The sequence below is a fragment of the Glycine max genome, chromosome 5 (assembly GCF_000004515.6).
Source record: "Glycine max cultivar Williams 82 chromosome 5, Glycine_max_v4.0, whole genome shotgun sequence".
In the NCBI taxonomy this organism is placed as follows: domain Eukaryota; kingdom Viridiplantae; phylum Streptophyta; class Magnoliopsida; order Fabales; family Fabaceae; genus Glycine; species Glycine max.
Window position 1 is genome coordinate 41,765,168 of NC_038241.2, and position 224,360 is coordinate 41,989,527.

General features: G+C 33.1%; 28 protein-coding genes, 3 long non-coding RNA genes, 1 other non-coding gene and 2 pseudogenes across 58 annotated transcripts; 15 read left to right on the forward strand and 19 right to left on the reverse strand.

Annotated features, from left to right (window-relative positions):
• Nucleotides 1–5,213: 5,213 nt before the first annotated feature.
• Nucleotides 5,214–6,478, forward strand: LOC121174923 (uncharacterized). Of its 2 annotated transcripts, XR_005891640.1 has the most exons (3): nt 5,215–5,610; nt 5,812–5,995; nt 6,145–6,478. It is a non-coding gene; the product is annotated as an uncharacterized lncRNA (long non-coding RNA). The 2 variants fall into 2 exon arrangements; XR_005891639.1 differs by having other exon boundaries at nt 5,214–5,995.
• On the forward strand, nt 5,347–5,476 carry MIR156I (microRNA MIR156i). The gene has a single exon (NR_048767.1). It is a non-coding gene; the product is annotated as a microRNA MIR156i (primary transcript).
• Nucleotides 6,479–11,894: 5,416 nt separating the features above from the next.
• Nucleotides 11,895–15,314, reverse strand: LOC100807201 (uncharacterized). 3 transcript variants are annotated; one of them, XM_041015760.1, is made up of 3 exons: nt 15,167–15,314; nt 14,101–14,476; nt 11,895–12,587 (listed from the first exon to the last, which is right to left on the reverse strand). In XM_041015760.1, the coding sequence occupies exons 2-3, from the start codon at nt 14,260–14,262 to the stop codon at nt 12,015–12,017; spliced, it is 735 nt and encodes a 244-aa protein (XP_040871694.1). In that variant the 5' UTR covers nt 14,263–14,476; nt 15,167–15,314; the 3' UTR covers nt 11,895–12,014. The 3 variants fall into 3 exon arrangements, with proteins under 3 accessions (XP_040871694.1, XP_003524352.1, XP_040871693.1); XM_003524304.5 differs by having other exon boundaries at nt 14,588–15,311; XM_041015759.1 differs by having other exon boundaries at nt 14,101–15,311.
• Nucleotides 15,315–16,395: 1,081 nt separating this feature from the next.
• LOC100788312 (uncharacterized) lies at nt 16,396–19,644 on the reverse strand. 3 transcript variants are annotated; one of them, XM_041015758.1, is made up of 4 exons: nt 19,519–19,644; nt 19,154–19,416; nt 17,980–18,027; nt 16,396–17,220 (listed from the first exon to the last, which is right to left on the reverse strand). In XM_041015758.1, exons 2-4 carry the CDS (start codon nt 19,313–19,315, stop codon nt 16,621–16,623), a joined length of 810 nt encoding a protein of 269 aa, XP_040871692.1. In that variant the 5' UTR covers nt 19,316–19,416; nt 19,519–19,644; the 3' UTR covers nt 16,396–16,620. The 3 variants fall into 3 exon arrangements, with proteins under 3 accessions (XP_040871692.1, XP_040871690.1, XP_040871691.1); XM_041015756.1 differs by having other exon boundaries at nt 19,154–19,362; nt 19,519–19,543; XM_041015757.1 differs by lacking the exon at nt 17,980–18,027 and having other exon boundaries at nt 19,154–19,362; nt 19,519–19,555.
• Nucleotides 19,645–20,821: 1,177 nt separating this feature from the next.
• Nucleotides 20,822–26,792, reverse strand: LOC100806670 (nuclear poly(A) polymerase 1-like; annotated as a pseudogene).
• A 935-nt stretch (nt 26,793–27,727) lies between these two features.
• LOC100787767 (uncharacterized) lies at nt 27,728–29,466 on the reverse strand. Its single transcript, XM_003525161.4, has 3 exons — nt 28,683–29,466; nt 28,405–28,590; nt 27,728–28,329 (listed from the first exon to the last, which is right to left on the reverse strand). Exons 1-3 carry the CDS (start codon nt 29,094–29,096, stop codon nt 28,045–28,047), a joined length of 885 nt encoding a protein of 294 aa, XP_003525209.1. The 5' UTR covers nt 29,097–29,466; the 3' UTR covers nt 27,728–28,044.
• A 6,184-nt stretch (nt 29,467–35,650) lies between these two features.
• Nucleotides 35,651–37,658, reverse strand: LOC100786888 (T-complex protein 1 subunit delta). The gene has a single exon (XM_003525159.5). The coding sequence runs from the start codon at nt 37,504–37,506 to the stop codon at nt 35,905–35,907; it is 1,602 nt and encodes a 533-aa protein (XP_003525207.1). The 5' UTR covers nt 37,507–37,658; the 3' UTR covers nt 35,651–35,904.
• A 1,498-nt stretch (nt 37,659–39,156) lies between these two features.
• LOC100806141 (DExH-box ATP-dependent RNA helicase DExH3) lies at nt 39,157–49,867 on the forward strand. Its single transcript, XM_003524302.5, has 19 exons — nt 39,157–39,567; nt 39,643–39,797; nt 39,873–39,960; nt 40,397–40,642; nt 41,167–41,262; nt 42,499–42,687; nt 42,789–42,948; nt 43,019–43,149; nt 43,595–43,768; nt 43,860–44,132; nt 44,642–44,836; nt 45,573–45,776; nt 45,938–46,007; nt 46,157–46,305; nt 46,710–47,018; nt 48,006–48,065; nt 48,181–48,333; nt 48,452–48,562; nt 48,691–49,867. The coding sequence occupies exons 1-19, from the start codon at nt 39,256–39,258 to the stop codon at nt 49,156–49,158; spliced, it is 3,543 nt and encodes a 1,180-aa protein (XP_003524350.1). The 5' UTR covers nt 39,157–39,255; the 3' UTR covers nt 49,159–49,867.
• Nucleotides 49,868–51,520: 1,653 nt separating this feature from the next.
• Nucleotides 51,521–53,626, reverse strand: LOC100805608 (alpha-1,3-arabinosyltransferase XAT2). The gene is made up of 3 exons (XM_003524301.5): nt 53,279–53,626; nt 53,027–53,098; nt 51,521–52,722 (listed from the first exon to the last, which is right to left on the reverse strand). The coding sequence occupies exons 1-3, from the start codon at nt 53,418–53,420 to the stop codon at nt 51,548–51,550; spliced, it is 1,389 nt and encodes a 462-aa protein (XP_003524349.1). The 5' UTR covers nt 53,421–53,626; the 3' UTR covers nt 51,521–51,547.
• A 3,575-nt stretch (nt 53,627–57,201) lies between these two features.
• On the forward strand, nt 57,202–58,030 carry LOC113001644 (protein DETOXIFICATION 16-like; annotated as a pseudogene).
• Nucleotides 58,031–58,574: 544 nt separating this feature from the next.
• LOC100786357 (cyclin-dependent kinase D-3) lies at nt 58,575–63,969 on the reverse strand. Of its 4 annotated transcripts, XM_041015762.1 has the most exons (8): nt 63,796–63,969; nt 62,157–62,442; nt 61,295–61,593; nt 61,102–61,210; nt 60,383–60,508; nt 59,755–59,990; nt 59,364–59,678; nt 58,575–59,009 (listed from the first exon to the last, which is right to left on the reverse strand). In XM_041015762.1, exons 2-8 carry the CDS (start codon nt 62,259–62,261, stop codon nt 58,961–58,963), a joined length of 1,239 nt encoding a protein of 412 aa, XP_040871696.1. In that variant the 5' UTR covers nt 62,262–62,442; nt 63,796–63,969; the 3' UTR covers nt 58,575–58,960. The 4 variants fall into 4 exon arrangements, with proteins under 4 accessions (XP_040871696.1, XP_003525206.1, XP_006580411.1 ...); XM_003525158.5 differs by having other exon boundaries at nt 62,157–63,884; XM_006580348.4 differs by lacking the exon at nt 58,575–59,009 and having other exon boundaries at nt 59,075–59,678.
• Nucleotides 63,970–63,983: 14 nt separating this feature from the next.
• LOC100785837 (protein PLASTID MOVEMENT IMPAIRED 1) lies at nt 63,984–67,167 on the forward strand. The gene has a single exon (XM_003525157.5). It carries the CDS (start codon nt 64,360–64,362, stop codon nt 66,925–66,927), a length of 2,568 nt encoding a protein of 855 aa, XP_003525205.1. The 5' UTR covers nt 63,984–64,359; the 3' UTR covers nt 66,928–67,167.
• A 1,071-nt stretch (nt 67,168–68,238) lies between these two features.
• On the reverse strand, nt 68,239–74,047 carry LOC100785302 (uncharacterized). Its single transcript, XM_003525156.5, has 4 exons — nt 73,733–74,047; nt 73,287–73,469; nt 73,118–73,177; nt 68,239–68,738 (listed from the first exon to the last, which is right to left on the reverse strand). The coding sequence occupies exons 1-4, from the start codon at nt 73,970–73,972 to the stop codon at nt 68,451–68,453; spliced, it is 771 nt and encodes a 256-aa protein (XP_003525204.1). The 5' UTR covers nt 73,973–74,047; the 3' UTR covers nt 68,239–68,450.
• A 1,539-nt stretch (nt 74,048–75,586) lies between these two features.
• On the reverse strand, nt 75,587–84,015 carry LOC100784412 (elongation factor 1-alpha). Of its 6 annotated transcripts, none has more exons than XR_005891641.1 (20): nt 83,858–84,015; nt 83,359–83,400; nt 83,165–83,239; nt 82,077–82,130; nt 81,841–81,933; nt 81,483–81,594; nt 80,093–80,138; nt 79,903–79,974; nt 79,625–79,687; nt 79,361–79,515; nt 79,212–79,276; nt 78,200–78,350; nt 77,986–78,091; nt 77,743–77,878; nt 77,137–77,201; nt 76,876–77,040; nt 76,411–76,483; nt 76,261–76,321; nt 75,929–76,160; nt 75,587–75,846 (listed from the first exon to the last, which is right to left on the reverse strand). XR_005891641.1 is itself a non-coding variant. In XM_003525155.5 (19 exons), exons 1-18 carry the CDS (start codon nt 83,859–83,861, stop codon nt 76,284–76,286), a joined length of 1,515 nt encoding a protein of 504 aa, XP_003525203.1. In that variant the 5' UTR covers nt 83,862–84,015; the 3' UTR covers nt 75,587–75,846; nt 76,261–76,283. The 6 variants fall into 6 exon arrangements, 4 of the variants coding, with proteins under 4 accessions (XP_003525203.1, XP_006580407.1, XP_040871698.1 ...); XR_001388518.3 differs by having other exon boundaries at nt 83,165–83,242; nt 83,858–84,012; XM_003525155.5 differs by lacking the exon at nt 75,929–76,160.
• A 4,541-nt stretch (nt 84,016–88,556) lies between these two features.
• On the forward strand, nt 88,557–92,918 carry STV2A (sialyltransferase-like protein). 2 transcript variants are annotated; one of them, NM_001255000.2, is made up of 12 exons: nt 88,557–88,838; nt 88,926–88,999; nt 89,244–89,333; nt 89,534–89,611; nt 89,909–90,009; nt 90,580–90,772; nt 90,854–90,944; nt 91,032–91,096; nt 91,205–91,359; nt 91,453–91,534; nt 91,801–91,910; nt 92,545–92,885. In NM_001255000.2, exons 1-12 carry the CDS (start codon nt 88,745–88,747, stop codon nt 92,738–92,740), a joined length of 1,329 nt encoding a protein of 442 aa, NP_001241929.2. In that variant the 5' UTR covers nt 88,557–88,744; the 3' UTR covers nt 92,741–92,885. The 2 variants fall into 2 exon arrangements, with proteins under 2 accessions (NP_001241929.2, XP_006579406.1); XM_006579343.4 differs by having other exon boundaries at nt 88,562–88,838; nt 91,032–91,359; nt 92,545–92,918.
• Nucleotides 92,919–96,109: 3,191 nt separating this feature from the next.
• On the reverse strand, nt 96,110–98,854 carry LOC100783349 (pre-mRNA-splicing factor SPF27 homolog). 2 transcript variants are annotated; one of them, NM_001255930.2, is made up of 5 exons: nt 98,510–98,854; nt 98,076–98,338; nt 96,958–97,027; nt 96,737–96,870; nt 96,110–96,660 (listed from the first exon to the last, which is right to left on the reverse strand). In NM_001255930.2, the coding sequence occupies exons 1-5, from the start codon at nt 98,744–98,746 to the stop codon at nt 96,603–96,605; spliced, it is 762 nt and encodes a 253-aa protein (NP_001242859.2). In that variant the 5' UTR covers nt 98,747–98,854; the 3' UTR covers nt 96,110–96,602. The 2 variants fall into 2 exon arrangements, with proteins under 2 accessions (NP_001242859.2, XP_014630809.1); XM_014775323.3 differs by having other exon boundaries at nt 96,157–96,660; nt 98,076–98,335; nt 98,510–98,817.
• A 3,223-nt stretch (nt 98,855–102,077) lies between these two features.
• On the reverse strand, nt 102,078–108,384 carry LOC100782816 (peroxisome biogenesis protein 3-2). The gene is made up of 7 exons (XM_003525152.4): nt 108,092–108,384; nt 107,658–107,819; nt 107,311–107,507; nt 107,096–107,226; nt 104,118–104,245; nt 103,282–103,503; nt 102,078–102,623 (listed from the first exon to the last, which is right to left on the reverse strand). The coding sequence occupies exons 1-7, from the start codon at nt 108,103–108,105 to the stop codon at nt 102,368–102,370; spliced, it is 1,110 nt and encodes a 369-aa protein (XP_003525200.1). The 5' UTR covers nt 108,106–108,384; the 3' UTR covers nt 102,078–102,367.
• A 3,577-nt stretch (nt 108,385–111,961) lies between these two features.
• On the forward strand, nt 111,962–113,456 carry LOC547868 (G beta-like protein). The gene is given in 2 exon segments (NM_001248440.2): nt 111,962–112,837; nt 113,354–113,456. Coding segments are annotated over 2 exon segments (978 nt in total). The 3' UTR covers nt 113,456.
• Nucleotides 113,457–115,023: 1,567 nt separating this feature from the next.
• LOC100805073 (actin-interacting protein 1-2) lies at nt 115,024–120,443 on the reverse strand. The gene is made up of 6 exons (XM_003524300.5): nt 119,712–120,443; nt 119,448–119,609; nt 118,897–119,083; nt 117,073–117,495; nt 116,009–116,416; nt 115,024–115,856 (listed from the first exon to the last, which is right to left on the reverse strand). Exons 1-6 carry the CDS (start codon nt 120,104–120,106, stop codon nt 115,599–115,601), a joined length of 1,833 nt encoding a protein of 610 aa, XP_003524348.1. The 5' UTR covers nt 120,107–120,443; the 3' UTR covers nt 115,024–115,598.
• A 1,826-nt stretch (nt 120,444–122,269) lies between these two features.
• On the forward strand, nt 122,270–123,122 carry LOC121174924 (uncharacterized). Its single transcript, XM_041015765.1, has 2 exons — nt 122,270–122,879; nt 123,024–123,122. The coding sequence occupies exons 1-2, from the start codon at nt 122,467–122,469 to the stop codon at nt 123,097–123,099; spliced, it is 489 nt and encodes a 162-aa protein (XP_040871699.1). The 5' UTR covers nt 122,270–122,466; the 3' UTR covers nt 123,100–123,122.
• A 4,371-nt stretch (nt 123,123–127,493) lies between these two features.
• Nucleotides 127,494–129,528, reverse strand: MFT (phosphatidyl ethanolamine-binding family protein MFT). The gene is made up of 4 exons (NM_001249965.3): nt 129,244–129,528; nt 129,088–129,149; nt 128,955–128,995; nt 127,494–127,961 (listed from the first exon to the last, which is right to left on the reverse strand). Exons 1-4 carry the CDS (start codon nt 129,490–129,492, stop codon nt 127,741–127,743), a joined length of 573 nt encoding a protein of 190 aa, NP_001236894.2. The 5' UTR covers nt 129,493–129,528; the 3' UTR covers nt 127,494–127,740.
• A 9,587-nt stretch (nt 129,529–139,115) lies between these two features.
• On the forward strand, nt 139,116–141,808 carry LOC100782282 (uncharacterized GPI-anchored protein At4g28100). The gene is given in 2 exon segments (NM_001317648.1): nt 139,116–139,922; nt 141,278–141,808. Coding segments are annotated over 2 exon segments (1,083 nt in total). The 5' UTR covers nt 139,116–139,217; the 3' UTR covers nt 141,656–141,808.
• Nucleotides 141,809–150,872: 9,064 nt separating this feature from the next.
• Nucleotides 150,873–154,516, forward strand: LOC100804535 (pentatricopeptide repeat-containing protein At4g02750). 2 transcript variants are annotated; one of them, XM_006580342.3, is made up of 3 exons: nt 150,873–151,712; nt 151,809–152,572; nt 153,611–154,516. In XM_006580342.3, the coding sequence occupies exons 1-3, from the start codon at nt 151,127–151,129 to the stop codon at nt 154,415–154,417; spliced, it is 2,157 nt and encodes a 718-aa protein (XP_006580405.1). In that variant the 5' UTR covers nt 150,873–151,126; the 3' UTR covers nt 154,418–154,516. The 2 variants fall into 2 exon arrangements, with proteins under 2 accessions (XP_006580405.1, XP_003524347.1); XM_003524299.4 differs by having other exon boundaries at nt 150,873–152,572.
• Nucleotides 154,517–155,543: 1,027 nt separating this feature from the next.
• On the forward strand, nt 155,544–158,618 carry LOC100804011 (pentatricopeptide repeat-containing protein At4g02750). Its single transcript, XM_003524298.5, has 2 exons — nt 155,544–157,172; nt 157,335–158,618. The coding sequence occupies exons 1-2, from the start codon at nt 155,670–155,672 to the stop codon at nt 158,139–158,141; spliced, it is 2,310 nt and encodes a 769-aa protein (XP_003524346.2). The 5' UTR covers nt 155,544–155,669; the 3' UTR covers nt 158,142–158,618.
• An 819-nt stretch (nt 158,619–159,437) lies between these two features.
• Nucleotides 159,438–164,270, reverse strand: LOC100780831 (mitogen-activated protein kinase 9). Its single transcript, XM_006580341.4, has 11 exons — nt 163,500–164,270; nt 162,471–162,879; nt 162,261–162,388; nt 162,055–162,114; nt 161,792–161,941; nt 161,433–161,588; nt 161,210–161,347; nt 161,044–161,117; nt 160,598–160,702; nt 160,127–160,340; nt 159,438–159,844 (listed from the first exon to the last, which is right to left on the reverse strand). The coding sequence occupies exons 1-11, from the start codon at nt 163,773–163,775 to the stop codon at nt 159,770–159,772; spliced, it is 1,785 nt and encodes a 594-aa protein (XP_006580404.1). The 5' UTR covers nt 163,776–164,270; the 3' UTR covers nt 159,438–159,769.
• A 5,578-nt stretch (nt 164,271–169,848) lies between these two features.
• LOC100781746 (ras-related protein RABA6b) lies at nt 169,849–173,103 on the forward strand. Its single transcript, XM_003525150.5, has 2 exons — nt 169,849–170,386; nt 172,447–173,103. The coding sequence occupies exons 1-2, from the start codon at nt 170,169–170,171 to the stop codon at nt 172,880–172,882; spliced, it is 654 nt and encodes a 217-aa protein (XP_003525198.1). The 5' UTR covers nt 169,849–170,168; the 3' UTR covers nt 172,883–173,103.
• A 1,260-nt stretch (nt 173,104–174,363) lies between these two features.
• Nucleotides 174,364–180,292, forward strand: LOC100803473 (golgin candidate 2). 2 transcript variants are annotated; one of them, XM_006580340.4, is made up of 10 exons: nt 174,364–174,753; nt 174,935–176,029; nt 176,559–176,669; nt 176,811–176,870; nt 177,420–177,477; nt 178,082–178,134; nt 178,374–178,463; nt 178,819–178,944; nt 179,277–179,324; nt 179,404–180,292. In XM_006580340.4, exons 1-10 carry the CDS (start codon nt 174,700–174,702, stop codon nt 179,779–179,781), a joined length of 2,073 nt encoding a protein of 690 aa, XP_006580403.1. In that variant the 5' UTR covers nt 174,364–174,699; the 3' UTR covers nt 179,782–180,292. The 2 variants fall into 2 exon arrangements, with proteins under 2 accessions (XP_006580403.1, XP_003524345.1); XM_003524297.5 differs by having other exon boundaries at nt 179,407–180,292.
• Nucleotides 180,293–183,607: 3,315 nt separating this feature from the next.
• Nucleotides 183,608–186,152, forward strand: LOC102667257 (uncharacterized). Of its 3 annotated transcripts, XR_414487.4 has the most exons (5): nt 183,608–183,950; nt 184,124–184,407; nt 185,002–185,283; nt 185,434–185,485; nt 185,621–186,152. It is a non-coding gene; the product is annotated as an uncharacterized lncRNA (long non-coding RNA). The 3 variants fall into 3 exon arrangements; XR_001388520.3 differs by having other exon boundaries at nt 184,124–185,283; XR_001388521.3 differs by lacking the exon at nt 185,434–185,485 and having other exon boundaries at nt 184,124–185,283.
• Nucleotides 186,153–186,979: 827 nt separating this feature from the next.
• Nucleotides 186,980–190,915, reverse strand: LOC100780288 (uncharacterized). Of its 3 annotated transcripts, none has more exons than NM_001254959.3 (10): nt 190,761–190,858; nt 190,608–190,677; nt 190,437–190,504; nt 190,288–190,349; nt 189,418–189,499; nt 189,071–189,304; nt 188,061–188,189; nt 187,920–187,981; nt 187,673–187,786; nt 186,980–187,444 (listed from the first exon to the last, which is right to left on the reverse strand). In NM_001254959.3, exons 1-10 carry the CDS (start codon nt 190,809–190,811, stop codon nt 187,441–187,443), a joined length of 876 nt encoding a protein of 291 aa, NP_001241888.2. In that variant the 5' UTR covers nt 190,812–190,858; the 3' UTR covers nt 186,980–187,440. The 3 variants fall into 3 exon arrangements, with proteins under 3 accessions (NP_001241888.2, XP_006579399.1, XP_006579398.1); XM_006579336.3 differs by having other exon boundaries at nt 187,013–187,402; nt 190,761–190,915; XM_006579335.3 differs by having other exon boundaries at nt 187,013–187,408; nt 190,761–190,915.
• Nucleotides 190,916–191,413: 498 nt separating this feature from the next.
• On the reverse strand, nt 191,414–195,760 carry LOC100779751 (eukaryotic translation initiation factor 3 subunit C). 2 transcript variants are annotated; one of them, XM_003525146.5, is made up of 4 exons: nt 195,610–195,760; nt 195,177–195,233; nt 193,287–195,080; nt 191,414–192,595 (listed from the first exon to the last, which is right to left on the reverse strand). In XM_003525146.5, exons 2-4 carry the CDS (start codon nt 195,198–195,200, stop codon nt 191,636–191,638), a joined length of 2,778 nt encoding a protein of 925 aa, XP_003525194.1. In that variant the 5' UTR covers nt 195,201–195,233; nt 195,610–195,760; the 3' UTR covers nt 191,414–191,635. The 2 variants fall into 2 exon arrangements, with proteins under 2 accessions (XP_003525194.1, XP_014631398.1); XM_014775912.3 differs by lacking the exon at nt 195,610–195,760 and adding an exon at nt 195,480–195,551.
• Nucleotides 195,761–196,847: 1,087 nt separating this feature from the next.
• On the reverse strand, nt 196,848–198,970 carry LOC100779222 (peptidyl-prolyl cis-trans isomerase FKBP17-2, chloroplastic). The gene is made up of 3 exons (XM_003525145.5): nt 198,464–198,970; nt 197,521–197,565; nt 196,848–197,419 (listed from the first exon to the last, which is right to left on the reverse strand). Exons 1-3 carry the CDS (start codon nt 198,844–198,846, stop codon nt 197,068–197,070), a joined length of 780 nt encoding a protein of 259 aa, XP_003525193.1. The 5' UTR covers nt 198,847–198,970; the 3' UTR covers nt 196,848–197,067.
• Nucleotides 198,971–200,237: 1,267 nt separating this feature from the next.
• LOC100778331 (probable serine/threonine-protein kinase SIS8) lies at nt 200,238–209,848 on the reverse strand. Of its 3 annotated transcripts, none has more exons than XM_003525144.5 (13): nt 208,349–209,848; nt 206,937–207,374; nt 206,320–206,420; nt 204,743–205,989; nt 204,554–204,594; nt 204,170–204,238; nt 203,700–203,800; nt 203,002–203,080; nt 202,797–202,895; nt 202,638–202,706; nt 202,236–202,285; nt 201,176–201,352; nt 200,238–200,781 (listed from the first exon to the last, which is right to left on the reverse strand). In XM_003525144.5, exons 1-13 carry the CDS (start codon nt 208,793–208,795, stop codon nt 200,649–200,651), a joined length of 3,051 nt encoding a protein of 1,016 aa, XP_003525192.1. In that variant the 5' UTR covers nt 208,796–209,848; the 3' UTR covers nt 200,238–200,648. The 3 variants fall into 3 exon arrangements, with proteins under 3 accessions (XP_003525192.1, XP_014631399.1, XP_040871700.1); XM_014775913.2 differs by having other exon boundaries at nt 206,937–207,393; nt 208,349–208,487; XM_041015766.1 differs by lacking the exon at nt 200,238–200,781 and having other exon boundaries at nt 201,179–201,300.
• A 4,556-nt stretch (nt 209,849–214,404) lies between these two features.
• On the forward strand, nt 214,405–217,866 carry LOC102666633 (uncharacterized). 3 transcript variants are annotated; one of them, XR_005891642.1, is made up of 8 exons: nt 214,405–215,082; nt 215,448–215,805; nt 215,901–215,986; nt 216,163–216,277; nt 216,371–216,427; nt 216,524–216,598; nt 217,260–217,374; nt 217,498–217,866. It is a non-coding gene; the product is annotated as an uncharacterized lncRNA (long non-coding RNA). The 3 variants fall into 3 exon arrangements; XR_005891643.1 differs by lacking the exon at nt 214,405–215,082 and having other exon boundaries at nt 215,483–215,650; nt 215,746–215,805; nt 216,082–216,277; XR_001388524.2 differs by lacking the exon at nt 214,405–215,082 and having other exon boundaries at nt 215,483–215,650; nt 215,746–215,805.
• Nucleotides 217,867–220,064: 2,198 nt separating this feature from the next.
• LOC100802941 (atherin) lies at nt 220,065–223,145 on the reverse strand. The gene is made up of 3 exons (XM_003524296.5): nt 222,149–223,145; nt 220,673–220,744; nt 220,065–220,583 (listed from the first exon to the last, which is right to left on the reverse strand). The coding sequence occupies exons 1-3, from the start codon at nt 222,968–222,970 to the stop codon at nt 220,326–220,328; spliced, it is 1,152 nt and encodes a 383-aa protein (XP_003524344.1). The 5' UTR covers nt 222,971–223,145; the 3' UTR covers nt 220,065–220,325.
• Nucleotides 223,146–224,360: the final 1,215 nt, after the last annotated feature.

The following is a 224,360-nucleotide window of genomic DNA, read 5'->3' on the forward strand; positions in this document are numbered from 1 at the left end:
ACCGATGCTCAAATATCTCTTACAACATAAGTTTTTTACAAAACCGATGTTAAATGTCACTTACAACATCAGTTTTGTAAAAAACCGATGTTAAATGTCACTTACAACATCAGTTTTTTAAAAAACCGATGTTAATTTATAGATATATAATTTTTTTTTTCATAATTCGTATCTTATAACATCGCTTATTTAAATAACCGATGTTGTATTTATTAGTTAACATCGGTTTTGAAAAACCGATGTTAATGATACTACTTTCCACATCGGTACTTTCAACATCAATTAATAACCGATGTTGAAAGTCTTAAATAACCGATGTTAAAACCTTATTTTCTAGTAGTGAAATCATGATAGCTGAATTAACTCACCAGATCCACTTGAAAAAAAAAAACCCTAACAACTTGTAATGATTGTTTAAATTATTTTGTAATCATGAAATATTTTTGTCATAAAATTATTTATTATTTTATTGGATTTGTAATCATAGTCTTGAATGTGTGATCGTGAAATACTTTTTATGATAGAATTATTTTGCTTACTGGACGGACTTATAATGGTTCTTTTTATACTTTTAAAAAAAATAATAACTTTGAAATTAGAGTTGCTAAAATAAGGAAAAGTTATGGACAAATACAATTACACATGTATTTAATTTTGCTGGAAATTATTTTGCTAAAAAAATATTTTTATGTTGAATTTTTTTAAAATGAATTTTCTTTTTTCTTTTAAATTTTAGTTGGGTCAATCTATTTAATCAACTGACCTCCAATATTATATGGGAAAAACATTAAATATAAAAACAAATATATTAATATTGGATTTAATTAAAATATATGTAAGTCCGATCATTGTTTCTTATCGTTAAAAGTCATTTTACTTTTATGTTTTTTTATGATAGTTTCTTTTATGATAATTATTTTTTGAGTTAATTAATTAGTTTTTAGTCTTTAGTAGGGGATAATAAAATGAAAAATTATTTCCATCTATTTAGATATTGAAAATTAAACTTTGGGGATTAAAAATGATTATTTTTTTCTAGGTGAACTGGAAGGTTTTTTTTCTTCTTCTAAATATCGTTTCTAAAAATGATGATCATTACATGTATAAGACTCAATTTAGTTGGAACAATAATATTAATAATTATTGAGTCAATCCAATTTGTTTGACCTAATATATAAATTCTAATATTATGTATAATTAAATCATACATAGCATTAAAGAAATGTGAAATCAAAATTAAGGTATATTTTAATGTATATATATATATATATATATATATATATATATATATATATATATATATATATATATATATATATATATATATATATATATATATATATAAAAACAATAATATATATAAAAAACCCCGCGCTATATACTCTTTAACCAGTATTTTAAGAGCCTTTAAATTAATAAGGGTAATTTTGAAAAGTTAAAATAGTTTTTTATATAAATTAAAGACTATTAAGTATTAACTACTTTAATTTTTTTAGCAATGTGTTAATTAATTAAAAATTACTTATAAAAATAAGAAAAAGATATATAATGTAGAACTAAAACTAAAAATAAAAGTTTTTAAAGTAAAGTATAAGGTTCTTAATAATTTTCATTTTTTTCACTTAAAAGAAATGACTTATGGAACAATGAGGAGAGAAAAAGAAGCAATTTTTTTTTGTTTTTGTTTATAGAAAATTAAGCTGCTTATTTTTTATTTAAGAATTTTTAAAAAATATATTTACTGAATTTAAATACAAGAGAAGTAATTAAAAAACTTGAGTCACGTACTATGTATTTAGATGACATATTAATATGCAATTGAAGATATTACAAAAAATATATTTTTAATTTATTTAAATAAGAAATATTTAAAAGAAGTATAAAAATATATAATATAGGAACATATTATCTCAATCCCTCTAATATATAAGGCCAAATTAAAACCAATTAAAGATGATGTATAAAAAACAAAATTTAAATGTAGCCTTAAGATTTTTTAATATTGGTTTTCAATTAAAATTAAAATTTCATTTCCATAACTCACATAATAACAATTTAGAATAAGAAAAAATAGTGAAATAAGTTGCAATTTTAATTACATAACAAGATACAAAAATAACTAAAGAAAAATATATAAGTTTTAACCGTGTACCAACAAAACGTAAAAAAAAACGTATAAACACCTTTTATCGCATGATTGTATAAAAATGAGAGTTGAAGTAAGGTTTTTCCTTTAGTTGCAGAGAACTAGTGGGAAAATAGAGGCAGGGGAAATAAGAAAAAATAAGTATGAAATAGAAAATGGAGTATGTTTAGTCGTAGAAAAATGGTGGAAGAAAGAAATAAAAAAGTGCGAGCCTTAACCTTTTCTCTTCTTTTTTTCCCGCAAAATTAATACATTATGACTTTTTTATAAAAATAATTATTATTGTAACTCATAATTGATTGTCTCAATTACCAAAAACAAAAAAAAAAACAAAAATTCATAAACAATCGATTGGTTTTGTTTCAATAATTGATTGTCATGAAAAAAACCCGATAATTAGTCTTGTATTATTATTTTTCTAGTACTTCTTTCTTCTTTATTAAATTTCTTTTCTACTTTTCTTAAACTAAACATTCTTAAAATTAATCTATTTTTTTTTATCTATTTCTTTCTTTTTGAGCAAACACATCATAAAGGATAAAAGTACTTACTAATTTTTATTTATTTATACACAAAGGCTTAAAGTGTACAAACATCACAATAGAGATTTTGACATCCAAGGCATCCCAAGACCTATCAATTATTTACCTAACACCCTAAATATTATTAATAAAATGAAAAAAGTTTTGGAAAAACTAGACCAAAACCCAATAACAATTAATTTCGACATAAAAACTAGATTTCTGTTCAAAGATAACTAATTTGATCGACTTCTTGTCTACTCCTTGGCGATTGCGATCAAAGGGCCCCAAAACTTGAAGTTTCTTTTCCTATTATGACTTTTTCTGCATATCTCTTACAATCTTGCATATTGGATACCTCTAGAGTTCAGTGGATGCTGGATGACATAACGCCAAACCGATATATTTTTTCATCAGTACGCCAAATCGATATATATATGTCTAATTTAAGTTTACATAATTTTGTATATAATAGAGAGAAAGAAATAAAAAATTATTGAACAAAATAATTAATATACAAAGAGAAAAATAAAAAAAATATTATATATAAATAATATAATTTTATTATAATATCAAATCTTTATTAAAAAATAAAATTGAAAAATTTTTGGTTATAAAAAGTGAATGTACCATATTAGTAAATTAAAAGAAGCATTATTATATAACTTATCTTTTAGTTGATGCCGTCCAAAATACATACGTACGTATAAAATAGAGTTCTAAAAGTTAAAACTAAAACTTTCTCTATTACTTATGTTGGTATAACTAGAATGTAATTTAATAATAAGTATTGTCGTATTTCAAAAATATTTTTCAATAAGCATATTATTGTTTTTAAATAAGTTTTATGTCATATTTCAAAATTATTATCCTGAAATTCTAACTAATTTGAATTAGTTTAGCTGAATTTATAACGGTGTATATCCCATCTAATACCTATTTAATTTCTTTTTTCACAAAATTGAAACCTAAAACTTTACTTTAAAATAATCAATTTCTTGCTATTCAAACTAAGCACACCAAATTTTGACTTAGAACATAATTGGTTATGTGTCACCTACATCTGATGTGATTTTTATGTTTTCATATAAACTACTAGTTGTATTTTCCATTTTTTAATCCATTTGACATGATTATCTGTCCTTTTAAAAAAAATAAAATGACATGATTATCTCCACTTGCAACAAATATACCTCCAAATACACTCAAAATATCACATTATTTAATCTACATGATTAATTATTAGGTTTATGTGTTTGAAAAAATATTTATCAGAAGTCTTTAAAATGAATATGTAATTTAAAAGAATTAGAAACATTTTATATATGGTTAAATTATGACGTTGCAAATAATATGACAGCAACAAACAACCTGGGTGTGGTAATGTAAGTTTTACACAAGAGATCAAATCCCTTTCTTGATTTGTTATTGTGTACTCTGCAATATTTGAAAAAAAAATGAATAAATTTTATAATGTACGAAACTATACCTTTTAAAAGAAATTTAGTAAAAAAATTAATTAATAATATTACATGACACATCACAAGACTAAAAATAATAAGGTATATACATCACAAACACAGAAAATTGAAGACAAAGAGAGAAAAACACTACCACTTTTCATTGGTACACTGATTTGTGAATCCGCGCTCACCTGTCTGTTTGATGGTGACTTCCCAACCATGCATGCGTGTACATATCCACAACGCTCAAGCACCATCTTGTTAGTCACATATGCATGCCTCTAAATAAGGTAAAGTAATCCACACAAATTACTATTGCTAGCTTTTAGCTTTCCAATTCAAGAAACAGAAAAGCGATTAAGATTAATTTGTCTCCGTGTAATGCTAATTATTTAATTACAAGCATATATTAATTAATTTAACCATTTCTGAACCACTTGACTGGCCTAGCTATCTTGGACCCATGAAATTAAATTAAAGGTCCCTACTCCAGTGGAGTATTATGGGACCCACATACCACTAACAGTAAGTGATCTAAAAAGATAGAGAGAACCACAACAACTATATATGTCTAGTAGCATCACAGCTCTATTAACACTTTGGAAATAATATGATGATCTCATATTTATAGAAATCCTATTGCACATGGGGTACAAATCAGTATCATATAAAATAACTGTTGCATAAATATTTCAAGGAGAGTTCTTGTAGTGCATGCTAGCTGCACTATATTTTGAATTAATTCACGCCTTTAGTGTCTCAAAAATAACAACACTATAATATTCCTATGTAGTGGGTTCCATGTATGTAAGTTAAGTAAGGGGTGTGAGATTAAAATCTATGTGCATGCATATTTGACAAGTGGATTAACGTGGAGTACGTGAATGGGTTGTTAAGTTACATATATAAGGTGTCCTTTTTAGAGGGTGTTTTATCTCGTGAGAAGCGGTTACAACAAAATGAAGAGTACATGGAAAGTGTCATTGCATTTGTACTAGCTAGCTGACTGATCTAGAGGAATATTATTTGGAGGCCCTTTTACCCATTCTTTTCGCATTTTTCCTATAAGTAGGTGCTCCTGCCCAGTGAGAAATCTAACATCTCCCAAAGTTCCAAACTCGAATCTCTTCTCTTTTATCTCTCTTTGATGATCATCATCCCTTTCCTATCTCTATTTTTATGGGGAAAAGGTGAGACGGGAGGCACTAGTTGGTAATTAAGGTTGTTGACAGAAGATAGAGAGCACAGATGATGATATGCATATTATATAAAAAGCAGCTAGGGAACTCATGAATTGTGCATCTCACTCCTTTGTGCTCTCTATACTTCTGTCATCACCCTTCAGCCTCCCTGTCTCACTACCCCTCTACACCAACTGTTAGTATATATCTAGTTACTGGAGCTGGAATTCATATATAAATTAGTTTAATAAGCATGCTCATGCGTGTATAATATGATGTTCACAGGTTTTAAAAAAACTGTGAGTCCATGACTGCATCGCTATTGCAATTGTAGCCACATCAACTGTATTTGTTAACGATTTTATGTAATATTAAAACGCAACAAAACTGCAGTGGCAGCCGCAGTTTGAAACTTTCTTCTCATACCATATTCTCTGATAGATATTAATATTAATTTGCTTGTATATATGATGGCTATTATTAACCTTTGTATTTTGCAGTTAGACGTGCACTGCCGCTGTGGCTGTTGGACACTACAAATCTGTTTGTTGATGGTACGAGGAGGTTAGAATGAAAGGGTTTAAGTTTAACTTTTGCGCAAGTGCAATTCATTCCGTACCGATACCTCTTGTTCAAAAGCTTGCATTTGATTTGCTACACTGCCTCTGAGATATAATTAGAGAGGTTTATTCTTTTTCCTATTAATTTTCTTTAAAAACATTGATTTTATTTGGGCAATATTAGATCTGTATTACTTTCATTCATTTTGTGAATTCGTCTACCCTAAGAAAAATCTGACTTTCCTTTCTTTCCTTTGTTCTGTGCCACATAAGTGATCATAGACTCGTTATCATGATCACAATATGATTCTTAACAAGAAGAATGTACTGTAACTTGCTTCTTGGAAGAAGGACCACATGCAATTGGAAGTTGTGGCAAGGGGATTGTGAAGAAAATATATGGGGTCCAAATTCCAAACTGACCATGACATATTGTAGGACATATATATATATACTTAATTGCTCAGTATTCTTTCAAGTCAATACCCCACACTCAGTCTTGTTCACTGACTTACAATGGTGATCTCTAGCTAGAGAGTGTGAATATATCATCAATAGATAAGAGCAACAATGTATTTTATGCAACAAAGTTATAAGGTTTAATGTATGCATGTCCTATTTACTGTATTCACGAACAAAACCAAAGGTTAAAAACATGTAATCAAATTGGTCATGGTCCAAGAAACAATGTTCAATATAAATTTAAAAAACTAAAAAATCAATGATACTTTGACTTAGAGCAAGACAAAAGGGTGGTTTTCAACGATAATTGCAACGACTTTACCATTCTTGTGTTTTGAAAATTCAGATTGAGTGATGATCTCCTTCTTACTATTAATATGACGTATTGCAACTGACCAAGTGGTAGGCAATTGATGCATACTATAGGATGCATGTTTCTCTATTGCAATCCCACATAGAACCCATCTCTGGTAAACAATGTGAAAAGCATACAGTGAAATATCACTTGTCTGGCCTGCAATGCAAGAAACATGAAATTAATGAAAATATTCTCCCATTTTCTAGACCTACCGCTTTAAAGCTAGCTCTCATTAGGAAGGGATATGCTATTTTCTGATGACAAAGACCCCTTTCCATATATGTTGATGCACACTCATTGAGATGTGACTTACATGGCCATTACTATTTTAAGACGAGTTTGATATGATAGAATATAGAACCAGTGAATTGAAAAAGGAATAAAGAGGGAATAATAATAATAATAATTTTTATTATTAACGCTTGACTCAATGTGATTCTAGCCAGTTTAATTTACGTAAATATATAGTACTTTCACTTATTTTCCCTCCCACTCCCCATCCGTTTATATTTCCTACCATGCATATAAACATAGGTTAATCAAGTGTAGAATTTAACTTAATTTGTGTTCTCTACTTTTTTTATAGGCAAAGAAAAATTTATTGATGAAGATGTTATTAATGCATCGCTTCAACACAAATTTGTACTTCCAAAGAATAGCAAAAATTTAAGTGTAAAAAAATTGTTTGCTCTATTAATTTGATTACACATATAAACTTTCTGCTTATTTACTGTACACCCTTCACTTTCTATTTTGGTCTTTTATATTATCAAATCATAACTTTTTTCCTGTATGCCTTCAAATTATAATTGGTTCAGTACTTACTCTCTTTAAACAAAAGTACCACAAAATAAAGACACCATTTGACTAAGAATGCGTCTCGTATATTCATCAAATTCAGTGAGTTCACCTAATGTGATGCTTCATTAAAGCAACACATTGGCAATCCAATAGTTGGCTAATTAATTATGGTGGAGTATCCTGTGAATTGTGTTAGTCATATTATCACCACATTCAAATTTTACTAAAGATGTATTAGTTGAACTTGGTGCACGTAACCAACTCGGACATTGTTGATCACATTGCATTATCTTAGCGAAGTTTTGTGAACTATATAGAATTTTAGAAGGCAAAACACAGAGATAAGTCCTTGGTTATGAGAACTCTGGCTTACACGACTTAATTAAAATAGCGCCAATCATTCAGAGACATTCATAGTTTAACCTAGTTATATATATCAACTCTGATCCCTATTCGGCTATCCCTCCTCATGAACCCGTGTTAGTGTTGTAATTCAATCATACTATCTACTAAATATTCAATCTATTAACAGCTTTAACAAGAAGAACTAGTCTCCCGCAACATAATGAATAAAAGTTTGAGCCCCTATGAGATGTTCATATTGAATAACTGATACGCCTAGAACATGCACAATCACCTCTAAATTAGGAGACTAGCTACCTACAATAAATAAATAAATAAAGAATTAGTCAATCTATCCATATATAAATATTCAATTTTTTTCTGGAATATATATATAAAGAGAAAGAGGGTATCAAATGAGACCATTAATGTGAGAAATGAGATGTTCGGTCAAATATTTTATTTTTTTTTTGTAAATTTTGATAAAAAAGTTTCTATAATATAACAATGTTTGGTCAAACTACTTTTTCTTAACTTCTCCTTTTCTTACAAAGAAAAGTTAGACAAAGCATAATTATAAAAGAAACTATTAAAAGTAAATATTTTTTTTTTCAATGAACAAAAGTCCAAAAAATATTTCTTATATATATATATATATATATATATATATATATATATATATATATATATATATATATATATATATATATATTAAGCGAATGAGGGGAGTTTCTCACATTCTCATATACAATAAATATATAAATATTATATAAAAATTAAAAACTTAAAAGTGATGCCTAACACAAATTTTAATTAATTGACAATATAATGTCGATAGTATTTTTCATGTGTATGATCAAATTTCTATTTATTGTTTTAAGAAAATACTGTTTCGACAGAAACCTTGGAAGATGAATAAAAATACTAACATAAATTATTTAGCTAAGACATTATTTTTACTTTTTTAGGTATGCTGAAATTTCCAATTTATGAGTTTTATTATTACCTAGAATTCAAGACACTTAAAGTTAAAATATAATATGACAATATATATATGATATAATTAAATAATATATGAAGTTGGTCTAGTATAGTGTAGTTTGATCTCATACTTTTTTATTTTATTTTAATTGTTTCTTCTTTGGCCATCCTCGATGTTGGTCTTCTTTTCACTTTATTAATATCATTCGTATATCAAATCACACCATAACAAAAAGTGGAGAGGTTTTACTTTGTTGCTTGCGAGTAATCAGCTAGAATCTAGTGTCGTAATATGCTTTGCATGTTTAGTCAAATCTCATGCAGTTTTGGCTCTAAAGAATATTTAATTTCCATTACTATATGGCTAATTAATATTTTTCCTTATATTTTGAAGAAAATATAATTCAGAAGAGGAAGATTCTGACATTGTTCCAAATATAATTGTACCATCACTTACCAACGCAGGGAGATCAAATTTGAGAGAAATACGAGTATGACATCAAAAGTCTTGTACATGACTCATATTTTATGATGAATAGAGATCCTGAAACATAGTATAGCAAAATACATGGAAAAAGGAACATTTTAATTTATAAATACTAATGTAATTTTGTTTGTCAATATAAATACACTTATTAGTTCTCTTTAGATCTCGTGTTTGTATGTATGCGTGTGATTACTTTGTTTAGAATTCAAGTTACTGTTACCTATATATAAAAAGGAAAGACAACTTAAACTATAAATTGAGATTATACGTAATTAACTTTGTCAATACTATTTTGAAGAAAACAAATTCAAAGTGGATCCATGCCTAACACAAGGAATATGTTGACGGAATCTGGGTAAATTCGGTGTTTGACAATACTGAAAATTATTAAACTTTTTTTTTTAAAATGCTGGGGGATCAATCAGCATAGAATAAAAAAAGGAAAATCATAATCTCCAAACTACAGTAACATAAAAAAAAAACTTAAACGGGGAAGAAAGATTAAAAAAAATAAATTTATTTTAGAAATAATTACATAAAAATATTTTACATGTAAAATATTCTTTAAAAAATTAACAACTATTTAGTAGAAAAAATAAATAGTATTAATTAGATTTTTTTTAAAAGGAGTATTAATTAGACTTATTTATATTTTTATCTCTTTAATTCAAACTATCTGTGATTTTTATTCTCCAAAATCAAGTCGATCAAGTAGCTCACTTTTTAAAATGAAGCAAATTGAACCTATCATCAATTTTCTTCTACCTAAAACCCTTAAATTACTATTTTATATCCAACGAGGAAGGGAGCTAATAGCTATGATGTATTTAGTTCACTCAAATTAAATTCATGAAATAATTTAAAAAGTTTAGAAGTAAAATACTTAGTAAAACTTGAGAATTTCATAAGATGTGAGATTAGGGTTTCAAAAGGGGGGAAATTGAGATTTATTTTTTTGGTAAAATTTGATAATTATACTAATCATCAGTGATTGAATGAAAATAAATAATGGGTGAAGAAAAAGCAATGGTCGTTAGCAACAAGATTCAATATCGTGAAGCATCATTTTGAAAATTGGCAGAAGAACAAAACAGGCTTATGAGTAGTAAGTTACTAAAATGCATCTTATTACGGAATTTGCAACGTTTCGCCTAAGGATTGGGTGGGCGGCAATGTAGGTGGCCCATTATCATGTGCATGTGTCTTTGTCTTGAATTGTGTGCCAAATTGATAGATCATAGAGGTAACTATAATGATGCTCTTCTTAATTAATTCACACCAACTAGTTACTTATTCAATCCTTATCAATTTTTTGAATATCCATGCGAGAGTACTGCTTTATTTCTTTCTATCGTTTTTCTTTTCTCATATTAATCTCATTTTGCTGGCTTTCTAACCGTCAAAATGTCCTTATTTGCCTACACATCCAGTCGTTTAGTCCCGCTCTTAATTTCCTCAAATATTCTAACAGCCAACTCAAGTATATTAATGTTAGATAAATGTTTACATATTTGGTTCAAAATTAATTTTGAGATAAAAAAAATTTAATACTTCTAAAACTAATCATATATCTCTTAAATTAGTTCATTTTACAAGAAAGCAGCCATTTTAAATTAGTTCATTTTAATTAATATTAATCAAGCAGCCATTTTTCGTGGACAGGCAATAGGTTCATTTTGGATTTCAAAAGCAGGTCAGACAGTTAGAATGCTAAGAAAGATATGGCAGGATAAGGGTATCTGATAGGTTAGCAATCTTTTTAGCTTTATGTTGAAACTCCCCACTACCAATATTGTTGGCAGATATTTTTTGCCATCATGTTGCCATGGTCATGTAATACTGCTGGTTCTGTTATGAATGCCCCATCGTAGTGACGAATTATCTTATTCATATAGAAGCCAATCAAACAAGATAAAATGGTTTTTGATCCCTCTATTCCAATTATTATCGCTTCCTCTAATCATTGTCGTCCCTTGCATATATGACTCTTTTTACATTTGGACAATCAACTAGTCCCACATTGCTAGTGATCAAGACTAAAAACGAGAATTGAGAACATGCTATGTTCATTTCACAGCTCCTGACATGACATACTGACTTGGCATGCCTTTATCTTATATAAACCAATTCATATATATATAAACAATTCAATAATTAATGAAATCTGATTTGGTTTTTCAAAAATATGCCATTCATATCTGCTTGGTTTTGGCCATGCAATGAAAGGACATTTTTGGAATCACATTCAGACACTATTGGGGAATGAGCACCGTTAACTACATGCTAGTGGCACTAATAAAGTTCATGTTCTTTATTCACCAATTAAGCTTAAGGTTCAGGATAGTGTGCTTAAAATCCAACCAAATCATTGTCAAAATTATTTAATCCAAACTAAATTGAACTAAACAATATCCGTTTATTCACACCAAACCCAATTAGAGTTTTTTGTTTGATTTGGATATTTTTCTTTCAAAAACTGAATTAAACGCACCGGAACACTCCTAATTCAGAATTAACAAACTTATCCAGCACCCCAAAGAGGAGAAAAAAATAAACTTTTCCCTTGAAAGACAGTGAAGAAGTACTTCAAGATACTACACATACTTTCCAATAAATATTATACAATAATTCACGAATAATAATATCATTACAGAGATGAGATGATTATAGGAAATCTACAATTGAACTTTATTACAAGTTAAAAGATAATAGTTATGCAAGTTGAAGAACAGTTAGAATGATGGAACTATGCTGCTCCCATGTCCTCAGTTTCCCTCTTATTGAATGATTGAATGACTTAGTGTGAAGATCCTGTGTGATTTGAGTGGTTATGTCCAAAAAGTACAAAATAAATGATGTCAAGCAGCAACAAGCAAACATGGGTATGGGCCCATAAATCCAAAGGACAAGAGGAAAAGACAAGTAGAAGGCCTGCAATCCAAGAGACCAAGAATAACTCCCCCGGTTTAAGGTTTTTGCAACATATTCTATGAAATCCATTTTGCCTTTCAATGCAGGTGTGGTGATCAAGAAGCTCACATGTGCATGGTATCTAATAGACTGCACGTTACATACAAATGCAACAAGGAAGCATAATGACATGGAGAAACGTTTGATTGAAGAATTAAGAGAAGTTTTGTTGCCATAAACTAATTTGGTATCTGAGTCATTGCTGTCAAAAATGCCAATAAGTGAACTAAGAGTGATTGCTGTTGTAGCAAGAGTGGATGCCATGATATTGTTGTGGATTGTTTGAACGCCCAAAACCCCATTTTTCAAGGGATCCTGAAAACAATGCAAGGGAGTTTGTTGTGGAAAGTAAAGGTACAGAAGTATCACTATCACACCATTGCTAGACAGGTGTACAGAAAGTAAAGGTAGCTTAACTGGGAATTATTATGTCTTTGTGAGGACAAGTCTTTTGAAAACGTAAGGCATAGTATGTTGTATATGATACAACATAATAAATTTGCAGATATAATAACTATGTTGAGTTCCCAATAAATTATAATAGCCATATTTTACAGAAGAGCCTCCAAAGAAAATAATCCCAACCAACTTTCAACAAGCTAAACTCTAGTGAGATAAGCAACAGAACAAGGACCAATAAAAAAAGTAAGCAGAAGATTTGCTAAATTGAATTACAAAATGACTGGAACCTGAAATCCACCAATATTTCTTTCAATAGTTTTCTAGCGACTCATTTATTGAGAATTTTTCATAGCTCATGTCTGATTCAAATTCAAATTTTCTTTTAATGAGATTTGCCTTATTGATATTCTACTTGGCCCTACTTGCAAGTTGCAACCTTCATGGATCATTTTATTTATTCTATACACAGGAAGCCGGTTTTAACTGGTTGAATTATTAAGGATATAACTTCATATCAACCTACACTGCCTCTGCGCCATACTTTTTCCCTACCACTAAACATTTACAGAGCAACACCTAGCTCTCCTTTTCATTGCTCAAAATCAGCCCCCCTACAACAATATGACATTTTTTGTTTTTTTATGGTCATACAACAATATAACCTGACTTCTATAACCAGCATAAGCTAAAGAAATCCTCAACTGGATATTAGTGTAGGTATGTGACAGCAAGAGCAAGACTAGTGTCAACATTTTATATATTACAAATAGATGTGGATGTTCAAAGAGGGCAGAAGATGGTAAACAAAACAATTGCAACATGTTTAGCATACACATAATGACTAGGTGCATAGAGACTTATGCATCAGATCAATGACTATGAGCCTGTATGGTTCAATATATACTTTAGTAAGTAACTTTGAAACATACTGCAGAATCAATCCAGAATTGATTTTTTAATAATTTAGGTAAACTACATGTCAAAGCTTTTCAAGGACGTATAATACCATGTAAAGGGACATAAGCAGCTGATCAATGAGCCTATAAAAGTGAGGCTATAACATGGTTGAATACTTGAATATCTACTTTAGAACATCAACTAATGAAGCAGTCTATAGTTGTTCTTTTTTTATTTTATAAAAGTCTATAGTTGTTCTTAAAGTACAGATTAAACACTTTATCAAAATCTGGTTAACAAATGCATTGAATTCACATACTCAGAACATCAACCAACGAAGCAGTCTATAGTTCTTAAAATACAGATTAAACAACAAGTCAAATTCACAAAAGGTGGGAAACAAAACCCCATCAGTCAATTTGGCCAGCATGAAGGTATAATTTCCCGTTGTCTACGCATTTTAAAAGTAAATGGTGAAATTAATCCTTGATATTGTACAAGATAAAACGTAGAGAAAGAGAATACTGACAGCCATGATGGAAAGAACCCATTGGTAACGAGAATGAGCATTCAAGCCAATGACAGTGCAAGATGGGTAGCGTATTATAGTGTAGAGAAGCCAAACGTGATATATTCCCAACACCAACAAACCCAGTGGCACCACTACGTAGTCCAATTCCTGTTCTTGCATGCTTCCTCTTCAAACTTCAAACTTTACCTTCCAACATTCGCCATCCTCCAAAATTATAATCTTAATGGAATTCAAATTAGTTACCCTTTCCTTTCACTCATACCTACCGTTGTCTTTACAGCCCACCTTTCCACTCACAAAATCTTGTCTTTTTTCCTCCAAACCAAGTAAAGATAAAGAGACTCCCCCTTCCTCTGTCAACTAGTAAAGTTGCCTGTAAAGAGTTTAATAAACATATACATTTTACTTTGGATAAAGAACCAAAAAAGGAATTGAAATTGAGTTAGAGAAAATATGCAATTCCATGTGGTCGTTCTCTTCATACTTGTCTGGTCCAATTCGTGAAATTCTTATATATGCTACTAGCTTCAAATCACGTGTCTTTTTGTTTCACAATAACCCCTCCAGTTTGTTGCTTTTGTTATCACTCTGTTGAAACGGTTGAAAACTGTTTCTCTCTCTGTGCTTTTTAGGTAAAACTCAAGTTCTCAAGAGATCACTTTGGATATTGGTATCCAAAATAAGGCATACATCGAAAGAATGATGTTGATATCATTTAATACTAGTGGGTATCCGCGCCATCAAAACCATTTCCTGATTCATAATTCTTGTAAACTGAAGCCACTTACTCAATTTTCCCTCGTAAATAGTAATACATAAAATAATGATGAAACTGCATTGAGATTTAAGTGAGCCCTTTTTATCTACAGTTTACGAAGCAAAATTGTGCGAATGTCCCACATAATCACCAAGTTAAAACTGTTCTTTATTAACTTTAGTTTTTATGCACTACCAAGGTAAAAAAAAAAATAATACTGTAAATTCATCATAAATCATTATTAGTATGCCTAGTATGACTTTTAAGATATTTAGTGTAAAATAGTGAAAGTCAAGAATACCATACATAACAATTTTGATTGAATGATATCTTTGACAGTGTCCGTGCATACACTGTTTACTCCCTTTTCTTTAGACGTTGGCCTTGTGTGTATGTGTGTGATTAAAAAAAAAAATAGAGCTGCACCGAAAATCAACAGCCGTAGTGAGTGCTGCTGATGTTTATACCACTTTTATAGTTTATTTCTGTCCTAGTATTACCACTTCAATTCCTGTCCAAGTATTAATTTAATTAATCCAAGAGGCTCCAAGTGTGTGGATCGCACATAGCCATAGGTACTAATTCCTGAATGATGTAAGCTCGAAATGATGCAGGTTTATGAATCACCATAGATATAATATTACAATTAAGTAATTAACAGCTGTTCTGTGAAGGTCATCTTAATCTTTTTCAACGGAAAATCATTTCTACAAAGCAGGTAATAGACTGTGCTTTTTCTCTTTTCAAGAACATCTCAACATCTATTATTCACTTGTTCTTTTACTTCTCTTGTTTGGTCTTGTTTCTATTCTTGACTTGGTTTTCAATGTTCTCTTCCATCAAATTGTAAGGATCATTTTTTGCAGCATAGAGGTTGGTGGGTGTGATTGGATGATTGTGTAAAAAAATGTATACAATCAGTGTATAACCTTTTTTTCTTAAAAAATAATGTGTAGTGTTGATGTTTACACCACATTTTAGTTTAATTCCTGTCCAAGTATAATTTAATTTATCAAAGAGGCTCCAAGTGTGCGGATCACACATAGCCATAGGTACTAATCCCTGAATGATGTAAGCCCAAAATGATGCATGAATCATCATAGATATAATATTACAATTAAGCAATTAACAGCTGTCCAGTGTAGGTCATCTTAGATAGGCTGCCAACAAAGTTTAACCAAAGGAAAATCATTTCTACACGGCAGGAAATGGACTGCGCTTTTTGTTTCTCTTTTCAAAAAAACATCTCAACATCTACTCTTCACTTGTTCTTTTACTTCTCTTGTTTGGTCTTCTTTCTATTGGCTCCGTTTCCAATCTGATCTTCCATCGATTTTTTGCAGCATCGGGGTTTGGTAAGAAGAAGGAAACTTAAGAATTAATGGCAGCTTCTATGGTTTTCTGTCACATGGTTCATGTTGCGACAACTTGACACAATACGACAAGTGCAAGCCCCTTCATGAATCAAGACTAAACAAATTGTTGATGTCTTTTTCGCGATAAAATTTGTGCTAGAATAGTGAGGAATTGAATGATACAGCAAAAATTATTGGGACAATTGTAAGTAAGTACATGGGTAAGTTCATCCCAAGGAAGTGAAAATTAACTGACGCAAAGAAAACAAAAATGAATTCTACTACTATTAACAAGAAACAAAACATACCACCTAGTACTCTCTGGTGAATCCTTCTCACTCACACCCCTGGCACATGTTCATACTTCTCAATAGGAACATACAAATTTGTTACATTTATAATTAATTATACATGATTGACACCTGAGTTTTGAGACAAATTGTTAGCAGGTAAAGGATGATAATCAGGTTCCACAGCAGACTCTACATCATGAGTTCCCCTCTCCTTCCTGAATGAGTTACTATGAAGATTCCGCGTGATTTTAGCCGTCGTATCCAAGAAGAACAAAACAAGTGATGTCAAGCAGCAACATGCAAACATAGGTATGGGCCCATAAATCCAGAGGAAGAATGGAAATGACAAGTAAAATGCTCGAAGTCCAATAGACCAAGCATGACTCCCACGATTCAAAGTCACGGCAATATATTCCATATACTCCCTTTTGTCTCTGAGTGTTGGAGCAGTGATTAGGAAACTGACATGGCAATAGTATCTAATAGACTGTACATTGCACAAAAATGCAACAAGGAAGCAAATGGTGACAGAAATATGTTTGATTGAAGTACGGCCAGAAGGTATGAAAGCCGTGTCATCAGAACTCCACATGCTGCTAGCGAAAATACCAATAAGTGAACTGAGTGTGATGGCTGTTGTAGATAGAAGAGTAGATGCCATGATATTGTTGCGAATAGTTTGAACTGCCAAAACCCCATTCTTTAACGGATCCTGAAAATTTAGAAATGGAATCAATGCTACTAGAACTAATTTTTACAGCTTGTCAAACTGAGATGGCAAAAAGGTTTGATGGAAGAAGGAACACAATTAAATGACAGTGAATGTTGCATGAAATCAGAGCCTCAAAAGGCCAAATATCTCGACCAAATATACAATAGCAGTGAGAGTCCATAACACAGACAACAAGGATATTCAATCATTAGGCAAGCCCTGTGTCACATTCATATGGACCGTACCAGTAGGCAGTAAATACTACTATTTTTTAGGAAAGGACATTAACACAACAATGAGGCATTAGTTACCTAAAGATCAGGATGTGTTCATTTTTAAGTTGAGTCTTATGAATTTTTTCTTTTTAATTTCTTTCAATGTAATTAAATGTAACACAAAGGCAGGGCCACGTTATTGTTTGTAAGAAATGCACATAAAAACATGTGATAGCAGTTGTTTGATGATTTTATTAATGTCAACTTTCAGCCATCTCTTCCAGTTTCCCAACTGGGTGTTTGACCATTTCAATTGATTAGTCGTGGAGTCAAACAAGAAAGTTTTCTAACCTTGAAAGAGAAGAAGAGAGGATTGGGAAAGAAACAAGAAGAATAAAAAGAACCGAATAGAAAGAAACTTAAGATATGCTTGGTTGGTTTGAAAAATAGGACGGAGGGAAATGAGAAGGTTAAAAAAATGTATTTAGTCTTTATTTCTATCAATTTCCACTAGTCCAATATCACTCCGACCTCAATAATTTACCTTGATGGGAGGATTCAATGAATTACAACTTGCCACATGCTGCCAATACTAAAGTCCAAGATTTGCAAGCATAAACCAAGAAGTTTAGTTCCCCTGTAAATCTTATGTAAGAAATCCATCACTTGGTAACTATAAAAATTGAACAATAGAAGCTTGGCACCTGGCTATTACTACTCAAGGTTATCAATTTGTATGAGTTCTCAACCAGTAAGAATAATCGCATCTATCAATCAATTAATCAAAATACTCAGTTTTGCTGTAAATAACCTTGATAAACACTAGAGGAAGTGTCCAGGACTTCAGGCTAAGTGCATAATACAAAAAACGGCACATTCAAACATCTTTAATGTAAGGTTTAGATATTGATAAAAAACCACATGCATAATTCATCCAACCAAACAGTTTCAGTAGGTTGATATAAATTCACATTCAAAAGGTTATTTCACTTCCTCCATTTAGCCAATGAAAGAAGGGGCAAATGGGAATATGCTGTTGCATTTGCCTCAATGAGCTCAAGAAAGAAAGGAAAAATCTGACGTAACAACAAGAATCAACATAAACTACATAGGCTCTTGGATTCCCCAGCGATACCAAGGAAACAATATACTTCAAATATGATTGCCAAATAACGAACCAATGAAAATGATAAGTAAAGCTACCACCAATTTCATCTCAAACGACAAACACCTAACCCCAAGATTCATTAGAAATGAGGACACTAATGAAAATACAAGAGATTTTATTCTGAATTGAGCCACTACATGTCATAAAACAAGAAAATCAAACAACACAAGTGTGAGAGCAAAACAAGACTATAGGGATAATCTTTTATTTGTTTTCCACGCACATCATCTTTCATGTTTAAAGCACTGTCACACTATATGTGCACAACTCTTTCAGCAGGTATTCGAACCTTGTGTGGAATTAGCCTCTTCCGCTAGACCTAACACTCTTGGTATGACTAGGAATAATTGATGAACAGTTAGGACATGTCCAAAAGAAACAACTATTCTGAAAAAACTATCAATAACCCAGCTCAGCTGTGTGGTGTGGACACACCCTTTTCCAATCAAAATTTCCAAACCATATATTGAAAGCATATTGTTGCTGTTATGAATTGAAAGAGAGAGAGAGAGAGAGAGAGAGAGAAAAGTTGATGGTGTAAAGCACTCACACTCATAATGGAAAGAACCCACTGATGACGAGACTCAGCATTAAGGCCAATAACAGTTCGAAGAGGGTTGTGTACAATGGTGTAGACAAGCCAGATATGGTATGTCAGATACACCAACAGACCCAATGGCACCAACACATATTCAAGCTGCTCCTTCTCCATGCCTCCAAGTCTCCAACAACACTTGCTTTCGTACGAGGAATTTGGAACTGAACAAAAGGCTTAATAATGAATGATTCACTCATTCAAGTAAGTATATCTGTCTGGTCTTGATTGACCCAAATTCAAAGTCATCATTTCATTATAAAACTCATATATATTCACCATGTAAAAATTAAAAAGGGTGAAAGTAAAATGTACGTAACTGTTATTCATTCACGGGCTACAAATGGATGTGAATCTAACATATCAGATCAGATGTGAGAGAAAGTTTGAAGTATGGCCACATGATGGTGTTGTCGCCACTTGCCACTTGATAAGTTGACAGGGGCATTCACCCAAATAAAGAAAACATTGTTGACAGTACCAAACTAAAATTATATAATACGTTAAAATTGGTATGTGTACTACTAACAATATAATTATTTTTTTGCAATCATTCAATTAGGTGTTAATTTTTATAATAATTATCTTAAATAATATATTTATCATAATTTATAATTTAATGACACTATAATATTACACTAATAATGTATAGATATGAATTCCTTCTTTAATTAATATTTATACATATTTTTCTTATTCATGCTAAGAAGATATTATTAATTAATTGTGCTGACTGAGTTAGTCACCAAATATATTTTGTCCCTAAGCGATACCTGATGGGTACCCTTTCCGGCCTTCCAACTGACACTCTTTCTTTCTCGTTTTCTGTAATGATGTTGTATAGGTTATTTTTTGTTTGTAAATTTAACGAAAACACATGTTGTATACTGTATAGAATATTGATTTTATTTAGTTCTTCATTAATAATAACCTTTTAATAGCTTTCTTATAAATATCGTATTTAAATATAACAAATTTCCATCACATCTTCATTCATCAGTTTAATTAAACGGCTTGGGTCTTCCTTTTAAAATAGTAAGTATTACAGTTCTAGTTAGCTTTACAAGAAAATTACGTCATAAAAAATTTAATCATTAATTATTTTTCCATTTTTCTTATTTTTTTCTTAATCGTAAAAGTAATTGTTAACAATAAGTTTTAAAAATAAAATTTCTCTTTACAATGACCAAGGCTACAGACACAAATATGATGGCTCTACTAGCGACTCTTCATTTTTCTCATATTTTGGTTGTCTTTTTCTATTTATATTCTTTGGCCGCACTTTCTTGTCTATTATCTATTTTCTTATTTCGTCTCTTAGATTAAAATTTTCTTCAGCTACCGACAAATAAGATAATATTATATTATGAAAGATATCATTCTAATAAAATTCATATCATTATTTCTGAATATTTTATTCTATTTTATTTTATTGACACCGTTATGGTACTAGGATACTTCTACAGTTTTACTGTGGTATTTTATTTTATTGGCATGGAGAAATTAATGATTTAAAAATTACTCTATATCCTAAATTCTTTCACAAAGCTACATTATGCTAAAAGAATCAAAACATGAAAAGAAGAACACGCAAACCTGAAGGCAAGAAAGATGCCAAACATGTCAAGCAATAGAAAATATACATGCGACACATAATATAAAATCTATATGGACATCAGATAATCACATCATTAACATTACAACATACATATTGACAATTTCTTACCATTCAAGAAAATCATATCATCCAAATTCTATCTAATTAAAAAAACTAGCAACAACTAGAGGCAGCCATACACAGAGTGACTAAGTTTTGAGCAACTTTAGCAGACAATCACAGCAATAAGGAAAAGCCGGTATATATGAAATATGATTGCAGATGTTCTATATTTATGATATATTAAAAGGTTAACCTCGAGCTCTTCTGAGCCCCCATTTGAGTATAAAAGAGTTGCGGAAGTGGTTTCCTTCTTAGGAATAATTGGTTTCGCGGCCACTGCAGTCTGAGTTTGAAGAGTCCAATGCTGTTTTTCATTTTCCCACCAAAATCTTTGACTTGATTTCTGAACTCAAGATCATCTTCAAGCTCATCAGGTTCTCCTGAAAACACTTGTTGTGCATCATATGGACCACACATAATCTTCTCAATGGCTAGCTTTTCAGCTTCTTTAGAACTAGATGTATCTGTGGCAGTAAGTGCTGCATTAACTTGTAAGTTGCTTGTCACTGATCCATTGGTCTCTCTATCCCCAGGACACTCCCCTGAAGATTTTAAATCAGGTTTCTCACTCTGTTGTTCACTCGTACTATTGATTTCCGAGTCATTACTTTTCACAAAGCAAGAACTAGCCGGGCTAATAGGATTTTCATCTTCATGAACTTCCCTGCTGGAGGGAGGCAAAGATGCCATGGACTTGGAATTTCTCAAGCTATCCACACTATCCTCTGCTTGTTTTCTCTTCCTATCATCATTTGCTCCTAATACAGCCATTTTACCTTCTTGAGACTTTTCTGCTTGAGCATGGCCAGAAACCCTTAACTCTTAACTTCATTTAATCTCCCAAGTTACTTTAGATGGGTGGGAAGGTCGAACACTGCCAGGAAATACAAAGGTAGGTATATTACGATGTTTCACATGGGGGACATGGACATCCATTCCAGGTATCCATAGAGTGTATATGTTGACAGAATGCTTAAATTCTTCAACAGTTAGTCTTATATCAAACTGTCCACCATCGTTGACAGGAACTCCTTGCTTACGTTGCAGCGCCATGAAGTTGGAGCAGTGGAAAGGTCTGGATTTGTCTGAAGAGTCACCAGGATGTGGATGACACTGAAGCATGCCATAAATGTGCCTTTCAATCTAAATGTTTAAAGGACAATTAAATTAGGTTACTAAAGAAGAGATGTAAGAAAATAAGTGAAACAACAAACACTAAAGCAATCTCAACTGGCGGAGGTGAGACTCAACCCAGCCTTTCCATTTTCTAAGATCATCAGCATTCTCCCCTGATATGTCTATCTGCAAATAATTCTTATAAGAGTCTTATTAAGAAATTGTTGTTTCCCCTTGTTGACTCAGACTCATCAAACACAAGAAAATGAGAAACCTACAAGAAATTGTTGTTTCCCTCATAGCGGCATTCAGTCTTATTATGAAAACTTTGATTCAATTAAACGTACAGCATTTGGGTAAAAACATAAAGCCAACTCATACCTAGAACTATCCAAACTTGTCGTCATCCAACACACAATCATTTGCTTCTTGGCCAAAGTTTCTAAAATTGAAAGTTCATTAATTCCAAGGAAGAACAAAAGTACGATCACAGAAGCATCAGCTCTAAATTATCATGTTGTCAAGAGAGATGACTAAATTTAATAATTGTTCCATGTCCATACTCGAACATGGGAACTTTAGCTTGAAGGCCCATGTCAAATCATCTTGAGCAAAGTACTGCAGTTAATGGCATGAAAAAAATTAAAAGGTAACCTCCAACTATTTGTTTCAATATTCAAACTTCATATACTGATCCAAAGGCTACAAATATCTGGGTCAAATTCATGCTTAGGTAGTAATATACAAGCTCCAGAATACTAGAGGACAGTGGATTAGAGATGGAGAGAGAAACAACAGACACTACAAAATCAAAACCATAACTGGGCGAAGGAAAAACAGAATCCTGATGTCCAGAGGTCATTGAGGTACATGGGCTGACGAACACCCTATTTGAAAGCAAATATATGGCCATCAAATTCTGTCAAATTTTGTTTAAGGAAGAAATCATGGAGTGAGACAGAATTATAAATTTATAATGCAGTGTACTTTTCCTTCACGTGGAATCAGGGAATGTAAATTGAAAAGACTACCTCCAATAAAGTAAGAAGGTGTATTAGGAGAATAGAGCCTCAAACCCTGATAGGTGTAACTGATTAGTTCGTTTTGATGTGACAGTTAGCACTAACTATAGGAAATTATTGTAATCAAAAGAGGGATGGTGAATAAATAGGATAGGGGAGGAAACAACAAAAATATTTTCAGGCATGTCATTAAGAAGGTAAGGTCGAAGCTGAGTAGACGGAAGACATATCTATCTATGGCTACAAGAGCTCCTTCACCACTTATGAAATGCAACATGCTAGAGTTCCCTCAGAACTCTGTCAGATGAGAGACCTAAGGAGCTTGGAGAGCTAGGATTTGGAAAAATCACAACTATGAATGATGTTGTTCTCATAAGTATTGACCAGCCATCGAGGAAATGGAACAAACATACTACCAGACTTATCAGACAGATACATAACTATGTACAATAAGATTTGGGGTGATTTGGATACACACTCGGCTAAAGGCAAATTGATTGGCTTGCTAAATGGAGATTCAATTATGGCTATGGAAAGAAAATTTGGGATGAGTCCTCAAATTTTCCAAAAATAACTTTTGAAACCATACATTATGCCTCACCATTTTTAAAATGAAGAACCATACCTCACATATTTCATTTCCCCTCTGAAACTCCTCTGTCATAATACACAATGTAATTGACGACACATTGTAGCTAGAATTCATGCAAGCATAAGCAGGGGTAATTATTGGCATTAGATGGAACCTATCATTGGGATATCTTCTAGGATCCCAAATTTGAAGTCCAACTGATCCCTCTTCAATAGCACAAAGCATTACTGGATTTGGCCAACACCACTGAGTATATACCCTGAAGAATCGAGACACTAACATGTTAGGCAGTGCATTAGGAAATAGCTAGCATGTTCGAGCAACAAGCAACGCCCAGTTTATACCACCAAGATAACTTGTAACCTGCCCATGACATATGAGAAATTAGCAATTACATAAATCAGAACATTAGAATAGTGAAGAAGTTGGAGCCAAAACAGAAAAAGAACACCAAACAACTCATCTAGAGTAAGAGCTAATTTTCCATACATTTTAATAAACACCACATACCTTCGCATAGCGAAGAACCTCTGGGCAATGGGGTACGAAGTTTTTTTAATAAACACCACAATGCTTTGCCCAAAACTTCATGCACCTCAATGTTGTACAAAAATTCTGCACTTTCGAAACAGAAACAATCAATGATAGGGAAGTCACAGAAAGCTGAACAGAAAAACTGTCTTAAAACACAAGACTTTATCAGTCACTCTACAACCATTAAGACTACAGACAGTTTCCTCATCTGCATTTTGTAATATTAACTCCTGTGATATATCCAAGTCCTGTCCCACAAACAGCAGCCGGTATTACTAATATGCAAATGAAAGGTAAAATACAATTTACACTCCAAATTAGATTCAAGCAAAACGCAGACAAAACACATGCTGGGAATAAAGGAGTCATTCACATATTAAGAACATTTGTTTTCAAATGGGTCAAATGGAACAACTTCAACCTCTTAATCATGGTTAAATCAGTTATTTCAGGAATAACCCTCAAAGATAATTTTGCATATAGGAGATCTATATAAACACCATTGAACTTGAACCTCATTACTGGTACATGAGCATCAGGCACAGGGTGCAACTCTGTTACTTCTGGCATCTTAGATAGCATCCTATGTAGGTCACCAAAGAAATCTTCCTAAGGTCAATTGAAATTACAGTTTAGCTGGTGGAAAATATGACCTGAAAAACATATATTTGCACCCTAAAAATGGTATGGATTATCATACATCTCTGGATGCATGTCTCGGTCCCACACAAAGAGTGTCTATATTTGCTCCAGGGCTATGCACCTACAAAATTTGAATGAAAATGGAAAAATAACGAAACCAAAAAAAAAAGATTGTAATAAAATAAATATATTGGAGCTCTAACTAATATTTCCAGTTTATGGTCCACAATTTTGAACATTGAATGAGATAGAATAAATACAACATAATTCATCTACAGGAGAAGCTTGCCATATGACAATCGATAGATGCTCAAATATTGCTTAAAGTGCAAGGCAAAGATAAAAACTACACTTGTATGATGAGTGTGCATGCAACAAGGAAAGATTTGGAAGATAAAACAACTTCATACCCCGAGTCAATAGGAGCCAAAAGTAAAAATCTTGGCATTTGCTTCTTGCACCAGTTGCTTGTTTAGTCCCTTTGCACGGCTAATGATTTTGACCCAAATCTTCACAATCTAATTCATATTACAATAGCACATCTTCAGTTTATTTGGTATAGGATCACACAGAGTAAACAAGTGCAATCAAAAAAATAAATTCAACCTGGTCTAGCCTGCCAAGCACTTCCTAACTGCCTCCTGCTGATTCTCATACAAGCCAGCATCTTGCAAGTACTGAACATCCACAATTCAGCACAAGTAGTGTTAGCAACACACTCTTATTAAATAAGATGTGGAGAGCACAAAATTTCGTGATTTCAAATAAATTTCAAAACCAATGAGTGAGTGTTGCTTAACATTTCTTAGTCACTGCGGTAACAGTTGTAAAAGCTCAAGATAATAAAAAAAAAATCACAATAATCAGAACCTTCTCAAGTTCACGTGTCTTGATGACATCATATTCAGTAGGTCCACCCAATGAGATGGGTTCTGTTATGCCTAAGCGTTGCTGCTGCCCATTATCGCGATTGTTCAGTCCGGGGTTCCCCATCAATACTTTGATACATTTTTTTTAATTATAATTACAGTGATAATTACATATTTTGTTTCAACGATAGAGAAGCTGTGAAATTTAAAAGTTATTCATAATATTTTACAGTGTTTCTTTTCCCAACAAAACGATAAGAATAACAAAAACTATAACACCGTGAAGATAATAGTTGATTGTACACTAAAAGGGATAATCAATTCAATTTCAAAGCTATGAACTTTGACCATAATAGTACATGGGGAATAATTACAAAGTCACCCACCAGAACATGTTCCTTCAAAAAAAAGAAATACAAAAACGGAGTACAAAGCTACTATGGGGTTCTAAAATTGAAATAAGAACCGAAACCCAGAGCAACAAAATCAGAAGAGATTATGAGATGCAAAGTGTTTGTGGAAGTGGAAGTGGGTGTAGCAGCAAAGTCATGGACATGGTTGATGGTTGCACTTGCACCCCCAAAATTTTCTCTGTGACGAAAGTGACCACAGTTACAATACAACACGGAAAAGAGAGAAAGAAAGTGTGGGGAGGAACAAAAATGGATATATAGAAAGGGTCAAAGTCAGACGGAGAGACAGCAGTTTGGTGGTGCAACGCTGCCTCTGGAAGAATGATCAAGTTAAAAAAACAATAAAAAAAGAAGAAAATAAGAATATTAAGAGAAAATATTGAAAATGTGTACATAAATTAATGGTATAATTTTATAAAGTATCCAGTTTTAAAAAATGGCAAAAAAACAAGTGAAAAAGTATAATAAAATAATATTGAAGATAAAATATAAAATCATAGTAAAAACAAATGAAAAATAGATAAATCATTGTTAGCCTATATATTAAGAGAACAGGTAGAATGTGTTTTTTAGACATCTAAAGTGAGTTTTACTCCTCTTGAAAAGTTGCACATACTTATTTAATAAATTGTTTTTTTAATTGAGTTGAACGTGACTTTTATCAAGTTAAAGTTGACCTAAAGTTATTATTTTCTTACTTTTTCATTGAACGTAAAAAATTTAAAACATAAATTAAATTATACTAAACTTGCCTTTAACTAAACATAAGTTTACAAATATTGGTGGTGTTAAGTCTCTTCAGTTTGATGATATTTTAATACTTTTCAACTTTATAAGTTTCTCTACTATTCTCATCGTCAGTTATGTTAAGTTTTTTCATTCTGAACCTAACGAAATATAAAACTTTATGTTGAAAATAAAATATAATAAATAAAAAAACAATAAAATGTCATAATAATTTCATTGACAATTATATTAATATATCAATGAAAATTATATTAAATTATGAATATTTGTGTTTGTAAAAAATAAATGAAAATAAAAACACTTTAATATTAAAAATTTTACTAATGATTCTCGCTCATTTCTTTAGCTATTTCTGTAAAATCATGGTAAGAAAACATAAGTTATAATGTAGAAAAAAATGCTTAGAAAATGAGTTTAAGTAGAATGAGAAAAATAAATGATATTATATAGATAAATAAGTTAAGGTACAAAATTAAAAAAGACAACAACTGAACGCAGACAACCCCCACAAACAAACGAGAGAGAAAGATATCACATGCCAATTTTTTTGTTACAACTTAACAATATAAGAGAAGAAGAAGATGAATGAATAAAGAAAATATAGAAGTATTGATTAGAAAAATTAACCTTAACACAAACAAATAAAACGATACAAGATGTTTTGCCTGGATACGTGAATAAGAAACGAAAATGTAATATATCTTATCTACCAGCAAAATTGTCGTTTAATAAATTGTGTTAAATGTTCCGAATTCATTTTGATTTGATGACGTCGCGGTTATGGAGCTTAGCCAACAACAGATCACAAACAAACCCGTTAAAAAAAAGGTCAAATTTCTCGGCGGCTATAATTATCTGAAAAATGAAAACAACATTGAAGATTAAGTACTACATAATAACATTATTTCTTCCTTTTACATGATGGGACAAAATTATTTAAAGAAAAAATCCAACATGCCTTTAATTATCTTCAGTATCCATCACGTCTGTGCATACTATTGAGGCAGCCAAAAATGTGCAAAAAAAACAAAGGACGCACGCGTCCTTCCAATCCTGCCCTATGAGCTGTATACACATTACTTTCCTCAGCCAAGATAGAAAACCAACGAATCATGAAGGAATAGTAGTAAAAAAAAATATTTTTCTTTCCCATGTGCTGCTTCTTAATTCCTTTCCTCACTTGCGACTCAATCAATCATAGGTGCAAGAATGCTTGAGGGAAATTGGAACATTAATCTTCTTGGGATCCAAATTGATGGAACATTGAACCCTTTTGTAGTACTTGGGCTTCACCAATCTCCCAAGCACGTAAGCTCTGGATCGAATGACAAAGGTCAAATTCAAAGGAACAGGCAGCGTGGGCACACCGGTTGAGCTACTCAAGCTAGCACCTCCTCCATACAACGGGATCTTGTTCCCCATCACCGCCACACTCACTAATCTCTGACTCTTCCTTGACTGATAGAACTTCTTCAACTGCGTAGTACATCAATTCAAATCAAATCAAATAATTAAATTAATAATGTGATCAATTTGTGTGTATATACTTACATTTCCCGTAGCAATTACAATATCTGAATAGGAGAGATCGAAAGGTGTGGATGTGACATGGACCCCAAAGAATGTTCCAGTGTTGCGATAAGTGAATTTGACGGTGGAATTCATGGTGATCATGTCGGTGGCTACTCCGCTGGAATCGGAACCAGCTTGAACTCTGAGATGGTCAAATTTTATACTCTGCAATTAGCACCCAGAAGGTAAAAATGAGAATAGAGAAATACCCATTATAGAACAAGAAAAAAGACAAAAAAACTTGGGAAGAAATGAACCTTGATGAGGATTTTGGGCTTCATGGGTCGGCTGGCACACCAGAGGATGAGAGAGAAGAGAGAGAAGAGAAGGAAGAAGCCGAGGAGGAAGGCGAGGAAATAGTATCGACGAGAGAGAGAATGTTGGCGATCTAATTCGGATTGGAGAAGACCCTCTTCTTCGATGACGTCGATGCCCTTCCAAGATTTATTATTATGGTTATTGCGGTGGCGTGAAGCGGAGAAGCGGCTGGAGGAGGAGTGAGAGTGAGGAGGGGAACCCATGGGGCTGAGAACAGGGGTGGAGTGCAACGACGTCGTCGTTTTCTCCCCATCGTGGGAAGGGCTCTGAACGTAGTACACTGCTCGCCGAGGAGACCTTGTGCTGGACGACGCATCCAGGCTTGTTACCTCCGAGTCTGTCTTGGCATGCATTTCAATGTTGCTCTCAAATCTACCACACCTCTACCTCTATTTTATCTACCAAAGTATTTGCATTGGTGGCTCATTATTAAATTATTTCGCTCGGTGGGGGATAGGGATTAATTGGATGTATTATGTGCTCATTGATTGAAATAAAAACAAAAAACATTTGTGCTTTGACTAAGTTTAACGCTAAGGAAAAGCAATCCTTTAAGATTAAAGGGCACGACACGACATAAAAAAAAAAAAAGAAGGGAATGCTTGCTTGCTTTATTGCGTTGCGGTGGTTAGGTTGTGTATTATGTTATATGGTTTGGAGCGTGGGAAAGAGGAAGAAGGTGAACAAGTAATGACCCGACAGCTGCGTTACAGTTGTCACCCAACATAATACTATGAATCTACCATGTTGGTTCCAACAGGATTTAAAAGGGCAAGCACATGCACATGAATATGGGAGCTACCATGCACACAACATGCTCACTTTTTTTTTTTTTTTTTTATTCTCAACTTAATAAATTCCTCTAATGTTTTCTTACAATTACTGGAGATAGAAAAATATATAATGTCGGTGCCGTGATGATAGCAATCAGCTTCACCCATGAAGCCATTCCATTGACTTATAAAATTGTTGAATTTGTTTTCATGGCAGCAGCGCATCGCATTCGTCGCATAATCAATCAGTTTGCAAACGCACACAGCAAGAAAGATATCTATCGTTGAATTATATTTAGAATCAAGTTTTTTTTTTAATATATATATATAAGTTAATAACTTCGTGTATCTAATGAAAAATCATTCTTTAACTCAAATTAATGGCCAATTAAAGAAGTGTGAAAGACTCAAGATCGCCAAAATAATCAAATCAACCAAGGAAAACAAGTCTTCTTTGACTCTAACATCAACAAGCAATTGTATATTTATCTTTTTTATTTTAATGCACCTTAAATTAAATTAATTATAAATACATTTTTCATTTAGTCACACAAAACCCATTTTAAAAATATTTACTCTCCAATATATGTAGGACTATAGGAAAAAAATCCCCTGTGAAAATTACTATTCTTACTACCATTTTTTCTATTCTCACCCAAAAATGATAATTTATATGGCACTGATTACTGTTAAAAAAGGTAGGTTGTATCTTAATTAATTTAATTTTAATTTAAAAACAATAGTTTGACTGATTTAGAAAATCAACTTATATCTTCAGTTAGTTACTTATTAGTTATTTTTCATAAAAATTTAACAAAACGAAAATGTATTTACATTATAAGAGGGACTGCAAAAAATACACAACAAAAGCTTCCGTGATATGCTTAAACAACAAAATCTTATTTCTATTATATATTTAAACAGCAAACACATATTTTCATTATGTAAGAGAAGGTGCAACAATATTACACAACAAAAATGAGATTTTGTTGACAAAATATAGAGTGAAATCACATTTTCATTTGTGTTTTTTTTTTAAATTCTTCTTACACAATTGAAACGTATTTATATTGTGTAATTTATCAATGAAATCATGTTTACATGAAAAGGTTTTTTTTTTTGGAAATTAAATTTAAAGGAAATATGGGGGTGCAAATAGCAACTTTAGGGTGAGAATAGTAATTCCCAACCAACTTGAAATTATTCTATTTTATAGTAGCCTAAAAAAGGAAAATAAATAGTCAGGTTAGCTAGAGTGAGAGGGGACTGTATTGTCTATTTGCAATTTGCAAGATTTGTTTATAAACAACCATATCCAAAAAAACAATTTTTTATACAACTAAAAAGCTTCTAAAAGGAAAATCTCAAACAAAAAAAACTAAACCAAACGCCTCACACCTCGACAAGGGGGAAAATATAAAAATGAATCATTTACACTTATGAATTAATTTATTTTAAAGTCATAATAAAAAGTCATAACCTTTTGAAAATGTATTTGAAAATAAAAATATATTTCCAAAAAAACAAAGGCTTGATATACATCATGACGTCGGAACTTTTTGCAACATAAAATGACGACATTTACATGCACCTAATACAATATAAATGAAAGACTTGATATACATCATGTATAACATGTAAGCAATAAGGATTTTGGGGTGAATAAATCAAAGTTAATTTGTAAATTTATACCACTCCAATTGTATAATTTACATACTCCTAGATAAAGAATCATGAACTCATTGTTTAGACTAAATAGTTAAAGCTACATTCATTTTCACTCATTATCAACAGATGATGCAGTTGTTTCGCCTTCCCTTTTGGACAGTACCTGTAAACCATAAATTATTATAGTTATATTTTGCAAAAATCAGTCAAGCATTTTTATTCATATGTACAAGAAAGAACTTAATTCAACAAGCATTTATATCGAAGGGCAATGCAATATTAACCGTTTATATAACCTTTGCCCTTTGGAATTACTTACGTTGTAACAAACTATAATACAAAAGAAATCAATTAAACAATGCATGTGTTAACTAATACCAGAAAGTAAAACAAAAAGAGTATTTTATTGGGATGCATAAAAATACACTCCCATGTGATTTCTAATGAAAAAAGTTATCTTTTAATTCCTTAATTTGTGCCATTAAAGAAAACCCAAACCTAAAATTAACTAAGGGTTGTTCAAAATTATGCTTTCTAATGACAGTATTTTACAACAACCAAATGATAATGGCTTTCAAATGTACCTGTTTATCCATTACCACTTTAACCCGCCATATTGCTTTTACCATTTATACTAGAAATTCTACCCCCTCACTAAAATAATTTTACAAGGTCTAATTTTCTTGACTCAAAAAACAAAACTTGAATAACTATGTAACAATTCCATTCCAAAAACAAAATATATAGAACTCAATTACAATTCTTTATTTACAAACATAGTTTGTTTTTAATTTCTAGTTCTCCTAATAATTCAGTATATTGTGTTTCACTTGGTATGGGGTTTACAACCAAAATATATAGTAACCAAGCTTTGTTATTCCACACCAACTATATATAAATCAACTAATTGATCCATGCCATTAGGTCTATAACAACAACTAGTTGGTAAAAGATATATCTTAAAATAACTTGATTTTTCAATACATGTTCAAAGTTTTTGTGTCTTCAATTGATAAAAAAAAAAACAATATCTAAGTAACAATAGTTGGTCAACACTATCACAAAGTTGGAAATGGAAATCAAGTGGCTAATACATGCCTTTTGGTGTTATTTCCACACATGTTTAATTTAAGAAAATTACTTAACAAATAAATTATAAGGTACAAAAGCAAGAGGATAATTAGTGGTAGGGAGAAAATTATACCTCATCAGTTATACTGCATAAGCTATTAAATTTATCTAATGCAGACTTGTTATGACTTAGGGGTATTTAGTTCCAACAGGGCATGTCATTCTCTCAAGATAAATGGAGAAAAAGTAAAATGGTGGTTAGTGCTACTTGAGTTTGAATATTTGATAATTGCTAAAATAATTTTGATAAGATAGTATGACAGTTTTAGGCAAGTCTCTAGAAGTTCATATCTCACATATATCCTTGTTTCTCTTATCTATTTTTTCCTAGTGACTCCTTTCCCACTTACTAACACAGACATGTATTTAATACTGGGAAACAGGATTTGCTTTATATAGATACCCTTGATGCAAGTATTCTTGTATTGAGCAAACTTTGTGGTGAATGGAAGGAATACTTTGTCAAACATCCTACTCTCTACTTTTATAAATGTTATGATACATGTTATATAAACTTTAACACTGTCAGTATGCATGTTGAAGCTTCGGTCTATTTTACAAATTGTTCTTGTATGATCAAGGGTACTTTTGGATAAACAACTTAATTGTGTGCTTATCAAATAAGAGCTTTTGATAGGTTAATCTTATTAAATGGCTTATTTTGATTACCTTTCCTATTTAGCTTATTTTGATTAGCTTTCTCATTTAGCCTATTGAAATAAGCTAAAATGAACTTTAGGAGGGCCATTAGCTACTTTAGGAGGACCATATTCAATAAAATTTGTACTTGTTATCATTTAGGAAATTAAACAGACCATTAATTGACTGAAATTTATTTTTATCATCCGTGAATTTCACTTGAGTAGGTTGATTGTCCTGTCTTATTCATGTCCTTTATTTGCTTTTAACTGGCTTCCTTTATATATATACTAATTTTAATAATTCATGAGAAGGAAAACAGTGATCCATATTTTTGGTGCTAGTGTCACTGTTTCAACTGTTAACACCCAGATTTTCTTTCAATTTGAGACCATCTATCGAGTTCCAATTTAATAACTTGAATCTAAGCAGCCGTTCTTTTGTATGTGAAGGTTTAGCTGCATATGTATTGGAAACTATCCTTTACAGCAAGACTTCTGCTCTGCAGTAGGAATATGGTGTTGGCAATAGTGTGTGCAATTTGATTTGTACTGAAATTAGAAGAAAAGGAAAGCAAGAAAGGCAATCCTTGTCTCTCTTTTTTTTTTTATGTCTTTGTTTAACCTGCAATACGTACTATTCTGCTAACAAGTACTTGCTTTAAGAATCACTTTACTTGATGGGATCATGCAAATATCATCATGAAAACTTTTGGCATTTCAAAAGGTGAGTTCTATAAGCCTTAACTAACAAGGATATATTTTTCTTATAATAAATAATTTTCCTTGTCTATTAATAGCTTGAGTTTGGGACGGGTTGTTTGTGTTTGCAGTTCTACAAGGATCTATCTATTGGGTTGTAAGTTATCATTCGCGAAGCATAACCTATCGATGTAGAAACAGATGGTTAGTTACTTAGTTTTGTATGTAAGTAATGGTGCTTTAAGTGACATAGAGGATCTTTGCAATTTAATAAAATGGTTTTGGTGGGAGTTGATTGAAGGATTCTATCATGGCTATAGTTACCTTATTTTGACATTGTATCAGAATTCTTTCGGAGTATTGAATCTGTCATGACATATTTGTTACTATTCAACTACTTGTTTATCTACAAACTTTTGTTATTCTTAAAATATAATTAAATTTGAATATTCACATGTATAAATTCTATTTTTAAATATTTGTATTTTTTAACCTTTAAATATTGTCTAATATTAAAATTATTGTTAAATTATTAAATATTTAAAAATTGACTTATGTTTATTTTTGATAAAAAAAATTAATATTGAAATTTTATTGTTTAAAATAAATATTTAAAAATAAAAATTTGCATTTAATACAAATTAAATTATTCCATCCAAAAAAAAAAAATTCAAAACTTCAAAAAAATTGAATTGTTTTATCCACACAAAACATTTAAAAAATAAAGTGAATTCATGTATTTTAATTTTCTTGAATTACTAAAATTTCCTATCCAAACACAGGTCTTGGCATAATCATGCATGTGTGGCAGCATTCATTCTCTATATTAAAAAATTCTTGTTAAAAAATCTATTTTGATAAAATAATTTATATATCAATATCAATATAATAAATCAAAAAACAAAAGACATTTCCAAATAACTAAAACTCATTTTGATAATTACACACTTAAAATTAATTTTGATATCTACTTTCTAAAAACCATTGAAAGTGAAAATTACCTTTTCTAATTATATTATCCAAACAAAATTAACTTAATTTAAAATCACGTTAATCTCTAATCAATTCTAGAAATGTTTATCCAAACACACTTCTTCAATATGATATTCCTTTTGAGAATGGAAAACATTTTCGTTCAATCTTCAAAGGTAGCTGTAAGATAAATTAAATGCACAATCTGATTTATATATGACACATCTAATCCCTACAACACGCAATTACAAAGTCAATTCATTCGTTCAACTTTCTTTGACCACTCCAGGGAGTTGGAGCATCCTGCATTGTCATATCTCTCATTTTATTCAAACGGGTGGCTCTGCATTTATTGCTGTCTTCCAAACCTTTCAAGTTGCTATCAGGAGTTGTGCAGACGTTTTGTTAGCCATCAATGGAAGATACCAAACCTAAAACTGCCAAACTATTCTTTTACTGATAAAAATAGATGGCAGAAGATTAGGAGTTTGCTTGGACAAAATTTTTCATAAGTGCTTTAAGAAGAAAATAAGAAAAATAAAATGATCTTCTAAGTTAAAGGTAATTTATGCATAAGCTAATTTGTAAAAATTCTCTCCCATTAGTTTTGCCAAAATTTATTTTTTAAAGGCAAAAATTAATTTAATTATATTAGTAGAAGGATTTATAGAAGTCCTACAAGCTGTACAGCATACATGTATATCAAAAAACCTATGTCTAGAAAGATCCAAAACAAAACCTCCGAGAAGAAAGAGCATCAAATCGGCCACATGCTTTTTACATTACACATTGAGCAACTAATGGATTCTCCAAAGCAAAGACGTCCAATTAAAACTTCAACTATAACTTCACTGATATAACATCATTCCACGAACAATAACATAACATAAATCCACGCAATTACAGGATATTAAAATTACGACTTTTAATATGCAACCATTCCACTCAAAGTCACATACAGACACAGGATATACAAGTATGGCTAAGGTAAGGAAAATGCATGAACACAATCAATAGCAGTGGTGCTCATAAAAATCATCAACTATTGATAAACCCCCAACACTTCTGAATCTGATGACTTGAGCAAGCATCACAATCCATGAGGACATTCAAAATTGTAAATAACAGCAGCAGCCAAAGTCAAAAGAACTTAACCAAAGTAGCTAGAAAGAACATAAACTACCAACATAAAATTAAAGCACGAAGTACAAAAAAAAAAAAAAAGAAGATAATGGGTGATTCAGTTTCTCTCTAAATTCCACATTGTTCAATCAACTCTACCTCACAGTTACAATATCATCAATCTTCAAAATCATCCGCACACACTCTGTCGCCAACATGATCGCACTTGTGCTAACAAGAAGGGGCTGCACCACATTCTCCTCCAAGATGTTGGTAATCTGACCCTTCCTCACATTTATTCCAGCATTTATCTCACCCTGTGCATGACGATTCCTCAGCTCGGTAACAATGGCAATCGGGTTCAAACCAGCATTCTCAGCCAGAGTATAGGGAATAACTTCAAGCGCCTCAGCAAATGCCCTCACACAGTAACCCTCCATCCCATGCAACACCTTAGCCCAGGCACCCAGCTGCCTGGAGAGCTCAATCTCAGGCGCACCACCGCCGGCAATGAGAAACCTCTTGGCAACCAAACACCTAACAACACACAAAGCATCGTGCAAACTCCTCTCGGCCTCATCGAGAACAAGCTGATTAGACCCACGTACAAGCACAGTGGTGGTCTTCCCCATCTCCTTAATCCCAGTAATCTTCACAATCTTCCCATCCCCAAGAGAAACCTCTTCCACAAGATCAGCGTAACCCAACTTCTCAGTGCGAAAATGCTCAATGTTAGCAATGGGCAAACAATTCAGTGTCTTGGTAATGAACTCAATCTCATCCCTCTCCACATCCTTAATGACCAAAATCTTAGCTTTGGCAAGGTAATGCAAGGACAAATCAGTAACAGCATCCCTCAAAATACTCTTCTGAATCAACAACACATTACAACCAGTGGCCTTGATCTTCTTAATCATGCCGAGAATATAACTACGCTCTTCCTTTAGAATCCTATCCATCTGAGAGTAATCACTCACCACAATGCTCTGTTCGATGTCTGTTTTGGGAGGCGAAATCTGGAACTGTATGACGGCGATCTTGGCGTTCTCCATGCGGGTGGGTCCCCCGGCGGCATGGCTGACCTTCTTGTCAAAGACGAGACCTTTCACGAGCTCGGTGTCGTCGACGGTGCCGCCGAGCTTCTTCACGATCTTCACATCGCGGAGGTCGACCATGTCGGGCTTGGCGGCATCGACGACGGAAAGAACGGCGTCGACGGCGAGGGGAGCCAGGAGCGTGGAGTACTGGCTGACGACCTTGCTGTTGAGGGATGTGCTAGCGGACTTCACGAGGGAGTCGCGGTCAGAGAGCTCGACGGGGACGGCCATGGCGGTGAGAACGTCGACGGCCTTCACGGCAGCCTTGTGGAGGGCGTCGGAGACGACGGTGGGGTGGATGCCGTGGGAGAGGAGGAGGAGGCACTGCTCGAGGAGGGCGCCAGCAATGACGACGACGGTAGTGGTGCCGTCGCCGGCGGCGGAGTCCTGGGACTTGGAGAGCTCGACGAGCATCTTGGCGGCGGGCTGGAGGACCTGCATCTTGTTGAGGATGGTGGCGCCGTCATTGGTGATGATGACCTCGTCGGAGGAGGTGGAGATCATCTTGTCCATGCCCTTGGGGCCCAGACTGGTGCGAACCGCGTTGGCGACGGAGCGTGCGGCCACGATGTTGGCGTGGCGGATGTCATCCTTGCGCTTGTTGTCAACGTAGGACTCCGTCTTCGAGGATCGGTGCTGGGGAGCTGTGATTGCCGCCATTGATGGTTGCAGAAGGAAGAAACCCTAGACGCAGAGGAAACCCTAGATTTGAAAAAATAGTATGTGGGGGGAAGAGGAAGAAAGAAAGAGTGATGGGTTGCGTTGGTTACTTCAGAGAGTGGGGTTTTTCCGTTTTTGCATTTCCCTTTTTCTAGCGAAGTCAAGGGGTTTTATTTGGCTGTTGTATTTTTTATTTTTCTAAATAACTTTATCTCTTTATATATTTATGAGAAAAATATATTTTCACAGAATATCAATTAAAAATAGTTTATAAGAAACGAAAAGAGGAGTATTTTTTATAAAATTTATATTTTTATTTAATTAAACGAAAAAAATTAAACTCTATAAAAATATAAAATTTTGATTATTTGTATTTAAATAAAAGTATTTAAAGGATAAAGAAAACTTTCATTTTTCTAAGTTTTTACTTTAAAAAATTTTAATTTTGCTTATTACTATAATTTAAAATGAAAAATTGTATAAATAATATCAAATAAGAAATTCTAACTTTTCCAGTAAAAAAAGAAATTCTAACTTTTGTGATAGTTTAGAATTTTCTATTACTTAGTGATTTTAAATAAATTAAAATAACATAATAATAAATATAAATTTTCATATTAAAACCAAAATATTTGATTTAATAACCATTATTATTATATATCTTAAATCAAAATTCATTGAAAAAATCGAGTAATAATAAATAGAATGAGAAAAAAACTTTTTTTTACTCATATTGTGGGTAAAAATAATAAACAACTTATTTCTATTTAAGGGTGTGGCATGTTTAGCAATTTTCTTAATATAAAATAGGCTTAAATCCAATTTTGATCCTCTATTTTACTCAATTCATAATTTTGATCCATTCGTTTTTAACTAAAGATATTTAAATCCTTTGTTTTAAAAAAATTGTGACTTTAGTTCTCTTTTTTAAAATAAAAACATTTGATACTTTTATTTTAGAAAATTTATAATTTTACTCAATTCTTAATTTTATCTATATTTTATTTTTTTAATTGATATTGTTAAACTCTAAATCTAATGTATGCATTTAAGGTATCATAAAATTTTAATTAATTATAATATAAGAAATAAAACATAAATAAAATTAAAAATTAGATCAAAATTGTATTTTTTAAAATTATGGGACCAAAATTATGAATTTTATAAAATAAAAGAACCAAACAATTTCTATAAAATATGTGAATTAAAATTGTAAAATTTGAAAAATAAAAAGACCAAACATTTTTATTTTAAATTAAATAAAAATATTATAAATAAAATAAAATAAAATAAACCAAAATTACATTCAAAGAGATTATATTATTTGCTAATCATGTTATATCATGATTAATTGCGTAACTCAATTATCAACCTAGAAAAAGAAGTTAATCCTTGATTTAAATTTGTCTTGGAAAAATTATGTATATTTTTATCTTGACTCAGAAGCTAGTTATGGTACAAGAAAATTTTGTATATTAAAAAAATTAAACATGAGTACTTTTGCTTAATAAATCGTTTTCCATGCTAACGTAGTAGGCTCTTATGCGTTTGTACACTTATATCTTAGTATAAAGTATAAACTAATAAAAAAATTACTTTAATTTTGATTTTTGATTTTACATTTTTTTATGTAACATAAGAAATAACAAAAGATAAGAAATAAACAGCGCGGGGGTTAGGGATGCAAAAGTGCGTCTCTCAAGGCTGAACTGAAGCTTTGTTTCAGTCTGAGGCTCAGCAGTCATCAGCATGCCTATGACCTATTCCGGCATATTTCAGGGCTTCATCAGATTCAAAGCCACGTCGCGGCTTCGTTCCGCTCCTCTCAGACATTCTCTTCCCTCCATTTCATCCGCTCCTTTTCACCGCACCGCCATTCGCCTCCGCCACCACTCCTGCTCCGCCGCGCTTCAAGTCGTCAAGAACACGCGCCAGAGGACCTTCAAGTTTCCGTTTTGGCACCAACGCAGCTCCACCTATGGTCGTTTCGCCTACCAGGACGTCTCCAGTGACGAATCCGATGTCGAATTCGCGTCTTCTCCCTCTCACAACCAACAACTGGTTCCTCACTTTCCATTCCTTTAACCTCACTTGCTTCTATTCCTTCATTTTTAATGTGTTGATTATTATTGTTAGGGTGATTCAACTCACGAGAACATTGACGATTGGAGATGGAAGCTCACCATGCTTATGCGCAACAAAGACGAACAAGAAGCGGTGTCCAGGGAGAAGAAGGACCGTCGCGATTTCGAGCAACTTTCCACTTTAGCTACCAGGATGGGTTTGTATAGGTAGCTATCCTATTTTCGCTTTAGTGTGCATTTCGTTCATTTGTTAGATTTTATCAATGAATTTTACTTTTGCAGCCGGCAGTATGCAAGAGTTGTTGTGTTTAGCAAGGCGCCTTTGCCAAACTACCGCCCTGATTTGGATGATAAGCGTCCACAAAGAGAGGTATTTATTGCTTTTCGATAACTTGATTAACTGAATGAATTGGGCGAACCGACAGTTTTGGGTGAAGAAAACCACTTTTAGAGGATTCCTTTCCTTGCCTTATCCAACAATGTAATTGGGCGTCAAGTTTTAGAATTACAGTTTTAGACGTGATAGTGACGGTGATGGTGGGAATGGGGGAAGGGGGGTCCTTACTGCAATTAAAAGTGAAAACAGAAAACATATTCTCAAATCAAACAGTTCCTTAGTGTCCCAATTTCAATACCAATCCCCATGTTAAATTTTGAGCATAATGCCAAGCACCGAACATTGCTAGTAGTTGTCAACAGATAACAGCTTTCTTTACAGTTTTAATACTATAAAATTGCGATATTTGGTAAATTCTCTATCTTCTATACCATGTAGCCTAATTGACTTTTTTTCCTGTCTCGTTCAGGTAGTCTTACCACTTGGTGTTCATAAAGAAGTAGACGCTCATCTCCTTGCCCATCTTTCACAAAAGGCTAGAAACAAGTGGGATTTTATGGAAGATTCCTTGCATAACTCAAGTGATTCTAGAAGCATTCCAGCCAATGAAAGAATGTATGAACAGCCAGAGCCCGTGACCCATAATAGTGTTGTCAAGGAGAAAATCCTTCAACGAAAAAGTTTGCAACTGCATCATCAGCAACAGGATTGGCAGGTTTGTTTGCCTTCCTAGTCTGAAGTGCATTTCATTTGCTGTTATAGTCTCAGCTGGCATTTCAGCAATTTTTTATTTGAGTATATTGACCTTAGTCCCATTCATTGTGTGGGTGAAAATTTATGAAAGCTATAAATTGTAAAAAATTTGTAGTGCAGCCACGTTTCTTGTGCATATATATAGCATTGTAAATTTTTAAAAATGGACATATGGCTCAACCTTGATCTTTATCGCAACACTTGTATCTTTTAATTTGGTAATACATTTTTGATAAATAACAAAGCTATTGACAAATTAAATTAATTATGGTAATATGGTTTTGTTTGATTGCTGATAAATGGGCAATGATTGAATAGTCCACATTTTGATAGTTATATTTCAGGTTATTTGGCTTCTGACATTGATACATCATGATGGAAGCTGTTTATTGATCTTTTCTAGCAATGAAATTTTCTGTACTTAGATGTCCTTTGTTGTTATTTTATCCTTTAAAGAAGTTGTAACAGATGCTGGTTTATCTATAGGAGTCTCCTGAAGGGCAAAAGATGCTTGAATTTCGTAGAAGTCTTCCTGCTTTCAAAGAGAAGGATGCATTTCTGAGAGTTATTTCACAGAGTCAGGTGAAAAGGGAAAAATGGTGCCCTCTGTGATTTCTAATTTATTACTTCTTTCCTTCAATGATTTGTTTATACTTCTACAAAAGAAAAAAAAAAGGCTTGATGCTTGTGTATGATCCTTTATATAAGATACAACTGTATAATTTATAGTTTCTTATGAATAGAGTCAATTTTCCTTACACTTGAAAGACACTGTTGATTGTAGATAAATCAGGATATTATCATCTTAAACGAAGATTATATGGTTTACTAACATTGGTTATACCTCAACTGCTATTATTTTAATGTACTATTTTCATAGTGTGAGGGTGAGCCTTTGTGCAACGATAAGGTTGCTATCTTTTGTAACTTGGAGGTCACAAGTTCAAATCTTGGAAGCAGTCCCTGTTTGATTGGGTAGGGCTGCATACATGCACTAATGTCTTGCAAAACAAAAATTAATAGCGAGAGCAAATTCAAAAATAAACGTGAAGTAAATACTATTAAAATTAATAAATACATATTAACTTAAATATAACTCTAATCTAATATGATAAATTTGCATAAAATATTATTCAGAATGTTAAGTTTGCATATAATAATTCCAAAGACAGCAGTGGTGCACTCCATAGCAGCACTCAAATATTTTTTCAAAAAGAAGTATTGAAGATTAACCGGTCTACATGTAAATTGGCTGGTTCATGTCATCTGACCTCCAGTTCGACTGTTGTTTAATCACTGGGTTGGGGATGGACCGAACTGGTCAGTGGACCAGTTCCCGGTTGAACCTTTCAGAGCGACCGGTCCAGTTCAGTATTCTTAACTAACCCTCAGGCTGATCAACTCAATCACCCTTTTAGTTTTAGTGGGCAGCACATCATGTTGTATGACATTACACTTTGAAATATGTGAAACTTTTGCATGAACTAGATTACATGCTTATTTAATCAAGTGGGCACATGAAAGATTAGGGTGAAGGAAAAGTTAAAGGTTTTGAAATACTTCAAGCTAAATAGTCCCAATAAAAAATTAAAGGACACACATGGAGAGAGAATATGACACTTTGTATGCCAATGCTCATATTTTTATATAATTTATAAGTATAATCCTATAGTTTCTAAAGGAAATAATAATTTTTAAAGGGTAACATAAATGGTAATATTTTCTTTTGCAAATTTATTTCTTGTCAAGACTATGAGTCTCAATATGTTTGTGATGAATGAAAATTTATATTAAGTGGTATCATAAATGAAATTGCAGGTCGTCGTTGTCTCAGGTGAAACTGGTTGTGGTAAGACCACACAACTTCCTCAATACATATTAGAATCTGAGATTGAAGCTGCACGTGGAGCTGTATGTAACATAATCTGTACTCAGCCTAGAAGAATATCTGCTATGTCTGTTTCTGAAAGAGTTGCAGCAGAGCGTGGGGAGAAATTGGGAGAATCTGTTAGTCTGTGGACCTTTTCCACTTGCTGATGCTTGACGTACTTTAGCTTATATTTATGTTCATTAACTTAAATTATTTTGCTTGTTTTCCCTTCTGAAAGGTTGGATACAAAGTTCGCCTGGAGGGTATGAAAGGGAGAGATACTCGTCTTCTTTTTTGCACCACAGGTGTATTATTGCGGAGATTGCTTGTGGATAGGAATTTAAAAGGTGTAACTCATGTTATTGTTGATGAAATTCATGAACGTGGAATGAATGAAGGTAGCTAAATAATTGTTTTATTCCAATTTTCTATTTTATATGATACTTACCACTGGTTTTCACATGTCAGATTTTCTTCTCATTGTCTTGAAGGAACTTCTCCATCATCGTCCTGATTTGAGGTTGATTTTGATGAGTGCAACCTTAAATGCTGAGCTATTTTCTTCATACTTTAATGGTGCTCCAACTATGCATATTCCTGTAAGTTCAGGATACTCATTTCTGTAATCTGAGTTGAAGTTCAGTTGCTGTCACACTAATATGTTTTATCATATCATCCCATTTCCACAGTTGGAATATTTGTTCTGATTTTTTTGATGAACTTCTAAATGACCAATTATATGCCATTTTTATGGACATGGTGATTTTTATCTTGTGATAAGCGATTGTATAAGCTCTCAATAAGAAAGACTGTATTTTAGCAGTTCAGCCACTTAGTTGTTGACTGAAAAGCTTTGGTTGGTATTCTTTGGCATATTAACCTTTTATTGTAAATCGTAAACTAATAGACAGCTTAAAGCTATTTGTACAAGCAATTTCACGTTTTGTTGCTCTGGCAAATCGATATGCATTTGCTTACAGATAATATGAAAGATATGATAAACTTATTTTATTTTAATTTTCTGGGGACCTGTGCACTTTCTAGGGTTTTACATTTCCAGTTCGAGCACATTTTCTTGAGGACATTCTGGAAAGGACTGGATATCGATTGACACCGTATAATCAAATTGATGACTATGGTCAAGAAAAAACATGGAAAATGCAGAAGCAAGCTCAAGCTTTCAGAAAAAGAAAGAGCCACATTGCTTCTGCTGTTGAGGTACACAAGTTGAGCTGGAAAGCTTTTCCTTTTTCATTTTAGGTGTGTAATTTTTGGCTAATTCTGTTTGCTTCTCTCTGATTTTGCATAGGATGCTTTAGAAGTTGCAGAATTTAAGGGGTATAGCCTACGCACTCAAGATTCATTGTCCTGCTGGTACCCTGACTCAATTGGTTTTAACCTTATTGAACATGTGCTTTGCCATATTGTTAAGAATGAAAGGTCAGGTGCTGTTTTGGTTTTTATGACTGGTTGGGATGATATAACCTCTTTGAAGGATCAACTTCAAGCTCATCCTTTGTTGGGTGATCAGAGCCGAGTATTGCTTCTTGCATGCCACGGCTCCATGGCCAGCTCTGAGCAGGTGATCTTGCTAGTAAAGACTGATTAGCTTAGTAACCACAGTAGATAGTGCTTGTCAGTATATAGTTTACAATTGAATTCAAGCTATCTAATAGCTAATTTTGTCTTCAATAATAGTTCTGAAGTGATTGAAATTAAGTATATTCTGCTGAAAATGGGTGCTTCATTATTGGTTTCTGGGAACACTTCTTCAGTTTGCTCGAGAAAATGAAAGACATTCTAATATCAAAGTGAGAACAAGATTTCAGAAAGTATTTCAAACATGAATTTAACTTCTCCAGTTTTTCTATTTTCTGGTGATGAAATTTGCTGCAATAATTGATTATTTAAAGGAGCTAATGCAATTTTTTTCTTAGGGGAGGGGAGTTCCTTTCAATTTGAAGCAATTGAATTATATGCTGAATATAATAAATCACATCTCTATTTCACCATATATTTCTAGTCATATTTATGCATTTCAATAATGTATATAATAAATTTTGTTTTGTTCCCATTTTGCCTCTTCTGCAGAGGTTGATATTTGAAAATCCTGAAGGAGGGGTGAGGAAAATTGTTCTTGCAACTAACATGGCTGAGACTAGTATTACCATCAATGATGTTGTCTTTGTGGTTGACATTGGAAAAGCAAAAGAAACATCATATGATGCATTAAATAACACTCCTTGTTTGCTTCCATCTTGGATATCAAAAGCTGCTGCTCGGCAGGTATTTGTGATTGTTCAACTTAGTTTTGTGGATTTCGATTGTTTGAGAAATATTTTTTCTATTCCTTTTGAATGGAAGATAGTCCAACTAAAGGGGCTAGAGGAATACCGAATACCTAAGAAAACTTTTGCACAAACCATTAGAAGACCTTGCTCCAACTAGTTTTACTGGAAATTCAGTTCTGGATATAGCCAAATCATATAAGGCTTGGCTGTTGTTTCATTGGCAATATAGTTTTTTTAAATAAAGGGTGAAGTTTTTCCCATGTATAGAACTTGAGCTTATGTTATTAGGTTGATAACAAATATGAATGTTTAGATTGTGATTTGTCTTGTGTGATACACAATATATGTTGTTTTTCTTTATCTATATCTATATATCCAGATCAGAATGTCAACAATATTTGTGTAATCTATCTAGTCTTGTTAATGTGTGTGTGTGTGTGTGTGTGTATATATATATATATATATACTTTTAGATTGTAGTGGTGTGTCAATTAAAATTAGATGCTCATGCCCAGTACTTTGATGGATTTGTGAAATTGGACTGTGATTGGTTGCTCACATGTAATTGTAATTGCTATCAAGTTGACCTACATCTTTTAAGTAGTTAAACTACCATGTATGACTCCCTTGTTAATGTACAGCTTCATAATGTTTTCTTTCTCAAGATTATTCTTTTCTATTAAACATTTGGATTGCCTGATCACTTAGAAAGTTTTTCTTTGTTTTCTTAGAGAAGAGGAAGGGCTGGTCGTGTTCAACCTGGTGAATGCTACCATCTTTATCCCAGATGTGTTTATGATGCTTTTGCTGATTATCAATTGCCAGAGCTTTTGAGAACACCTTTGCAGTCCTTATGTCTGCAAATCAAAACTCTACAACTTGGAAGCATCTCTGAGTTTTTATCTAGAGCTCTACAGCCACCAGAGCCTCTATCGGTAAAATTCATTGAACATGCTTCTGGAACTTGCTTTCAAATATGATGGTTATTTAAATATATTTCCCATGAATTGTATGTCTTGAACTTGTGATATTCTGCATCCTACATCAGTGTTGTTTTATTCAGTTTGTTATGTTGTCAATTAATTTTATTCTGCAGGTTCAAAATGCTATTGAATATTTGAAGATTATTGGGGCCTTAGATGAGAATGAAAATTTAACAGTTTTAGGTAAAACAACTACTGCATCATGGTCTCTATTTCTCTTGCCATTTTTTATGAAAACAATTTTCTCTTGTCATTGGTTTTTCCAAGCCTTTATAATGTATTATTTTGATTTGTTCCAGAGCTACTGCTGATATTGAAATGTTAATTTTCAGGGCACAAATTGGCAATGCTTCCTGTGGAGCCCAAACTTGGCAAGATGCTCATTTTGGGAGCTATCTTCAAGTGTTTGGATCCCATAATGACTATTGTTGCTGGTCTTAGTGTAAGAGATCCATTTGTAATGCCGTCTGACAAGAAGGATGTAAGTTTTTGTTATGACCACTGCTGATATTTCCTCCTCCCTGACTTTTCTTTGTTTGCTGAACTTGGATGTTCCTCTTGATAGAAATGGTGGTGAATTTTATTAGTTTTGATGGTATCAAGTGAGACCAGTTATTTTCAAGAGTATTTATGACTGGAAGTAAACTATAACAAATTCATAGACCTATCAAGCATGCACTCTGTATTGGTTGATACTTGATACCATTGAATAAAGATGACTTCGTATTGATCTTTTTTCGGTGCTTACAATGGTTCATTTTTAATATTGAAAATGTCGGTGCTCTGCCTTCATTACTAGCCTGGATCATTTACATCATAATCAGTCTGTTAAGTAGAGAGGAGCCTGGCTTTTATTTAATTGTTTGCTGTCTATGTTTTATGTAGCTTGCAGAGTCTGCCAAAGCCCAATTTGCTGCTCGTGACTATAGTGATCATCTTGCACTCATCCGGGCTTATGATGGTTGGAGAGATGCTGAAGCGCAGCAAGCTGGTTACGAGTACTGTTGGCGAAATTTTCTTTCTTCTCAAACACTTAGGGCCATTGACTCTCTTCGAAAGCAATTCTTTTATTTGCTCAAAGATATTTGTCTGGTTAATAACAATTCTGAAACCTACAATACATGGAGTCATGAAGAGCATCTACTCCGAGCAGTCATCTGTGCGGGTTTGTTTCCCGGAATATCCTCTGTTGTGGTAATAAACTCTACTAGTCCTTTCAATTTGCGTGTTACTTCAATTTTTTACTTTTCACTTCTATTTATTTACTTTCTGGGTGTGTGCCCATCTATCTATTGCTTTGTCTTCAGAACCCATTTTCTATTTCTATTCATGGCATCTTCATGAAAGTAACATACCGGTGTAACACACACCCAAGGACATGAATGAACCACATGGGCTTACTTACAATTTTGCTCCCCTTTGTTTTGTTAAAGTTCAATTTTGTTTATTATTTCATATGCAACTAAGCTCTGTTTTTCAAAGTGATGCAATTAAGTCCCCTTAATGGTTTGTTGATATGACACTTTTCTAACAATGCAACATCATATCCTCTAAACCTTATCAACAATCAACAAAAGAATATCATTTCATCAAATCTAATGTTACATCAACAAAAATAGAAGAGTATTGCCATATCAAGTAGGATTAACCCCGGGGAGGTAACCATAACATTGCAATTAGGTGGATATAAATTGATATTTGTTAAATTTAGCTCTAACAAAATTGTAAATTGATCTTTCTACACTACCACCACATGTCACCCTCTTGATGCTTTTTTCCCGTCAAAATTGTTTTTTTTTTTTTTGCAACTTTTCTGTAAAAATGTTGACAATAACTTGGATACTAAAATTAGGATTACCAAAATTGTAAATTGATCTTTTCACACTACCTCTGCATGTCAGCCTCTTGATGCTTTATTCCCCGTCATATTTTTTGTAACTTTTTTGAAAAAAATGTTGGCAATAACTGGGATAGATTTTTTTTAGCCTCATGCTTCTGCATGGGGTTCTGTTCTATCAAGTAATACATGTATATTATTATATCTGTATGAGTGTACTTCGGTATGCAAATGTTAATCCCATCAAATTATGGAGGGAATATTGTCAAGTTTTATTTATAAAGATGTTGCAGTTTTATTGTGTAATTCTTTTTTTGTGAGGCTGTACAAATTTTGTTATGCAGAACAAAGATAAGTCAATAGCACTGAAAACAATGGAGGATGGTCAGGTTCTTTTGTATTCTGTAAGCTTCTCAAATATCTGATGTTTTTGATAATCCATCTATTCTTATTACCCAGTTTTAATTGGGGGAATATTTAATCCATTAAATTTTAAAAATTTGGTGCTGCATCATGTAGAGCTCTGTAAATGGTTGTGTACCCCGAATTCCATTCCCATGGTTAGTGTTTAATGAAAAGGTGAAAGTGAATTCAGTATTCCTTAGGGATTCAACTGGTATATCTGATTCAGTGCTTCTCTTATTTGGTGGGAATGTATCCAGAGGTGGACTAGTAAGTTCTTACCATATTTCCTCTTCACTTTTCCCCTGGATCTGTTGATCTTGACTGTATGTACTAGGTGTTTCCTTTTGGCTACTTATTGTGCTTTGGCATGTGATTCTTTTGACAGGATGGTCACCTGAAAATGTTGGGAGGGTATTTGGAGTTTTTCATGAAACCAGAATTAGCCAAGACTTACTTGAGCTTAAAGATGGGACTGGAAGAACTGATACAGAAAAAAGTAAGTTCAGTTCATACTTATCAATTTCTTCTGGAATTATTTATTTGTTTAGCCACATTCTTCCATCAATTTTCTGTTTCTCTTCCAAGTCCCTGAATATTTACTTTATGTTCTGCATGTTTTGCCAGCTTTTGGATCCCATGTTGGAAACACAATCGCATAGTGAACTTCTTTCAGCTGTTAGATTGTTGGTATCAGAGGACCATTGTGATGGGAGATTTGTCTTTGGTCGCCAGGTCCTACCACAATCAAAGAAGGAAACAAACTCCAAAACTGGTGGTGTAGCTGAGGAGAAAAATTATAAAAATCACCTTCAAGCATTCCTTAACAGGGCTGGACATGATTCACCAACTTACAAAACAAAGGAGCTGAAAAACAACCAATTTCGTTCTACTGTCATATTCAATGGGTTGAATTTTGTTGGTCAGCCATGCAGCAGCAAAAAGTTAGCAGAAAAATCTGCTGCTGCTGAGGCTCTTCTATGGTTAAAAGGGGATAGCCATTCGTCTGATGATATTGACCATGCATCAGTGCTTTTGAAAAAGAGCAACAAGAAAAGTAGGAAAAATTCGTTTAGCAGTGCTAAATGGAGTTGAGCTGCCTTTAAAAGCTTACCTTGGATAGATTTGTTAATAGCATTGTATACTAAGAAAAACTTGTCCAGTTGAAGGCTATGGTGCAATTGATTCAAGGATCTTTTCTGTCATTATTTCAACAGCGAGTGTACAGAGCTATTGAGGGAATATATGACAGGTACAGATCAGAGCCCGTGTTTTTGTAAAGAGTGATTGCATCCAGTTTATCTAGATTTGGGGCACAATTCAATACGAGTATTTCCACAATTGCTTTGGGCTAATTTGGCCCAGAGCAGAGAGATTGGCTGGCTGAGCAGCTTCGTACTTGCAAATGAATTCTTACAATAGAGGTATAAACAGAGCAAAGAATTGTATCCATATGCTGATGATGCTTTCTTTTTGCACTGCTCTTGCGGTAGATATACTTTTCAAGAGGATTCACCTGCAACAATTCATTGGGGGACAACACAATATCCATATGTAAGACCGGGTATTTTATGGAAGAGAATAGGGATATCTGCGTGATGTGGTAGTTGCTCAGGGAACGCATTTAAGTTAATCAAGCCTGCTGACATAGAATATATGTATTTAAGATCAATTTTACTCTCAAAAGCCTATTACGAGGCTTGTTAGTTGTTACAGCTGGGGTGGATTTTTTTTTTTTTTTTGGTACTAATGTTGTAAACTGGGGAGGTAATGTAATCCAATAAATTTCAGTCTGAGTAGAAAATCATTAGAATTGATTTAAAGTTATACTTTTTAGAACCTACAATCGTCTTGAGCGATAACTATTAGATACGATGGCGATGGGATTTCCTTATGACAGTGCATCAGTTCATCGTCTGATCAGAATAAGAAAGGAGTAGGAAGAGAGAAAGTGTAAAGAGTGGGAGAGGAGAGATCAGACGAAGTCTCTTTCAACCCAATACAAAGTAGTAACCCTTAGCCACCAAAATGATGCGTATCATCGTCTCCCACAGTGCCTCAAATTTTATGGACTTTGGATGGATTGTTTCATATCTTATCCTTGCACGACTCTACCTTAGTTTAGGCAATTTCGTCCACATTTCACGATAATTCACTGCAAACAATATCCTATTATGTTTTTATTCTTTTATTACCTTGTTTGTCTGTTATCGGAGAATGGGAGTTCGGACTATTACAAGGAAAACTCCCAAATTGGTGGTTTTGAGCATTTTTTTTTATGTTGTGTGAGCTATTACAAATGTTAATTATCAAAAACGACAAAAGTCACCTCTGCAGAAAATGGATATCAAATATATTATAATTATTATGATGATGATGGCTGCGGGGCAGTAATGATGATATAACTGGAGCGGCCTAGGAAAAATCATTGACTAGTAAGTAGAAGTACAGTGTATTTATATTAGTTTTAGCGAGAAATAATCAAATTATTTGAAAGTAGAATAATAAATATTATTTTCTCATATCTTTTGTACATGGATCAAGAAGTATTTAATGGAATTAAAATTATTATATTTTGGATTAAAATATCTTTGTTTAATGCATTGATTTTTTATTACACCACTATTAGTAAATATTAAATGAGTATATTTAAGAAAATACACTAATTAGACTTTAAAATCCTAAAAAATCAATTGTTTTAGGAAAAAAAAACTAAAACATCAGAAGTTTCTACTTTTTTTCATTGTATCCCCATGATTTTTTGGATTAGAATTGATTCTTATGTGTTATCTAGCACACACTAGAAGTAAATTGGAAGCTCTTGTGAATTCCGGAAGAGAAGGATTTGAATTTTTATTTTACAGAAAAACCATTCCACATAAGTTGTCTCCGAAAAATCAGAGGTAACTAAACCTTTAATTCACTAAAATGCATCAATCTATTTCACCAACTTCACTTTTTGAAGTAGCAGGTGATGCTGTCCCATAGAGTTTGAAATTGAGTTCATGTTAGTCACTGCACTTCAGTACAAGTAAACACTCTTTAGCTTGAAATTTCACTTGCTAGTAAATAAACTAATCGTCATTTGCCGTTGAAAAATCACATCTAAAAGTAAAAAATGCCAGCAACAAACAACTTCAATAATTATCATTATTTTGCCAAGAGAACTTCTGAAAAAGAAAAACCATTATTTCCTAAAATGAATCTTTAAGACATAGCCAAACACAGGACATAGCCTAAAATGTTTGTCATTAATACAAGATGTCCTAAAAGTGGTGCCTGAAATGCTTTAGGTCCATTGAACATCATTTTCCTTCCACACAGAAATTTTGTTGCAGATGGTGATTTCTTTGTCCCTCATTCTGTAAGCTCCTTATTGAAAAACAATAGATAAATATCAGTAAAAAGGAAAAATACTGCGAACAATAAACTGTGACACTCAAAGCTCCCATCCAGCTTACTGGATCAAAAAGACAAACCGTACTTATTGATGCAATAGCTCAAGGGCTTTCTGCAATGTAGGCCTAAACCTATCAACATCAAGCTTTACATTTTGTTTGTCCAAATACACAGACTTAAATTCTTCCCATCCTATTTTCTCAATCAGTGGGGGATCCTTTATAAACATATGATCTAACGGGTATTGTTGTATAAGAGTGCTTTCCTCCAAGCTTATTTTGTATTCCAAGTACTTTATGTTCATATCCTTTGAGGGGTTTCCAAAGTCATTTGTGGCAAGCCAGTCCAATGTAACCCCACCATAAGGCACTACTTGGACGAAAACTGCATTTTCCGGAAGGAAAAGTATGTTAGTGAGACCAGCACCATGAACTCCCAATAACACATCACAAGAATTCACAACATTTGCAAAGCCCCACATGCTCCACCCTGCTTCCTTAATAATGACATCAAAGCCCAAACTCTCAGCCATTTTTGCTATTTCATCTGTATTGGTGAAGAATCTTGATCTTTTTCTTGAAAGAATCATGAGCCTTGGCTTCCCACGTAGACCATCTCTGGTTTTGATTGCTTCAACTCTCTTCAATGCATAGGAACTTCTCAAAAGATCCCTGAAGTCTTTCATAGAATAGGAATACTTTTGAGGCTCAATGCTTAGCTCTTTTTGATACCGTTTGAGACCCACGGTCACCCTTGGGAAGCAATGAACTTCATCATCTCCATCAATGTCCATAGTCTCATAGTTGGACAGCTTCTTAAGAAGTGGTTTGTGCTTTGAAATCCACCAAGGACGTTTATCAGTTATGATAAATTGTACTTCTCCATTGAATTGTCTAGCAGTCAAAAACAGTGGAATAACAATGTCAGTGAATTCATGGAAGTGGTTACCAGCATACCCTCCGGTAGAAAATAATACAGCCGGAATGTTGTGATATTGGGTGCATTGGGGAGCTTTCTGGCTAACATTTACTGCTTTCACTGACCATTCTCTCACACGAATCATTGCATCTACATCGTCCCTCCGTGCATAAGGCTTTAAATTCCATGACATGTTTTTTTCCGACATAGTTGTCTTAGATGAAACAATGTATACAGTGGAGGATTTTCCATGGACTCTGATGTCTCCCCTTGCTTGGCAAAATTTTGTTCTTTCTTCTGAAGTGCATAGTAGTTCCTCTTTCTTTGTTTCTTTTCCTTCAACTACAAAATAAAGAATGGTAACATGCATAAAAAAGGCTCTTTAAGAATCACTAGTCTCAAAGGTCTAGCTCAAACAATCCATGTGTATCTTCATCCATTCGTGGAGAACTGCCAGTGTTTTCAACTAGAATTTTGGCTACATTGTCTTTCACATAATCAAATGTGTTCAGAAACATAGAATCATTTACCTCAACACACTGTAAAATCAGCATTTAAGGATTGGCTTATTTATTTAATTTTCTAGGCAAGGTATCTCGATAGAGCTGTGCTTGTGTTAACCTTGTTGAGAGTCAGAATATCTTACCTTTGGCTATTTGTGAAGAGCTTCTGGTGATCAGCATTTTGGTGTCAACATCGATGAAGAGCTTCAGGTTCACTGTATAGAAGCAAATGAAATTAAAGTCATACTTGATAACTACCATAAACATGTTATAATACGAAATGATGGAATATATATCTGCATTTTATGCCAATTACCAAAGCACAGTGTATGCTTGTACTTGGTCTTGGATTATGGAAATAAGTGATTAATGCAAGTGGGTGTAGAAGCACTCACAAACATGCACAGGACCCAAGTAAGGCTTAAACACAGTGCAAAGACTCAAAACTATGAGCAAGCAGCTCACAAATGCTCCATATCCCAACCTTTTCTGATCATAACGACTAAAGCTCTTGGCTAGTACAGTGTCGTAAATCATTTTTTTTAATCACTCAAGAACCCTTCTCTATGTCAGGACTACAGTACCATCTCACAAATAGAAGCCATTTTGATTAACACTGGATTAGTGGATGACCATAAATTTTTTGCAGACGTCCTAAAAGGTTTGAGTAGTCGGCTAAGCAAGATTTTGAGACACTTCTGTATGACAAATGGAGGATGGTTGATGTGCATTTTCTATTCAATGTTGCCCACCACGTAGTTTTAATGTCTTCAATCAATAGGATTCTCCAAAACTAATATTTAATAGTGAAGGAAAAGGACCCTGGTTGACTGTTACCACGAACAAACCTTTTTAATGATTGGTATTTGGTTAGATCATACTTTTTTCACACATGAAGCATGAACTGCCAACCGTGGAACCCAGCATTGAAAAGTATTAACCAACTAAAGCTTGCTTAAAATGTTGATATCAATTATTGCAGTTCTCGAATCACCCTCACGTAGCACCACTAGATTATTAGTTTATTACCTTACTTGGTGACACATATTTAGCTCAAGTGAAAAGCTTACTTGCAACATCCCTGCATGAAAATAGCAGCTTAGTTAACTTGATGAACAAAAAACAAAGGACAAACTAAAAATCAGTTAGAACTATATAATATGATTAATATTTAAAAGGCATTGCATTAAAGTGTAAAATGGGCCAAGTACTTAGAGGTTGATGCTTGGATTTCTCTTTTTACTTTGTAAGTTATAATATGTAGCTTGCAACATGTAGACATAAAATAAAGGGTTCAACAATTTAATGTAGATGACAATTCAAGTGACAATATTACAATTTGTATCAATTTATGTCACACATTCTCCTTCAGTGTAACAAAATTAAAATCGAAAACAAGAAATTACCTCAAAGAGGAATGGAGTTGTCGGCAGGAAGCTTAATTTAAGCAATCCAATTCTAGTAAGAAAGCCATATTCAAACAAGTCATTTGGTAGGAGAGAGCAAGACATTTTAACAATGAGTATTTTTTTTTCTTCTAGTTTTTGGTGGGGGGCATGATGAGGCTGGAGTAATATATAGGGAGACTTGGTATTATATGTTTGATCACTTCTTGAGTAATACGTGTGTTTCTCAAAATAATTAAATATTTGATTATAGACGTAGGTAGTTCTAAAAGTAAGAATTATTAATGGATTTGATGATGTAAAAATTGCCACCACCTAGGCCCCCATTATCTACATTTTAGATACTTGTTCGTGATAATTATATATAATGATAGTTGTGAAATTCGGTTTGATCATTAGTCCGGTCAAGATAGTGGGTTGGTGATTTAATAGGTGGGTCAGTAATTGATTCAATTTGACCCGACATATATTAAAAATTTAAAATTATATATGTATCTATTATATATACATATATAATTAACATTATTTGAGTAAGAAAAATTCATTCATATTTCAAAATCTAAAATAATAATTGATAATAATGAAACATCAAAATAATATCGTAAAGATTATCCATTTTTTTTTTTTGTAAAACCAATAGGGTTGGACCAGTCCAACAGGGATTCGGTATCTGACTGGCTGAGTTTAATTGGATTATTCTGGATCAATTGTTTGATCGATCCAATAGTGAAATCGATTCGATTAGATCAGATCTCAATTTGACTAATCTGACCAACCGAGATTTCACAGCTATATATATAACTCATTAAAATAGCGCTCTCCTTGCTCTTTCTCTCCCTCTCTCACACTCACACTAACACGCATTCATGCACATAAAAATTTCAAAATTTTTAGAAGCTAGGTATGAGAATAATCTGAACACTCAACAAATCCTTGACCTTAAAATTTTGTGAAAGCCAATATTGATGTTTAGAAGTCAACGTTAGGTAGCAAATTGTGGGATCGGGATGGATAATATGTCTATGTAACTAATTAAAATGTACCATGCGTGCGATGCATGTTCGAGTTTCTGTGCATCAATTAGCCAAGTATAACATTTTCCGTTTCTCTTCCTAATTCTGATTTCTCTAATGAAAATGTTATAATTAATTTCTTCTTCTTAAAAAAATAAGCTGAATGGAAGTTTATCTTAATTACACTGTGTACTAATTCACCCTCTCCCTCAATGTGTGGTGTAATTGGTGCTTAATAACCATGAATATGGCTCATGATATATGAACTCCAGTTTAGTACTTGGCCACTACAAGATCCACGAACATTTTTAATTTATCAAGCAAAGGTTTGCTACATTTTACATTTTATTAAGTGTTTTGTTAAGTTTTATTAATTAATACTACTATAAGCTATGCCGCTCCAGTACTAAATCCTGTCAATGTTCTTAATTAGTTCTACAATAAATGTTAATAACAAACTTTTTAATATAATTTTTTTAATTATATATATATATATATATATATATATATATTCCATTATTGGTTAAAAAATTAATAGTTAAAATTTATTAAAAAAATATAAAATCAAGATAAAAATTCGTTAAATAAATGATGAGACTTACCAAAATTTATAATTTCTAATAGATCATGGATGAGTTGGACATTACAGTAGTTAAAAAAGAAAAACCAACTTTAACAGTGATTTTTAATCCAGTTTTATTTATAAAAAAATTGGAACCACATGAAGTTACAGTTGTTTCTGTAAGTAATTATAAACAGTGTATTTGGACGGGCGTCTACAACGTGGATATTGTTAGTTTGGACGTTAAACCAAACATCCCTGAATCTCAATTTTATTACCTTTTACAGGAAAAATTGGGGGAAAAGTCTGACTTGTTTTGTGCAACAGTTACACTGTTAAAGTATTAAACTACAAAATTCAAGCCGTTAAAATAATCAATAGTTCTTGGCATTCAGGCGCAACTCGTGTTAAGAACTAAGTATACCGATCTAAAACTCGAACAATATAGTGTCCCCTATTCAAAACACAACACGATGATAACAATTCAAGATGTTGAAGACTAAGTGGTGTCTGGTTTCACATTGAGAAATTAATTCTAAGTTTAAAATTGATTTTGAATATATTTTCATATATTTAGTTTTAAGTTGTAGAAATATTTAAAAGAATTGATTATGGGTTAAAGCAATTTTAAGTAAAATTTTATACAGAATTTTACTCATAATTTGATTTTATGATAAAACACCCAAACATAAATAATATTACTTCAAAATCAATTTTAATCAAAATCAATTTTATCAACATAAGGGTCCCATTAACAAGCCTAATAAAATTTATACATCTTCTTGTGTAGTACAATTTGATTATGATAAGCTTATATAAATTAACTAAATAAATTATACTGAATACTATTAATATATTAAAAATCTTGGTGAAAATTAAATTTCCATTTAATATTTATAAAAAAAATTGATACTAATTTAAATATAAATAAAATTAATGATAAGATGTAACATTATGCTCACTTTAATAAATGCAAGACATATTTTGCCTTTGCACATGACTAACCCATAATAAGCAATGTAATTAGCCACTTCTGGAGGAATGTTATCTTGCAAGTATGTTTTTTATTTTTCTGTTTACAAGATTGAAACTTAACTTTACTTGAGGAATGGGAAGCGTTTCCACTGGAAGTAACGTTTCCAATCGCAGTATACGTCTAATATTTAAAACTGAGACATTTGTTCCCATTTATATATATTTGTGTACCCTTCAACCGTAAATTCTGTAAACTGTCCGTCCCTGTTCACGTAGATATACAGTCACAGATAATACATTCATACGTGAAACCGAAACAAGGTGGCAGCAGAGTGTGTAGTGTGTATGTATCTGAAGAAGAAATGAGAATTGTGAGAGAGGAAGTGGTGGAAGAAGTGAAGAGGCTATGGTTAGCAGTGCCTCTCTTCTCAGTTGGAATTTTGCTACACATTCTTCAAGCCATCTCTATTATGTTTGTTGGCCATCTTGGTACCCTCCCTCTTTCCGGTGCTTCCATGGCCTCTTCCTTCGCATCAGTTACCGGCTTCAACTTATTACCTTTTTATTTATTTGCATCAAGCAAACTAGTTAGTGTGTTAAATTGGTCTGAGTATTATTATTTTCAGTTGGGGTTAGCTACTGCACTGGACACATTTTGTGGTCAATCAAATGGAGCAGGACAGTACCATATGCTTGGCATACACATGCAGAGATCCATGCTTGTTGCTTTAATGACATGATCCCAAGTTTATTTGCTTACGGTATTCTTCGGTGCATTCTCAAGTTCTTGCAAACGCAAAAGATTGTGTTCCCAATGGTGCTAACTTCAGGAATTGCAGCTGTGCTTCATGTCCTTTTCTGTTGGCTTTTGGTTTTTAAGTCGGGGCTTGCAAACAGAGGAGCAGCCTTGGCCAATTCCATATCTTATTGGGTAAATGCAATCTTGATTTCTCTGTATGTCAGGTTCTCTTCTGCATGCAAACACTCTTGGACAGGTTTTTCCAAGATGGCCCTGCACAACCTTCTTGATTTCCTTAAACTCGGTGCTCCTTCAGCTGCTATGCACTGGTAAATTCCCTTGCAAAATGATGTGATGATGCACTTAACTAGATTTTGTAGAGTTCTGATGCAGCATTTCTTTTTCTTTTTCTTTTTTGTCATCAACATTGAACAACTTGAAAGAGTGGACATTTAAACTGATGGTCCTCATGTCTGGTCTTCTTCCTAACCCAAAATTAGAAACTTCAGTATTTTCAATATGGTTTGTGTCTGAACTACCTACATACAAACACACAAACTAAGAACATTCTTTGCTTTTTTATTATATATTAATATTAATATATTATCTCCTATATCTTAATTTCCAGCCTTAATACATTTGGTCTAGGTTGGATGATCCCTTTCGGATTCAGTGCTGCTGTAAGGTATTCAAATATTAATTCTTTTACCTTTTATTAGATAATTGAAACTGAATATGCCATATACAGCACCCATGTTTGTGCTAGTTTTGTGCGCTGTCAAGTAGTCTCCTACATAAGATTCATCGTCACTATTGAATCAACTAAGTCATTAATGTCAACAGCTACAATAAATATAAAAACACCAAAAGAAAAAGAAAAAAAAATCATTCAACCAATTAAAATCCAATTCACTTATCTGAGGTACCCAATAAAGTACATACAATACACACTCCACATGCATATAAAAATTTCTTGTGTTCAATAACAAATTTGTATTCAAATTAAGTTCCCCCAAAGTTTATTTTTTTTCAAGCGCCATATACAGCAACTGCTCGAGAAAATGCCCTCACACCATGTTTTCCATGAACTCAAGTATACTGGTCTCTGAAAACGTAAAGAACAAAAATGTACAAGGGGGAGCAGAGTGAGTGTGTGATATAACTTTTTTTTTCTTTCTATATAAGTTACTTTTAGGTATCTGAACTACAACTAATCTTCAGTGACTTCTTCAGTTACATATTTGTTGTAGCTTCACACGGAGAAACAGGGATAAAGAATGACATACTAACAAGCCTTCGAGGATTCACCACTTTTCTTCAAATGTATTTTACCCTCCATAAGTTTGTGTGTGAATGTGTCGGCCACAGAATATTCATTCTGGCTATTGAAATTCTAGATCTAATTTTCTTTTCAAATATGATCTGTCAGCACTGCAGAACAAAAAGAAGGAATCAAAGTTAATTAGCATTATTTATACGTAGAAACTAAAAAAAGATAACAAACAACTGGCACATTCTTCCACTACTTGGGAATTACAACATATTATGTTAGCACATTACAGCATATTGTGTTATAGCATATTACAATTTCATAGTTGCTAATCAGCAGCTTCACTAGAAAAATATCCTAACAACATCAGTTTAATATGGTTATATATAAGCCTGGCTTATTTTTCTTCCAATACAATACCGATGAACTTAGTAGGATAATTTTATGTTTCACTCAGTTAAAATTACAAACTATTAGGCCACTTTGAATTGATTAGACAGCCAATACTATTGTACCTGTTAATTGTAGGTCTATTTGGAGGTTTTAATCCAAAGATAGAAAAATCTACAGACATTGGAGCTGATTCATTCTTGCCAGTATTATCATCAGTTGTCTGTCTGAAATCACCAAAACTGGCATCAACCTTATCTGCTTGCAGAGAATTTCCTTCAAACCCATCACGTCCTGGCATCACTCTCCTAGACTTCCTAGGAGGTGATAATATAGTAGGACCCTCCTGTGAATTGAAATCAGAAACCCTAGATTCCCTCTTGGGAGCAGGTCTAGGGAGCTTGTCTGGATCTGAAGGCAGAGGAGCAGAAGAAAAGTACCTAAAGTGGAAGAGGAGAGATTAATCATGGAGAAATTTTTTTATTGATGTGTTAATGGGATGCTGGAGGCAGGTACCTATGCTCTAGTGCCTGGTGCACTGAAATTCTAGTTTTTGGATCATATGTAAACATCTTTGACAACAGATCTAGAGCATCATCAGTTGCCATCGGAAATAAGGAACGCAGAGGGGGGGCAAGAACATATTGGTATTCCACATAATCAGGCAGGTATACCATATCAGGCCACTGAGGAGCTGTTGGAATGCCAAATGCAGAAAAAATCTTTCCTAATTGATCAATGTCACTTGTACCCTACCAAGTGATAATAACAAACTGATGAAAAAACCATAAGAAACAAGCTTAATAATGTAAGTATAAAATAAAAATGAAGAAAGGCAGCCAATGCAATGAATTACTTTTAAATCTTGGAAAGTATATTAAAACCAGCTATTCACAAAATATAGAGTGGGAATAAATGGAAGCCCATTAACAGTCATCCATGCATACAAGTACCATAGCCTACAGCTTCAGAGCTAATTCAAGCTCAGTTAAAACAACTTAGAATGGTTTAGGATTTTCAGACTGCAAAAAATTAATTTCAACTAGTTGATAAAGTTAAATGGATAACATGTCCCAATAAATGGACCACACTTGATGTCAGAGCCCATCTACTTCAGAATATCAATCATGTAAATCTTTTTTACCTGCAAAAAAGGTCGACGAAGAAGAAGTTCAGCAAATATACAACCTGCAGCCCAAACATCAACTCCAGGACCATATTGCTTGGCACCAAATAATAACTCAGGAGCTCTATACCACCGAGCGAAAACCTATTCACATATAATAAGCAGTTGAGCACAAGTGTCGTGTGTAGAAACTAGAAACTCAATCCACCAATAGAAAGTGCAAAATACACAACATAAGATGAAATCATGAAACATGCAGGAAGAGTGCACCAAAAGTTTTATGCCAAAAATGTTGCCACAATATTCAGTTATCATAGAGAGTCACAATCCTAGAAAACATTCACCAGAATTTAGTATACCCCCACTTCAATGCTCCAATGTTTGGATCTCCAATTATCTTCTCCTGGTTCTTAAATTTGAAAGCAATATAAGAAAGGGTATCCCATTGCATGAGTTCCTATCACTGGGTGTGGAGAGGTTTAGATAAGATATATGTATGAACCCTTAATCCTGTGGGCAAAGAGGCTGTCTACATAACCAGAACCTGTGACCACCAAATCACAAGCCAACCACCATACCATTTTGTCAAGGCTCGGCCTTTTTGCAAGCAATACATGGTGGATAATAATAAAGATTTCTAGTAGCTAATAAGCTAAAGACCCTAATTCAAAGTACTGACATAGTGAATCTCACATATTCAATGGTACCCACATGCCATTATACATAAAGAAGCAAACCTGGTGAGTGAACCTTCTATCTGGGCTTCCAAACATCCGTGCTAAACCAAAATCTGCAAGTTTCAGCTGTCCATTAGATCCTATCAATAAATTATTTGGCTTCATGTCCCTGAAAATATGAAAGCAGACTTTTGAGTTCAGCACTTAAATCAAGTAACAACTTTGTAATGACCAAATCCACATCATACTCTACCTATGCAAAACCCATTTCTTGTGGCAATAAGCAAGACCTTTTAGTGTCATTTGAAGGTAGGATTTTGTATCACCTGGTGAAAGAAAAATATTTCGGTCTCGTATGACAGCTTCAAGGTCCGTCTCCATGAATTCAAACACAAGATGCAAATTCCCTTTATGTGGGAATGCATCAATCAATTCAACAATGTTTGGATCTTTGAGCTCTTTTAGCAGCTTAATTTCTCTAAGAGCTGTAAAATTTACCCCTTCTTTCCGTTTGCCAAGCCGAATTTTCTTAATTGCAACGGTCTGCCCTGTCTGTCAATGCAATGAATTCATCTTTATAAGAATACCACATTATAATAGAACTGTCATTTTCATTATTGAACAAAAGACTAGTTCACCAAGACATGTAAGCAAGCATATCTATCTCCTGCATGTGTTGCAATTACAAGTCATGACTTTACGAAACCTATACTGAAACTAATTAAGCAGCTTCAAGCTTTCCTCCCCGTACTTTCTTAAGATCACTAAACAAAAGGTAAGAAGTACCACTTCCTCATACCCAATGACACAAAGTATATGATTCTTCCTAAATAATTATTTAAAACAAAGATGATAAAGTAATAAACCCCCAAAGAAAATTGTTGAAACAAACCCCTAAATCAAACTCAGGAACCCAAAGCAAATAAATGCATCCTCCCTTTCTATATTACGCCAAGGCCCTGCATGAATATGTATTTACTCTGATTCAGCAATTTTCTTTGCACCAACTGAAAGTAAAGAACCAATTCACATAGCCCAGAAAAGAGAATAGGAAAAAAATCTATTTTACAGTCTCAAATTCGCATAATTATTAGAAGAAAGTTTCGGGGAATTACGTGGGTATCAATGGCTTTGTACACAACTCCATAAGTACCTTCACCAAGGACTTCACGCTTTAGATATCTATCGGCCACTTTTTTGGAATGATCCATGTCTGTCATTCTCGTTCAAGATATTGAGATTGAGTGAAGTGATTAGAATTGAATTTATTTATTTAAAAAAAAAGAATTTACAAGTGGGTCATTTGGATCAAATTAGGGTTGTATCAGGAAACGGGTAGAGTGCACTGATTTAACCAGAAATGAGGGTTGAAGAAGTGAAAACAGCAGCTGTGGGTGAAACCTGAAATGAAAGTAAAAGCGAACAAGGGAGCGTGAGAGAGCGTCATAAAGCTAATAAGCCGTTGAAGAATGAGCTCGTCTTAGTATTAAATCATATGATTATATTGTTTAATTAATTGATTTGGGAATGAGCTTGATATTTGTTGTTTAATCACCATTATCTACAATGAGCTTTAATTAATTTGAGAATTCTATTCTCCACAATTATATTGTTTTGTTTGCTTACCGTTGATCGTGAAAACTCTGGAGACAAAGTGGCCCATGTCCATATATGTAATGGGTTAGAGAAAGAGAAATTTTCTAAATACAAATGAAAATTTTGTATGTATAAATAAAAGTTAATTTGGAGAAGTTACTTAATCCTTCTGACTAGACATCTGGCATTCCCTCCCACAAGAATATCTAATACTGTACAAGTGCCTTATTCCCTCTATTTTATCAACTTAATAACTTTTATCATGGCATACTGAAGTTAATTAAAATAAGGAATATTTTTTTTTTACAATTAAAATTGAATGTTTTTTTTGTTTTTGACAGTACTTTTGGATTTTTTTTCTAAGAAATATACTATATGAAAATGATTAAAGGTAAGTAAAAGATAAAAAAACAATTGAGTATATATGGTAAATTATTTAAGGTTAAAATAAAAATAAGTTAGGAGTGATTTTTTTATACATAAAAAAAAATGTGAGAACATATATTTTCAAAATTCACAATAATTAAACTGTTTTTCTGATTAATCTATTTTAATGAGATGTCTCGTGATTATTTCCTCACAACATTATGACAAATGATACGCTTAAGACTACATCAGTCAACTGATGATGCCTACTTATGAAGATAAAGAATGAAAGAAATTTAGTTCCCTGAGTTCAGATCAGTATTTGATGGGAAGATAGAACAGTGTTGATACTCATAAGACTATGACTATGAAAGAAAAAGTGATTTCCATGGGAAATGTTTGGAAGTAGGAATAAAAGGCCAACAAAAACACCTAATTCTTTACCATCTTCATCTTGCTTTTAGCTAACCTTTCGTTCAAAAATTAAATAGATAGTTTAAAATTTTCTCCAAAGATATGAAGGGTATTCTTAATCTTTTTCCGTAGAACTAAGGATTTTAATTATTAAGGAATGAAATACAGTTAGGAAGCAGGAACAGCTTGCATGGCAGCAGCTTCCAAACTATATGACAGCTGAAAGAGACATGCAAATCGGACATTATAATTGATTCTAGCTAGGATTCAGCACTAAAGTACAACAAGCATAAATTATCAATTATGTGAAGATAGCTAAGAAAAAGAACCATGGTCAAAAACAAAAGTAATATGAGAAGATAGCTAAGAAGTAACAACCAGTAAGCATTGAGTTCATCCTAAAAGAAACGAAAAGATGATAGCCAGCAAGAAACAAGGCTAGAAAAGCAAGAATTGAGGTCCTCCCAAGTCCCAAGGGATCACGCCTTTCAATAAATTCATTTAGTTTTTTTTTTTTTCTAAATAGTTGAAAGAACCTTTTTTCTTTCTGCTGCCATGTCTCTTACATGCATACTGCATTTTTTTTATTGAGCAGATTTTCTTTACTTCCCAACAAAATTGGGGGTAGGAAAGTTTCACTTTCTCAATACCCAGCCTAACACTTGCAAACAATGAGGACAAAGTAACATTAAATTCGTTGGGACCATTTTGCCTAATAGATATCCATTGTCAAAATTGTCTTACTCATTAAGCCACAATGCAACGCCACCGTTCATCCTCTATCCTCCACAAATGCAATTCATCTTATTTTCTTGGTTCAGAAAGAACTAGCCGTCATCATCATCCTGCAACTCCTTCCAACTTCCAACCATGTTGGCATCTTATCTTCTTAAACATCATCATCACAATTCATTGTAGTACCACCTTCTTCACTCACTAGTAATGGCAGATGCCAAGAGCAACCCCAATGCACAACTCCTTGAAGAACTGGAGGCTTTGAGCGAATCCCTTTACAAACAACACACCTCCACCACAACCAGAAGAACAGCTTCCCTTGTGTTGCCACGAACTTCGGCTCCACCTATTGAAGATGCCAAAGATGATGATGGAAGCAGCAACAAAGCTCGGCGGCGCATGTCCATGTCCCCGTGGCGATCTAGACCAAAGAATGATGATGCCACTGCCAAGGCAGAAACCAAAAAGCTTGATGGCACATCAACAATTTCTTCAGGTGACAGTGACAGGAAAGGGATTTGGAAGTGGAAGCCTATTCGGGCTTTGTCTCACATTGGAATGCAGAAACTAAGCTGTTTGTTTTCTGTTGAAGTGGTCGCAGCTCAAGGCCTTCCTTCTTCCATGAATGGACTTAGACTATCCGTTTGCGTTAGAAAGAAGGAAACAAAGGATGGTGCGGTTAAGACAATGCCATCAAGGGTTTCACAAGGAGCTGCAGATTTTGAAGAGACCCTTTTCATCAGGTGTCATGTTTATCATACCTCCAACCAAGGCACTGCAAAGCAGATCAAGTTTGAGCCACGCCCCTTTTGGATATACCTTTTTGCTGTTGATGCTAAGGAGCTTGATTTTGGAAGAAGCTCCGTGGATTTGACTGAGCTAATAAGAGAATCCATTGAGAAAAACCAACAAGGCACGCGGGTGAGGCAATGGGACACAAGCTTTGGCCTGTCTGGAAAGGCAAAAGGAGGAGAACTTGTTCTCAAACTGGGTTTCCAGATCATGGAGAAAGATGGAGGAGTTGATATATATAATAATCAAGTGGAGAATTCAAAGTCCAGCTCTGGCAAGCTTAGTAGTTTCTCTTCTTCTTTTGCTCGTAAACAATCCAAGACATCATTCAGCATGTCTAGTCCTAGAATGACAAGTAGAAATGATGCATGGACTCCTTCACAATCAGGAATAGGAGAGGATATTCAAGGAATGGATGATTTGAACCTTGATGATCCAAATCCGGCTCAGGATTCCTCTTCCTCTACACAGAAAGTTGATGAACGTAGTAAGGAACAGGTGGAGGATTTTGATCTTCCGGATTTCGAGGTTGTGGATAAAGGGGTTGAGGTTCAAGAGAAGGAAGAAGATGGAGGAGAGGAAGCTGAGGAACCTGTCCAGGAGGAATCAACTTCAAGTGAGGTTGTCAAGGAAGTAGTGCTTGATCATGTGCACCTTACTAGATTGTCAGAGCTTGATTCAATTGCTCAGCAGATAAAAGCTCTCGAGTCTATGATGGGAGAAGATGATAAGTTTACGAATGTAGAGGAAGAGACAGAACCACAGAGGCTAGATGCAGATGAAGAAACTGTGACTAGGGAGTTTCTTCAGATGCTTGAGGATCAAGACAACAGTGATTACTTGTTCAATCAACCTGAAATTCCACCTCTAAAGCTTGAAGGACACGAAGATGCTTCTTCTGAAGATGGAGATTCCAAAGTGTATCTTCCTGACCTTGGAAAGGGCTTGGGTTGTGTAATTCAAACAAGGGATGGAGGCTACTTGGCTTCCATGAACCCTTTGGATATTGCTGTGGCTAGAAAAGATGCTCCAAAGCTAGCTATGCAGATGTCAAGGCCTTTTGTGTTGGCATCACACCAATCCTTGACAGGGTTCGAGTTGTTTCAGAAATTGGCTGGCATTGGATTTGATGAACTCAGCTCCAAGGTTTTGTCCTTAATGCCCATAGATGAAATGATAGGCAAAACTGCAGAACAGGTTGCTTTTGAAGGCATTGCTAATGCAATCATACAAGGTAGGAACAAGGAAGGAGCCAGTTCCAGTGCTGCTAGAATAGTTTCTTACTTGAAAAGCATGGGAAGTGCCATGAGTTCAGGAAGGAGAGAGAGAATAACAACAGGACTTTGGAATGTTGAAGAGGAGCCACTCACAGCAGAGAAGCTTCTGGCGTTTGCCATGCAGAAGGTTGAGTCCATGACAGTCGAAGCATTGAAAATTCAAGCTGACATGGCTGAGGAATTAGAAGCCCCATTTGATATTTCTGCAAAGAAAGGAGAGGGTGGGAAGGATCTTTTGGCTTCAGTTATTCCACTTGAGGAATGGATCAGAGACCACAGCTATGCTAAAACTGTTGCAGGTTCTGATGGGGAACCAGAAAAAGTGACACTCGTGTTGGTTGTCCAATTGAGAGATCCATTGAGACGCTATGAAGCAGTTGGAGGACCTGTGATGGTGCTGATTCATGCAACAAGTGCTGACACAAAAGGGAAGGAGGAGGAGAAAAGGTTCAAGGTAACAAGCATGCATGTGGGGGGTTTCAAGTTGACAAGTGCCATAAAGAAGAATGCATGGGACAGTGGGAAGCAGAGACTTACTGCAATGCAATGGTTGGTTGCATATGGTTTGGGAAAGGCAGGGAACAAGAAAGGGAAGCAATCATTGGCAAAGGGACAACAAGACCAGTTGTGGAGCATTTCATCGCGAATAGTTGCTGACATGTGGCTCAAAACCATGAGAAATCCAGATATCAATCTTGGAAAGTAGTAATTAGCACCTCCATTCTATTATTAATTAATTATGCCAAGGAAGTAGTCTTGCATTCATGTCCAAGTGAAAGGTTGTTCTTGTCTACAACACACCTAAGCCAAGCCACTGCAGCTACCTATACCATTTGGGAAGATTTATGAATTCAAGAATTGTGTAAATGTTGTGTCATCATTAGTTGTTTCTGTAAAAGTCAATAAAATTTCTAAGTCGTATATAAGACATATGGTATTTCAACGATAAAAGGTAGGTTTTAGCTCTACCAGGTTTCATGCCATCAACCCCCTTTCCATTTTTTTTTTCTGTTTTTCTTTTCGGCCTGTCTGTGCATATTTGTTAATTTGGTCGGACAAAAATTTTTATCAATACATTGTTTTATTTTAATATACTTTTCAATAAACATTATTATTATTGTGTGAATTTACCTTTGCTCACATCATTAATTAATAAAAGTTGCATAAAAAATTTCCAATAATCGATATTTGTTAGAATTCCTCTCCTTAATTGGTGAAGTACATAAACAAGTGCTGAAGCATTAGTATCGAGATATTAAGGAGATTCTTTGAGCAATCCTCTTTATAGAGAGAGAAATCTTATAATCTTTCCTTCAGATTGAAGATATTTTTTTAGACTAGATTTCGTGGTTTTTTACTTGCTTGCATTAAGATGGTTTTTCGCATAAAAAAAAATATGGTGTTATTTTTTACTCTCAACAGTGTTATCAAATCTCACCTAGTTAAGAGAGTTTTTAGGTGTAACTCAATATGAAAAGAACTATTACTCATGAGGACGATATGTTTAAGCTAACTGCAAATAGTTACTCCTATTAGAAGCCGATGATTGAAGGTAATCTATATTACATGAGTCAACCACATATCAAAACAAGCCTAATGAAAAATATTGGCGAAGATTGGGAGCTTCTGAATTGCAAAATTATAAAATGTTGATCAAAGTTTGTTCAAACATGCATCGACTTGTACCAAGATGTATGGATTATGAGCAAAACTTGATTCAAAAGACTCCTAGGAACAAAGCCCATCTCGTAAAAAATATTGGTGAAATTGGATACTCGGATGATCAGAACATAATCAAGCACTTAAGCACCTTCAAGGAAATTATAAATCAATTGACAAAAGTATAAATGAAAATTGATGATGAATTACAAACTCTTTTACTCCTCGTTTCTTTGCTCGATAGCCGAAACACATTTTTTTTTATATACATAAAGACCCTATGCATCAGAAAGAATAAATCCAATCATCCATGCTACTGTCTTCTTTAACAAGAAAGGGTTTCACGACTATGATAAAATAGGAAAAGTCGGGATGACCTCCACGACAGTAGGATTATCGTGAAACACAAACTAATTACATATTTTAGTTCCTGGAATTTATGCAAACAAGTAACTATACAATAAACAAGTACAAATATGTTTACCACCAACTGAACTTAAATGTTTACATATATACATGTATCTTTCCATCAAAACTCAGAAGTAGAGAAGGAAAGAAAGTTAAAAACAATCAGTTATTGGCACGACGACACCGACACCAAAATGCAGTTCCTCCACTCCTGCCTCGAGCAACAGCTATTTCCTCATCAACATAAAACCAGATGAAGAAAGGATCCTTGGTACTCGGTTCTTTGTCTTCCTTTTTTCCTAGACTGATCTCTAGAGGTTGCAAAGGTCCAACTTTTATTCGAATGTTCTCAAAAACAAAAGCCAGTATTCTCTTTTTCCATGAAAGTCTGCCTTCAAATGTTAACTGTCCAATGGGTCCAAGATATATTCCATTTTCGATCCTCTTTGCCTAATAATTCATAAGCATAACTTAATATTCTAACTTAGACAAAAGCGCCAAGTTTTTATTCAAAGACATTGATTTAGCATATGGAACATTTACAACTAATGAAACAAACAACTGGAATACAGCTTTGCCTGCATGAGAATGCCAAAGAAGACAATCAAAAAACAATTTTAGAGAGGCCATTAACTCTGCACATTCACAATAGTCTTTCCTGAATGAAGTGGATATGCACAGGGTCCTCAGATAATATCTGAGGTCTGATTTCCCTGACTTTATTTAAGTGGCTAAGAAGAAACAGAGCAAAAGTTCATTTTCAGTTTTTCACCAAAGATTATGTTTGACAAGTTATTTCAGCTAGCAAGCTTATAAATTAGTTTGACCGAAATAGAGATGTTTGATAACCAAGCTTATCTCACTATTTTCTAGCATTTTTTCAGACAGTATTGATCTTATAATTTTATAAACCTCCATTGAATTACATTATCTATTTTATTCTTTACCCTATTTACACTTTATGTTATTTTTTAATTGAATATTTGATCTTTAAACAAACAGTAATGAGTTCAAAAATTAAAATTATGATTACCTGAAAATGTATTTTTTGTCTACAAAAAGTATATAAATAAAAAATCATATAAGTATGTACTTTTAACTTATTTTATATTTATAAACTAGTTCAATAGTTGATTTCACCAAACACTTTTAATTAAGAAGTAAGTTCAAAAACTTCCAACTTTTTAGCTAATAGCTTTCAACTAAAAATTAGCCAAAATCTTCACAACCATAGATTGAAGATGATAAAAGTAGGGTATGCAATCAATTAGCTATTAAGATGAAATAGCCTAAAACTATTTATAACACCCTAATATTTTCTGTATGTATAACTAGTATTTTAACATGTGTAATGCAAAGTTAGCAGTTCTCTCTCTTCTCTTACATAAATTGAGTTTAAAAGAAAATATTGAATTAGGTCCAAAATTGAGATAGAGGACGGGAATTGGCTCCACTACAAAGGACGCCCAAAAAAAAATGGAGCGAGAGAGAGGTAGAGAGAGAGAGAGAGAGAGCAAGAGAGAGAGAGTGAGAGTGGGTGGGTAAGGGTCAGGACAAGAAGGAAAGGAGGAGAGAGAAATGGAGCGAGAGTTAGAGAGGATCACTGGCTGAAGGAAAAAGAGGCAGCAATTAATCACTGTGGTGACAGGACCTAATGGCGATGACCCATGAACAACAGCTGAATAATGTCCTTCAAAATGGAACGGCATGGAGGGTGGGGTGTGGAGATAAGATTAGATTTTGGGAGGAGTGCTGGACTGGTTGTGATGAATTGTGGAATGATATGTTGCCTTGAAATTATAATATTGTTATTGAGATTGAGTAAAAGTGTAAAGTAGAACAGGTGTTGAATTGTGAGATATGTGAAAACATGTGATGGTGGATTGTGACATTATGAGATGTGAAATTGTGAATGAGTTTTGGTTGTGAATAAGTGTGTGATTAACTCTTGATGTGACATTATTTGTGTTGTAAGCTGTGAATTGTACAATAACCTGACCAGTGTTATCTTGAGAAAAGTGTAAATGCACAGTGTTAAAGAGAAAGTGTAGGTTTCCTATTTAGGAGCCAGTGTTAAAGAGAAAGTGTAGGTTCCTATTTAGGAACCAGTGTTAAATTGTAGCGCAATATGTTGTACGTGCTTAAGACACGAGTGTGAGATCGTGGATATTGTATAATTCACTAGCAGTGTCTGTGTGCTAAAATGATTTTAGGGGTTGGACCTGAATCAGGAGGGAGAGGTCCTGACGGACTCTTCGGAGTGTAGGCCTTGGGGGTCACCGGGTTTGAGTGCTCCTTTAAGCCTATGCTGATCCCATATGGTTGGAGCATTCTCGCAAAACATCGTGACCCTGACTGGTCTCCCTATGATCTTACTTAGTGAGAGTGACCTGACAAACCCATTGTGTGGTGTGTCTTGTTATGTACTCCTAAGCGCCCCAGGGTGATTTTTCACTGACATGGTACCACATTGCATATAGGATTGAGTCTTAGCATAACTGTTGCATATGCTTGCTAATTGTTTATTATGAAATTGATGTGTTATTATATCTTGATCGGAGTGTGGGATTCTTGTGTAATGTGATTAATGATTGAAAAGTGAATTTTGAATGAGGGAGTGGTGAAGTTACGTGAGCTATGTTTAAGCAAGTGGTATCTCATTTATATACTATGTATATTTAATTGTCTTGTTTCTCTATTAGCTAGGAATGTGATAACTCACTCCCTGTATGTTGTTGTGTTTGGATCCTGTGATGATCTGGAACTTGTGTTCAGGGGAGCAAATGAATAGGTGGATGACTATGAAGAACCTCATGCTAGAGGACACGAGAACACAACGCTCTGATAGGATGTGACATTAGGATATAGGTCTTATATTAATTGTATGAAGCTTAGACGACCTTGTTTGAGTCGAGAATACTTTATTATTTATTTGGACAAGTTTGAATATGATACAGAAGAAAATGAATGTGAGCCTTTTTCCCCTTTGAAAGACTTGTTTAAAAAAAAATGTTTTAAAAATACTTTTAATTAATATTTGAATTTTTTATTCCTCATTAGTATATATGTGAGGGGTTGAGGGTGTCACACTGGTGATGGTGAAGCATTAATGACGAAATACCTCAGGCTGTATCAAATCTCATGTCAGCAACAAAAACTCATTCAGCAGTTGGATAGCTACACAGAAATAGCCTGGGAATGGAACCTTACATGGAGAAGACCCTTATTTGATAATGAAGTTGATTCGGCTATCGGATTTCTGGGGGAGATATCACAGATAGCAATTCAGCAACATACAGCAGACAGCTGGCTGTGGAAACCAGACCCCAATGGCCATTACTCCACAAAGAATGCATATAATTTGCTGCAGGGAGAAATAGCAGAGGAGAACCTGGATGGAGCATTTGAGGACCTATGGAAGCTAAGGATCCCAGCTAAAGCATCAATCTTTGCTTGGAGGCTAATTAGAGATCGGTTGCCAACTAAGTCCAACTTGCGAAGGAGACATGTAGAGGTAAATGATTTAGTGTGCCCTTTTTGTAGAAATAAGGAGGAGGATGCATCCCACTTATTCTTCAACTGTATCAAAACACAACCTTTATGGTGGGAATCCTTATCTTGGATCAACACCTCGGGTGCATTCCCTATAAATCCGAGGCAACATTTTTTGCAGCATGAAAATGGGATGAATGGAGGGATAATATACAACAGATGGAAGTGCTGGTGGGTAGCTCTAACTTGGACGATTTGGCAGCAAAGGAACAGGGTCATTTTTTTGAATGAAACATTCAATGTAAGCAAGTTGATGGACGATACACTGTTCCTAGTCTGGACATGGCTCAAAGCAATGGAGAAAGATTTTATTATGCATTTTAACCACTTGTCTAGTAATCTAATAGTAGGCTTTTGTAACTAGGAGCGGATACCAGCTGATGGATAGTGTAGCAATATATAAGGTGATTAGCTTGGTTCCTATCAAACTGAAATAAGTCTGACTATCGGAACCAGCTGACTACCTAAACTCATCTTGTAATTTTAGTACCACTCGTACTTATATATATACAACTAAATTTGCTGAGAAAAAATAAAAAAGAATGTTTTCACCCCAGGTGACTTGTATGTGAATTTTATGAGCTAAGAAACAAAATGGTGTAATGATTGACATCATAATATATTTAAAAACTTGGAAAGATAATAGAAACATACTTGACATCAGAATATCAGATACAAACTAATAAATTTAAAAGTCAGCAATGAACACTGAATGTTGGTAAGGGAATAAGTTAATGGACGACAGAACAATACAATAATGGCTAAAGAAGCAGCTTGTCAACCAACTGCGTAAGAAAAGCCAAATCACATGACTTAGAATTAAGTTCTAGAAAGTGTTGGAAAATGGGAACAAGGCCATCAAAACAACCTTTATTCTTTGGCACATTTTCTTAACACCCATCAAACGTTTCTTGTGTCATGATCTCCCTTGCTTTTCCAGCTAGAAACAACTTCAGTTCAAAACTCAATAACACGTGAGAAATGCTAACAACACGTTTTATAACACACTCTTAAATACAATTCTTATTATTGGCCAAAATTTATTGAAAATTACAAACTTGTGTGGATCTAACACCTTATTTAATGAACCTTAGTCGTAATTTTGTAGTTTTCAATAAATTTTAACTAATAATAAAAAATATTAGAAATAGTATAATAGAGAGTGTATTGCTAACAATCCTCATAACACAAAAGGTAACTTAATATTTTAACTACAAACACTGGATACGTATGGATCAGGAATGAAATATAGATAGAACCATGGGAAAGAGACTTACAGCAGCATCAAACCTCTGAACAGCTGTGAGAGGAAAATATCGACCACCTTTTAGTTGTTTCTAAAATCAGCAAAAGCAGAAATTGTTGTGTAGATAAACAACCAACAACCATAAACAAACAAGAAACAGAAATATAGCCAAAAGAAGAACTGCCAAAATAGATGTTAACCTCAGCAGTAAAAATTAGCATCCAGGTCCTCCCAGGGGATTCCTTTCCACCAAGGGTTTCAAAAAAGGCAGAAGGATCAACTTTTGCTTTCTCAATGATAGACAATGCAGAAAGAATCTCCTCTGCTGCTACCTTTCTTGTCTTAGCTGCATCTTTTAACACTTTCACACTTTCCTCTACATCCTAAGCAAATACTGAAATTAAATTAAAACCAACACAAACAAACCCGCATTGCAAAATGGACCACGTAACATAAAATTAGAAAGGGTGCACTAAAGATTCAAAATTTAGCATCTAAGTATGCGTTTGGAATCAATTTTTCAAAGCGAAAACAAACATGTGAATCCAAACACGCATTAAGTAAGACTTTTCAACACTATCTAAGAAATCAAACAAAAAACCAAAGCTTGAAGCATTAATGGGAACCCCAAAGGATAAGATGATACCTTTTTGGCTTTCTCATTTTCAACAAGTGGGATTGAGGAAAGTTGGTCTGTTTCAACATCATCAAGGGTTGCTCTGGTCCTTGTTCTTTCTCGGGGAAATTTAACGTTGTTGTTGTTGTTGTTGTAGTGTTTTGTTCTTCTTAGTGGAATGGCATTCAGAGGCTTAAATTGTGGAGATGAATTTGGGAAACACAAACGGAAAGAAAAAGCGTACAAGGTATGAATTGAGCTCATTGCCATTTAGTCATTTACAAATGAAGCGTAATAATAATATATGTGCACTTTTGTGCCATTTTAATTTTTTATACAAGTTTGGATTGGAGCATATTTTCGTGGCCATATGTATTTTATTGTCTTTATTATCGTGTTCTTCATGTATGTGGTCCTTAAATTTCTATTTTCATCATAATTAATGCCACTCTAGCAAGCCACTTCACTTTTTACTTATAACACATTTTTTCCTAATAAGTATGATAATATGAAGAGAAAAAAAAAGCTTTATTTAAAATATTCATGTTTTTAGATTTAATTGTATCAATTAGAATTTTAAAAACTTAAAGAGTAAAATTAATATAAATATGATTAAGAAATTAAGAGATCTAATTATTATTTAAAAAAATATTTGTTCTCGTTAAAATAAATCAAAATTTAAATTGGTTGTTGAATAGAGTAAAAAAAATTATCAAATAAAATAATATTCATCATTATTTAAACTTTTATTTACACTTTTAACTTAAGGAAAATAAACGGGTTTTAACTTAATTTTTTACACTATCAATTTATCAGAAATCATAATTGATGACTTTCAAAATAAATATTATAAAAAAAATTAACAACTTATCAAACAAGTCAATAAGATTGCATTATGGTGCAAAAACCTAATATAATATCGATACATATACTATTTTCTCAAATTTGTATATGTTTATCTATATTATGATACATAGGAAAAGGAATTGATAAAATAATAAATTGATTACTACATAAATTTACATGGTGAAGTAAAAGGCAAGTTACGCGGACTTTTTGGCAGGATTTCTCAAATGTATGTTAGGGAGTGCAGCAAAAAAATGTCATTTGCTAACTTACTAAAACACTAACATAAAATACCTAACTTACTATCTTCAGAAAAACCTTATGTTAATAATTTTTTACATTTTATTATGATTATTAATTTAGATATTAAAATTAACTTGTACAATACAGTGATACAAATTGCAGATGACACATAAAAGACAAATCGTATAATTCATAATAGATTAATAAACATCTCGTGATTTAAATATATAGTTATCCCATTACGCATTGTAAATATCTATTCGTGCTCCTTTTTTTAGAGAAATTCATGCTCCTTGTAGAAATCTTTAAAGACGGAATAAACAAAGTTATGATTTAAAGATAGACCGTAAAAATTAACTCTTCAAACCAAACATTCCCTAACAGTCCACTCTATTTTCTAGCTTTTTTAAAATGAAACGTCTCCAAATTTAAGTTAGTGGCGTCTACCATAGCAAGTTTCAATGTCAATTTATAAAGGTCCGACAACCTATGTATTTCAGGTGAAGTAACTCGTCCAACAAGGGTCGATTTAGAACATAGGCACATATACATCCTGAACCACAGAGCATAAGTTCTGTCTTGACAAATAAATTTATTATCAAATCATAAACAGGCCGGTGAACCCAACTTTCAAATTTCCAGTTCAGCAAAATTCCATCACGTTTACTAAGCAACATGATTCATTAAAACAATATCACTATCAGAATTAAATATGCTAGTCAACTACAACTAGGAAATTTGTTTAACCGCTGTTGGGCTAAAATAGTCATCAGATTCCACAGCTAATAAGGCAGATTGATTTAAAACCATCCATTTTCAAATTATATCTCACGAGTAGCACGGTTGGAAGCAGCCAACCGCAAAATACTGAAGCAGCCAGGCCTTGTAAGGCCGTATACAAGTACATCATGGACACCAGCGGCAACAAATAACTCTTCACTGAATACTACCCCAAGTAAAAGCAAAATAAATACCGAAATGAATATATGGTAAACTTGATGCTGTCAATTATGCCTCAGCTGCCACTCCACTATATTTGTGCAGGAATTCCCGTCCTGTCCACAAAAACAACCGTTACAATCTAGATATCACTGTTAACTTTAAAAACAAAGGCAAGAAACAAAAATGAAAACTGACTGTTAGCACCCAAGTGATCCAGTGGCCAGTACCAAATTGATTTGTTATATTATCTTACAATCATTTGATTTTTCAATAAATACAGAACACCAGAAAATCTATAGACATAATGTTTGAAACATAATGCAAAATATCTGAAATTTTCAGCTCAGCCCTTTGCAGGTCAGTTTCCAAATAAAATTCCGCTTTAATTTTATTTAGACAAGAAAGACTAGAAAGGTCCTCCAGATAGCTGCCAAGTTCAAAAAAAAAATAAACAGAAATATCAGGATAATCAAGTCATATGCTAGAGAGGCAACAAAAAGCAACAATGCATATGATTTACTCTTTACCTCAAGTCAAAATTGTTACAAATTCACAGACCAGTGACTTTTCCCACAGCAACAGTTTTTCCTGTAAGATAGAGTAAATCATACAGTTTAAACTTTAAACATATATTAATATCAGAAACATACTCACAAGACAGATTTCCCAAGTCTTACCTTCAGTGCGAAGAGTGAACCTCCCAAGCTGGGGAAAATCAGAGAACTTCTCGATGCAAATAGAGTTATTAACCTGTAAGTACATTTCCAATACAAAATGAAATACACTGGAATATATGGGGGGGAAGCAAACTACCATCAATAATAAACTGATCCTCTCTATTTGAGACTTTGTGAATCAGTTAAAAAACATTTCATAGACCTAGGAAACCCATATACAGCAACACAATATGGGCAGTCCAGCACCATAAAGCTCCAGCCATGTGCAGGACAGGGTCAACCAACATGTAGGTCATTAGAATGCAGCCTCACCTTGTAAGAGGCTGATTCCACAACTCAAACCTATGACCTCTGGTCACATGATGACAACTCCAAACATTTTTTTAATAAAGTACAGCAATACAATAGTGAAGATAAAAAGGAACGAAAAATTAGCTTCTAGATTCACAAAGCAAAATAATGCACCTGAACACGGCACACTACAACAGCTCCATTCTTCACAAACAAAACTTTCTTTTTCATAGGCTTCTTTGTCTTTGTATCGATTTGCTGCAAGAGTTCAACAATCTCGCATTCCTCAACCACAGAGTGGATGTGCAGAACAGCCTTGTACCCAGCAGTAAAAATAGCCTACAGATTATATATAAAGATGTTAATGTCCTTCATTAATATAGAAACTGAAGCTAACATCCAAATGCTGAGTATAGGGGGGAAAAAGATGCATACATTGTCTAGCAATTCAAGGATCACCAACTGAGCAACAAACTCGGTAACTGCTGGTATTGGATTAGCTGCAAAAGGGAAAAACCGCAGACCAATTAAAAACACCAACCAGCAAATGTATAACCACAAGAAAACAATGCAACAATGTAGATTAAATGATCTAAATTTAATTTACTAGAAAAAGCACATTTGCACTGGGACAAGGTCCTTTTTAACACCATTCTTGAATCAATACAATTAATTATGACTAAACCAAATTTTAAATACTTTCCATAATTCGTTCATAGTTCAGATCCAACTAAAAACAATACAGTTAGCTTACTTTCCATGGAAATTAAAGCTGCAACAAATAGTAAATTAGAATGGCAACATCTCATAGCATATTATATGGCTAAACTTTTCATATCAGAATCAAATAAGAAATGAAACATGAGACAAAAACAAGTTTTTACACATTACACTGAAATTGTTTTGGTAACTTTCTCTCAATCTTTACTAAAATTTCTCTATAAAAATAAATAATTAAAAAATATCTTCCAAAATGTACTACCATATACATCTTTATGTCCGGCAAAATTTTAAATAAATGGAGGCAACAAAAAACCTTACCAACACTAGATAGAACAAACCCAGACAATATGTCTTCTTCTTCAACACCAGATAATCTAATCCGTAAATTTTCACCAGGTCCAGCACGTTTAACACGATCTTCATCAATAAATATGGCAACAACTTTCACTGGATCCTGCAGGTTCATGTGCATTTGACACCCATTTCAGTTCATGTTCAACAAATAAGAATGGTGAAATAAAGACAGTTCACAACAACCCAAAAAATAAATAAATAATCAACCTTATTTGGCATGACCAACAAGGAATCTCCCTCACGAACACTGCCAGATTCAACTTTGCCCATAACAACAGTTCCCATGTCTTTGAATTTGTCAATAATAGGCATCCTGCACAAGTCAGAACCCTCAATCTTAGCAAAAAAGTTGAACTTCAAACATAATAAACAAATTATAAAGGACCTCAAGAGGGGGCCAAGATGGTCAGAAATGCAATACCTGAAAGGACCGTTGGGATCTCGCAGTGGAACTTCAATAGCGTCAAGTGCCTCAAATAAGCAAGGTCCATTCCACCATGGACAAACGCTTTTATCCACTCTTGTTTTCATGTTTGCACCCATTAGACCAGATATTGGTAAAAACAAGACATCTGTCAAATAAATAAATAGTAAAATAACTTCATTTCCACAATCCATTAAACTGGTGGAGATCAATGCATAAAACATGAAATTGTTGCTACGAAATGATTTCCAGAAACAGGGCTTTGCATGTCCATTTTTGTATGCTTTTCAAATTCTACACAATGCAGATAACTTGCAGAACGGGAAAAGAATAAACTTCGCACAACCTTAAAAAACCCTTGAATCTCAGTTCTTCCTTAAATCAAAAAAAGTTGTTCATTCCATATATTAGGTTCAACATCATCCTCCCATCCTTTTAGAACTTAATACCGAGGATCTCAAACCTGCTCAGCATTTGCGCAAAGAAACTACCAGTCATCTTCAACTCATCCCAAGCTTTCAGCAAGACATAACATTTCCCACTCTAGACCACCCATTATAAATCATACATTTTGTTAGATAACCCCCATTAGTAGTTAGTTATGTTAGTAATTAGTTAATCTAAGAAATACAGGGGGTTATGTTAATGGGCCTGCTACTCATTAGGCACATTAAGGGTGGGTTTATGTTAGCAGCCCAATAGCATAAACTAAGAAGGAGTTGAGAAGAAAGGGAGTTGATCAGTTGGTACTGTGGCTAGGGAGAGTTCTGGATCTCTCGAATATCCAGGGAATTTACTGTTCTTTGTATAGTTTCAGTTCTTGGTACTGTACCCACATTGGGGCAGATTTGGGAACTAGGCTTTATCAATAAAGATTCATACTTACATTCACAATTCTGATTCAGTTTCTATCACATTCACACCACCATCCCACAATAAAAAACAGATGAATTAAAAAGACAGGAAACATGAATTCCAACATTTTCTCAAACAAATAAAAGGCAGATACCTTTTTTTACGTTGTATCCAGATTGCTTTAAAAATGGAACCATCTTCGACTCAATTTCATCATACCTAGTGGTACACCAGCAGCAGGAATCTAATTAAAATATAAGCACAGAAAGGAAATGTTTGTGTGTAGTGAGAAAGTCAGAGAACCTTTCTTTCGACCATTGCACTGTAGGCTCATCCATTTTATTGACGACAACAAGAAGCTTAGACACACCCAGCGTTTTTGCAAGCTGGACATGTTCACGAGTTTGTCCACCTCTCTCGTATCCAGTTTCAAACTCTCCCTTCCGAGCAGAAATAACCTGGTTGATGGGGCATAAAACACAGACAAAGGTAGGTATATCATCAAATGCTTGTGAAGAAGCACATATATATGTTCAATAAACAAAGTAACACCATAGATCAACTAACCAACACTCCAATATCAGCTTGAGATGCACCACTAATCATGTTAGGAACATAGCTTTTGTGACCCTGCGTAAGCATTGTAATTCAATATTAATTGTTTTGCTCAAAGTAGGCATAATATTGTTGAATTGTTATAAAATATAGGAGAAGAAAACAATTGAGATGAGGGAGGAGTCTGACAGTCCTCTAAGTAGTTCAAAACAGAAGACTACTATAGAGAATGTGCATATCCACAATACAGAAAACTGATCTGAGGAGAATCATGCAATGCAGATACTCACAGGTGCATCCAAAATAGTAAACCTTGTTGTTTCAGTCTCAAAATGTGCTCTTCCAACTTCAACTGTCTTTCCCTGCAATTATCACAACTTATCCTAATTATGAATTCTACTCAAATCCATACAATTAAAAAGCAAAACCTCCATCAATTGGGAAAAACCAGTTTAATTTTATCAGCAAAATTATCCATACCTTTACCCTCTCCTCCTCATTCGTGTCCATTATATAAGCCATATACCTAGCACATCGATTTAAAATCATTAATTTCTAATAGATTAGTATCAGGTATATTCACTAAAAGCTAAAAAATACCCCCCCCCAGAAAAAAAAAAAATTCCTCTTAAGTCATGACAAAGAATATAAAAACTCGAAGACCCAATTGACCACATCCCTCATTTTATAGTTTGAACATCTCAACCCTACACAATCAAAGTGAAATATACAAAATACACAATAAAAGATAGAAGATAAGAAAGCACCATGCTTCAATTAAGATACCAACAGCTAAAAACACACAATAACATCAAACTTGAATTTCTAGTACCGCTGGTCTACAGTTATGAACTAGTGGGAGAACATGCAAAATAAATAACGGAAAAGATCCACCTACTAAATTTGAGAAACATGAGAATATATAGAGTAATGGACAAATACTAAGTGTAAAAGCAAACAACTGGCTCTAGAAGATAGATAAATTAGCCTGCCACAACTTTCATCAGGATACAGAGAGAGAGCAAGAGAGAGATTTCACATGAATATTTGTAGTTATGTAGTTGCAAGGAAATAAAATATCCAGAAGGTAAGACACAATGCACATTGTAAACCAACAGATAGATGCAACAGTGTGAGACAACCATATGATAATGTCTCATAACATAATCAGAAAAGTCAAATACAAAAAAAAAAACTTACATTTAAAAATCCACACACAAGTCCTAATTGAATGTTCTGTTTGGATTACTTTACCCATCACAAGTCTTGTTCTAAGCAACGCAAACTGCAAGACAGACGATCTTTTTGCATTACTATGTAATGCTTATTATTTCCCTCTCTTATATCTGATTTAATCTAATTGCAGCATGTGATAGTCCAGTCCATTCACCATTGGAATAATTACTTGATTACTTGATAAAGTAGCTTGTTCATATCAACAGAATTCCTTGAGCAACATGAGTGCATTACAATATCCAGCACCAAGAAATTTCATCCAAATTGAGTCAAATAAGCTACCTAGGCAATATATAACATCCTACATTATGCTACTGTCCAGAGTCGTATGTTACTATCCTGTCATTTCACAACAACCAAGTACCAAATAGCTGAAAATTATTGGGCATGCTGAATGCTTACAACAGATACTTATCTCATTTACTATAGAAAGAAGACGAGCCAACTTAATAACTCACAATATAGAAAGAAGGTGAGCCAACTTAAACCATGTGTTAGTGATTTAGATTTTAGCTTGAAAACAATACGTTAGGACCCTAAGACCTAAGTGGCAGTAAACAGATGATGAGGCAGCAAAGCAGCATAAGAACACATGTAACACTTTCAATCAAAAAACAAAAGTAAATTAGCTAACCAGCTTTCTCGACTTTTGTCCTTAGCCTCTTTCTCGTATTTTTGGATAGTCCGCTCATCAACTTGACCACTAAGGAAAAGTATCTGGCCTCCAGTTGTAGACTTACCAGCATCTAGAACAAAAAATACAATAATAAATTACTAGTAGAACAAGATTATATACAGAATGGTCATCTCTGACTGAATATCACTCCCGTTCATACAATAGGAAGTCAAACCAATGGCCAATTAATTCTATAGTGCACAAAGTACACGTGAAGCACAATACCCATGGTTGTCAAAGGCTCAAAGCTGAACAAAACACAAAAAGAAACCCTGATAACACATACTGATGATCAGAGACAAATTCATCAACTTACCAACATGACCAATAAAAACAACATTCAAGTGTCTTTTTGTCATCTCTGGTTCATCTTCTTCATCTTGAACAGAAGGAACCTCCTTATCCTTCACTGCAGATCAAAGTCAAGGAATGAGCACATGAAAATGAATGTTTGTATCTTAATCTACAATGAGCTGTCTAATTCCAAAAAAGAAATCAAATGCAAAATATGTATATAATCAGATACTTGAAAACTAAATAATTTCCCAATACCTTTTGGCTCAGCCTCAACAGCCTTTGGCTCAGCCTCAACATCCTGCTTTGGATCTGAAATCACCAAGGTGAAATTCATTATATGATGCCCTCCAACCTCCATCATTAATTTATACTGTTACAGAAGTTAAGCAATAACATACTAATGTAGGCAACAAGCAAGTGAAACAACCAATAAATCAATCAACAAAAACACAGACCTAATGCATGATACACTTCTGAATGTTCAAGGAAGTGAGCAATTCTTGATTGGTAGAAGATATGAAATTACTCAATCATCATTTTTCAACAATGACTGATAGGAATACAAGCAGATAGTGGTTATAAGGTAAGCTTAGTGGTAAAGGGATGAGAGGTTGTGGGTTCAAATTCCCCCATTAATAAAAACTAACAAACTAACATTTGCAGATAAAAATAAAAGGGAATACAAGCAGATGACAAAATTGGGGGATGGGGGTTGCATTGGGTGACAACTGAGCTCCATAGTTCCAAACAAGTAGTTATATGCATATACTTCACAACAATATCAATCATAGGCAAGGGCAAAATACAGCTCATGGGATATGAAACTATGTTGTGAGATTATGTGTATTACCGCTACTAATCATCCATCATTCATTCAAAACAACTAAGTTATATAACCAAAATACAAATATGCAACATAAGTACGGGAGTATAAGAAGGGGCCTGAAGAAAAGGGAGGAAAAGAGGAACACAAACTCATTTTCTTACTTCTACAATATTTTTTAAGAGTCTCATTATGAATTTATGAATAACTTTTGACATCAAAACAATCTTTCCAAACAAGTGAGAGTTCATAAATGATTGTACCAAGAGGGGATAGAAGGTGCTGTTGTGCAGAACATTTACTCACATAAGAAGTAAAAACAGGTTGATCTCAAAAGAAAGAAGAAGAATAATACTTTAGTTTAGAATGAATTTTGCATGAGAGCCAAAAGAATAAAAAGAAAGGCAACAGAAAAACAAGAAAAAAATCTTGAAGTATAATTATGTAACAGTTTTAACATTGATGAGATTTATTTTCCCAGAAACATAAACACAAAATCAACCACTTCCTTACAACCAACCTTCATCCATCTTATCAGATTTCTCAACTTCTTCTGGCCTTCCATCCTCTGCATTTACCACCCCATTATTGTCTTCTGCTATACCACAAATTCCAAGCCAATATTGGATACAGAAGATTAAAATAAAATGGCACAAAATCATAGATACATAGTAAAAAGAATAAATAGGAAAAAATAATAGGCCTATGGATTACCTGCTGAATCGAGCTGTAAAGAACGGATGTCCTCCTCAATATCTACCATTTCAAACAAAACAGACGTAAATATCAAACTCCCCCAAAGTAGAGCGCTTTTGTTTGAGTCAGGAAAAGCAATAATTCATTTGTTTCTTTAAATTATTCTTTTTCTTCGGTATGAATGAAATTGAAAACAATTATAAATCAAGTCACTGGCCCATAGTAACATGCAACTCAGCTTACTGCCACAAAAAAAATCACTTACAACCAAGAGAAGTTGATAAGATTGAAATACAAACAAAGTACTGTAACACGCAATAACATATACTACATGGCAAGGCCGAGCTCAATGAATTGAAGTTGAGCAGAAAGAAAAGTAAAAGAAAATCGCGCCGATCGGTAGGGTTAACCGTAAACTATAAAGCGGCATAGATCTATCGAAAAGTGGGAACATGCAGATCTAGAGGGAAACAACGATTGAGGAATTGGAACTGGGGGTGAGATGAAGAGGACTTACCCATGGTGAAAGGGATTCTGTAGAAGTTGCGAGCGAGGGTTTCGGCGAAAGGAAACACAACGCAACAAAGGGAGTCGTGTGAGGTTTTGGACTAAGCCACTCTTTATCTGTCTTCCTGTTATTTTCCTTTTCCTTATGTTATTGCCCTACTTGGGTTGGGTTCGAGTCTATAGAATTAGCCTGCACCTTAATCATGTTTATTATTGATTAAAAAAAATGATTAATTATTGATTCAAAATTTGATTTCACGTAATAACTGAAATTTACATTAATGTGAAATTTTAATCAATTAATTATCAATTATATATTTATATTTATATTATTAAAAAACTATTAACTTTGGTAAAAAAATATATATATAATTAACCTATTAACTCTCTGAATGAAATTGAAGGGGAGGTGTCTCTACCATGATTGGTGTCATACAAATACATATTTTTATCTCCTAACGGAATAGGGGATAAGGGCCCTTTTCTCAACGATCCAAAAGTTGGCGGTTTTCAAAGTTCTTGATGTTCCAGAATCAAGTAAAAATCTCACCCCAGGAGTAGAGGTGGTCATCTCTGACAAAGAATTGGCTAAGTGGTCTGCACCTTGGACAAACAATTTGGTAGTCAAGGTGTTGGGGAAAAGGGTAAGCTTTTGACTCCTGGAGGCTACATTACAGAGAAGTTGGATAAAGAATGCTAACATCGAGATTTTTTTTTAAGACTTTGATAAATTAAGAAATGGAACTAAAAGTTGTAACAGTCATCTGTAGACAGGTTACAGAAAAGAGAATCTATGAGGGAAAAGCCTTAATCAAGACTAAATCCGCATAAGAAAATGCAATGCTAGCTAGGGAGTCCACAACAATGTTTCTCGTCCTTCTAGTATGAACAAGGCTTGAATTGTTTCTATATCCCAAGGGATACTTACAATCTTGAAGAATAGCATCAAAGTATGTACATTTATCCACACTTTCTTCCTTCTAAGCTAGAGAAAGTTCTTGGCAATCAATCTCAAAAATGAGGTTTAGGAGAAAGAGTTGTTGAGCTAGATGAATAGTCCATCTGAAAGCCATCACTTATGCAATTTTTGAAGCAAAACATTGGTGATTCACAAAAGTAGCTATTGTTAGTACATTTCCATGACAGTCTCAAAAGATGGCTTGCATCCCTGTGCCCTTTCCAACTTGAACTAAGATGTCAAATTTTTCTTTGTAAGTGCTTTCTAGTGGCAACTTCCAAGGTTCCACACTGGACTAAGATATTGTTGGTTGGATGTCACAAGTGGAATGCATTAAGAGAGCTTTGGCAAGAAGTTGTGGCACTGTTGTTTGTTTGTCTTGGAAGATCTACATGTTCCTACTACTCCAAGTGTTATAGAGGATCTCAAACAAAGTGGCATAATTATTACCATCAGAGAACTACATGAAGTTATTAAGCCAAGAAACAAATTAGGACTCCTCCTCCACCTCAATTCTAGTGGATAGAGGCAAGGCAAACCAAATTCTTCTAACCTACTAATACAAGAACAACGCATGTGTAACTATTTTTGAATAATTCCCACATCTCAGGCACATGGAGTCCACCCTAACCCCTTTAATGAACAAGTTTTTCTTCACTAGAAGGGCATTGTTGCTGGCTCTCCATGCAAGATGATTGCATTTAGGTAAAGTGTTGACCTTCCAAATTTGTTTCCATATATTTCTTGGAACATTGTTGGAAGAAGAGTAACTATTGTCCATACCTTCCATCTTCACCTTATATCCGAACTTCATTGAGATATACCCATAATGGTTAAGGTGCCAAATAAGCTTGACACTTTGTAGAAACATTAAGAAAAAAAGAGCTGGAGAACAACTTTTTGCATCAGATGAAGTATATGGAGACAAACAGGGTTAATCAGATGCTAAATTCTGTTTGTACTAGGGTTTACTACCCATATGCGGTGGTGGAAGGTACGTTGATGCCAAGCATTGTTAGATCCTAGAGGGACAGTCGAGTGGATCAAAAGGTGAATCTTTTGAGGATATGGAGGGACAAGTTGATGACTCTCCTTTAAGGGAGGGTTAAGTGGACCTTTTTTGTTCTTATGGGTGTCATGACTTCGGTGAGGCTCGAGCCTATAAGGCTACTATATATTTTTTTTTGTTTTTATGAATATTTTAAGCTGGAATAATAGGGGAACTGGGAATAGGTGTGATAAATGCGAAATTTGAGTTAATTTGATAGTCAATTTTGGTTAAGAATTATTGCAATTTCTTTACTTTATTGTTGTTTTTAATGAAATAATAATAAAATTAATATCTTTGCAGTTTTTTATTAGCAGAAGTTAAAAGAAGAATATTTTAAGTGCTTTAGAGGAAAATTGATGCAAAAAATGAAAGAAAAAATCTTGAAGAAAATTAGAAGAATTGGACAGTTCGCTTAGCGCGTGCTCACGCTAGGCGCGCAACCCAGGCTTAGCGCATGAAAAATCCCACAATGAAGCCCAAAGACATGCTTAGCACGAAAGCTCGCGCTAACCACGAAATCAACGTGAAAATTAAGCTACCAGAAGCCTATATAAGGAGGAGGAAGCAGAAGGGAAAGACACACAGAATCTTAGAGCTCTCAAGTGAAGAAATCTGAAGTTTGATCCTCTCCCTTGGGGGAAACCCTCCTTCTTAGTCATTCCCCATTTTCTTGCTATTAGTCATCCAACCCCTTTTTCTATTAGTCTCTGAAGTGTAAAGTCTCTCATAATTATGACAGGTTAAACCCCTTATATTACTGTTTTTCTTAATTATTAAATGCAATTTCAATTTCTATTATCTCTTTTCTACTCTTCATCTTTATTGTGTGGTTTGGTCATCCATGCATTTGTTTTTAGGAGTTATACATTAGGAAATGGTAATGTCTAAAGAACTGGGAAAAGGTATCTCAACCATTCATTACTAGGGATAGAGTGACTTATTGTACCTTTGCATATATCTTCATGCTTAATACAATTTATTATTCAATCTTTGCGATGGATTTGGGAGAAAAAAATAAATAAATTAGACTCTTTATCGTGAGGGATCAAGGTTGAGTGTCTTAGTAGATGTGGGTGGAAATTGGAAACAGTTAATAGGGAAAAACATTGATATCGCATCAAGGGTAGTTAGGCATGTTAGGCCCCAACATAATTGCATTATGAAGTCATCTTTTGCACTTATCTTATTTGTTTTATTACTATTGCCTTTTAAATTAAATTTCTTTCTTTCTTCTTATCTTTTGCTTACAAATTGGGTAAACAAAGTCTCTGTGGACTTGACACTCGATCTTTCGTTTTAATCTTTACTACTTGTGATAAAATTGGTACACTTGTCAACCAGTTAACAAGGTGCTTCACCCCAGCCTTAAAATAATTATGTAATGAGTCTGAGTGCTCACTTATATTTTTTATGGAGACCCATGAAGTAGGAAGCAAAACTCAAAAAGTCATTCATTCGTAAAGTGGGCTTTGGCCAATGCGAGATAGTGGATGCCAAAGGTCAGTTTTGAGACATTTGGTGTTTATACAATTCCAGTGTTTGAAAGGTGGAGGTCCTCTTTAAAATGTTTTAGACAATGCATGTGAGAGTCAGGTTTAGAAATGAAGAGCCTTGGTTCATAACTACAGTTTATGAGAGTCCTAGACCTAAAGAGAGGAAATAGTTGTGGAGTGAATTTATAGCCATTTCTCAACAACAAGTTTAGGGTTTGTGGTTTACTCTTGGGGATTTTAACACCATTCTCAAAGAGCATGAAAGAACAAGTGTTTTCACCGGAAGGAATAACACTGCCTCCAAAGAATTTTGGCAAGCCATACAAATAACGAGTTTGATTGACGTGAGTTTTAGTGGATTTCCACTCACTTGGCAATGAGGCACATTGATGGAAAGACTGAATCATATGTTAGTTATTGGCAACTAAAATTTCAAAATGGACTTGTTGAGCATCTCATCCTGATGGGCTTTAACTATAGGCCCATTCTGTTGATCCCCAAGCCCATTTCTCTTGTAGATACTTCAAGAAGGGCTTTTCGTGTTTAGGCTTGTGGGTTGACCTACCCGAAGTTTCATGAGTTTGTGAAGCAAAATTGGATTCCAAGTGGGTCCACGTCTTCTCTTATATCCTCTTGTGCTACTAAGTTAAGGGATTAGAATAAAAGAGTCTTTGAAAATATTTTTAGTCGAGAAAAAAAGTTTGACTAGAAAACTTCAAGGTGTGGATTTAGCACCAAATCCTTTCATTTTAACACTTCAATGTGACTTGTGACTACAATTGAAAGATGTTTTATACAAGAAAAAAATGTTATGGTATAAGAAGTCAAAATTTAAGTAAATAAAATTTGGAAATAAAAACCTCAAATATTTTCATTGTACCACCGTGGTGTGTAGGAGGAGAAATTTTATGAAAAAAATTCAAGACTATAAAATTATTAACAGAGTGTATTAAATAAAAAATGAGACTCACATTTTTTTTTATAATTTTTAATAAATTATAAAAAATAAAAAAATATGCGACTAACATTTCTATTTGTAAGAGAGGACAATAATTCAATAAAATAGATAAAAGTAATATGAAAATACACAACATTTAAGAAAGCATTTAAATAAATAATTAGCAAATATTAATAAAATGTGAAAATAATAAAATATTAAGAGTGGTATAAATTTCAACAATTGAATTTTAAAAAAGTAAAATAAATTACAGTATATGTGGACAATGGATAATCCTAAACCCCGGCACAGAATGAAAATAGTTTCGTCGAATTCTAGCTTGAATATACACAAGTGCGTTAGGTAATCAGAAGTGTGAATTGGAGTGTATGGATTCAGAAGAATCAATCTGGAGAGGTCGATAAACATAAACTCCAATTGGTTTTGTTTTGTCGGCAATGAGGGTTCTGCAACTTGGATTGTTTCTTGCTCTGGCATCTGGATTCGCAGCCATTTCCATTTACATCACCGGCCTCTCAGATCCTTTTGTATGTATGTACGTATTTACTTATATCTTATTCAATCTGCATGACTTTTGTTCATCTGCCTTGAATCTAATTATAACGTAACCACACGCAGATCCCAGTTATCACCTCACAGATGAAGACACCCAAGCATTGCTTTCGCTGCACGACACTTTCCAGAAGTGTGTGGTGCGGTTTCACTCTGCTTCTATGCTTTTTTATTTTGTTTATTTGCCTTCTCCTTCAAACTATGCTATAACAGACAGTGTTGTTGCGTTGTTATAAATAGGGAATTAGGTAGATATCGTACTTAGTACTTTGTTGCTTTCAATGTGTTTGTTTTCTCATGATTTCAACACTTTATACATCTCTTAGATCTTGTATTCTCAGTATGGATGATTCAACTGAGTTGCTAATTTTGTGTTTTGTGCAGACTGCAAATGGACTTGGCCTAAAAGCAACCAGGGGCACAGATTATTGCCAAACCACAATAAGTTTCCCCAGTGACACCATCCCCAAATGGGTAAATATTCATTGAGCTGTTTGTTGTTCATTGTTCATTAAGGAAGAATAAGTGTTGCATATGCGGTTTTATAAAATATTTTAATTATGATAACCTACGAGCTGGGGGAAAATGGCTTCCTCCTATACTTCATCGCATGGCTTAAAAGTAGTTAAACAATTAGCCCATTTTTTAACATCTGGAGTTTTCTGTATTAACAGAGAGATCCCAAAACCGGTGAACTTGAAGCCCTGTCTTTTGATTTTAATCTATGTGAAGCTGTGGCTACATGGGAACAGGTAAGCAACTTGGTCTGTGTTTTTGTGATTGTGATTAGTCAGAAGTCTATCATTTCTGTCTTGTTATACACATCCAGATGCTTCTGATATCCTATTTAATAGATATTGCTATTAGACCCTGCAAATACATATTTTAGTATAACATAAGGCAGTTTAACTACCCTTGCCATCCTCCAAAGTCTACATTAATGTCAAGTTGTCAACTTTCTTTTATTAGTTTTTTTTTTTTAATTGTAAAAGGAATTTATGATCTATGCTTTACATTTTATTGTTATATGTCTTGAAATGATTTCTCAGGTGCGGAACAGTACCACTATACTCACCAAGGAATTCATTGATTCTTTACCAAATGGATGGGAGGAATATGCATGGCGTAGGATCAATAAAGGAATACAGCTGTAAGTAAATGTGCAACACAGTTTTACGGAACATCTAAGTAATTATGCAATAATGGTATACTCTAAGAATGACAGCCAAACTAAATTGCATTTTAATTCATTTATTAGAAAAGAATTATAGCGGTATGTTTTATATAGCTGGTTATAAACTTCAAGAAAGATTTTGAGAACTTAAAATGATCTGAAGTTTTTCTTTATCCAAAAATGCAATACTGAGCTTCGTGTCAAAAAATAGGCATATGATGTTTCTTGAATTAGGATACTCGGTCAGTTTGTCGGTCCTAAGGCACTTTTAATTATCTGTTAAGAAGCAAACTCGTGCTCTTGTAGAGGAGATGAAAACCATTTCTTGAGTTGTCTATTTCACTCTGCTCTAATTGCTAAATACAACACAAGCTTCTCAATGTAAAGCGTAGATATCATGTTCCATGTTTAATATATATATATATATATATATATATATATATATATATATATAATTAGTTATGGTAGTAAAGTCAGTGGTTCTTGTTTAGAAGGAAATTGAAGTTAGTGTAAAGTCTCATAGAATAGGATCTTTCTGCGTTGCAGCAACCACTGTGAGAACAAGACCTTGTGCATGGAGAAACTTTCACTGGTTCTCCCTGAAACACCGCCATACTTCCCAAGTCAGTTTAGGCGCTGTGCTGTTATTGGTAACTCAGGAGATCTCTTGAAAACAAAATTTGGAAATGAGATAGATGGTTATGAAGTTGTCATTAGAGAAAATGGTGCTCCAACACAGGTTTGTTGCTCAATAGGATGTTTCTTATGTTCTTGTTTTATCCTTAAGACCTCAATCACTTAATATTACTTACGACTACAGAACTACACCGATTACGTGGGTAGGAAAAGCACATTTCGGCTTCTAAACCGAGGATCCGCCAAAGCACTGGATAAAGTTGTAGAGTTAGATGGTATTGCCACTTGTTATCTTATGAGTTCCACTTGCTGCAATGCGATTATGAATTACTGTAACCTGACTATAAATGCTGTTTCTGCAGAACAAAGAAAAGAAGTCTTGATAATAAAAACAACAGTTCATGACATCATGAATAAAATGATTCGGGTATATTTCCTTGTCAAGGGAAACCACCTTCTAAGCCCCTTACTTTGTATTTTAATGTCACACATTCTATGCAGCACTTGTAAAGCAAATAATTTTTGTCTTATGCAGGAGGTTCCTATAAAAAATCCTGTGTACCTCATGCTAGGTGCATCCTTTGGGTCAGCAGCAAAAGGAACTGGACTTAAAGCTCTTGAATTTGCTCTCTCTATGTGTGATTCAGTGGATATGTATGGTTTCACTGTAGATCCTGGTTATAAAGAATGGTATTATACTTTCTTTTGGCAATTAGTATCTCTGGTTAAATACTTCTTTCTTTGGAATATGGTAACCTGATCAAGAATCCCTATTTATTTTAGGACTAGATATTTCTCTGAATCCCGTCAAGGCCATACCCCGTTGCATGGTAGAGCTTATTACCAGATGATGGAGTGCTTGGGGGTAAGTAAATCATAGTTGTGGAGGTGATAGGTTCGAGTCATACTAATAGATTCCCTTTGGAAACAAAAGGAAATAGATTTTCCTCATTATTGGCTGATTATTGAAGGTGATAGATTTATGTTAATTATTGAAGTTTCACACTTAGACTGTATAATTGATAAGCAAAAATGTATATTCCTTGTTGACTTTGTACTTAGTAGTACCAATATAATCATGGTTCTTGTTTTCCAAATCACTGATTTTGTCTATCTGCTCCCATTGTCAAGCTTATCAAAATTCATTCTCCCATGCGAGCTGATCTAAATCGTGTTGTAAAATGGGTTCCAAGCCACCATATTATAAGGGCTGCTAGAATTGCATCAGAGAAATTACTGAGGTAAATGATTTTGTTTTTTGCATTCCCCCAACCCCTGTTTTTATTTATTTTTTAATCCCGACACAATTTTGTATGGATTTTACCTTGGACCTTTTGTATATATGTATAATTATAGTAGCGAATCTCTTAATATCTCTTGGTTTGTGCACTATTAAGACAAAGCTAAAGTTGTGATAAATAAATAGAATATTTAGTAGTTTATTGTTGCCTTGTTGGTCTGCTCATGAGTAGAATGGTATTATTGGTCTTTGAACTGTTCTATCGGGAGACTGGAAAATACTGAAAGGTCATGACCCTTTTGTATAACTTCTTCATTTGGCATCAGTGGTACGGCCCTGCTAGTTCACTATTCTGAGTGCCCTCTGCCCTACTAATTCACTGTTCTATGAACCTTTAAATTATCTTTCCAATTGTGAAAGTCAGAGATACAAAATAGTTTACACTTTACTATTCTACGGGCATATAATATTGATCATCATATTCATCAGCACTTAATACTATCCCGCAATGGTTTTTCTGCATAGTGGACATGACATTTTATTTATTGTTGTTCACTATTAATTGAGCTTAAAGTGAGTACAGATGAATTGCATCTGAGACTATTTGGAGACTCTCAAATTTATGATTTTTACAGGAGAGTTGGAGCAGGATCTGAAGATCCACTGGCCGCATGTTCCATAATTAAGAAGCAAGTAAAAAGAAATCTAAATGCAGTTTCAAAGCTCAGAAAGGCTGCACTTGATCATTTACGGTATGTGAAGAGAACAACCATGTATCCTCTAGAGCATAGTCCTGGACATGGGTCGCTTTGCACTGTGCCAACTGATTAAACTGTACTTAGATTCTGTGTTCAGTTTGTGCTGTTGGGAAGCATCCAACCCCATGATTTACAAAATTATCCGTTTGTTTACCTTTTCCAAACTATGTCATTAACATGACAAAATGGCAATGAAGCTTCCTACTCACCAGCGTGGTGGCAAATCAAGGAAATTTATTTAATCTTTCTCATTCTTTTCTTCTTTCTGTTTTGAAACTTTTAAAGGACTTAAGATTTGGTTAGGGAGAGGATTACAGAACAGCCCGGACAAAATTTTTAGTTGAGTTATAGCAAATTGAGCTGTAATGAATACCTTTTTTCTTTTCTTTAGACAATAAATCTCCATAATTTTTGTGAGTTAAAGCTTGGCATGTTCGTCAATGCCATCTAAGTGTGTTTGGATTAGAGTTTACAAAGTTGAGTTTGAACCAATTTGATTTTAGAATCTTGATTTTCGTTAGATTTTAGTTTGAAGTAATAACATGATTTATGTTTAGATGCTTTTATCTCAACTGTGATTTTCACAAAATAAATGTTATTCGGATTACATTATTCAAAATTACTTTTAAATGTATAGTTACTAAAACAGGTATTGGTTTTAGAATAAAATATTAATATGAAAAATGTAACGCCAAATTATAAGGGTTTTTTTTGTCAATACACAAATGGTTTTTCCTTTCAATGCATAAGTAATAAAATGTTGCTTTTGCATATGCGATGAAGTAGTGAGATTAGTTAAGTGGATCTAAAAGTGTGTCAATCATGATCAATATGTTGTTGATAGAATTGAGTTAGAATTCCTTAAATTTTAAAATTTGAGTATTGGGAATGAAAGAAAAAATTAAAAAAAGAGATACATTTAAAAGTGGTCAACTAATTTTTTGATAAAAATTAATCATCTCATCCAAACATTATCTGCCTATAAATGAAAAAATAAGTGTGCTAATCATAATTCCACCATGTGTAAGGTCATTTTTTTAATGCAAATGCGATTTTAGGTAGCTTCAAGTGAAATCTAACGTGCTATTAACTCTTTCAACTATTCTTCACTGCGTACGTCCATTATTGTAGTAAGTAGTTGTTTGTTTAGATTTCTTAAATATCTATGGAAAAAAATAAAACTAATGAAGTATATTTTTGTAAATAAATTATGATAATATAAGATTAATTTTATAAAATTATTATTCTCTTTTATATATTTATTAACTTTTGTTGTTCGTGTAAAATAATCTAAGAGACAATCATGGGATGGAGAAAGTATTATCTGGTTAACGTAATAGATAAAAACTAATGAAATGAGAGAGTATTTAATAAATGTAAAGATAATTCCTAAAAAATTAAAACTATTTAACGTGCAATTAATAGTAGCATGGCACGTGATAAACTATAGTCATGCATATAGAAAAATGAGAGGATGCCAATGTGAAGGATTTTGTTGGGGGAGTAATTTGTGAATACAACTGAACCTGCAGTTTATTTTGATCGTGATAAACCACCTTTCCGAATAAACTTATCTAATTTTGTTTATAAAAAAATAAAAAATAAAAATGAGAAAATTATAAGAGGGGAATCTGAAGAAGACCGTTCCCTTCCCTTCCCTTCCCGAGACATACCATGAAGAGAAATTCATCTGAACCTAAAGCTCACGCCACGTTAAGTTTCATCATGACACAGACCCGGCTGTTAGTTGGCCCTGAGAGGGATAAGATTCCTTTATCTGTTTTGTGGCACCAAGTGTTTCTTGACTCTTGAGGTGGAGTTGAACATGAACGGGGTTTATTTTTTCTTTCTATTTTAGTAGCTAGGTTATCAGATCAGAGATGAGTGCTCATTAATTAGTCTAAATTTGTATGTGGATCTTTTGGTTTTCCACTCAATCTGTTGTTGGCGCATGTTCATTTTTTTTTATTTTTAAAACAAGGACATACTTGTTCTTTTCTCTTGCATGCATGGCTGTATTTTGGTGATTTTCTCTGTTGGCTGATGGAAGTGATAAACTGATTATATATTGTTTGTTTGGGGTATTGTTTGAGTGTCATATATTATGGATGAAGAAGGGTTGTGGAGTGGATCTCCTTGAAGTCCAAATGAGGTTCTTGCTGGGTTGATTATATTGAGCTGCTGAGCTATGGATCCCACAGTTCTACCAATGACACGCCTTTTGTGGTAGCTCTGCAGCGTGCATATCTTGGGAGCTTTATTACCTCTTGTCAGATCTTTATTTAGATTGGAGGAAGTTCCACACCTTCATCTCTTTTTTCTTTTCAATGCGCATTAGCATCTTGTTATAGTTTAGTAATGTTAATTTTGATAAATCTGATTTTAAATTGTTGAATATACTGTAAACTATATCCCTCCGCACTAATCTGATTTTACAATTAATATGTGTCATCTTTATTGCCGAGTTTAAGGTTTATTAATTCTTAGCAGGATCTTGAACTTGCTGCTATGAAGTCATTAACGAGGACCATGAAGGGCGCACTTAATTACACACAGGGTAAATGAGCATTTTAGTATGTGTAACCAGTGATAATTTATTTTCTAAAAGAATAAATTTTTTATTTAGTTCTCGAAGAATAAAAAATATGACAATTATATCTTATTATACAACTTAATAATAAATTAATCTCTAAATTTTATAATTTAATATTAAAATGATCTTAAAAGATATAATTTAATATTAAATTAATTCTTAAATATTAAGACTGAAGGAACATTAAATCTAATGCCTCAATATTCTGTTGAAAAAAAGTTAAATTTGATCACAAAATTATGTTGATTGTACTTCAGTTTGAATTTTACAAAGAAAGTAGTTTGAATTTTACAGAGAACGGTCATTATTTACATAACTAACATTGATTCCAGTAGGAACCAAACTGTGTTGTGACCAACAGGGACGCAAATATTACCATCACCCCACCCACCCCTAATATCTGCAGCTTTTATTTGTTTAAACCTATTTGTTTTATTATAAGAAACAAAAATTTTACTTTTTATTGTCAAAAGCTTTACTTTAAAAATAAATATAGCTTTTATCTTTTTTATATTTTATCTTTAAAACAAATATATATATATATATATATATATATATTTATCTTTTTTGCATTTTATTTTTAAAACAAATACAGCTTTTAATGCTTTTGTATTTTATCTTTAATGTGTGCTAAAAGTTTCTTACTCCCCCCTTTCAAGAATTCCTTCTTCACAAATTAATCCTCGCTACAAATTTATTTTTCTGTTTGATTTTTAGTGCTTGTCTGTTAACTGTTTCCATTAAACGATGACATATGAGTTAATTTTTAATTATTTTAAAATATCTGTGGGGGTTTTCTTTTTTTAGCTAAAAACCCAGAAAGTGACTGACCAACCATTTAAAATATATTCAACAATTTTCTGAGGTTAAAAACTGCAGAATTTGCATCCCTTAGGTTTTCAACATATTAGCTCATTGAATATCTATGACAGCAGCAACAAATTTGAATCCACAACAAACAAAAATTGAAAACATGTATCACAAAAGGTAAACAAATCCACAGATCTAGATTCAGGATCAAAGAATCGTTTGCACCCTTGCACCAATTAACCAGGCATTGGACGTCTAACTCCTCTTTGTTCCAAAACTTGAACGAGCCTCCCTATGATGCTATTAATTCGGCCTCAGTGCCGTTTAGGATTAAACGGTGGATGTTGTGAGTTGGGGACTTGAACATGTAGTCGAAATGGAAGCCATTGGAGGAAATGAGGATGATGGTAGGCTGGACTAGAACTGGATTAGTGAAACCCAGATCTGTACTAAACATTGAGAGGTACAATAGCATAGTTTTAGGCTGAACAAATTCATTACGGATACAAAACTAGATGAGAACATACGAATCTCATAATTCGGATTTTGCCAATTGGCCATTTTCAGTTACAGCTTCCAAGTTCCAGCCTCTGAAAAAAATAGAACTAATTAACACCAAAACTAGAGGAAATCAGCCGAGAAAACCAAACTATGCGTAGTAGTCACCTTTCTGCTGCTCCTCTTTTCAATTCATTTATGCGATTTTCAACTGAAGCACAGGCAGCACTGATGTCTATATTCTTCTGACAAAGCTCCTTCCATTGCATGGACAACGCATTAAGCTCATATGCAGTGTTTTGCTGACAATAGTTTTAAGAAAAAAAGGGTAAAAGGTTAGCAGAAATTTAACAGAGCAAAGGGAGAGAAGTGTGATAAGTAATAATCACCTGATGATATTTCCTTTCACGGTTTACTTTTTCAATCTTTTCATTTTGTTCCTGAGCTAATTTCTGCATTCTAAAAATAGATAACACAATTATAACCAATGCCATACAAAACATTAATTATGCAGGCAAACATGTGTTATTAAGCTCAGCTGCTCAGGCAACATCTTTTTGATTTATTATTTACAACGGTAAAATTAATGTGAATTATGTGTGTTGAGGGACAACAGTAGAGTCAGACTATTAGGTTTTACATGATGGGTTAAGATTGATTTTTTTTTTTACTTAACTTCAACCTTAATCATCTATTAAATATTGATTAGTCAAGATTAGCTCCCCAACCCTCACTTTTATGCCCATATGTGTGCCCAAGTTAGTGTATAAATTGATCAGTAACAATCTAAAGAACTCACCAGTCCAAATTAAAGTTAATGAACAAAGATGATGATGACTCTTGCAGATCAAGTTGAACAAATATGATGCAAGCATAAATGTATGCATCATCATCATCATAAATACAAGGTTATGGATTCTGTGAAGCACAAAACAATAAAATGCTCTAAACCAGAGTTTTACTAAATCTGTAAAAAATTATTCAAGTGATGCACTTCAAAAAGCCTCAGGTAACCCAAATATTATGGGGAGAACCTAATCAAACCTGAATATTTATTAATTAGGAGGCTTCTCTTTCATGATCTAGTTTTATATTCCTGGCATTTTAAGATGGGTATAAAATGTTAGCATGCTTGTTTCAAGATTTGGAACAAAAGAAAAGGACTCCCACGGTCCCAGCTAAACTTATTCACAGGAATCTTTTTAGGATAATTCCCACAAGATCATACACCTATGGAGGAAGGTAGGTTATTGTTCATTAGATGATATTTTTGTTTTGTAACCAAATAAATAATCTTGGGAGTAAGCCATAACAAATCCACATTTATACCAAATATGGGCATGGTAGGTTTCTAGAAACACCGAACACACACACAAAAAAAAAAAAAAAAACAACAACAACTAGGAATCTTAATCACAGGAATGAAAAATCATTCCCTAAAAGAACTTCGGGGGACATGCCTCAGGTATAACTGAAAACAAAATATAAATTTATTGAATGAAGAAACCTTGATAAGTATACTTCCAATCTTTGGTTGTGTTGTTTCCAGGTATCGGGACCATATTTTAACATCAAATCCAAATTTTCCATCCTCATAATCTGATATTGCAGCAGGTGTTGAGCTCTATGAAGAGCTTGCTTCCAAGCAGTTTCGTCGTTCCTTTTATTCGCCGGCGGCATTTCCAATTCGTAGCGCGATCTATCAAGAGCAACGGGAGGTCTTCCGGCTCTCACACGTTCGTACTCTCTCGCAATCATTGGGTAGTTCTGCTGCAATTCACACACACTCAACTCATAAACGAACTAGGCCAATACATTATTCACCAATACCAACTAAAAATTAAACACGAAATAGGTTAGATTGTACAATAGACCTAAGAATTAAACATGAATTAGGTCATGAAACGAAATTGCAATTATCATTTTAGAGAAAAGTAGAACCTGGAAATTGGAGTTGGGAAGAGGAGGGAAATCTTTGAGGAAATCGGTGGGCTTCTTGGTGCTGCGACGCATCTCATCCTCCACGAGACGGTCAACCTCAAGTTTGACTCTGGGGTCTGCGTAGTCGTCATCAATGTAAGGCAATGCGTCGATTATTTCCGCGTTAGAACCGGTAGGCCTACCGTAAGACGGTGGGGCTTCCAGCATTAGAACTCCCCCGTTGCTTCCATCCGCCATGGTCGCTTGCTTGAAGAGAGAGAGATAGTGAAGGTTTTCCTCCGCGCAGAAAAGAAGATGAAAGAAGGACCGCGTTGGGCTATTTTATCAAGGCCAAAAGTTTCCTTCAAGCCCAAACCCAACACAATCCAGATATACCCACATTTTCAATAAATTAAACATGGAAATATATTATTTATTTATTATCATTTTAAATAAATAATTAAAGTAAAAAAAATATCCCGAATATGTTTATTAAAAAACTAATTTAAATATTTTACAATTTTAAATTAATGATAAATATATTCTTATTCTAATAAAAATATTTGAACAAAACATATATCATTAGAATTATTTTTTAACAAAACTTTGTTCGAACAAGACAATCCATCTATGAGTGCCAACAGTTTCTCCAAAGGCAATTAAAGTTTTTAATGCAATCATATGGGCAAAAAAAGACTTTTTTTTTTTTTTTACTTTGGACTTCTATATCTATAAAGTAAGGTTGAATGAAATATTAAACTTGTTTACAAAATTATGACTAAATCTAATTCAAAGCATGTTTGGAAGAGTGATAAAGTGAAGTAGAGACAATTAATTTTTCATGTTGAAAGTAAAACAACTTAACATTGTTTTTAAATTTTTATTGTCTACTACACAATTAAACACACGCACAATAAATTGTGTGTTTTCACTTTAATTGAACATATGATTGAAAAATCTCAGATAGAACCAACTTGCAAGAGAGATAAAAATAAGAGAGTATATAACTACTTTAATATCTAAAATTTGTATTTCATTATCATTTTAGTCCCTGAAATTAATAAAACTCAAATAAACTCTTGATTTTTCAGGATTTCACTTAAGTCACTGAAAATTAACTCATTTGGGTTTCTAAACTTTTATTATTATTATTTAAGTCCTCAAATTAGGGACCAAAAATGAGAAAAACAAATGATAATTTCAAAGATTTAAACAAACTCTACCAAAATCAAATTTGGTTTATTGTATATAAATTAAATTATTTTTACTAAAACCTTTACATACAAAAGGGTGATTTTTTTAAAAAAAATGAATTTTAGAAATTTTTCAAAAAAATTTAAAAAATGTTTTAAAAAAACAAAGGTACTACCGGGAGTTAAACCACGCTGGATTCAAAGTCCAGAGTCAAGTGCTCAATATTTTTTGTGATGTATATATATAGTTTACCACCCTCTCAAATAGATAATAGACAAAATAAGTTAAGCATTACATCATAAGGCAAATTAATAGTCACTTCTCATACTTGTTTTCATGTGACACTTACAATTCAATGTCTCTTTTTTTTGCCCTTTTTTTTTACAAAAGAGAACTTCATCACTCCTTATGCTTTGTTTCGATACATTGCTTAGTACTAGCCAAAAATAGATGTAGAAGTTACAGTCATGTTTTTTGTGCACCTTTTAAAAATACATGGAGTAGTTACTATCACGTTCTAACAAGACATAATTTATAAGTATGATTAATTTTGGTTTCTTCATTAATTAATGCACCTGAATAATCATATAATGACCATTCTTAAAATCAATTTTATTATTAAAAATTGTAGGATAGAAATGACTTATATCAGATTAGGTTTACCTTTACTCAAATTGATTCAATCAAAATTAGTTATCTGGTGTTATTAAAACCAGACCAGATTGATTGTTAGTTCGATCAATTTAACTAGAAACCAAACTTATAACTAGTCTGATCACTTTATTAGATTGAAAATGTAGTTTACTCGATGCATAAATAATTAACTCAATTTCAACCTGATGCACTCATTTAGTTCAAAGTTGTCTCTCATATTCACACACAAACACTACTCCCCCACGCTAACATGCGCACAAGATTGTCTCAAACTGATGCACATTGTCCCATCTCCAAGTTTGAAATTTGCACCAAAATGTTTCCAACTTCCATAAATTTTGTTCAAATTTTGCATGATTTAGTATTAGAACCAGGTCCCATGGAGCCTAATATACAACAACTATATTTAATAAAATTCATAAATCTAATACACAAGTAGTTTACATAGTTAAATCAATAACACATCAATTCAATATGTTAACTGAATCAATAATCAGTTCAATTCTAATAAGATTAGGTTAAGCACAAGTACAAGCATATACATATACATTAACAATAATGTGTGCATTAAAAAATTTGAATCGTTACTTAAGAAGATTGAGTCCAATATTACTTGAACCAATGACTTATTGATAAATATTATTTTTTTAATAAAAATTATTATTTTAAAAAACTAAAAATCAATCGTAAAAAGTTCATGATTGTTAAAAGAAATCAAATAATACAAAATAATTTTTATTGATTTATCCCATGGCCAATACGAATTTTCGATAACACCTAATTTTATGCAAAATATATTTTCTCCCGCAGTGCTATCTTTGCAGGAAAACAAATAAATAAAAGGGAAGATAACAGAGAATGAAGAGCAGTAAAAACCAAATAGAGAGAATGAAGAATTGAAGCAAGATGATAGAGAAAAAAAAGAAGAGATAGAGTACTGTAAGAAAAGGTAGCTGCAGATGATCCAAATCCAGTTTTTTGCCGGAAAACAAAAAAGTATTGTCAAAAAACAAATACAAAGAACAATTATACGACAATTTTGTTTATTTCCTTAGAATTTTCCTTCAAATATTACGATTGTCCATTTGTCCTACTCCTCCCATTTTTAAATTTATCTATCTTCTCAATTAATTCATTCACTGTGAATCCCAAAATAATTATCTGATGATTATTATTAGTGTCTATCAAGTACTAAAATAAGATTGTCACTTTTTATTAGATGTTAAAATTAAACTAATCTAAAGAAACTAGTTACATCGTAATCTCGTATTAAGTCGCGAATACATCGTTCATTTATGCCAGTTGTCGCAGCTATTGTTTCAATGCCGTTAAACGAAAACATCATTTAACTTTATATATATATATATATATATATATATATATATAGATTGATTGATTTTAGACTTTAGCCCAGATATACCAGAAACCAGTCTCTTATAATAAAAGGCAAAAATGGCATTTTTAGGGGAACATACAATTTTAGTTTCCTCTTCGTTATAACTTTTAGTGTGGTCTTGGCATCAAACGAGTTATCCCTGTTTTTCTTTTTGTGACAGTTAATCCCTCTATTACTATACCTAATTTTCCCCTGCATTTTCATATGTTCCCAAATACTAAAAGCTTATTTCAAAATATTGGACACCATTGAACAACTCTTGCATATCTCATCATGATGTAGAATCTACAAGAGCAAACACTAGCACTGTTAGAACATTTGAAAGGCAATCTGACAAGCACGACATGAATAAAGTAAATAGATGAGATGAAAAAGTCATTTCCCGTGTACAGCACTGATAATGAACCAAACTGTAGTCCGGTTCCACCAAATGCCACGTTTGAGCCAAAGTGGGAGCATTATGCATCACTAATCACTAATTACAACAAATGGGAAATGTCATATTGAAAAGATGAAAGCTAACAATTTAGCACCTATATCTCTCTTTTGAACCTCGTCTAATTTTTTGTACACTGCCCGATGCCTTTCATGCAATAAATTTAATCTCTTTGGTTGGAAACATAAATAATTAATCACTACTCATGTGGCATATTTGCATAGAGGAGAGTGAAAAAAAGTTCAACCTCCTGTATATTTTTAATGATTTGGATGAACTGATTTTTGCTGGGTTCTCCGAGGAGCAAAGGACACATCTGTGCAACTTGAGGCAACACTCTGGCCAGCGGCATGCCCTCAGCTACACTTCCTCCACTAAATTTAGTCCTCATAAGCTCCACCAGTGTATCCACCACTGCTTTCAGAGATATCTCTACAATGCTTCCAAATTCAGCACTGCAAAACAAAGGAGGAATAATTCTTCATTTATTTGCAATATTTATGAAACTCAACTCAATAATGAAATAGTTCAGCCATCCTTTGGCAACAATACGTCTAATCTCAAGAAATTCTAGAAACACACTCTTTTTAACACATTATCTATTATTGGCTGAATTTTATTGAAAATCACAATTTTGTTTATCACACTTCTCATTTGATGAACTCTACTTATGGTTTTGTGATTTGCAATAAATTTTTAATCATTAATAGGTTGTTAGAGAGTATATTGTTAGCGATATTCTAATCTCAAATAAGGAATGCTATATATAGAAATTTTTTATACAAAATTGCTTCACACAAACGCTTGTTTAATTGAATGGGACAAGGAATTACATTACATCAAATGAGGATCCTAACCATATAAAAGACTTTATGTGATTGATTAATGTAATATTGTAATGCAGATCCTACTTGTTTTATATAAATTTATGTAAAATTTCCTGTACAGTTAAGATTTGCTTCTCAAATATTTTTTCAGCATGTCAACTAGCGCATCAGTCATCCCTCACATTACAGGTAAAGAGTGTTCATGGACATGGTTGTCACAAGTCTATTGAGTTTCCAGGAATATGTATTAACCAATGCATCAAAAAGACAAAAACAAAATATTTACCTTGATAATACTGCCCGTGCTTCAATCATAAGTTGTTCAAATTCAGTCACGTCAAATGGTACCGGGTCATCACTGCCAGAGGTTGTGGAATACGGTCTAACATCTTCAGGTATCATATACTTTATCCAGGAATTTGGAGTCCCCATGCTCATGAAGGTGTTGAGTATCTGCATGATAGTTTCATGAAGCGTTGTGCTGTTGAAGAAAGTACTCAACTGCTTTCTGCACATCGAAATTATCTATAACCAATTTAAAACGAGTCTTGATCATTAATCTATAATATATTTTTGATTCAATAAAGAATGTCAATACTTCCAAGTTCCAACTCAATGATTACCTTTAATGGTTGACCTTGACCACCCTCTATTCACACACAATGAGATTAAGTGAGGCACAATTTTTGGTGAACTATTTGATTATATATTAACTGCTAACTTCTACAGTAGGCTGCCTAAGGGTTGCATTAATGTGTTAATGTTGCTAAACTTTGATTTTCATCAAGTTCATTAACAATTCATGTAGGTATTTAATAACAATATTGATGGTTAAACTGAAAGCAAATGAAAACTCTGGGTCTCGATTCAGAAACTTAATCAAGAACAGATTCAAAGCTTGAGAAGTTTTAATACATAGACTTAGCTACTGACAATTCTTATGCCCGTTGATAGAAAAATAAATTCCTATCCTACAGCCTCAACTACTCACAATCAAGATTGTTCTATATCTTGTAGAAAAAAGTTAAAAGTTAATGTTTATATATCTGAGACAAGATTTATAATGATTGATAGATTCAATTCACAAATTGTTGATCATCAAATTAATGAAAGAAACATCACCCTTTGAGAACTTCTTTTGTTGCTGCTTCCATATCAGAAATCAAGGCAGGCATACCATGCTGAGAGAGAAAATCAACACTATCTAGAAATTTCTTCTGGTCCTCCCTATCGACCACATCTCCACTTTCCTGCATATACAGAAACAGTTAAGAAAAGAAAGTTACTTTCAGTTATAATGAGGCATGTCATATGTCAATTTGATAAAAGGTATATTTAAATAGAAGTTGAATTATGACTCTTTTGCTGTGATTAAAAGTAGATCGTAAAGACAATAACACATTCCCCAAAGAATTTGACAGGAAAGATTTGAAATTCTGATTTACCCTGAGATTTAATCCATGTGTACTGTTGTTTAAATCAAATAAGCAAAAGCCTCAATTTTAACAACAGAACCTTTGTCCAAAAAAAAAAAAAAACAGAACATAGTTCCAAATCCCTCTCTTCCCCCTTCATCCCAAAAATAAGTTCATCATTCAAATACAATCTTAAGATAACAAAAGAAAACCCCCAGCACAAAAAGAAAATAAAAATAAACAAAAAAAGATGAGACCCTATGAGGCTATGAAGCATGGAAACTGGATTTGACATCAACACAGCTAATGTAAAAAATGTAGAGCATTATATTTATATCAAATAAAGTTAAATGTAATTATATAAGCAACATAACAAAAGATGTCAAATAATAATTAAAATTTGTATGTTCTTGTATATGCATATGATAATGAGGCTCAGAAAAGCACACCGAGAGTCCTAATTTTTTAATATTTTATACTACATTTTAAACTGAATTTTTCAATGTTAAAAATATTTAATTTTTTTTATAGTACTAGTATCCTCAAGGGAATGAGGAGTATCCAACATGTGTCCTATAAGTGTTAGGCGGAGGTGTCTGTTGGGGAATTCGAGCGAAGTAAACACTGGAGAGATTTACATTAATGAGCCATGAGCAATCACATAAGAAAATTTGACACCACACTTTAACCTAAAACCTTAAGACTCAGGTTTATGGGTCTTCTCCTTACTTATATAGTGTTCAACTTTTTCAATTCTACTTGATGTGGGATTTCACCTCACACTTGTCTCTAATAGTGTCAATGCTACAAACGTGTCTAACACTCCAACACCTCAAGTTATAGAAGTGTCTATGCTTCATATACCTTTCAATATATTCACTAATAATTGGTTTCTATATCTCAGCTGCCTAACCATTTTTTTTTCTGAACTGTGATCAATTATCCAAGCCACAAGTTACACAAATAGTAAACAAAACATATGATAACTGTGAAATTTGAGTTAATTTGATAGTCAATTTTACCTAAGAATGATTGCAATTTCTTCACTTTACTGTTATTTTTAATGAGATAATGAAGAAATTAATATCTTTGTTATTTTTTATCAACAAAAGTCAAAAAAAGAAGATTTCAAGTGCTTTAGAGGAAAATTGATGTAAAAACTGGAAGAAAAAATCTTGAAGAAAAGTTGGAAGAATTGGACATAAGCTAGGCTTACCGCACACCCTCGCTTAGCGCACAGGCCAGGCTTAGTGCACACTTTCACTTAGCGGGCAAGCTCAGGCTTAGCGCGAAGAAGGTCCACGAAAAAGTCCAAAGGTGCGCTTAGCGCAACATTTAGTGCTAAGCGCATAACCACCTCGCTGAGCCCAGAAGATACGCGCTTAGCACGAAGTCACCGTGAACAAGTAAGCTACCTTTGATCTATAAAAGGAGGAGGAAGCACAAGGGGAAGACACGTGGAGTCTCAAAGCTCTCTATCGAAGATATTCGCCTAAGCATCTCTAATAGGGAAAACCTTTTTTCGATGTCCATTATCCCCTTCTCAAAGCTCTCCATCCCTCTTTTTCTATCCACCTCAACCCCTAAAGTGTAAAGTCTCTCATTGCAATGAGAGACTAAACCCTATTGTTGGGAGTCTAGCAACCAAATGCCCTATGTAATATTTCCATACTATCTATTTAATGCAATGCTAATTTTTATTATTTTTTTCCTGTGTTTTATTGGATGGCCTGATCATCCTTGTATTAGTTTTAAGGATTATACATTGGGAAATGATAAGAAGACATCTAAACAATTCATTGCTAGGGATAGAGTGATTTTGTTTTGTCTCTGCATACATCTTCATACTTCATGCAATTTACTATTCTATCTTTGCAATGTGATTTGGGTGAGAGATTCTTCATCATAAGGGATCAGGGTTGAGTGTCTTAGTAGATGTGGGATGAAAATTGAAAAAGCATTAAATAGATAAAAACATTAATATTGCATCAAGGATAGTTAGGCATGCTAAGCCCCAACACATTTTAAAGTCTGAATCTTTAAGCATTATTATCTTTATCTTCTACATTTCTTATATTTTATCCTAATCTCTTATCTCTTTAAATTTTTATCTTATTTCCTAATCTTCTATTTTAAATTTCTTATCCTTCTTATCCCTTACTTTCTTTAAATTTTACATTTAAATTTCTTATCTCTTGATTATAAATTGGATTTGCATCGATCTAATTATAAACAAAGTTCATGTGGATTCGACACTCGGACTTTTAAATACTTTATTACTTGAGATAATTTGATGTACTTGTCAATGAGTTAACAATGTACTACCTTATACTCACAAAAATCACTAATCATGTTAACTCAATTTTGGATATGATAAACGGGTAATATTGTGTTGTGTCATAAAAAAATTTCATTTCTCACTCATTCTCTTAGCAAACAGACAGACAGAAATCAATAATTCCATCACCACAAACCCCTCTGAAAATCCAAAATGCCCTAAAACCATGCCTTCTGTTGGATAACATCTAGATATTATAGGTGATACAACATATCCTTTAACAGAGAATGATATGGGTTCCTTCATACTACTTATATGCCAAAAGCATCCTAACAACAGTCAACGGCAATATTCAGTAAGAGCAATATTCGTGTACAAAAAGAAAGAAGAAAGACAGTTATTCTTACTACTGAATCAGAGATTCCAAGGCTTCGTGCTGTATCAATGTATAAATGCCTTCCTAGTATATTGACTTGAACTTTTGTATATAAGCTAAGCATTGTTGTAGCCCATACTGACAATGTCATTCTTGTAAAACCTAGGGAAAAACAAATTGCACAGGTTAATTAACACCACAAAGCTATAGGTATAATAAATGTGGAATCCAATACCAGATTCATACTTAGAATTTTGAGTCTACTCCATAAATCTAGTTTCTCTGATTGGGTTAAGGTGTTTGGTTGACCCTTTCCTTGTATTAACCTTTCAAGAAGGTGAGAAAGATCCAACTCTTCTGTGATCCGACAACTTAACTCGTGCATAGCATGCGGCAATGTTACATCAGACATCCTCTGAATATTCTCAAAGTGAGCTTGCATCCTATCATTATCAATTAAAAATAAAAAGCATGCCATCAGCATTTCTTCTCTATAAAAAGGAGGTTAGAAATTCATGATGAAAAAAAAACTATCTGTGTAATAATCTATATAAAAAAAAAATGAAACACTTAAGTTAGGTATTTCACTAAACTGAGCCTTCATAAGCTCCTCAGTTTCCCTCTGAACTGCGAGTTCTCTTTCAAGTTCCTGAACCCCATGCCTGTGAGCACCGTAGAGCTTATACAAAAGATACCCACTTCCTAAAACACCAACAGTGACGAAAACCTTCCTCCTATGCCGCCTCCAAAAATCCCTAAAACACAGTAATCAAAATAGTTAAAAAAGAAGCCTCCAAAATAATGCAGGAAAGCATAGAGGACAATAACGAAGATGCAAACAATTAAAGACACGCTCAACATTTTGGTCACAATTGAATAACAAAAAACAAGCCAAGTTTACAAATTTCAGTCACAATAATCAAATTGTGCATCAAACATTAAGCAAGGAGCTAGAAATGTTGTTGAGAGAGAATGAATTAAAGAGGCAGACCCAGATAAAGGATTGCATCAAAGGCAGATACTTTACCTCACAGAAAGCATTCTGAAGATACTATGAAGAACGAAAATCAGTGATAATCTATGGCAAGGCCCAAAACTCAGGGTAGAGGGGAGCAATGGAATTAAGAAAGTGATTAAGAAGGAAGAAGCATGGGAATATAATAGAAGGATTAAAAATGCAGAAAAGCAAGTAGGTGGGTGGGTGGGTGGTCTTGGGTTTGGGGCATAGATACTGAGACAAAGAAATGGAGGAAGTGACTTGGGCGAGGGTGCTAGGTAGCTAGCTCAGCCTCGAGCACTCAGAAATGAATCAGGGGAATGGGGTCGGAAAGAATCAAAACATTAAATATTAAATTCAAATGGTTAGTTAATTTTTTTTTCTTTTAAAAAATGGTCAGTTTTAGTATTACGGTAAAATATAAAAGGAAACTAGACGCAAAAGGTGAATAAAAAAGTTCAACAATATTTTTTTATCAAAAAATATTAATTTTTTTTATCAAACATAAAAATAAGTAGCAAGAATCTTTGTTAATATCATATGATATGATTCTATTTTTAATCACACTGTAACGACGAAGGCTTCTTTAATTCTTTGAGAAGATAAAAAATATCTTTAATAAACTTTGTATTCTTTAAATTAGTTATAAGGCTAATTATTAGTCATGGTATTGTCATACATATCGTTTTTTTTCAAAGATGATATGATATTATTATTGATACAGGGAACAATAATTGATGCAATAATATTATATAATGATATTAAAATTAAATACAGATTTTTTTAATTAAAAATAAAATATGTTTTAAGTACATATAAAATTTGTTTTTTATCTTCTAGTTTTTTTTATTTGTATTTTAAATTATGTATTGTACAAGATAAATATTTAATTTTCATAACAAATAAATTTTTTAATATAAATTTACATAGAACAATTTAAATTTAAATAAAATAATTTTTAACCATTGAAAATTATGTTAAAAGTTATTAAAATTAAATTTAGGGATAAAGATACAAATAATACTCTCCTCTATTTCCTTAAAATTAAATCTATAAAATATTATTTCGCATAAATGTTTTCTTACCCATGTTTTTCACAAAATTGTTCATAAGAGGTCACAATCTAACTTTTTTGAAGTTGAAAAAAAAAAGTCTTAATGATAAAAAATACCACATTACTCTTATCATTTAATGTGATAAATAATTAAAGCTTTTAGGGGATTTCTATCATGTGAAAATCTTTTATTCTCAAAACATATATAAATATTTAAAAATAAAAATTATGATCAATCAAATAAATTTTAGTTATTCTTAAAAGTGCGTTTATTTTACAAATAAATTGTTTAGTCCTGAAAATACGGGATGGGGGAAATTTATCCTATTTATCTATATGTGTAAGTCATAATTTCATATTTGAGTAATATTTAATCCCGACGGAGGGGTATAAAATATTTATTTTCATGGGACAAAAATTATTCTTGGTGAATAAAAATACACGCATACTCTGCTTAGTACTCGCAATCCTATAACCCTCTTAATGCTAAATTTATGCACATTTTTTGGTAAAATATAATATTGGGTAAAACAATGATGAGGCCGCAATGGGTTGTAGTGATATTTTGTCTGACACTATTTTTTGGGACTTTTGTTTAGGTTGTTACATTTGTATGTTTTTTTTTTACCATTTTTTTGAAATTACCAAATAGGAATACTTTTTGAATCAATTCTCATCATAAAAGTGGTTACGACTTTGCAAACAAAAGTTATAAATCGTCAAAGGATTTCAATTTTAGAAGATATGGCTTTGTAGCTAGAAGTCATATGGAGATTTATGACTTTTTTATGACTTACCCCTAATCAGAATTAATTCAAAAAGTGTCCTCATTCGGTAATTTTGAGAAGAAAAAAATTCCCAAATAATAAGAAAAACCCATTTGTACCTACTTTGGACACATTTGAATATTTGTTTAACAAACTTTAACAATAAGGATATTTTAGTAATTGCAATATATTTATAAGAAAAAAATGTCAAACAAATACATGTCCTAATTTTTAAGAGCATATGAAAAATATTCCCAACCATTTTTAATAGGTAACCAAACATAGTTTTATAATATACTTGGGAATAATATTCTCATGTTTTATTCCCGGGACAAAAAATATTACCACTGAAACAAACATTCATTGAGTAAGTATTTGGTAGGGGAAAAGCTTTGAGAATTATGATTCTTGAAAATCATGAATTTTGGGAATCATTTTCTTAGGAATGGATAAAAAAATTTGGTTGGTCATTAGAATCTAAAGGGAATGTTTGATAGGGAAAGTTTTTCAAGCCCAAGAATCATCAGGATTCTTTAGATAAGTTTTATAAGAATAAAAAATTATATTTTTATCAATTATTTTAATCATTTATCACATTATATAATTTAATAAAATATAACATGATATTTTTGTTATAGTAAAAGAAAAGTTAAACTAAAAAAAAAAAGATTTTTACCTCCCTCCACGGGAAAGATTTCATGGGAAATTAATTGAAAAACATTATCTCAAAACATCAAATAATGTTATTGTTCTAAAATGTATATCAAACACAAGAGACTAAGTTTTTCAAATTATGATTCTTGGGAAACAAAAAACTTATTTCATACCAAAAGTTCTCTAAGATAAATGGTTTATAAATCAAAGGGTTATACCATATTTTTATCACATTAAGATGATATTTTTGCTATAATAAAAGAAAAATAAGATTTCCACCTCCTCCCATAGAAAAGTTTTTGTGAAAAAACTCATTAAAAAATATTATTGGGAAATCTTCTTTCCTAGGTATGCTATTCTTATAAATTTGATATCAAACATGAAAGACTAAGTTTTCCAACTTAAAATTCTTGAAAAACTAAAGATTTATTCTCTATCAAACGTCCCCTAAGTTTCTTGATAATCTTAGTTTTTTAATATTCAATATCTATTTTTAAAAATAACATTGTCAGGAAATAATGTTTTTTAGATAGGTTTTCATAAAATTGTTTCTATGGATAATAAAAATTCCAGGTTACTTTTACTGAATTATTTAATATGATAAATAATTAAAATAATTAGTAAAAATATCATGTTATTTTGTAATTTTCAGTAAATTCATGTAAATATTAACAAAAATATTTATAACCTGTAAAAAAAATTTATTTATCACTATAAATCATAATTTTCAAAACATAATTTTCAGACATGAAAAGGGTTATATATAGTTTATTGATTGAAAGCAAAAAAGTGAAAAACTTCTAATGCACAAAACATATATATGGTTTATTGACAATAATACTACTATAAATTTATATATGCATATGTATACTTCAATTTTTTTTTTTTATACCATGATACTGATATGGAGTAGCATCAGTTTTACTAATGATATTGAGATACTTGATTAACTATCTTTAATAGATTTTTTCCTCTAATCACACTTTAGTTCAGCTACAAAGGTTGAACCGAAATGTGTTCCATGATCACTGGAATCAACAACTCTTTGTTATATGTACACTTCAATTTAAAATATTTATTTATTTATTTTTTAACATAAATTAATTTTTTTATATGTTAACAATAGTTTTAGCAATTGTTGTAGGGAAGGAATATCTTCATTGCAAGATTGGGCTTCTCGTAAATTTGGGCCTAATCTAGAAAACTTAAACGACACCACTCTTGAGAGAAAACAAAAAGAAACGACGCATTTACACAGACTTGTTGTTGTTGTTGTTACCCATTGATTCCCAAAACCCTAATTGAAGTTCTCTCCTCCACACTATATATTGCTTGTTTTGAGTGAGTCTATCCCTTAAAGGCTCTCTCTTGCAGTCGCAGAGGAAAACCCTAGCTAGTAGTCTCAGTTCGTTTGAGAGAGAAAAAATGGCAGAGGGTCTCGTTCTCCGCGGAACCATGCGCGCCCACACCGACGTCGTGACGGCGATTGCCACTCCCATCGACAACTCCGACATGATCGTGACGGCGTCGCGCGACAAATCCATCATTCTCTGGCACCTCACCAAGGAGGACAAGACCTACGGTGTCCCCCGCCGCCGCCTCACCGGACATTCTCACTTCGTCCAGGACGTCGTCCTCTCATCCGACGGTCAGTTCGCCCTCTCCGGCTCCTGGGACGGCGAGCTCCGCCTCTGGGACCTCGCGGCTGGCACCTCTGCCCGCCGCTTCGTTGGCCACACCAAGGACGTGCTCTCCGTGGCGTTCTCCATCGACAACCGTCAGATCGTGTCGGCCTCTCGTGACCGCACGATCAAGCTGTGGAACACCCTGGGTGAGTGCAAGTACACAATCCAAGATGGCGATGCGCATTCGGATTGGGTAAGTTGCGTCCGTTTCAGCCCTAGCACTCTTCAGCCAACCATTGTTTCTGCTTCATGGGACAGGACCGTTAAGGTTTGGAACCTGACCAACTGCAAGCTGAGGAACACCCTTGCTGGACACAATGGGTATGTGAATACTGTTGCTGTTTCCCCTGATGGCTCTCTCTGTGCCAGTGGTGGCAAAGATGGGGTTATTCTTCTGTGGGATTTGGCTGAGGGTAAGCGTCTTTACTCTCTCGATGCTGGCTCAATCATCCATGCACTCTGCTTCAGCCCCAACAGGTACTGGCTCTGCGCCGCCACCGAGCAGAGCATCAAGATCTGGGATTTGGAGAGCAAGAGTATCGTTGAGGATTTGAAGGTTGACCTCAAGACTGAGGCTGATGCCACCTCCGGTGGTGGTAACGCCAACAAGAAGAAGGTATATTCTGTTCAATTATAATTTTTGTTATCGATTTCAAGTTTTTACTGTATATGCTCTGATTTATTATGCTCTTATGGTTAAAGTTATCTTTTAATTTGAATTGATGTGTTTCCTTAAAATTTGTTTGCTCTTCAATCTGCTGTTGATTATTTGATAATTTGGTCATTAGTTTAGGTCTTGTTGAATTATGAATTGGATGCTTGCATTGTAGTTTTGCTAATTGTTTTTGTTTATTTTCCGGTGCAAATCTTGTTTGCGAAAGAGGGCTTGGTTAACTGTCTCTTCTGTTTGAGGAGGAAGTTATATGCCTTTTGTCATTGAAATTTTAATATTTCCCCTCTAATTGGATTGTCATTGTTACAAACTCTTCCATTGGATTGTCATTGCTACAAACTCTTCGTCGTGATTTGTTGTACTTATATGTTGGTCATAGCAATTATAGAATTTCCCTGGCTTTATTCAATATGTTGCTTGACTTTTGTGTTGTGTTTGTCTGCTATCACTACCTTGCAGGTTATTTATTGCACAAGTTTGAACTGGAGTGCGGATGGAAGCACTTTGTTTAGTGGCTATACCGATGGTGTGGTCAGAGTTTGGGCTATTGGACGTTATTAGGTTAAGCTTTTTAGTGTTTTCAGATGCGAATCTGTTTTTGAGTTTTGGGACAAAGTTAGTTACTGCTTTACTGTAGAATTGATTTTTATGTTGAAGACCGTGGCACTGAGGCCTTTTATTTATTTTTAAAACGTTCGTTTTGGTTATTTACTTGTTACATGGATATTTCAACATCTTTGTTTTTCTCCGGTTACCAATATTATCTTTACTTCAGAATATGGTTGAGATATAATCTCAATTAAGAAAGTGGCTCAGTTGTTTATTCTCGTTCTTTGAAGGTTGACATGTCACTTTTTACCCGTAAGGGTGTCATTCATAACTTCTTTTCATTTTTTCCTATCAAGTATGCGTTTTAGCTCCGCGTTAATTAAACGCTCAAAATCAGTCTCTCTCTTTTTGTCTTTGATTATTTAACCTTCTTGCTCAAGCTCTAATTTCAAGCAACGTTGTTAATAAACTGAGGTCCATCCTAATTTAGTCTGTGTAGCCTTCTGTTTCTCAAGATTATGGTTGTGCTTTTTCTGGTATTTTAGTGTTTATGCTGTTCAGCTTCCTCGTGTTTATTTCTATAATGAGATATTATATAGCTTCGTTATGCTAATTGACCATGCTTTTAGTTTTGTTTAAAGATGGGATTACCCTTGCAGTGTGTGATCTAGGTATAAATCTGGTCAATACACCAATTTAGCTGTCGTTTCACTTAGAATTGTTAATTTAAGGGTTGTCAATGACAGGATTATTTGCACTGGATTTTCGTGTTTATTGGGTTACAAATCTAATTGTGAGGGTTTCATGGAAGTCTTTTACTTTTTACATTTCCAATCTCATTTTTATTCCCTCGTTCGAACGCAATGCGAATGATTTCCGAATTAAGTTGCTATTACTTGTGCACTCAAAATTAAAATTTGGGCCTTCGGCTTACTTTATAACATTTTGTAAATTGCTAAAAAAGAAATTATTTACATAAAAATTCTGATATTAGTTTTTAACAGTGAGAGCAGATGAGCACAACCTCGGTTTTACTTCACGGGAAACAAATTGTACTTTTAAACCGTGCCTCCTCCGATAAATGAAGTACTCATGTCATTCAGCTCATCAGCTGGAAGACATGTTGTAAAAATATGACGCTTATATGAATTGATTTTGGACTGGTTCTAGATCGTTAAGAATCAGTCCAAGAAAAATTTGAAAAGAATTTGATTTAGTAGCTCTGATAGGAATTGATTTTGTTGAGATATACACAGAAGAAATATTATGTTGTGTCAACTTCAATTTATATAAACAAGTTAATAAATAATTTTGAATTAATATGAAATTTTGTATGTGATTAAATTTTATAGAAAATATTATTTAATTAAAAGTTATCAAAAATATAGTTGTGAAATATGGTTCGATCCGGTCCGTGCCTGTCTTCTTACTTGATTATTAACCATCTTTTTTTCTTGAAAAATTTCAAGGCACTTACTCTTCATATCTAAAGATAACTTAATTCTGAAAATGTATGTAGATCCCAAACAGAGGTCTTCATTAATTCTTGAAAAAAAAAATTGTTAACCACATTGAATAAATTGAAAAACAACAAACACACAAAACTGCATTCCAACTACAAAGAAACATTACAATCAATCTGGCCTCAAACAGGGGCAGCTGATTTAGTGTATCCTCTAAAGAATTGGGGGGGTTTGGGTGAGGAGAAATCACTATCTGTGTTCTCTAATCTATCAACACTTTTAACACAAAAACTCGAACTATCTATATTGATCCCCTGAAATGTTCACAAGATCCTTTTGACAATTGACACAACTATTAAAAATCTTTGGTATCATAAATTGCTTTTAGATTCCAGAGCAAACCAAGACAAATAGTGATGTACACTGGTACCATCATAGTCTAGATATCAAAACTCACAAAAAGCAGCTACTTATAAAAGGCAACAAGAAAATGGCCCCAACTTTATACCACCAATGTCAAGAGTGACCACCAAACCGATGCTTGAAATTTGCAAGAGGATTGTGTATGACCAACTTATGGTGATAAGCACATCCTCACCAGTCTTGACTTTTAGAAGCCTTCTAAAGGAAGAAATTTGAAATCCAACAAATATTTCCCAAATTCACTTATCTTCCAAATTGACCTTGATCAGTCAACGAGGGGTTATCCTCCAAACACGGATAAAAGCATCCTCACCAGAGCTAACCAAACTATACTCATCAGTAAATGCTAACCCATAAACCCCGCCTAAATGAGCACCCTTTATGGTAATTCTACTAGATGCAGGCTGATAAACTTCATATATGATGACACATGTGTCAAGTGATCCTGTAGCAATCCTAAGGCTATCAGGGGACCACGCAAGGCAGTTTATCCTAGCAGTATGGTACAACATGTTCTTCAGCTTCACCTGCAAAAGAGGGTGGTGTCAATGGTTACATAATTAAGCACACAATTTTTTCTTACTTTCAATCACAAACACATCCAAAAGCACAATAAGCACATTAGAGAGAAATCATTAAACATAATACTTTGGCTATCAAAGCTCATAGTTGTACTTACCTCTCGGGAGGCACGGTCCCACACTATAGCTTCTCGATTGACATCCCCTGATGCAAACATTGAAAGGTCTGGGGAATAACGTATGACACTAATAGCACCCCTATGTTTCTCAAGGACAGCCTCTTCTACAAGAGTATCGCCAGAAATAGAATATATGTGCAATTTACCATCCTGTCCACCGATAATGGCTTCATTTCCATCAGGTGAGACAGCAGATGCTGTCACAATAAACCCAAGATTAATGGTTGACACAATTTTGGCACCACGCAACATGACAACTCCTGAATCAATTGAAACTAGGGCAAGTTCAGGAGAAAGAAGTGCAACACTCAAGTCCTTTGGTTGACTTCCTATATCAATGGCTTCAGCATCTCCACACTGATCCCCATGTAAAGAAACTCGCCTTATCTGGTTGACAAAAGAGAAAAGAAGTGGAAGGATCAGTGGAAGAAACCAATACTTCTCCATAATATTCATACACTACAGAAGCCTTGGAATTTGCTACCCCTCCGCCACCCCAAGGAAAAAAAAATTGCCCATATCTTAGCATAAAAAATCACTAAATGAAGATCTACGTCACAAACCAGAGCCTCAGTCTCCTTAGAGAAGGCTATTCTCCATCAACTAATGTGATTACCCAAGCATGCCTCTCACGCCCTCCTCTTCCTCCCTATATTTCAACTACTTGACCCTAACCAATTTGCTAAGTCAGCATAACTAATTCTCCCTATTCCCTTTTGCTGTCTCCTGGAATAAACTTTCCAGATCTTAGGCTTGTTTGTGCTTGGGTCCAAATCCAACAATTGGTCCAAGTACTGTTCCACCTTATTTTCTAATCCAGCTCCATACCCAAGTGCCCTGTCAGAAACTTTACTACCAATATACTTTATATGGATTATGCCACACAAAAAATTTATTTCATCACATAAAAAATATATTATTTAAATGCAATGACAAGTATCATGATTTTTTTTTAATCCAATAGAAGAGACGGAAATTGAGTAAATGTGGTGTAATGATTATCATTCTCATATAAGCCAAAGGAATATAAGCAAAACATTCACCTTATTATCGAATCCAGATGTAACAATCTCTTCTTCTACAGCTGCTAAGCATTTGATTTGAGAATTTTCCTTCCTTTGTAGTTTTTCACTATATCCAATCCCTTGAATCCACTTAACTATTAAGCCATCATAACTGCTAGATAAGAGCACTCTAGGGTTACTTCTAAGAATAGTTAAGGAGGAAACATTTTTCATATGTCCAGAAAATGCTGTCGGGGCTTTATCAAGATCACTTGCTAAAAATATAGATATTGTCCCACCAAGAGAAACAGTGACAAGATAATCATTCAACCATAGGCACCCCACTAGCATGTCTTCAACTCCACCAGTGCCAGGACAAGTCAATGTTTTCTTCACCTTTCCGTTATTGTCCTCAGTAATGTCCCATACTTTTGCAGACTTGTCGGCAGATACAGTCAGCACCTAAAGGCACCATTACAACTGTAGATCAGATTGTCATTACTCAAAATGTGTGTTGCAGTCTTACAGTGAAACGGAACAAAGAGACTTGCACAAAAGATACAAGTAAAAAAGAAATGGAGGAAAAACTAATAATCCTGCAAAATCAACAGTTTGTTTAACTACATACTCAAAACTTAACTAGCATGAGATTGAACTATGCAAACTATATCTAACATGTCAAAGATATCTAGTAACAAGCAATCAACACAGGTATTACAACATCAAGAAGTAAAATTGCAAACACCGATTGCTCAAATATTTATATATATATATATATATATATATATATACTATCTTTTAAACTAGATAGAATGTTTTCCCAAAACAAACTACAATAAAAAAGTTAAAACGTGCATTAAAAACATCAGTTCCAGAGTAGCATCAGGGAAAAGTAAAATGTATGTCTGGCTACCAAAAGAAGTAAAACAAAAATTTACTTCATTTGTTTTATAGTATGTTTATTAGGTTATTGAAAATATTAAAAGAAAAGGCAACTATTACTAAATATTATACGAAGGTAGCAAGTGTGAAGTTTTGTAATATGTTAACATCAAAAAGAAAAGAAAGTGATCAACCATTATGTATTAGAGAGAAGAGGAAAGGAGATATAGACGGGAAATGAGTCAGCACGATTGATACCCCTTAGTTAATTAGTTAAAAAATACTTCCTCCACCCAAAATGACTGATGTTTAAAGTTTTTTCACACAGATTACGAAAGCAAGTATTCCAAGAGAATTAGTATTTATTAGGAGATAATTTTACTAAAATATCATTGTTCTCTTTTTTACTTTCAATAAATGCATAAATAAGTCTTTCAAGACAACAATATTTATTAGAGAGCAAATTTGGAATAGATGTTTGAATATCTCAGTGAAAAATGAGAACATCAGACAATTTTAAATTTTTTTTCAAAGGCTAAAACTACAATTATTTTGGGACGGAGGGAGTAATTTGTGATGTTTGTTGGTTAAAAGATCGAAAAGGAAGTTGGACAAAATCATCAAGGGAGATCTTAGACTTAATAATATTTTTGAAACTTTGATTTTTAATCGTGCCGAATGACATTGTGTGATCCATGCGGTCGACCTCACCTAAAGGAGTGGGATAAGGCTTTGTTGTTGTGGTTGTAAGTTTGTTGGTTAAAGAAATAAGGCATGTTGCTATAAATTACAGGGGAGTTAGAGAGGAAGTTATCTTGTTATTTGTGAGAGAAATGGGGGGTAATGCAGCCTTCTATCTTTGTAATTAGGGTTTACCCTTATTTCTTCTTTATACTATTTAATAAGATACCAGGTTAGATTTCTATCACAGTACGTCTGAGGATGAGGGTCTTTGCCATAAATAATCAGAAGTTAGCTCACCAGCTTTCCATCAGGACTCCAGCTAACAGCATAAATACTACCAGTATGCCCACCTTCAGAAGACAACTCACCAATCTTCTCTGCACTGTTTCCATCGAATATGATACCCTTCTTGTCAGAACTTACACTTATAAATTTACTGCCATCCGGAGAATATCTTACACAATTCACAAAATTTGAATGATCCCTGCACATAACCAAATTATCACGATATCAGTTATCTACCAAGACTAGCGTAATACACAGAAAGGACCAAAGACAAGAACAAACCAAAACAGATGCACCACCAATCTCGCAAAGTAAAAATAAAAAAAAAAATCCTCAGAGACAATATTTATTCAGGTGATAAATGACCACAAATTCACAAATTTATAGCAATACGCAACAGTTTGGATTCCATTCCACCTAAAAATCCTCAAATGTAGAAATGTAAACCGCACACGTTTTCATCCTTTTTTTTTTCTAGAAGAAGGAGTAGCACAGATGCAACTTTGAGAGAAATACTGCTCTCAGCTGTATCAAAAGATGATTTTCTTTCTGCCAACAAGTACCTGTGAGACAGCTTAAATCTAAAGGGAGGTCCCTCATAAAAGTTAAGCAGAAAATCCTCTCCACAAGTGACAACGCGAAAAGGCCTCGTGGGTTTATAAGCACAACTCAAAACCCGACGTGAGTGACCATCGAATTCACCAACATTAGTCCCCGAATCCCACCTTCATCACCACAGAGTAACAGATATTAGTAACGCATTGGATCTTAAGTCAAATGAAGTCAAACAGATTAGATCACAGAGAGAAGCTTCTAGAAGAACTGACATAAAAGCGCGGACGAAGGACTTCCCTTTGCCTTCGCCGCAGGCAACGATTCTGAGACCATCGGGGGACCACTGAAGGTCGTCGATGCGAGCGGAGAGGACTCTAAACTCCTTCTTCAAAACGAAGTCGTTTCGCGTGCCCCAGATCCTGACGGAGCCGGAGGCGTCGGCGGAGGCCACCCACTCGCCGTTGGGGGAAAAGCGCGCCACGGTGGCGGGGTAGGCGTGGTCCCCGTACACGGACACGTTTAGGGGGTTCTGGAGGTTCATCATGACCACCGATCTGCCGTTGGTGTAGACGATGGAGTTGGACTTGGCATCGCCGGAGATCAGAATCCCACGGCCGCGCTCCGTCGTGGGCATGCACGCGTACGTCTCCAACAGCTCGTGGCTCATCTTGCTGAATGCTCAAAGGGATTTGTTTCAGTTTGTGGTGTGCTCACTGCTCAGAGCCTCAGACAGAGAGAAAGAGAAAGGTGTGCAGAGCAGAGCACGATGCCGGAACCGACCAAGCTCTATTGAACAACACAAATACAAGCAACAACATACCACCACACTCTTATGTTAATAATTTTAGCAATTACATTTTTAATTGTTTAATCACTTATAATTTTTATACTAAAAATATATGATATTTAAATTCTAATGATTATATCGTCATTCCTCTCATTTGTAATGTGTATAATTTTGATTGTTTTTTTAAAAAATTTAGTCAAATAACCTATCAATTATTTTTTAACTTAAAACTCTCAAATTCTCGTTTGTATGAATTAAATCAATTATAGCATATTCTATTTAACATTTACAAGGAAAAACAACAGTTTCTAACAAAGTTTAAAAAAATTTGAATTTTCCTTGTTAAAATCCTAATTTTACATCTTATAAAATCTTTCAAATTCTGATTACATTTTTATTAAATATTTTACTTCCAAGCTTTTATTTTAGAACGAATATTAATCGCTACTCTAAAAATACATAAAAATATGTATTCATGTTATTTTAAATGTACTTCCATATGATTTTTAATAAAAACATTCTTCCCTTTTAATTTGGTTCAGATTTTAAGTGTTGAAATTGCAATATACATATTTCATGTGTTTCACTCTTGTATTATTAATCTCAATAACTTTTTTTGGTCTAGATTAAAAATCATGTGTATTTTTTAATTTATTAGATTAGAAACTAATTACATTATGTGTGACAGTTATTCATCGAAAAGAATTTTATACATATTAAAAATTAAATACATATAAATTGTTTAACTAAATAAATCATTAAAACTTTAGATAAATACGAGATGAATCCTATACTTCTGTGGTTTCGATAACATGGAAATAATCTATTCATCAGTTCGGATCCATTTGCCCCAATCACGATTCTAGAAGACATTCCCAGCTATGATAAATCGTCTTCATCTTTCGATCATCAGCTAGAACACATTATTTTACATACATCAAGCAAAAAAAACCTCGTATCCCTTTATATAAAAAGGAAATCTCAAAGACCACAGAAGAATGTTATTTCTCTTTATAATATACAGTCTTTCATGTTAGGTATAGTTTGTTGATTTCGAAAAAGGCGAATAATACTTTATTTTTAAAAGTTGTCTAGTAAAACAGAAAAAAAAAATTGTTTCTTTAAAATAAATCGAAGTAAACATGTACTGGGGGTATTGAAATTTAACATCACTCTCTCATCAAACCAAAATTACTAGTATTTTTTTGGGGAAAACTAAAATGGGCAATGTCCCAAATTATATGTTATCTATGTTTGAATTATAAAACAAATTTAGAACTTTAATTTTTTATTATTTTTTTTCGTTCTTGACATAATTAGTGTGGACAAAGTTAGAGTTTTATGAAATTGATTCCATTGCATGATTAAAGAGAGATTTTAGAATATACAATTAGTTTTTGTTTGTTTGATATGTATTTGAATATTTCATTCACTTTAATCATTGTTTTGACTTTTTGTTTTTTTTATGATTTTCTTTTTCATTCTGTCTATTCTTGTTATTTGCCAGATGAGACAGTTTGGAAGAGCACGTAGTAAAGGAAAAGAAAATAACATGATATGTCATTTATGAATAGGATGATATTTCTTTACCAAATTCAAGCATGACATGTTTATCTATTAGTTGCACTAATTCATATTGAAATTGATTATTGGATCTATGCTTGGAACATAAATATCAAATTACGAAGAAATGTTTATTCTAATAATTTAATAAACATTTTACTAATAAAAACAATCTAACACTTAGTATTTTGTGTCAATAAATGATAATTTTTTTGCAATTAAAAAAAAAACTACTGACATATATATTATTTTCATGTATAAGTTTTCATAAAAACGAATAAAACAAATAACGATAGGTCTGAACTTTTAATGTGAGGTAAAAACATGCTAAAAAAAAGTTATTGAAATCGATCCTTTAAAGTTTAAACATGCAGCAAAATTGAGTTTCATGCAAAACTTGTTTGCTTCACAAGGTTTAGCATGAAAATCTATTGTTCTCACCAATCACCATCAATCTATTATATCTAGTATTTTATTGTATTTTTATTTAATTAATAATAAAAATATGTGATTAAATTTTACACTGCACTCTGTGCGGTGTATTTTTCACTACAGGGATCCAAATACCTAAGGACAACACCGTGTATAAATCAAAGTTGATTATGGCACTTGCTATTTCCACTCTCCTTTTATATTAATACACTCCCTTTTTTTTTATACCCAAACTACTCAATGAAATGCACTCCCCTTGTCTCTTTTTCCCCAATTTGATTATTTTTCGGAAACCAGAAAAACACACTTCCATTCCACCACGCCACTCAACCTTCGGCCAAATTAAAACAGTCATCGTCGACGAAGCCGTAGTGGTAGCAACACTGAAACCACTTTATGAAGATAAAGTTCTAGTTGCTTCATTAGAACAATCTCTCAGAGAGAAAGACCAATTTTCCCACATACCATATTTAATTCCGCTACCCCTTTCTTTCTCTCTTCAAGTCTACAAGTTCAGAAATAAATTTGCCCCAATTTTTCCAAATCTGCAAATTTCAAACCAGATCTGCCCCAATCTTGCACTTTCTGGCAACAATGGATACATCCACAAAAGAACAAAGATCACCCATCTGCAAATACAAACAGAGGTCACCGTCAGGTTTCAATTCAACAATTTTCCTCAACGTCAAGTTTCAATTGCTTTTTTGTTTCTCTCAAACTACCTTGGCATTTGCAAAGTTCAACAAGTTATTTCAAACTGTCAGTACCCGAATTAAATTAACAACACGTTTGGATTTTACAGGAGATACAAGAATTGGGGAAACGACCAATTTCTCATGTGCACATTGAAAAAATTGAACAATTTGAGAGGAATATGAATAAACGGTGAATTATTAATTAATATTACCTTGGCATTGCCGCCTCACCCATGCCTCTCTAGAGCGTCATTTAGAAAGAGGGGAGTGTAAAAAAAATCCTAGAATCTATTATTTGGTGAGAGGGTATTTTGGGTAAACAAATTAAAAAGGAGTGTATTAGCAAAAAGAAGGAGTGAAAATAGCAATTTCCTTGATTATTGTTGATGATATTTTCATTAATTTGGGCCAAACTAACAATCCATATAGTAAATTAAATCTTTAGACTAGGCCCAAGCCCATTAGGATTTGCATAATAGGACGATTCATTCCCCTAAAAATTCATCAAACATATCCTAAAATGATACAATTGTGAGTGTTGATTGAGTGACAAGATAAAAAAAAAGTTCTAACAAGAAATTGGTAAGCCTCCTTTAGGTATTTGCGAATTCAAGATTTATAACTTGATTTCGAGATTCTTAAATTGAAATCAAGCTCCCGATACCCGACTTGGAAGCCTATAACCTAATTGCGGCGCCTAAGGGTAAGGGTTGCTTTGGATTGAACGTCCGTTTTGGCAAGAATGACATTCAGCTAAATCCCCGTTCGCAATTTCCAAACATCAAGGTACCTCGTTTGATGCAGTCTCAGTAGACGTTTGGATATGGTTCCCTTCAAGTAGATGTTTATAGTCGACCCACAGAAAAAAATCAAGATAACCAATCATTTTCTTACGGTAAGTTCAATTTTACGCTTTCTATGTGTGTTAATTAAAATCAAATCATATAATCTCTTCAATAGTTTTCCACAAATGGAATAAAGATAATTGTCGGCCAATTAGGATTTGTACAATACAATGATATCCATCAAACATTTTCTAAATTGTTTACAGCTATGAGTTCTAATTGACCGATGCGATTAAAAAATTCTAATGAGAATTTCACAATTCTTCTTCTTTAAGGTGTTTATGAATTCAATATTTTTTTTACCTGATTTCGACACTCTTTAAAAAATGAAATCGAGCTCAAAATCCCAATTTTGAAGCCTCTTTAATAACCTAATCGCCATGCCAGCTCCTACACAAATTAAAGTTTGAATCTCTTCAACAATTTTCTTCAGATGTTTATCATTGTCTGAAGATGGAAGCCGATAATCAGCCAATTTTTCATGGTAAGTTCAATTTTATATTTTCTACATGTGTTAAAAAGAAATGCAAGAAGATAATAAATTCTTAAGTATGGATTGCATTTGATTTCAACATGTATATGACTCTTCATCCAATCTTGTCTATTATTTTGCGTTTCTCAAAAACTTGAAACTTTTGTTTGGATCCATTTTATCTTTGTAAATGTTTAAGATTTGTATGTTAGGATAAATTCCTTAATTCTTATATAGAATGTCATGTGGGAAATGAGGGGTAATTTAGAATGTTATAGTTAGATTTCAATACTTTCAACAATTGTTTTATGCAATAATTAAGAGAATTGAAAACGAATGATAGTGATCATATTATACTTTTGTAATGAGTATAACTTAATAATAAAAATGTTGTATGTATTTTTTAATTAACAAATATTAGTTATTAATTTATTATTTTATCAATTAAAGAGATTCAAATATATGGATTTTTCTTTTTTCTTTTTCTTTACAAAAGTTTTATGCATTAACTCCCAAGATATATAATATATAATATTTTTCCTTTTCCTTTTTTTAAATACAACTTTATCAATTTGAACAATTACTGAATTACCATATATAGCAGTCCTAGCTAGACTCCTAAAGTATAATTCAAAAAAGTATAATATGATCAATATCTCTCATGAACCTTGAAAGTCTACTCCATCTGCTATGTCAAATATCATATTTTATCGAACTTATATGGATGTATAATATGGAGGTGGTGTAATAATTGGTTTACATACAGCTTACGAAAGTTCAGGAATCCTGGTGCATGGAAGAATATCCACAATTGGACACTAAGACTATGAAAGGTAAGTTTAGTACATCTTCATCCCCGCCTTTCACTTGTTTGAAAAATGAGAGAGAAACAAGTTGAGAGAAAAAAAATATACATAGGTTGTTATTATTATTTTATCTTTTTACATAATAGGTATTATCATCCTTCCACCCTTGATTGTTCTTAGTAGTTCATTTAGATAATCCATTATGTTCCAATGTGACCATTCTATTTTCTCTAATACATAATGTAGTATAAAATAGCCTTTACATGCTTTTTTTATTTTTAGTTTAATTATAAGTTATTTTAAAGTTCAAAGTATGAGTTGAAAGTAAAAACTTATAAATTTAAAAGTTGTTTTTTAAAATTATTTTATTATTTTTAAACTTAAAAATTACTTTTATGTTAAATATTGAATTTTGGGATTAAAACATGTTGAGTCATATTTTGCACTCCAAATTCAAGGTAAATAAGTGTAAGGTAGGGAAAGATAAAAAAAAAATGGAAATAGAGACCACATAAGAACAACAAATTCAATCTTATCACACTAGAAAAAAGATATAAGAAATTTAAAAATTCATGCAATAAGAAAAAAAAAGTCCATCGTATCACACTAGGAAAAAAATTTAAGAAATTTAAAAATTGATGCAATAAGAAAAAAGAGAGAGACAGAATGAGCTTGTGAATATAATTATCCTTTGTAATTTGCAATAAAAAAGAAAAAGTAGAAATCAAATTAGTTCATAAATTTTTTTAATAGTTTTTTTATTATGTTTTTATGAAAATGATTTTTTTAATTTTGTTTGATCCATCTTCTCCTTTTAAAGAGGGGAAAAAATCTAAAATAGATTGTTTCTAAATATATATTTTTTCTATGTTTTATGTAATTTTGGAGAAAATGTATGAGGTGATTTTTAAAATCCTCTATGAAGTTATATTATTCAAAACTACTCAATCACCAATACTTATTACAGGTGACTTCTTCTAGGCCTTTATGCAAATTATTTGATCCACTAGTTAAGACTTTAATATATATATATATATATATATATATATATATATATATATATATATATATATATATATATATATATATATATATATATATATATATATATTGTGCAGTGGATTGACACTTTTCATTTAAAAAATATTACAAAAAATAAAATTTTAAAAGAAAAATTAATTATGTTGATTTTATTTAAATCTCTTAGGCATCTAAAAGCTTTGAATGTACAAAAGCTAGTAATTCATTATCAAATGATATTGTCATCTTAGAGTGCATATCTTGCAAACCTGTGAGTATTATGATATCAATGATTGTTACGTTAGTCAGGATTACAGGAAAGTATAATTTTTTAGTGCCTCTGTGACAATCCTTATCTTCTGGTGTGACATCAAGTTTTTGTGATTAATATATTTCAATTGAATTAATTAGAGAAATGTTCCATCCTTTTACAATTCATCTATCTAGTTTCATTACGATTTAATAAGGATAATTTCATATATGAAAGTTTAGTCGAAAAATTTATTTAATGTCTGCTGGCATGACGTGCATATGTAATTAATGTTATCAAACCTACATTTTGTATTGAATTTGAAGCTAGATTGATTTGCTTAGAATGATTATTTTCAATGTATATACATGTTAAGGAATATATAGAATTAATAGACATTTGATAAATTAACAAGGCAAACCATTTTCATCTAAAAACATGACTAGCTACTAGAATTAACACCCCAGATATGAGTATCATTCTAGGCAACCATTTTCATCTAAACCAAAGCCAGACTTTATAAGTTTAATATTAATGATTCATGAATAACTCATTTGCACACACATGTCTGTCATAAAAAAAATTAAATTTACATAAATATTATTATTTACACGAAAACACTTTTGTATATATACTCTTTCTGGTGATAATTAAAAAAATATTTTATTTATAATTTTTTTTGGCAAGTCTTAAAATTTAAAGAGATAATTATATTTACTTGAAAAAATGATTATATTATGAAACAATACATTCTGTAATCATTTTTATAATTTATTTTATTTTATTTCTATTGCATCATCAATCAGTCAAATTTATGAATACAATTTCCCATGTAATCTGATAATTCAGGTAAAGAATGATAGTTACTGAGAAAAGTTTAATTTGCTTGTTATTATTATTATTATTGCTATGAGATTCAATTCTTGTAAATCATAATAAATATCCTTTTAAAAATTCAACTTTTTACGTTTCTTCCTATATTTGTATTTATAAGTTTGTCTCCAATTTTTTTAGATTTTTATATCATTATAATTAAAACAGACTTGCATGACTCATAACAGTAAATTATTTTAGATTTTTATATCATTATAATTAAAACAGACTTGCACGTACCCACAACAGTAAGGATAAATTGGAAGGATAAACACATACATATACACAAGCAGTGAAGCACACCAACAATTAATAAAGATTAACTTTATATATTTGATAGAGTGAAAGAGAGGTATATATATAGAGAAAAAAAGTTATCAAAGCCGGGGAAATGGTCGGCACCACTCATGTCTTGGACAACTATATTACTTTACACACACCCTCTCCCTGCATTATTTACGCACTAGTCATAGATTTTATATAGTTCTGATATCTTAAAAGTATATTCCAACCATGCATATCTCAAGAGAGACACTGATGGTTACAATATAGCTAGATTCAGCGCCTCTTAACAGCAGGTTCTTTTTGAGAGTTGAAGTAGACAGTGGCCACTGGAAGTCCCAAGTCCAATTGCCTGGCAAAATAACGAGTGTTGAAGCTTGCTCGAGTTGGTGGTTGCTCCACAAGACCTAAAGGTCCTTTCTGTTGAAACAACACAAAGATATAGCGATGTATTCCAATAGGTGGTCTTGGTCCCACATATGAAACAATCTCTTTTCCTGCAAAGAAGACAATTTACTTGATTAATTACTAGATTTCTTTGTTTCCCTGCAAAGAAGACCATTTACTTGATTAATTATTAGATTTCTTTGTTCCGCATGAATCAAATTATTATTGTTTACAAGAAATCAATGTTAACTGTTGAAAGTAGGAAAAATTAATCTAATATCCTGTATGCTAGATGCGAAGATTATATTTTAGAAATGACAGGACCAAAGAAAGGTGATAATTCAAAATATTTTTACTTTGGAGTTGGAGAAATATTGCTTCATGTTTGACACATTTGCTTGTGATGGAATTCTGAAATTTGATAACATGCAAGCTATGGGGCACGTGTGATGATCTCATAAAAGGAGATTCCCTAGCTAACACATGTTATCTAAATTGGTGCATGCACGGAGAAAATCTAAAATTAATTTATTGAAGAATGGTTTTAGAGAAAATATGACAGAATAATTGAGAATTTATTTATTTACTATACTTAACAATTATTTAACGATTATTTCAGAGAATTTAGAGATGGAATATTTGTTGTGACACGTGTTCATAGCAGGCACAAGCAGGACACGTGGGGGATGGTGGACATTGGATCCAAATTTTGGTAGATCACAGGTGTGAGAGTACCATTTGATGTATAGAAAGAGAGTGTGCACACAAGATGTGACATAGCCCTGAAATTCTGTGATTTTTTTTTCCAGAAGAAATCTGAAACATGCATGCGAGGAGCCTAGGTAGGAACATGCATGTTGATTTTGCCAGAAATGGCCTAAGATTTTTATGACCAGTGAAGAAAAATGTTTCTGAAATCGAGAGTCAGTGCGATGGACGCCCAAAAAATTAAAAAACATGATGTTTTAGCCCGAAGAAAAGAAAAATTAATTAAGTAGAACTGAACCCAGTAGTACTCATGCATGCAACATCATGAAACTTTTATAAATAGAAGAAAATAAAAATGTCATATATGAAGTAGACCAAAAGATTTCTTTTACTACCGCGAAATGGGTTTGTTCCTCCAGGTATGTCAACTAAGATCCTGGAAAATAAGTGGAAACAGCAAGATCATATCAGTTTATATATATGGAGTTAGAAACTAAGAATAGGAAGAACTAAAACAAATTTACTAACCAATGTATCCACTCGCGCATGCTTGGTTCACTGGGGCTAGGTGCGTCAGGATCAGTCATAACCTGTAGGCACATTAAAGAAAAAGAGAAAGCATAAAATTAAGAAAAACCTTGATGCATGCATGTGAGATCTCTCAACAGAAACATGAATGAATACCAGTGTGTAGAGGTTATCCATGTTGCCGGTGAGGGTGAGCTTAGGAGGGCTGATGGCAATGGATGGCTTGATGTCACAGCCATTTGTGACGTGCTTCGACCCAAAGTAAACGGACATGTTGACTGAAGGAATGAACATGTCTACCACATCGCCGATCACGCGACCAACCACTAGGGGATCCACGGAGGCTGCCATGACCACAAAGGTAATGCACAAGAGAGAAAAAGTACTCAGAGACAAATAACGCATATATAGAAACTAAGCTAGTGAGAGTTTCTGGTGGTTGCTTACAGTGTATAGGGTAGGGTTTATATAGCTCAAAAAGAAAAGAAAAAAACTGAAGGGTAAAATATCAGGGACCTCTATTTTGTAATTTTGTGATCATGCATGGACCATCGTAAAATCAGGGACATGCAATGGATGACACGTTGGTGGATTTGCAGAGAGTAAATCAGTCATCTTCTGTTTCTTTGTGACAAATGGCCATATCAAAGCCGCCCATTTGAAACTAACTGCATCAGAAAAACAGTAAATGGGTTCAAACTTCAAGCCATGCTTGCTCTACAATATAAGCAGAGTGTGTGTAACGTGAGAATGAGGGTGCAAATTGCAATGGTGGTTTCTGCAGTAGGAGAACAATGCCTCTTTTCGTAACTCCCACAGTTCCTTGTTTGTCTATAGTGAGGTGGGGCCATGGCTGTTTAAAGGGTTTCATAAATGGATGACGTGGAAGATTCTTCAGTGGAGTTAAAGTTAACACTCATTAAAGACATAAAATAAATGACTTATGAGGTCACTCTGTTAAAGGTAATTGGATGCATGTATTGACAGAGAGATATTATCCCCAGCTCTCAAAATAAAAGAAATACTTCATAATATGTTAGAGGTGACTGGAGTAATATTATTTTACCTTAAAAAATATTATTTTAAGTGGATCATTAATTATGGTTTCTCATTCAATATGTTTTAAACAAATTATATTCACACAAAAAATATATATTTCTATTTAATTAAGAAAATAAAATATAAAAAAATTATGTTACCTTTGAGAATATTATTTTAAGTGGATCATTATTATCTTTCATTCATTAATTATATTTTTAGACAAATTATATCCACACAAAATGATATAGAATCCATATAAATAAAAAAGAGAAAAGATAAAATAAATGTTATTTTGTCTTAAAAAATATTATTTTAAGTGGATATTTATTGCCTTCCATTCAATGTATTTTTGGACAGATTATACTCACAAAAACATATAAAATGGGTGACGTAATAATAATAATGAAAATAAAAACATTATATAAAGTATTATATTCTTTTATTGTATATTTAATGAATTTAAGTTTATAATTTTTTAAAAACTTATTGTTTTATACAATGTAGAATAATAAACAATTTTATCATTATTTGTAATATAAAACTAGGGATGCACTTCATTTTTTTTCTTATTTATTTTATAAATTGTATTACTTATTTAGACAATTACCATTATTTACCTAAATCAATTAGTATAAAATTTTTCTAATTTAACTTGTAGTCTCAAATTAGAGACTTAGATATACAATTAAAAAATTAGGAGAGAGGATACCAAGTTTTAATTGTTTGCTCATATAGTATTTGAATTCCTGCATTGGTTATATATTATTTACTATGCAGTCATTTATTTTATTTATGAATTTTAATTTTAAAATAAAATTAAACTATCAAATACAATATATATATATATATATATATATATATATATATATATATATATATATATATATAATAGTATTCTTGAAACTAAAATTATTATCTATTTAAATTATTATTTATTCAAATCCTTTATTAGAATTTTTTTTTGTCGTAGGATTCAAATAAAGGACCTCCGCACTTAAAGAGTATTCTTATATGGAGTTATAAGGTTGACTTTGTGATAAAAGAAGAAAAGAAATGATAAAAGATTGTGAATTTGAACTATTCTACTAACAAAAAATTAATATTTAATAACCAACATTTGATGAAAAAAAATTATACACATTCTTATTATGTGAACTAGTTTGGATCAATATAATATGATATAATTGATAGATAATTTTATCTCAACATATGATCAGTATTTGATCTTACATCCATACATATCAAGAAATATATACTGAACAGTCATTCTTTTAAATTGATCTTAGTTCAAATGATAAATTCTTAGATTTTAACTAATGGATACCCCAATTTTTTTTAAAAAAAACCATGCATGCCCAAGTGAACCAAATGACTTATTTTTAGTAGACCACCATATTCACTGTGCATTTATCCTATCATGTTCTCAGATACAAAGTTACTTATTACTTGTATACAACTAAAAATTAGTAAGGACACAAAGATAGAGAGCTTGGGGAACAAGATAGTAACAATCGGATTCCCCTAATAGGAACCCAAACCTAACTAATTAACGATGGGCCTATTATACTATTTAAAGGCCCCCTATGGGCATATGCTCAAAGGCCCAAGAGGAGGGTTTAGTGGGGGAGCAGAGTTTGTTAATTGTTTAAGCCAGAGAAAGGATATAGGTGAGGTAGAACATAGGAATATGAGGTATAAATTAAATCGTAACAAAGGTCCGGTGTTCATTTTTTGAGCGTTTAGTTTAGGGCCTAGGGAATTATCTCTGGTTGGCAGCAATAGTGCTCTTATCTTTTAGTACTTTTTTTTTCTTCTGTTTCCATGTTAAGAAATTACTTGTTAGCAACACCTTAACTTAGAAAATAAAAGTTGAGAAGTTTCTTTTCTAATGAGATACACTCTTTATAATTCCAACTCAATTTTTGTTTTTTTAAAGAAAAATATTTCCATTTATTGATTTTTAACTAATAATTTTAGAGTACTATAGTTAACAAAATCCTAATTCAATTCTTCCTTTTCATCGTATAGGTATTTATACCTATCATTGGCTTTGACAATCTAAACTGCAATTTTTCAACAGAAAATTAATAATGTGACATTTTGGTTTGAAGCTTGTGGATGTTTTTAGGAACTTTGAATTAGATTTCTTTAGGAATAACTGGCCAACAAAAAGTAAAATATCATAACAGTATTTTCTTTTATCTCTTTTATATCTGAATGTGAAAATTCAAAACTTATAAATAATTTGTTCTTAACAATAAAGGTTAATTCAGTCGATTAGAAATATATGATATATCTTAAAAGAATATGAGTTTGATTTTTACTGTTGATATAAAAATTTTGTTGGTAAATAATCTAATTATTTCTATAAGTGTATTTTGAGTCTTGAAGTCTGTTCTGATTCAGGTGAGTCCCCCAAACCTAAATAAGTGAATCCCCAAAAGCTTGTATCATCTGAAAGAACTTGTCATTAAGGAGTACCAAAAAAAATTACTGTTTCTATTCTGTGAGGAAATAAAAGAAAATGCTTATAGATCATATTTTCATTTCATTGATGAATGATTACCGGGGTTTATAATTAGTCTCACAAACAAATTTGTTATTGCAATCTTTTTAAAAAGTCACCATGCTTATGATTTCCCAAAAAGATGTTAGGCTAAAACGTAACTATAGTCGAGAATGAAAAAGTCAGGGGATTGCAATAGCATTCCACCACAGTAAAGGCAGAAAGCAATAAATAAATTTACAAATTAAAAGATAGACAAGTACTGCAGCTAGGAATGATTAAAAGACGCTAAATTGAAGCATCATTATAGCTAATTTGAAAATCAACTGTGATTACACTACTACCACAGTAGTGAAAAAAGTTACTTGCATTTTATTCATCAACTGAATTAATACTTCTCTTTAAACACAAATTTGGTAGTTGGCCCAAAAACTGGTAGTTGATCCTTTGATCAATCTATTAAAATTTTGACACCCATTCACTTATCATAATTAATATTGCTGAAGAGTAGTCCATGGAGGCCAATGGAATGATTATATGGGGGTTGGGATTGAGACAGCCTATTCCTTTTTCTCTCATCCCCTTTTAAGTTGCTCTCAAGATCTCTATATTGGGGTGAAATTGTCCTAACAACCACAGTAATGCGGTAGGTTTGTTGGTTTTAGGAAAATTATTCAGGTACTATTTTTCAAACCCATCTGATATCATTAGAGTAAGAAAAAGGAAAAGGGAAATTTCGATGCCAAACAATAACTCACTGCTAAAAAATATGGATTTTCTTATTCTAAAAAGGAAAAAGGTTTCTGTTCTGGTACATTGTACTCTATGTTGATTATATATTTCTTATTTAAAAAAATGAATTTTCTTATGTTAATTTTTCTTCTTAAATATACACAAATTTTAATATGTTCCCATATATTTAATTTGTATAAAGAGAGATAGATGTAAAAAATTGAGAAATCAAAAGGAGTAAATATTGAAAAAAAAAATCATCAATAAACCGTTAACAATCACATAAATAAGATTAACATTACACTTTAATAAAAAAAATCTTAAAATTCAATTTTATAAATGCTATTTTTACTTGGTATTTAATTTTTATATGAGATTTTACTTTCATACTTGTATCTCACAATTTTTTATATGGTAAGATGATGTGAAAATTCCCTTACTCTAATGTATATACTACTTTCTCACGTGTAGGTATGTTGCAAAAGTAGCAAATATATCTAAAATTGCCAGTAACTATACCACTTCAGCTGCTGGCTTCCTGAGCCAACAAAAGTTAATCATTAACTAAGCTTCTGCAGTGAAGACAACAATTTTGCTACAAAGAATGGTATGAGTTGTCTAAGAGGTGCACTCCTATATTCCTTTCTGTTTTGTGGTTCAGGATTTCAGCCCAACATTGCAATGTCGTGCTTCGCGCTATGGGAGGTACCTTTCATATTTTGAAACAAATTAGATTCAGAAAATATCTTCATCTTACATGAATGCTTTTATCATATGCTTGATGTTACTTATCATCGTGGAGGAGCTGCAATCATTCAGAAAAGGTAAAACTGTGATCAAACTGTTTTAACTTAAAAAAAACTACGTAGTGCATGCCCTTAATCCCTTGCTTTTGTATTGATCACGAAGTGTCAACAACCGACCCGAAAATATAAATTAACTTTTAAGATAAAATAAAAGGTATCATATTTTTTATACTAGCACTAGTAATAACAACATCAAAAAAGTTTCTTTTGTGCTGAATTCGCAGTAAAGGGTTTCTTTCACATGACAAAACCTCTCACTGGTTGATGAAATAAAAGTTTCTTAATGAGAAAGAGAGCGAGGCCTTTTGCTTTGCCACCATGAGTCTCCTTAGCAGCTTTAGACTGCAAAGCATGCGACAGACAAATAGAATAAAAAACAAAAAATAATTTCACTGAGCAATAGTGGGGTTAGTATATGGAGAAGAATATTAAGGTTTTTGCAGCACATGCACCTTATGTTGTTCAGATTCTATCTTATAAATGTTAACATCATTGCGAAGTTGAATTCAGCAGCAACTTCCCTTTACTTATATTGTTGAAAATCCTTCTTCTTTTCATTTACTTTTTATCCCCCCACCCCCCCAAAAAAAATGTAACAGAAGAAGTGATATTAGAGAGTCATATTGACATATAAAATTTCTTTCGGTGCATTTTTCGTCTTCACACAAAATCGAATGTGTTATTTTTTTGGTGGTGCATGACATTTTTACATAAAGTATATGTGCAACCGATTTAAAAAATGACATTTTATAATCGATAAATAAAATATCATATTTATATTAATTATATGTATAATTGTTATAAAAAAAATCTATCATCTCGTATATCTAAGAAATTTGAATATACGTTCAAACCAAAAACGATATATTAAAATTTTATGAAAAAAAACATATTTTATTTAAAAAAACAAAACTAAATCTTGATGGAGATTATTTAGATTTTTATGAGAGCCAGCGGATCAAAGGGAGAAACCAGTAGACCCAAGAAAAAACAAAAAGCTCAAGGCAATGCCCATAATGGATATAAGATAACAATCTAATGGCAACAGCTGGTTTTTTCTTTTTGTCACCTTTTGGTTGTGCGTAATATATATAGTGATTATTATAGAGGGGAAAGGCACGTTTCTATTCATGAAGAAATGGCTGAACTGGGGTTTGAGCCACGGATCGAGAAACACAGTCAAAAACACTTTCGTCTTTTAAAAGTTACAGATCGACGTTATATATTTTACAGGTTGTGTGGGTGGGGACACAATTATGCATCAAGAGAAACCCAAAAGCAAAAAATGTTTTTTAAGCCAGACGAACATTAATTTTACTAATTAAATTGGAATCTAAGAATCAATAGAACAATAAAAATGATTATTTACGTGCTTTGTAAACGGAGCCATTCAATCTCAGCATTACGGTTTCACGGACATTTTGGAAATTCTCACGATTTCATGCTTCTACTTCATGATTTAAATTAGCTCCAACACAACTTTGTGACTAATTCTTACAGTATTCAGATTCATTTGAGGCGAGTAAATATATAATTTACTAATGATTTGCTTAGTATCAATCTGACTTTTCTAAAATTTTATGATATTAATTAATTAAGCCTCGTAATTAAATACTAAAACTCGCGAACATATATATATGAATCTTTTCAACATTTAAAATACTTATTTGATATTATAATTTTTTTAAAAATGAATTAATGTCAAGTAAATGTTTAAATAAATAATTAAGTAAGTGATTTAGTTTTTTTTTTTCAACATAAGTCATAGTGTTTTTTTAAAATATATAATATTTTAATGATATTTACTAATTTAAAATTAATTAATAAAATCAAGTAATTATTATCATAAAAAAATACATAGTCGTGCATTGCACGGTGCAAATATCTAGTTTCTATATAATTAAGATTTGTCAAAGTTCCATGGGTTTGCTTGACTTGGTTGATTAGGCAGGTTAACAACATTTTTTGTTTTTCCATTTCAAGGGTTTGGGGAAAGATGCTGCTTACCACCAACTAGACAGAGGTTCGTGGATAAACATCCTTTTGCAAAAAGTAAAAAGATGCTTAAAATAATATATTTAAGGAGCTATTACTAAGTAAAATCTTTTTCTAGTTTTGAAAATTACTTTTTTTTTTATAAATTATGTTTCCTAATAATTACAATTTTTAGAAGCATTATAAATATGTTTTCTGATAAACGTAATATTTTATTTCTATAAAAAAAGCTAAGCATAATATTTTTATGTGTTTAAAAGAATTCTGAAAATGTCATTAAGAGTATGGCTAAAACTTTCATGCTTTTTCATGAATCTTGGATTTTCACTCTCTCTTATAAAGATATTTTATTAGGAACCAGAATTAAAAAAATATTTTTGAGAATGTTATAGTGTCGAGGAAATGGTTTTTAAAATTTTATACCAAATATTATAAGAATATGATATGTTTTTAACTTAAGATACTCAAGAAACTTACTTAAAAAAAATACTTAAGAAACTTAAAAAAATTCTCTTGCTAAAATACTTGAAGAAATCACAATCAGCTAAGTGTGATCATCTTATAAAGATCAAACAGATTATACTTTAACTCATTTAAGGCTTAAAATATACATCTATGAATTGTCTAATCTTTTATTTAATGGTGCTGATTTAATTTTACGACTGTGTCACTGTGAATGCACTAAATCCAGTTTCATAGTGGACAAGTTGTAGAGGAAAAGGTGTTGTGAGATGAAAATACCAAAATGCCCTTATTTTTATACACTACCTCTTTATTATAAATATTTATGTCATTCTATATACTTTTAATTTTCGTTTTTTCCTACTATCTACACAATTAAACCAATCTTTCCTTTTATTTTCTTTCTTATCAAACAACGTTCAAAATTAAATCATTTTTTTTCTTTTTCTTTCCTTTGACTTTCTCTGCTAAACCAAACAAATCATAAGAAAAAAGTAATATGAAAATTACCTTGAATTCGATACAATAAAATTCAAAAGGAATATATAAAAATTCGTAACTTAAATTTCCATGTTTCATTTTCGATAAGCATAAAGATGCAAACAGTTTCCTAAAAAAAAAGATGCAAACAGCAGATAGCCTTCACTTTTTATTTTATTTTGTTGTTTAAAGATATTGTTAGTCTTATTGACAAGAGTGGAGCACAATTCAGATAAAAAAAAAACTTAGCAATATAAAATACGTATTGAGCCCATGTAATGTGATATGCTACCATGGCCACCATTTTGTCCCAGGACATATCGGTGAGGAAAACAGAGAAAAAGCCTATATGTGGAGGGATCGACCAAATTATGTTTAATGAACATTTAATGAAAAGATAAAATGTAACATTTCTGAATTCTCGATTTCTCGGTTGTTCATGCTCTATGATACTTGGCATGATAATATTTTGTTCAATTTCTCATTGGTCAAGTTAAACTTTATATCCCTCTCATTCGGATTATGGGACATTGCATAAAACACATTAAAAATAAGTGGGTGATCAAGTTAACAATTAGTACTATAAAGTTGACTATGAGATTTTTATAGGATGTGAATTAAATAGGATGAAATTGTTTTTGAGTCCAAATTTTGAGTATAAAGTTTTATTATATTTAGGGGTTTAATGGTGATTTAATTCGACTCAAATGCTTTAAGAATCTGTGTTCTCCGCTAGACTATTATTAATTCATCTCAAGAACATATAACTCCGCCTCTTGTACAAATTTAAACTCAAATGTAAATATATAAATAGTTTTCTGAGCTCTAATCCTAAACAATGTAAGACTTATCCCTTAGGATTCTATTTTTGAAATAATTCCAAACAAATACTTCATTAGTTCATCAGTCATCATCTAATCCCAGAGCGAAAAGAAAATTATTTAACTTTGCCGTATATTGTTTAAATTTTCCTCTTTCAATAATTTGTCACAACTCACAAGGAAACACAAATTGTTGTCAAGACTTGGAGAACAGAACACTACTATCAGACACAATAAAATTCCAAAATTTGCCCCCAGCTCCAACATACTAACAAGAAATTAAATGGGTAGATGGTAGTCAACCAGTCATGGCACATAATCCATCTCCATAATTAGGTGTGGGACTTTCTTTAAACAAACATTAAGAAATACTAGAGTCTTAGAATGCTGGCGGAAATAATTAAACCATGGGCAGTTCTGTGTGTCACTCTTCCCTACAGACACAATGTCATGTATTACCTTCATTGTTAGCATAATCATAGTAAAATACCTACCGGAAAACAACAAATATGAAGATTCTAAACTACCCTACCGAGTAAAAAGAGTCTGTTTAAGTTTAATTACTCATGTTAAATTTGAGTCTTTTCCTCCCGCAGAATTACCTCCTTCATGCATATCGTCCAACGAAAATGATAGATGCGGAAACAGACAAAAAAGTAGAAAATTACCAGAGTGAAAACTCTAAAAAGATGGAACACACCGACCTACACCTTCAATCTCAGTCAAATTCATTTATCCCATGAATGATTTCATCATGAAGCTATTTGCTAATCCCAATACGAAACATTATAGAGGTAAATGAGGTAAAATTATCGTACCAAGTTACTTTTTTTTATTGGAAAAGTTTAGATTAATTGAATTACAAGACTTAAACGAGATTAGAATAGATATCAAGTTCAATAAACATTTATAGATTATTTATTAATAAAAAATTTACGTCAACAGCAAAAATCATCGAATTCACCCGTGGCCTTATATCGAGTTTGTTCCTTGGATTAAGTTTTGTTAGTCTACAAGTTGCTCTTGGATCTAAATGAGATAGCATTAGCATACTTCCAAACTTGGCTGAACCCCACCCCACCACCCTTTATTTCCCTTTCCCTTTCACTTTCCTGGCTTGTGAGTTCTGACCCAACAGAGGCCACCACGCCCATACTATCCCAATATTCTCTTCTTTTTGGTGGCAGAAGAGAAGAGAAACAAGACCACATCCGCATTCATCATACCCACCTTAATTTCCCCTTTCCCTTTGGCATAGACTATAGACTAAAGTGTGTCAAACTCACTATGATACTGACACTACTGCCTCCTCCAAAATCACCATTCTTGAATACCCTTTTGCTCCTCTGCACTACTCTCCTCCTCCCACCTTGCTACCTGGCTCTCCCTGACCCTGATGCTGATGCGGTTCAGCCAATCATCCCAAACCCCTCATCTTCAACAGGAACAATCCCTGCATTCCCAGAACAAGCTGATGCTGCAGGGTGCCCTCTCAGCCTCTCAGATGAGCACTACGAAGGCATAAAGAGTGCATGTGGCTCCAACAAACATGCTGCAGATGATGATGATGACCTCCACCGTAGCAGATGCTGTCCTGTGCTGGCAGCGTGGCTCTATTCTGCATACTCAGCCACTGCCCTTAGTGGTGGAATGCAACATGAACGTGCCTCAAAGGGCCATACCACATCCTATGACATGCCCTTGTTGCCTGATGATTCAGAAACATGTGTGAGTGACTTGGGGAAGGCCTTGAAAATTAGAGGAATCCAGCTTTTTCAGCCCAATGAGACTTGTGATCTGGTCTATTGCTACTGTGGCATTAGGCTTCACCCTTTGACCTGTCCTGAGTCATTCTCAGTTACTCCAAGTGGAACTCTTGTTGTCAATCAAAGTGTGAAAAGATTGGAGAGGGATTGCTTCAGTAGCAGCACCAATGTCAATAAGTTTCCCGGCCTGGGAGGATGCTCCAAGTGCTTGCATAGTCTCTATTCGGTAAGTTTTCATTTTCATAGTTTCTTTTGGTGCTCTTTTCTCTTTAGCATTGTTTTTTTTTTTTTTTGGGGGGGGGGGGGATTTGATGGATATAGATCTTGTTCATTTGAATATGATCAAGCTGAGCGAGGCTTCATCTTGATTAAATCTTCAATCTTCATGCTTGGGTGATTGGGAAAGTTATTTTTTGCCTTCCTTTACTTTAGGATAGTGCTTAGTTACTGTTGATTTTTTGGTTGGCACTCTCCTTTACGCGCCTTTTGGATTTGTGTAGCTCACGAACGTTAACAGAATAATTAGTGGTATTTTGAAAATTAGTGAAATGAACTTCAGTCGAATGATTCGAATGTCTTCAAATCGTGTGTGCCTATAATAGATTAAGCACATGCAATGTCCCTATATTGTCTTCAACATAGAAATTTTTGGTTTCTTGGTGTTAAGCCATTTGTATTAGCAGATAGCAGTAGCCCTCCTCCTACCGCCCCTCCTTTGATAATCTAGGTTGTATCGCGTAAAAAAAGTTACTATGTCATGTAAAAACCAGATATTGTTTACGAGAAGAGTTTTATTATTTCTTAGATGCATTAAACATTACAAACGATTTTAACGCTCTAGCTTACAAGATGGTGTTCTTGTTCTTAGCCTGGCTGGCCATTAATGATGGTTTAATTGTAGAGACATAGTTGTACTTTGAATCCATTAATTTTTGCCTGTCACGTGCTGCTACCTAGTAAATTGACTGCGAAGCAGTAAAACAGAGATCTGATTGTCCCTCTGATTCTTCTGAAGTATTCACATATTGCCTGACACATTTCCTGCTTAACTTATTTAGTTATTGGCATTAGACGCTAGTATAATATCTGTGCCCATATTTGGATTTATCGTTCCTGGTTCTTATTTGATTTAGCAGTCTGCAAAAAATGCTGTCCCTTGTGCCTATTTTTTTTCCACGTATAAAAATCCATGCATTGTTTCAGAATCTTAAATTTATTTATTATTTAAAAAATGTTGGACTTCATTCAAGATGTTCCAAATGTTATTCTTATTCTGGGTTGTTGCTTCACAAAAAATAAATTAATCATAACAGTGTGTCCCACTATTATAATTTGTACAACCCCATCTATTTTCAAAGCAAAACTAAACCGGGACCTGTCTAAGCCGAATAATTAGTTGGTTGACATTTCTCCTATTTTTTATTTTGGTAAGAGATGGCATTGATGTGCAGCTTAATTTGACCATTTTTCCACGAGTGAATGTTACACCAATCAAGATTCAAGACTGTAATTTAACAAACCTCTTTTTGCCCCATGATGTGGCTTTTAATTCTAAATGAAAAAAATATTGCTTCTACGCAGCTTAGGAAGAATTCTTCAAATTCAAGCAAGTCAGAAGATAGGACCACCAAGATCCATAACAAAGATTGTGAACTAATGGGCCTGACATGGCTTCTGGCTAAGAATAGAACAGCTTACATTCACACAGTTTCTGGGGTTCTTCGAGCTTTGATGTTGAGCACTGAAGGCTCTGACCCACAATCATGCACTCTAAACAGTGATGGAATGCCTCTTGCCGTTGATTCCTCTGAAATGTCAGATGAATCTTCATCAACCAACCTACAAGCACCAATTTTCCTCTCTTTGTTACTATTTCTACATTATTTCACTCTATTATGGCACCTAACTGAAAACGAGTGCAAAGAGATTGATCCCCATTCCCCAACATGGCATTTGTAAATTTGAATCTGTGCTTTGGTGCTTAGGAGTGTATTTTTATTTTCTTTCTTGGGTGTTAATTTGTTTGAAAGAAAATTCATAATGGTTTTGTTTTGGTGGTCCTGGATTGCCATGTGCTAATAGCGACCGGTGTTTCGTTTCGGAGGGACAAAATTGGATTACATACAGTCGTAGTGGTGGCATTATTTTTAGACAGTTGTAAGTTTCACGGGGCATTTAGGGAGCGTTTACGTCTCCACCACAATGCCCGATATCTATGTGCTTAATTTGTCGTCTGAATTATACCAAGGATAACCATGTATCACGAGTTCAACATGGAAAACGGACGGGAATCTCATCAAGGTTAATTAATATAGAGATTTAGCATATTTTAAAGATAATACATAATTTTTTCAAACATGTTATAGAAAATATTTTTATTTACAAAATATCATATTACTTTTACTTTATTTTTTATTTTAAAATATTTGTATAAGAAATTGTAACAAGTTAAAAAAAAAACTAAATCTTTTTTCAGTTGATTCAGCAAGCAGTGAATTTGAACATGTGGAATCCTATATAAAACTCTAAAAGTTCATGCTCCGAAAGAGAAGGAATACTAAGCATGCATGCACATACATCACAAATATATATATATATATATATATATATATATATATATGAGAGAGAGAGAAATGATCAAATTGTATTGTATAACTTAAGTAATTATTATCCCATTTAATAATTTCATATAAAATATAATTTTTATTGAATAATATTTATATATTATTAAGATTATCTGTGTCAAAATTTATTAAAATTAAATAATAATAAAAAATAATTAAATAATTTATATTTTAATTTATTTTGAAAAGTTTATATTATTATAAATTTTAACTAGTATGAATAAGATAATAAATTATTTTAGATTAATATGAAATTTTATATATATGATCTAAAAGAAACCTTCAGTTCATAAATCTAAAAAAATTTAAAAATTATTGAATGATATAATAGTTGTGACACCCTCCACCCTTACAATTATAACTAACTAATTAAATAAATCATACAAAATTTATTTAAAAGATTATAAACACATAATAATAAAAGAAGAAAAAAATGCAAAATTAATTAATAATTTTTCTTTTTAAACACATTTAATTTAAATCAATTCAAAAGGGTAAAGGTTCACATCCACTTAGTGAAAACATAATAGAATATATTTTTTTTAATAAGAGATAAGATTATCCCGGCTCAAAACAAGGCCGTTCACTCTAAATAAATAATAAAAAGAAACTAAAGAAGAAAAGTATAACTTAATTATATCATTCACTAAATCATAATCCCTATCACAGACTAAGTCTCTCAATCTCTAGCATGTGACTCATCATATGAAGGCTCACCTGAAACAAAGTGGCAATCAGCCCAAACACAAACACACACCGGGAGTGAGTTATCACATTCGTATATAATAAAACATTAGAGCATGTGAAACATATAATACTTAAAGCTGAATTTATATAAATAGCATTACTGCACAAAATCGCACACATTATTCACACTCATTCAAGTTTTCACACTCCATAAAATAACATCAACCACAATTGTTAACTCAATGAAATTCAAACACAAGCGTTATGCAACAATTACACTAAGACTCAAGCCTATATGCAATGTGGTACCATGTCAGTGAAAAACAACACTGGGGCGCTTAGGAGTACATGACAAAGCACACCACACAATGGGTATACTCGGTCACTCTCACTAAGTAACATCATAAGGTGACCAGTCAGGGTTACTCTGTTTTGCGAGAATGCCCCAACCACATGGGATCAACATGGGCTTAAAGGAGCACTCAAACCGAGTATCTTTACCCCCAAGGCCTAGACTCCGAAGAATCCGTTTGGGCCTCACCTTCCTGATTCAGGTCCAACCCCTAAAATATATTTTTTTTTATTTGCACGCAGACACTGTTTATGAGTTATATAATACCCACGACCTCACTCTTATATTTCAACATATTTAACAAAATGCGCTACAGTTTAACCCTTCAGGATCCTAACTAGGAATCCTACAATTTTCTTTAACACTGCGCATAAAAGTTCTCTCAAGGTACACACTGGTCGGGTTACTGTATAACTCATAACTCACATGACAAGTAATATCTCTACAAATATCAATCACACACTCATTCACAACCATGTTTCATGTCTACAGTCTAACATTTCACACTCTAACTAATTACAAAATATACTCAACAATTAGATAACAATTTATCATAATAATAATAATATACAATATTTAACTTCAAGGCTTATAAACAAGTAACTATAAAATACACGTAAAATATATATATAAGTATATTATATTCAAAATATATAACAAAATATATATATTAACGTAAACGTAAACGTACATATCACATATAACATATAAAAAGTATTAAATATATATTAATATAAAGTAATCACAATAATATCAAATATATTATTAAGTAAATACAAATTATATATAACAATAAAATATATACTCATATTGATTTCTATGAACAACATGTATACCTATATTTTAAATATATTTCAACTAAGTTGCCAACATCAAGAAAATGCCTAATTACAATGTGAATACAATTTTAGTTAATTTCTTTAAATGATTTTAGCCAATTCAATTATCCAACAATCCCTACACCTATGAATTTCATGACAAGAAATTACCCACGTGAAATAAAATATACAGTTTGTAAAAAAAAACAGTATCAATATATATGTACACGTATACACTGCGGTGTAAAAATAATTATCTGGACACAATATACATTAGCACAGGAAAAAGATTGAAAGGCCAACATATTTGGTATAAACAAAATCACCACCACACAATTTTTATGTTAATTATAAAGAATTCTAATTCCTAAGGTACACACCTAACAGAGAAACACATCAATCCTACAACAAACTCGCAACAGAACACCAATTGGTTCATCAAACACACTCAATCCGCGATTAAACATGAAAACATAATTAAATTCATAAACACCCCAAAATAACCCAAAAATTGATCCTCTAGGGATCCCTACACATGTTCATTCTAATCCCCAAGCGTGAGTAACTCATCCCTTACCTCGAGGTAGTCGCTTAAATGTTCTCTGTTAGCAATGGTGGCGTCTCTGGTGCTCTCTAGAGCTCCTCCTCTGATTGCTCTGTTAGGGTTCTTGTGCGTCAGAAAAGAATGTGTTTTCCAAAAAGCTGTAAGTTAACATTTGGCTTATATAGTGAGAATTTATGACCTAATAATTTTTTTTTATTTTTTCTTATTTATTTATGTATTAATTTATTATTTTCTTATTTACTTATTAAAGTTACGGCTGTTACAATAGTTCATCAAAATTATATGAATAAATTTTTTACATTCTTTTACTCAACAAAAACATAATTTCATTGTCTATTTTATCAATTAAATTATATTTCCTTAAAAAGAAAGAAAGAAAAAAATAATATTTAAAAACACAATTAAAGATAGTAGTTTAATTAGCAAGTGTAATAATAGGAATAGTTGTTCCCTATAGGTGTAACTAAGCCCACCAGTAGTCTCATAATTAGTCAAAAGCATAAAATATTGATAGGAATTTCACCCAGAAACCAAATATTTTAATTAGGTGGTTAAAAAAAACTAAAATGTTAATATTTTTATTCTTTCCAAAACTAAAATCTTAACATTTTTATCATTAAAAGATGAGTTAAAAACTGTTATTATCATCTTAAAAATCCCACTCAACGAAAAAAAAAAAGAATCATCTTAAAAATCCCACTCTGAAATATTTAGCAACTTCTCCCTTTGCTTCATTCTTGAAGATTCCTTTACGTTATTGTCCAGTTCTCCCTCAGGAACTGGTCTTGGAAATCCTGTCATGGCTTCTGATGCGACTCGGGTGTGTTTGCAAGTCTTGAAATTTCTTTTGTGAAAGTGCACCTTGGAAGATCTTCCAGAAACACCTCCGTCCTCTACACGTTATTCGACCAGACTAAGATTGGGCTCGACACTGCTGCTCCGCAGAACGTTTACTGAACGACCCATCATCCATAGTTGATTATGGTGGTGGCTCCCCAACCAATCACAATTATGAGGTCATTGAAGTCTGCAATGGAGACCTATATCTCATCAACAGAGAGACTGTGTCCTATTTTGGAACCCCGCTACTAGGTTAATAATGTCCCGACACTCGCCATGCATACCTAGTAATTAACATATTTTTCAAATGATGGGCTTTGGCTATGACGATTCAGGAGACACCTACAAAGTGGTTGAGGATTGCAACTCACTGGAAACGGAAGTGAGAATTCACCGTCTGGGTCACAATTGTTGGAGGATCGTTGTAAGATGGAGTGGTTTTCCTAAATTAAGGAATGTTCATGGTCAATACGTAATTTAAATATTCATTTGATTTAAGGAATGAGACACACATATTTGTCACTGCCTGATGATGGTCTTAATATAATCTTCTTGGCCGATCTAGGGGTTTTGAGGGGCTGTTTATGCCTCTGTGTCACCACGGAAATCATTATTTCTCTGTTTGGCAAATGAAGGAGTCTTGGACTACATTGCTGAATGTTAATTGTGAGCATTTCCAAATCTTCAATTCATATTGTAAATATCGGTTCCCGTTGTGCATATCTGAAGACCGTGATATTCTGTTGCTGTCAAGCAATGAAGTTTTTGAAGTTATTACGTATAACCGGAGAGATAACAGACTAGAGTATACTGACATTAGCTCCAACAAAGTTTGGTTGCACTCCAGTGATTATGTTGAAAGCTTGGTTTTGCCTTATTGTAACTGAGGTCCTCCACAATGGTTGGCTTATCTGAGTTCATGTGATTGTCAAGTAAGTAGTTTTAGAACCTTGTCATTTCATACATAGTGATGTGAATATTTTTTGTGGTTCCGTAACTGACTAATTTGTTGGTTAGTTCTTTTAGCTGTTGTTATCATGGTTGTATCAAAATCTATGGATTGGATGAAGTTTATTTTTTAAAATTTTTCTGTTTTTTTTATAAATGACTGTTTTTGCTCGCTTTCTCAGTTGAAAGCCTTTTCTTTTCTACAGCTGACATGCTTGTATACTTTGAATTAGCACCGAAGGTAATTTATTTCTTTGTTTACCGAGGGATTTGGCTATACGGTTAGCAATAGCAATGCATGCATTTATTCTTTTTGTGTTTCTGTTTTAACTTTTACTGCATTTTCTGTTCTTGGTTGAAACCTTATTCTCATTCCTTTAACTCCTTCACTTTCTCTTGTTGTAGAATCTTGTGTAAGGGGATTGTACCTGTCTGATTAGTTGTTCTTTTTGTAGTTGGCAATCAAGGTACAGATACCCTCCAAAGGTACACCTGTAAGGATTTGCAAAACATTGTAGTGATGTTGAAACTTCAAAGAATGTCAAGGGAAATTCTACAGAAGTCTATATGCACTCGGGTTCTGTGGAAATATTATAATGATATGGAAAATAGATTTAAGGCTCAATCAGCCAGAAAATTTTCAAGACATTATATATCATGACCAATATTTTGGTGGAACCTTTATTATTATTAATTCATTTATTTTGTCTTTCTATATGTTAGTGGCAATGATAGTTATTATTTAAAAGATCAACTATGTTGGGAATCTCAATATATCAAACAATTATGATTGCTAAATGCTGCTTTATGAAAAATTTCCAATTTTAAAGCTAGTTTCTTTTTTAAAAAATAAATTTTGAACATTGAACTGCCTTTAATGAAATCTATTTCTAAATCAGCCTTTGGATTCAAAACAAGTTTTGAAACTGGTATATGATTCAGAAATGGTTCTAACCAGTTTTGAAATCGAACTACTTTTAAAACTGGTTTCAAACGGTTTACATAAAATCCAAACTACAATTGTAGAAAAATATAGTTTGATTTGAATGTAGTTTAATTTTTAAAAAATCTAAACCATGCCCACCCCAACCATAATGGTTGGAGCAAAATCTTTGCATTGAATGATGTTATTTTATGTTTGTTAATTTTAAGCTAGGGCATGATTTTCCAAAGGGGAAATTGATCCTCTCCCGAATATTCAGTTATCTGCTTGGTCTTGAGATTTTAGAAAGCTTTAAGCATAATGCAGAAGAAAAAAACAGTTATGTAAGTTATGTTCAAAGCTTGTTTTTGCTGTGTAGTAATTAACCTATTGCTTAAATGAATTGTTGTTAAATCATCTTTCTGCTTAGTTGGATATGTTGTGGGTGAATGATTCTATTGGTTATTGCTAATGGTTGGTTGGCTTAAATAAGGTTTATTTTAATTTTCTATTTGTCATAAGCAAGCACGTGATTTTCCAAATTGGAATTTGATTTTCTCCTGAATATTATATTTTTGGCTTGGTCTTCAAAGCATTTGAAATATATAATACAGACAATAAAAGAAGCTATTTCAATTCGTCAATTCGCTCTGAATTTTCCTTATAAATGCCAGAATTGTCAATGTCTTTTTGAATTGAACCTGTTGAAGATCATAGAAAGGCTTTTCTGGTGAGTCTTTTGCTTGCCTTAACCTGTCACAATGGAAGCTTGGGATGGGAATAAGATATGTGGCGAAAGATGTGATTATTTTTTCTCTATTTATTGAAAATTTTGCTTTAGTGACACTGAATTAGCAAAACATGAATTTAATTTAACAAAATAATTGGTGATAGAATTCATGCTTAGGGGTGAATGTGAGCTGCAAGTTATTTGAGATGAAAGGGAGATGCCGTGTGTTTGGTGAAAGTTAATTCTAGGTGAAATATTTCAAAAATATACAAGTCCTTCATCCCAAAGTGAGAAGAAAGGAAATGAAAGTAAATAGAGAAGAAGGCCGTACACTCTTGAGGATAGTCTCACATCGGATGTTTAACAAACTTGATAAACGCTTATATAGCTGGATAGACCATTCCCTTATAAACTGATTTTTAAGGGAATCTTCCGGATGTCTTTGTTGCACTATAATCTTGTGTTTAATTTTTTTATCCTATCAAATTATTTTAATTCAAATCTTTCATCTCTTTTATCTTCTCTTTCATTTTTATTAAATCATTTTACTTTTAATTTTTTTTCATCTATTTTTATTCATTTTCATTTCTCACACTTTTATTCATTTTCAAGTGTCTCTACCAAACATACCCTTAAATATTAAATATAACAAGTTAATTCTATACGTGTGTTGATACGAATAATTGGCTACACATGTTGACAAATATCTAGTTTCGGTTTCCTTTTTACCCTCTATCATAAATGAATGGCACATTTCACAATCAACACACTCATCCTTTATGCTTTCAACAAAATATTAAAATGAATGAGGACAAATATGAAATAGCCGTTTGTAGGTTGATTTCAAAATGGTGAATGGAGATACATGACCAAAAAGAGACGAGAGGAGGATTACAAGTTAATATGAACAGAGTGATGAGAGTAAAAAAGTAATCACAAGACTACGCCATTTTCGTTACAATGCGTACACTTAACCACAAGCGTCCTCCCCTGTTCCTTAAAAACAGTCTTACAGCTGCCATTACAGTGAAAGCAAGGCAAGAACCTAATGCATTTCCAAAAATTCATGTTAAAATGTAAAATGGTTTTTTTTTTTAATACAATTGAAAGTGCAGCATGTAATAACCAGAGTACAGAACCAAATCTCAAAATTGCCCAAACATTTCTATTTTAAACCAACCTTTATTTTAACGCATAGTCCATATTTTGTAGCTAACTGAAAGATAGTTATTTGTATTGCTTAATTGAATGTTGTATTTTCATTGTCCAATATAAAATTGTCACTTACTAAGTAACGGCTGAATTCCTTCTCTACAACTAATTTAGCATCTTGGCGTATTTTTAGAAACTATTTAAAATGGAGTTGTTTTGAAACATATTATTAAAGTGGGTGAGGTTGTTTTCTATGACATGTCAAATATTTCATTTTTAATAAATATTGAACTAAAAGTTCACATGTTGTCTATATTGAACTCGCCAATGATCAGTATATTCAGAAGATACCTATTATATACCAGCAAATCCTGTGTGCGCATCATGTGGACTCTAAAGACCTACAAATGTGTGTTTTCAATTAATTTTTAAAAAACAAAAATACCATTCAAACAATTTTAAAAATGTTCTATTCTAGTAAATAGATTATAAAAGTGTCTCAGTTTGGTCAATTAGTCCCTTCTCTACCCTTGTTATGTATCTGTGAAACTTTATGGAGTAAAACTTGATAAAAATAAATTGTATAAAGAATTTAATGTTATAAACTGTCAATATAAATAATTTTACACGTACAATCCATCCAAAAATTGTATTGGTATAACTTTTAACTTATTTATTATAAAAGTAAATAAATTTCATATATACTTGTTTGTAATTAATAGTTTAAAACTCTTTTAAATTAACAGTAAATAAAATAATTATTTTTATTTTAATATAGTCATACATGTATTTTTCTAAAAGTATCTCAATGAATTTAGTGTAAAATTAATTTTTTATGAATTTGGTATCCATTATATGTGCTAAATATAACAATATGTAATGAAGAAAAATATAATAGCAATGTGATACAACATAACATTAGGACTACCAAACATGTGAATCAATTGGTACAACAAGATTGTTTTTACTCAATCGGTGGTAATGAATTCAGATATTGAATAACACTTATGTATTTTGTTGTACATAACACTAATTTGTTACATAGTTACTCATAGTCATAGATAAGCCATTATATTCCATCCAAATATAACACAAATGCGATGTACAGACCTTGCAAACCATAATAAAGGATATGTTTTGTAAATTAACTTATCAAGACCACTATAAAGACTTGTCGTAATATAAGATCCGTTTACTCTATCAATTAGTACCAAACAAGGAATCATATGTAATTTGGTGTTCATTTATGTTGAAAGTTTCACCAAGATTTGAGATGAAAATAAAAAAGAATTATTCACTCAATTATTTACTAAAAAGTTTTTTTTTTTCACTCAGTAACAAAAATATTATATTATGTGCACATAAATTTTTAAATCATTCACCGAGCATGAATGATGTTATATCCTAAAATCTATCATAAATTTTTTGAAAACATGACATTTAAAATACAAAATAGTCATTAATCCAAATCCAAATCGATCAATCCTAAAATATAAGTTCTCATAGAATTCTGCTTAAATAATAGTAGTAACTTTTAACAACGAAGTATGCAAAAGCATGAATGGTGGTGAGGGATACCATTGAAAACATCAAATTTGCATCTTCTCCCGTAAATAATTAATCACGGAAACTAAACCCAAACCCGTTTTAGCGGGGAGAAAAATCAGCTGTTACGGTATCTATTAGTGGAATAAGCTGTTATGATCCTACTATTAAGCATGCTACCTACAAACTCGAATCTAATGCTAGACATGGAAGAAGGTGGCTACTAGTGGTAGTAGGTGTAAAAACGATGCGCGGGAAGTTTAACCTGAGACAGTTACATAGCAGCATCTTTCATGTTCAACGACCAACCAATTATCCAAAACCCCATTTCGAAGACCCACACACTGTGAAATGCACCAAAGCCATCTCTACCCACATGCGCAATGGCCACTGCGACTTGGCTCTCTGTGTCTTCGACGCCATGCCGCTTCGAAACTCTGTCTCTTACAACGCCATGATTTCTGGATACTTGAGGAACGCAAAGTTCTCCCTTGCAAGGGACCTGTTTGACAAAATGCCCCACAAAGACTTGTTTTCATGGAATCTAATGCTAACTGGGTATGCCAGGAACCGCAGACTCCGTGATGCCCGCATGTTGTTTGATTCAATGCCCGAAAAAGATGTTGTTTCCTGGAATGCCATGTTGTCTGGTTATGTCCGGAGTGGGCACGTTGATGAGGCAAGGGATGTTTTTGATAGGATGCCTCACAAGAATTCCATTTCCTGGAATGGGTTGCTTGCAGCATACGTTCGGAGTGGGAGACTCGAGGAGGCTCGTCGCTTGTTTGAGTCCAAATCAGACTGGGAATTGATTTCTTGTAATTGTTTGATGGGTGGGTATGTGAAGAGAAACATGTTAGGTGATGCTAGGCAGCTTTTTGACCAAATTCCTGTTAGGGATTTAATCTCCTGGAATACCATGATTTCAGGTTATGCACAGGATGGAGATTTGTCACAGGCTAGGAGGTTGTTTGAGGAGTCTCCAGTTAGGGATGTTTTCACGTGGACAGCGATGGTGTATGCATATGTGCAGGATGGGATGTTGGATGAAGCGAGGAGAGTTTTTGATGAAATGCCACAGAAAAGAGAGATGTCGTACAATGTCATGATTGCTGGTTATGCACAATACAAGAGAATGGACATGGGAAGGGAGTTGTTTGAGGAAATGCCTTTTCCGAATATAGGTTCGTGGAATATCATGATAAGCGGCTATTGTCAGAACGGAGATCTAGCGCAAGCTAGGAACTTGTTCGATATGATGCCTCAGCGTGATTCTGTATCTTGGGCAGCTATTATTGCAGGTTATGCTCAGAATGGTCTCTATGAAGAAGCTATGAATATGCTTGTGGAGATGAAACGAGATGGAGAAAGTTTAAATAGATCTACCTTTTGTTGTGCTTTGAGCGCATGTGCTGATATAGCTGCTTTGGAGTTAGGTAAACAAGTTCATGGACAGGTGGTGAGGACAGGGTATGAGAAAGGGTGTTTAGTGGGGAATGCACTTGTTGGAATGTATTGTAAATGTGGCTGCATAGATGAAGCTTATGATGTGTTTCAAGGAGTACAACATAAAGATATCGTCTCTTGGAACACAATGTTAGCTGGCTATGCTAGGCATGGATTTGGAAGACAGGCTTTAACTGTATTTGAGTCGATGATCACAGCAGGTGTTAAACCGGATGAGATTACCATGGTACATATTTTATGCATTTCTCATGCATGAATAACTGCTCCTCATCTAATTGTGTCGAAAACTAACAATTCATTGCTTCCTATTTCACTTCATTGTATTTTAACTTATACACATAGCTGACTTACAACTCAATTTTCTGATAAAAAATTTCTTGATTAATACGGTTAAATCTTCTCCTAAGGAAATACCTGGGCTGCTACAATGGATTCTGAGTCCAGTCTGAATACATTTTTCATGGACGAAACAAAGCTTATGGTTTTCTTTTTATCTGTTTATTTTCATATAACTGCTGGAATAGATTCAAGCTGTATATGAAAAATACATTTTTAATTCAAATTTGTTGGTTTTAGTATCAAGATGCCCCATTCCACCACTTGTCTGGTATTATGTCGGTAAAGTTGAGTTCCCTTATTTAGCTATGAATTATATATCATATCTTGTAGTGCATGCATTTACATTTGTTAGAGACGAAATACTTTATTTAAAGTACGGCAAAAGCTGTTGTCAAAACAAAAAAAGTACGGCAAAAAGCTGATGGAGCAAGAGAAGTAGCACAACTTTTATGGGCAACCCTCAATCACTTTTGTTATATAAATAGACTGCACGCATACAACTTTTTCCTTGAACGCATAGGAAAATTCAATTAGAATGCACCAAATGCAGGCAAAAACTTCAATTGCAAAGGATAATCTTATGTGTGCTGTACCGTTATCTCTTAAGTTGTCAAACAGGTGGTTCTTGCATTGATAAGAGTCATACAGTGTTTCCCTTCTATATTGGCTATTTTCTTTTCTAAAGTTATCCCAATCTTTCAGCTAGGTTTTCTTTCTGCAGGAGCAAGTGAGGTAATTAATAGTTGCTTATGTGGTTTCCTACTTGTCTTGTATACAAATATGATCATAATCATAAAGCATTGGCAAACTAATAAGAAATGGGACATTAATAATATTATTTTTTTTATCTAGAATTAAGTAGCTTGTTTTTTTACTCTCTATCAGTAAAAGCATTCTGCTTATTCTTCTTCTAATCATGTTTCAGGTTGGTGTTCTGTCGGCTTGCAGTCATACTGGCTTAACAGACAGGGGTACTGAATATTTTCACTCAATGAATAAGGATTATGGTATAACACCAAATTCAAAACACTATGCTTGCATGATTGATCTTCTCGGTAGAGCTGGTTGTCTGGAAGAAGCACAAAACTTAATCAGAAACATGCCTTTTGAGCCAGATGCTGCAACATGGGGAGCTCTATTAGGTGCGAGTCGGATTCATGGCAATATGGAACTGGGTGAGCAGGCAGCTGAGATGGTTTTCAAGATGGAACCTCATAACTCAGGAATGTATGTTCTTCTTTCAAATTTATATGCAGCTTCAGGCAGATGGGTCGATGTTAGTAAGATGAGATTAAAAATGAGGCAGATTGGTGTTCAGAAAACACCAGGGTATAGTTGGGTTGAGGTACAAAACAAGATTCATACATTCACAGTTGGGGATTGTTTTCACCCAGAAAAAGGTAGAATATATGCCTTCTTAGAAGAGTTAGATCTAAAAATGAAACATGAGGGGTATGTTTCTTCAACAAAATTGGTTTTGCATGATGTGGAAGAGGAGGAGAAGAAGCATATGCTCAAGTATCACAGTGAGAAATTAGCTGTAGCATTTGGAATTCTGACTATGCCCTCTGGTAAACCAATACGTGTCATGAAAAACTTGCGAGTTTGTGAGGACTGTCATAATGCCATCAAACACATATCCAAGATTGTTGGAAGGTTGATAATCGTAAGGGATTCTCATCGCTATCACCACTTCAGTGAGGGTATTTGTTCTTGTCGGGATTACTGGTAACAGTGGATAAATATGACAAAAGTTAACCTAATTATAAGTTTAAATTGTACCCTCCCTTGAGCTGAGTAAATATAAATATTTTTATTGGGAGACAAAAAATTTCCTGTTATGATCTTTTTTGTGCTCTCGTGTAATTTTCACATAAAAAAAATCTTTTAATTTTTTAACAAGTGTTTTAATAAGATCATATTTTAAAGTTGAACCTTTCTCTTTGAGAAAAGGAAAATGTGTTACACTTTCATATAAAGGGCACTTCTAGGAGTACTTTTCCTCTTTTTGCTACAATTAATATTAGTCACAGCAATTCCTTAATGGAAAAATTATCCATTCATTTTTTTAATGAATATCCATTCATTGTTTGATTCAAGAACTTAATATATAAATTCTCTCTTCAAATTTTGAATTTTAATTATCAATTTTGAACTGAAAGATAAAGTGAAGTTTTGAAAATATCAACTTTGAGACTTCAATTGAAGTCTTTATTTTATATTTTGGGATACCAAGTTGCTATTAAAGTTAACAGTAGCAATGGAGAGAAAAATAGGGATTAATAGTAACTTTCGTTAATTTATTCAACACGATATGATTGTTTTTTTTTTTTTTACATATTTAGGGATTAAATTATAATTTTTCAAGAATTAAATTGACATTATTTTACACTTTTAAAGACAAAAGTGATCATTTACCAAAAAAATAATATTAGGAATTTCATTCAATATAAATTAGTACTAAAGAAGGGCTAAGAGCAGTTACATTTGTGGTAAAATGAGTTTAAAAAGAAAATTGTGTTGGAGATTATATTTCATTATAAAAATATTAGCAACACATTTTCCAATACACTATTTTAAACATGTTTTCTATTATTAGCTGAATTTATCAAAATTACAAAATTTTATGGGTCCCATAATTCATTTAATGACCATCTCTTTTACTTTTGTAGTTTTCAATAAATTTCAATAATCAATAGTGGAATCTATGCTAAAAAGAATATGTTATTAGCACTCCCATATCAGTATTTAACATTTTTCAATTATAAATTAGTGTTAATTTTTTTTTGGTAAAATGAGTATTAAAAAAACATCCTTGGTTTGAAGTTTGAACCATGGTGAAAAAACATGTTTGGTATCATGTATTGGGTACGAGCGCCAAAATTTTAATTAAACAAAAAGAAGCTGTATACATTACTATACTTGACCTTGTTACCTTGGTGCTACTAGTGTTCCATAATTCGCACGCGTTAGTATGGTAATTGATGAACAGCTTCAATATAATGCAATTCAAGTATGTTGTGAGACACTTGCGTATGCGCAACTCACGTTGTCTGTGTACGAATAATTATTATAGGAGTAAGAGACGAAGCACGAACAGCTACTCTCCATCCTCTGTCAAATTCAAAGACCCTGACATTGTTACATGGAACAAAGCCATTTCTTCCCACATGCGCAACGGCCACTGCGACTCCGCTCTCCGTGTCTTCAACTCCATGCCTCGCCGGAGCTCTGTCTCCTACAACGCCATGATATCTGGGTACTTGAGGAACGCCAAGTTCTCCCTCGCAAGGGACCTGTTTGATAAAATGCCTGAGAGGGACTTGTTTTCCTGGAATGTTATGCTCACTGGATATGTCAGGAACCGCAGGCTCGGCGAGGCCCACAAGTTGTTTGATCTAATGCCCAAAAAGGATGTTGTTTCCTGGAATGCCATGTTGTCTGGGTATGCCCAGAATGGGTTTGTTGATGAGGCAAGGGAGGTTTTCAATAAGATGCCTCATAGGAATTCCATCTCCTGGAATGGGCTGCTTGCAGCTTATGTTCATAATGGGAGACTCAAGGAGGCACGTCGCTTGTTTGAGTCCCAATCAAACTGGGAATTGATTTCTTGGAATTGTTTGATGGGCGGGTATGTGAAGAGAAACATGTTGGGTGATGCTAGGCAGCTTTTTGACCGAATGCCTGTTAGGGATGTCATCTCCTGGAACACTATGATTTCCGGTTATGCCCAGGTTGGAGATTTGTCTCAAGCTAAGAGGTTGTTCAATGAATCTCCAATTCGGGATGTGTTCACATGGACAGCGATGGTGTCTGGATATGTGCAGAATGGAATGGTGGATGAAGCAAGAAAATATTTTGATGAAATGCCTGTTAAAAATGAAATTTCTTACAATGCAATGCTTGCGGGCTATGTGCAATACAAAAAAATGGTCATTGCAGGGGAGTTGTTTGAGGCAATGCCTTGTCGGAATATAAGTTCATGGAATACCATGATTACCGGCTATGGTCAGAATGGTGGTATAGCTCAAGCTAGGAAATTGTTTGATATGATGCCTCAGCGCGATTGTGTATCTTGGGCGGCTATTATTTCTGGTTATGCTCAGAATGGTCACTATGAAGAGGCTCTAAACATGTTTGTTGAGATGAAACGAGATGGGGAAAGTTCAAATAGGTCTACTTTTAGTTGTGCTTTGAGCACATGTGCCGATATTGCTGCCTTGGAGTTAGGGAAGCAAGTTCATGGGCAGGTGGTGAAGGCAGGATTTGAGACTGGGTGTTTTGTGGGAAATGCACTTCTTGGGATGTATTTTAAATGTGGCAGCACAGATGAGGCTAATGATGTGTTTGAAGGAATAGAGGAGAAAGATGTCGTCTCTTGGAACACAATGATTGCTGGTTATGCTAGGCATGGATTTGGCAGACAGGCTTTAGTTTTATTTGAGTCAATGAAGAAAGCAGGTGTTAAACCTGATGAGATTACAATGGTATACATTCTATGCTTTCAGATTTTTTATTTAGAGCTTATCGTTTGCATGGATTTCTACTAATTTATCCAGTTGTGTGGAAATTTGAACCAGTACCATCAGTACTTCCTATTTTACACAATTAGTACATTCCAACTTAATCTTCTGATTGAATTGTTTCAGGTTGGTGTTCTGTCTGCTTGTAGTCACTCTGGCTTGATAGACAGGGGAACTGAATACTTTTATTCAATGGATAGGGATTACAATGTAAAACCAACTTCAAAACATTATACTTGCATGATTGATCTTCTTGGAAGAGCTGGCCGCCTGGAAGAAGCAGAGAATTTAATGAGAAACATGCCTTTTGACCCAGGTGCTGCATCATGGGGAGCTCTACTAGGTGCAAGCCGGATTCACGGCAATACTGAACTGGGTGAGAAGGCTGCTGAGATGGTTTTTAAGATGGAACCTCAGAACTCAGGGATGTATGTCCTTCTTTCAAATCTATATGCAGCTTCTGGCAGGTGGGTTGATGTTGGCAAGATGAGATCAAAAATGAGGGAAGCTGGTGTGCAGAAAGTAACTGGATATAGTTGGGTTGAGGTACAAAACAAGATTCATACATTCTCGGTTGGGGATTGTTTCCACCCAGAAAAGGATAGAATATATGCCTTCTTAGAAGAGCTAGATTTGAAAATGAGGCGTGAGGGGTATGTTTCTTCAACAAAACTGGTTTTGCATGATGTGGAAGAGGAAGAAAAGGAGCATATGCTCAAGTATCACAGTGAGAAATTAGCTGTAGCATTTGGAATTCTGACTATACCAGCTGGCAGACCAATACGCGTCATGAAAAACTTGCGTGTTTGTCAAGACTGTCATAATGCCATCAAACACATATCCAAGATTGTTGGAAGGTTGATAATCTTAAGGGATTCTCACCGCTTTCACCACTTCAGTGAGGGTATTTGTTCCTGTGGGGATTATTGGTAAGAATGGAGAGATATGGTGGAAATTAACCTAAGGATTAGTTGTACTCTTTGGGCATATTTATAATTATGTCTGTCTTGTTCCATGCGAATGTATAAAACTGACAAGGGTGATCACAAAATCTGAATTACTCAGCCTTATTCAGAATCACAAAGTATCACTATCATGATCTGATGGAAGTTGGAATGCGAGATTGCATGACTTGCATAGAATAAATGGAAGAGAAAGCTGAATGCACTTGATAGAATTACTTGGCCACTTGTGCGCGAAATCTGAGCACGATAGCAACTCCCAACTAACATGATTGCACCCCTTAAAGTATACAGTATTGAAGTCCCCTTATGGCTGCTGCGGTGGGGCGTGAAGACTAGAGTGATAAGTTTCGCCTTCCGATCTAGCACGAAACATTACTTCATTTTTATTTGTATTCATATCCAATACAATTTTTAAGTATAAAAAATATTAATAATTATTTTTTTATTACACTCATTTTTTACTTATTTCTTATTTATTTTATGCCTAGTCACTATTATTGGAAAGTTCTATGTTAAAAAAGAATTATGACTAGTTTGGATAAACAATTTAATCAAATGTTTATTAAGTGTCCATGTAATTGTGAATTATTTTCATACATTATTCTCAAACATTTGATAAACGAATTATTTTAATGCAAACCATTGTTTTACTTATTTACAAGCAAAAATAATTATGTGAGAATATAAAATGTGTTGAATGATAAGAAAGAATAAAAGAAAAGAAAGATCACGAATTTGATATCCTTTACTAACAAAACTAACATTTTAATAAATTAACATTTGTAATATAGTCCCGAGTGCTTTGAATCGATTCTTATAAGGTGTTCTACTTCAGTTTTCGATCAGCCATAATTCATTTTAATTTGTCAATGATTAATTCTAATATTTATTTATTATAGAAGTTCACATATAATTTATGATGATAAATAGCATACCCATCTCAGACCAAGTTGAGATGCGACTCTTGATGGATAAGGAGCCAATAATTATGTTGATCATCTTTGACCAATAAAGTACAATAGGCTCCACCAAAAAAAGAAAGAAAGTACAATAGGCCTAAATAATTATGTTGATCATCTTTGATCCACTCTGACTCTCACGTAAATTGACAAATAACTCGTTTTTATTGAAAATTCGGGAGAAATTTTGTCCTACTATGAAATAACTTAATTGTAATTAAAAAGGACATAAAGTCTCAGCTCTCAACAACTTAATCTTTCTTGAGAATCAACGGATTTCGATCCTCTAGAGTTACTCAGAGAACTGCATGAATCCCAATCATTCAATTTATTGCATAACAATTAATATTTTAAAATAAAATAAAATTTAATAAACCCACAACTGCACAACCTGCAGTTTCTTAGCGGAGTCGAATGCGTTGTATCTGAGGCCTCCAACGACAGGGGAAGAGCATGTTTTGCTAACATTGTCTCCTTTTTAGTTTCATAATAAAATGTGACTAGTATACATTGCATTTCCGTACACAAAATAAATAATTACAACAGTAATACAAGATGGCAGTTCATGACTAAATGAGTCCTAGCACTAACAACGAGGAGGATTTGCATGTAGTGCTTCAAACCACCAAAGTTATAATCAAGCATGGAGGGCAGCAATCTCACCTGTCACTCCATCCACTGCCTCATCATTTACCTCCGTAATTGGCTCTTGCTAAAGCAAAAAAAAAACGTGACATGAATATTGACAACACATATTGCAACCAATTATTGGATATTCTCATTATTTCAAAACCTCCAGCCAAGGAGAAATTATTTCATGGTCTTAGACCATGTGGTTCCCACCTTTTTTTATGTGACGCATTATTAACACTTTTATAAATTGAAAATTGTGATTACGTGGGTTACTAGAGATTGGTCGGGATCACATGACCTTGACCATATAATAACTTCTCTCAGCAAATAGCCATGCACTTGAAAAGATAGAGTTAGCTACCTCTGGATCTTTATTTTGTTTCAAAACTACACACTTGGAAGCACTAATGCTGGCACTCTTCAACAAGCTACGTGCACTGTAGTTTGGTTTGGAGGTTCCATTTTGAGCACCTGTCTCATCAGAACCTGGAGGACTCTGCTGAAGATTTGATCCACTTGGCTTTTCAGAATCGTTGTTTTGTTTACTTTCATCCTTGGGAGCACAAACTCGCTCTCTGCAAAAAGTGAAATTGCATTAGTCAAATGCGTATGACTCACTACCACAGAAAAGGTTAGCAGGCTTGTCTGCGAAATTCATCTTTGAATAGACATTAATAATCTGGATGGATGTTTAAAATCCAAGAGAATAATAGTAAAGTATAAAACAAATTAAATCTTCTAGAGAAAAAGACTAGGGCTGTTTAATGTGCAAGTTGGCAATCCAATTTTTGAAGTTAATCAAGTTTGAACCAAATGTAGAACCAACACTTGCCTAGGTAAGGAGGCATGCTGTCTCTGCAATGGTGGAGTGCTTCGTTCACCTTTGCCATAATGCTCCTCAAGATGTGCAAACTGTCGCTTGAACCGATCAACCCCACTACGCAAAAAGATAATATAGAATTGACAACCAATAACATGTTAGAGTTCTTAGATGACATGCGGAATACAGAAAAGAAAATTAGCCATTAGGAATTTTGTATTGAGACAGAATTTTAACTCTATAAAGAATAGCATCAACAAAATTTATATTCATAAGAAATTAAGATTTTAAAAGTATGGCAAGTAAAATAAGCATGACTATGTTTTGCTAAGAGAGGTTCTAGTTCTGTATAGATATTTGCAAAACAAAAATTAAAAAAAACAAAATCAACATAGTCTCAGGGCAACAGCAATAAATCGAAGCAAGTTCCTGTTAACAGTTATAAAATTATGTATTACCTTGGATACATGAAGCTAGTTTGATCTCCACCACGAAGATACTCCTGGAGCATCTGGGGATGATACTCCAAAATCTGTTCACTTGAAATATTTACATAATTCTTACCACAGGACAAAGAAGACAATAAATTGAAGCAGGAACAACATAAATGTACTATGATCACACCTCTCGATAAATCAACTCTCTAACATCATCTTTGGTCAATTTCCTTCTCTCAAATTCAAACTCAAGTTTTGAAATGGGTTGAGTGGATGGTTCACGGTCCATGTTCGCCAAGCCAGTGAAGTAAGGATCAGATAATGCCTGATATCACAAACATGACAGAAATAATGAAATATACTCTTAGGTAATTATCAATGAAATTATATATAGGTGATAGGAGATTAACCTCTTCAGCTGATGGACGATCTTTTGGATCAAATGCAAGTAGGCGCTCCAGCAAACGAAGAGCCAATGGATCTGCATTTGGAAATTTTTGGGAGAATGGAATTGGTTGTTTTTTCCTCATGCTATTAAGATACCTTTTAGCCTTTTCATTTCGAATCTGTAAAATTAAGATTCAGAATTTATCCACTAGAGGATATGGTATAGATAACAATAAACCATAAGGTGTATATTGAAAACATAACACAGGAAGAATTTTTAAAAAAAGGAACATTGGAAATTTAGAATTACTCCCATTATACCATGTCACAAGCCTGCACAATTGATTTCAGAAAACTTCAAATTAGATTTTGATATACTAACCCTTGCAATGGACTCAGGAGGAGGAGTCCCAAGCAAATCAGTCATGAGATCCAATTGGTGCACAACATTTTTCCCAGGAAACAATGGCTTCCCAGTGAGCATTTCTGCAAATATGCACCCAATGCTCCAAATATCAATTGCAGGGGTGTACTGCAAAAAGGAAATAAATTTAAAATTGCATGCATAATTCAATATATCAAGCATGTTCAATTGCTTATATTATATAGAACCCAAGAAAATATGTTAAAAGAAAAGAAGCTTACTTTTGAGAAAAAAGAACCACATAATTCAGGTGCACGGTACCACCGAGTTGCAACATAGTCCTTATTCAAAGTAGATAAAATAAGTCAGCAACAGGTTTAGGGAGAAACCTAGATGGCAATTTGCAATTTCCCACTCAAAAGCATAAAAGTCAGAACATAATTGATAAATGTAACCGTTCAACATGGTCACACAATGGTGCACTCACAGTCCAGAATATAGCTGATGGAGCATCATTAAATGAAACTCGAGCAAGCCCAAAATCACATATTTTTAGTTTGCAATCAGCGTTAGCAAGAATGTTTTTTGGCTTCAAATCACGATGAAACACATTTGCTGCAAGAAAAATGATATACTAGTTTAATATCACTATCTAAAAAAGTCAAGGAAGGACCTTGTCATAATAAGGATACAATACCTGTATGTATATATTTCAGGCCCCTAAGAAGTTGGTACAAGAAAAACTGATGGTGCTCAGGAGTAAGATCGTCATTTGCCTTGATTACTTGATGGAGGTCAGATTCCATCAACTCAAACACAACATAGATATCCCTGAACTCTCTCCGTGAAGGAGGAAGCATAATATGCTTAATTTCCACGATATCAGGATGCCTAAGCAACCGCAAGAGCTTAATTTCTCTAAGGATCCGCGTGGCATCAGATACATGCTCAAAAACATCATTGATTTTCTTGATTGCAACCTTTTCACCTGTGTGAGTATCAATGGCAGAACCCACAACACCATAACTTCCTTTTCCAACAACCTCTTGGATCTGATATTGACTTGCCTCTCCATACTCGGTAAAAAACTCTGTCTCTGGTGCACCCTGCTTGATCACCAGAAACCATTAGAAACATAATTTGAAGACTATAACTTCATTGGATCTCTTCTTGTGACCTACTACAATCTCTATTCAGCATAAAATCCATCAACAAAGAACACAATGTATCAAATTTACATAAACTGGCAATGACATTCAATTCGGTACTTCATCTCACAACATGCCATATATCATATCAGAACACACACCATAGAGCTTTTTTCTTTTGGTGTGTCACAGTAACAGGTTTCAACCTTCAAAGGCAATGACATTATAAGACATTGACACATCTATGCCGAAATTCAAACCTTGATTCCTCAGTATATGAAGAAAAGTGCCTGGGAAAGGAATTAATCAAAATCATGGCAGACTATTCCTCATCTCCTGTGCATCAGGTAATGCTTTGGCGTCTTGTTTTAGAGAGAGAAAAACAAGGATAGAACCAAATCGACCCGGTAAACGATAAAATAATCACAGAAAAAGATAAAGACGTGGGTGTGGAAAAAAACGAAACTTGAGCAGTAGCGAATAAGCGAAAAAATAAAACAAAAAGATAATAGAAACAGATCGCATTAAAAAAAAGCAAACCGGAGATGGGGCGATGAGAAGAAAAGAAAAAGAAGAACCTTTTTGTGATGATCCATGGAAGAGGGTCTGAAGGGGATTTGTGAGGGAACTTTGATGGGCTTCAAGGTAGAGAAATCGAAATCGAAATCGGAATCGGAATCGGGGTGAAGCGTGTTTGGAATTGAAGCCAATTGCGCGCGCAAATCTCTCACTAAGACGAGACTATTATTGGCATTGACATTGTTGTGGTCGTGATGGTCAGAAGAAGAAGAAGAAGAAGCGCGTCGTTGAAACAAGCGTCGAATCCCTTCCACGAGTGTTCCTCCACCACCCATGTAGATAGCTAGATCATAGATTTACTGCTTCACTCTTTCTTCGCCCCTTTGACTCAATCCAGCACTGCGTTCCCTTTTCTATTAACTTTTATTTTTATTTTTCCCCTTGTTTACTTTTCGGTTTCTTTCCCAATATCATCAAATTTGTTAACGAGTATTCTCCGTCGATAATCTAACTATTAGTCAACATTACTAATCACTTGTAGTAAAATTTCTTTTCCCATTCATTATTTTATCTGCATGATTACTTGAAACTTGGACGAATAATTTTTTCTCCTCCTCCTCCTCCCTTTTACCAAAATACCTTTTTTTATCTATCTGTTACACCCGAATGGGCGAATATGATGGACTGAGAGAGTGAGAAATGGCAGCTTTTGCTTTAGACAGAGATGATATTGCATGTTAAGGTGGTAACTGTCTGTAATGATCGTTACTTGGATTTGAGTACAAGGTTGAATGCTGCTGTGCCGTGCCGTGACGTGAGAATGGATTTGGAACACAAATTGCTCATTGCGTACGCTGATCTCTTTAATCATGATTCACGGATAATATTTTCTCATTTTGGTAAGGGTATCCCAATAGAATTTCTTAAAAAGAATTATTTATTTTTCATTAGAACAATGATAAAAGGAGTCTCTTAAAAATAAATTAAAAATATAAAAATACGAATGTCTTAGAGTTTTTTATCATTAAAATAAAATTATGTATAGATTTTTTATAATGACACTCTATAATCATAAAAAAATAACTTAAGAAACTCAGTTAAAAAATTCTCATTTTTCAAGTAAACTGATTAAGAAGTTAATAAAAATATAATATTTATTACAATTATAATAAAAATGTTATTAATATCAAATGTTATGTATTTTATTAAAGAAATCATTTTTAATTTCTTAATTATTATCCTAAAGACAATATTAACAAAGTCAAAATTTTAGTACTTTGCAATATTTTTGCATTTATTTTTAAGGTTAAAATATTTTTTTTGTATTTATTTAAAATATGTAGTCGAGTTTTGAAAAATATAACATTAATCACGTTTATTAATAAATGATAAAAAAAAAACTCTACAGTACCAAAAAATGATAAAAATTCTATTATATGTCTTAAAAAGAATTTAATTATAATGCAATAACAATGTTAATTTTTTTATAATTCCATTCAATTACAAATTTTTTGTTTGAATTTCAATTACAAGTTGAAATATAGATGGTTTTGCTGACTATTATAGCATTTACTTTAAAATTCGAAACTTTAATTATTTTTTATTACCACTTGATAGTATAAAAAATTTACACTAATGCATAAAAAATAAACTCTCATTAAAATACACTTAATCTTTAATTTTGACAAAAGAATTCCTTCGCAAGTTTGTGTTCATCAGCATTTGCAATAATCATTATGCTATTGCTATATTTATTTTCAATTATTCACTTATTTATTTTCTCTAAATAGTGAAGGGAGTATAATCATATTATTATATTCTTGTGTTTTTTAATTCTTATTTTACTAGTTTAAAATATCAATAAATCAAATAACTTAATTACAAGACATGCTGCAAGTATAAATAAATAATAGTACTAAATTACTAATAAATATATATTGAAACAATAAATCTGGAAAGTATAGTCAAACACGCAATAAAAACTGCTGACAAAAAAAAAAACACACGATAAAACTTAAAATAGGAAGAAGAAGAAGAAAAAACCGTGCATTACGTGGGCAATTTGGCAAGATATATTTTAAAAATTTCATGCAACATTATTGACAGCTATAAAACTCCAAAATATAGAAGCTTGCAGCGTATTCGCTATGTTAGTCTGAATTTCCATTGCCATAAGTGGAATACAATTATTGAGCGCTTTTCTAAAACAGCCAATCGGATTTTGAAACGTATAGCTATCGCCATTCGCTACGTGAGAAACATGTATCGTCATGTGAAACTGAAAAATGATAAATAAGGTTATGTTCGGTATCTGATATTTGATTTTTAAATATAATTTTCAAAATAAAATACATTTATCAAAATAGAACTAAATTGATTTTTAAAATAATTTTACATTCATTATTAAAATTAAGTAAAAAAAATTATGAATTTAATTTTTAATTTTAAAAAACATATTCTAACAACTGTTTTTTTCCCCTAAATACACATCCTCTCTTTTACTTTTTTCTAATCACACTACTTTTTAATTTAATTTTCAATATATATTACTTGAGACTTTGTCTTTCCTTTTTGTTTTTCTTAACTTAAAATATTATAAAATATAAATATTATATTATATAATTTATTTAATTAGTTTTAAAATTACTTATTTATTAAATTAAATTTTATAGTTTTGTTTTTTATTTTTTTAAAATAAAAAATATATATATAAAGAAAAATAAAAAATTGGATAAAATTAGAGTACAATTTTTTAGTTACTTTGTATGTACTTTGTATTTTTTGTAATTAAATTTATGTACTGTTGATATCTTTTTTGTTATGTTCGTTAATTCAAAAAATAAGAAAATTAGTTAGTAGTATTAAAATAAACTAAAAAATATAGTAAAAAAATAATTGATACATCTCTTATACAATAAACATAAAATTTCAAAGAGTAGTAGCTGTTATATTGAAAATATCTTTAAAAATATTTATTTAGCAGTTATCTTTTGCTTAAGTGATAAAAATTGATATTTTTATTATTTATGACTTGCAGATATTAAAATAAAAGATTAAAATATCCAAAAGATACTAATAACCACTAAATATAAGTTGTTTTTTATAATAAACATATATTAAAAATATCTTTAAAGATATTTAATTAGCAATTCTTTTATCTGGCATCTAAGTCCATGTGGCAAGAATATGAACCAGATTACTCGTTTCAACTCGCATTTCTACTGAGATGGACGAAGAAGAAAATGAACGGAAAAATAAAAAAAAATGTGAAATTTGCCAGCAACATAGTCATAACAAAAACAATTGTCCTAACATATTTCTATTAAGTTTTTCCTTAATCAAGTGTAATTGTTTAAGTATTTTATTGATAATCCAATATAATGTTCTTCTATAAATAAGTTGTTAAACAAAAAGTTTTCTCATTTTTAATTAAATCTAATGACATAAACAAACTAATTATATTAGAAAATTAAGATTTTAAATAAAAATATTTACCTAAAAAATATGTTAAGTAAATTAAATAATAAAACAAAAATAATTATATTTAATAATATCATTTAAAAAAAATAAAAAACAAAATTATAAATTTAATTTAATAAATAAGTAATTTTAAAACTAATTAAAAAATTATATAATATAATATTTATATTTTGTAATATTTTAAATTTAAAAAAATAGAGAAAGTCCCAAGTAGGGTATATTAGAGATTAATTTGCAAAGTAGTGTAGATTGAAAAAAATACGAGAAAATGTGTATTTACCAAAAAAAACCTTCTAACCACTATTATTATACCATTATAATTATCACTACCATCATCCCTCATTTATTGTTATTGTCATGGTCACCACCACAGTCACCACACCTTGTTGTTATTGTCTCCACTACTACCAACATTCACCACTATCACCTCCATTATTCCACCACCTTATTTTTGTCGCCTTCACCGCCAATACAGTGGCGTCACCATTATCAATATCATCATTGTTGTTGCTTACATAAAACACAAAACCATATATATGCAAAAAAAAAAAGTTACTTTTTGTGTCACTTACATCACTTGAGGTGATTTTTGGGAGGAGGGTACGCATCAAACAAGTTCCCAAACACATCATTCCTATGTGATTTCCTTGTATAATCAATTTAATGATGATTCAAGGATAATATAAAAAATATTTACATTATAACTTTATGAGTATATTTGAATTAAATATTTAAGATTAACCATTTTAAATATGATCTGATGTGCATTCAAATATTTTTAATCATTCAAATACGATTGGTTGAACAAGATATATAAGTTGTTGTAAACTCTTTATATATATTTGATTTTTACCCATAAAAATTAAATCAACCACTCATCTATATACTAACAGTATAAAAAATTATATACAATTATCTCATCATGACTCATTATGCAATCACAATATAAAATATTTTGTACCATCCCTATTAATGCATATGAATCAAATTTTATGTAAAATAACTTATCATATGTGCATCATTAATTAAATTATATCACATATATTGTAATTATGATAATTTAAAAAGAATTTGTTTTTTTATATATTGTTAATATAAAAAAATTACAATGTTAATCAATTAAAATAAATATATTAAATATAAATTTTAAAGTAATTATTCTGAAAATAAACAATGCTGAATATACATGATTATTAATGATTGGATGAAAGTATAAAAATATTTTATACTATGAATGTGTTCTAATTAAATTTAGATAAAAAATTTTATGTATTATGTTTAATATGGAATTTAAAAATTAAGCAATATCATTAATTGTTGGTTATATTTATCATTTATTATTAATGGTTAACACGATCGTTGTCATTTATTTAAAGATTGACATGTTGATTAATTATTTTCCATAAATTTTTTTGTAATGGATACATAATTCAAAAAATATTTTAATTTTGAAACCCTAATTTATAATCCTGATTCACGGGAAGACGAAATAATTATGCAAAATTAATATGATATTTCAAAACAGTTGTATATGACCAACTACGCGATAAATTAAAATATAGGACAAATTTTTAATAAAGTTTTATAGATATTTGTGGTGCTGTTTTTATATAGAATTTTTTTGAGGTTATTGTATTTTCGTCTTCTCATTTTTTTTAATAATAGTTGAGATATAAAAAAGTATAGTCTGATTGCTTATATGATACTTTCCTGTCTTTATTATAAGATCTGGTTAATTGATTCATTAGGATTAACAATTTTAATTAATTTAATTGAGAACATTAAATTTGTTTTAAATTGATATATTTTTTTTAAACTACTCATATGAACAAAACTAAACAGATTTTGAGGAAAAAAACTTGTTATTATTTATTTCCTGTAAAACGTCTTTTACAATCTTAAGAAAAAATACTAGTAGTTAACTAACAAACTGAGGAATAAGTAATTTGAATTAAAATGTGATATGAAGTTGGTCTGTTTTTAAAATCATACTCATAGTTAGAAGTTCCAAGTTGATACTTAGGTGACGATCACTACCGTCAACTATGGTAAAGGTAAGAAAGGTCGATAATTAATTTTTGTGTTAAAGAGTACAGATAAATTAGGAGATTTATAAAAAAAGAAAAAAAAATCTTTAGGATTTGTGCGTAGTGAACGAATCAACAACACTATTCAATTTTAATCACTGTGAATACACGGGTCCAAGTAATGGGAAGAACTTGCTGAGAGTGATCGTCTTCAAAAGTTGGGCATAGGGATAAAATAAAATAATGAGATTTAATTGTAATTGGATGTGAATTGATCCTATTCTTGGCCTAGTCTCTGTCTCCCTCCCCCTCAACTACATGACTTCATATAAAGGAAGTGTGTCAAAAGAAGAATTATACTTGGGTGCAATGTTACCTCCAAATCCAATACCTATCAAAATGAGCCCAAACTCAAGAAGTCTTTTTCTGGATAATGAGCCCTTAAAATAATGTAAGAAGAGTAATCAAGTCCTCTTCAGTAATTACCTGTTGTACAAAGCCAGATCTTTCTTTTTTTCTTTTTTCTTTCCAAATCCCTTTTTAACTTGATCATTACAATGGTACCTAACCACAAACATCTATGATCATCACTTGTAAAATTATATTTTCCAAAGAGGAGATATATAATTCGGAATCATTACCCTGTGCAATTTTGTAACTACCTTAATTCGATAACCAATCTGTTGAGTGATGTGCACAAAATAGTGTTTGCCAATCCTGAAAGGCCACATAAGCATGAAAGCGCCAACTTTCACGTTGAAAAACTTGATGGGGACAGGTGGAACAACACCATTGGACCTTCTTTGAAGATGGAGGGATACCATGGCTGGCTTTTCCACTAGATTAATGATATCCATAGGTCTGGACAACATAAAGGATTATTACTCATAATGTCTTTTTTCAATGGTTTCACATGTAAATACTCAACACCCTCCAAAAATAATACCAATTAAAGAATTGTGTAGCGTATAGTGGCCCCTTTGTTTTACAATCTTATATAATTTCCAACACTATAAATATGATCATGACCTTGCACCCTATTTTTACTCTCTTCCTTGCCCGAATAGCTCATGATCAGCATTTTCTTTATCGTTAAGTTTTTTCTCCTCCTCACTAGTCTTTGAATTTCTTCTGTCCGGGTATTAGGAAGAAAAAAAAAGGCTTTAGAGTTTAGTGGTGAAGGTAGAGGATCTTGAGATTAATAAATAAAGGGTGATATTTATGGCTGATGCATTTGATGAAGAGTGTGATTATCTCTTCAAGGCTGTTTTGATCGGAGACTCTGGAGTTGGGAAATCAAATATGCTCTCAAGGTTTGCAAAAGATGAATTCCGCTTGGATTCCAAACCCACCATAGGAGTTGAATTCGCTTACCGGAACATCAGGGTTGGAGACAAACTCATCAAAGCTCAAATATGGGACACTGCCGGCCAAGAAAGGTTTTTAACTCGTTATTCCTCTCTTTTTCTTTTCATCACTTCCAATGAATGACTCTTTTTTGTCTCATCACTTTCAACTTTTATTTATTTATTTATTTATTCCTTTTTCTCTTGTTTGTTCAATTCTTCCTTGGTATTGTTAGTCTCTGGTCGTTTGTTATTTATTTTACTTTTAATGTTTTGATGATGCTCATTTTGTTTGCACTAGATTCATTAGCTCAGAATAAGGTTAATTTATAGAATATTCTTTTGAGTTTGCAGATCAGAATTCAGTTGCACCATAGGACCTGCTTTTCAAACTGGGGTTTCAGTTTCTAAGTGGGTGTCCAGTGGTTTGCTTAATCTAGAAGATTTTATTATGAATTCAGCTCATTTGACTTAAAATAGACTTTTCTCAGTTCTGTTTTGATTTTCTTCCCTTATCTAATCTGCACAAACATGTTGTCCCACTTTTAGCTGTAGTTTTGTTAACTAAGCAAGAATAGTTCTGTTGTGTTCATAAAAAAAGAAAAGAAAAGAATAGTTCCTGTGTTTGCTCTTGTTTATTGGCCAAAATAAAGAAAAACATATAGTGAGGGAGGAAAAATATATTAGCATTCTATAAACTGCACTGTTCATCCGTGATGATCTCATAGATTTGATAATTAAAAAACAAATTCAGTGGGAATGAAATTAGAAAAGTATTATTAAAATTCATTCAGTGGGAATGAAATTAGAAAAGTATTATTAAAATTCATTCAGTGGGACCCGGAAGACACTAAGATTATCATGATTGAATTCCATGCTTGGATTTTGATTTGTGATTTGGTACAGAAACTTGTTCACGAAAACGAAAACTAGCTGCATTTGTATCATTAAAAAATCCAAAATGTATCCTCCCTCCAAGGTAGGTGCTTTATTGCCACCTCGCCGTAATTTCCTCCTTTTATTCTCTCCCGAGAAGTGCTTTTGTTTCCCATCCCATAAAAAGGATATTAATTACTAATACTATTTTTGCCTTTGGGTTGAGCTTTTTTCATCATGAGAAAATTAAGTAGAAAATCCCCGCACACCCTAGCTGAAGGAAGGCAGATCTATTATGTAGCGGAGTTGAATAGTGAACACATGTCACCGTACGCATTCCATTAATTGATTTTAATGATGTGAATGAAAAATGAGTTCAAAAAGTATGGGTCACTCCATAGGTTTGGCTAAGTGTAGAAACCAAGTTTTCTTTTTTCCTTTATTTGTTTCATCATGCAATGCAATCTAAATAGCGTAACTACCAGGCGAGGCGGGTCCAGGACGTGGACTTGTTCAGCTTGTGTTAAAGAAAGAAACATAGTGATTGAGAGAAAGGTAGATTGGCAATCAATGAACGTCAGGTGCTGAAGATTTCACATAATCAAACAATTTATTCTTTCTAATTATAAAAAAAAATGAAAAATACTAACAATGCACTCTTTTTAACCCACACTCTATTTATTGAAAAGTAAGAAGGAAGAGAGAGTTATTAAATGAATTGTGGGATCTTCAAAATTTATAATAAAAAAATATATTAAAGAGTGTACTGTTTTTATTTTTCTAAAAAAATTGTTAGGCACTCCAAGGAGATACATATTTGCCTTATTTACGTGAGCTATCAATGCCTTCGGCATAAAACTACATTTTTACGTAAGCTAGGGTGATGTATAAGAAACTCATGTGACAGTTCTGCAAACACCCAATTTCTTCATTTACATGGCAAAATATTGCATGGGCATCCAGTGACGCAAAGTGCACATGTGAATGTGATACAGTAACGTGTATTTTGTATATGTAATGTAATTCAATCCCAATTATCATGATGGCAAGTTTGTTCATTTTTATAATAATAATAATTATTTTAAAACTCATGTCACTAAAGTTAAACTCTACTTTTATCCAAAAACATATAATTCCTTCCCTATCTCATATTTAGTTTGAATTTTACCAAAGAATGGAAGAATGTTGTGCCCCCACTAAAGAGTTTAATTTCAAGTTTTGATCCATAATTATAAATTTAATTCACTCTAAAAAGCATGGATATAATTTTGTGGCAGGTTTAGAGCAATCACGAGTTCATACTACAGAGGAGCCTTAGGGGCAATGCTAGTGTATGACATAAGCATGAGATCAAGTTATGAGAATGTGAGCAAATGGCTACTGGAGCTAAGGGAGTTTGGAGGTGAAGACATGGTGGTTGTTCTGGTGGGAAACAAATGTGATCTTGATGAATCAAGAGAAGTTGAGAAAGAAGAAGGAAAAGGGTTTGCGGAAACAGAAGGGTTATGCTTCATGGAAACCTCTGCTTTAAAGAATCTGAATGTTGAGGAAGTGTTCTTACAAATGATCACAAGGATTTATGACATGACAAGCCAGAAAAATTTGGCAGCCAAAATGGAGGAGCAACCGATTAATCTTTTGAATGGGAAAGAGATCCATATAGCTGATGAAGTGACTGCAACTAAACAAACTAGTACTTGCTGTTCAAGATGAGGGATTTCCAGGGGAAAGTTTTTTTTATTTTTGCCAGTAAAATTCATTCTTCCTATTTTCTCCACTTCCCCTTTACAATTTTTTCTTCTTATTTCTTCATTACATGGTGAAGATGGAGTTAATTTTTAAATTATACACAAGTGGTGACTTCTTGGTAGAATGTAAATGTTGATTTTATATCATAATGGATTTTTTTAATGCTTTGCTGGTAGATTATCAGTTTAATTATTAATTGTGCTACATTAATTTTTTTTTTTTATAGAAAACCATTTGTTACGTCAAGACACCCACCTGTTAGATTATAAATTTATGATAACGTGCTTTTGAATTTCAAAATAATTTTTTACCCAATAAACCATAATTTAAGTTTAGACAAATCGAATTATAATTTTACACTAATCCAAGTAATGATCAAAACGACACAAAATTATAGTAAAAGGGTAGTAAAACAAACACTTTTTATAGTAAAAATGTTTTTTCAGACAAATCAATAGCGCACTCACGCACAATTAAAAAAATGAAGGAAATCTAGAATCGATTTTTGCCTTTATGCTTCGCCGATCACACATGGACTCTTCAATTTGTAGAAGGTCGCATCATTTTAAGGTAAAAATGGAATGGGTAGTAAAACTCTTCAATTACTAGAAATAAATAAAAAATACAGTTCGTACTAAAATATTAATAGAACTATAATTATGGAACAAGAAGAGTTAACAATATATTTTTCAACATATACTTTGTTATTGATTATAATTTATTAAAAACTAAAAAATTAAGAGATATACTCATTAAATATGAATCGGGGCTCACTAAAATTTTCAATTTCTAATATATTTTAACTAATATTAGTAAATAATGTATTTAGAAGAGTGTATTAAAAATACTATTACTAGCACTTCTCTAATAGAATTATGGTGATTGAAATCAATTTATCAACTTATTATTATATATAGAAACAAATTTAAATGATGTTAAAAGATTTTTTCAGGTCAACTTCTTTCTCTCATTTTAAGTATTTAATGATTAATATATATTTAGTTTCTTTTGCCAAGGAAAAACATACTTGAGAAGTGAAATGAAATCATTCACTTGCTTCTTCAATATATAATAGTCATAAAATACATAAATATATTTATGAAATAACCAAAACCATACATGCTTTCTTACGCATCTGATTTTTTTAAGGACGTACAAGAAGGATGTAAGTTATGCAATTAAACAGTGAATGTAGTTTATTCAAAATAATGTCAATAAAATAATTCAAAATAAGAAATAAGATATTTTTTCTGAACATTTCAAAGTTATGGTCATAAATTGTAATTTTTCCGAGAGATAGAACGAGGGATTTTAGTTTTACTTTATTTATTTATTTTTTAATCTAGTACACTAGTTTGACTGGCTATCAAATCCATTCCAATTACTATAGTAATAATGGAAGGCCAATAAAATGAAGCCCATGGGCTAGTATTGGACTTCGTAACTTTCTGGGCTCAAAAGACCTAGCGTTGAAGCCCGTTAGGTAGTTGTTTGGTTGTTGTCAGGGCAAGATCATGGGACCGAAACTGAAGCAGTGTGATTCACTCAACATCGATTGGCCCAACAAAACACGTTTCCATCACCCGCATGTCACTCTCCATCTTCTTCCTTACATCACAGCTTTCATGGCGCTCTTGTTCTTCATCATGAATCTCTCTCTCCGAAAATCATTATCCTCTTCTGCTCGCGCATAACTTCCTCGAAACGCTGTGTTTCTCTATACACGCGCTAATTGCAGCTCGTGACCAATTTTGCCCCCTCACATCTCCTCCTCCGAAACCATGTCGAATTGGATCTCCTCCAAACTTAAAGCCGCAGAGAGCATTCTCCACCAGGCAAGTCCAAATATAACAATGCTTTGCATTTTCTTTTCCCTTTTTTTGATTAATTATTATTGCCTTTTCTAAATCCCTAACCTTAGGAGTTGTAATTTTAATTTATAGCATGCTTCAAATTATTTTAGTTCTCTTCGTATTAATTTGTTTTTCCATCGCAATTGCGTAACGCACTGTTCAGATCGATCAGCAAGCGGCTGAATCGCTTCGCAAGAACGAGGGTTTTCGGTCGGAGGAACCGAGCATTGATGCTCCCGCCAAATCAGGGAGCGGTGTGTCTCTGAAAGATCAATTGAAGAAGAAGCCACTGGAGAGCAATGAGTATCGTGGAAAATTGCGCAGTGATCTTAATTTTAATGGGCTTAAAGCTACAGCAAGTGCACCCAAACTATCTCCCAAATCTGGCCCTACCCTAACAGATGATGATTGGACTGAACTCCTAAGTGCACCTACACCTACTCAGTCTGTAGCTTCTGCTTCTGGGGGCAACCACGGTAATGGGTTACCTGCACCACGTGGTTTGAGCAGAAATAGTAGTAGGAAGCAGAAGGGTTTGTCTTCAGGGTTGTTGGCGATGGATGTAAAAAGGAATCCAAGAAATGGTAACAGTGGTCCTAGGCCCTTGCAGAAGTCGGACTCTGTCAAAGAAGTTAAATTGAGTGGAAAAGCCTGTGATGATGGGAAGGAATCTACCTCTTTGACGTCGACGGGGAGGAATTCGGTGGTTGAATCAAAGATTGATGGTAAATGGGGTAAAGGGCTGGAGTATGCTGACAAGGACAGTTCTGCGAAGCTTGTGGTTGAGGAAAAGGGAAATGAAGAAAACCAGCACCGTTTTAATTATAGGGACATTTCTCCACCAGAATTGTTGCAGGAAGATGGAAAAACTTTGGCTGCAGAAACATTACCAGCATGGGGGGTGGATGAGGACCAAGAAGCTAAGATTGTGGAAGATGTTGACGGCAATCAATTGAGAAGTGTGGTACTAGGGAGGCATGAGCTTAATTCAATATCTGATGATTTGAAAAGGGGTTCTCCTGTGGCTAGTGATGGAAGTTCTGATTCAGATACAGATTCTGGTTCGACATCTGATTCTGAAAGTGAACATGAGAGGGAGGAAAGGAGAAAGAGGAGGGAAAGGATTCTGGCTGAGAAAGCAGCAGCTAAAGCAATAAATGCTATCAAGGAACGGGAGAATATAGTGGCCAAATTAGAGGGGGAGAAGGAAAGTCTAGAGAAAATACTTGAGGAGCGAGCTAAACAACAAGCACAAGAGGTAACATCTTGACAATTTAAGAACTGATCATTATCTTTGCTTGTTTTTTTTCTTCACTTGTGGTATACTGGTTGCGCTCCACATGGTGTCTACTGTAGGGTATGGGCAGTGTAGGACTAATTTCTGGAATTTTTTCCTGCTTGATGTTGGTGATTTGGTGGAAAAATTAAAACGTCAAATTCCTTAGGTAGTATTTGGCTTTCATACATAACAAAATGAAATGATTATGTTCTGTTTTTCTCCTCTTGGTTTCACCCTCTTAGTGGAATCGAAATGCACCATTATTTTTAATCTAATGTCCCATCCTGTTTTGTTTTTAAAATGCACTAAACATAAAATAGAAACCATATTTTATGTTTTATTTATCCTATTCTTACAAGTCTACAAATGCTACCGTAGTATAGGAATTTCTTGCAATGAGCTGAAATTGCTTTAAAGTTAACTGTTGGATAGATGAACAGTTCTGGATGGAACTTAATGTTTATGATCTGTTGGTTATTTACCTAATTCTCGTTATTCCTTGCTCAAGGCTTCACAGCTTCAGAGCACTACGATGGAAACAATGGAAGCTGTTGAGTTAGAAAAGCAGAAACATAATAATACTAGAATGGAAGTTCTTGCACGTTTAGCTAAACTGGAGGTATGTTGATTTAACTTATTCAAGCCATTTGTTTGTACCAAATATATGATAGTATAACTTACTACACCTTCGATTTATAATGTTTTTGTTCCACAAATATATGTAGAAAAGCTTGTTGATAAATGTCTGGATTGATTGCAGACTGCCAATGCTGATCTTGCAAGATCCCTTGCAGCTGTGCAGTGGAACCTTGAAGTTGAGGTATTTAGATTCTTAGGTGACTTCCCTCCACTTCACATGGTCCATAGAATGAGTTTTGTAGGTTGTAGCTAATAGCTACCAATAATTATTGAATAGAAAAATGTGGTTGCTACTACCTCTCTTTTGTTTGGATTTGGACTTTAATCCTAATTTTTTGATGATTTGTGATTTCCTAAGAGTAGCAATGACAAAATTAATAAGATAATTAATAATTTAATATGACCAGTATGGCAGTCTAATGAAGCTGATAAGGGCCATGTGTCTCAAGACCTTATCCCTGTTAGACGTTGTCTAGAAAAATCTCCAAAATATTACTGGAACTGAAAACTGAAAAACTAAACTGAATGGACCAATCAATTCCCTAAAGATATTCTGTTTACAAATGAAGCTTTTGGAAGGATTAGAATGAGTTCTGTATATTGAAATTGAATCAACCAAACAGCATGTTTTGCTTCAATTCCCATGCTTCCTTCATCCTTGGGTCATCCTCATATCAGAGAAAGAATATTAAATTATGGTGTGTTAACTTAAATACATTTTTTTTATCAGGTTAAACAGGTGGCAGAACTCAGACAGCAAATCACTTCGAAGGAGTTGTTTCACGAAGGTAATGCACCTTTGCAAAGTTATTGACACATTGTTTGATACATTATTTCACTCCATCAGATAATAGTGTCTTTTCATGGGACTTTTTAACTGCCTCGGTTTGTACCTAATACCTGTCTTGTTTTAGTGTAAATATGTATTAACCTTGAAGATTAGTCTGAGTTTATAACAAAAATGGACAAAGTGTAGTATAGTCAGACAAGAATAATGTTTAATCTTATTCAACATCATATACATAGTGAATTAATGATTAATTTGGGCATATTCAATTATGCAAGAGACTGAGGAATATTCAAGTTTTGAAGATATTATGAATAGACGGCTAGTATGTGATCAAAGACATTTTAGTTTTGAAGTTGAAGCAAATTCGTGCTAGGCTGCTATAGGGATTTCTGGAACCATATCAACTAAGATTTCCCTTTCTCTTGCCCAAGAATATCTCTGAAAAAGAATATGTAGTATTACTGTCTTTCTGCAGTTTCTGGCTGATGATAGCTATGCTTCTCATCAATTTTGCGAATTCGCTTATTTAGTGTGCGGGAGTAGCTGAACTTATGTTGAAATGAGCTAATCTGTTAATAGATTGATCCTTTAACCTTTTGTAGAACTCAGAAGGAGAATGACGAATCCTCGTCAAACTGGAGCTTCACAAAATCAAGTAAGTTATATGATTTTTTTGCTGAACCTGGTTCATTGATACTTTGGGTTCTTTTGTTTAGTTTTCCAAGCTGGGGACTTTAAGAGGGAGGTCTCTGGTATCTTATTTTGTTAGGTCCTGTATTCCCCTTTTAAACTTCTATGCTCACTATCTTTTAGATTAAAAAACTTCGTACCCCATTGCTCACTATCTTTTAGATTGATATTCTAAAAATCTGTTTATCCATCCTAATGTTGTAGCTAGCTTCAAAAGGTGTTGAGTTGGAACGGGAAATTCTCGAAGCAGAGCACTCTTTAATTAATGATAAAGTTGCACAATTGCAGGAAAAGGTGAGGATTTAAACTATTAACTTATGAATGGATCTATATTTGCATCTTTTTCCTTGAAGAGCTATGATATTTCAGATGCAATGCTTTTCATGATTTAGTATTTTGCCTAGAATGTTCTATCCTGAAATTTGATGTCTCTCTTTTTCTTTTTCTATTAAATAGGGATTTTCCTTGTTTTTAAGTTATATTTTAGAAAGCAATTACTGGAAGGATAAAAAAATTCTTTATACAGGCATCATTGGTGTTTGCATTAGTACAGATTTAAATGTATTCATTAAGTTTTGCTTTGTGCATGCAAAGTTAATATGATTTCCATTTGCTTTGTGAAATTGTTTGATGCATTTGTACATCAAAGGCAAGGAAGCTAGAAGCTGACATTGAAATGACAAGGAAGGAGATAGAAGAGCCCACAGAAGTTGAAGTTGAGCTCAAGCGAAGGCTTCAACAAATGACTGACCATTTAATACAGAAACAAGCAAAGGTGTGTCTTTCATACATCCAGTTGGTTGTAATGTGTGTGAATGCTCATGGATCACTGTTTTAAAATTCAGACTGGACCTGCCAGTTTGATCAGTCAGTCCAACAGGTGACTGACTGAACAGATTAGCTGATTGATTAAAATCCATCATGTGCAGTCAAAACCAAAATGAGCAACAAATTAACTGGATGCAGTTTTCAAAATCCATCAGTTTAAAAAAGTCCAACAGAAAATATTTCAAAATTCATTCAAATACAGCATTGGGACTTGACTTGTTTGTGTGTTTCTGACCCTCTACCTATTCAACATTCAAACGTTATTCTGCTTGTCAACAGGTTGAGTCACTCTCTTCTGAGAAGGCAAGTCTTGTATTCAGAATTGAGGTATGCTTTCTACTGAGAATATGATACTAATTCTTGAAATTGTGATATACTTGATTTTCAATTTTCATAATCAACTTAGCAGGCTGTCTCAAGATTGCTGGATGAGAACATGTCAGCATCAGGTGCAGCAAATATGAATCCTGCCTCTTCATCAAGTGACTTAGAATCAGGATTATGGGAGCTCTCCAATTCAAAGTTGAAGCCTATGCTAAAAGCCAGAATTCATTCTGGCAAGAGACAGCTTGGATCATTGCTTCAACAACTAGATTATATTTTTGTGACTGGAGCACTTTTTCTGAAAAGGAACTCAACGGCAAAATTGTGGGCTTTGATATATCTTGTTTGCCTTCATTTCTGGGTGTTCTATATTCTTTTATCACATTCTAGCCCATCAAATGAGGGTAGATCTGGTGCCCAGATCTCATTGGAGAACATCAATAACACTGGAGGAGTATGATTGTGCTGCGATGTGTCTTCACCTTATGTCATTCTCTGCAGTTTTTGGAGGCCCTCAATACATTGGATATATTTTGTTAAACCAGAGTATATCATATGAAGCACCTGCAGTGGACATGCAGGAATTCGAGTACCAGACTATGACCAGAAAAATACTGAACTGCATGGCTTCCTATACCGATGAATTTTACATTTCTTAGACGTTGTGAAACTTCATTGGATAAGGGGGGGGACTGCACTAGAGAGGAGCAATGTCCTGCTATTTTGTATTTGACAAAATGGCTTATTTGGGATTGAGTTTTGAATGCTCTGATCTAATGATAAGAAGTTTTCGTAGCCTCACAGGGATTGCAAGTTTAAGTAGCAATAAGTATTTTGTATGTACAGTATAGCAACAGATGTAATCACAGAATAAGCCTTTAATCAGTGAGTGACTTGGAAGAGGCTTGGATGTGAACTCTGTTGTGACCTTAGCATTAATAACTCCAAAGATGCCCCATGCAGTTTCGAAATTATTGTCTCTTGAATATTGTAGAGAAAGAAAAAGAATTCATTTTTTTTTTTTGTGTAGACAACTGTTAATAAATATTTATTACCTCATACTAGATGACATAGCTCATAACATCTAGGTCTATCTCATGGTCTACCCTTGGATTTTATTCAATTTATATTCATGTGATAATACGTCGATTTAATACCATGTATTAATAAACTCCATTAACATTGGTCTTGGTCTAAAGTGAAAGTAAGTTGATGAAATCGGAACTCAATCAAAGTGGATATTCATGCTCAAAGTAAATAGATACGCGGCCATTCCCACGGTATACATTTGGAGATTCTTTTTTAAGAGAGTAATGTATAAAATATAATAAGTTGAGTAAGTATCAAAACATAAGAAAATAGCATGTGATCTAATCGAGGTCAAAGTTAATTAAAAGGTGAGTTTAATTTAGAGGAATTTAAATACACAAAAAATACTTAAATAATTTTTTTGGTGAATCAAGATATTTTCTAGTTGAAGACTAATATCTTACAGTATCAAGATTTATTTAATGAACAAGTTTTTTAATAATATTTTTTTTATTCAGATAATCAAGAGTTGAACATATAACCATTTGCTTAAGAGATAAAGTTATTGTTAACTACTATTATTTTGTGTATAATAATAATAAGATCAAATCTAAATCTTTATGTATCCACCTCGACCTTTCACCACTATCTTGGCTTCAGTAAATTTTTCGGTCAACTATTTAGTCTACCATACACAAAAAAAATATTAAGTGATTATATTTTAAAATGGGCGAAAGAGTAAAATTGTAATTCTTTCTACATTTGATTGCTTATTATTATTTTTATAAATTATTGACATTCGATTTTAAATCAGTTGAAAGAGTAAAATTGTATTTCTTCCTAAATTTTAATTGCTTATTAATATGTTGACCTTGCATAACTTGTATTGACGAAAATGACTATTTATCCAAAATATAATTTAATTTTTATCTTTTCTTTTTTAATCATTGTAAGCATAACATTATAATAAACACTTAAAAAACTAGGAAACCAAGCATAAATTAGAACAAACATAATAATAAGCATAATTTGTGTATTGTTCTGAAACTCCTAATGTGACAATACCTTACTCAAAATATAAAACTCAAACAAAAATGCATAGTCATTAAGTTAATCATTACAAAAAAATAGATCCAACTTAATTTTGTCACTATCTAGTATTCTCACAATAAAAATTTCAGAATAACCGACAGATTAAGCTTATTAATCAATATTATACTTATTATTATATTTATTTTAACTTATGATTATTTTCCTATATATTTTTAAGTGCTTATTGTAATAATATGCTTGCAACGATTAAAAAAGAAAAAAAAGATGAAGATTAAATTATATTTTGGGTAAATATATATTTTTGTCCTTGAACGTGTAAAGCGCTGACAAATTAGTTTCTAAATATGTTACATGAACTCTTTCATTAACGGTAATGTACGAAAGTTAACGGATGAATATATTTATCGCATTTTTTCTCACTTTTGGAAGCTAAACTTTAAATTTTCATATTTCAGAAACGAATTTGTTTATATAACTAACAACTCATTAATCTATTTGGTATTCAACCTAACTGTTGAGTAAAATTGTGATTATGAGAGCAAAATTTTACTAAAAGTGTTTTGACATGTTCCCAAAAAAACAGTAATAAAAAAATTGATGATTAATAACATGATAATAAAAAATATCGATTGTATAATAGTTTCTTTATTCTTAAATATATAAGACTTTTTTAAGTACTTAGTTAATATAATTAATAATATTAAATTTGTAACAATTTATATTATTTTGTGAAAATTATCTTTAAATTTATTGAGATTCATAATTTTTTTTCACTTAATTGCTTTCACATTTAATTAATTAATTAATGTGTGTTAGTTTTCTTATCCGATTCTTTAAGAGAGATAGCATATTTATCTTTAAATATATAATATTTATTATAAAATAATAACAAATATTTTTGTAAAAAAATAATTAACGTAAAATAAAACTTTAAAAGAATCTAACAGAAAGGAATAAATAAAGCTAAATTTTTTTTTAACGAAGGATGAAATATATATGGTATAAATTTACTGATTTTTTAAAATAATTTTCTTAAGTGGTTTTTGACTTTTTGTTCTAGTTTTACACTAGATTAAAGTTTCATTTTGCTAATATATCTTAATAGGACATATCTAAGTGGTTTTTATAATAGTTTTTAAAAAGATATAAAGTTTCCTTTTAGTAATATATCTTGATATTGGATGCAAATCTTTGATAGGTGAATTATTTAAGTAAAATTTTAATTTTGATTGAATAGTGTAATAAAAACACTTAATAAAATGCATCTAAATGATTACTAAATGTGAGGACTAATTAACATAAAATTAATTTAATTAATAATTTTGAGTTTAAATCTTAAATAATTAATTATATTAAATATTTAAGAAAAGAAAACTTTGTGACCAAATAGTCAGTTTAGATAAAATTGCCTTCTATGAAGGCAAAGGATACTGGTAGTTTCTAAATAAAACTTCATCTAATTTTTACTTTTTAAAATAATTTTTTTGACACATTTTTCATTATTATTTATAGTTTTCAAAAATCATAAAATTATATAAATATTACTTCTTAGTTAATTAATAATAATAATAAAACTGTGTTAGAAAATATATTGTTAACTCTTGTCTATTAAATAATAATTATTATTTGTTTTTTTATTACTCCGCAACGAAAGGGATAACTAGGTGTGAAGGCTTTAAATTCACTCTTTCCATTGATTTTTGGGTTGATCTGAATGGAGAGAGAAAGGAACAATGATGTTTAGGTCCTGAAATGGGTAAATTGGATGTGTGTTTTCTTCTAAAATATGCTGTCTTTGTTTGTGTTAGGGAAACGTAATCTTTGTTTAGAGAAAGAAAAAATAACACGGGTTAGGCACGGCGTCATGTGTCCAAAAAAAACTGTTCCGAAATTCGTCTGAAAAAGAAAACATTAAAGTACTTGCTTTCAATAGTAGAAAAAAAGTTGCGTGTTTAACTCTTTTAGTAATAGTAGTACCAAGGAGTAACAGATTAAAGTAGTAATTGCAAATTACGGTGCAGAAAGCATCTTCTCAATTTATACAAAATTACAAAATCTCAATTTAAACAAATAATAATCGTTGGATTATAATTAATAATTAAGATGAATTTTTTACAGTTTTATTTCATATTTTTTTTAACTCACATTAAAAATCCACGGGATAAACAACAGCTACCCTTCTCTCTTTATTTGTGGTGTTTGGTTCAAATGTTGATGGAAACAAAAGGAGAAAACTCATACTGTTTCCTGTGACTGCATTTGTAACTTCAACAATTATTGTATCGGCATTAAGAAATGCAGAAGAAAAAAAGGTAAGTACATCTTTTGATACATGGCTGTCGTCCAAATGTCCGAACGTATACCATTATGATCAATGCCCTTTGTAAAGACAGCTCTTTTGATGAAGCTATGACCTTGCTTTCAAAAATGGATGACAATGATTGCCCCCCCTGATGCTGTAACTTTTGAAACAATTATTGGTGCTCTCCAACAAAGAAGTGAGACTGAGAAGGCAGAGAAACTTCGTCTAGTAAATGATGAAACGAGGTCAGATACTTTAGTTCCATTTTGGATATACTTCTCTCGTGTCAGGAATTGGATAAAATATCTATATAAAATTGTGTGTATCTGTTTATGTATTTATGCTTGTATGTACTGTGTCATTGTCACTGGTTGATTTTGTATAATCTTGCATGACTTTTTCCCTGCTTCCCTTGCAGGTCTGTCGATAGTGCACTATAGCGGTGCTATAGCAGCGTAGTGGCCCCTGGCTGCTATATGCACTGCCATGGCGTCCCAAAATCCTGAGAATGGCCTCCAATATTCGCATTAGAGGCCATTTTATGGAGGTAATTTTGGGTAAAAACTCCTACCTTGTGAATACTACACTAACCCCATCCGACCCTCCAACCACCATTGTGTGACGAGACCCTTTGCTGACTCTCCGCAACCCATCTACCAGCTTCTTTTGCTCCTCTCTTGTTCTCACTCTCAGTTTTTTCTTGTAATATTGTTCTCTTATTCTCATCAATCTCTGCTTTCTACTCTTGAGTTCTTTTTTTCCTTTCTATTTTCTCTTGTTCTCTTTGTTTGATCAGTCTACATTCTCTGTTTATAGTCTCTCAGGTCTTTTTTTTTTTGTCATCTATTTCCCAAAGACACAAACTGATTCACTCCTCTTATCTCTCCTTGGTTAGACATGGTACCCTTTGTTACTATGTACTTGTACATTTGCTCAAGAGCTAAGATCTGTAACTTTTTATTGTTAATTATGAAGTTGTCAAGATTTTAGTTTTTATGTTTTTTTAGTATTCATATGTATTTAGTATGAATTATATAAATTGTATAAAAATATTCAAAATAACAGTCCGTTATACCACTATATCGTTTTTGGGGTCAGCTGCTACACGCCGCTATCCAAGATTGAAAACTATGTTCCTTTTTAGTGTATTCCTACTCTGCATTTTAAACTCTTTGCTCATGCGTTAATTCTTTGCTCGCAGGTCTTTCTGCAATCCAACTGGTTGTGAAATTGTGTTTTTTTCTGAAATTTTATCATTTAAATGGTAACCCTTTCAACAATGACAAATCCTGGCAGGTTGATGCATGAACAGTGAGGGAATCTGTGACTGCTGAACTTGGTGTACTCATTCTATTGCATACAGCAAGCAATGCAAGTTAAGATTTGTATGTGGTAGTCCAGACTGTGAATGCTGTAGCAATCAATTTATGCTAGAAGAATGCAGATTTTCAATATTTCTACACGATACAGTTGGTTGGAGTTAACAGCGGTTTACATTGTGCTGTTTTCTTCCCTGCCAGTGCTGGCTTTTAGTCTGCTTGACCTCTCTACCCTGCATTCTTCCTTTCCTATAAGCCGGTAAGTGTTGTATCTGCCTGTCTTCTGACAATATCTGATTAAGTGATGAATCTTGAGCCTCTCATTGCATGTTGTATACTGCATTTGCAATAATTGAAGCCTGAGAATTAGAATAGTTTGTGATACATGTTCTGTGCTATCTGCTTGTAGGCTTACTATTCTGAGCAAGTTTCAGTATTTTACACTTATGAGCTAAATCCCGGTAATTTTTGTATTCTCTGGAGAATTGCACTTCCCTTGACCAAGTAAAAACTAGGTAGAAGTAGAATTACTATAAGAGCGGCTGTTTTGTTTCTTATTACCAGTATTTTTGACGATCTTGTACTTAATGTATCAGATTACTTGATTTCTGGCCCTTGGAGCATGTGAAGAATCAGTGCATAGCCTTGTGGACTTTACCAGATACATGTGAGTAGGGGTTTTATGGTTTAATATGCTTGCCACAATGATTGATGGAGCAATATCGGAGGTATAAAAAAGAACTACTCGTGGTATTCATTGATTTAGAAGGACGAAGGAAGAAGTTCGTACTGCCTATATTTTAGAAATCAAAGATATCATTTTTACCTCGGTCTCAATGTGCTTATTAAGCATATCTAGGAGTTGGTGTCACGATGCATGCAGTATAGGCTTGTATGAAGAAGCTCCAATTAAGAGAATAGATCAGATGGAGGGTAGTCATATCAATAATCCTACGATTGTTATGTGTAAATAGAGAGAAAGAAAATAGAAAAAATACAACGGAAATATTAAAGTTTTACTATTTATTTGAGAAGAGAAATAAGTTTTTTTGTTGATGTTGGATTTCACATGTAAAAATATTTCTCTATTTACTTGCCCTGAAACGGGAGGGAAATAATGTTGCATTACATTATTGTTTTATTTATATATAAAAAAAAACTAGTATTGTAGTAGATTGTGTACTTTACAAGATAATTTTTTTCTATAATAAATAAATCTTTGAATAAGTTATATTTTAAAAATAAATAATTTAAATGTTAAAATATACTTGTAATTCTTTATGTTTTCGATTTGATTTTTTATCTTTAAAAAAATTCAATTTAAACATTTATGCTTTTAAAGTAAGTCAGGATGATTTTTTTTAAAACAATGATAATTTTTTTATATTTTAGAACATATTTTTTTAATTAATTTGAGATATAAAACTTGTTCTATTAGATTCATTTATATGAAGAATATAAAATCCAACTTATAAATTTGTTTAAAATAGTGTGAAAATGAATTTAAGGATCAATCAAAAAATTGAAAATTTTGATATCAAATTATTTTTCAATTGCTCATAAGACCCATTTTTACAATGTTTATGACTATTTTTTATTTGAATATTAGTTGAATTTCATAATTTTTCTAGAAGTGAATCTAATAATACAAGTTTTACATCTCAAATTAATCAAAAAAATATATTCAAAATCATATCTCAAACTCCAAAATTATTATTATTCCAGAAAGATCATTTTGACTAGTTTGCTTAATCTTTTACCATGAAATGCTCTTTTCTTTTTTGAAACCTGTTTCTAAAATCATTTTATCAGGCAATTTTTTTATAATTAAAAATATTTCTTAACAATTATTTTACAAAGGTATTTTTTTTATATAAAAAAAAAAACCAAACACACCCTTGGACGACCAATGACAGATGACTTTCTCAGCACATTCACCAGACAGAAGCATTCCGTTAGTTTATAACTACATTGTATTCAGAAATGAATTTAACTAAATACAATATTAGGATACATCAACAAAACATTTGTGTTCAATATCTGCCGATGTTGGCATGCTGCAGGTCCACAATGAGAGTTGCAATAGAAGAAATAAGATGAAAAACATGATTGATCCATTAGTTACCTGCACAAGCCATAGTACTTGCACACAACATATATAGTACGTAAATTTATACATATCTAAGAGAGAACAAGCAAATTAGAAAGATTAAATCTAGAAGGAAAGCTGCAATAGCATTACAAAGCCACATCCCTAACCATGGCGGATGATGATACCAGCTGCAACTTCAGTCTGACGTAAGACAGGAACCAAACAAATTCAAAGAACCAAGTGCTAGCCAATTTTCAGAGCATCACTGATTTTCCCACTGTTTGCACTGCACCTTGAGCAGATACTAAAAAATTTAATACCATTTCACCTACAATTAAGGAATGCAATAAGGAGTTTTAAAGCATTTCCAGAGACAACAAAATTTGACCATCCTAAACAATTTGACCATCCTAAACAATTCGATATTGTAATAGTCACACACCAAAATTTGACCATCCTAAACAATTCGTTATTGTAAATTAAGTACTCATGTTCATGAAATACAAAATGGTAGTGTACATAAAATTATGCAAGTGGAATTAAAATCGATTCTCACCAGTTCTCTTCTTGTGGTAGATTACGACTGTAGAATGGAAACTCGAAGAGAAAAGTTGTTTTGAACCATGCGGATAAGTTCCCATAGATTGATCGTGGCAACGGGATTAAAGGGCTGAAAATGATTGGGCTTAGTCATTTCTCCTTAATGACAAAACAATAATAATCGACTCATCGCACTAGGTGAAGAGACATTTCTGCTTAACCAGAGACCGAAAAGATATATGACATTGAGGAGGTAAATTAACCTGGTTCTCTTTTTGTATATCCTATATCCATCTACATTGCCAAACTTTTTATCCGCTGAATCCTGTCTCCATACAATTCATCATCAGGAAGGCACGAAATTATAAGCACAATTTTAATCAAATCAGAGGTAAGAAGCAAACCTCAAGAAGTGGAATGCCACTGACAAAAAGAAGCAATAATGTGAGAAAGATTGGTCCAATGATCACCAGCCATTCAGCACCCTTCAGTACAGGTGTAGATGCCACAAAAATTCCCCACCAAAGCAATATCTAAATTAAGCATTCATGACTTACATTAGTTTTCCAATAAAAGAATAAATAATATTAGAACATTGAAACCCCTATTAGACCAACCAAAAATCACTTTAGTTTATCCTATAAAAAGAGGCAGGAATGTAATAAATAGCTTATTCTGGCATATCTCTGCAACCATATGCACATTTTAACGGAAATAACTATACATTATACCAAGTCATTTGACCATTGATCTGGCAAAAAAAATTTATGCATCAGGGATTTCAAATTACTCAGAACCGCACAAAGGAATTTATTTAAATTTCCATTATTATAATTATTTTGTGTTTTGTTTCTGCTTATGTTTTAAAGGATTACCTCCAAGATTTTTTTTCCCACACCGAAAGAAAGAGATTACTCAACTAGCTCCTAGATATCAAGATATATTTCTCTCATATCTTACTCAACTAAACAGTAAACACTCCTCAGTCCTCACTCATTTTTCCAATATGTCCACCCCCACTCAAAAGAAAGAAAAATGCAATGATAGCAATAGCTTTTAAATGCAATGTTTGGGGAAAGATTTTTAAAGGACAGCCAAAAAAGGACCTGATCCCAATATATTTTGAGAATGAGATGGGTTATTTGGGTCGTCCCAGCCCTTCTGGTGTTATATATTCTTTTATTAAATGAGAACTTATATTATATCATAAGCTTGACTGTGAACCTTACACAATTAGTTGAAAAAGAAAAACTTATTTCAATAAGCTTCACAACAAAACTTGTTGAAATAGGCTAAAAAGAGCTTAGAAGAAGATCCCTAGCCGTATTCATAAATCCAACTAAACTTACAAGCTCCTCCATATACATCCTGCAATACCAAAATATTTTCATTTAAAAGCGATAATAGCACTTACTTCACCAAAATAGTTAGGATGACGAGAATATTTCCAAAGTCCAACATTACACCACTTCCCTCTATTTTCTGAAGATCTTTTGAAATGCAGCTTTTGTTGATCTGCTGTACCTTCCACAATAAAACCCACAGCCCACAAAATCCACCCTACTATATCAACAACCTGTAGGAAGGGATTTCTGTCGCTTGCATTAACCACTGTAACAGGTAAACTCACAGCCCACACCCAGACAGCCTGCAAAAAATTGAAGTAAATCCTCTACTACAAGACATCAAAAGAGAATAAATCCAGAAAAAACCAAGATCAGCATGCTAAATCTTAAAAAAAATGATTAAAATCTAAGAAACCTGAAATATCCAAAATATGGCCAGTCTACCCAAATTACTGCGCATTTCATCAAAGCGTCGGTCCTCTCCCCACTGCAAAATTCTGATAATCATATTCAGAAATTAGATCAACTATAAAACATTCAGAAAGACACTTTGTTAACTAATAGTCTTGACACTAAGCTGCATCCCAATGTTAAAGGCAATATACATTGAGCATGAAAAATTGGGAAGAATTGACATGTTTAACAGAAGAATAAATAAATAACTTTCTTAACAATCTATGGTGCCTTGCAATGATACTTTGTTTAACCACAAATTGTTCACTGAACCCAATATGTTAGGAACATGCTCAACAATGCAGTATACAGTGTAAAAAGCATTCTATTGAAAGGGAATTTTACAAAAAAACAAAAAAACAAAAAAACATTAACAATACAATACGATAATCATATCACAGATTCATTTTTTTATATTCTTATTTGCAATACTGAAAGGTATTATACTAGGGAATATTTTCTGTAAAGAATGAGCAAATTCTTTTTATGTCTAGGACAGTGATATCTGAATACCACACTGGATATATGACTAATTTGACTCAACCCACTATGAGGGGAAAAGTTTTCCCTCTGGCAAGTTGTTAACGCAGTTGGATTCCCCAATACTGAAACTTGAGACTTCTAGTTAAGCTAAAACTCGAGAGTTGGCAATTGTAAAGAACAAGCAATTTAATTAAAAAGAAAAGAGAAAATAATCTGTTCAATTAAAGAATATGAAAAATAAAGAAAGTGCAACTGAGAAAAGTATGCGTAGCAGTGAGAAGCAAGCAACTCCACTAATAGCACGGTACGAGCACAAGCATAGTTTACTGTGATATATCCATCATGATACCTGAATAGGAGGAAAAGGCCGAGGCGAATTCCCCATATCCCAACAAACAAAGTGAGGATTATCTGAAAAGAGTGATTTAATTCATCATTTCATTGACCATTTTGTTTTAGTCTGTTAATTACAATAAAGAAAAGGAAACGTTAAGTTACCTGTCGAAAATACCAGGAGCCTTTGATGACCAGGGTCAATGCAGCAATTATAATGAAATTCGTACTTCCTTAAAAATAAAAATAAAAAAGCACTTTGTTTTTATTAATTAACGGAAGAGAATAGAAGAAGATTGTGGTATTTAAAAGTGAAGCAAAGAATAATGAACCAACCAGCAAAATCAGTGACTTTGTCGAATTTGAGGAGCGCAGTGACGACGAAAAACAAAAACTGATAGGCAATCTGGAAATAAAACAAAATATAAGCAAAGCAAAATATGTGAGAGAATTGAGAAAGAGAGAAGAGAATTGGGAATGAATGATTACAGTGACAAGGGCAGTGAAGGCCAAGAAATGGGAGTCGATGATGGTGCCCATAGCTTTGTAGTTTTCTTGTCTTGTTCAGCGCAACAAAATACAAGAATGAAGAAGACGATGACCAATTGTCATGTTTAATAGTCGAGTACTTTGTAACATTTTTATTTTTTTATTTTTTATTTACGTCAATTACTGTACTGAATTTAATTTTCTTAAATGATAATTTTAGTCCCGTGATGAAAAAAAACTTAATTCTTAACTTCAATTCCATCCACCCACTTAGAATGTATGGCTATGGGTACCACCACCATGAGGCCGGGGACTTGTTAGTTGTTACAAATTGTACGGCGTCATCCACATCCACAACAATTATTATTTTTTCATGCAGAGGTTTAGTGTATAAATATATGCATATTTGGTTGTCAATTCTTTTTAAATAATTATTTTGGGAAAATAATCTTAAGTGAAAATAAATCAACTTTTTACAATAAGGTACTTTTCATATAATAAGTTCTAACAAATGAGCCCAAAATTTACTATTATTTGTTTAAAATTAATATTTAAGCCTAATATTTATAACAATGATAAATTAGGTAATTAGAAAATTATGAAAAATTTCTTTAAATTATTACTTTCATTACAAAAAGAAAAACAAAGATAAGTTTGTGTGAAAGACATTGATAGCTCACGTAAATGAGCAAGGTCAATATGCATCACTTAAGGGTACAATTCAAACAAAATAAAACCAGGTGAAAATAGGTGTAAAATGAAAGCAAGCTCCAATGTAACAAATAAACAAAGATAAAATCCGTAAGAAAATTAAAGCCTACAAGAATGAAAACTAGAATGCTATAGTGCGTTAGCCAAATTATCAAAACTCTTATTCAGGCACGAACTCCCTTAAGGCTAACCATGCGAGTAGATCCATCTCCCTGGGGTCCCCTCAATGCTGAACCCCTTTGAGCAGTCCTCCCTGAACCTCCATACGAACCCCTTCCTCGTCCCCTTGAATAGCCACTCCCAGCTGCTTGGCCCAATGCCATTGGCCTTCCACCATACCCTGCACGCCCACTGCCTTGCCTTGGCTGAGAAAGGGACAGGTCTTGCCACCTACCACCGGAAGAGGCTGTACCACTGCCGGCAGCCGCGGCGGCAGCATAGTCCTGGCCATCTCTACGCCTTAGAGGCAGATCCAATCCACCACCACCTACCCTGGCCTCTGCTGCTTTTTCATTACTCTCTGCAAGGACAGATAATTTCTCGGTCAATTGGAATGCCAATGCCTGAAGCCTGGAGTGTTCAACATCTTGGAAAAGAATGCACCCAGTTGGCTGATCCCAGCTTGCATGAAGCTCCTCATTGATCATCATCCTACTGACAATGCTATGAGTGCGACAAACAGAGAGATCAAAAAATTTTGTGAGTTGATCCAGGCTCAACGATTCATAAGATGAAGAGAAGGTAAAGAGGTATGTCCTCAATGCCTCCTCCTTGATTTTGTCCTTCAGCATTTCAAGTACGGTGTCTCGATTTCTCACAAATTTCCACACATCAAGAGACACAATAATGTCAAAAGCCTTCTGGAAGTCTCCCTTGTTAAGAACCCTTGTGGCAGCCATAACATGATCTCTGACATTTTCCGGTGGACCAGTAAATGTTTGTTTCTCACTTACCTCAAGCAGGCGACGGAAAGTCTTACTAATGACCTTCCGTTTGGCATCATGAACATTGGCTGCCATATTGGGAACTTCCAGCAGCATAGCAGAAACAAGATGTACTGCCTCCAGGAGCTCTAGATTGATGTGCATATGATAGGGCATCTGTCGTCTTCTTTCCAACCTTTCCTGAAAAGAATTGAGAAGAGTTAAAAGCAATGTTAAAATGTAATTCATACAATTCTAAAACAAAGAATTTAATTAAAATGCATCGACAATATTGTCATCCAAGCACAGATCACTATTAAAAGACAAAAAGAAAAGCCAGCGTCTATCGGAAGCAACTTGATAATTGCAGAACTAACAAAAAAAACAAAAAGCCATATCAGTCCTTTCTCCTGAGGAGCTGAGTATCAGCATGCTGACCAAATTATTTATCACAGCTTCAAATTACTTCAATTTCTTTCAGTTCTATGGCTATAGATTCTAGAAATTGTTAGATTTCAGCTAAAAATCAATTTGCACTAAGTGAAGTTATCCAACAAATATATAAGTTGCACCATGAGAATTGAGGCATACGACGTGGGATTTCTGAACATACATGATGCCATTTTTCTAATAAAAAGGGTTTACCTCTTTGGTGTTGATTATACTATTAGTGTACATCTAAGCAGTTAATAAATTCATGTAATTTTCAGGTTAATTGCAATGCATGTATAAACAAAGCATACCGTTTCCCCAAACAAATAAAATGTAACAACTACTCCCTTAGTAACAATAAATGCATTGAACTCATAACTAAGAGTCTAAGACCAGCACCTAATAAACTTCCACCATATCAATCATTCGGAAAATGAAGAGGGGGAGGGGGGATCAGTACCTGTTCTGGAGTCTTCTCGTGATAACGACTTTGTGACACGCCTTGTGCCAGCAACTCCTTCACCCTTCCACCAGAGTAGAGTTCAGACAAACAGCCATGTGCTTCAGAAATCAGTCCAACCCGAAAAGCACATAAACCTAACTGTGACATGGCCCTGTTAAAAAGTATCTGCGTTGAAATGTCCATATGCTGAACACTATCTTGCAAATGGCTCATAAGAAGCAGATCACGGGCTGTTGAGAACTCATCAAGTAGAGCATGATGATATATATCACAGAGCATTGCACGTGCTTTAGTTCGCTCATCTCCATATTTGTATATCATAGATACCAATACATCCATTAGGGTCCTGCTATTCTCAGGGAAGGTGGGTTTCCGCGCAACAACCTCTGGGGTAACAACAAATGCAGTAGGAATTCTTGATTCCTCAAATTCCTTCTCACTTGCCTCCCCTCCATTATCTCCATCTTCTGTCAATTCAGTCAATTTTCTCATGGCATCATAAACCTCTTGTGGTTTGTAGTAAATGAGCTCAACCCTCCTCAAGGCCACCTTAGAAGCGGCTTTGAAATTTCCAACTCTTTCAAGATATTCCTGGACATTCTGAGCAAGAACCAGAAACGTGGGCTCATCCCTAAGTCTCTCAACATAGTCACGTGTATGAGGATCTATGCACTGCAGGCTCTTGAAAAACTCGACATCAATTCTTTCTAAAAAAGCAACTAAGTTACCCCAAACCCGAATTGTTCCATTATGTTCAGGACCTTTCTGAGTTTCATTCTCGTCTGGTTCAACCAAATCATCAGCCACTATATTTGGGTACTGCACTAAAATATCAAGAATGATCAGCATGTTCTGCACACATTTTTTCCATACATTTATGGGCACATGCCCATTGAGGCCCGGATTAACATCAAACTGAGCAGAAACCACACTGAACAGAATTTCCAACTTCTGTGCAGGTGTCTTAGCAACTTTTGTTAAGAAAGTGAGCTGCTCAACCTGTTCGAACCTACCAGTTCCCTTTCTTCCCCTGGCAGCCACAACCTCTTTAAACTTCTTGTTAACCGCGTCCCACGTGATCTCACTAGGGTTTTTCATGAACTGTCTATCCAAAAGCCTGTCCTTCTTGCTAAGCTTTTGGTCCCAAGGACCTTCACCAGCATCTGGCTTTTCATCTTCATATTGAGAGGCCTCCGAATCAGATTTTGCTTCTGGTTTTTGAAGCTGATCTGGATCAATAATCTCACCATCACTGTCATACTCTTCCTCGCTCTCCTCTTCTTTTTCCTCCTCGCTCTCAGGGTTCTCCCTGCACTTATTAATCAAGTCCTCATACTGCTTATTATTCTTCTTCAGCTTCTGCTTCATTGAGTTCAAGGCTTTAGCATTGCTACTGCTCATTTTCTTCTTGGCATCCTTATTAGCCAAAGCCTGAGCCAAGAAATCTTCCAACATCACGAGTGCCTTGATGTAAAGATTGGGGACCTTCTCAGACTCAGTGACACGCATGACCTTCTCAAGCTGTTTGTTAATCTTGTCAAAACTCTCTTGCAAGCTCACCCAGTCATTGATCTTCATGGCATTCTTCATCTGGTCGACAGTGGAAGCCATCTCCTCGAAACGTTTATCCTTTGCTGACCTCACAATGCGCTTTTGGCCATCAGAGTCATCACTGTCACTTGCATTATCCTGCAGGTACCTGCTTGTCACTGCTTGACTACCAGATTCACCCACCGTGGTATCAACCTCCTCATCATAATCACTCTCCTCCTCCTCGGAATCACTTCCACCCTGTCATTTAGAAAATTAAAAAATGCTTTGATATCACATTGTTTCTTCAATCCAATGCAGCAAATAATAAAACATAATTAAGAATGTGTTCAAAACCTGGGTCCAGAATCTTGAAGCCATCCTTTGTCAAAAGTTATGAGATGCGTCGGGAATCTGCAAATAAACATAATATCAAATTGTGGTTGTATCATACCTCTGTAACACGAAGCATAAAACAAGATAAAAACCTGTTTATTCACCAAAAAAAAAAAACTTATCCTATAGATGTTTGTTCTCAATATGTGGAGGAGAAAAGAACAAGAAGCAGAGCGGTTATTCAACAACCATCGCATGACTCGATATTCAACAAACAAATTCTCAACAAAAACAAAAGCAATTATCAGAAAAATTCACAATCACCTAACTAGACGAAACGAAATAGCGTCCTATTCAGAAGCAGAAAAATGAAAGGCAGAAGTTGGAAACCAAACAAAACAAATATAAAAATCGAACAGAGAAAACGAAACACGTGACTACAAAGGATACCGACCTTTTCAGCGAAACAAAATGGCGTCGCGAACGAAGAGAATAACTGAAACAGAAACGTGATGGAGATTTGGAATTAACCACCTGAGCAGCTGAGCCTCAGTTGAGTGATGTATTGTGGGTGCCAAGGTAATAAAGTTAGGGTTAGGGCCCGAGAGAAAATAATATGAAAAAAAAAAACGAAATAAAAAAAAAAGAATTTATCTCTATTTGTTTGAAAGAGTGAAAAAAAAATGAGAAAATTAAATGATTATATTAATTTTTAAAGTTAATTTTAGCCCCTTAAAAAATATAATCTTTTATTTCATTGTTTTTTTAACCAAAAAATAATTTATCATTTTTAATTTTCTTAATGTTATGAAATAATCTATTTAATTTTTTAAGTGAAATAATGAAGAATTTTTTCTTCAATTTCAGAGAGTTATTTTTTTTTGGAGTCCCGAGATTAAATTATTTTCATTTCTTATTTCTCTTCTAAAATTTATTATTTTTTGGTTATTATATGCCTTTTTATTTCCTTTTTCTTCATTTCAATATAAATAAACAATGGATAAAAGTGGGAACGGAAAGTTTAATGCTATGTTTGATAGAAATTGAGGGTGAAGAAAAGGAAAAGAGGAAAAATAGAGAATATACAAGAAGTTTCATATTGTTTGATACTGTGCAAATAGAGAGAGAAGGAAAAAGAGTTAGCATCTCACATCATTTTATTTCTTTGCTTGATAGGCAAGATTTTCAACATTTATACATTTTTCACATGAAATAGTTAATTTTTTTCACAATTGATTATCAATCATTTTTAATATTGAAGACAATTAATTTCAAGTTCGATAATCGATTGTTTTAAAAACTACCACAAGAAGTGCCAATTGAACTTTAAAATCTTGCTAAATACTAGTTGGTGATTTTATCATTTGTTGATAATTAATCTATATATTTGATTATATCCCAAACAGGATTACCTTCATATATGTGAAGAGAAGAAGAAAAATATATTTCCCATTTTTCTAGCTTATCCCGTTAATGATAATGGAAAATTATTTCTTTTTATTCTTCATTACAGCTGCCATTAATTGACTTCTTTCACACTTCCAAAGTAATGTTAATATTATTTGAATGAATATATATAAACTAGACTTTCGCATGCATAGGAGTAAAAAGTAAGTGTGTTACAATTTGAATATAACAAGATATGATGAAATTTGGAGGGCCTCAGTCAAGTAACCAGAAAAATAAAATGTATAAAGTTGAGGACTGCACGTGTTATTGTATTTGTAGGCACTAAATTTGAAATTAGAAGTTAAACAAAGCCCCATCATGGCCTTTAAAGGTCAGCCTGACAAAATTATTGACAGTTTAAATGTATATTACTATCTTTCAATCCCATCGAAAAGAATGAGAAAATAATTAAATGAATGATATTATATTAGATGATAGAAGCTGAGCACCCTGCATGATTGGATTAAGCGGGTGCAATGGAGACTTTTTCAACCTCTAGAATGTATTCAAGTGTTGCAAGTGGAGGAATTTGCACACCAGTGCCTAAGTCAGCACCATTCTCTCCAAACCCCAATTTAGGAGGGACTATTACCTTCCTCTTGCCTCCAGCCTTCATAGTTTTAAGTGCATATTCTATACCTTCACAGACTCCCTTACTATATGGCCTTGACCCCATCACTAGAGCCAATGGTTTCTTGTCCCCCTCAAATGTGTCTACAAACACTTCACTACTTTCAATTTTTCCCATGATATCAATCACAACCAAATCTCCCGGCCTTGGTGAAGCGCCACCACCAAGTTTCAACTCATAGTACCTGTTAATTTAACACATTTTGTGCATCACAAAATGAGGCATATAATAACTGTATAGTGTATACAATTATCTTAAGTTATAATAGTGTGAATGATAATGAACCTTATGCCATTAGGAAGCACCACCTCTTCCACCTTCTCAACGTTCCTATGCAAGACAAGAAGGCCATCAGTCATCAATAAAAGAACTAAAATGTAACCTTGACTATATAATTTTGATGAATGTAAGAAGATTGTTGTTGGAAAGTTTTCTTAATTGCATTAACTGTCTTCTCAACAGCCCCGCAGCCTCTACAGTCTACAATAGCATATTAACATTTCACAATTAAATAACCATTAAATAGAGGATGAGGATCCCGTTGTGAACCAATTTAAACAATTTAATTGTAATTGTTAGTAGTTACTTTTCTGTCATAAAAGTTAGTTATATCTAAATAACTTCATTAGTTGTTATAAAATAGAAAAGTGTGAATAACAAAGATAGAGTGAGTGTGCATCTTTTGTGCAAAAGCCTAAATCTTCTCTCTTTCTCTCCATAACTTGTTCTAGTGTGGTGAGTTCCTGCTATCAATAGCTCAACAGGTCCAAACACGTCTCAAAAAGGCTACCTATAGAGGGATATCAGAAAGGCTGACTGAAGTGTCATAGAGTACAACTACCAAAATGTCAGTTCTCAGGGGCTGTTGAAATCTCACATCTACTAGAAATATCACCAATGTAATCCTTATAAGGCTTGTACAAGCCCAGATTCTTAGGATAGTCAATTTTCTTAAAGAAATCAAAAAAAAAAAACAGTTTTTAGTAACTTCAAAAAATTACAGGAAAGTTGTTGATAAATAAGTACAGGTGCACCCACCAAATAATGGACTTTTGGCATGTTTTGTCAGAGAACTTGTGGCATTCATAAGTTTTGTGTTCATGGGAATCTTTTTAAAATGTATTTCAATGTCATAAATATCTGTTGGGGCTTTAGAAGTTGGAGAAGTTTCCTAAGGATGAAACAAATAAAAAAAATAAAAAAATAAAAACATATTTGGAACACGGACCTTGTATTTGCCTCTTGCTGAGACAGCTCAAGGCGAGTCTTGATTTGTTCTGAGATGACACCAAATGCAAGAAAGCCAACCCATGCAAGACCAGCTCCTATCCCAAACCTTCTGGTCAAGGAAGTGGCTATCCAATCCGTGGATCCAACCTTAGTGGATGAAGTGACTGGTTTGATGGGCTTCTGTTGCTTAGCTTCAGTGGACACTTGCACTGATTCCTCATTCAAATTTGTTGTTCTTAGCTGCTGTGGAGACGAAGTTGGAGGCTGAGATTGTGGTGAAGGTGTTGGTGGTGGAGTTTGTGATGATGAAGAAATGTGATGAGTTCTAATAATAGTAGGGGGGAGGGAGAAAATTGGTGGGGAACCAAAGAAAGCAGCCATGTTCAGGATGAAAGAAGGTTGGTCTAGATACAAAAGGTAAAAAGAAATATCTTACAAGGTCAAGTGCCCACCTTATCCCTTACCATGTAGTGGTTCTACCTTAGCCCTTAGTTGCACATGTCACAATTGAGAATATAAACTAAAAAACCTTAGCTGTTACGTATAAATGATGCGAGTTGATTTCATGCTTTAAATTCTAGCAGAAAAAATAGATAGGACACATCTCTTTCTTTTTTTCTTACTTTGTCTGAAAGGACAAAACAAAAAAAAAGGAAAATATTCTTGTCACCGAATAATGCATTTCAAACGGAAAGTTTTAACCAAGTATGCGTACATCATGGCAGCAGGTTGGAATTCCACTCGCTCTTCCCCATGCATATAATCCATCTATATCTTTTTTTCATATAATGTTAATTTTAGATACTTATTCTTAACATACTCTTCAGCAAATTAAAAGAATAATGTCAAGTTTAACGGACAATACTTTGCCCTTGCGACTATAATTTTCCTATTTTTTTTCAAACATAGCTTCTGGAACATGCTAATTAGTTGCCTAAAGTTGATGATTGAACTGCATAGGGTGCAGATCTAAATCTAACTGTGATTAAATTTTAAAAGGAACTTTCATCTGAATTTAATACAAAAATAAATCTTTTGAAGATTTTAGCTAAGCATGGCAATGGCCCCGAACCCATGGGATCCGTCCCGGACTCGTCCTGATTTTGACAAGAAAAACTCGAATGGACTGGGATCATGGTTGGGTTCGGGTTTTCCTCGACAGCCAAAGTCGGGGGTTCAGGGTCGAGGATAGGATTATTAATACCCGATGCGAACCCACTCCCTAATCCGTCCCGCTAATAATTAATTTACAAAAATATTCTTGCATATATATAACACTAAAAGCTGAAACTATTGGATTGAATTTTATGTTACAATTGGATTAAATTTTATGTTGTCATGTACAATTTAAAAATATGTTGTGATTGCTATTTAAAATTATTTTTTTCATTATATGAAAAATTGTATTTTTTATAGAATTTCATAAGCATGTTGGGGGTGGAAAAAACCTGACCACGTCAAGGACGAGAATGGGATAAATCTACACTCTTGTTGGATTTCGGGGACAGGAGAGGGAAAAAAATGAAGAGTCGGGGACGGGGCAGGATAAGCAAAATCCGACCCCAACCTGCCCCGTTGTTATGCCTAATTTTTGCCCAAGAAAAGAGCAAACTGCAAAGTGAGACCAACTACACTAAAATACAACATCTATGTTGTTGCACAATCTCTAGAAGTTCATTTCATCTAAAATGATTAAGTGTAGAATGTTCCCCAAACAGCTGAAAATAAAATAACATTTTTCCTGTAACAGTATGCATGTCCGAGAGAGAATTGCAAGGCTCGCAGAAAATTTAGTACATTTACCCAATTTACATGGTCACTAATTACAGCAACAAGCAATTTTCAATTATCGTTAATCCTTTCTTCTGCTCAAATTACAGATGCAACTTCCATAACTATTTATGGACAACAAAATTTAGACACTGATTACAACATTTTCCAAAGAATTTTGTACAAACAAATGGTACAACCTGGACAATGAGTGCACTGTGGATTACAGAAGAGACAAGGAAACAGACAAAAACAAAGAAAGAGAAGGAACTAGAGGAGTGAAAACCTTGAATGAGAATGTAAGTTAGCTGAACCAATCACTTTTGCCAATCCCAAATGGTAAATACTCTACAACTTGCCCTCACATTTTAAGCAGTAAAATGAAAACAAAATGTTAGTCGTATAATTGTCTCCTATCCTGCGGGGTCCTCAGCAATTCGTGATGACTGAGCAATTGGTCTATGCACTTGAGAAACAGTAATTGGCTTCTGCAATGGCTTCAAAGCAGCCATGATTTCAGCAAACGTGGGCCTCAACTTTGGATCACTATAATACAGAAAAGTAGCATATTGAGTCATACATCTTATTGTAGAATGAAATTCTTTCACATGCAATAACTAAGAAAGACATTATTGCAAACTCATACCATAAAAACATGTTTATACCCTTTAAAAAGATCACATTCGTATGTTATGCATCTATATGAAAGAAAACATATGATCATATTATATCTCCGACTGCTCCACCATATAAACTTACGGAAAAATACACCTTACAGTTGTAGAGCATCAGACAGCCTAAATAGAATGAGAGGAACAATTTCTCAGACTGTGGCAACAATATGCCACTATTCTATCTGGTTCAATTCAATAGAATAGTATAACATATATCAGTCGCAGTTCAGAATGGAAGGGAAAAAAATGATTAAAGTTACACTCACGTCTGCCAGCATTGTCTGATAATATCGGCAATGGCAGGGTCTACATTATCTGGAATGTCAAGACGGCGATGTTGAAAACCCACAGCACCAACTACTTGCATCGGATTCATTCCTCCCCAGGGTTGCTGCAAAGTAGAGAGCTCCCATAATATGACCCCATAGCTAAAAACGTCACACCTAGAAAATGAATCCCAACTTATTATCATAAAAGCCAATTGGGTTTTAAAAAGTGGTAGAGCCAATGAGTAGATAGGTTTGAGATAAGGAAGCCAGTTATTAAGCAATATTTATTAGACATGAAAAGAAAAATCCTTGTTTTGTTTTCCCTAAAACTATAGATTCAAGAGGATTCAGTAAGTAACCAAGCTTCCTTTTTGGTTGATAAAACAAAAAACTTAATCACAGAGAACAAAACGGGATTACAATAATCCTCCAAGGAAAAATGGTGAGCCTAAAGAGCTCAAAAGTTGCAAAAAACAGAGCTTCCCAAGGTGTGATCATAAAAGGAGAATGGCAAAGAGTCGGAGTGATCATAAACAAAGCCTCAGCCTACAACATATCAAAGGACAAAGAAACATCCTTGCAAATGCAAGCAGTCCTCATAACCATGCAATGCTACTAAATTTCAGATTCCTTTTTCTTGAGTAGCCTCATATCATGAGAAATTGCAATAAAGAAGAATGAAATAATAATAATTTTTTTTTAAAAAATAGAACTTGACACTCAAATTGGCTTACACACCATAAATAATAGAAGAACTAGCTATTTGAGGCCTATGGATCTGCTATAACATACATCAGTATTAATATAAGCTAAACCAAACATGCACTTAATATAAATTCATAAAAGTGTATTGATATTCTAGAATATGATAATAAGTACCAGTTTTCCCTGCCTACTTATTAAACTAATCAAATCTACATAAAATATTTGCACGCACAATGTGCCAGTCATACACTTCATGGTAATGTTAAATAAAGGAAGAGTAGCAACAAGGGAAACAACCACAACTTCCTGTCCCTCAAGCAAATTAACAAATACCGAGAATAACAAAACTTACTTTTCATCTGAAAGTTCATTTCTCAACACTTCTGGAGCCATCCACTCAGCCTGAAACATGTTATACACATAACTGAAGTATGTTCTAGTATATCCAATTCCAATGAGTTCTTGGCTGTCTTTTATAAATGCAGATAACAAAATGATTATGCAAGAAAATGGATGTCATAAACAATGCCCAAATTAGGAACTTCAAAACCACAGAACCAAAAGGTAACCAAAAGTAATTTCAAAATTTATAGGGAAGAAAATCTGTGGCCATTCAAAAGTAGCTATTAGTTAAAAGATATACAAAGTGTCTGAATTTATGTGTGAACGCGTATGTATTAGCATGATTTTATTTAAAAGGGACAGATTTTACAACATCTATTGGACTAAGGACACAAAAATTATGATAGCTTACTGTTCCTGCAGTTGATCTGGAAGAAAGGAATGTACTGTGCTTCATTCGTGATAAGCCAAAATCACATACCTATTCACCAGGAAAAAAAAGTTATAACCTATCAACAAATAGCACTCACAACACTATTGAGGAACATTAATCACAAGATTCAATTAGCACCTTTACTACCCAGTTTTTGTCAACAAGAAGATTTGGGGACTTTAAATCACGATGCACAATCACTGGAGTGCAGTTGTGCAGATAGTTCATTCCTCGAGCCTGAATAGTCAAAGGAGACAAGGTTATATCATGAGAACTACTGGGCATTATAGCAATAATTTGCTGAATGAAGTTGCATTGCAATTAAAGACAACAAAATCCCTACAGCATCAAGGGCCATCCGCAACCGCCTTCGCTCATCTAATTGATTGTTAGGTCGGTGAATTAATCTATACAAACTCCCTCTGCAAAAGATTATCTACGTCTCAGTATTCAAAGAATCAAACTCCAAAAAGACATTAATCAAATAAAATAAATACCCTTGAGTATGGTCATCTAAAATTTCTGAGTTCTTAAGTTACTAATCAAATAAACTCAGTATAAGTTGGGTTCTAATCAATAGTAACATGTAAATTGTACATTTGCAAATACATGCCTATATTTTCAGTTCACAGCGTTCATATATTAGAACATGGTATGGAGCACAATCACAATTTTTTTTTTTATGAAAATTATACACTAAAGGCATCTAAGATAAGAGTACTGCTTTTGTATATATAATCAAGGAATTATTAAGATAGAAAAGAGAGGTTCAACCGCTATTTTAACCCCAAAAAAATCCTAATGGTTTCTACCATCCAATAAGCATTTTCTCCTTCTCAAGGCATATGCCACATCATTTGCTAAAGCAATTCAGAAAGAATTTTTGGAAGATGTAGCATTATTCTTTTTGTAGTATAGAACAGTACTATTTGTCTATTTCATTAATTATGCTGGTAGTGCAAGAAAATATCAACTTCCAAAAAAATTGCAAATCCACAACAGTCTCAAATTAAGCTCAGGAAATGAAGAAATTCTAGTTACCTAGGAAGAAATTCAGAAACAATTGAAAGATTTGGAGGTCGAGTTACTGCTCCCATGAAGAGAACAACATTTGGATGCCTCAGTCTTTTCATTATTTGGACCTAATGCAATTTATATAAATTACATAAGCACTTCCATCATTGAACAGTGAACCATATATATATGTAAATGAGATGGTGGGACAACAAAAACAACCAATATTACATAATGTCTGCAGAATTGAGCAAAAACTAATTCTGATGGTATTTTGAATTGGTAAATCCTGATCCAAAAATTAGAAATATTAAAAGAAATGATGAAATCAAACTATCTTCCATTTGATCCATTTATCTCACTAACACACGAAAGCCTCTATTGATCAAACCTAGCTATAATCTTTGCTCTCAATGGAATCATTAATCAAATGGGATCATAAATAAGTAGAAAGAGGAAAAAGAAGAGAAATGTAGGGAAGTAGAGGTGGCATGTACCTCACTTTTGAATTCTTCAAGTAATTCACCAGAGATATCTTGATATAGAAACTTTTTTACAGCAACTTCCTATAAAGCAAAGAGAGGGAACATGCTGTAAATATAAAAAATATCTAACCAACAATGTAATAGGAAACCACATGTGTATATATATATAGAGACAAGTGACAACATAAATGAGAGGTAGTCAATATGGTATAACAAAATTACATTTTATAAATTGTTGTGCTTGCACATACAAAGGTGCAATTGCAGTAGTGAAGCCTTAAAAAGTTTACATTTCATTGCAAGCAAAAAAGACTAAATGAATAATAAAAGAAAGATGAAAAATATATGTAGTATGATAAATGATACAATTGATTAGGTTCATGAAGATATACTCACAGTTCCATGCCATTCACCACGGTAAACTTCCCCATATGATCCTGCATGCCAAATACCAGCCACACAGTTGCAATTGAGTTTTTCTATGGAACACCAGACAAAAAAAAAAAGTGCTCCTATACACAGTAGCACTGTCAAATAGAAAGATGTATGAGTAACAATAAACATAGAACAATATACAGTTAATACCAAGTCCAATACGCTCTCCCACTGCAATTTCCTCCCATGGAATATCATACTCAGCAACATCATCTAGCGCTGAATCAGATTTTGTGCTGTCATTACTTACTGATCTATCAGATTTTCTCTCGCCTTCTGAGTTTTCTCCTAAAGCATTATGCTCTCCATCACCACTACCCTTCGATTCACAACCAGCACCCTCTGCATCACCATCACTCCGACTGCCCTGCTCGTACTGCTTACTTACAGCAGCAGTGGTTGCTACAACAGCTGCAGCAGTAGCAGTAGCAGCTGCTGCTACAGGAATCTCAAGATTCGAGTCAGCATTTGACTTCGTTACAGCAACTACCATAGAAGATGCAACAACAGCAGCAGCTGCAGCTGCAGCTGCCGCAACTGGCATATTTTTTCCATACTTTACCTGAGTTGCTTCTACCTGTGATGATATGTGCTGTCCAGCAGCTTCCCCTGAATCAAGAGGAAGGCCAGTTCCTAAGCCATCAACAGGCTTAGAATGCTCCAGGTGACTGCTAGTGCTAGGAGTTGCTTTGCGCTGAACTCGGTAGTGAGGCAAAGGAGGCAAAAATCGAGCAGGAACTAGATTGTCATCAGTCTTAGTTTCTCGCTGCACACTTCCTTGTTTATTTTCATCTTTTTGTTCAGTTGGAAAATTGGCCTCAGTCAGGGTACTTAACTGCCCATGATAAATTTCAGAAAATAAGTTTGGAGGTGCAACAACACCACTTTCAAGCAAAACATCATGAAGTTTTTGAGCCAAGTTAGGGTTCTCCTTAGCAGCATCAATCATATATTGGGAAACATCTTTGACTTTCATTCTACGCACTGCAGGAGAACTGATTCCTTCAGTCCAAGAAGGAGATCTTCCATGCATATATGGATAATTAGGTCTGCTAGGGGAATCTCGCACTATGATCTTCTCCTCATAGGGGGTATTTTTGGATTCATTTGATGGTTTCTTCAATTCTTCCTTGCCCGTAGTAGGCCCGCTTACATCGGATTCTTTCCCTGCATAGCCAAAATACTTTGATTTATTATCTTTATCCAGAGTCCCAGAGTCTGAAGCTTCTTCAGATGAACTTCCAACCCCACTGCTGAATGATGCTACGTGAGACGAATCAAGCTCTCTTGATGAAGGACTGGCTACAAAGGAAGAATCATCAAACTCAATGTGTGATCCAGTAGCATCAGATGGAATAAGTGTTCCAGGAGCTGCCATTAGGTCAACAATGTACTCCCTGAAATTCATATCATTATCAATCACAACTTCCAGATACATAATAACAAGGCTTTGCAACTCCTACTTAAGAAACTTACAAAAAGAATGAGAGAACATTCAGCTATAGGCAATATTAAATGATTAATTGAAAAAATGAACAAAATGCTACAACAGGAAAGTCTAACCAAAACAAAAGATACTAGTAACGTAACACATCTTCAAGTCAGGAACAATATAATATAACAAAGCTTCAAGTCTGTACACAGCCTTATCTCAGAAAACTATATATAAGCAAAATAATTCTGCACACTTGCCTATACCACCAAAATACAACTTTAACTGCACTCACCTTCCATCTATCTTGACAAAGTTCATTGCCACATCATTGGAACCCATATACTGCAGTCCTTTCACCAATCGACACGGGATGCCCAAACTGTCAGCTAAAACCTACATTTAATACAGAGAAATATAATTTTATTCCACAAAACATGCTAGTCTTTAAAAGAGTATGACAAAAATCTCATAGCATGTAGTGATCCCAACTGCCGATTCTCTTAATATGATTGTTAGATTTCAACTTAAAATCAATTGGCACTAAGTGAAGTTGCCTAACAGATATATAAGCCCCAAGAACTGAGGCAGACGATGTGGGACTTCCTAACACCCCTCCTCCACAGATACCTGCCAATACAGGCGAGCCTACTAAAATAGGCAAGAACTAAGATGGGCTATAGGCTCTAATACCATGTTAGATTTAACTTACCATTGACACTAAGTGAAGTTGTCTAACAGATATATAAGCTGACATCCCAAGAACTGAGGTAGGCGATGTGGGACTTCCTAACAATAATGTCATTCTGTTTTGATTTAAATCTAACCATAATTAATGTTACAAGACCCTTACATCAACCAGACCGTTCTCATTAAAATGTAAACCAGAAAAAAGAATGTTGGGAAAAGTACCTTGAATAACAATGCGCGATGCCGAGCCAATCCAATGGTCAGTGAACCAAGTGGCAAAACCATGCTACCGAGGGTAGCTTTTAGACTGTAACTAAGACTCCTCCATGCTCTTGACATGCTTTCGGGATCTTCAACTGATCCACCCATATAGTCAGCCACTATTATTGCAAGCTTGTGTACCAAATCACTATCTACAAGTACTTCAAAATCTTTTCTTGAATTGACAGCCATCTCCATGGCTTCTTGTTCAAGTTTCAACAAACTGGAATCAGCAGCCCTGTTGACCAAGACTGCTTCCCATGTGACATCATCTGAGGTTGGTGTTCCTTGCAGATCTACAAGAGAAGGCATTCTTGCAGAGGTTGACTCAGTCAAGATCCCATACAGATCATAGAAACCATCTGAGATTTTGTCATCATAACCAAGAGCGTTGTAATTCTGTGAAGCATGGATAAATCTACGATATGAGATAAGTCAGAAAGGAATATAAAGTAGGATATATTACAGTTAAGTAACTCTAAAGTTAGCTTTCATGCATCAACATCCTAATCCATTCAGCATCATTAACTCTTAAAATTAGTTTCCCAAATCTCATACCAAGATGTCGAGCAATTTTTACAATTATAAATCGTTTAATGTCTGCAAGTATGTCATATACGTCCAAAATGCAAGTACTTAATGCATCTCAGCTGCAACTTTAGCATCCTTTTTCAATTTATATGATATATGATATGAGCAAAGTCGTAGCCAAATTAGCCATTATAAAACTCCAACTTTTAAGCGCAAATATGCTGAGTGATAGTGGAAGTTCCAGCCTAACAGCACTGTTCAGAATGCTATTGATATATTTAGTAAGAGGAATGCTAACAACACAACCTTTAAAACACTCCTTCTAGCACACTAATTATTGGTTAAATTTTTTTCAAAACCACAAAGTCATAAGTCAGATTCGTCAAATAAGAAGTGAAATCCACAAATTTTTCTAATTTATAATAAATTTCAGTCAATAGTAAAGAGTTTTCGAAAGAGTTCGGTGCTAGCATTTCTCATTCGATAACGCAAAATTCTACTAACAATCATGAATTGCTATCATTTCACACAGATGAGAAAGTTTAAAGGAAAAAAAAAAACATGAGTGGGGTCAAATGCAATATAGAGATTCCTGCATCCTTTCCTTCATACCCCCCCCCCCCCCCCCCCCCATCTCTTTTCTTCAGGCTTTACACTCATTAGACTACAATTCCATGATTCAAGTTATGAAAATGAAACACCATCTCAGCATCAGAATGCTTCAAGCCTTGTATATCTCTATTTGTAATCGATGATACTTTAGTTCTGGTGGCACCCTCATACTTATAACAACAAGAATGTGACTTCAACCTTTAAGTCAATGGACTAACAAAGTGACTTACCCAGTAACGGTAGGCCACAACTTCAGCTGGTGTATTATCAGGGTCACAGGATCCCAAACTGATCTGCTTAACAGCTTCAATCTGTACAGCCTCAGGATCCTCTTTTGCACTCAGCTCCAAAGCCAGTTGTATCTGATACTCCTCCTCCACTTCAGGATCCCTCGACGTGCTAGACTCCGAATCACGCCTCGCTGAATCAGACACAACATCCAAACCACCACTGCTCACTGAATCAGATGGCTCCATTCTTTCTCCTCTAGCCAGGATGGGAGATGGAGGACTGGGACTCTGCCTATTAGAAACTGAATGCAACCAATTGGAAAGCTTCTTAGGGGCAGTGGATGAAGATGAACCATCACTGGACTTGTTGCTCTTTGATGAAGTAGCCCCTTGGGCATCTTCTGATTGATTGGACATGATATGAAGCTTCTTAAGAATGTTCTTCATATCTGTTATCTAGAGTACTGAATGCTAAAGAAGTGGAAACCTCTCCATTTTGCTCTTTGACCAAGCATGAATCTCTCTCAGTATCAAAGAATGGTCTTTGGTATCTAGAAAATTATTCAAAGAACCCCATTTTGGAAAACAGCTCCTAAGCCAAGAAACCAACACAATCAAATCCAAATAACAGTTCCAAGCAACAGGCTTTGCACGTTTCCTAATCAAGGCGATCCAGATGCTTGAATTGAACTGGAGCAGTTTCCTATTCAGCAGACAAGACTGAAATATTCCAAAAGAAACACAAACAGATGTTTGATACCATTCACCACCTTTAGGAAGCAGGGAAACCAAAATCACTGAGCCCCCATATGGAGAAAGAATGGATCTTTGCTTCTGTTTGTGGAAGGAATAAGAGCACAAAAATGGAAGAGACAAGAGAGTTGAGAAGACAACATTAAAGGGCAGAGGCTAAGACAGCAGAGACTAGGAGCAAGTGGGAGAAAGTAGGGGCCACAAAGCATGACCCACTTGAGAAGAGAGAGGATCACACGTACTACTTCATAGTCCCAGAGAGAAAATTAAAGGTGGTGGGACTTGGAACACAACCAACTTGCTTTCTCTTTCTTCTTCCTCCTCCTCCTTATCTCTATGTTGTGTTTGTGTATGTTTTGAGAAGGTCCAAATAGAAGTGGTGCTTGTGGTGGTGGCATGAGTTGGGTGCTTGTGGTGAACTGCTCAGAAATGGCATATAGAATGAACAAGTTGGAAAAAATAATAAGGTTGCTTTGAGCCTCCAACTTTTGCTATTTCAAGCAAACCCAATCTTTGTCCTTAGTGGTATGTAAAGGGCTTTGAAGTGGAAGTGGCGAAAAAAACTCACTTTCATTCATGTGCAGCCTCATCTCATCTCATCTCTACTACTTGAATAGCCCGCACTCTGCTCCACCTTTTAATGCTCCTATTCAATTCAGTTCAATAATACTCGCGGATAACGGCACCCATTATTATTACCCTTTTTCAACAAAATATGTGTGCTACACTGCTAGTGCTACACAAAATGATAGCTTAAAAAATTGCATGACAGCATTGTCGATTATATATGGTGGAGAGTCGACTAGATTTCGTACTATCTGAGCTTTTGCTATTAGGCACCATTAACACTTTTGCTGAATATCATTTTCCATTTATTTGTATAAATCTTTGTTGTTGTGGTGGAATTATTGCATGTTGTATATTTCACAACTACCAAATAGGAAGATGAGGTTCTGTGGATAAAAATTGTTTTAATTTATTGAAAAGAAAGTTTAATTGTTTTTCCTTGTTTGTACTTCGATATTGACAATTTGAATCTATGTATTAATTAGATTTAATTACTTATTTAATTTCTATAATTATAGTTATATGTTTGCTAAGATACTTTAGGAGTTTATAAGTTAGTTTTGTTTGCCACACAAGCTTATTTTAATAGCTTATAAAAATAAGCTAGCTTTTAAAAGTTATAATTTTTTTTCATCGTTGTTAATTTATTTGCAATATTTTTTATCTTTTTTAATCAAATAATTATTATATCTTTTTATGAAAATTTATATGTATCAACTAATTTTACTAAACATTTTCAATTTAATTACATGTGAGTTTTCAAAATGATATATTTTGGAAAATTAGCTAATAAACTAGTTCAAAGTTTATAAGTTAACTAAAAGATCATAAGCTAGGAGCTACAAATTTAAAGGTAGTTGAAATAGGATAATATTTTTAAAATATTTTATAATATAAAAGAACGGTAAAGGTTTACTGATTTTAATCATTGTTTAATCATTGTTTAAAATCAAATTTTTAATCAACTAATTATTGTTTTAAATCATTTTTTTAAAAGTACAATTAAATTAAATAAGCTTATACTGTTCAAAATCATTTTTTAATATTTAATTTTATTAATAACTAGATACAAGTCAACCAAATAATTATAAAATTCATATGATTCAATTAATTTTTAACCTTAACTAATGGTGTAACAATATCAATAGAGGAATTGATTATCATAAACATATGAGAATGTGAAAATAGGTAAAAGATTTTTAAATTGAAAAAAAAGTAAAAAAAAAAAATCTAACAAATTAGTGATGATAAAATTGAGAAGAAGAAAAAAATAGTAGCTTACCAGCTGACTTATTTTCATAAGTCAAGTCACTTTAAGTAGCTTATAAAAATAAGTTAAATACTACTAAAATAAGTTTGTGTATTAAATAAGATTCATCTTTACCAAAGTAACTTATAAGTTATTCAAAAAAATTTATAGACTCCCCCCAAAAGCCTTATACACACTTATTAGTTCATTTTACCAAATATAAAAGTTATTTATTCTAGTCCTTGTATAAAAATCTCTCATAGTTCCTATGAAATTATATGGTATGGACTAAAAATGATAAAGATATTATAATCACTAAAAGGATTAAAATGTAGCTATGGAGGAACTAAAATTGATTGTTTTTAAGTATAGAAATTAAATTATAAAATTTGTGTAATTATAATGCCTAAATGAATAACTAAACATATTCAATTTAATTATTATCTGAGAATTTATTGGTTGAACAGTAAGTTTTATAAATTTATATTTTTTTCCTATGCATAAAAAAACCTATTTAATTGTTTATTATGAACACATTTATAGAGTAGGAAGAAACAAGTTATAAAGCAGACGTAAGCTTCTGCTTTGTTATACAACATTTATTACTGCTTGATTGTTGACCACTGACTATATTGGCCACAAGTTTCTTTGATGCATACCCCAAAGTCGTTGCTGATGAAGGACAATGACTTATCAGAAATGTTAACGGGTGTTTATATTTGTTAATAAATTTTATTGTATTATATATTTATATTTATAACAAATATTTTCAAGGCACTCATGAATAAAACTATTGTTGCAAAATTGCTACATGTTATGATTTTTTTTATGCAAATTGACATTATGAATATTAAATGTGTATTGATATTACTAGTTAAACAATAATTTTAAAAATAAAAAATAAGGAATTTTGAAAGAAAAAAAAATAGCCACAGTAATTGATTGCAGCTTTTACGTAAAAATTCACGAATTAGCAACGTTTAACCAGTTTGTTTTTACTAGATTTTTAGTATGTCTATTATATAGGGAAAATGGGCGCTTAGTTAATAAAATATTAAATAACATTCATCAATTAAATCCAGTTGAAATTATAATGTTTTTAATACATTTTTTTTCTGTATGCACCAATAAAATGCATTTACCTATCTAATTTAAACTACATCTTGCTATTAATTCACTAAAAGTAAGATTAAATACGCTTACAAGCTTACTTCTTCGTAAGAGTTTTTTTTTTTAATAATATCCGTAACGCATTAATAGGTTGATGTCCGACAATTTAAAAAATAAATATGCTTACTACGGTGTTAATGATTTTTAAAAACATACTCCTTATTTAAATTATCTACATTAGTTGCTACTATTTTTTCTCTTCGAACTTTTTAAAAATGTTATATTCCAAATAATATTTATTATTATTTTACTTGTTCCCTTTTCTCATTTCAAAATGCGACTATATATATGTGTGTGGTATAAAAAAATGCTACTATATATAAGGGACTGGACATGAAGCGTTTTGTATTTCTGGAAGGTTTTGTTCTATAGAATATAGGAAAGTTTAGTTTGAGGCTTTGAGCCAAATAAAATTACTATAAGCAACAAATGTTCCGTTCAAAATATTTAACGCAAATACCTTGAAACTAAATCTAAAACTGGTTTAGAAAATGTTGATAACTGATTGTTTGTGTGGGTTAGGTGAGTTGGAAAAGCGGATATAAAACACAAATGCATGAGATGAGAGTGAGCCTCTGTCCTTCTCGCGGTGCCCCAATTAACAGGGATATTAGGGCACCTTCTCATCCTCTTTTTGTTTAAATCACGTATAAAAGAGAAAACATCTCTTCCAATAGAACTGAATCCAAATAAATTTATTTATTTTTAAATTCTTGAAAGGTCAAATTTGGTCACGTGTGCTGAACTTTAATTCAAACAATATTCGAAGGCACATTTGGTCATAATCTATGATTTATAAGAATAATCTATTATTCATATAAGTATTTTCTTTAACTTATTGTAATAAGTTTTTTTTTGTACGACTTATTAAAGTATTTTTCTAACTATGAATAAATAAAAGTAATTTTCTAACTTATTTTAATAAGTTTTATGGTATAAATTTATTAGAGCAACTCTAAATCAGTTATTTATGTTACTTCTTAAAGTTAAGCAATTTGAGAATAGCCAAAGAATTTTATCGAGCTCTTATAGAAGGTTGTTTAGGCATTAAAAAAATGTTAAGATGGAATTCTCGTGTGAATGGAAAGATAAAATGTGATGATAAGTTAAATAATAATTCTAATATCAAAGTAAAGTATTCAAGTGTGTGGGTACATATATTTTCATCTACGTCTTAAAGTTAAACTATCAAAAATAGACCATTAATAAACTTACATATTAGGTTATATTTTTATGTAAGTCATACTAAAGAAATGTAATAAATAAACAAATAATGTTAAGGTTATATTTGATAAGTTATTTTAATTAATTTTTAAATTTTTTTAAGTTAAAAAATTCATTGAAGTATTTTATAAATAAGTTTTTTTTAATAATTTATAACATTTTAAAAAGGATACTTAAAGTAATATTTTTTAAAATATTAACTTATAAGTTTTTATATTTTTTATCTTTAAAATATTTATTTAATTTTATTATAATATTTTTAAATAAATTAATGTTTTATTATTTTTTTAAAATAATCTTATATTAGACCATATATTTAAACTATTATGTTAATTAACGTATATAATAAAAATATAATATCTACTTATGATTTTTTTTTTACTTTATTATAAACTTGATTAAAAATATTTTAAGATATAGTATAAGATTAATAGTAGAATAATAATATAATAAAATGTAATAATTAAAACTCAAAATGTAATGAAAAGATTTATCTATAAATTAAAAATTATAAGAGTTTTAAATTAATTTTAAAAATTAAAAATATAATATCTCAAAATATATTTTTATTCATTAAATAAAATTAAAATTTATATAAAAATATCATATAAATATGTTGATTTATGTAATTTTATATTTTTCAGTTACCTCAATATATAATTTTATTGAGTACTTGATTTAATAAGTTAGATTAAAAACTTTAAATTTTTAACTATGTTTTTAACTTTTAACTAATTTTTCAGTTATTTTTATCAAACATAATCGAGCCTAATAAATTTTGAATTTTGATGTGACTTAGTTTATTTTTACTTCTATTGATATAGTGGAGACCATAATTAATATTTTTTATATATTAAATTTACTAAAATTCTCATTACACCGAAGTAGACTAATAATGATATTCACTTATTAAAGTTATATTACATCTGTTTAATAATCTAAAAGACTCGTTTAATTAAATTACTTAAAATACAATCAATTAAATATATAAAATAATATAATTATTATGAAAATAGGAGTTCACATTACATAAAAATATATTATAATTATTATGGATTATTGACATAATAAAGCAGACGTCTACTGGATTTGGATTTCTTCACAAGACCACCAGGAATGTCACAAGACCCACATTTTGCATAGTGCATGTTACAAATATAAAGTTTATTAAAAAAAGTCAGAGATAAGAACATTAATGCAAAAGGCAAAGAAATGATATGATAATAAATACAAAAAGGGCGGGAATTAGCAAATAAATGAATTAAAAATGGAATAGCTGAAGATCCACATTATGTCATCAATTGATTCTGCATGGGCGGCGTTGCTTCTCCTTAACTCAACCGTTTCATTTATCTCATCAAGTATTCTAATTCAATTTACTTCACTATCACATTTGTCCCAGCTTCCTTTCTTGTTTTTTTTTTTAAAATCAAACATATTTATTGACCCAAAATAAAAAATTAATCCTCTAAGATATTAATGTTCATTTAAAGAATGAGTCTTTTATATAAAATAAAATCCCTATAATATTCATGCATGAGAGTTTGACAGGTGACATTTTTTTTAGTTTTTTTGTCATTTTGTCTCTCCTTTTTTCCGTTTTGTTTTGTTGTCCAATCACGTGTTGTTTTTTATTGGCGGATTTCGACTCCACATTTAATTCCACTTAATAATTGGCTCCCACGTGCCTAATTTTTCAGCCTTCTCCCGTCATGTTGTTTGCACCTGCTCCCCTTGATCTCTTCCATCTTTACTTTTGACGGCAAACGAGGTTTTGTTTTTCTTTCCCTGTTGTTCTCATGCATGTTTTCTTTTCATTCTCATGCATATTAACTTTTCGTTTTTTCTGTGTTTTTGGTCCCTTTGCTGTTGTCCATTTTTTGTTGAGCGGAGAAGTTTTGACTTTTACTTCCTTTTATTGATGTTTTCCTAATAAGTCATGGTTGTTTGTTTGGTGTTTTTGATGTTCTCATGGATGTTTGCTTTTCGTTCTCATGCATGTTTGCTTTTCGTTTCTCAATGTTATACATTTTAAGTTATAGAATCAATGTTATAGTTGTTTGTTTCATGTTTTTCCTTCCTTACTGATTTTTCCCGCTTTGTTTTTGTTTTCTTTCTGATTTTCCCGCTTGCAAGGTGGTCCACGAAAAAACATCCAGCAGGCGAGTTTCTTTCTTTGTGCTTTATTTTATTTTATGCATGTTTGTGCTTGCTTTGCCTTTGATTGTTTCTGGTCGTCACAGTTTTCCATTTACAAGATGATGCAGGAAGAAGCATCTATATACAATCTAATAAAAGAGAAGCCCCATGAAATCCCTATAATGAACTAATCAGAAAATGTAATAATGTGTTTTAATGAGTTGATATTTGCAGGTTCTGAATTTCATTTCATTTACCCTTTGTTTTTTTTTTTGTTCCATTTATGGAACTCTAGGTTCACAGATCTGTGAGGTGTGGGAGAACAACTAGCCACTGTAAGAACCTTGCTCTGGAGGTAATTTTCTTCACCTTTAATTTTTGAGGTTTCCCTTTGATTTATATGCTAAGATTATGCAAATTGATGGTTTTCTGGAATATCTGTTTTTGTAGTATGAGAAAGCTGCTTCTATCTCGAGTAGTCATGATCCTCCTATTGTTTTGGCTAAAGTAGATGCCAATGAGGAGAAGAACAGGAGGTAATTTTGTTAACCTTTAATTTTTGGGGTTTCCCTTTGATTTATATGGTAAGATTATGCAAATTGATGGTTTTCTGGAATATCTATTTCTGCAGAATGAGAAACCTGCTTCTATCTTGAGTAGTCATGATCCTCCTATTGTTTTGGCTAAAGTAGATTAGTTATGTTTGGTGCAGGATGGTTTAATGTATATTTTTAAGATACTGATATAAAAGTATGGGCAGCAGTGAGATGGATAAAACTCCAAAAGAGAAGGAGTCAAAGACACCGCCACCACCACCTACGTCACAGGTCTAAATGTTTTTCTTTTCTTCTATCTGTATTGATGGTTAATGGTCGGTAGTTTTTGTGTGATGCCAAAAGCATTTGTTTTTTCTTTCCCAGGAGCAGTCTTCGACCACCAGCAGTGGAACAATTAATCCTGAGTGGCCTGGCTTTCAGGTTTTTATTGAAACAGTCTTTGTTGGCATTAATGGCTTATCATTTTCGTTATTGTCAAGATTGGATTTTGGTTTACCCAACTCCCTTATTTTGTAGGCATATTCTCCTATAGCTCCACATGGTTTCTTGGCATCAAGTCCCCAGGCTCACCCTTATATGTGGGGTGTCCAGGTAATTGTCACTTACATTATAAATGGCAATCCCATGTACATGGTAATGTTAATGTGAAATTAACCTTGTGTTATTGCTTAGTTAAATGTAAGACCTAACTGGACCTAAGTACTGTCTATACTTGAGTTGTGGCCAAATGGAAAATATTTCAAATAATTTAGATATTAATTTTTTCTTCTTTTCAAGCTATTAGACTCTTTATTACAAATATTTAAGTTACATGGTTTTTGGGTGATCATTAGAAGAAATTTCCCAGCAATCAGTTATACTCTGCAAGAACTTAAACTTCTATAACATACAGTATAAAAACTTAGGAGACCCAAAAAACTTGGAAATATGATCTGTGATTGTGAATTATATTTGGAGCTAGAGTGAGTCATAACCAAGTCCAATCACCTGAAGAATGGTGAGAAAAAAATCACCATCCAATAGAAAAGTCACTGCTGAAATGGTCATTAGCAGAAAAAGAAGTCATCAATTGGTAGAAAAGTCACTGTCAGAAAAATAAACATCCAAAAGGAGTTAAACAGCTCAAATTGAAGATAAATTGTGCAATTCTTATTGAACAAAGCTGGTACTTTATTTACTATAATGAGAACCTCTGTCCTTCTTTCTAAACTCTCAATGAGTTTTAATTTTATCTTTTTGTTTTAATACATAGGTAGAAGCTCTTAGATTTTGCTGAACTCAAGGACAACTCTATATCTTTCTTTGACATTGAGAAACATGAAACTGCCATTTTCCGTTGGTCTAGAGCTACAACCAGAGCTGCCAAGGTATTTCTACCATTCTGCTTCTTCGGATTCTTTTTTATTTTTCTCCAAGCTTATTCTTTTAAATTTGAAGTTGTAAGGAAATGATTTACCATTTTCTTTTGCTATATATCTATGTTAATGCAGGAATTGAATAGAGCTTAACAAAATTGATAGGTTATTTTGCCCTGGAATGGAATTGGTGGAAAGGGGCTTCCCATTGATATATTTTTTGACTCTGCATAAGGTTGTACAAATAGAATGCCTGAAATTTTGTAATACATTCTGAAGAAACTCACTCTGTCTCAACAAGTGAGCTGCAAATAGCTCTTTTCTTCAAATGCGGTAACACTTCATGGTCACATCCAATGGTAATTGTGACAACCACACAGGTTGAGAGCAAAAGGCAGAATATTGAGATTTGAGAGGCAAGTGACTACCTATATTATTTCTTACATTGCATTCCTTTATTCATATCACCTAATGCCTCTAATACAGATACGTAATTTAGTTTCACAGTTTATCTCAGACATTTGCTTCATTAACTTTGTGTTTATATTACTTTTTTGTGTTTTTCTTCTTGCTGCTTTACTAGAATTTATTTACACTTGTTCATACAATTAATGATGAGCGGACTTTTTTTTAAGGTGAATGTGTTTTTCAGAAACACATTTTCTCTTTATCTCACTACTCCTATTACATTATCTCATTTATTATATCTATACTTTTCTCTTTCTAACTCTCTGTAGATATGAATTACTAATTTTCCATGCTAAAAATGGATGTACAATATATTACCACTGCTGGCTGGATTGATCAATTACAAGAACTTAGATCAGATCAATTTCTTAATGGACTGCTCCTTTGGGATTTCATATTTCAAATAAGTCAATAATATTGATATGTCTTTGATGTGGTGAAGGGTACGAAAAACATTGTACCTGTACAGTGATGCCAAGAATTATCAACCGATTGTTGTTAACAGTACTTTTTTTTCCCATGAGTTTTATTATATGTGTCATGCAAAGCATGCAATGCAACTTTGGTTTTTCTTTGTGCAGATGGAATAAAGCCAGAAGATGTTGGTTTATCTATTTACTCGATTATCTCTTTCACTATACTATATCCTTATTTTTAAATTAAAATTCAATAATATTTTTTTTTTAAAAAAAAACTATCAACAACTAAAAATAACCTTATATTACGATATAACTTATTTATCATAAATGTAAAATATAATTTATATAAGGAAAATATTTATTATAAATTTTATTTATATAAAAATAAACATTTATCGTGTAATTTGTAAAGGTTAAAATACTGATAATAGTTTTTGTACCAACTAATGACGTGATGGAGTCATTACAGGATCAATTGGATCGTAATCAAGCACTCTTTCACCTCAAGACATGCGAGATCTTATGAGACTATTCACTTCAATGGAGAACACTTACAACAAGACTTTTTTTTTAAAGGCCACTTACAACAAGACTTGAGAGTCATAAGTTGATTCGATGGTTGAAACTTGAAAAGAAGGACATAAGAGTTGAAATGATTAGTACATAAGAGTTGAAATAATAAGGAGGTCATGAATTTGAATTCTCTTATTAACATAATCTCTCTCTATATAAAACTTACAATATGACTTGAGGTGTTTAATATGTCAACGATGAACCCAAATCCCTCCAACATTGAGGCAACTCTCTTCCAACCACAATATTTATAGGCTCACTGGTATAGACTTATTTTTGGAAGAAGGAAACTTATATCATTTCATTGATAATGAGTAATTCAATACGGGTTGTTGAAATATAATTGAAAACATAGGGACTAGCATAAAAATGTGATGCTCTAACAAGGGAATGAGCAACATGATTTGTTTGTTTTCAAATAAAATAAACCATGGCGTTACTGTGAGTGGTGAAGCAACTGTTTACAGCTGCAGGGTACACTTCCTTCTTTTAGTTTGACCTCAAGGCTGAGGTTTAATAGGCATCTACATATATGAGAAAAATAATGAATAAAGTGAGTGCCAAAATATTTCTGTAACCAAGTTATATTGGAAAATTTATGTCCATCCTAATTGCCCGCAAAATCACATTACAGGTGTTTTGATTATATCTTAAAATACACTCGAAATGGTGTTTGTTACACACTCCTAAGTTACACCGATATATTTTAAGATAAGATAATTGTAAAACTTAAAAATGAAAACCTCTTGTTTCATGATTTGAAAACCCATTATATGAAAACCTCTCGATGCTCACAAACAAGAACAAACAAACCCGGGTATTAAAACCCATTACTCTTTAAAAATAGGAAGCATTATATTATACCCTCAAAAGCTGTATCCCAAAAGGTTTTTGGAGTTGACAGATCTGCTCATATCTTTTAACAAAAACCTTTCAAACTCCTCATATAGTTGTATATAGTCTACTCATTTACCCTCAAGCCATCGAATCCAAAACTTACTAAACTTTAATAGCTGAAGCCCATTGGAATTACTATACAGAAGTAAAGGAAAAATTAAAAACGATAATTAAAAAAAAAATCTTTATAATGGATCATTTAATCTTGAATGCTAAATCATATCCAACAGTAGTAAGGGGCGACCGCTCAATAACGAAATAGAGTTCACACAACCACTCAATAATGATTAATGAGAAATAGCAAGCAGTAACCATTAATTAAAAATATTAAACAACAAAAGAGGCTGATACAAACATACACATTAATGTGACTAAAGTAAACTGTAAAAGTCAAATAAATATTACTTAAAGAACAACAGAATCATGAGTACCCGCTAATCACTTCAGGGGTCAAACTAAATGTTGCACAACAACAAACTAAAATAGACAGAGTCATTTCACCCTCAGAAAAATCAGTACCACTACTTCCTAACCGCTTTACAGATCTTTTACCTCTTGTGCCTTGTTAATAACACTTGTACAAGTTGTCCTTCATCATGTTCAGGCCTAGCTCGGGGCTGATGTATGTGGTTGAAAAAATTGCGGCAGCTGCTGTGACTGTGGCTGGGGATATTGCTGTTCATACACCTGTGTCTGTGTCTGTGGCAGTGGCGGTGGCTGTTGCTGGGTCTCATCCCTCAATGGCGCTTTAAGGTCCAAAGTTGACAGTACTTCCAACTCTTGAATTGCCGCAATTGCAGTGACTGGGCTTTCATGGTTAAAATAAGGCTTAAGCGTGCCAAGGGACTCCTTCACTTTTGATTGCTGTAAATTAAACAATGGGGGCATCAAATATAAGACCTATGAATTATGAAATATGATAAACATTCAAACGGAAGACTATTTCAACTCACAAAGTGTTCAAGCTTCTTCCTTAGATCTTCATTAGCAGCCTTATGTGCTGTGATTGCAGCAGCTGTCGATCCCTATTTCACAATAAATGAAGCGCCACAATACGCAAATGAGAACATTTTCAACAACGGTAATTTAAATTCACAACACAAATAATTTCTAAGCATACTGAGAACAAAATATATTTAAAAATCACAAAAATATTTATATGGAAGTCGTAGTTCGTAGCCGTGCATTTTCTATATCCCGTTACATTCTTTAATCAAACTGCATATTCCACTCGTCTAAGAGGTCTGGATGAGAATTCTTATTGTTTGCTGAGTCTGAATGTTATATTCATCGTACATAGTCAACTATCAAATCAAATATAATATTCACAAATTTTAAGGAGATATTTTCATGTACTTTAATCCCCAACCCAAGGCCCACCTCCTCCAAACATCATGAATAAGAGAGAAGAATGATATTGTGATGTTATATTCATCCCACAAAGGGTTCATTTGACTTGTATTTTAGTAAAAACTACTTTTAGAAGATTTACTGTTAAAAGAATTTAATGATATAACTATATTTGGAATAGAAATATTTTTAAAACTTTACTAGAATAATTAATTTTGTTTGAAAAATAAAATAAATTCAATTTTGACACAACTTTGGTTTATTATCAAAAAACCCAATTACAACATTATAACTCACATCTTAATGTAAAATACATAACGATCTAAGTACACATCTCAATCATGTTGGATAGTTCAAAATTAATTTCATCAAAATCTAAAATAAATGGTCAGTAAAAGTAAGACGACGTACTCCATTTACGCTACAGAGGCAATTTTGATGGAAGTAAAAAATAAATGCTTCAAAGTTTCACTTCAAAAACATATGATTCTAGTGGCAGCAAAATTACCTTTCTGCATGGCAATTTAATTAAACCAAACAAAAACAAAACCGTACAGATCACTTAAATTGAACTCAAGGACAAGTTTAGAAGAGGCACATTATAAGACAAACATGCTCACATCGGATACTCTTACGCTTGTTTAAGTACTTATTTATCTTTTTTGGACACCCACATCTTAAAAACACTTCCTAAAAGAGACAACAAAAATTATCGTATAGGTATTATGAAAAGAAAGAAAAAAAATTGTTATTCAAATGGTCCATTTGTGAGGCAAGAACGGTGTAAAATCCAAAACAGTTTTCCCTCTATGCTTGCTTAATATAAAGTAAATTTAAGTTTTCCTCACAGAATACTTGTTGAAAATATCAGACACTACAAAGTCAGCGAGAGACATTCAATCTAGTTCGTACTGAAAGTATCTAACTCCACATAATAAAGCAGTACTACAAATATGCATATGAAGCTAGCTAGCGTAAATGGAACGAAGCTTGTCTTGGAAGCAAAAGAAAAACAGGTAGCATTAAAAAATAAAAAATAAAAAAGTTAGAACTTCGAAGCAGAAAAACAAAAGTATCACCTTGGGGCGGCCCACGGGCCTTCTTACAGGATTCTTGGACCTTCCTACGGCGAGCTTCTGAGGCCGGCCGGGCCTAACCACCGGGAAGACCCCACGTGGACGTCCGCGGCCACGACCACGCGCTGCACCGGCAACGGCAGATAGCGCCGGAGCCCCCGCAGCAGTAAAACTCTTTTTAGGCCTTCCTCGGGGCCTGGGAGATCCATTGGGCACGGAAGCAGTAGGAAGGATGGGCTGCACAGTAGGCAGGCCGGGAGCAACTGGGGCTGCGAAGGGGATGACGTTTACGTTGGATTGGGCTTTGGGTGGGCGTCCAGGACGTCGTTTGAGACCACTGGAGATCGCCGAGACGGATTTGGGCTTGGGGGGACGGCCAGGCCTCTTGGGCAGCTTAGATCTCCCAGTCCCGGGTGGACGACCCCTTGGGCCTGGCGGGCTGACACCAATCTTTTTAGGACGACCGGGGCCTCTTTTGGCGGATAGAAGAGCAGGGCTGTCGGTGAGGGCTGCAGCAGGCCAGACGGGGTGGGGCTTGGGCTTGGGAGGACGACCACGGGTCTTTTGGGGCTGGAGCGCAGGCAGATGATGAGATCCAGGAAGCTTGTAGGATTTCTTGACGAGGACGAGGAGGGCAGAGGATTTCAATCGGTTGAGATGGTGAGTCAACAAAGCAGGGTGAGTGGGTGGAAGGTCCTTGTAGACTTGTTCTATGTACTTTCCTATGGCTCGCTTGCTCGAACCATCCCTCTCCTTCAGAGCTCCGATTGCTGTGTATATCATCTCATCGTAAGGAGGGTGTTTGGGACTGAAGGAGATGGCCATGGAGGAGACAGAGAGACAGAGAGAGAGAGGAAGGAGATTCCAAATTTGGGAAATAGAGAGAGATTAGGTCATTTGATTTTCATATTGGGAATTGTGAGTGACATCATCATGATGTCAGCCCTTGATTTTCTCTTGCGGATAGCTATGTCTTCATTCTTTCTAAAACTTTTTAACTGCCTCATGCTAGCGCTTTCGTTCCTTTTTTTATATATGGTGCAAAATTGTAACTAATTAAATATTATATTTTTTCTTAATAAATTTAAATTTTATTTTACATTTTCAATAGACTGTGTGTGGATTATCCAGGGATTAATGAAAAACTAGCACACCACAGTATTTGTCAATAACCCAATGGTCCCGCCAGACAGAATACGGACTTATTTCCACCAAACCTCCATTTATTATTTTCTTATGAATTAATTAGTTGTCGGATTGGATAATCTCGTCACAAGAAGAAGCATCAAGAACATTCTTAATTAATTCTTTAATAAGTACACTGCTCGATATATAGTTGACTATAAACAACACTCATGAGTTCTTGTTAATGTGGTGTCTACCTCATTCGACAAAAAAATAAATATGTTTGTTGAATTATTAGCAAGAGTGTAAAATTATTTAATATAAAATAATGTAATTTTATGTATAGTTTTCTGATGGAAATGAAAAACATGATTTGTTTTTTAGTTGCAGTGTCACTTCTTAGAAGTAGAATTTGAAATTAATATTTTTTTCTCTCAAAAACATAGAATCCTGAATATGTCAAGTTCAGGAAAAGGAAGTCTAGGAGAGTTTTAATCATAAAATTATTAAAGCATTTGCATTTATAACGTATAGTTTTTTTTATCAATAAATGTTTTATCAACAAATGTGGACTTTTATAAACGAAGAGGAAGAAGGATGCAAGCCGTACCTACCCATATACAAAAAAAAATAAAAAATAAGCAATTTGTAACATATAGTAACTAAAAAATGACACAATCACGTATTTGTTGTTGGGGATCTTAATCTTTCAAGATGATACCTTCAAGAAAAAAATCTTTCAAGATAATGAACACTTACTAATGTAACTGGCTTGTTTAAAATTCATTTTTAATGAGGAAGAATCATTACTGATATTTTGAATTTGGTTTAAATATCTTATTTGTCTTTGTAATTAAGAGATTATTTTTGCTTTTAATCCCGCAAAAAAAATTGTAAATTATATTTTTTATTTTTCGTTCTTATAACATTTTAGATAATTTTTTTTTTTTACTTTTCACAGCGTTATCTAAAATGTTTTAATGACAAAAAACAAAACAAACATAATTTAAAAAATACTAAAAAAAATAATTTTACAAGAACTAAAAGAAAAAAATGCTAAATTATAAAAAACACAAATATATTTAAACCT

Bases quoted from the DNA above. Each gene is read 5' to 3' on its own strand.
- LOC100807201 (XM_041015760.1), bottom strand. From the start codon at position 14,262: ATGCAAGAACAGGAATTGGACTACGTAGTGGTGCCACTGGGTTTGTTG. The intron at 12,588-14,100 runs GTCAGTATTCTC...CATTGTTTTCAG, and splicing joins GGGTTCTTTCCATCATGGCT to GATCCCTTGAAAAATGGGGT.
- LOC100788312 (XM_041015756.1), bottom strand. The intron at 18,028-19,153 runs GTGAGTGCTTTA...CTTGGACTTTAG, and splicing joins GGGTTCTTTCCATTATGAGT to TATTGGCAGCATGTGGCAAG. The intron at 17,221-17,979 runs GTAAATTATTGA...CTAAATTTTCAG, and splicing joins CATTGAATCCTCCCATCAAG to GATCCGTTAAAGAATGGGGT.
- LOC100787767 (XM_003525161.4), bottom strand. From the start codon at position 29,096: ATGCATGCCAAGACAGACTCGGAGGTAACAAGCCTGGATGCGTCGTCC. The intron at 28,591-28,682 runs GTTCATTTCTTC...TGCTAATTGCAG, and splicing joins AGCCCAAAATCCTCATCAAG to AGTATAAAATTTGACCATCT. The intron at 28,330-28,404 runs GTAAGTATATAC...TGTACTACGCAG, and splicing joins TTGTAATTGCTACGGGAAAT to TTGAAGAAGTTCTATCAGTC.
- LOC100786888 (XM_003525159.5), bottom strand. From the start codon at position 37,506: ATGGCGGCAATCACAGCTCCCCAGCACCGATCCTCGAAGACGGAGTCC.
- LOC100806141 (XM_003524302.5), top strand. From the start codon at position 39,256: ATGCCTATGACCTATTCCGGCATATTTCAGGGCTTCATCAGATTCAAA. The intron at 46,306-46,709 runs GTAAGTTTTTGT...TGTTTTATGTAG, and splicing joins TGCCGTCTGACAAGAAGGAT to CTTGCAGAGTCTGCCAAAGC. The intron at 48,066-48,180 runs GTAAGCTTCTCA...TGCATCATGTAG, and splicing joins GTCAGGTTCTTTTGTATTCT to AGCTCTGTAAATGGTTGTGT.
- LOC100805608 (XM_003524301.5), bottom strand. From the start codon at position 53,420: ATGATTTACGACACTGTACTAGCCAAGAGCTTTAGTCGTTATGATCAG. The intron at 53,099-53,278 runs GTGAGTGCTTCT...GCTTCTATACAG, and splicing joins CTTGGGTCCTGTGCATGTTT to TGAACCTGAAGCTCTTCATC. The intron at 52,723-53,026 runs GTAAGATATTCT...TTTATTTTGTAG, and splicing joins CTCTTCACAAATAGCCAAAG to TTGAAGGAAAAGAAACAAAG.
- LOC100786357 (XM_006580348.4), bottom strand. From the start codon at position 62,261: ATGACAGACATGGATCATTCCAAAAAAGTGGCCGATAGATATCTAAAG. The intron at 61,594-62,156 runs GTAATTCCCCGA...TTGCATTGACAG, and splicing joins ACAAAGCCATTGATACCCAC to ACAGGGCAGACCGTTGCAAT. The intron at 60,509-61,101 runs GTTTGCTTCTTT...ATATGTGAATAG, and splicing joins ATAGAAGGTTCACTCACCAG to GTTTTCGCTCGGTGGTATAG.
- LOC100785837 (XM_003525157.5), top strand. From the start codon at position 64,360: ATGGCAGATGCCAAGAGCAACCCCAATGCACAACTCCTTGAAGAACTG.
- LOC100785302 (XM_003525156.5), bottom strand. From the start codon at position 73,972: ATGGCAATGAGCTCAATTCATACCTTGTACGCTTTTTCTTTCCGTTTG. The intron at 73,178-73,286 runs GTTAACATCTAT...TGCTGATTTTAG, and splicing joins TGCTAATTTTTACTGCTGAG to AAACAACTAAAAGGTGGTCG. The intron at 68,739-73,117 runs GTAAGTCTCTTT...ATGAATTATTAG, and splicing joins TTCAGAGGTTTGATGCTGCT to GCAAAGAGGATCGAAAATGG.
- LOC100784412 (XM_041015763.1), bottom strand. The intron at 81,595-81,840 runs GTAAGTTGATGA...TTTTTGTTCTAG, and splicing joins TGTTTTTATTGGTCATGTTG to ATGCTGGTAAGTCTACAACT. The intron at 78,351-79,211 runs GTATCTGCCTTT...TTTATTTGACAG, and splicing joins TGGATACAACGTAAAAAAAG to ATGTCTTGTTTTTACCAATA.
- STV2A (XM_006579343.4), top strand. From the start codon at position 88,745: ATGAGGGTTCTGCAACTTGGATTGTTTCTTGCTCTGGCATCTGGATTC. The intron at 88,839-88,925 runs GTATGTACGTAT...AACCACACGCAG, and splicing joins CCTCTCAGATCCTTTTGTAT to ATCCCAGTTATCACCTCACA. The intron at 90,945-91,031 runs GTATTGCCACTT...CTGTTTCTGCAG, and splicing joins TAAAGTTGTAGAGTTAGATG to AACAAAGAAAAGAAGTCTTG.
- LOC100783349 (NM_001255930.2), bottom strand. From the start codon at position 98,746: ATGGCGGATGGAAGCAACGGGGGAGTTCTAATGCTGGAAGCCCCACCG. The intron at 96,871-96,957 runs GTGATTATTACT...AACTATTGTCAG, and splicing joins GTGAAAGGAAATATCATCAG to CAAAACACTGCATATGAGCT. The intron at 96,661-96,736 runs GTGACTACTACG...TATTTTTTTCAG, and splicing joins AAAAGAGGAGCAGCAGAAAG to AGGCTGGAACTTGGAAGCTG.
- LOC100782816 (XM_003525152.4), bottom strand. The intron at 107,508-107,657 runs GTTTAGTGAAAT...TGATAATGATAG, and splicing joins GAGGAGCTTATGAAGGCTCA to GATGCAAGCTCACTTTGAGA. The intron at 103,504-104,117 runs GTGATGTTTCTT...TTCGATGTGCAG, and splicing joins ACAAAAGAAGTTCTCAAAGG to AAAGCAGTTGAGTACTTTCT.
- LOC100805073 (XM_003524300.5), bottom strand. From the start codon at position 120,106: ATGAGCCACGAGCTGTTGGAGACGTACGCGTGCATGCCCACGACGGAG. The intron at 119,610-119,711 runs GTCAGTTCTTCT...GTGGTGATGAAG, and splicing joins TCCTTCGTCCGCGCTTTTAT to GTGGGATTCGGGGACTAATG. The intron at 115,857-116,008 runs GTAAGTACAACT...CCTCTTTTGCAG, and splicing joins GGGACCGTGCCTCCCGAGAG to GTGAAGCTGAAGAACATGTT.
- LOC121174924 (XM_041015765.1), top strand. From the start codon at position 122,467: ATGCACTCCCCTTGTCTCTTTTTCCCCAATTTGATTATTTTTCGGAAA. The intron at 122,880-123,023 runs GTTTCAATTCAA...TGGATTTTACAG, and splicing joins CAAACAGAGGTCACCGTCAG to GAGATACAAGAATTGGGGAA.
- MFT (NM_001249965.3), bottom strand. From the start codon at position 129,492: ATGCGTTATTTGTCTCTGAGTACTTTTTCTCTCTTGTGCATTACCTTT. The intron at 128,996-129,087 runs GTTAGTAAATTT...CTTATTTTCCAG, and splicing joins ATGCGCGAGTGGATACATTG to GATCTTAGTTGACATACCTG. The intron at 127,962-128,954 runs GTAGTAAAAGAA...TCTTCTTTGCAG, and splicing joins AGGAACAAACCCATTTCGCG to GAAAAGAGATTGTTTCATAT.
- LOC100804535 (XM_003524299.4), top strand. From the start codon at position 151,127: ATGCGCGGGAAGTTTAACCTGAGACAGTTACATAGCAGCATCTTTCAT. The intron at 152,573-153,610 runs GTACATATTTTA...ATCATGTTTCAG, and splicing joins AACCGGATGAGATTACCATG to GTTGGTGTTCTGTCGGCTTG.
- LOC100804011 (XM_003524298.5), top strand. From the start codon at position 155,670: ATGAACAGCTTCAATATAATGCAATTCAAGTATGTTGTGAGACACTTG. The intron at 157,173-157,334 runs GTATACATTCTA...GAATTGTTTCAG, and splicing joins AACCTGATGAGATTACAATG to GTTGGTGTTCTGTCTGCTTG.
- LOC100780831 (XM_006580341.4), bottom strand. From the start codon at position 163,775: ATGGGTGGTGGAGGAACACTCGTGGAAGGGATTCGACGCTTGTTTCAA. The intron at 162,389-162,470 runs GTATTGTATCCT...TTTTTCTTGCAG, and splicing joins CCTGAAATATATACATACAG to CAAATGTGTTTCATCGTGAT. The intron at 161,118-161,209 runs GTGTGATCATAG...TCAAGTGAACAG, and splicing joins GAGAGTTGATTTATCGAGAG to ATTTTGGAGTATCATCCCCA.
- LOC100781746 (XM_003525150.5), top strand. From the start codon at position 170,169: ATGGCTGATGCATTTGATGAAGAGTGTGATTATCTCTTCAAGGCTGTT. The intron at 170,387-172,446 runs GTTTTTAACTCG...ATTTTGTGGCAG, and splicing joins GACACTGCCGGCCAAGAAAG to GTTTAGAGCAATCACGAGTT.
- LOC100803473 (XM_006580340.4), top strand. From the start codon at position 174,700: ATGTCGAATTGGATCTCCTCCAAACTTAAAGCCGCAGAGAGCATTCTC. The intron at 176,670-176,810 runs GTATGTTGATTT...GATTGATTGCAG, and splicing joins CACGTTTAGCTAAACTGGAG to ACTGCCAATGCTGATCTTGC. The intron at 178,464-178,818 runs GTGAGGATTTAA...TGTACATCAAAG, and splicing joins TTGCACAATTGCAGGAAAAG to GCAAGGAAGCTAGAAGCTGA.
- LOC100780288 (XM_006579335.3), bottom strand. From the start codon at position 190,811: ATGGGCACCATCATCGACTCCCATTTCTTGGCCTTCACTGCCCTTGTC. The intron at 189,500-190,287 runs GTATCATGATGG...TATGATTATCAG, and splicing joins GGCCTTTTCCTCCTATTCAG to AATTTTGCAGTGGGGAGAGG. The intron at 187,409-187,672 runs GTGAGAATCGAT...TATCTGCTCAAG, and splicing joins CTACCACAAGAAGAGAACTG to GTGCAGTGCAAACAGTGGGA.
- LOC100779751 (XM_003525146.5), bottom strand. From the start codon at position 195,200: ATGGCTTCAAGATTCTGGACCCAG. The intron at 195,081-195,176 runs GTTTTGAACACA...TCTAAATGACAG, and splicing joins CTTCAAGATTCTGGACCCAG to GGTGGAAGTGATTCCGAGGA. The intron at 192,596-193,286 runs GTACTGATCCCC...AATTCTTTTCAG, and splicing joins ACGAGAAGACTCCAGAACAG to GAAAGGTTGGAAAGAAGACG.
- LOC100779222 (XM_003525145.5), bottom strand. From the start codon at position 198,846: ATGGCTGCTTTCTTTGGTTCCCCACCAATTTTCTCCCTCCCCCCTACT. The intron at 197,566-198,463 runs GTCCGTGTTCCA...TGTCTTGCATAG, and splicing joins CAGCAAGAGGCAAATACAAG to GAACGTTGAGAAGGTGGAAG. The intron at 197,420-197,520 runs GTTCATTATCAT...TTAAATTAACAG, and splicing joins GTGCTTCCTAATGGCATAAG to GTACTATGAGTTGAAACTTG.
- LOC100778331 (XM_003525144.5), bottom strand. From the start codon at position 208,795: ATGAAGAACATTCTTAAGAAGCTTCATATCATGTCCAATCAATCAGAA. The intron at 206,421-206,936 runs GTACTTTTCCCA...TATTAAATGTAG, and splicing joins ATCGCGCATTGTTATTCAAG to GTTTTAGCTGACAGTTTGGG. The intron at 202,707-202,796 runs GTGCTAATTGAA...CCTGGTGAATAG, and splicing joins ACAAAAACTGGGTAGTAAAG to GTATGTGATTTTGGCTTATC.
- LOC100802941 (XM_003524296.5), bottom strand. From the start codon at position 222,970: ATGGCCATCTCCTTCAGTCCCAAACACCCTCCTTACGATGAGATGATA. The intron at 220,745-222,148 runs GTGATACTTTTG...ATTGTGAAATAG, and splicing joins GGCCCGTGGGCCGCCCCAAG to GGATCGACAGCTGCTGCAAT. The intron at 220,584-220,672 runs GTGAGTTGAAAT...TTTAATTTACAG, and splicing joins GGAAGAAGCTTGAACACTTT to CAATCAAAAGTGAAGGAGTC.